We start from the raw sequence: 288,358 nt of genomic DNA, 5'->3' as shown, positions 1-288,358 counted from the left end.
CGTAGCTTACCAAGTATACCGAATATGCGATAGCATTAAATAGAAAAGTACATACCTTAAACTTAAACATCAAAATGCTAATGTTCAATTGAGTTGTTTGAAAACACAGTTTTGCTACCAACCATTAGTGTGTAAGAAGCACAAATGTTAAGCACTATAAAGTGAAGCACTATATAATGAGGTATGCATGTAAGTATTAGTTTACAGACTTACTGGCCTTGGCCAATAATTGTCTTTATACACAAGTGATTCCTTTAAAGCAGAAGGGAAGAACAAACTTCACAGTGACTTGATCAACCAGTTTTGTTTAGTTGTAACCTTTATACTTGCCATTCAAGTGACTTCAACAAATGTCACTGTAATTGAGAGTACCAACTTGACTTTGAGAAAGAGACAGACCAGGGATTATCTTATGTATTGTTCAATAACTTCTGTCATCGAGCCTTTCAAACTTTAACAGGAGCAGGATGTTACAGTCTTGTTTTCATATCCTGTTTTAAGGATGATCAAACATTTCGCAGCACTGGCTCAGAGGTTTCTTTGCTATATTATATTACAAGCATGGTCACTTCATCTCAGAGGGCTGTATTTTATAGCTCTTGTTTATTCTATAAGTTTGGAACAGGTTGCAGCTCTGCCAATATGAAACATTTTACTTTCTTTGTATTTGTACAAAACACAACTTGGCCAGCTCTACCACCATCCTAGACTTTAGAAACTTCTTAGAGAAGTCTTACAGAAAGATATAGAAATAAAAGATGCATGAAAGACAAACATTTTAGTTTGGGAAAGGAAGACTGAGGAGGACCTAAGAGGTGCATCTACAGTGTTTCTTTTAAAACAGTGATTCTTCAGTGTGCTTACCTGAGGAAATTGACATGTTCCGGTAAATCAGTTAAGTGCAATGAAAGCAGCTTCAGTTCATTTCCCAATTAGGACTAAGACTTCTTTGTTAGAAGAAAGAATACGCTTTCACCATTGCCTTATAAACATTTCAAGATTAAGAGTTCATCCAAGTTAAATTTACAAAGAGCACTGTGAACAATCACATTGCATCACACATTATTTACTTTAATATCTCTAGCATAAAATGCATTTGCCATTATTTTAATGCAATCAGCTTCCAATGTTACTTTGTAAGAAGTGAAGGCCTATTTTAACCAGAAGGCACCAAATCCTCCAAATAACAATTCCATTTCCAACGACACTGGCCTTGTCTGAGAGCTAAATGCAGAATCCCGGGTATGTCTCAGACCTACTGAGCCAGAATTTGCCTTGCAGTGCCACTACCATGTGATTTACAAATTGCATTACAGTCTACAGAGCACTAGAATAAACAATTTCATGCTTATTTTATACAGCAGACCTGCCTTTGTGTTTATTGGATCGATCACTTTGTTTCTCATGGAATATTGCTCTTAGGTACATTAAACAAATCATTCAAGACGTGAGCACTTACTGTGTGCCTAACACTTTTCTAGGTTCTGCTCAAGTTTAACAACAGTACTGTCACAAACCCTTTCTTAAAATTACTCTTTTTAGTTTCTGTAAATTGAGTAGATTCCTCATTTATCATGATAAGAATGCTAGATCTTAAATGCTAGCCCAAATTTCTAAGAGAAAATTTTGATTCATCATCCAATTAATTCTTTGGTGAAGAAGCATAATTTAAATAAATAGTAGAATGTTACTTTTTGTAATTACTTATTGATGTTTTTGCATTACATTGCGCTCTTGCTGTTCACGGGGAGTGGAAGGGTGACATCACATGAAGAGCCATGAATGCATCAGCACTGTACTTAGAACAATCTTTTTATCTGGATATCTATTTGCAGGTTAATTTCGGGGGAAGAAGCATTAAGATGTTTAATCATTCATAGAACATTTAATATGAAAATGATTGCGAGATTACACTGTCCTAGAACAAAAATATGTAACTAAGTAAATTGTGAGCTGATTTTCACCTTTAAATAAAGCTCTAAAAGAAAGTAAGATGCTTTGTTTTAGGTTTTAAACAATGAAATCTGTTTTTTTTTTTTTAAATAGAACAAATCAGTGATGTCAGCTATCTATTTACTTCAACTACATGGTACATTGAATATAGATGACATTGTTAATATTTCAATTTGCATTTAAGTACTGAGTAATGACCTAGCTCATTCACAGTTCTTAGTGTCTAAAGTCAGGAAAAACAACAGCATGTGCTAGAAAAGAAATTGTTCTCATATTTGTGAAATTACACAAATATGTATGTATATATCTGTGGTCAAGTGAATACAAACATGTCCAGTATTCTAAGAACATTAATGATTATTTTGCAAATGAAGGAATGATTTAGAAATTTACGTACTATTAATACTAGATTAGAAGTGTACCATATACGAAGATGGATTTCTGCAGAACAGTTTCCACCACATCTGCCAGGGATTTACGGCATGGGTCTTTCTTTATTTCTGCTATGTAGTCTTCAGAAATCCTAGTTTGTGTCACATATTGCTACAGTCACAATTAATGCATCAGAGAAACAAAGACCCTTGAATAATTATTACATGATTTGCTCATTACTTTGAACTAAATTGTCAACTATTTTCACCAAAATTGGAAGCAGTGGCATGAAGATTACACTGAAACTAATGATCACACATTTGTTTATCAGATTTGGTGATGCGGATAAGAAAAAAAAGCTTCCTCAACTTTAGGAAAATACTGCTTTCTGTTGTCATGGCAACAAGAAGCTACCAAGTGTCTACAGGTGATATAAACTCTTCTGAGCTTATGAATGTTTTTGAATCCATAAATACCAAGTATCCTCCAAATCCCATCTGAGATCTGTCCAGTCCTGTCAGCCAAACTGACCAGCACAGCTCTATCACGATAAATGCAACATTTGGCTTTTTTTTGCTTGAATCATGTGATGGGTTCAAGATCTTTGGCAGAGGATAGCATATCAGGTAAGAGATTTCCTTACTACTCAGTGCCTTTTTGAGACAAGATCCCGTAATACTCCCTGCGTGGATGATGGCATTCTTCCTAAACATGTCTGGCCACAGCAGTCAAGTGTCAGGAACTTGTGAGAAACACAATTTCTCAGCTATGAGCAGATCCAGAAGATAACAGAATTCTAATTAGATCTGTTAAAATCAGAAAAACGTGTAGCAGGTACAGAGTATTAATATTATTGAGTCAAAATCTAAACGATTGGAATACAATTTCCTGAATGTTTGATATTGAGTAATTCATTTAACTGTCCTTTTCCACAACTTTTTACACTATTAGGGATAATGCAGTTCTTATGTGGTTATTGTGAATATAAAATTAAAATATTTAACTTTGCAAATCATAAGTGTGACAGTCATAATTTATTGCTTATTATTTTAATTATTTTATAAAACTATCCATGTGTAACTTTATACATTCACTAGTAACACATTCAACAATATTCAAATACTTACAAGAAAATTTGCTATGATTTTGTATAGCTTTGGTCATCAGCCACGGCATAGAAAATATTTAAATCAATATTATCAACAACAAATAAAACTTAAAAGTAAAATGACTTGATTTAGCATTACTAATCCACTCTGCCTAAAGTGGACCAAGGATTCTCAAATGGTCTCTGGCAAAGAAGCAATTTTATTTTATGTTTCTTTCTCTAGTTATTCTCAGATTCATGTATATAAGCAACGCTGGCTGCAAGGGACTCAGAAGTTAAATAAAATCTAAACTTTCAAATACCCTATGTATTGATAATTTAAGTGAAAATATGAAAAAGTTTCAACTGGAAATAATATAACTTAACAATAATATAATCTTTCTACTTTTTACTTGTTGAATATTCTGAAAAGTGATGCATTAAGCTTGTGATTATAGAGTAGATTGAAGTTAAATTAAAAAAAACAATCAAAAATGAAAGAAAGGAATTGAGGTAGGGAGAAAAAAATCATTATCTTCATAAAATTATATTTGTAAAATAGATTAAAATTGTATTCTAATTTTATATTGATATAAATTAAGTGAATATACTATAATATCACTTATGATTTAAACTTAATAATAATAGCCTTATCTTGACCAACACTAGAATTAATTATACTCTGGTATTAATATATCACTATGATAAATCATGACATTGAAAGTTATTAATATTTAAAATATAAGATGCCAGACTACTTTCTGTTTATCCAGTGGAGTCAGTAAGAATGGCAGTCATGTGTCTGTTTATCTTTATTTGGCAAAGGATGAAAACAGGGATGTAGTTATTAGCATCAGCAGTCACTGTATCTGTTACACCAGCACAAAAGCTCATATACCTTTAACTCACAGTTTTATGCCAACCACTATAGGTGCACATCCTCATTAGGAGGAATTCATCTTTGCTGCATTACACATCACTTTCCACAGCAGTGAGAAATACCAATAACTATAAAACATAGTTTTCAGCATCCATTTGTTTTGTTTTGTTTAAAAAAACGCAACTTTTTCCCCAAAAAATCCTTTAGTCCTGCTCTGCTTTAAACTGTCCCCAAATTTAATAAACTGCATGTGAATAACAGAGCCCAAATGAAAGACAATTTCTTAAATTACAACAACAACAATAAAGTCTAAGGGCTGGTAGCAATAATATGCTCTCACAACATTACATTGTCAACTTTGTTTAGTTTAGACTATAAGAGTTTATAGGACTTGCTTAATGAAGTTGAAAGTTAAATCAATAGTATTGCTAAAGAGTATCATTTTCATGTAATTTTTCAAAGTTACATTAATTCCTAAAATAGAGTCTGCAGAAATGATTTTTATTTCCCTGTAACTGAATGAACCTTGTTCTTTTGTCTGCACGTCTGCTGATCTGGAGAAATTTAATCCTGCTAATTCATGAGCAGAGCTGCATCTGGTTTAACACTCTGTCTCTGGACATTTGAAGTATGCTTGCTCTCAGATTTTCTTTCTTTGACCTCCCTCATCCGTTGCACTGAGCTAATTTACCAGCACTCATCTTTTGTCCTGGTATCAGGGACAATAGTCTACCCTAAGAGCCACTTTCTGCTCTAACATGGAGACATCTGCTCGAATCAATCAAAATGAATTATGGGGTACTGAGCCCAAAATATTACCTCTTGAAATATCTAAACGGGACTTGCATTGTGAAATAGCGAGTTAAGCTGTCACCTGCGACTCCAGTATCCCATATGGGTGCCAGTTTGATTCCTGGTTGCTCCACTTTTCACCAAGCTTACTGCTGACATGTCTGTGGAGCAAAAGGATGAAGGCCCAAGTATTTGGTCCCCTGCACCCATGAAGAAGACTGGAATGCATCTCCCGGCTCCCAGCTCTGGCTGACCCAGTTAAGGTCCAGTCATGGTTATTGGAGCAATTGGGGAGTAAACCAATGGATGAAATTTCTCTCTCTCTCTCTCCCACCCTCCCCCTCTTTTTCTGTCTCTGTCTTCCTCTGCTTTCCTGTTGTAACTGCCTTTTAAATAAATAAATCTTAAAAAAAAAAAACCTGTTTTGCCTTTTCATTCTAAATAACCAAAACAGGGCAACTAGTGGCTTCACTCACAATGCCTTTGAGCCTTTCCCCTCAGGTATGCAGGTTCCCTAATACTGTGATGACAGGACTTAAATACTTCCTAAATTGCTGTGACAGGGAGGAAGGGGACAGGAATTCTCTTGTCAGAAATAAGTGTTTCATGCACAGGTAACACATGTCATTAGTTGTTGATTTTCACCAGCTAAATGAAGCTTCTTGCCACACATGTTTCAATACTGCAGGAAAATACAAGATTTCCTTGTAGTTCAAAGAGGCAGGAAAGAAAATATCAATGGACAAAGAGAATTTAAATAGAGCAAAAGTTGCAACGGATTCTTTCGATTCACCTCAGGTTCTTGCTGAAGCATACATATATTGTACAAACTCAAATTATACCCCACCATGCACACAAATTTCCTGCGAACTCACCACTGCTGCCCAATGTCATTTGGCTAGGACTCCTCTCACAGTCTCTGCCTGCCATCCATTCAGCAAATGTTGAGCTTGTCCATGTGATATGTAGGAATCAGGCTCATGTACAGAAACCATGCCCTGAGACCATCTCAATGTCACTGATGATCATTTGAAAATTTAGTGGCCATCATTCAAGTCTTTTTTTTAAGATTTATTTATTTTTATTACAAAGGCATATATACAGAGAGGAGGAGAGACAGAGAGGAAGATCTTCCATCTGATGATTCACTCCCCAAGTGACTGAAACAGCTGAAGCTGAGCCAATCTGAAGCCAGGAGCCGGGAGCTTCTTCTTGGTCTCCCAAAGCTTTGGGCCATTCTTGACTGCTTTCCCAGGCCACAAGCAGGGAGCTAGATGGGAAGCAGGGCCGCAGGGATAGAACCAGTTCCCATATGGGACCCTGGCATGTTCAAGGCAAGGACTTTAGCTGCTGAGCTATAGTGCTGGGCCCCATCATTCGAGTCTTAAGCTTAGGAGACAGCGGGACACAAAGTTCTACATTCACCATGGTCTGTTACCAACATTCCTTTTTTCTTTGGGATGATTAAATATTCTTTAGCATAGAAATTAAGGCTATAATAGTACACAGCAACCTGAATTATATTCTCAGTTCTTCAGATATCAGAATGTTGTATTTTACACCAGGGCATTAGAAGAAACAACAACCAAAAAAAAAAAAAAAAAAGGAAATAAAGCCTTTGTTTTGTAACCATGTGATTATTTGAATAGAAAAAGAGGGAAATATTGCTTCCAGAAGATGATTTTCTCACTTGTATGAAGCATAATGTATTTATGTGTCTATAGAATGCTTCAAGAAAACATTTCCCAAAATGCATTCAGGCATTCATTGAATTATGTTCCCACATTTTACCTGTTCTTCCAGGATGATAGTGCTTACAGAAAATGTTTCATATTTTTTGAATTAAAAAAACAGCTGGCCATGAAAGCTAGGAGAGCCAGTGACAAGAACGTCTACAGATGCTCTCTTTCTGTGATGCGCTTTGTTTTGTTGAAAGGGAGAAAGAGTGATCGAAGGAGAAGCAGCAAGAACAAGAATAACGTTCCATTTGTTGGTTCCTGTTTCAAAGACTCACAACACTTGAGATTTGACCCGGTCAAAGCAAGAGCTGGTGACTCTGTTCAAGATTTCCACTCTCATGGCAGGAACTCCAATACATGAGCCATCTCTGGCTGCTGCTCCGTCAGTAAGCTGGGAGCTGATGGCAGAGGCACAGCTAGGACTCAAACAGAAGCAGTCTAGTATGACATGCAGGTGTCTCAGTGCCCAAACAGGTGCACCTATTGGACAATCTCTGCCATGGACAATCTCTAAACGTTTCACAAATCACATGGGTGTACTGTTTACTGTTCCAAGATTTATCCTTTCACCTCAACCTCAATCTTGAATTATTTTCCTCTTATACTCTAGTGCTCAACTGCTATTCACCTCAACTCATAGAGTTAACTGGAATAATTGAGTAATTGTTAGATTATCCATTATACCCCTATGTGTCAAAATGCCTTACAGCCTACTGATTGAATTTACATGCTTCGTTTACTTGCTTCTCAACATTTCCTCTTCCTGCATCACATACCCTCTCCTGCGTTTACTTTGTCTGTATTTATAGTCCTTCTTCAAGTATTTTCCTTAGATATCAAACAGTGATACTTCGAATAAATTGTGGAAACCATAATTAAAAGATGAGTTTATTTTGTTCCACTTTTTTACATACACTTACAATTAAAAATTATGTGGATTGGGGAAGAAGATAGAAAGAGAGAGAATCAGACAAAAAAGAGAGGGGGAGGCTTCTCTCTGCTCATTCGGTGCCTAACTATCTGTGACAGTGGGAGATGGGTCAGATCAAAGCCAGGAGCCAACTTCTGCTGTGTCTCCCACTTGGGTGGCAAGAACTCAAGTAGTTGAGCCATAACCTGCTGTCTCCATGGTGCACGTTAACAAGAAGCCAGCATTGCACGTCAAGCTGTGACTTAAACCAAAGCGCTCTGATTTCGAGTGGCCTTCCTGAACAGCATGCCAAATGCCCATAACACATGTTTTGCATGAACTTTTTGAAGATTTCTGCACAAACACAAATCATCTGGATTCCTCTATGTCTCTCTCTGCATACATTTTAAGGTACCAGTTTGATACCATTTGCATTACAGAGAAAATGACTGCCTGATCATAGGTTTCTGTGCTACTGCTTCGCTTTTCTCAAGGGTACCAAAAGAGCCCTTATTGTCTATTATCTTCCAATGTTGTTTATTCAAGCCTATGCCTGTGCTTGCTTTTTTTGTTCATATTCCTTGTTCTTTCAAATTGGAAGCAATTTTTTCTTTAATCTCTAAATAACATATTTTACAAGCATTTACGTGGTTGTGTGTATCTTCTTTTCAAATCAACCTTAAATACAGTCAGTCCTTTTAATTTCTAGATCCAAGTCTTTCCTCAGTAGAGGAAAATTTATTTCTAAAAATTATTTGGCAATTACTTCTCTCCCACTTCCTTCCTTCCACCCTCTCAGATCACCTGCTGGCTGTTCTTTCAGAACTATTTCTATAGTTTCATTTTTTCTTAATGGTTCTATTGTGATTTTTTATAGTTTTAAAATTATTCATTCATTTTATGACACAGTTCTAAAGGTTCTGGGATCTCTCCTCCCTCCCCCCTTAACCTCTCCTCACCCCAATTTTTCCTATTTTATTACAGTAATGTAGTTCTTTTTTTTTAAGATTTATTTATTTTTATTGCAAACTCAGACATATAGAGAGAGGAGAACAGACAGAGAAGAAGATCTTCCATCCAAGGATTCACTCCCTAAGTGACCACAATGGCTGGAGCTGTGCCAATCCGAAGCCAGGATCATGGAGCCTCTTCTGGGTCTCCCACATGAGTTCAGGGTCCCAAGGATTTGCATCATCTACGACAACTTTTCCAGGTTACAAGCAGGGAGCTGAATAGCAAGTGGGGCTCCTGGGTTTAGAACAGGCTCCCATATGGGATCCCGGTACATGCAAGGACAACTTTAGCCACTAGGCCACCATGCTGAGCCCAATAGCATAATTCTTTTTTTTTTAAAGATTTATTTATTTTTATTACAAAGCCAGATATACAGAGAGGAGGAGAAACAGAGAGGAAGATCTTCCGTTATATGATTCACTCCCCAAGTGAGTGCAACGGCCGGTGCTACACCAATCCGATGCCAGGAACCAGGAACCTCTTACAAGTCTCCCACGCGGGTGCAGGGTCCCAAAGTATTGGGCTGTCCTCGACTGCTTTCCCAGGCCACAAGCAGGGAGCTGGATGGGAAGTGGAACTGCCGGGATTAGAACTGGTGCCCATATGGGATCCTGGGGTGTTCAAGGCGAGGACTTTAGTCGCTAGGCCACGCCGCCGAGCCCCAATAGCATAATTCTTCAAAAGCAGTCATTAAGCCCATAATTCTGCCATTTAAGAGCATTTTGACATTGTAGGTATAGAGAATGGTATAGTCTAGTATCTTATTGTCAAGATAGATTTAGCAGTTTCATTGCTTTGAGATAGATATATCTTGTCTTTAAATAATTCAGGAACAAGTTCTACTATTAAAAGTCATCTTTTTCTCTATCATCTGTTTAATTTGCTAGTAGTCTAATTAGAAGTTTGGGGTGGTTCCTGCTTGCTCTTTTCCTTCTCTTCCTTCTTTTATCTCTCATTCCTTACTTTCATTTTTTGCTAATTCAACAGTTCATTTGCTTGTATGTTGCAGTAATGAATTCGGGGAATGCAACTTCATTTCTCTTTCTGTGGCTGTTATGTTCCTTTAATCAGGTAGCTATTTTCTGAGGCAGCACACTGGAGTCCTGTTTAGTGGCTAGAACTTATTTAGGGCACAAACTCTCCAGAGGATGACAGGCAAGAGAGATATTTCACCATGGCCTCCTGTGTTTCGTGGCAGGCTATCAGCCCCTTCCTGAGATAAGAAAAAGGTCATTCTCTTTTCTGTTTTTCCCTCATTCTCACAACTTCAGGATCAGGAAAGACTTGGCCATAATCTACATCTTGGAGGATCCCGCTGATTGGAGTCAATTAAAAGGAATGATCTTGCACCTTCTTTTGTGCAGGAGTCCACACTCCCAGACAGCTGTCTCTCTTCAGACCACAGACATGGGGTTTTTTCACATGATTTCGCTTTCCTAGTGAAGAGGACTGTTCCTCCTCTTAGACTAGGTCTTGGCTAATGCAGATAATACAAGGTGATGCCAATCTTTTTTCCTTCTGAAGATTATAAACATGATCCCTGTTGTGGGAGGGGAAATATGGTGTTTTCTGAAAAACATTTCCTCATTGATAAAAAAAATTTGTAACTAGAAAAGTCTCCAGTTCATTCATAATTATTGTGATGCTTTCCACTATACCTTGAATTAATCAATGTTTATTATATTTTACAAATTTCCTAAGGCATTATTTGAACACCCTGAGCTTTCTGACATTGGGAACTAAAGACAATCTAATTATACGTGGTGTAAAATACATCTTTGGACTGAGACCCATCCCATGAGATTTGTTCTTTCATCAGTAGTTTACCCAGCACTGGGACAGCAAAGGAGGAGTCCTGAACGGGTCCACAAAGCTGTCAGTGCCCAAGCCCATCAAAGCAGGTGTCAGATCCTGTTGTAGGCCCTCTGTGTAGACTTCTGATCTGTTAGTTGCTTTCTCATTAATGCTTCAAGAAATAATGACCAAGGTTTTCATTTCAAATGATGCAGAAAATGTAATTTCGTTAGAAAAGTAGTCTACATCACTATTATTCTGCATGTCATTTTTGCAAATGACATAAAACATATAAACTCATATTTTCATGTATCTAATGCTGATGCTAGATTCCTGTCTAAGCACATATTCAGATTAGAATCTAAAGTGCAAATCATCAAATAGATAATAGGATGATAAATTAATAAGTGAAATCATTCTCTGAATTTTATGTAGTAGATATTAGAAATTTTCTTTTTCATTATATTTTTTCTTTAAAATCAATTTAGGCTTCTTTCATTTCAACAGTTATCCAAAATCTTTCATGAAATTAAAACCAAAGTAACGCACTATACTAAGAGCATTGGATTTTCTTTCCCTTGTTTGTGGCTTTATTTGGTCGTACTTTAGCCTGCCCTTGCAGAACGGCTAAGCTGCACAGCAGGAACCAGGCACTCACTGCCTGAGCTCTCAGAGGCAAGAGAGGCTGGCAAGGAATGTGCAGAGCTGCACACATCCCTCTCCGGTGGCTCTGAAGATCAAAAAGAAGTATGTAATAGCATCGTATAATAATGGCACAAACATGAGTAATTAGGAGCTTCTGCTTTTCCGTTGCCTTTGAGAACTTACATCTAAGGTATCTTTACTTCTTTCAGAAGGCGATGAATGTTCATTATTACATCCCGTCTCCTCGAAAATTGACTAGGCATGCTGTGCAAAGTTTTTACTAGTCTTCTCTCCAAGCTGTCACGCAACCTTGTCAGAGTAATTTTTCACCCGTTCTCCTTGATCTCTATCATGTGGAATTTCACCTTTGCAGTTCACTGCCACAAGCTTTTGGAACACAAAGCAAGTAGAACATGCTCATTTGCCTTGCTGTGCTCTTCATCTAAGGCAGATCTACATTGCCAGCACCATTCCCCCATCCACTACAAATCAATATCTTCCTATGGCAACCTCAAAAACAGGCCTAAACACCCCCTCACTGGTCAAGGGCAACATAGAGTCCTGTGCCAATGCTGCTTACATAGCATAGAACAATCTGTTTCCTATTTTTTTTAGAGATGAAAAAGAATTAGCTTAACTTTCCCAGCCAATCTGCAGTTACTCAATTAGTTTCCAACGCTGTATATTTAGCTTTGCAACCTGTGGATCAAACTTTCGTAATAAACTTTAGGACTCCGACATTGGTTTGCAGATTTACCTTCAGCAGGAACAAAAATAGGCAAAGATGAGTTTTGTGTGAGCAGTTTAAAAACCTAGGCATACTCTAAATTAAGTGGCTGCTCATCATTTATAGGTTTTTTTATTATTTGAACAACAATTTGATTAAGGGGAAAGGCTTAGCAATAGGATCTGGGGGAGCAGTTTATTTTATTATTATTATTATTATTACTATTATTATTTTTACCATCCTGTTAAAGCAACCACATCCAGTCCTTGCTCTAGCTCCCGAGACCAACTTCCTTCCAATAAAGAGCCTGGGAGGCAGCACTTGTGGCTCAAGCCCTTGGGTTCCTGCCATCCAAGTGGGAGGCCTGCATTGTGTTCCCTGCTTGAGGCTCTGATCTGACCGCTGTGGAAAGGTGCAGTCAATCAGCAGAGCAAGAGGACTCCATTGCATGTTCTCCCTCCCTGTTTTTAAGTAGATTTTTAAAAAGACTTGGGATCTAGGAAAAGGAACTCCAGTTCCGTATTGATCTCTGTTTAAGATACTTAAAGGATATGCACTTCCATTTACTAAATTGTGTAAGGAGGATAGCAGATATCCAGTGTCCCTTTCAACTTCAACTGTGGATCCAAGCAGCTGCGTCTTTTTTTTTTTATGATAAACAGTAACTAGCAGGTTCTTTTTTTACTGATTATTAAGGATACATTTTTGAAATATTTTCCTTTAGTATCATCAATAACACATTCAGAACATCCCTTCAAATAAACATAATAGAAGTCTAATCATTTTAGAAACACAATAAAAACACAAATCACACAAAGGAGTATTCTCCACAAATAACTGTCACTCATTATATACTCTCTCTGTTCTGTTGACATACTGCTCAATGATCTGTAAGTTAAACATATGCAATAGGGCTGAACAGGCGAAGCAAGTGAAGAAGTCACATCAATCTAAAACGAGGAGGAAGACCACAAAACTTGATAGTAAAGTTACATGTTGCTTCAATGTAACATCCCCCAAATCAAAATTAACAAAGCAAAATTATCATGGCTTCCACTTTCAAGCAGCTGCATCTTGCAGTTTCTGTTTTTCCCAGGTTGTCTCTGTAACGGTAGTGTCTTTTTGTGTGCTTTCCTCCATTCCAGGTTGCTCTCTGAGTCGGTAGCTCCTGAACATAGAGGAGAAATTATAAGGGAAACAGTCTCTAGGTAACAGCCTTGTCTCCATACCAATGTACTATGCGCTAATATGAAATACCAAAAAAATGGCTTTGAGATTTTCATGCTTGAAAAGTAGGAGAAAAAAGGATAACCCAAGTGCTTTCACCTTTGCTCTGGGGTTTTCTAATATTTTTCACAGATTTGGAGAGACCAGCCAGATTTGTAAGAGATTTGAACTTCTCTAAAAAAAATCTAATAAATTCTCAAAGCCTATGTTTCTTCTTGTTTTCTCAGCAAGCTTTCATTAAACAGTCTGTGCCTCACATGAATATGCATGCATAAACTAGCAAACAGCAGAAAGTGCATAGATACCTGGTGATTTCCATGTTTTCCTTATTTATGTGTTTACTCAAACCACAACATGTGATCTTTGATTTTGTTTGACTTTTATGATTATCACAATTCTCAACTACCAGGCTTTTGAGAGAAATTCTTACTCTCTACGGCCCATGTCAAAGATTTTGTCCTTGTTTCTCTTGTTCTAAATATAGCTTACATTTAATGATTATTTCCCGTAACAGTTAGTTTTTTGCAAGGCACAAACACAACTGACTTCATTTGTTTAAATCTGTAGAGATTACTAAGACTGTATCCAAGTAGTATTCTTTACATCTTTTCAAGTAATTTAGATGGTTGTTTTAATTCTTACATGCTTCCAAAGAATTATATAGTTTAAACAATTCAAACCGCACTGAATGACCAAGCCACAAAGTTAGTCATTTGATCATTCAGGAAAAAATATAAGTAAAGTTTATGCTTCTTATTTTCATCTATGTTAGATCCATCTTGCAAATAGTTCTTACTGCAGTATTTAGTCCCTCAGAGTGTTTTGTGGATTCCACCTTTGATCAGTGCTTAACTAATGGTCAGCTATGATCTCTTAATTTCAAGAAATGCCAAGATATACATTGGAAGCCTGTATCCACAGCCTAAGCACTGTTTCAAGGCACTGCTTTATAAGAGATATTCTAATTCACACGAAGAGCAGAGTAATTTGAGGAAGACAAGCCTTACATGTAGAAAACAATTGAAGAATGTTAACATAAAGTACTAATTCATAGAGTTCAAACAGTAAATGTGCATACAATTTGAACAAGAGAGCATTAAAGACCATTTAATAGGGCCTAGTGTGATGGCTTGATTGCCTAATTCTCCGCTTTACAAGTCCTAGGATCCCATAGGGACACTGGTCTATGTCCCAGCTGATCTACTTCCCATCCAACTCTCTGTTTGTGGCCTGGGAAAGTAGTGGAAGATGGCCCAAAGCCTTGGGACCCTGTACTCTTCATGGGAGATCTTGTAGAAGCTCCTAGATCTTGGCTTTGAATCAGCTCAGCTCAGCTCTGGCCGTCAAGGCCATTTAGAGAGTAAACCAGATATTGGAAAATCTTTCTCTTTTTCTCTATAAATATGCTTTTCAATAAAAATAGATAAGTCTCTTTTCTTAAGAAAATATCTGTTTCTAAAAAAAGTCTGCTTCTAAAAGAGTCAATTTCTGTTCCTAAGGGTCATAAACTTGAAGTTGAGAAATATTGCAATATGTATTTTTAAATGATAGCTGCATGCTTGGTTTACTCCTCAAGTTGTGCAAAAAGGTACTCAAGCCCAAATCTTTCTTCTTTCCTTCCTTCTTTTTTACTTTTGCTTTTGCTCTTTTGTTTATAAAGATTTACTCATCTATTTTAAAGGCAGAGTTACAGAGACAGGGAGACAAAGAGAGAGAGAGAGAGAGAGAGAGAGAGAGAGAGAGAGAGAGAAACCTTCCACTCTCCAGATGATTACAATGGACTGGGGTGACCCAGATTTAAGCTAGGAGATAGAAGTTTCTTTCAGGTCTCCCACATTAGATGCAAGGTCCCAAAGATTTACCACATTTCACAGCTTTTCCAAGGCCATTAACAGTGAGCTGGTTTGGAAGTAGAACAGCTGGGACATTAATTGGAATTCAAATGGGATTCCCACAGATGACTTCTATACCTTCTATGCCAGACCACTGACCTATCAAGCTTCTTCTTTACAGAGATCGCCTCTTCTCTTCCTTTTCCCCATCTTTCTTTAAATAATATACATGCTCTCTCTTTCTATTTCTCTTTTCTCTTTTTGTTTAGATTGTCTAAAAAAAATGTAGTGCCCTCCCTAGATTATGTCATAAGGGAGTGATATTCAGAAAATGTAATTTTCAAACCTAAAATATTTTACTTTCCTCCTATTAACTTCATTTTTCTTTTATTTAAGGTTTCATTTTCACATGATAGATCAAGTCATAGTAAAGCTTTGCAGCATTGCTACTAGGAGATCTATGTATAGAATGTTGACCAAGCTGGGAAGTTTGAACAGCTAGAACTCTGTGAATAGAAAGACAGAGGACAAGTGTCAGAGGAAACACAGTTCTAGATAAGACAAGCAGAAAGAAGGTGGTGACTGAGAATAGAGGTGATACAGAAAGCTATCACAAACTATTTAAAAAATAAGGACAGCCTCTCAAGTTGTGTTAATAAGACTCTATACTTTTGTGACACTGACTTCATTTTATTTTACTTGTTCTCCAGTCTTGTGAAACATGAATCTTTATCACCAGGAAGAAGGTAGATCAGTCTGCTTCACTTGTTGGCTTTGCATTCTGTTTTGTTTATTTTTATGTTCTGTGAAAGGAATGTTATCCACCAAGACTCTGGTGTAGAGGAGTTGGTTAAGAGCTCTAATACATGGCATTACTATATTTTATAATGGTATTAAAGAACTGAATAGAGTGAAATGGATATCTATATCTATATCTATCTTCTGTTTGATACCCTATTGTTACATAGTTTTAAAATCCTTGCACATCAAAGCTAAATAATGCAACAGATATGGTTATTTCAGAATTCAAGTGATACTTAGTGTTTGCATCATGATTTATTATTTGTGCCTTAAAATGAAAAACACTTTTGTCTTTGGAAACATCATTCCATGCATGTAGAACCAAACACTCTTGTCAGCTTTGCTCAGCAATTGCTATACATTTAAATCATGACTTATGCAATGTGTTCTAGATCTGTGTTCCAATAAAACCACATGGAAGTGTGCAGCAAAAGACTGATGGCAATGAAGAAATTTGAAATTGATATATTTAAATATGATGTTAATTAAAAAAGAAACAAAAAAATAAAAGGAATCCAGTTATTTCAGAAGATATGTGCCTACTTATGAATATAGTATAAATCCAAAGAATATAACTTGGCTAGTGATTTAATATTTATCTCTAAGCTATATGCTACTAAATTATATTTCATTTAAAATTCAATTTTAAGTATTTCCTGGAATAGCATGACTGTTCTTCATATTTTCAAAAATTTATGCAACCTGGGGAAGAAAAGTTAAGAAAGTTTCTTAAACTCACATTTAAAATAAAGAAACGAATCCTTCAACAAAAGAAGCTTTCACATATGAGGAAATAAGTCTTATGAGCATTTCACTTTCAACTTAAAATAGAGACACCTATCTTACATTTCTTTAGAAGAACCATGAGCCATTTGCGAAGCCACCTACATAAGTACTTTACATTGAAATATACCCAGAGGTAAAAGAATTGCAAAAGTTATAAAGTCAGATATTTTTCTTTTCCATCATTTTTGCCATCAACAGTGTTTTAGAGAGAAAGGCTTTCACTAGGATTAAAAATACCAAATGTTCTATTAGGTGACATTAAGTGTAATGGAATCTCAAGGTTGAATTAATTTTGTAGCTTCCCTTATCACTCTGAAGATTGCTATCTCAATAACTGGCGTGAAGAGTCAACACCTGCAGACCTGAGTAATTGGTGATCAATCACAGCAGCTGGGTGACCACGTCTTTGGAAACCTTCAAAGCCTCAGAGATTTTATTGAGAAAAAAGCAAATAGAAAAACATAGTTAAATATGAACATAATTTGCTTGTTTAAAAGTGCCATCTAACCTTGCATTTTTATTATACTATGCTAATAAGCACATGAGAATTTTATGAGCTTGGTAGTTACTCACTTAGGAATGTTTCGTATCATGTTTCATATCATGGAAAATGTATTCATTTAGCTATTCATCGAACAACCTCATAAAATTCTCAGTGATAAGATTTCATAAAACTTGGACATCAGTTACGGTTGAAAAAAATTCATCTTAATGAAATTCCAAGACAGGCATTATATTTCTACATGAAATAGCTCCACATCGAAGATACTTCAGATTGAAGAATCTAAATTAGGATTGAGTGCATCTTTCAGCAGAAGCCCACTACTGAGAGGGGACAAACCCTCCATGAAAATAAAAATATTTACACATCTATTTAGTCAGTGACAAACACAGAGGAAACCATCTGGTCATTTGAATCAGTGTAAATTGTCTAGCCACTCTTGTGAAAAGAGAAAGCTAGTCAAATTAAATGCTTATTTTGTTTTTGGAGCTAAACAATTGCCCTAAACTGTAATCATAAAATCCACATTTGCAGTATCAAATAAACAAAAGCGAATCAGTGAAGAAAACTTGTTTTTGTGTAGTAATTGGCAAGAGGATTAGCATTTCAGTGGGTCCTATTTCCTAAACCTCCTCATTCCTGATAACAGCTTCAGCCAACAGTGAGGTGACACACTCAAAAGCATAAATTATCTAAAGCTGGAGATAAGCAGAGGCCATTTGGGGGTTTTGAGTGCAATATAAATAGATGCAAAACAGTAGGAAAAGCAGCCCATTCAAAACCTCCAAAGGATTAGCTGTGTGAGCTCTGACTCTTTTGCTGTTGTTAGCTGTGATTTATTATCAGACAGTAAGGGAGACTCAGCCTTATCCTCCATAATTCAACAGCTTAATGGCACTACCTTTATCTGGAGGTCATAATTAAGCTTGTTTGATCAGGCTGAGAACAAGCACCTATGCTGTGCCTTAGCCCCAACTATTGCTTTTGGTGTCATGGGTATAACATAATAAGAACATCATTGGAAATGACATTAGTAATTTTGCTCAAGTGTTGTAGCAAGTATTACTTATGTATCATACAGAATCCCCCAAATGGTTGGAAGAGAAACATGTTCCAAATTTAGAAACTTCTGTATAATGTAGAGTTTATGCACAAGGTAGCTTTGATCACAAGGGTTTGGCTTTAAAACTTGTTTGAATTCAAAACTGAAAAGTTTTTAAACACTACTTTTATCTAATAAATCACAAGTGCTCACTAAACCGGGAGTATTTATTTTATCCTACAATTGCAACATCTTTACAAATGCCAGTGTATATTCAAAAATAACAGAAATAATAGTCATCAATTCAAATAGACATAATAAAACTACGTTAATCAGAATGACTGGATGAAAATATCATTGTATCTTGAGGTGTTTGAACTATTTAATATTTGAATTTATCACATTTAATTAAACTATTTGTACAATTTTAACTAGATATTACTTATTTCTAAAAGATTTATCTATTTTTATTTGAAAGTGAGATTTGCAGAGAGAAGCAGAGACAGAGAGAGTATTACTTCTAAAAGGTGGTCAAATCAGGGCTAAACCGATGGGTATATGATTATATTTGGAAGCACATGTTACTGAGAAATGAATTGAGATTTTTTTCGTATTCCTTATATTCTTATTGCTTGTTTTTAAAGTCCTCCTTCAAGAAATCAATTCTTACTATTATTGACTAATTTATGTAGCTAGTATGTCTATGAAACTAATCTATGTGTTGTACCATATTCATCATAATAATATTAAATGTATTCTCCAAAATTGTATCATAGTTTCTATGCTGCTATCTGCAGTTGCTAATGTAAAGCAATAAGCATTGACTTTCAAAAAGATGTATTCACTTTCTCCAATTGAAAGGCTGAATAACAGCATACCTGCCAGAGACACAGAGAGAGAGAGAGAGAGAGAGAGAGAGAGAGAAAGATCTTCCAGCCTCTGGTTCATTCTACAAATGGCCTCAACAGCCAAATTTGGATCAGACTAAGAGAGGATATAGGAGCTTCATATTGGTCGCCTATTTTGGGAGCAATAGAGGCCCCAAAATTTGTATCATTTTCATGTGGCCTTCCCACATACACTAGCATAAAGCTTGCAGGAAACAAAGCTATCACAATTTATGAGAGACAGTGTCCATGTGTCACAATGGAAAAACCCTCTATGTTGATTTTTCACCACTTTTTACATTACAGCAATTGTACTGAAAACTTTTTGTAGTTTTAAAAACTTTTTCCAAGCATTATTTTTGTTTTTTGGGTTTGTTATCAAATATTTGTAAATAATAGCAATGTTTCCTTTCTGTTTCATGCCATTGTATTAACTTTATCAGAAAGTATCCGAACATATTGTACAATACCAGCAACTCCAAGATCTGTGTGTTCTTCAAAAACTTAGAGATAATCTTTCTGAACTCATCACACATTTTGGGGGGGTGGGTAGTTTGGAAAGAAAAGTCTTTCGGGCAGAGTAACTTTCTGTCTATTCCTATTTTCTTTGAGCCTTTACCATACTTAATTATGAATTGTTTTTATTTATCTTTTATTGTTGGTTCTTTTTATTTATCTTTTAATTATTCATTTTTTATTGCAGCTGCAAATTTTCAGAGAAGGAGAGACAGAAAGAGCTTCAGTCCATTAGGTCACTCCCCAAATGGCCACAATGAACGAAGTTGAGAGGAGCTGAAGCCAGGAGCCAGGAACCTCTTCAGGCCTCCCACACAGGCACATATTTGAACCTTGCTCTGCTGCTTTCCCAGGCCACATGAGCAGGGAGCTGGATCGAAAGTGGAGCACCCAGGACACAAACTGGCTTCTGTATGCAATGTTGGCACTTACAGGCAGAAAATTAGCCAGTTGAACCATCCCATTGGCCCCATTGATTCCTTAAAAGCCTTTTCTGTGGCTTACATATGCTCAACAGGGGCTGACATATGCTCAACAGGCTAATCTCCACTTTCTGCCACTAGCACACTATATGGGCATGGTTCATGTCCCAGCTGCTTCATTTCCCAACCAGATCATCCCTGCTTATTGTCTGGGAAAGAAGTAGAGGATGGTCCAATACCTTGGGACCCTTTACCTGCATGGGAGACATGGGAGTCTCCCGGCTCCTAGCTTTGGGTTGGCTGAGTGCAAGCTGTTGTGGCCATTGGGGAGTGAACCAGTGCATGGAACACCTTCTCTCTCTACCTCTTCAAATCTTTCTTTAAAATCTGCCTTTCAAATAAAAATAAGCAAATCATTATTTTAAAAGACTTTCTGTACATATGAAAAGGAATGTGAATTTTTTCCTCCATTAGTGAGGGTGAGGTAGAAAACACTGAGAGCTTTTCTATTGTTGACTATCCTTGAATTTCTGTATAAGGATTTATCTTATACTCTATACTTCTTGATCACTTAATGCTTATTAAAAATAAAATCAATATGTTATAAAATTTTCACAACCTTTTTTTCTTAGATGATTTAAAGGTCAACCTAACAAAAATCACTAATTATGTTTGCCGCTTTGCCAAATTCAACAAGCGTATTAGCATTTTGGTGGTTTTTAATGTATAACACATCCTAGGCCTAGATGTATTTGAAGAGAATTTAATTTTGTTACTTTTAGATGTTCTTATTCATTATCAATATATTTACTTCATTATTTTTGAACAATATGAATATTTTAATATTACCTCAAAATTTAATTTTGTCAGGCTTGTTGGCAAGTATTTGTACATAATATTATTTAGAATTCTATTTCATCTAGCTTCATATTTTATTCAACATTTTGTCTAATATGTTTTATGAGGTGCTCTGCATATTAAATCTTTTCATGGGACATTGTTTGAAATTTTCAATTTTTTTCTAATATTGACCATTGTAAGGGTTATGAGTAGTGGTTATGAGTTAATACATTAGTAAAGTTCTATCCTAACTTGGCTTTTGGCTAAAAGATACATAAGAAATAGACCCATTTTTAGGATTTGGGCATTCCTTTTTTTCTGGCAAGTATATTTTGGAAAACATGCCAAAGTCTTCTATTTGGTTACTCAAAAGTCTTTGCAGTACCAAGCAAAAGTTTTTTCAGCTATGAAAAATATTATCTATCCTAGCTGGCATTGCCTGAGTTGCTAGTTTTCATAGAACCAAAGCCTATATCTCCTGGCTTGCATGCATGAGCTATTTCATCTCTTCTCCCTCCTTTCACTCTTTTAGTGGTCAAACCTGAGGGTAGAGAAATTACATGTAATTTAAAGAAAGCTTGGACAGACATAGTTTACCCAGACACTGTCAAAACTGTTATGAATAAATTATATCCAGATTATATGATGTTGGAATGATCTCAGAATCAAAATGTTTAACCTGGGTAAGTAGGTAATGCTTGCCTTCTCCCTTTGCCAACCTTCACTATTTAGTACAGCTCCATGTCCCGTTGTTCCTTGCACCCTGGCACCCTTGCACCCCAAATGTTCCACTTTCTGATATGCTCATAAATCTTTTTTGAAGTGATCAACTATACAACCACAATGTTTAAGTTAAAATTTATTTTCTGAGGTATTCTCTAACACTGAGCTGCTCACCTCTATGTCCCGTTAGAAGGAACCAAGTTCAGTACTCGCTTTTGTAACTATAGCCCTAGAATGCAAATCAGCTTTGAAATAGCTTTCCTTTACAGCAGGAGCTGCACTGTTTCAGTTTATTCAGAATTACCAAATGGCACATATCTTTCCAAGCGATCATATTTTCCATCATAGCATTTGTCTATGCCAAGAACTTAGCTCAGGAGAAAGCTTCAGATGCTGTGCCCAGGCAATAGGGATAATCATATTTCACAGAACGCTGGCAACATCATGAAAAATTCCAGAGATTCAATTTTTAAAAAGAGATTTAGTTGCTGGCTTTGTTGGCCTTTGCAGTACCCATTTTCTGGTTTTACTTCAAGGATAACAGACAATTTAATGTAGGAAAAATCTAGGAATGTTATATTATGCCACAGACTATGTCTGTCTAAGTGTTTGAAACTTCTATTTTCACTTACATTTATATCTATGCTTGAGTAACCATTTCCAAAATGCATAGTTAATTTTGCCAATTTATGTTTTGCATAGTGTCAGAATAATAACTGGACATTGTCAGAGGTACACAGTCTACACTATTGCTAGAAAAACAGAAAACTGCAAACCATTCTGAAATGCGAAAGCTATGTTCTCATGCTACCAACACAGGTGTGAGCCAGAATGCATGCTACATGAGGCCAAAAATCCTTGATTTTTTTTCTTTAATGTCTCAAAATCTAGAATACCTAGAACACTCAAAAAATATTTATTTGGTGCTTGAATCATTTATTTATTTTTTCTAATACTATTTCAATTCGTCTTTCAACCAGTAAATTTTAAACTAAAAATTAAACTTTGATCATGCTTAGTTTCCTCAACACCAGCATTTGTGTCAGACATTTTTTTTCAATGATGAATAAAAGGGTTTTTTTTTTTAGATAAGCATATGGTTGAAGCTAGGTGTTTGGCAAGTACAAATATGACAAGACTGTCCTTCTTCTCTATTTCTGAGTTCTTAGAAAGAGTAAGAATTTTGGTGAGACCTGGAATGAATGGAATTTTAGTAACCACACCCAACGAATGTGACACAGAGACCCTCTCATAAGGTGGTGTGGATGACTGTACATCCATTGTAACTATCACAAGAGGTACGTATAACATTTTGCCTGACAAAGAATTGTGGTAGAAAACGCAGTCTCGATCCAATAAAACTAAGAGTCTACTTATGATCTAATCAAAAGTTCTACTTATGCAAAGTTTACAAAGAAATAAGGGCAAAGTTTTCTCATCTGTGAGGAAACAAAATATTCACAACTGACAAAATTAGTGGTTTGAATAGCCTATGACCTAGATATAAGCATTTGAAAAAATAGCATAATTCACCAAGATACTCAGAAAATGTATAACCTGTTTAGAACAGCACAGTTTTTTTCAACTGGAAAGAAAAATATTTTTTATATGGGAATCATTACCAATTGCGTAAGAAAACTAACTAGTTCTCTGGAACATGTCTGTATTCAGTTGAAACAGGAATTGGCTTTAGAGCTTTTATGTAAACTCTGGTATCTTCTGGCTCAAGCACGGTTGAGTTTTTGCTGGAAATCCTGATCCTGAAGGTCTCACCAAAGATTTATTTGAGAAAAAAGTCTATTATTCTCATTGATGCTGATTCACTTAATGTAGGTAAAAGGAAAATTCATTATATGTCTTCCATCTTAGTAATAAAGATTACCACTTGAAGAAGGATAATGGATAGCAGTAAGAAGTTTAAGAAAAAATAAATGGACTAGAAGGCAGTAGTGGAGAACACGGTAATCCCAGTAACTGGCAGTGTAGTGCCTTATTCCTTCCATAAATATTAAAATAAGAAATGAATTGTTATTCTGTATTGAGAATCAATCTAGACAAATTAATTTGAATTATTAAATAAATTTAATGAATCTTCTTCGTTTATATTGTTTCTTTAGACTCTTCCTTGTGAAATAGTTGCCCCCCCAAAAGAAATTATAGTAATTATATTTGTCTTCATTGTTGAAAGAAGGGTAATTGAAAATGGTAAAACTGTTTCTTTGTATAAGAAAATTAGACTTTGGGAGAAAAGTTTAATCATGAGAGCATTATTAAATTATTCCCTTTTAAACAAATAATTCATTCTTTGGTTTTGAATTACTGACATTCCTCTTGGTAACCATGTATACTGAAGGTCTTGACATAAAAAAAGACCAAGGCTTTACTTGACCAATACGTCTTTGTATTGGCCATTTTTTAAATTTTAAATTCTTCCTGTTAATACAAAAGCTATTTTCATTATTCATACATTTAATATGAGAAACCTACACAGGGTTTAATGTAAACAGTGATTGATTTAGAGATAACAAGGGCACGTGATCGAAGCTAAAAGTTTGTCAAGTATAAATATAACGAGATTGTCCCTCTTGTCTATTTTTCAGTTCTTGGAAAGAGTATTGTAAACAGACTAAGCATTCTTCTCTCCCAACCTGATTTCCCTTCCCATTATGAAAGTTTACAAATGTAAAAAAAGTAAGCATCACTTGTTGGCCTTTATTTCTATTCATTGGAGCATGCACACACACACAAAGACAATCTTTGGTCTTCCACTTTTTTAAAAGATTTATTTTACTTTTATTGAAGAGTCAGATATACGAAGAGGAGAGAGAGAGAAGAACTTCCATGCAATGTTTCACTCCCCAATTGGCCTCAACTGCTGGAACTGTGCCAAGCTGAAGCCAGGAGCCTGGAGCCTTCTCTAGGTCTCCCACGTAGCTGCAGGGATCCGAGGTCCTGGGCCATCTGCAACTGCCTTCCTAGGCCACCGGCAGAGAGCTGGATGGGAACCGGGGCCATCGGGACAAGAACCGGCACCAATATGGGATCCCAGCACATGCAAGGTGAGGACTTTCGTAGCTAGTCTACCACGTTGGGCCGGGTCTTTCACTTTTTTCACACTATTGGAATGGCACAGTACTGCTTCAAATTGTGTTTCCTTAGTTCTCTTATATTTTCTCTATACCAATATTTTTATATTCACCTCCTTATTGCTGAGTTTTACATATAATCCAATTGCATGAATATACAAAAATTTGCACAACCAATTCTCTGAGATCACAATTTTGTAGGCTTTCTCTATTTCAAACATTTATACAAAGAGTAGATAGATATATCATAATTGCAAGAATACTTTTTACTGCCGAAGTTTGCAGAAAACAGAAATCAAGAGGCAGAGTAAGAGAACATGGTTAAAAGCCCTTCTGCTTGACAGTATCCAATATGAGTGCCAGCTCATATTCCAATGGCCCTGCTTCCCATCCAGCTCCCTGTTTATGACCTGGGAAAGCAGTAGAGGATGACCCAAAGTCTGGGGACCCTGCACCCACACAGAAGATCTGGAAGAGGCTCTAGGCTCCTAGCTTTGGATCTGCTTAGCTCCAGCTGTTGCGGCCGCATAGGGAGTAAATCAGTGGATGGAAGATATTCCTCTCTGTTTCTCCTTATCTCTGTATCTGGCTTTCTAATAAAAAATAAACAAATCATTTAAAAATGGTTAAGTATGCTTCCAAACTTAATTTTATCGGAAAATGTAAATATTTAAGAGTGAATTATGTATATATTTTGAAATATTGATATGCATGAATACTGCTTACTTATTAGTAGTTAAAATAAGTGTATATTTATCATTTAAAAGAGTTTTTTTTACATTTTATTATTATTGCTATCATTTTATGATACAGTTCCATATTCCCTTATCCCTCCCCAATTCCCTCCCCCCCACATAGTTCCTCTATATCATTACTAATATATAGTTCTTCATACACAGTCATATGTCTATCATTGTGGGCATGGACAATGGCAGAGAGTCCAGAGTCCTATTGTCAAGATACAGTAAACAGTTTCATTGTAAGTCCATCTTTATCTGGAAGCAGAAATGCGTACTACATTGTATCCTCATATCTGCATGTTAGTCTCCATTTCACAGTTACTGTTCATCCCTTTAAATGAAAAATCATGATACAAAATCAACAATAGAAAGAAAAATAGAAATTTACAATGCCTTGAAGTTAAATGACATGGTACTTAATATGACAGTCTCCATTACACAGCCACTATGCATCCCCTTAAATGAAGAGTCACAAAACAAAATCAACATCCGGGAGAAAAAAGAAATTAACAACACTAAGAAGTTAAATAACATGCTATTAAATGACTAATGTGTAGCTGAAGGAATGAAAATCAAGAACCTTCTTGAAGAGAATGATGCTACTGTATGAGCTAAGAGTCAGTGAATGATTTAATCAGAAGAAAGTGTTTTGAAGAGATGAAACCAACACAAAACAGCAAAACCCATGTGATATGGTTTCCGCTGATCTTTGTTGAAGTGTGTCTCCTCCAGGAAATAAACATATGGGTTTTGTTTTTTTAATCCAGTCTACTAATCTATGACATTTGATTGAACTTAAGCCATTTACATTCAGAGTTTAATATATATGGGTGGTACTTTGGTACTGTCATTTTAGGAATGGGTTGTTCATTGGTTTAGTCTTCTGTTGTCATTTTACTGGGATGTTCTTTCCATTTGCCTTTGGTTTTGGTAGGTGCTATTCCTCTTCTCTGTCAAGAGAACATCTTCAAGTATCATTTGTAGGGCAGTTTTGAAAGAGGCTAATTCTTTTCAGTTTTTTATCCGACGGTTCACTCCCCAAGTGACCACAACAGCTGGAGCTGAGCCAATCTGAAACCAGGAACCCAGAGCCTCTTCCTAGTCTCCCACGTGGGTGCAGGGTCCCAAAGCTTTGGGCCATCCTCAACTGCATTCCCAGGCCACAAGCAGGGAGCTGAATGGGAAGTGGGGCCACCGGGATTAGAACCGATGCCCACATGGGATCCCGGGCGTTCAAGGCGAGGACTTTAGCCACTAAGCTATTAAGCATATTCTTAATATAAATCCATAAAGGCCCTCTTAGAATAGAAGATAAAATTTACATCAACAGATTTTAAATACATTCATCCAATTTCACCAATCCACAAAATCTAGGTATTTAAGGGAATATTGACTCAACTACTCCATATCCTGTAATCTAGGCTTAAAGCAATATAATGTGCTTTGTGCAGAACTTTTTCTGATTTTCCTGTATGATAATTCAAAACAAAGTGAAACATGGTTGTTAATGTGACCTAATCTAATTGGGCATGCAGTAAATAGCTGCTTTTTGCTATTTTAAGGGCTGAAAACTATTCTCTAATTTTCTTCATGGTTATCACCCAAAGAGGAGAGTTTATAAGTTCTGCTGCCATTTCTTCTTGAATAACAAGTAGGGATTTGGCAGTCTCACATTGTCTGGCAGTTTCCTATTCCTTATGATATTCCAAGAGTAAGGATAATTCTTTTGCAATTGCATTTACAAGTGAAAGTCCTTCGAGGAGGGAATCTTTGTTTTGTTCCCTGCTGTATCAAAAGGCATCCAGAACAGTGCTGGCAGTTGGTAGACACTCAATAACTATTTACTGGGTGAATGCATGAATGAAACTGGAATTTATCTTGTTTCCGCCATGAAAACTTTTAAGTTCAAAATACTTAAGTGCTATGTTATCATCATGCATCATATTATTTTCTCTCCTAGTCTAAATTTCAATTCATGCTTAATACCTCTTTACTATTTCTACTTTGAAAATTTTATTGTGTGGAAAGACATGACTTGGATGATATTATGACACAATGAATCACTCTGAGGAAGCTTTCAGTAAGAGGCGCCTGTTTGGCTTCCCGGTGGTACTCTCGGCCACATCTCCGCATCTGATTGGATGTTTGGAGGATGCTTTTATCCATACTTGGTTCAGTGTCAGAGACCAACTCAAGCGCATTTATTTCACATACTGTCAGGAGTGTGCAAAGTTAATCTTTCTTCAGACATTTCTGGCCTGAACTTTAAACCATAGGGATCTGCGGCCTCAAACATTTACCCTTTCTTACTTAGGTAGGGTGACCTTAGAGGTGAGTGTGCAATGTTTCTTTAGGGTCCTGGCCTTTCTGTTATGTCATATTAAAGCACTTTCTATCACTATAGGCTTCTAGTCCCCAAAATGTGCTATAAGAGTTATATAGAAGAATTGAAAGTTCTAAAACAAACAAAAAAAAGTGTTGAAGATTTAAAATCTGGACACAGGATCAGAGTGTTAGTTAAAACATTTCTTTAAGGTTGATGGTAGGTGGTAAGTCAATATTGATTTACATTGCAACAATGGATGGGTGAAATCAGAGGTAGGAGAAGGGTGAATGCAAAAGATGCAAAGAAAAGGATAAGTTCTCTCTGTCGCAATGTTTAAAATGGTTTTAAACTCTCTCTTTTTAACAGTGATAGTTTTTAAGTTTATATTTGCTTAATTGCTTCATTATTTCCTTAAGCTAAACCAAACAAATAATATCTAATCTAGGCTGGCTACAGATGGTTGAGTTTTTTTTTAATTTTTGTTTTGTTTTTTGATGTTATTTTGATTTGTTCTCTCTAACCCGTAAAAGAAATTGCCAGGACTTTTATTTCTAGCCGAGAAATGGAATGATGTGGAAAATATATATTTCTATTGGTGCAAAAATAAATGAAATAAAAAAGAGGCAATTAGCATCAAGGCTCTGTTCATCAGGACACAAAAAATGCAGTGATCCCAGAGAGACATAAAACCATATAATTTTTCATTTTTGCTTGAGAGTTACAAGAATTTGGTTCTGGAAGAGAAGCCTGGAAAGAACTAAGTGGTTCAGTAAGTTAAAGGGACAGAGTTGAGAAGCAAACCCAGTGCTTGGGGTACCTGCATTCTATGTTGTCGTTTGTGGGATTCAGTCTTGCCTCCACCTTCCCTTCCAGCTTTCTGCTAACGTGCAGATTGTGGTTCAAGTACCTGAGTCCCTGCTACCCGGGTGCAAATCTAGAATGGATTGTCAGGCTCATGGTTTTGACCTGATCCAACCTTTTTGCTTGGGACATTTGGGATGATTTATCTCTCTCTCTCACTCTCAGTCTCGCTCTCTCTCAAGCTTTCAAATAAAAGCAAATGAATGAAAAAAAAAAAAAAAAAGCAAAATAAACAAAGCTAAGTATCCAGTAGAGCAAGATAGCACATTTTATAGATAAGAGCTGAACAAACAACACTGAAACCAAGAAAGCACCTTGTCAATTATGTACCGCAGTATTACATATTGTTGTTTGAGATACGAATTACCAAAGTTCAGTGGAAGAACCACTCAGAAGATTGCAGAGAACAGTGCTCAGGGATCATTCACATCATTAAAAATACTTGTTCTTTCCAGTCAACCTGGAAATGCTCACATTCTGTGGAGCATCAGACACAGCTTAGAAGGCTTATCCTCATAACTGTTTAAAGTGCAAATGTTCACAATTCAGTATAAGTGACCAGGAATAAAAGCAAACAAAAAAAACTATAGTGGGGAAACTCAATCAGCTAAAAACTGCCTAGACCTGGTACATACGTGTGTATCTATCTATCTATCTATCTATACACAAATATATACACATATATATTATAACCCCTAATCTAATATATATTATGTTTTATAATATATAATGTTAGGTTTATCAGACAGATGTGTTAATATTACAAAAAGTGCTAGCTTCTACAACTATACTCCATATGCTCAAAAAATTGACCAGTTACACTGACTGTTGTTAATTAAAAGTAAGAGTTGTTAAACTTTCAGGTATTAGAAATAATTATCTGAGCTGACAATACATTGGATCAAATTAATGAAAATACATTAGTGATCAGAAGGCATAACAATGGTACTTACCCAAAGTTAAGAACAAATGCAAAATCACAGTTAAAAAAATGAAGTGTCAGGGGACTGTGGGCAAGTGCAAGCAGTCTCCTACGTGAAATGAGAACAAAATATTTGAGGAAATAATGACCATATTTTTTTCAAATGATTAGGAACTATTGACTCACACTCACTCAAGGGAAAGAAAAAGAAGGAAAGGTTGATCAAGGCAATCATTAGCAAATTCTTCAAGATATGTGATAATGAGAAGCTGATAGAAGTTCTCTCTCTCAATCTGCTTTTCAAATAAAAATAAACCAATTTTTAAAAGTATGTTTCAAATAATTTGGAAGATAACATAAAATAAACCTGACCTTGCAATAAACATATAATTTTTAAAAATATGTACTTACCCCAGCTACAGGCAACTGCTTAGGTTACCTTATACCTAGACAAGAGTTACACAGCCTTGAGAAAAGCAGCCAATAGCCATTGGGAATTCTGGGCCTGTTCCTACCAAATTTGTAGTAACTGTATCAATATGCCAGAATAATTGCCTATTCCATTTTTGTTGTTGTTGTTTCCTTTTGGAGATATGTGGGTAAGGTGGAGAATATAGAGATGGCCAGCCCAACCAACAAGGCAGGGGCTGTAAATTGCCTGGAGGTGGTGGGGTATATCTGAGAACCTATTGTTGTGGAAACAGCTAAGGGCATGTTTGACAAGGAAGAAATGATTTGGGGGATCTTTGATGAACTGAGCCACTGCACAGAAAAGGAGTGGTTTAGAAGGTGGAAACTGGAAGATCATGTCAAGGGTGATGCCAAGGTACCACTCACTTGAAACATCCGGGATGAGCTTAATACCATCAATGCCACTGTCTGATTCATGCATAATCTGGAGTTTGTGGAAATACCTGGCTGTTCTAGGCTGTAATACCTATCTCTGTGTGTGTGTGTGTGTGTGTGTGTGTGTGTCTGAAAAGTGTGTGGGCCACATCAGGGTGCAGAGCAGCATCCACCAGAATGTGAGGGTAAATCCTGTAGAAAACTTGTGAGTCTAGCTGTAAATTCTGTAGAAGACTTGTGGGCTGACCTCTGTGAGCTTGCAGCATCCATCCATTTACAGAGTAAACCTAGTGACCAGCCAAGCCAACGGACTGTAGAACTTACTTGACACTCACAGGAACTGGAACTGTGAGAAACCCAGACTGCAATACACTCTGGTACATGAGATCAGGGGCTGAGGGTAGTCCTGGTAGGAGAACTTAGTAAACCCCCCTGCTAGGCCACAGCTCCCTCTGGTGAGCACAAAAGCAAGGCTGGAGATGGGACAGGCCAAACAGGAATACTGCCTTTATCTGCATTTTTGTGGGCCAAGTTGGAGATAGGATGGGCTGGATCAGGCTGCAGTAGCCACTGGCATGCATGAGAGCCAGGACAGGGTGAGAGCTGCACCCAGCTGGCCAAGCTCCAACATCCACTAATAAGAACTGATATTGCAAGTGGACCATGCCAGGCTGATTCGATGTACCTGCCAACACATGTACCACCCAGGACTAGGAACAGGCCTTGTAAGGGAGCTTTGAGGATACCCTGGTAGTCTGCATCTCCCATTGGTAACTATGAGCTGCAACTGTGGGTGAAGCAAACTGGACATGTCTGTCACACTGCTGGCATGTGTGTGGGCTGAGTTTGGGGACAGGCCAGATTGAGCAAGGCTTTAGCACACACAGATGTCTGCAAGAGCAAGTCCGATGAAGACTGTCATAACAGGCTGGGCCACAGCACCCACCAATGCATGCAAGAACTGAGGCTGGGAGTGGTCCTGGTAGGGGAACTTGGAGAACTATCCTGCTGAGATCCAGCTCCCACTGGTGAGCCCAAAAGCTGGGGCAGGGGTCAAGCCAGGGCAGGCTGAGCTGCAGCACCCATTGGCCTATGTGCAAGCCAGGTCTGTGGCTGGACCAGACTGGGCCAATCCATAGCATAAGTAAGAACCAGAACAAATGTAGGCTAGGCCAGGTCAGGCTGCAACACCCTCTGGTGCACATGAGGGCTAGAGGGTATTCCAGACTAGGCTGGCTGCTACACTTACTGGTAAGAGCTAGGAGTCGTGGCTAGCTGGGCTAAGCCAGGTTGTAACAGCTGCTAGCAAATGCCAGGACTTAGGGCACGCCATCTGAGACTGGGCCTCAGTATCTGTTGGTGTGTGCAGGACTCAGAACTGGGACAGGTCAGGACTAGTAGGGGAATTTGAGAGACACCCTTACTGGGCAACTGCTTCTACTAGTGAGTATGAGAGCTGGGACTGGAGCAGACCAGGCTGAGCTATGCTGCCACACTCACTGATACACCCACAAATCAGAATGGATGTGGGCAAGCTAGACTAGGTCATAACATCACTGTCAAGTGCTGAGACTAGGTGTGAATCATGTCAGGCTGGACTACAGTATACCCCTGTAGGTATGGGATCTGGGGTTGAGAGCAAGCTTGGTTGGGAAATTGTGGGTTCTCCCCTGCTGGGCTGCAGTTCCCGCTGGTGAACATGAGAATCAGAACTAGGGGCAGGTCACTCTGATTGGGGTAGTACCCATCGGTATAGGTGTGGTCTTGGTCCAGAGGCAGGTCAGATTGAGCCAAGCCGCAGCACCTGTGGGTGTGCAAGAGTCAAATGGGTTGCAGGACTGACTGGGTTAGACTGCAACACATGCTGGCACATGTATGAGTCATATTTTTCAAGTATCAGACATTCACAATTCACTGCATGTAGAAATGTTTCATCTTTTACTTCCATGGTGGCGGTCAGTCTCATCATCCACTGTCCTATATAAGGTTTTATTCCCTAAGATTATCATTGCCTGGGATCTTATTTGACCGTTGAAATTAAGCTTGCCTTTCGATAGTTTGCAGATCAATCTAATGTATGATGATGAATAATGTATGCATGAAATAGTATTCGCTCTTCTTTCTAATGGAGCACAAGTAGAGAGGAAATACGTATAAATAACTCTGTAAATTATGATTTTATTTAAATAATATCAAAAGTGCAATTTTTAGAAGAAAGTGGGCCAAAACAGTATTAGGACATAGAAATAGTTTCTGTAAAATATAAGAAATAGCAGACTGCTATTGTAGTCATTGGAACAAAAATGAATGACTCTTTATCAACAGGATTTAAAAACAAAATCTCAAAACAACCTTTCTTTCTTTCTTCAGTTGGTATAAATGTTATCAAAATATTACAGCTTAAACCAAAGGAAGTGTTAGCATATTTGTGTCCACTTCAGAGGAACACCCTCTCCAAACTACAAATTCTGGTTTTTTTTCTCTGACAAGTTTATGCCATTGTTTAAATACATTTTTAAAATCACAAGCTGAGAAAATTTAAAACTTACAATGTAAAGTTACAATAATATATGTAGATAGATGCTGAATACTGTGTATTTCACAGATTACTTGGCAGTGTTCTGATCCCTAAAGTTTCTTCAGAAATAAATGCAGATGGTAAAATTGTATCTAAAGCCTTGTGGATACTGAAGCTTGTAAATATTGTTTTACAGCTCAGAATAACACTGTACATTTTAGGTCATGGAACGACTTTGTCTCGTGTCATTTAAACTGAGAGTAATTGTCAGTGATCAAGTGAATTTTGTTTTGTTTAATATTTAAACATCTCTCTTACAAAGATTCTATGTATAATAAGATATCAATGTAGCATTAAAAGTCAATTCATGTTAATTGGCATAAACTATCAATTTTCTGCAATAGCGTTGAGTTGGACCGACAGGTGGTAGGGTATGATCATCAGGTACTGTTGTGCCAAAGTTTCTATAGGTAACTAATAAGAGTGGTAAGCTGAAAATTTCAAGGCTGTTCATAGTTTTACCCACCAACCTACCTGCTCCTTTTCAATGCCATCTTAGAGTTCCCCAACAAATAATTTCCGAGTAATTGGGGTGTATTTCTCCACTTCCTTGACCATGGTGGACTCTTAATTTTTTGATGATTTTTGTAGCAGACATGATGATTTTGGAAATTGACTTTTCTGGCTTGGGAGCTTCTTCTGCCTTCTTCTGGGAAGCTCTATGTCATGTAGAAGCTGCTTCCAGCAAACAGCACCATGTTGTGAAAAACTCAAGGCAAAGAGTGAAGCCCGGTAGGATGAGATCACATACAGAAAGCAAGAAAAGTGGTCCAGGAACATTGAGACAGAATATATGTGAAAAGGCTATTTTATGGAATTGTACATCCTAGCTCAAATTCCTACTCAATAAGAAACCTCCCAACCAAACTTGTCTGATATTCTTTATAGGAAATATTGTGACCGATGTAAACTGGATGTTACAAGCCATTGTACAGTGCAATAACTGTCACCAGTAATAAATAATGAAAACAAGAATTATAGGTTGAAATGAAGTCCTATGCCACCAAAACTGTGAAACAAATACTGTTAAGTAAAAACTGCAAGACTGGAAGAAGACAGATGAACTTTTATAAAACTATCAATAAGAAAGAAAGAACAGTTCTGTCATATTTGGAGAAGAGATGCCCTCCATTATACAATGATGGAAAACTTGTCACCTCAGTCACCTATGATAATGTAGGAAAAATAGAGTCCACCTGCTTGGTGCATTTAGCTAGGGGAATCTCTAGGCAGGATGTGAAAATAACAACTGTGTTTTTTTTAAGTGTAAAGTGATAAGGAAAGAGAACTTAAAATAGACTTTAGAGAGGTCAGGATAGTCTTTTAAATCAGTGAACGGTTCTCAAAAAAGAAGTGGCCAAGGTAAAGTCAAGTATAAGTATGAATATAAGCCTCTTTCTCTAAATTTCAAGAAGATTTAAAGTTATGCTACACTCTTAGAAACAAACTGCAAGGCTGCCAGGAAGCTGGAGGATATGGCGTTCACATGCTCTGCTAAACAAAGGGACTTTTCAGGATCCTACAGGTGTTTTTCCACAGTATCTTGACTCTAAGGACGAAGTGGCGGTTGCATCTGGAAGCTCTACAGATCTGGCTTTTGTCTAATACAATAATGCTGGTTGTGATCTAGCAACTTAACAAGGTTTGTATGGGCATTTTCCTTAGGGATTAGATTGGGAATAAGAACAATAAGCAGATTATTGTTGAAATAAAAATAAATAAATAAAGCTAGGGCAAGAAAGACACTAAAGACCAGCGGCCAGAGTATAGAACACAGCTTCATTTCTAGGGAGTCTTGGCCTAATTTAAGGGAAAGAAAACAATGCAATACTGGATTTCATAAATACTTGTTTTTTTAGAGATTTATTTATTTTTATTGCAAAGTCAGAAATACAGAGAGGAGGAGAGACAGTGAGAAAGATCTAAGATTTCATAATTACTTTAGACTACTCTCTGCTACGTACATTGTTTTCCAAACTCTTCCACTTTTTCTACTTACCCTGTTACATCTTTGAATCGATTATTGTATAGCATACTATGGTGAATGCAAGAAAGACAGGTAACTTGCCCCTTGGGTTTTTCAGGCTCAGTTCAGAGTAACTACCCTTCAGAAATCTCTCAACTTTGAGCTAATACAATCCTGAAATGAAAGCATGTGAAAAGGAGATAAATTATTCTGTAAGCAACAGAAACATGAACTGTAGTCACCAGAGGAATAGTCTCACTTTCTACCAGAGGTAGGTAGTCTCACTTTTCTGCTTCTAGGATTAAGAAGGGGTGATTAGTGGACTTCTCTGCTAATATGGACTGATCACGTTAACTCATTTGACTAAAAGAAACTGACAGAGATGTCCTTTGGGGTCTTTGAAGGCTGCATCATAAAAATGTTAGGTTTAGCTTGGGCCTGGCAAAATCTTTGTTTTTGAGATAATTCCTTTGACACTCCTGAACTGCTCTGTCGCAGGAACAGAAAACATACTAAGTCAACATACTTGTATTTCATGCAACAGTCCTGGACTACCTCTAATTTACCAGCCAGCCTGAACTGCCAGTCAAGAGAGTGAAGCATGTTGGACATTCAGTCCACTCTTGCCTCAGTCATCATCTTCCTGTTACATAAAAGATTTGTGAATAGAAGCTACTCCTTCAACCCAGGTACCATGAAAGATAAGAACATTGTGGTTTGTAATTACCAAAATTGAGGATTAATTTTTACCTAACAGTAGATACCCTACACATAATGTTTTATGTTTTGTCAGAAGAAAGGAATTATTACCTCAGTGATAGGGCAGTTAAAACATAGCCACACTTCCAATTATAATAGACCCTGGAGATTATCCTACATTCCTCCACTCCCTTTACTAAACATTCTTGACCAAGAAGTCAGACTCTGCAGTGAACAAGGTAAGATTCTTTCCAATTGAAAAAAAATATTGTGAATTATTCACATGGCCTGTGGTATGCTTGCATATTTAATATTCCTAAAAATAGGAATTATATTTTAAAGTCGCCATCCTTGACTTTTATTCTAAGTTGAGACATGCATAAAAAACACATGAGGGAAATATTTTCAGTGTAAGTTTTGGAAACACAAATTATTAAAAACATACATTTTAGAAGAAACACTTCAATTTTGGAAATATGATAGACAAAAGATTTTTGAGTCTGTCCCACTGGGTGTATGCAACATAGGGAAACTCTCCCAAGATTATTGGAATTCCTCTGGAATGAAACCAAGCCAAAGTGAGGTCAGGGTTTTTTGGGTCTTTGAGACTCTTAAGAAATCCTCTCATTGTAAACCTCCTGTTGGATTGGCAGAGTTCACGCCCACCTTGTGTCCTGTTCCCTTTCTCGCTGCTCATCACGCATGCTCAACTACATTCTCTTCCTACAGACCACTGAGTAGTGAGAAAGCTGCTTTTTTGTATTCCTCACAAATCCACATCTAGTGATATGCTAGAAAGAGCTGCTCAGAGAGCTTTGAACGACGACACATCTTCAAAGTCCTAAGAATGGATAGCTACACTACATTTCATTTCTACCTTGGGCAAGAGTTTTTCGTGTGCTCTACCTGTCAGTCTCTGTTTCCAGAGAAACGTTTCACGTTAGCAAGTATCATTACCTTCAAAGAAATCCCCTGAGTTCACAACGTAGTTCTACCTACAGAACACAAATGAAGGTTAAGGAAGGAGAAGTGACAGGAAGGTGGTTGCTTAAAGGAAAGACTGGTGTGGTCACTGAGCTTAAAATTCACACTTGTAATAAAAAGGCCTGAGAGTCCCTGAGAAGCAAGGAAGCTGGAAGCAGAGTTAACAGTTTTAAAAATAGGGAAAAGGTCTGAAAAAAAGGAAACAAAAGTCTAAAGGACCAGCCAATGCAAGAGATGTTTAGCAGTGACAGAGACCCCGAAGGATGAACAGAGAAGAAGCAAGTGGCTAGTAATATACAGGGTACAAAACCAGTCATTCGTGTTGTATTCCTAAACCATGGCATTACCGTATTTCCTAAAATTTATAATTATATTCTTCCAAACAATGTGTTACTTTTAAATGAAACCAACCCTGATATTAAAAACAAAGAGCCTAACATGCTACTGTAGAAATTCCATGACAGGTCTTGAGACAGTGTGCCACATAGGTAGTGCTAATTATTTAATCAGCAAATAAATTCTTTATCCAGCTTGTGTATTCATATCAACATGAATTTATTAACCCTTACATAATTCAGAGCTAGAATTAGGAGGCTGTAGACATACCTAAATCCATGCAATTATTCCCATCTCAAAACTCGAGTACTATGGGTTGCAAACAAAAAGGATTACGTAACTTCTCCAGGTGGCCGAAGGGAATTCCAGCGAGTAACTGAGTCACTCACCACTTGGGTGTTCATTCCATTTACTTGTTTGACTTGTGTGGAAATGATTGCTTATTAGAATTCCAAACAGATGGGACTGGAAACATCATCGATTTGGGAATCAACAATTTCTGTGAAGCTTCCCTGAACACTGCTAGGAAACAACACATGTAAGTACCAGGGAATCTGCACCAACTAGCAAGGAGAACCCCAAAACAGGCACTAGGCTGGATGCAGATGATAGTTCTGATTGGGATGTCAACGCAGAGCAGGAATTCTTCAACTAGGAGTCTGGCTATGATGTGTCATTGTGACAAAAGCAAAGATGGCAGTATTAAAAAAAGAAAAAGATGGCAGCGTTTGTTTTTTCTTTTACAAAATTCAGTTATGTATCCACTGATGCAGAGGCTCATTGTGCAGGTGATGCTCTCCCTATCTCACCTTCAATCTATGCATTATGTTCTGCTTTCACTCCTCCCAGGTGCTTTGTTGTTTTCTTGGTGATGCTATGTAGCAGATAATGTTTCTAAAGAATTTCTTCTCAGGACTGAAATTGTGGCTTAATGGATAGCTGCCTAGACCTTGGCACCCCAGCTACTTTGCTGCCAATGCAACTTGCCTGAAAATGGCAGTTTCCTTTCCTGTAAAGGTAGCTGACCTGCAGGTTTACACTCATATCGCACTCTGAGGAGCTTGTAACGAGAGAGTGACTAGGCAGTCCCTGGGTGTTTCCACTACAGGCAGGCATTTTCTGCTGCATACAGGCCTTGTGTAAGGGCAGTCCTTGTTGGGAGCTCCTTGGGGACTTGGTGGGGAATTTCCAGTTCAATCCAAGGCCTAACCTGCTCACCACTGCGTCTCCCCACTTCTGTCCCTTATGTTTTCCTCCCATTTCATGTGTGCTGAGGTTGAAAGCTTTCTAGTCTGCCTAACTTCATTCTTTTTTTCTTCCCATTCATAGAGTTAATCACCCAATCTAACTCCAGAAATCCTAACCACGGATCACTGTTTGCTTCACACAGAGCACAAACGGCATAATGAATGTGTAAAACTTAGGAATGAAAACATGAGTCCCACAAGTCAGGCTTCCACAGAAAGTGATCATGTTCTGTATCATAAAAATTTTTTAAATTATATAAAAAATTTTAAAGTCATAAATCTCATGTTCCGTGTTTACTCTGAAGCATGTTCCCCAAAATATACTGTGGTACCCACAGCCTGAATGCTAACCTGAAACATAATGCTATATTCATTGTTTATATGATAGATTTCTCCATAAATGGTTATTATATCTTGAGTAACTAGATCATGGTATGAAAGTACTACAAAGGAAATGCAGAATATTTCACGTATATATTACATATTAGATGTCATAATTTTTAAATAAATGGACATATATTGTGCGTATACGCTACATTGAATTCTTCTGACAGGATATTCAGAAACATTAAAAGATCAATGCTCTAGGCTTTTTAAAGACTTTGGTAAGTCATTGTTATTCACGTCTTTGGGTACAAAGTGATATATATATATATACATTCACTGACTATATTACAGATCATGTGGAATGTTGGGATCAAACCAATCAACAGGTACACCGTTTGAAATACTCATCATTTGTACTTCCTAGCACATTGTGATCTTTGATTAAATATCTCCTATGTACTCACTCCTCATCCTGTTAGTAGCCACCTTTCTGCCTTTTTTGATGTATTCAGTTTTTCTGTAGTTTTTCTGTAGTTCCGCGTCTAAGTGGGATAAATCATTTGTCTTTCTATCCCAGCATAATTTCATTTGGCATACTGTCCTGCAGATTTTCCCATGTTATTGCAAAAAATTAGATTCTCCTCTTTATAATGTCTTCCAATGGGTGTATAAACCACACATTTTCCTTACTTAGTCATTGGTGGTTGGGGCTTAAATTGTTTAAGGTATTGGGATGTCAAATTTTACATCCCCGTCCCATCAATCTACTGGAAGCTTAATCTCCAGTAAATACCTCAGAATGTGACTGTATGTGAAAACAAGGTTTTAAAATCCTAATCAAGTCAAAATGAGATCATCAGTATGGGTTTATAATTGATGTAACTAGTATGTTTATAAGAAGCAGAAATGTGGACACAGGCAGATGTTGAGGGACAATCCTTTGAGGAACAAGAAGACAGGTGCCTATAAGCTAAGGAGAGAAGGAAACCAAAACAACTGGCCATGTTTCCTAGAACATCCAATTTCCAGAACTTGCAGAAAGTCAATTTTGATTGTGTAAGCCACCGACGTGATAGTATTTGCCACAACAGTCCTAGAAAGCTAATATTAAAAATTACATTGAATTCTATAAAACTACATGTAAATTTGACCTTACTCTTACAATAATATTTAGTGATCTTTTTTGTACACCTTGATTGTTTTATATATAGATATATATATAAACATATAAGTGTATATATTTATATTCAAAAGCTACTTTTGTAAACTTGTTAAACCATAATAAAGATAGGCCTGTTGAAATTACCTGTGTTTGGATGGAGGAGCTGGGGCAACTCCTCTGGCAGGACAGAGTCCCTCCAAGTGAGTGTAAGAAACACAATAAGGAGCAGCCCAGACCAGGTCAGGGAAAAGGCACCCAGCGGCATACATTTGGCACAGGTGCGGGGGTGGACCAGACTGAACCAGTTTGCATCACCCACTGGTAAATCTGAGCACCAGAACAATAAGGGTCGGGTCAGATATGGTCACAACAAACACCAGTACACATTACAGCTGGGATTGGGCACATGCTGGGCTGGGCTAGACTGCAACCCTCACCAGCTGGAATTGGGGGTAGGCTGGGCCGGGCCAGGCTACATCACCCACTGGCAAATGCCGAGGTGTGGTGGGCCATGCCAGACTGGGCAAAAGTGACCAATCAGCACACGTAGGAACCGCGGAGGGAGGGGAAAGCTGGTAGGGGGAATGTGAAGGGCCCCCTGATGGAATACCTTGCCCACTGGAGAGTATGAGTCGGATGTGGGCAGACCAAATTGGGCAGGAATACAACATCTGTGGGCTTCATGTAAGCCAGATCAGGGAAGAGCCAGGCTTGCTTGACTGTCTCTACTAGTGCAAGCACAAATCAGAATGGGTGAGGGTTGGTTGGGCTTTGCCACAGCATCAGATGGCAAATGCTGGCACTGTGGGCTAATTCTGTCAAGTTAAACTGCAGAGCCACCTGGAGAGGGCATGATCTGGGGGTGGGCCCAGTAGGGAAATAGTGGGCACCTCCCTCGGGTTATCACTCCTACTGGTGAGCATGAAAACCAGGAGTGGGGCAAAACTGGCTGCACAGAACATCACCAACCAGCACGTAGATGGGCTGGATAGTGGGCCCGGTTGGCTTGAACTGGGCTTCAATGCTCATTGACATGTAGAAGAGCTGAATGGGATGTGGGACAGACTGAACAAGTCTGCGGTACATACGGGCGAGTACGGGAACCAGGACAAGGGATGGGTTTGAACTAGGCTGCAGCTCCCACTGGTTTATGTGAGGGCCAAGTGTGTGGTGGGCAGAATCAGGCTAGACTGCAACACCCATTGATTCCAGTGGAAGGCAGGGCTGGAAAAAGACCTGACCCAGCAAGTGCAACCACCAGCTGATTGGGGGCAATGGGCTGTGCCGGGCCCTGTACTGGCAAGTTCACACAACAATCTGGTCTGGGATCACCTCAGACAAAGTTTCTTTGGGGATTTCCCCAATCGAACTGCCAGATTCAGAACCCCAACCATGAAGAGAAGTGCAGGTTCCATGGTCTGCCATGGAGTGCAAGTGTCAAAGCTGACCATCCTCAGAGGCTCAGACGGAGCAGTGGATAGTATACCAGGTGCACATGGAGGATATGGCAGTCCATCAGAACCTGCAGAGGACACCTGCTACAACAACAGAGGACAGAGGACAGAACTACTCAACCAACTGCCCCAGTCATGTATTGGCAGTGAAAATCTGGGCAAACAGAGACTCTAAGGTGGACTATGTCAACCAATGGATTCTGCAGCGATTTCATCATGCCCATGGACTGACGAGATTGGCAGCAATTAATAACTGTTGAATTGTCAAAACCATTTGAGTAGGACCCTTGGAGCATGCCCCACATTGGGGACCTGGGATGATTGGGATGTTAGGTGGGGCTTCTCCCTTTATCTTTCTTTTTACCCAGATACAGAAAAAAAAGCAATAATGTGGAAACAATAGTCTTACCCACTTTTCTGTAGCCCTTGACCCTTTGTGCCCCAATCAACTATGTAAGAATGTCAAAAATAAAGAAAAATTACCTGTGTTTGCATTTAAAAATTCTGTAAATAGTCTACTAAAAAATTTGAGGCCACATTTGTGTTTTAAATATCTGTTAAAACTCTTGTATTCTGGCCCAGCACGATAGCATAGTGGTTAAAGTCCTCGTCTTGCACGTGCTGGCATCCCATATGGGTGCCCGTTCTAATCCCAGTGGACAGCCCAAAGCCTTGGGACCCTGCATCCATGTGAGAGACCCAGAAGAGTTACTGCCTCCTGGCTTTGGATTGGCTCAGCTCCAGCAATTGTGGCTGCTTAGGGAATGAACCATCGGATGGAAGATCTTTCTCTGTGTCTCTCCTTCTCTCTGTATATCTGCCTTTCCAATAAAAGTAAATAAATCTTGAAAAAAAAACCTCTTGTATCCAATATAATAAAATTTTCTACTCTTACTAATTAGTATAAGTGGAAAATTCAATGTTTAAATGGTGCAGTTTAAGAAATAAGTAAATATTCTCCCGAAATTACAGGCTTGTTTTGTGTATGATATTGACACCCATCTGTCTGTGTTGAAACTAAAACCAAGTATATTTCTAGGGACACATTGCTCAGAAAAGATAGCCGGCCTTTATTCATCTGTCTGGTGATATGCTGGGCTGAGGATTATGAATGAGTGTTATCAAAAATGTTCAACAATAGCTCAATCTCAGCCATGACCCAGCATTAGCCATCTTGTAGATGCTATTGAAAAGCTAGCATTGCCAAATGAAACTGATAGTCAAAAACAAAGAAAAAGATTGGATTTCATCCTACTTTCTGTGACAAGCCATCACAAAATCTGTAAAACAATACAGACCCCAAATTGATGGATTCTGGATGGAATTTAATTACACATATGACTGTACTATATGCATATGGTTAGAAATGATCCAACAAAACATTTGCAAATTCCTGGGTGGAAACCAATCTACTGCAGACATTGAACTGAACCGGGTTAACTCTAATACCAAAGAAAAACAAACCAACTAAGGAATGTTTCTTTTTATCCACCAATATTTTTAGGATCCAGTCCAAAGTATTCAGTGACCTCTCGGCACAGAAATTTGAAGATTTTTTAATGGTGTGAATCAAAGAATAAATTCTCATTCAAAGGATAACATTTTCAAACATTTTATTGCATGCCACACATCTCAAACATCACAGTGGACCTGATTTTGCAAGCACCCGGATCCCATATAGGCACCGGATCTAATCCTAGCAGCCCTGCTTCCCATCCAGCTCCCTTCTTGTGGCCCGGGAAAGCAGTCGAAGACGGCCCAGTGCCTTTGGACCCTGCACCCATGTGGGAGACCTGGAGGAGGCTCCTGGCTCCTGGCTTCGGATTGGCTCAGCACTGGCTGTTGTGGCCACTTGGTCACAGACGGAAGATCTTCCTCTCTGTCTTTCCTCCTCTCTGCATATTTGACTTTGCAATAAAAATAAATCTTAAAAAAGTCAAAAACAGCATGTTTTCACTTTCTTCCTCATGTCAGTAAATGATACACAAGTTGTTTGTTTTCAGTATTGTTAAATCATGTATTTGTTTGCGGTACTTATCTGTTTTTTTTTTTTTTTAATTAAGTGGAAAGTCAGATATACGGAGAGGAGGAGAGACAGAGAGGAAGATCTTCCATCTGATGATTCACTCCCCAAACGGCCGCAACGGCTGGAGCTCAGCTGATCCGAAGCCAGGAGCCAGGAGGTTCTTCCAGGTCTCCCACACTGGTGCAGGGTCCCAAATCTTTGGGCCATCTTCGACAGCCTTCCCAGGCCACAAGCAGAGAGGTGGGTGGGAAGCAGGGCTGCTGAGATTAGAACCAGGGCCCATATGGTATCCTGGTGCATTCAAGGTGAGGATTTTAGCTGCTATACCACCGAACCGGGACCAAATTTTGACTTCTAACAATATCTCTTACCCCATGGCTAGGAGGCCGATTCCACAGCTGATGCTGGTAGTGTGGCTGCATTTATTCCACTTTCTGTTGCTATTAAAGGACGCCGTCCCTTCCCAGCAGAGTATAAAATACAAAATTTTAGGTGTGAATTGAAGGCCAGTGATGTACACATATAGCCAAGCAATCCCAAAGAACATTTTGCATTTACTTGAGATTAGAGAGAGCAATGGCATTCTGTCTCTGCCTGGAGTTCTTTGCTCTCAGCGTAATTTGTGAGCTTTCCAGAAAGCCCAGGCAACAAGTCTCTGCATGGGAAGCACAGGAAGCATGAGCGCTGAGCCTGGATCCTCCTCCTCACCTAGATTCTAAACTCCACAGAGCAGCCTTATCATTTCTAAAACCATAGGCAAGATTTCAGCCCTTCTCTGCCAAAATCCTTCATCATCTCACCATCTCATTACAATCATAACCCAAAGATCTTGCAGTGTCCTAGAAGGTTCCATTTTATTGTCATTCCCTATTTCCACTCCGAATCTCTACTGTCCCTCAGATTTCCCACCCTGCTTAGAATTCTGTCTGGAATATTCTCACTCATTACGATAGCCTTCTCAGTGAGGTCTTCCATGAATGCTGGATATTGAAATTAACATACACACTTAGGCCTTCAAAGCCTTTTCAGTAGTTAACAAAATGATGAATTTCACTTAATTGTGTTTTGTCTGTATCATCCTACTGAGATACAAAGTTTCCAGTTGATGTGAATGAACTTACATCCATTGCTTCAGCCTAGCCTAAAAAGTGTTTCCTTGATCACCAAGCACTTTCAATAAACAACTGACATACAAGTATAAACCTATGCTTCTTAAGAATATGTGACTATAGCAAAATTCTAACTTATGAAAACATGGTTTACACCAGAAATCTTTCATAATAATGGTTTCAGTGGCAACACTGAATTTTTTTTCACTATGAAAAGAATGCAAATAGAGAATATTATGCCTATTGAAATAAGCCAGTCCTCAAAAGGCAAATATCATCTTTTCCCTGATATATGCTAGTTAATATAACACACACACAAAATATAAGAATGAAACAAACAATTTAATTGTTCATTTTCAATTGTTTATCTATGCTTCTGCTGTTTTTCCTGAAAGGAAAGTGGAGGAAATAAGAAACGGAAAAAAAACCAATAAAAGTGAGAATACAGATAGCTTAAAGAAATGATGGAAATAATAAGTGATATGAATGAAAAATTCAGCATGGATATAAAAAATAATTAAGAAGAGCAAAACAAATTTAGGAGATAAAAAATACCAACCATCGACATAAAAAAATTTGACTGAGAGATTAAACAGGAGAATAGACAAATGAAGAAAAGCATTCTGACGTAGAGAATAAGACTTTTGATATTGCATTATCAGACCAAAATAAAGATAAAAGGATGGAGAGGCTCTATGAATAACATTGGATACCAATAAATAATACAAATATTTTTGTATTATTGGGATGGCTGAAAGAGAAGATTGGGGAAAGAATATTGAGAACACATCTAAAGAAATACCAGTTTAAAACTCCCCTTGTCTAAAAACAAACATGAACAATCAGACACAAAAATCTCAAAAGGAGCCCAGCACAGTAATCTGGTGTCTAGAGTCCTTGCCTTGCATGAATTGCATTCGCATGTGGGTCCTGGTTTGTGTCCCAGCTGCTCCACTTCCCAGCTAGCTCCCTGTCTGTGGGCTGTGCACTGGAGGAGGCCCAAGGCCTTGGGACCCGGCACCAGCATGAAGACCTGGAGGAGCCTCTTGGCTCATGGCTTAACTCTGCCCATTGAGACCAATTGGAGAGTGTACAAGAGGATGGAGGATTTTTCTCTTTCTCTCCTCTCTGTAAAGTAAGCCTTTCCAATAAAAATAAATAAAAAAATTGCAAATGATCTTAAACTGCTTTAACCAAAACTAAACAAAACAAAATAAAAAAATTCTTCCCCAAGATATTTTGTAAGGAAATTTTACACAGCTAAGGACAGAAGAGAAGTCTACAGACAGTAGGAGAAACATATAAAATTACATGATGGGGAAAGCCAATTAGACTAACAGTAGACATCGCACAAGCCAGAAGAGAGCAGGATAATATATTCAAGGTTTTGAAAGAAAAAAATGACACAACCAAGAATATTATATCCAGTGAAGCTACCTTTAGAAGTGAAGGAGAAACAAGTATTCCTAGATAAGCAAAAACTAAAAAAAAAAAAAAATTGCAACCATCAGATTAGCCTTACAGGAAATTCGAGAGGGAATATATTAGAAGTAAACATAATAAAACTGCATGACAGAGAATGGCTATTATTCAAAAGACAAAAGTAAGAAATGCAGGAGTGGATGTGGAGAAAGGGGGAGTCTGATACACCGTTAATGGGAATGCAAATCAGGGCAGCAACTGTTGAAAACAGTATGAAAATTTTATCAAAAATGTAGAAGGACATCCCATATGATGCATCAGGTTCACTACTGGGCTCATACCCAAAAGACATGAGCCTAAATATTCAGCCACCTAATGCCATGTTTATAGCATCATTGTTTATAATAGCCAAAATGTGGAATCAATGAAGATGTCTATTAGCAGATGAATGGGTAAAGATACCCTGATACATATAGAATGAAGGATTTTCCAATTCTAAGAATGATTGAGATTCTATCACTTGCATAAAAATGGATGCAAAAGGAAATGGAGGACATCCTATTGAACAAAACAAATCAGACATAGAATGAATATGTATGCTCTCTCTTATATGTGAGAGCTAAGATTTAAAAACTAGAAAATTATCAAAAAACAGCAGCAAAAAGAAATGCCTGTGTATCAGCATTGCTGCAAACTCAGTTTTGTCTAACTTTGTTTTATCCTTGTCAAATGAGTAGCTTAGAAAGTTACACTACTGTTGTTTTAGTGATCAGTGATTATTTTGTTAAACTGGTATGTTTTTATTTGATTATTTATTATAGCCCTTGCCTATATTCATGGTCAACTATGACCTTTTCACATTAAAAACTTAGTAGTACATTTACTAGGAAAAAAACCTGTTCTCTGTAATTTAATGGTCTCAAAATTTACTTTCAGGTTGTTTCCTTATATAATTTCTGCTGTTCTGTACACATTTGCTTGAATTTTCTGCAGGTAAACTGTTTTCACCAAATAGCCACAACTGGCAATAATTTAAACATCATAAAATATTGCAAAAGTTTAAGCATTATAAAATCCAATAAAATCCTTCGTAAAAGTATAATGATTCCTGTTGGAGAAAATTACTGTAGCTCAATTTTAGTGTGCAACATTCTGATGTTTTCCCTTTTTGGTAACATGGTCCATTCATAACTGCAAGGTGAGTGACTTACCATAGTTCATCAGGCATGGACCACACATCTCCATCTGCGGTTACTTGCACAGTGTCTTAGGGTACCAGACTATCAGCTGGAACATTTCCCCCAAATAACACAATCAACAGAAAGAAAATAAGTGCTATTTGTTCACTCTAATCTACTTTCCCATGTGTTCAGCACTTAAGATCTATATTTATTTGATCTTGACAAAGCAGGTGAGGGGGATGACCAGGAAAAAACATAATTCAGTTAGAAGTTCTAGATGTTTTTGCAGTATAACACTGTAATGATGCTGTAACTAACAATCTTAGTGCTTGGATTAGCTAAAGAAGTGCATTGAAAGCCAAGAGAGAGGAGAAATCCAGTCATGTACCCAATTATTCAAATCATAATGTTTAATCTAAAAGTTCAAGAGAACAGGGCCTTGCTCCTACATATGAAGTAGGGCACAGGTGCCAAGGGATATATAATTGTATAAAAATGAGAACATTTTAGCCAAGAGGATGAGGCAGTTAATACGGTGGAGGCAACTGAAAAATGTATACCATCACTACCAAGGTATTGCCAAGTATTTTTTTACTAGGAAAATTATTATGGAGAAAATGAGGAGTTCGTTCTATGGAGTTGGGATCCCCTCTCTCAATCCAGTGTGCACTCTTCATTTGTGTTTTCATTCTCTATGATCTCTGTGTAAACAGTTCAGGAGAAGGGTCTATATAATGAGCCCTGGAAACTTTGTCTTTTAACTCAATATTTTACTCCCAAAAGAGCACTGAATCATATGCATTATTATAATATGTAGACTAAACATGTACAGTCTTTTAAATTAAATATAAGCATACTCACAAAGATATAGAGAGGGGATTTTTCATTTGTGGATTTTTCCTTAGCATAGAAAACCATCATAAATGATCTGTATATACAAGTACAGACACCTGGATAGACTTACCGTTAGAAATACACAACTGATCAAAATACATGCAATTCCCCAATCATCTAGTCCAAGCGCTAAGGAAAACATGCAAAAGCCACCACTTTTGTACTTTGCTTTATATTTGTGGCCTTTAAGGTGAGATTACAAAGCTTTACTGTGTGTATACTCTCTAATGGAAATAATAGAAACGTATCCTATTCCTTAGTAACAGAAGTACTGGTGTTACTTTTGTCTCCTTACTATTCTCATTATCCCACAGTCATTAGCATATACTGATCATTAGATAAATTTTACAAACTTTTAATAATGTAAGACATTTCCTTTCAAAAATTGTGGTGTCTGAACTTGCCAGTTGTCAAGCAATTCTTAAAGATTTGCTCATCAGAAAGAGAGAGAGAGAAAGAGCAAGAGTGAGAGAGTGAGCGAGCAAGAGAAAGTGGGACAGTGAGTGAGAGCAATCATCTGCCCGCTGGTTCACTCTTCAAATGGTTAAAGTAGCCATGGCCTGGCCAGGTCAAAACCTGAAGCAAGGAACGCTATCCAGGTCTCCACACAACTGACAGGAGCTAAAGCAATTGGGCAGTCTTCTGTTTCTTTTCCAGCCATCAGTGGGCAATTGGCCAAGAAGAGGAGTGGTGACTAGAGTCCACACTCTGATAGCAGATGGCAGCATCCCAAGCAGCAACTCAACATGTTCTGCCACAAAGATGTTTTCATTTTTATTTTGTTGTTATTCGGTTATACCACTATTCATGCTAAATAATTCAACTAATTGTGTAGAATAAATAATTGTACATCAAAGGCTATATGAAACACAACAGAATCCAAACTGTTCAAGATCTACACCATTGTTCACAGACAGAGTAAAGTCCTGGAGTGTTGAATCAAGTACAAGGACAATTTATAGACTGTGTTGAGTGAACAAGGTTTTCTTAGTTTCCAACTCCCTGGGAAACCAGCGAAAGTCTCACATCAGCCTCAGGATAAAAAGAAATAGAATAACTCTTTCCCTGATAAAAGGGCATTTTAAATTTCTCCTGTGTTCCAATTAAGCAAGATGTGGTCTAAATCTAATTACCAATCTGGATGTGTCAATTGGTTATAACATGAAGGAAAAGGGATATGATATTTTCGTATAAGCACCTATGTAGGTAGAATAATTTTGGATATGTCATGAGGAGAGCGGTCATAAGAACCACAGTTCTATAATTTCTGAGAAAGAAAAGTCTTCTGCTTTGTAAGTCTGCCCTTGGATTCCTCCTCTGGCTCTTGGCTGACAATTATTTGCTAAGTATTGAAGTAAGAGCCGGGTGACAGGAGAGCGCCTGAGATATCAGGAAACAGTGTAACCTTGTCCCAGGCTCATGACTGCTAAAGAGCTCTTGTTGAACTTGTCTTTCTGAAAGGGAAAAAAATCATTATAAAGTGGATACATATACCTAGAACTCCTCTCAAAGCTGACACATCAGATACACATTCAAACAACTGTGATAATAATTATTTTGACTCTTGGTATCATTGTGTTCACACTATTACCCAGAAAAATTGCACCTAGGGATTGTTGTGATGATTCGGATTTGAATCTGTTCATGTCTAGAGCATAGACAGATACCGAAACTACTTAAAATACAGAATACAATATCAAACACACCTCTAAGGGAACACTCAACTAGGTTTAATTGAATGAACCCAGAAAAAAAGGAGTTAAATTAAATGTGGGGCTTATCTTATTTCGCCTACACTTTCGAGAAAATTATTCATATATCTCTATTTTTGTTAATGATACAAAAACAGACAAAATATGTTAAACATTGATTTTATTTATCAAAAAAGAATGAAATTTCTGTATGAGTATCCTCATATTCCCTTAGTATAAGGATGTAGTTATTTGTGTAATAAAATTCCAAATGTGTCAGTTTAGGTATAATGATGAAGAAAGCTTTGGGAATTACATTAAAACCTTCACATAGAAAAAACAGAATGTCAGTAAAATGGAGAGGCGGTTTAACTCCATGATTCTCAATGTCCATAGATGAGCAGTAGAGTACCATGTTGTGAAATAGGATCTCTGACATGAAATTAGCATTCTGTGCTCTGGTAGGGCCTCCTGATGAATGTGATGATGCCCGCTGGAGTTGGAAACCCACTGTCTGAGTCATGGTCTTGGACTGACAGATGAAAATAAATGAGATTCAAGGCATTGATGGGAAACATTATTTTAGACCTGAGGTAATATTGGAAATCACGTTTAACTAGTGCAGTTTTTGCACGGTAGCATTTATTCACATTCTTAAGTCATGCATGAAGCAATACTTTTCTATGAAGAGCAACAGTGAGAGTTTAGAGTGTGAAGAAATAGTAGGAGAGTTTCAGAATTATATGTTTCCTGAGAATTTCAACCTTTATCATTTTCCAGGCATAACTTTAAGGCATTAACAAGATATATTTTTGGTGCTTGAACTCATGATTATAAGAGAGTGCAATCTTCCATTCCCTGGTTTATTCTGAACATAGCTTCAGTGGTCACACATGAGCTGACTGGGATCTGGGATTTGGGAACTAATATCTTTTTCAGGTATTTCATTTGAGTAGAGTGTCCCAAGGACTTGGGCATTCTCCACTGCTTTCCTAGTCCTTAGGCAGGGGGCCAGATTAGAAGAAGAACAGCCAGGATGCAAACCAATAGCTGTATAAAATGTCTATTCCACAGAGCTGAAGATTAGCATGCTATGGCACCAAGCTGGCTCCTCATAGCTATTTTTAAAATGAACTTTTAAAGTTCATTTTAAAAACCAAGATGGCAGAATAGGGGAAGGACACGTTTTAAACAGATGGAGAAATATTAGCCAGTGTGAGCCAGAGAGGGCACATTCCAGGAAATATGACAGGACAGAACAGCAGAGTGGTACGCAGAGACTGACAGACACAGGAAAACAGCAAAAAAAAAAAAAAAAAAAAAAAAAAAAAGAGAGAAGAGAGAGAGAGAAAGAGAGAGAGAGAAAGAGAGAAAACAGCGTGGTGTTACAGTGACTGATACACCAGCGGCATTCAGCAAATTGTGATCTGAACTCCAACATTCACAACTATACCAGAAACCAGGTGGGAAGGGATGTCTACCAGGAACTCAGGCAGTATGCACAAAGAACTGCCCATTCTGCTGGTCTATTTGATTTGACCGGAAGCAGAGACAGAATCGCAGGTCGCAGACGAGTAGTGAGGGAACAGGGTGGATTTCACAACCCAGTCTGGCCCCTAGAGCCATACTGGGCTCCATTTTATTTAAGGCAACAATGGCTATGGACAGTACTGTGCATGCACTGAGCTAGGGGTGAACTCCTTTCTGCCTCAGTGAACTGCAACACCTTAGCATCCTATAGGCTCCACCCAAGATAGGTCCGGGTAGCCCTCAGACCTGATGGCCAGCAGATCAAGAACTCTAGTAGTGGCACTTCTAGTAGTGCCAATTTGTACAGTGTAGCAAAGAATTTAAGACTGCAGGGACAACAGTGATCTGTGCATGCGCTGAACTATGCAAATACTGGCTGAACTCAGTGTATTGCACTGGTCCTACAGGAAAATAATACGAACTACAGCATCATGCAGGTCAGAGTAAGTCAGTGTGGCCCTCAGACATAATGACCAACAGGTTCTGGCAAGATCAGCACCACCAACAACCTAGCTATATAAGACACCTGGTGTCTCCCTATTCCTGGGACCTTCTCCAAACGGAAATGGGAGAAAGGTTGTACAAACAATGGTGCAGTCTCAGCATGGCAGCACAGAAGGTGGAGACTGGTGAGCCAGGAGCTGGGGTAATGGAGACCACGGTGGAAATCTTACATAAGAACCCAGACTTGGAACTCGCTGGAGGGAGTGGCACAACTCACTGCAAACAAAGAGCCATGGGCCAACTGCAATAAATAAAATTGAACTGTAGACCTTTGGGTGACACCTGCCGCAAGGAGAAGAATCTGATAACCAGAAGGACAATGACCAAGAGCAAAAGAAGAGACAAAGGCACAATGAATATCACTGAAGACTCCCCTGCAAAGGAGCAAAACCCTTTGCCAGCCTTAGAGTTAATTGAGGAATGTAGCAAGAAAATGGGGGATAGTGAATTCAAAACACTTGTTACAAAACTTCTTATCAACAGCAAGAAGCATATAAAGAAAGCAGTGGAGCAAGTCAAAAGTACAGTGGAGAGTCTCCAAAATAGAATGAAGGAGGCAGAGCAAAGAATCTCAAAATTAGAAGGTATTTCCTGTCACCAAGGGGAAACAAACAAAAATCTGGAAGCAGAGGTTGATCAGGCCCCAAAAAAGTATTCAAGAATTGAAAAACAGTATTAAAAGGCCAAATAAAAGAGTTGTTGGAGTCCCAGAAGTTACAGAAGGAGAAGCTGGGTTTACAGCATATTGAATGAAATAATAAAGGACAATTTCCCTTTTCCTAGAGAAAGATTTGGGAAACAACATCCAGGAGGGGCACAGAACTCCCAACATGGTTGACCAAAAGCGATCTTCATCACGACACATGATAATCAAGCTCTCTTCAATAGAGAGTAAGGAAATGATCATTAAATGTGCACATGAAAAAAATCAACTGACACATAAAGGAATGGCAAGTAAACTCACAGGAGACCTCTCAGAGGTTTCCTGTAGAGGAAACTCTACAGGCCAGAAGAGAATGGAGTGACAAATTCCAGATTCTATAAGCAAGAAATTGTCAGCTTAGAATAACGTACCCAGCAAAACTTTTCCTTTGTCTTTGAAAATGAAAGAAAATTCTTCCACAGTAAAGAAAAGTTAAAAAGAATATGACTCTTCTAAACCTGCCCTAAAAAGGATAAAGATGTTCTCTTGACAGAGAAAAGGAATAGCGCCCACCAAAACCAAAGGCAAATGTGAAAAAAAATCCCAAATCATGAACAACCTATTGCTAAAATGACATGATCAAGTTACAATCGCTTCATATTAATCTTGAATGTAAGTGGCTTAAACCCATCAATCAAACATCATAGATTAGTGGACTGGATTAAAAAACATCACCCATCTCTTTGTTGCCTACAGGAGATGCATTTCACCAACAAAGATCGGTGGAAACTATATCTCATGGATTTTGATTTTTTTTGTTTGTCTTACCTCTTCAAAACACTTTCTTCTCGTTAATTTCTTCAATGGATCATAGATCATACAGTAGCATCATTTTTTTCAAAAAGATTCTTGATTTTCTTTTTCATTTCTTCAGCAACACATTAGTCATTCAGTAACATGTTATTTAACTTCATGGTATTGTTAATTTATTTTTTCTTCCTGTTGTTCATTTTATTTTGTGGCTTTTCATTTAAGGGGATGTAAAGTAACTGTAATGGAGACTATCATATCTAGCAGCATGTATAGCAGCATGTAATTTAACATCATGGCATTGTAAATTTCTTATTTTTCTTCCTGTTGTTGATTTTGTATTGGGGCTTTTCATTAAATGGGATATATAGTAACTGTGTAGTGGAGACTATCATATCCAGATGTGAGTACACAATGCAGTATGCATCTCAACTTCCAGACAAAGATGGACTCCCAATGAAGCTGTTTACTATATCTTGACAATAGGATGCTGGACTCTCTGTCATTGTCCATGCCCGCAGTGATGGACATGACTGTGTATGAAGAACTGTACTATAACAATAACATAGGGGAACTCAGGGGGTAGGGGTAGGGGGTGGAAACTGGGGAGGGAATAAGAGAAATCCAAGAGCCTATGGAACTCTATCATAAAATGATAATAATAAAAAAGTACAGTTAAAAATTTGCTTATAGCTAAAGAAGTCTGAATGGATGATTATTTTGAGTAACATATTTCTTAATTTTCCATTTTAATAGCAGTTGTAAGATATTCATGTTCTATGGTTAGGGGATTTTTATGACAAATTCTAAGACCATACATTTATATTTCTCTCATAACTGGTGATTAATTTTTTTTGTTGTGGTACACAGTGAAAAATCTGATGTTTCCCAGTCAGAAGGAAGCCAAGCATGGATGGTGTATGAGCATAGCTGGTTTTACTTCCCTGGAGCTTGACTTCTCATCTATGGACTAAAAATGACATCTACCTCTCAACATTAATCTATAACATAATAAAGTGACACAGATTGAGTGCACCAGTTGAACTATTCTATGAATGGCTGTGAAGCAATAGCGTTGGAAGTAAATTTTCAGCAAAGTTTAACTACTGGATTTATGTAATTGTTCCTATATTCACCAAAATACTATGTAATCCGTGTTGTATATGGACATGTGTATTCTGTAAGCCCTGAAGTAGCATACAGTTTTCCCTATGTTTGGGAAAGTTCTTATCCTCATAACTCAGCTTTAGCTTAGTGATACTTCTAGTACGGTTCTTGCCTTGTGCACCCAAATATATGCAGTCATTTTTCAAGAGTAATAATTAGATTTTACAGATGATTAGATTGATATCCATTCCATTTTAAAAACATGTCAATTTCTGCCTACCTTGACAGATGGCAGAGATTTACAAGAGGAACTACTGAGTTGCAGGCATTGCCTTAATTTAGCAGAGTAAATGTCAACCTGTGAATGCAGCTAATGGAAAACTCCTAAGATGTTTAGGGTATTTATAGAGCTCTGTAAAGAAAACATCTATGGGTTGAATCATCACGTGTTTGTTAACCAAATCACTAATATTAATATACTACTATGGTTTTAATGAGATGTGATCATTTTATAATCTGCTGTATTTGGGTGATATTATCATCTTTTATTTGATAACTATTCATTTAAAATAAAAGTGCTGAATCAGTGACACTAGTGTGATTGTCACACAGTGGGAAGACAAAGGAGGGTTCTAAGATTCATCCTCTAAATGAGCAAAAAATATTCGTCTTAAGAAATATATTTTTAAGAGAGATAGAGAGAGAATGGGCCAAGCCAAAACCTGGAGCAGGGAATTAAATTCAGGGATTCAGTCTGAGCGTCAGGGACTCAAGCATGTAAGCAATAACCTGCTGTTTTCCATGCTACTCATTAGCAGGGAGCTGTACTCAGCATAGCAGCCAGTACTCAAACCTAGCCACAGCGTTTACCAGGGCAAAGGGTTCTCCCCTTTAAAAAATACTTAGGTTCCTGTTTTCAAAGATCTGTTTGTTATTTATTTGAAAGATATATTCACAGAGAAAGACATTAAGACTGAAGGAGATCTTCCATCCATTGGCCACAATGATCGGTGTGGGCTGTGCTGAGGGGAGTCCAGAGTTTCTTCTGGGTTTCCCATCTGAGTACAGTGGCCCTAGCAAAAGGCCATCTTCTACTGTTTTCCTAGATGTGTTATCAGGCAGTTGAACTGGAAGTAGAGCAGCTAGATCTAAAACTGGAACCCATGTGAGATGCTGGAATCGCAGGCCGAGGCTTAACCCCCATCCAATCAGTTTATATTTTGTGGGGGGGAAAGCCTAGATGTATCTAGTCATATCTGGATGGCTAATTCAAATTATCTTTGAAATGTTAGTGAGTTTATTTTGCAAAATCTATTTTGAATTTTACAAATTGACAGCCTAAATTTCATACACATGCTTCAGATGATGCACTCACTGGATAATAAAACAAAATAAATGTATATTAAAGTTCCAAATATAATATTCTACCACACTGACAAGTAAATAGTGAGTGAATGTTAAATTTTTCTGTAGGATGTTTTGATTTTATTCACCTGACTAAAGTCCAATGTTCACTACATTATGTCACATATAGACGCCATAAATAAGCTACCTTAATTCAAATCCTAGACTTCACAATTTGTTCTCTTTGCAACATATGCAATTCACTTAACTTCTTTAATACTATTTCCATATCCATCAATTGAAGTTGTAAGAATCCCTACCTTATTCGATTTAGGAGACAGATGGTAATAATTCCTAAACTGTGCTTACTATATTTGTGATAAAGTGTGGTAATTTTTAATGTTTATTAATAATAGCATTTTATTAACAAGATTTTCACTATTTAAAAAATTATATATTTAGCATATTTAAAATAATATGTCAGTTTCATTTGTGAAAAGAAGAAAACACAATTCCAAGAATTCCTGATACTGTCAGCAAATTAAATTTTATTATTGATTTTTTATGTTGCAGAATATACCATGTATTGACTACCTAGCATAAATCTACAAAAGATTAATATTTAAAAGGTTTATTTCTGAAAATTGATTTTGGTACTAGGCCATCTATTAGAATCATCAATATTTTTCTCTTTTTTAGTCCATTTGAAATGAGCTTCAAAGATGTGCATAACTATCAAGTGTTCACATTTTATAAGCATTTTCGGTCTGTTTTCTTATAAGGAAGTTCTAAGATATTATTATTTGTCTGAAAATAGACACTTAGTTGAAAATTTTGGTGAAAAGATACAGTCACACATATATATTCCATGAAACACTCATGCAGAATCACTAAAACTTTATAGTATTTAGATAAAAAAATATTCCTTAGTATCTCAGAAAGAGTGGATACTGGTTCAAATCTTTAATTCCTGCCAGTCAAATGGTAGAGGTGGACTGCTGACTCTCCAGGTCCAGACCTGACTGCTCAAGTATTTCAGGAATGAACTAGTAGACATATGCTCTCTCTGCTTTTCCCTGCGTCTCTCTTTTTCTGTCTCACACACACATTCTTTCTCTCTTTCTCTGCCACTACCATTCCTCCTTGTCTCTCTGTCCTCCTTTCTCTTTTTCCATCACTGTATCTTTCAAATAAATAAATACATTTTTAAAAGGTCTTAGCTTTTAATATTCCACATAGCTTAGAGTGACCCACAAGAAAATATACTAGTGTTTCATGAATTTCTTACTAACCCAAAGAATGTATTCCTATTACCCAAAAATAATTTTATTGCAATGATAAGCATATCTCTGTTGATCCAGAGGGATGATCTCAACATTTCATTTCTTGGCTAAAGAGGATTAACATAATTATGATGAATATCCTTCCCCAAACATTCTCTCATTGCAGACATATCTGAAGCTTAGTGAAACATCAGGACACATGGGCATAGGCATCATGTTTCCTGAGGTTATGAGGGATAGGGTAGACAGGAGATTTGTAAGCTATCATCATTTCTAACATTTCTTTTAAGAGAAGAAGGACCTAGAAGAGTACTATTCAAGCCCGTGTGAAAGTCTGCACATCTATATTCCCAATGTTTCCAAACTTCATTGTGGAATAAAATTACCTGAATTAAAAAAATAAACAATTCTATGTGTAGGTTGCACCTCTGATCAATTTTATGAAAAATGCTACAAGATGGTAGAAACACAGCAGTGTTTTCAAAAAATTTCTTCAATTGATTCTAATATGTGCCAAAGCTGAGAATCGATTGCTGAAAACATTGGCTTTGGAGATTACAGCCTTAGCTCCACGTCCCTTTGTCTTCTTATATATGTAACTATGATCTGCAAACTAGACATTTTAATGTCAATAAAAGCTTCAGGGAAAATCATTTTGCTTTAGCTTCTTTCTATGAAGTTTGGCTTTGGAGGAAAAGTTCTCAAGTCATGTGGGCAATAATAATAAAATAATACTATTTGAACAGTTTTGAATTCATGTGACCAGAATCAATAAAGACCATGTGGTTGGTAATGGCTATTATAAAATCAGCAATAGTCATAGAAAATGTTTAGCATATAGCTTCACTGAGCAATGAGAAATTTGCTTTGAAACGTAAACCAAGGAAGTTTTCTTTTGATTTTTATTTGAAATAAAAGTATCTCTTGTTTTAATTTCCTAAATCTGTCAAAGTTTTTGCAAGCTGACTTGGATCATGTGAAAAATATTAGTTTTCATTTGAGTTTTGACAAATTAATATTTGCAGACCGATAAACAATTTCATAATGCTATCAAAATTATGTGACGTGAAACTGGAAATCCCACTTCTCTGAAGGTGACCTTGATTTATCTAACACTGTTGGCCACCTATAGGAGGACACTGTAAAAGTTCACAGAAAATAAAATTAAAAGGTACGTTTATGTTGGAGCAGAAGAATTTTGAAAAACAGGCTATGTTTCCTTTCTTTCTTTCTTTCTTTTTATCTTTCTTTCTTTCTTTCTTTCTTTCTTTCTTTCTTTCTTTCTTTCTATTTTTCTTTTCTTTCTTTCTTTCTTTCCTTTTCTTTTCTGTCCCTACAAATACATTAGCAAGGATTTTTCCCTGAAAAAATAGCTGATGGATGAAAGCTTCAAGAAAAAGCATATTGCAAAGAAAGCTTAACTATTATTCTTGAGATAAAAGAAAGAAGTAATTAGATATTCAGTACTATAAACTGATTAATTAGTTGTGAGTACTCTCTTTAAATAGAATCTCACCATTGGAATTCCACAATATAGAAATTGTGAGATACACTTGGATTCAAATTCCTTTGTGAAAGAGACATCTACCTGCTGGAGATTGAAAGTTTTTAAGCATTTCACAACATTTCACATTTGTAAGTTACCCAACAAAATATTACCCTAGCTCACATTATAAATCCAATAACTACTCACTATTCAATCATTTAAATGCTCCCATTAAAAACATTACCTAAGGAAGGAGCTAAGACACATTCTTGACATGTGTTGTATTGTTTTGCTGAAATAAGCTACCATTTATATGCTGAACTGTTCACGAAGAGAAGATGCTATTTTCCTACCAGTGACACAATATGGAATGTATAGCAAGGTAAAATCTAAGAAGATTGTGTTTTTCTGTAATTTTCATGATTCTGCCTACAGCTATTTAGAAAATAGGAGAGAAATGGATTTTTTAAACCTTTGCCATTTTAGAAAGGTAGGCTGTTAGTGTGCTTTCCTGAAAACTTACTTCCAATAGTTCATGGTCATTTAAGTAAGTAAGTAAGTAAGTAAATAAGAGAAATTAAGTCTTAAACAACACAATTAGTTATTTTTCATTCTTTGGGTCATGTTTCTACAGTATTTTGAGACACAGTTAATCACAATATCTTCTGATTTTGGTTTGTTTACAATTACAAATTTCAGGCTATCATACATGTGCACAACCATCTCATTGAAGGAATTAATTTTGTGTCTGTGTGACTATAAGATCAACTCTTATGACTTAATTAAAATTTTATATATTTGTATTCATTTGGATGTTGGAGTAATGAAAGATGAATAGTATGAATGAGAGAGAGAGAGAGAGAGAGATTAAGAGATGTTCCAAATGCAGGTTTACTCCCTAAATGCCCACAGTAGTTACGGCTAGTCCAGGTTTGACCTAGAAGTCAGAAACTCCATCCAAGACTTCTGTGTAGTTGGCAGAGAATCAAGTATCTGAGTCATCACCTACTGTCTCCCAGATTGTGCATTAGCAAGCAGATGGATCAATAGCAGAGACTGTCTATTCCAGACACTCCAGCATGGGATATAGGTGACCCAAACGGTGGCTTACCCTTCTGGGTGACAACACCTGCTCCTATATTTATTATTCTAACTGCACATCTGCTTCAACAACTAAATGCTTTTTTGTCTCCTTTACCTTGATATACTTTTTTTTCTATTTAGATTCTGTACATTTGTGATATCAACTGCATTTCAGAACATAGCTACTGTTAATTCGGAGTGATTCTTGCCTTGTGTTACATTTTAAAATATTTGACATCTTAATTATATCTTGGTTTTGGGTGCCGATGGTGGAGACTGAATGCTTCATTTCCCTTCCCTTCAGAAAGATGTCTGCTAGTCAAAACAAAAATTAGGTGATAATAATAAGGGACATTGGCTGTGTCATGTATTGGTTGATCCTTACTAGTAAAGCTATTTTAGGTGGCTTTATAGAATGAAAAGATCTGCTTTCTCAGCTTCCTTGTAATAAGAATCTAGTCTGACAGGCTTGGAATTCTCCATATACTATGCTACTCTAACAGTCTAAGCTGCCAGTACTTCTATCCCTAGGAACAGATAGATCCTGGCAAACAACAGTGAAATCTAGTAGATCAAGTTAAGGCCTTGGATCATCCAAGGGGTGGAGGGTAAACATTTTTCTGTATTCGCAGATGGTGCACTGCATATTTATTGTGCTTCTCAAAACAGCGCTTTGAATCGGGCCCGGCGGCATGGCCTAGCGGCTAAAGTCCTCGCCTTGAAAGCCCTGGGATCCCATATGGCCGCCGGTTCTAATCCTGGCAGCTCCACTTCCCATCCAGCTCCCTGCTTGTGGCTTGGGAAAGCAGTTGAGGACGGCCCAATGCATTGGGACACTGCACTTGCGTGGGAGACCCGGAAGAGGTTCCAGGTTCCCGGCTTCGGATCGGCGCGCACCAGCCGTTGCGGCTCATTTGGGGAGTGAATCATTGGATGGAAGATCTTCCTCTCTGTCTCTCCTCCTCTGTGTATATCTGGCTGTAATAAAATGAATAAATCTTTAAAAAAAAAAAAAACAGCGCTTTGAATCAAGCACATTAAATATACACCTGGTGGTGATGAAACAAGTTAACAAGTTTTAGAAGAAAATGTGAAGGGTTTCCTCAAATTAACATTTAGTGTACAAATAAGCCTTAACTGTGAGCAGTTTGTCTTTCCTCAGTATTTGTATGGTTGTGCTACCTGAATTTGATTAGGTAGGAATATGAGAAATTCTCAGGCCTTACCTTTGCCTAAAACAGAGCCTAAACTGGTTTTCTTACCCAGTCCCTCCCTGGAACAATGCATAGTTAGATAGCTATGTTCTTTCAAAAGTGCTATAGAAACTATTTTTGAGTCCTTTATATTTCATCTCATTTGACTTTCCATATTCAGAGCTCTGGGACCAAGGCGATGTTTGACATGTTTCACATAATTTTTTGACTGTTTAACATACAGCACACCATCTTCAGAGAGGATTTTGCCTTCTTTATTTACAAATATTGAGAGGTTTTAGTCACAAAAATGGTTAAAGCAATAGCCTGTTACTCACCTAAAGAAACCTCACGTTATTTGGTTTTTCTCTATCACAATCAACCTCATGAAACATGCATCATTCTCATTTCACAATAGAGAAAAATGAAAAGAAACATGATTATATAATTATTCACATTAGTAGTAGCTAGTAAAACTGAGAAAATAGAGACAAAAGAGTCCTGTGTTCTCCATATACAAACAATCCTATCTACTTCCCCAAATATCTAGTTTGCCTCAATTTATCAACTAACTAAAGACAGAGGAGACTTGATTTTCATTTCTTGGATATTCATGAAGTTGTGCAAGAAAACTGACTACTCTTACTTATATTGGTGGATTTTTAAAAGCTAAATTGAGAAAATATGATGTTAGTTTGATAATCAAAATGCAGAGGTTTAGAAATCAGGATTATGGACTCTGGAAGCAAAATGTAAATCAAGACAGTACACCATATATCTGAAGCAACTGCATTTACATATGCTAGCAATTGTAACTTCATAGTCAAATTTGGGAAGACTATGAAGTAAGTCAAAGGATTTACTTCAACATTACCTCAAAATGTATTTATTTAAGCTCAATAATATGTACATATTTATTTATTCATTCACAATAGTATTGATGTGGTGAGTTTTAAAGCATTGTAATTTACATATATGTATACCCATTTCTGACTGTATGAAACATATAAAAATGAAAAAAAAAAGGTAAAGGTAAGGAAGTCTAGTCTATTTCAAATGGAGTAATCCATTTGAGTATCCGAAGAGTGAAGAACAGAACAAGTCTCAATAATGCCAGTCATCTTACATAATCTTCAAATGTTCAGACACAGTGAGGAGGAAGTCTTGCTGTGGTTGAGTCCCAAGTCAATACTTTCACGCAGTCTATGTATCTCCAGAGTTGAACAGAGCCTGAGAGCACACCGACCTGACCCTACTCATTTTGTTTCTACTCTTGATGTTTTGTGCTAGTCCTATGGCTGACATTTCAAAGGCTAACCAACCATCGATACTATTACCTAACACTCTCTGCACAGCGTTAAACCAAACAAGCATAATTAGATATGCACATAGACAAAATTAAAACAGAGAAATCAAAATTTATTGTACCCCAGGGCTCTCCTGAACAGGCAGACATCATTCATGCATGCCAAAGTTAGAGTTGTTAAATTCAGACAGCTTACACAAGTGCTGAGCAATTCCTGCCTCGCTTAACTTATGGGCTAAAACGAGGACTTGATGGTGTTCAAGAAGCTCCAGTGGGCTTAAAGTGCAGATAAATGATATGTTGTTTGGAGAATGGGCGGCGTGATGTAGAGTTCACGGGATTAGGAGATCTTGCAGGTTGTATGCTGAAAGATCACTGGAAGCTTTAGAAGTAAAAAACAAAACTGCTGAGCTTGTGCTTGTGCTTGACTGGAAGCCACTGACGCAAAAGCAAAACAGGCCATCCAGGGGAAATCCTCCAGGCTATGACACGGAGTAGTGTAACACTGATACCACAAGGTTTGGAAAGTCACAATGAAATTAGAACACACTCATATTTCTACCCAAATCATGAATAAACAAGAAAATACCAATTCTTTTCCTCTGCAGATACATTGGAAATAGCCAAACTAAAGAGAAACATGAGGAAAAAATAGCATGAAGATAACATCTTCTTTTTCAATCAATAAAATCATTGTCACTTCAAATATGTTTTGTATCATTTCAATCTCACTTGTCTCTATAACTCCATATACTCTTCATGAAATCATTGGATACAAAAGGCCAGTAAATGGCTTCATTCTGATGAATGAGGAAACTGAATTTCACAGAGGTAACTTTTTTTTTTTGCCATCTGCCAAGGAATCATTGAGTAGCGGAGACTGTCTCACCTTTCTCTCTATCTTGGTTGTTTTCTACTCTAAATGGGAGCATTCTTCTTTGTTATAAGGTGTTGGTAAATTAATGACAGTCAAATTTGAGATAATATCAAGTAGGTGAAAGACTGCGTGTGGTAACCCTGAAATGTATTGATTTCGCAGACAAAACATTGCATAACCGGTCTGTCAAAATTGTTATGCTCCTCCAACATGCAAGACACTGTTTATTCATCCTATAAGCAGAGCTGAGTGTATATATGGAACTGAAGATTACTCCAAGCAGTAGCTCATGTAGAGAGAATCACTTTATTACTATAATGGAAAGTTAACTCGTTATGTAAAGCATAAAATAGTAAGGCATGTGGAGACATATTTATTTGGGGATGAGCATAAAAGCATGTCATTAAATGCATTCCTCAGTAATAGTTTTTGATTCTTATCATTAACACTCCAACTGTAAAAAGGCAGTAGATACAAAACTGTGCCTTTTTTCCAGGCACATCACTGAGCAGATAGCATTGTCTATTGGTGTTTTGGAGTAAGGAATAAAATGAGAATTGTTTTAGCATACATTTAGCCTTGTTAAATCAGAATGCACAAATAAATGATGGAACAGGTAGATGTGCATTCAAAGAATTTTAAACAAAAGAAAGTAGAGTAAACACTGAATGTTCTTTGTTAAGGGCACAAAGACCTTTTGCTAAAGAAGAGTTGCAGCTATGCGGCCAGGAAACTCATGATTTAGTTTGGTAGATTGGAACAAAAAGTCTGAGGAAAAGAAATAGATAGGGCAGTGGCCACATTTTAAGTAGTCAGAATGATTATACGTAATATACTTTGAAATTATAAGTACATAAGTGTTTCAAAACTAAGCATTTGTACGCAGTGAATTAAACATGACTTTCATTTATTTGCCCAATTAGAAATAAGATGGAAGATGGAGCAGATCAACCAACCACCTCAGCTATATGTTGACAGTGAAACACTGGGCAAGGGGAGACTCTATGATGGACTATGTCAATCAGTGGACTCTGCACCTGCCTCATTGTACCTGGATTGTTGCTGATGGTATGTTGGAGCTTTTGACAGAGCGGGATGATACTCTGCTGGCTCTGCCTTCAGAGCAGAGGGGGTCTCCCTGAGAAGGTGTTGAACTTGACTGGACAATGGGACGCTGGACTATATGTTTGTTATATGCTGGCAATGAGGGACTCCCAAATGAACTTGAGCTGTGGTTATGCAACGGGGTGGAGGAATCCACCATGGGGGGAGGGTTTGGGGAGGGGTGGGGAAAATCCCAGTACCTATGAAACTGTCACGTAATACAATGTAATTAATGTATAAATTAATTCAAAAAATGCAATAAAAATATTAAAAAAAAAAAGAAAGAAGATGTGAATCTCAAGGGTTGATGTTATTTGGTTTATATTTTCCGAAGATGTATATTGGTCATTGTGATGTTGCGGCCTGTGGGTTCAGACTGGAGACAAGCGTGCTTCTCAACTTCATGAAGATGAGGGATAAATGAGGAGTGGCAGCATTTGGGCATGCAGATTCCAAGAGCATGATAAGAAGGCTTGAGACCATCCTCAGGCCTTGAGTAGGATCACTGCACAGCGTCAGAGCGCTCCTCAGAAGGAAGACTATATGAGTGCCAGGTTATTAGAAATGTGCATGGTGGTGCTGGCATGGTGCATGCCACTCGGATCCTCTCCCTGTTCCTCTGGCATCCCATATGGGCACCAGCTAGAGTGCCAGCTGCTCTGATTCCCATCCTGTTTGTGGCCAGGGAAGGCAAAGGAGAATGGCTCAAGGCCTTGAGGCCCTGTACCCACGTGGGAAGCTTAGAAGATGCTCTGGATTCCTGGCGTCAGGCTGGCTTTAGAGAATTGTAAAGTTTCAATGCTTCTTCAGAACTGACATATAATTTGAACTAAAAATATACTTCCCTTGGTGAGGCAACACAATTGATGGCTAAATTACAATGTGGACTATTATTTTCGATGACAGGGAATTTAAAGAAATTGAATGAAAGAAAATATAAAACTGCATGTTAGTCTACAATGCAATGTTATGTTACAAACCAAAAGCACGATGTGCATTAATAGAGATTTTTGTTTTGTTTTGTTTTGTTTTGTTTTGTTTTGTTTTGTTTTGCCTTGTGGCTTCCAGAGATGTATCATGACACTGAAGTAAATATGGAAAAGGTACCAAAAATAAAAATAACATTGCTAAATCAATTGCAAATTGAATAAGACTTGAATTCTTCTTCAGATGAAGCCTGGTTTTCTTCCACATTAGAAGATAAATAATTTGACTCATGTTAAAGATGACTACATAGCCTTGTTTAGAGATGTAGGAATAGAAGCCAGATCTGGTCTTTAATATTGTGTCCGGTACTATGTTGTTCTCAGCAGGTAGTGGGAAAATTAAGAAGCTTTTGCTTGTTTTCCTTAGGGAATGCATATTGAAAAAAAAATGTATGAAAGGACGGTGCTTTCTGGAGGAGATGCAAGTAGTTCAGGCTAGATGGAGAATGAGCACTAGAGAGAATGGTTAGACACTTCAGATAAGCAGGTGGCTGATGCTACAGCTTTCTGATCCATGGGGGCTAATAAGACTTTTGTACTGAGCCATGGCAGGACATGTGTAATGGGAATTATCCAGTTAGTCATATGTAAAAATAGATTAGAGGTGGGGAACCCTGCTGTGAAGATAGACATTAGTCAAGATGAGGCAAATCTAAGTGCCTCAGGAAATGCTGATTTTATTTTAAAAACATTGAGATGTTAAAATCAGGTGGATGAACAGAACTTAGTAGCTAAAGTTCTTACCTTGCATGCACCCAGATCCCGTATGGGTGCTGGTTCATAACCCAGCTGCTCTACTTCCCAGCCAGTTCCATGCTTGTGGCCTGGAAAAGCAGTATAGGATGGCCCAAAGCCTTGGAACCCTGAACCCATGTGGAAGACCCAGAAGGGAACAATGAAAGGTTGTTTAAAATTATCTCATTCGGTGAGGGAAATTCTCTCTTAATACTTTAAACACCTGAAATGTACTACCATTTGGTCTGTCCTCATCTTGTTTACTAATCAGCTAATCCCACCTCCCTTTTTTCAGGTTTTGGGGCATTTCTGCTGCCCCAGCCTACCACAGAAGCATATGCTTTGAAACTAGTTTTCTCCTAGGCACACATTGCGTCACCACCTTCACTGCATCCCATTCATCCTTCATAGCACCTGATTCTCACTACCTTTTAAGAGAAAAACAACTTGAATTAATTTACACTTCAAGGATTCTAAAATATTTATAGAGTGTCTACTGAGTGCCAGAAACTGCTGAGTCCCCAAGGACCTGGAGCAAAGATTTCCATTTGGCTTCTGTCCTCCAAGCCCACTTGATTTAGTGGAGAGAGACACAAAAAATAATCGGGAACGTGGTGCGATGATCCTAGCACAAGCGGTGCACACGAAACATGGACAGGGAATGAATTCCAGCATCTGAACACTAGCAATAAATGGAGGAAAACTTTTGAGCTGTGTCTCAGAGAAGAAATTACTCCTATTTAGAAAAGTGACAGGAATGTTGAGAGTCAAAGTGCAAAAATCTGGAAGTCTAGAAATATATTGTATTGCTCTGACCCATAAATAAATAACAGCTCTTTCCAAATTCAGGGAGCATTGGTAGACTTCGTTTTAACACTTTCAGTGTGTCTTTGTTTTGATCATATGTACCAAGAGCTTTTCAGTGTCTCTCTTGCATGACTTTAAAATTTCCTGTGATGTATCTCTGTACACAACTTTATACATTTGTTTCCTTTCAAATTATTAAATATACTATGGGCACTTGCTGGATTTTTTTTGTAAGTCGATCAGAAGAAATTTTAAGGATATTACTTAATTTACTTTAAAATTGATTTTAATATAAAAATTACAATTTTCAAATTCTATATAGTGGGCCCGGTGCAGTAGAATAGTGGCCAAAAGTCCTTGCCTTGAACGTACTGGGATCCCATATGGACACCAGTTCAAATCCCAGTGGCCCAACTTCCTATCCAGCTCCCTGCTTGTGGCCAGGGAAAGCAGTCTAAGGCAGCCCAAAGCCTTGGAACCTGCACCCATGTGGGAGACCCAGAAGAGACTCCAGGCTCCTGGCTTGATTGGCTCAACTCCAGCCATTCTGACTCAGTATATCTGACTTTGCAATAAAAATAAATAAATCTTTAAAAAATTCTATATAGATATAGCTAACCATGTACTATTTTCTCATCTCCTCTTTTCTTCCTTACTTTTTAGAAATACAATCTATGGTGTAAATTTAAAGTATTTTATAATCATTATTCAACCAAATAAAGAATTCAACAAAAATAGAAAGACCACTGTTCAGCAAGAATATAAAAGTTATTAATTTTACCTTGTTCTGCTGACTCCACATTGAACCTAACCTATCAGGTACCCGTTATTACCAGACAGTAATTAACAAACATCAGTAACTTGGGCATTAGCCCATGTTCATTTCTAAGGTTAAGCTAAGCAGACCTGTTCACAGGTCAGTTTCCATTGTTTCTCAGGGTCTGTTGAATATACGTGGATCTCAGTGTTCAACTGTAAAAGTCTTTGTGGAAACATGACATTCCAATAGGGCATGGCCACAGATCTCTAGCCCAGCAGATCCCTGAAAAACCTCCAGCAAATGTCAGGGCTGCAGGAAGGTGTGAGTTTCTTTCATTTGGAAGCAGCACAGCTTAGCCTGAGAGTCTGTCTGGTTTTAAATGTAAACTGTGTGTGTCTCTGGCAAATTGACAGACGAATATCAGGTTCAACTTAGAACTTTCTGTTGCAGTTTGCTCTGGAGGCTATGTTATCAGTACATAAGTCTCTAAGTGTCTTCAAATTCATGTCACATTTAAAAAGTGAGCTATTTGCCTCATTTCAACGAACTGTGAAGTATTTTAAAAGCATATGATTTATACAAACACTAGTTCTATGTAGTTTAATTTTTTCTATTTGTTTTTCATGGAGTTCACCATCTAGTCACTCACTTTATTTAGTTTTGGTTATGCTGAGCTTTGAGCACTGTATTTGTCCGTTGATAAACTAAAATTAGCATTACTTGGGCTCGGCGGCGTGGCCTAGTGGCTAAAGTCCTCGCCTTGAACGGCCCAGGATCCCATATGGGCACCGGTTCTAATCCCGGGAGCTCCACTTCCCATCCAACTCCCTACTTGTGGCCTGGGAAAGCAGTTGAGGACAGCCCAGAGCCTTGGGACCCTGCACCCACGTGGGAGACCTGGAAGAAGCTCCAGGTTCCCGGCTTCGGATCGGCACAGCACCAGCCGTTGCAGTCACTTGGGGAGTGAATCATTGGATGGAAGATCTTCCTCTCTGTCTCTCCTCCTCTCTGTATATCTGACTTTGCAATAAAAATAAATAAATCTTTAAAAAATAAATAAAAATAAAATTAGCATTACTTAAATGTACTCATTTCTTCCTCCGAACATCTTTAAGACTTATGACTAACCACACATTGAAAAACACGATTCATATTCCTTACTTATTTCTAATCTATAAATTACATATTTACAGGATTTCAAAAGAAAAACAAACATAATCAACAAAGGAATTTAAGCTATTTCAAATAATGAGCTATAAATTCTGAGTTATATCTGAAGGTGCAATATTTATTATTCAGTGGGGTTTATAACAATAAAGTATCAGTTATTATTCCCACCTAATTATAAAATTTAGGAGTCCTTTTGTCTCTTTTATGACTACAAAACACTAGTGCCAGTTATTACCACTTACTAAACTTGTTACAATAGACTCAATTAATTTTGATCAATTAGTTACATTTATTTTAGCCTCAAGGTCAATCAGAAGAGGTCTTTCATTATTTAATTACATTTTTAATTATACTCAGTCACTGAACTTGAAAAAAATACCCTTTCAGCATTTAATTCTACTGAGGCTCACTGAGCATTCCCATTGAATCGTTTTGCTCTCTTGACTGTATTTTGAAAGCTATGCTGAGATATGTTGCCTACAGAGTGACCACAGTTAGTTGAGGGCTACTTCAACGACACTAACCCAAAGCCATGGTGGATGGGATCAGCCTTTTTGGCCGTGTAGAGATTGGCCAGTTACCACTCATTGTCTTTTACCATTTCTAATATCTATGATTTTTGCATTTAGGAGTTGAATAGCCTCTTTCATCCGTATATATTCCTTTCTACAAAATTGCTATTAAGTTTTCATTGAAGCTAGAGATACAAAAGTAGGAAACAAGTGTTTCATAAAACAAGTGTTAATGACCATACCATACATAATAAAGTTTAATTTTATATAATGTTTGAACATGTATCCTTTTAACTATGGCTTCATAACTGAGAAATTGAGATTTCTGATAGGGTACAATTGTCTTAAGCAAGTGTATTAAGAAATAATTTGGTAATTTCTGTGTTATAGGCTGTAATTATCACTTAACAAGATTCATAAGTGTTGTTCACTATTATTCTCTTCTTCTTTTATGTCTTCCATGTTGGACACCAAATCATTCATTAGGCTATTAACAATGTACAGCAAAAATCTAGGATTTCAAGATTTTCTTTGATTGTCTCCTCAGTCAAGCCTGAGTCTCACCCTACATTTGCAAGTTAGGTTAAAGATAGCAGCTTATCTGGGCATCTGTCTGATGCTTCATTTTTCTTAAGTATTCGTTGAGTGTTTTTAGTTATTAAGATGGTGTTTCTGAGGGTAGGCACTGTGGCACATTGAGTTAAGTTGTGACTTGGGACACCTACTGTCCATCTTTGCTATTCTACTTTTGATTCAGCTTCCTTCTGACGCACCTGGGTAGTAGAAGCTGATGGCTTAAGTACTTGCTCCTGGTCTCAACTTAGCCAAGTCCTGGCTTTTGGGGAGTGAAACAGAGGTATGTCTTATCTCTCTCTCTTTTTTCTCCTCTGTCTTGTTCTATGTTTCAAATAAATGATTGAGAAAAATCTTAAAATTTAAAAAGAAACTGTAGAATACGGAACATTTCGTGTTTTATTTATTTTTTTCTTCCCTTTCAGGTATCAGTTTGATAATCAGTAAGCCAGTATAAAATATTCCAGACTAGTCTTAAGACTTTTCTCATTGGCTCTGTATCCTAAATTTGCTTATAATTCAGTAACCAAAATGCAAAAATTCTCCATGTTGCTTTATGACCTCAAATGTTTATAATATTTTCCCTGGCCCAATGACTAATTATTTTCTTTTTATTACCAATATTTTTGTTAAACACAGTGTGGTGGCTGGTTTGGGAAGCAAAAAACACCAAAATGTTTGACTAAAATATTTGATGGTAGGAATTTCTGAAAACATAATCTTATTGCTCTATTATTATTAGGATAGAATTAAGTCATTGTACAGCAAGAGTATGGGAAAAGCAAGAGATGTTAATTTTAGTTTTTGTTCTATTGATCTATTGAAGTATTTCAAGAAAACTCATCTTTTCATAGAATATTGTGCAAGAGAATAAAGAATGTGTAAGGGACATAAAGGAATTCACCAATGATTGCAGACAGGATTTTTCTTTACATTGTCTAATAGACTTGTTTATTATCTTAAGCTGGTAGAAAGAGACTTAATGATTTGTGTTGAAAGAGTTATTTGTGCTTGATACATTAAAGACACTGTTCAAAAGCAGTTTGTCCTTATAAAAGGATGACCCCTGTAGTAATTTTTAGGCAAGGAGGGACAAATTCAACCAACAAAAAGCACATCTCGCCCCGAATTCCCCATGATATCTTCACATATAGCAAAAAAATACACATCAGTAATTTATTTGAACATGCACATCAATGAGTAGCGTAGATCTAGGCCACTCAGGAAATAAAAGGGAGAATATCAGCATTACCTAAATAAAAAAGAGAGGTGATTACACCATATTAATTTCTTAAAAACACGGATAAGAGGAGCAATCAAAATATAGTCCTAAATAGTACTAGCTAATGTAGATTACATAAGTATACAATATGATTCCACTAATAGTGCTCTGACAATCATAAACCACCAGTTCTCGTTAACAAGGCCCAGTTCCACTGCTGAGAAAATGTCAGATTGGATGTACCAAAAGTTACTTCTATTTCAGCACTGAATGCAAAACACAGGTCAAGTGTGAAGACAGCATCCTAAAACAGGTGGCTCTTTTCAAGCAAGGAGGCCATTTCCATTTGTGTTTTTAAAATTTTGGAATATTTTTAATGTCTGTTTTCTCTACTTTTCCTCCCCTGAGCACTAAATTATAAAAAAAAAAAGGTTTCAAGGTGCAAGTTGTACATTCTTATCATCATACCTTCTCATCTCTTTCTGAAGAGAATACTACAATCGGCATTATAATGTTTATCTTTTTTCTCTTAACTAAATTTCATTTCACATACATATAATTCAAAATCATAATGTTGACTGGGAAAACAAACCTACAAACGCAAGAGTGATGTAATCATACACTTCCTTTTGTGCTGTGTGTCTTTCCCATCCCTTCTCCCCTTTCCCTGTAAAGAGCTGTAAAAAATTTAAGGCAGATGAGGTATATTGCTGAAGGAAAAAGTTATCTTTGAAAAAGGAAACTAAAGGAAAAAAAACCCTTTTATTCTGCCCTTCTATTCAAGAAAGACTACTCAACTATAAATCTAGTGCTAGAAAAAGCAGGAAAGACACCATTTGTGTGTGTACCATACTATGTCTTCTATTTCTAGAATGGCTTTTTGTTAATTTAATTTTAATAGAAAAAATAAGCACCTTAAGCTATGAGCAAGAAAAGAACTTCATCATTAGTGAGTCCAGAATCCAAACGGAATTAAGAACACTCACTCAAACTCTTTCATTCATTCTCACAAAGGCCAATGCTACTGCTTAGAATTGTAAAGTGCTGTACTTAGTATAAACACTTGTATACACTGCAGACACTGAAAAATAACCCTCAAGCACATTGTGTTATAGTTCCAAAAATATATTTACAGTCTATTACAAAGATTACAAATGGAAGTGTCTAGGTGACTGTGTTATGCTAATTAAAATTATTTTACAGATTATTTTTCCATAGGGACAAAAACATTTTAGTGAAATTAAAATGATTTTTCTAGTCAGTCAAAAATAAATTAAAATATCAAATAACACTGTACAGTGATTTAAAAGAAAAAAGGGTGGGGGAGGGGTTTGGGAAGCAATCCATTTGAGTTTTTCTATAGCCATCTTTGGTCCTAAATGTGGGAAAACACATTATGTAGCACTGAAAATACCTGTTCTTTTGTGATGCTCTGTAAGGAAAATAGAAAAATATAGTGCATTTTCAATGTATTCAGAGCTCACTACAGAGAAATGTGTGTACAAAACAAGACAGTATAAATAAAATTTACAAGTTTTACAAAGGAACATTTACAGATTTTTGTTTCTGTTATTTGTTTGCTTGTTTGTGGATGTCCACACGATCAAAGAAGACCAATTATGACCGATCCCTGGGATCTTTCTCTATTAAAATCATTATAAACAGCCCAATTCTCTTTGGAAGTACAACAGTTCATTTCTGGGGTAGTTCATGATTTTCTGGAAAGCATTATTCATAATATGTATACATTCCTGAAATATCTATAAAGACACATTTAATTATTGCTCATGAAATTCTAACAGTAATCAAATAATATGATTTAATAAATAAAGCTTAAAAAAAGTCAGACCACCTCTTTTTTCTGGGGTTAAAAGAGCTGTTTCATTTAACAAGTTTCTTGCATCTGTGTTCACAAATAAAATACGTTTTTGTTTTGAACTGCAATGATATTCGGTGCAGCGAAAGTCTTTGTTGGGTCATGAAAATTGTGAACTGCCCCTTGCATCATGTTTGGAGTTCGAATACAAAAATGATTTCCTTTCATATTTGGACTGCATTATTCAGAAAAGGATATAAAATATATGTTAACTGCTTCTCCTAAATTTCCTAATGTTACAAGGCTGAAAACATCTTGATGTGCTCACATTAAGCTTTAGTTAACACTGGATAGTTGCTGCTTTCAGAGACTTGCCTTCGCCAACACTTTAGATGAAGTGCTGTATCTCTTTTTATTACATAGTCTTAAACCTAAAATTTGAATTCTTTTTATTAAATTCTGTCTAATAAAATCACTCTATAAACAATCTGTTAAAAGTGCCTTATAGTCTTTATGGATCATTATTGCTTTTTTTTCATTGAAAAGATAGTGTGTTGTCTGTCTGATCTTACAAAAAAACTTCTCTTTAAAAAATATCAGAGCTCTTGGCAACTTGCCTGTTTCTTGACTACCTGCCAATTAGCAAACAATATCAAAACAGCACTGATTAAACAGAAAAGAAAAAATGGCACAAAAAGGATACCAATGTTCTTACGGAGATATCTTCAACCATGCTATCATTTTTTTTAAATTTGAGATTCTTTCAAAGGTACCCAGTGTCGCATATAATATGTGATAGATTCAACACTAAAAAGGCCCAAAACTAGAAACAACTTTCTAAAACAAGGTCCTTATGAAGAATAAACACAAATGATTTTAAAAAGGAATAGTCTGAAATCACATATTTAAGGAAAATATTTCATTGATTTTTAACAATAAGATCATGATTTTATTCGACAAATATATTCTTTCTTAAATTCTGTATGTACATTTTAAAAAGTCTATAAGATAAAAAGGAGGTTTGAGAGCTCAAGGTGTTTGGATGTTTTTCAGGTAGTACTTTGTTTATTGTCACTGCTGTTTTTCCTGGCCACCAGTGGTGGATCCTAAATTCCCTTTGTATATACTCTGGTGGCACTTGGGAGTTCAAGTCTATAGGTGCTTCTTCAATCTTCACGTCGGAAGGACGCAAGGATACCAACTGTCTTGTAGCAGCATTCTAAGCATACACTGAAGGCCAGCACTGTTCTCCCCAGTCTGTGATCTTCCTTCTAAGGGAGAAATGCTTATCATACTTGAATGCCAGTTCCATGTAAATGTAGCATTTGTGCCCTCATAGTCTGAATGCTGCTCATGATTTTCTTTTGATGTCCAACGAGCGTAATCCCTAAACTCATCACATCCCTGAAAAAGACAAATGCAATTTTTATTAGGTAACTTAGTGAGCATTTATGTTTCTAAACTGTCATCAAGTATTTAATGAACTGATCTGTTTATCTTGGACTAACAATTCTTAGAGTTCCTAGGTATTCTGATCTTGTTGATAATTTCATCAACCTGAATTCTTTTATAAACTCTGTTTTGGCTCTCAATTTGTCACTATGCTTATTTTTAAGCTGATTGGAAGAAGACCTTACTAAAGTCTTACATTATTAGTGCAGGCTAAGTAGAAAATGTTATTCAGAAAGCTGTACTCTTGAAACTAACTGAGGTTGAAATTTTTCAGTTTGAAGCATTTTTCTGGGATCTAGTAGAAAAACTTGCAGGGCATTAATGACCACAAAAAATGTTATGAATTTATTATTGTACAATAACTTTGAGCATATTATTGGTTACTGAATAATATTTAATCTAGTTTATATCAATCATTTGACTGTGTGGTCGGAAAAAATTGCAATACTGAGGATAATGGTGTATATCTGAGGTAAGTTAAAACATATTTTATATGTTTTTCCTCTTTCTAATAGCCTAAAAGGTACGAATTTACAAGTGGCTAAAAAGGGTAATGTTATTGCACTGTAATACTCCATAGCAGTCCCTTGGGAAACAGCTTTTCAGGGGTTACAGATGTTTATCTTTGGAGATGTGAGTGTAAATATGCCAACACCATTCACATGGTGATGAGAAGAAACCTGAACAGGACAGTAAGTGTAGCACATGCTAAAGAATATCTGAGCGCTGCTTTCTTCTCATCTGAAAATTTTGAAATCCTTCTCATGAAAGTATTTCAATAGGATTCCCTAAGTAGAACCCTGACAATTTTGTTTCCCATTTTCACACACATTGGCATGGAGGGATTATATCACCCATTTATTTTGTAACCAAAGAAAATGTGATTCAGAGATATTAAATAGATTTACCAATGCTACATCATCAATAACGAAGCCAGAAAGGAAAATGTACTTCTTTCAACTTCAAGATCATAGCATTTTAACAAGTAGTTTTATTGAAATGATAAATAAATAAACAAACCTGTCAATCTTACACCTTGCAAAATTTGTTAAACTCTTACCTATAGAATTAAACTTTCTTAACCTTTCATTACTTTCTCCCTTAAGCATGTTCACTGTCCTTAGTAATCATATTAGATGCTCTCATGCATTTTGGCACCAGCAATAAAATATTGAAATTTAAATGCCTAATAAACACACAGTGCAAGAACTTCTCCCTTGCAATGAAAGAAATTTGGTGGTGAATGGGAACTTAAATCAAAGAATGGCTAATGAAACAGAAAAGCCTCACCAAATACTGTTTAGAACACTGTCTATGCGCTGCATTCACTTTTGCTTATTAGTAAGCTTGAGGAAAATACTTAAGTTATCTGAGCCTTAACCTCATCACAGTGAAACATAGGTACAAAATCATGGACTTAATAAAACTATTGTGATGAGGGTTTAATAATGTGTATGTAAAGACCTATTTAGCACACTGCCTGAACAACAGAAAACACTGATTAAATGATTGGTTTCTCTCTGATTTTGTGGTTCATCTGCCTTTAATATAAGGAGGATATCTGTTGTAATAAATATATATTTTACTTAATTCTTAAAAATAACTTCAGAAGTTTAAGCTTACTCGATAGTCATCCTGGCCACAGATTCAAGGGAGTTGTAGCCAGCTGCTGTGAAGTTATCTTTATATCTTTCCATCTTAATAGCTTGTAGCCATTCTCCAACTGAACAAAAGGTAGTGAAATCAGGAGTGTTTTGATCCAGAAGAGGGCTTATTGGCCTTGATAGGAATAAAATAGAAAAGTGAATATTTTTGTGAACACTAAAAGAAAGAAAACAAACTTGGTCCAAGGGCATAGAATGAAATTAAATATTTGATTTGATATACACATAACATGTATATGCTAACAAAACCTTAAAGTGTTCTGTTGCCGGATATTTACAAACTCTTGAACTTAAGTTTTACGTAGGTATGTTGACTCACATCAGCAGTATTTGGAATCATTTGGAATCAGTGAATATATATTTGCTTTTCTAAACACTTACCCGTGTTTTAAATTGTTTAGACCATAAGGTGCTATTGAGAATATGATACACCTACTGCACACTGTGAGTAGCAGTACGGATTGATGAGGGGAGGATTTAATACAATTCCACACGTACCCAACTTGCTACCAATACAATCATTATGTTTACCTGGAACCCAAAGCTAAATCACTACTAATATGCATTAGGCTGACATAAGTCAAGTGCAAAGAATGAATGGACTTAAGAAACAGGCATATTTTTTTAATTCATTGATTGAATTACTTTTATATATTTCAACTCATAATCATTTTATTAAACAATTCCACATCAAGTAGTAAAATCAATACTATTCATATACATAGTAACAACAAAAAATTTAAGACAACAAATAAAAAACCAACAATATAATTCTGAAAAAATAAAAATGCCGCCTTTTCCAAAAAATCCAGCTGAAGCAGTTAACCATACCTGAATAATATAATGCTAGATTTTTTTCGACCTTGTCTATACCTACAATACCAAGGTACAGGTGAAAAGTAGAATGCTGAACCTGTAATTGTTGTTGCTGAAATGTTGCAGAATGTTTGACTTGTAACTAGACTGCGGTAATAATATTGGGGAGTGGGGTGGATAGGACAACCGAACGGCAGGGAAGAAGGGGAAGGGGGATTCCCAATACCTTCAAAACTGTATCATGGAAAATAATAAAAATATTTTTTAAAGATCCAATTAGGAAATCTTTTTAAGAAAGACAATGTTATATAAAACTATTTTTAAGAAAACAATGCGATGATGACTACATACCTATTAAAAATAATCAAGGTAAGATTTCTGAAAAGAAACTAAGCAATATACAAGCTTTTTGTATTTCCATACAGAACTCAGTATACTATTGGAGTAGATGATCAGTGTATACGAATGCGAATATTTGGGCTTCTTCCAGACTCTATTCCTTTAGGTAAGCCTTACCTGCTACAAGTTCCCAAGGGTGTTTTCAGACTATTTGGATTTCTAATCATTTTGTCTAGAATCCCGACTATCTGTTCAAACTTTGGTCTTTCTGCACGTTCCTTCTGCCAACAATCCAGCATTAGCTGGTGAAGACCAGCTGGGCAGTCCATCGGGGCTGGTAAGCGATAACCTTCTTCTATTGCTTTTATAACCTAATAGCCAAAAGGATATTCAAATATTACTGACTGAGGTTCAATTATAATTAAACAAATTGCATGGTAGGCAAAATGATGTATCCAAATAAGAGGGAGGCACATTGTTTTCCAAAAGACTGACTTACTTTTTCCAAAACATCTATAAATATAAAGCATGTTATTAAAGGGTGCATGAAGTACAGGATATGATGACATTTCCTAGTTAACTCGGCAATAGCCAACAGCAATTAAATTCGCTCAGGGTGTAGAGGATGGAAACATTTTTAATATAATCCCAAAGGCTTTCAAAAGGGAAATGTTACAGAACTTTATTTTACCTGTATACGCTTGTGAGTGCACACATTTGCTCATGAGTTTCAAAATTCTGCAAGTATGTAATAAAAGGAAATTCTGAAGTACACAGACTGAACCAAAACACATTAAAACTTCACAGGTTCAAATGAAAGTTTTCTATAGGATATCATAATATAACAATTTTCTTGAAAAAAAAAAACCATTTCCAAGAACACTACTATTATAATATAATATCAAGCATAGTGCCTAGTGATTTTAAGCTACAATGGTGTGCTAGTCTTTAAATTGATTTATGATAGGTGATTGAATCATTTCCCAATTTTAAGCTCAGTGACCTCAAACTGGCAGACTGAAAAGCAAGGGGGATGAGGAAGGTTCATACTAGAATTGATTTTTAAAGCTTTACCAGTATACCACTGCCTATTTATATATAATAATATCTTGAAGTTCTGGTCCTATTTACACCAATCTTGAATGTTAATGAAAACTGAAAAATGACTCTCCATAAACAATTCTACCTTGTAATCCACATTTCCAAATGTTAGTTATTTATATTTATTCTTTAATTTATATAGAGATTAAAAATTGATCTTAAAAATTAGACATTGTTACCAATTTGGCCAAAACAGGAAAGACACTAGGAAGGCAAATAGCATATAAAAAGGGATTGTAAATTAATAAAATATTATCCAAGGACAAATAAAAAACCTATTATAACAGTAGTAGGAATATAAATGCTTTTTTAAAAAGAGATATTCTTAAGTTTTTGAAAAATAAAGGTAAACATAGAGTTACAAAGAATAACTTTAAGTAATGTTGATCTTAATATTTTCAAGGACACATATACCTAAATATGACATTCAGTAATATCAAATGGAAAAGCAAAATTTTGTAATCAAAATGTAGCTTGCATCAAACATTTTTGAAGAAATATTTGGATAAAACAGAATCGATTTTTTCTTTAATCTGATAGAAATATACTTTTGCATACTGAAAAGTTTAAAGATATAGTTTTGAAAACTATTGTAACACAAACTCATACCCTGAAATCTGTGCTGACCACTAGGATTATATTTCCATCCATTTCCTAGATATTCTCAGCCTTCTTTGGCACATATGAACAGCCATTTAGTTAACCACTTCGTGATGATTCTATTTTCTCAGCATAACATTTATAGGCTAAGTACTAGAAAAAGTCTTTAGTGAAATGATGAAATTGTGACCTCATAGTGAAGTCTTTGTAAACTTTCAAACTATGGCGACCTTTTTTATATACCTCCAAAAATTATGAGGAAACTATCTTAGCTTGAATGTTCAGATCAATGTTGTTTCTGAAATGATAATGGAAGCCAGAGATTTTCCTTGTGTTTGGCTGCATAGCTGCATGGTGGATATCACTGCCAATGAACATTCCTAAAAATATCCATTCTAAAAAGCTGTACATCACAGATGCTAACACACACACATTGTAGGCCTACAAAACTCACAAATATACATATGTAGAAAATTATATTTCAAAAAATCTGTTTTAAATATAATGTGGCTTTGTGCAGCATTCCAAGAAAATCACTATACTTAGATTCAAAAGTGTTATGCATTTAACAATTTAGATGAAAGTAAATACAATACAATTTTGGAAATTTGGGTTAAATCGTTTAAACAATGATTCAAATTGTGAATAAACAAACTAGTTACTTCTCAGACTTTATATATTCCAAATGACCACACAATAGACAAAGGAGGGGATTTTTCCACTGGAGAAAGGGTAGTTTTTCTGATATTTGAGATGAGCTGTTCTTTAGCTTATGAAAATTCTGATTCAGTGGAACTCTGTTCTAATTCTCTTAAAATTAGTTTAGTCTTTTTTTTACCATCTCCTAACTTACATCCCTGCTTGTCACTTCCCATTTTGTGTCCTGAAAGGAATAATGCAGGAAGAGTGATATTTCCCTTTTGTTTGTGCAGTCTGTAAACCTAGGTCTTATCATAGACCACACTTCAAGTTTTCACAACAGCATTTAGGATACATTAGTTTTAAACACAGTATGATTTTTTTTTTTGTACCAATGAGAAAAGTACAGTATCACTAAATGGCTCTAACAAAAGTTAGTAAATAAATATCTGTAGTGATCTTATTGCAGTCTAGACATTGAGTGATTATCACTTTCATATGAGAAACAATATTGATCTTAATACAAAATAAAAGTGCCAGCTATATACTGCATTGTAGATCTTAATGGATTAGCAGTAGATAGATAAACGTATAAATATATAATGGATAAAGAATGGTAGCAAACTATAACATGTAAACAGAGAGATATTCTGTAATAAATATGGAACTTAGAATCCCAAAGCTGCTACTAATAATTGCAATCCTACCCACAAGAGCACTGCAGACAGTTGCTGGGAATACTTTGTTCTTTATTTTTTTTTTTTTAAGATTTATTCATTTTATTACAGCCAGATATACACAGAGGAGGAGAGACAGAGAGGAAGATCTTCCATCCGATGATTCACTCCCCAAGTGAGCCGCAACGGCCGGTGCTGCGCCGATCTGAAGCCGGGAACCTGGAACCTCCTCCGGGTCTCCCACGCGGGTGCAGGGTCCCAATGCATTGGGCCGTCCTCAACTGCTTTCCCAAGCCACAAGCAGGGAGCTGGATGGGAAGTGGAGCTGCCGGGATTAGAACCGGCGCCCATATGGGATCCCAGGGCATTCAAGGCGAGGACTTTTAGCCGCTAGGCCACGCCGCCGGGCCCGGAATACCTTGTTCTTTAGAGAACAGTTTGGCATCATCCAAGGTAGACCCTTTGATGATAAACTGGAAAAGATGAGCTGATTTGGAACAATCTGAAGCTCAAAATTATGTAGCTCATTTATTTTTGTTGTTGCTGTTTATTTATTTATTTACTTACTTGGTTAGCATGCTAGAACAAAATAACCTATCAAGGACCCAACTAGCCATCACAGCAGGTATTTACTGAATACTTTACTACATAATCGGTACTATTTTAAACTTACATTGTCCCATCTGCTTCTCAGAAATAGCTCACTGTATACTATTACAACACTGATCCTTGAGACAAAGTGCTTGAAGCACAAAGAAATAAGGAAAGTGTCAATATCACGTGGCTTCCAACAGAGGGGACAGGATTCAACAATAATATAAAACAAGAAGTTTTTCTGTTTCAATTTGAAGTCTGGAAGCTGAGGTTTCAGGTCTGAACTGCTGGCGTCCTGCTTGTCCGTATGTTAAAGCATATATGGCTTTGTTCCTCATCTCAACATTTGCAGAGGAGGTGCTAGTCAGGCTGGATGTGTTCTCAACACCTGTGTACTTCAAGAGCCACCACACCGAAACGAGTTGGCGCCTGACACCAGAGTCTTGCAGCTGTCTCAGGATTTCCCAATACAAACACCGCTTCTCCTTATATCCCCTTTTTGAGCCCCCCAAACAACCCTACCTAACAGAGTGGTAGCCCTGGGACTCTAATATCTGCTATCTCATCATTTGTTGACAGATTGAATGTTCTGGTTCCTTCACCTCCGGTCGTTGTCCTCCTTGTTTGACTTGGCACCAGGACAAGGACTAAGCTCCTGGAGACAGACACACACTTACAGAGTGCATGCTGTTAAGAAAGAATTCTATTTCCAAATAGGAATAAAAAAGCACTATTTGCAATTATAGCACTTGGAAACAACGGAGTGCACGGGTAGAGTGGATGAATCTCTTAGATTACATGATTACTCACTGAACTAATTTAGAATTCTCAAAAAATTTCTGAGATTTGTCTGCCCAGATTCAGACTTAGTGTTTTAGTAAAAGTCAAAGAAAAACATTCATACACAATTCTGCCTTTAGATCTCAAAGGGATAGGGAGGGAGTGTAAGTAACATTTAAAAAACAAAAAAAAAAAAAAGAAAGAAAGACCAGAGGCTGAAACAGGGAACTTCTCTTTTTTGCACAGGCTTTCGGGAAACACTTAGCAAAAGAACAACGCCATAGGTGTTTTCATATTACTCCCAGTTGCCAATGTAATTAAGATAAGGAGCAGTGCAGGAAGACCTTATTATAATGGACCTCTAATCACTTAAAATAAGGTATAATACTTCTGATTCTATCTTGTGCTCGAAATTCATTCTCACTTTATTGGCCTCACAAAAACATCACTCACATTTTATACAGCTCATGTTTACAGGATTCTAACAAGGTTTTGCCAAATGAAATCCTAATTTGTATCTCGATATGAAAAAATACACTCAAAAGTCAGTGATGACCTTTACAATTAAAACTACCTAACACAAATTTTAGCCGAGAATAAATTTAGTTGTCACATTTCAAAGTATTAAATGACTTTTAGTGAATGAGTTTAAGGAATCATTTTTTTTGTCCCAGCTTTTTATAGAAAAAAATATTACCTACCAGTAAAATTCATAATTTTTGCTTTAACTTTGAATATGAAAACCAATTTTGCTGACTACTATAAACAAAAAAAAACTATATGATAAAAGAATTTCAAAATTTCATACCTTGAGAACAAGAAGTGTAATTGTACTAATCAAGATACATTTTCATGAAAGGGAGTTGCCTTGGAACAGGTGTGGTGGCTGCACAGGTTAATCCTCTGCCGGTTAGTACCAGCATTCCATTAGGGTGCTGTTTCACGTGTCCCAGTTCATGTTCTGCTTTCCATCCAGCCCCGCCGTTTGTGACCTCAGAAAGCAGTGCAGGATGGCCCAAAACCCTGGGACTCTGCACCCACCTAGGAGGCCCAGAAAGAAACTCCTAGCTTTGAACTGAATCAACACTGGTCATTGCAGCCTTTGCGGAATGTGAACCAGCTTATGGAATACTTCTCTCTCTCTCTTTCATTCTCTCTCTTTAAAATGTGAGTTTCAAATAAGTATAAATAAATATTTTTTAAAAGAGATACTTGTGGGCCCGGCGGCGTGGCCTAGCAGCTAAAGTCCTCGCCTTGAACCCCCTGGGATCCCATATGGGCGCCGGTTCTAATCCCGGCAGCTCCACTTCCCATCCAGCTCCCTGCTTGTGGCCTGGGAAAGCAGTCGAGGACGGCCCAATGCATTGGGACCCTGCACCGATGTGGGAGACCCGGAAGAGGTTCCTGGTTCCTGGCTTCAGATCGGCGCAGCACCGGCCGTTGCGGCTCACTTGGGGAGTGAATCATCGGATGGAAGATCTTCCTCTCTGTCTCTCCTCCTCTCTGTATATCTGACTTGGTAATAGAATAAATAAATCTTAAAAAAAAAAAAGAGAGATACTTGTCTGAAAGACAATACAATAGTATTTACAATGTGAAGTTGAAGTCTTATAACTCTCTAACTCATTGACATCTACATCATCCCTGTTTCTATTTCTTTACTGTCATTACAGAAATACTCATTCAGCATTCAATTTGGAATTTTGTGAAGTTCCTTAGAAATGTAAGTATAAATTTAGATTTCTTGTTTTCACGGTATCTTTGAAAAGATCAACAAAATCTGAGGCTTTCAAAAATTGAGGGCTTTCTAAAATCCCAGATTTCTCACAGCCAAATTTAACTAATACCAACTTAACTGGTTTACTTAAAAAAATCCATCTAGGCTAAAAAAAAAGATAATTGTCTGAAAGGCAATAGAGTGATCTTAATTTTTCTATTATTTATTATGTCTAAATGCATTTAGTTACAGAAAGAACTTTTTATCTTTCAAAAACTCAAATGTAGGGCCTCATGCAGTACTTTAATGGTTAAAGTCCTCCCTTGCACACCTGGGATCACATATGGGCACTGGTTCATATCCCAACTGCTCTGCTTCCCACCCAGCTCCCTGCTTATGACCTGGGAAAACAGTCGAGGACGGCCCAAAGCCATGGGACCCTGAACCTGCATGGGAGACCCTAAAGAGGCTCCTGGCTCCTGACTTTAGATTGACTCAGCTCAATTGCGGCCACTTGGGCAGTGAAACAGAAGATGGAAAATCTTTCTCTCTGTCTTTCCTTCACTCTATAAATCTGACTTTCCAATAAAAATAAATAAGTCTTAAAATTTTTGAATTTAACTGAAACTCTGATAAAGGAAACCTTGTCTAAAAAATATAATGTAACTATATACATACACAAGATATTCCATGCGTGTTGGGGGCTCAAAGACATCTAAGTGTTTGTAAATTCCTGCTACAGACTGAACATTTAAAACTTTCATCCAGAAAATTTTATCTCAGAATTGTCTCAATCATACAGATTTCCTCCATCTGCATACTGAAAATTAAACATATAATAGTTCAAATACCACTTTAACACCATAAGTATAAAAAAATTAGTATTATCCAATGAGAGGAATATTAATATGCACTTCAATATATAAATTGAGCTACATATATTATGTTTTAAGACTTCACAAACTTGGGTCCAAACGTAAATACTAGTTTAGATCTTCAATATTATCAAATTACATTTTCAAGGTCAGAAATTTACTAACATTCATCAATATTTATAGCAATTCTGCATTTATAACTTTTTATTTTTAAGACAAAATAAATAATATTTATGGAATTTTAAAAATTAAAATTATTCTATCTTAGCCATTTCAATTTTCCATTTGTGGAAGTTATCTGAACTTTGAATTTAAGCCATCTTATATTCCTGTCATTTTCCCTTTATATTTGAGTCTACTACAGAAGGAAGGTGTCAAAAGAAATGAAACTCTATGGAGTGCCTTGGGAATGTAAATATTTCTCTTTCTCTGCCCTAAGGATTTGTTTGCCCATATTTTGACAGTCCATGAAATCTTTGACACTGAGACCTGTCAAATATTAACAACCTTGCCTCTGCCAAACAGACTCATCATGTAGCCTTTCATCTTTGAAAAACAAAAATAAAAACAAACCAAAAAAACCACAAATGAAAATGTTGCATATTACCACTCAACACAAAATATCAAAAGATTTGCCTGATTGAAAGCCTTCCCACTTTCAGTCAATGCATAAACGTAGGTAAGCATCACGAAAACAGCCTTACCAACAACAGTTTCACCTCAGTCACCTAAGAATATTTACTTGCCAATTATAAGAGTTAGATAAATTTTAGGTGGATAATTCAAAAACTGCCAAGATTATGTTGAATGCTACAGTTTTCAAGATCACTTTTTGAAATGATTCTGACTGCAGTTACCTTCTGTTTATAAAACTTCAAAAAAATTATTCCCAACCAGTTTGTTAGTCATACCTTTTTTTCTAAATAGTAATGCTTTTTTTTCCCCTTAAATACTCCTACTGTTTTAATCTGAAACTCTCAGAACAGACTTTCATCAGCTTACCCTGACTCATCTTCATTTGTAATTACCACCATTGTCCCAAATCCCTGCTGCAGAAGCAGGAGCCTTGAATTGGGCTCCCTACACCTTTACAATCCTGCACTTCTGGGCACTGGGTGCTTTCTTAGGGAACTATCTAATCAGTTATGCATAAGCTCTTCTTTTTGTGGCTCAACTCCAGCTACCTTACCAGTTGCTAAGCCTGTTCTACATTAATCTAAATCTCAGTCACATTTTAGGATGAACTATATGAATCCAATAATATTCTAATGCTTTTGACACAACACATTCACAATTTTATAAAATTCAATGTAACAACAAGAAATATTCACTTGAACTTATGCCTCATTGTTTTATAAATGGTCTCGTGCATGAAATATAAAAATTAACACTGGCTTATTTTCTTAAATACAACATATTTGGTCTTAGTACAGCCTTATGGCATATATATATATATGTATATATATATATATATATAAAACTAATTACCAAGGATACACTTAGTGTGATTACATTCTTAAATGCCATCATGTAACACCAATCACTGCTTACAATAAAGTGTAGACAAATGATAATTGGTATTAATAAGATAATTGAGATTAAACAGGTAAATGATATTAAAAGTTTAGATAGATTATATTAAAATTTAATTAAAATCTATCACCAAAAGGCAATGAAAGTGCAAACTTTTCCTCCTGCTCACAAATACATTTTACTTCTTCTGTGATTCTACCAGTACAGAAGTGCAAGCACAGCATCACTGGTTTTGTTAAGGAGCATGATGCTCTGTCAGCTTGTATTATGTCCAGAAATTAAAAAGAAAATGATGCTTCAAATTTAAAATCAAAATCAAATTAATCATAAATTTATTGTAATCATTGTTACTATATGTGGTAATAACAGAAACTAAAAAAACATATATTCCTAATTCTTCTTAATTGGATATTAGCAAGATACATTTTCCAGTAATGATGGATAATAAGGTACTAAATTCTTTTTGTTTATTCAGTATAGCACCTACATCTTGATTTGACATGTCCCAATAAGGTCGTTCTCCATAAGACATAACTTCCCACATTACTATTCCATAGCTCCATACATCACTGGCTGATGTGAATTTTCGATACTGGATGGCTTCAGGTGCTGTCCATCTTACTGGAATTTTTCCACCCTGATATAAAAAGAAATCGACATTTAAATTGTGTATAATAATTAACAAAAATTTATGGTTATACATTAAGGTACCATCAATTACATTTGTAACTGTCTGGCAGTTCATCAACACTGGCCCTACCAATCTTGAATATCTGTAAGCATATTTTAAGTTATAAATCTATTTTCATAGAGGCAGTTACATATTTTCATTGCTAGTACAATTGATTTTAATGAACTCTTTGTAGTCCTAAGTCTAAAAAGAAGAAAATGACAAATTAGGCATAGCTACTGATGGAGCAAAATGGAACATCGGGAATTTAAAGAAAGCTTCAAATATTTTTTTTCAAATATTTCAAAAATTAAAAGAATCAGTATAGTACATATTCCTTAAAAATTTAAAATATGGCTCCATTTCTTGTTACAATTATGAGATAGTAGCTATAAAATGTATGTAACAACCTGAACCATCACCCATTCCTCCCAAGGCGTGCGTTAGCTCCCGGGGAACCCTTAGTTATCTGACAGCCCTGGATATCCTAGGAATATTATGACTGTTTCCAATTTTTTCTAAGCCTGCGTGTAATCTGAACAACAATTAAAATACTTTCAAAAGAAGAAAAATGTAAGCACAAATAGCTGAGAACAACTGACATTTTTTCTTGTTTATTTTTGCATTACCTATCCCTGTTTCTTGGTAGGAAAATACAAATACGAAGAAGTACAATAGCAGACTTTTTCTTACAGTGGTTGTGTAGACAGCTTCTGGATCATCCTCTATGACCCGGGACAGACCAAAATCTGACACTTTACACACAAGATTGCTGTTGACAAGAATATTGCGAGCTGCAAGGTCTCTGTGAACATATCCCATATCAGCTAAATATCTCATTCCAGCAGCAATTCCTCTCAGCATTCCTACTAATTGAATGACTGTAAATTGACCATCATGTTTCTGCAAGAAGACAAAACAAAAGTATGGCTGGTTGTACTTATAAGCCAAGATGAATAGGAATGCATACTTACCTTTTAATATTATATGATGAAAATGCTTAATTATTTTTCTACGTATAATTCACATTTGTAGGGAAAAATCACATTTTGACTTGATAGTTAACTATTTCATATTTACAATCTTCTGTTATATAATATACGCATATGTGTGTGCGTGTGTGTGTGTGAGAGAGAGAGAGAGAAAGAGAAGCGAGAGAGAGAGAGAGAGAGAGACAAGAGACAGAGAGAGAACTGAAAGGAAAGAGAGAAAGGAGAGAGAAGAGAACAATTTTCAGATTGCTAGCTCATGCCCCAAATACCCACAACGGCCAGGGTTTAGCAACACTGAATCCAGGAGCCAGAAACTCGGTTCAAGTATCTCATGTGGGTGGCAGGCTCCAACCTGTTAAGGTATCACTTGCTGTCTCCCATCACTTGTGCCACCCAAGGTGTCCAAGAGCAGGAGGCTGGAATTAGTTGCTGGAGGCTGGTGTTTTGCTGAAGCACTGTGATATGTGACATGGGCAGAGTGTCCACTGTCTTAATAGTTAGGCCAAACTCTTGTCCCCAGTTTGGATTTTAATATCATTCAATGTAAAAGTGTATTTTTTAGATTTTAATAATACAAGTTCAAATGCATGTGCTTGTAGAAGGACACCATGATTTGTAGAAGCACAGTGAACATAGGATAACAACTGATAGCCTATCATTTGTACGAGAACAGCTGATGTGATATCATTTGAATGAGAACACTTGATTGGATATATGAAACAAAAAAATAGTTTCAAACAAGAGTGTGCAAACAATTGATGGGTTCCACAGAAAGGTTTATGGGAACTACGTAAACTCCTCAATAGCTCCTCCCTAATCCTATGTGAGCTTCAGTCTATAAAAGCCTGATGCCACTGAAAAACTCCAGCTATCTCACCAACACCTGTTATTATAGGCTCTGGGCACCAAGTCCATCGATGCAGGACAGTGGACATATGCGAATTTTAAAATTAATTTTAAAATAAAATATCCAAAAATCTTAGTAATGGGAAGCAATTGTTTTTCCAACCCAAAGACAAAAAAGTATATAGAATATATAAAAGACCTACACATATATTACATTTTTCTTCAAATACTAATAAGGAAAAAAGAAAAATATTTGAGTCAAAATGAAGGACATCTAAGAAGTAGACCATGATTATAGTGACTGTTTTCATTTCATTCCTTTCGTTGTTTTGCTCCAATAGGAAGCTTACTTGCAAAAAAAGATTCCCTAAAATCTCCTGGCAATTGGGGTTGTGACCTGCTTTCAATGAGGCAGGCCACTATATTTCTAACTCATTTTCTCAACTCATAGATTTTCCTCCTTCAAATGCCATACAGCCAATGTTGGTACCAATTAATTAACTTCCTAGATAATGGTCCAAAGATCAGACAGCTTTTCACATCATCATTTTGCAGTAAGTTTCTGTAAATCCTGATTGCTCTTAAATCCAGATGAAAAGATCATTTTAGATCATGTTAAAATTTTTTTGTATGTCTTCTCATTCCAAAATGTTAACATGTGTTCATATTAGGCCAAAAACTTCCGAGAATAAAAATATGCATATATAAATATTTAGGATTTATCACCTGAAAAAAATCACAGTGTATTAATTTAGTGGGGCCTCTATTATCATGTTGCAAGTTAACTGGCCACCTGAGATGTCACCTTTCCATATGAATGCTGGTTTGCATCCTGCATGCTCCACATTCAGTCCAGCTCCCTACTAATGCACCTAGGGAAATGCAGTGGAAAATGTTTCGAATACATGGGCCCTGTACCCACATGGGAGACCCAGAGAAGCGTCTGGCTCTTGACTTCAACCTGGCCCTGCCCTGGTCATTGCAGGCATTTGAAGAGTGAACCGGCAGATGGAAAATCTCCCTGTGTTCCTGGCTTCCCTTCTCTCTCCATGTGTAACTCTGCCTTTCAGATAAATTTTCAAAAGCAGCATTTAGCAATTGCACATTAGTCTTGGGCTTTATTTAAACACATATCAGAGACAGTACTGAAGAGCAGAGTACGCATCATACCGACACTAAACGATTTTCTCAGTTTTTACTTTTGTTAGAATTTTTCATTTAGGATTGTTTATTATGTTCTGAAATAAGCATTCAAAGCAGAGTTCTTCCAATATCTTTTGTAGCTCAGCTAACACGATAAATGGGATATTTCTTAAAAAATCATATTGTATCACTTAAATATCCAATAGGTTCTAGAGTATCCCATTCCAGAAGTTTATTAATTTTATTTTCAGATACGATTTTCTCATGAGTTAAAATTTAATGTTTTCTTTTTATATTCTGAAATAAAATTTGATATTATTATATTGGAAAGGAGGATAATTTTAGTTCTTACCCTGAGAAATGCATCTAGGGCTCCATTTTCCATGAATTCTATTACAATCATGACTGGTTTCCCTACAATTAAAAAAGAAAGCAATCCAGAAAGTTATTTTCAATATTGTTACCAAAATATTAGGATTATTCCTTCTCTCACTTCCATTTCAGTCTTTGCAAGGTTGAAGAGTTGATCACATGGGTGTTTCTGATGTTTTTAGTGCTGTTGCTGTGTCCAGAAAGTCCTTAAATGTCTGCTTACATCATGGTCATGAATTATGAAGTAAAAGTCCACATGTTCTTCTAGTAGTGCTTTTGTGAGAAACACTCATGAAAATGAGATTTCATGTAAAATATACAGCATAAACGGTATCACTTTTAAAGCTTTTGATGTTAAATACAAATATTTGCCAGTCATTGCAGCTATTTGATTTGCTCTTCAACTCAAATCTGCATTTGTTATTTCTGATTTTTGTGTTTTACTCTGAGGTGGCAACATAAAAAGAAGAATTATTTTAGTTAGTGACACACTGGGAAGAAGTACATCCATTTAGAGTAGGTAGTATGTTCACAGTTTGATCTTTTGTTACAAACACAATAATAGTAAATTCTAGTAAATGAAAGAGATTATCAATATCTACCTCTTGTAACAACTCCTTCCAAATGGACAACATTTGGATGATCAAACTGCCCCATGATGCTTGCTTCACAAAGAAAGTCTCTTCTTTGTTTTTCTGTGTAACCCACTTTCAGGGTTTTTATGGCCACAGCAACATCTCTTTTCCCTGGAAGTTTTAAACGGCCACTGCAGACTTCTCCAAATTCTCCTGAGTTAACAGAAGAAGCAGATGTATGTTAACATCTAAACTACTTTCTTTCTCAAAGTATATAAAATTCTTCAAAAGTTCTTTTGATAAAAACAACTAATAATGCGTTTTCATAAATACTTTATAAACATTCCTTAGTTATTTTGAACATATTCAAGTAGATAAATGTTTCTATTTTACAAACATGCTGAAAATCATTTTGAAAAGAATGGTTAGATGGGAATAACACTGAAGGGTATATTGCAGCTCTTCAGCAGAAATGAAGCTTGCTCTCTACGACACAGCCTATAATTTTTCAACTGGATTAACAAACTATTTTTCAGTGTCACCTTTTAGGTGTAAAACACATTGTGTAACCTATACTGCTTATTAAACCATAAAGGGCACATCGGTAATTCTAAATGTTGCTAGTGCTTTTAAAGTTTTAGAATAAAATATTTATTAAAGATTAAAAAGTCTGGAAATTATGTGCAGTAATGTCTGCTAGATTTAAGGGAGTTGGATCTAAAAATGTACAATTATTGTGAAAGCACACTGTACACATAGCAATAACACTGTGTAAATAATTCATGGATGCTAATTTTCTACATAGATTTGAAATGGAACAGCAGCTAATTCTCTACAAGTACAAAAGAAAAGTAAAAGCTTAGCAAGAAGACAGTAAATCAAATGGAGAATATATATTCCAACAGATTCAAGATAACTTTGACATTTCAAAATCTTATTCTTGAACTACAGGCCAGAATCATTAAGCAACAGCTTAGAACAGTTTCTTAAAATTTTGACAGAAAATCAGATATATACAGATTCTCTGCTACATGGTTCTTTTTCACTTTTTCCCTTAACATTTCATAAACAAGTGCAGCCTCATTGCTTCCAACAGTTTAGGCAAATTTAAAAGTTCTATACTTGAAGGATAATTATTTGCCTGTCATTATGATGTATGACTTTCGATCTTGGCTAAATGGAACAGCCTAAAAAGGAAGCTACAACAGTCTTACCTGCACCAATCACACGTTCAATTTTAATACAGGAGGCATCTAGCTCCTTGGCGAATTGATGGACAGCTCTATTTGGGTCCTCATAGGTTTCAGGGTCAATGTAGGTTTTGGTGCCTGGAAATTTAACTGTAATGATGTAAGAAAGCATGACTGTGATGAAGCAAAGCACTTATTGTGCAGTCAGCCCAGGAATTTCATTATGCAGAGTGCTCCTTGGAACAGTGAACTCGCTTCCACATCACCTGATTCACAGCGTCTTAACAGACTACTTCAGTCTGTTGGCGTATATGTATTATCTGCAAGCTTCTATAGGTAACATGGGATCCAGCTCATAGATTACTGGCTGAATTGCTTTTCCAGTAAATCAACAAAATACATCCACCAAACTTTTTGACGTGCCTTTCAGACTAGAAGTTTAATTAAATTCATTGCTATCATGGCTTAGTTCAAGCCATATTGAACTTTGTAATAGACTTGGAAACACATTTGTAAATGTATCAGTCAATCAATCAATCAAATTAATACACTGGGAAAAGAAGACATTTCATTTACAGGTAGGCTACTACACTGACAGCAATATTAAAAACATTTAGACAGTTTACTTATTCTTTTGATTTATTTTTTTAAAGACCAACCACCGTTGACACATACATAAAATTAATACAAGTTATGAAGGATTGCTATCACACAAAGAGAAATATTCTAAAAACAGTTTCATCTTCACCTTGAAGGATAGTAGAGGCCAGATGTACAAAGTACAGAGTAAAGTTATAAAATTTACAATATTCCTGGGATCTGTTCACCAAATATGACAGTGATTTAAAAAATTAATGGTTTATATGAACTTTCAGTTATAAGGCTTTGGAAGATCTTAACTGCTATGAGGAGGTAGCCAATATGCTTCACTAAAGGTAGTCAAAGTTTAAACAACACAGAATCATCTTAAAAAGCTAAAAATCTTAAAATGCACCCAGAAGCATGCAGGTAACAGATAATGATATGTCAACGTTAAATTAAATTCAATCACAATAATGAATACCAAATATAATCATTTGGCTAAAGACCACGATAGAGATAGGCATATATTTGGTAATATTAATGCAATGAAAAAATTACATTATATCCTCAGAAATTCTTTATTGTTTTTAACAAAGCCACTGAACAATCTTCTCATTAAAACTTACTATATGCAGAACAATGTATTTCCTTATATATTACACTGTAGCCTAACTGTGCTTGTCATCACATTCGGATTATATTTTAAATAAAATAAACATATAACCAACAAAAAAGCAGAATGTATAAAGGAAAGTGGGACTTAAAAATCTTGATTTATTCTGCTGTAGTTGACTGTTTATCCAAAAGTGATTGTCTTAAATATTGTTGCAGTTTATAAAACTGACAGATGCTCATTTGTAACTAAAGCTGAACATGAAAAACAACACAAGCAAAAAAGAGAGAGGGGATAGAAAAGAGAAAAGAGAGAAGGAGGATAGGGAAGAGGGTGGGGGGAAGAGAAAAAGAGAGAAGGGAAGAAAACAATAGGTTAACCTCCTAGATTGGCAGGCAGATGGATAATGAGCCATCTTCTCCCTTTTTATCCTCTCTTTCCTTCAATGTTTTCTTTCTTTTTTTTCTTTTTGTTCTTGATAAGGGAGCTAGATTGGAGGTAACCTTCTGAATCTCAAATGGGTCTCTGATGGTTCTTTATTCAAGCTGTCATAAAATATTTTGACAGGCTAGAGCTATTTTGGCATAAAAAAATATGAACTACTGCCCAGCTTGGATCCTAAGACATTGTTAGAAGAATTGGTAGAAGCAAACAAAATGTAAATTGGAAATGCTTTACTGAACCCCTCCACCATGTTTAAATCTTTAAAGGTAGTACTTGGGATCACAGAGAACTGAGAACACTGGAAACAAATGATTGGACATTCGATCAGTCGGTGGTCTAAAAGCTAGTTAAATGACTGCTTACAATGTCTTTAAAAACCAGTTTGGGGTCTTAGCACCTGGGAAAATTCTTCCAGAACAAAAAGAATAAAAGGCTACTGATTCATAAATAGCTGGTGACCACAAGTCTTAGTTATACAGCCATCAAATAAAATTAAACATTGGTTCTCATCAAGTGACAGGATGTTTGCAAAAGAATTCTTCGATATACTGTAACTTACTACAACAGGATATATTAAGTGAACTTCAGCTTTTGTTCATTATTCATTTTTAAACCGATGCTTTGAAATAAGGAGCTAGTTTACAAATATTTTAATATTCATAATTGCTGCTGCTTATACCAATTTAAAAGTACGAATTATTTTGTGTTTTACTACCTTACATTTCTCATGAACATTAAATATCTTGAACACACAATAGAAATTTTTCAATGGCAATGAAAACACATTTATATACAGCAAACTTCTTCAGATTCTTCTTTGTAAATAAGACATGCAACTTTATTCATCATGATTACAAATCAGATGTGAAATGAGAAAAAAGTGAGTAGCATCAAAATGCTGAAACTGAGAGATGACACCTAAGCATGAGGCTATGCAGGGAGTTCTAGACAAGCCTTGTTTAAATTTACTTTCTGCATTAACCTTCAAGTTAAAAGCAAATAAGCTAATCTGTATTTGATAATTTGGAAATGATTTAGATACATTCAATACATAAAAGAAAGGTGATATACTCATGAAGGTAGAATTAAATAATGTTGCCATTAAATTATTCACATATGGGCAAGGTCAAGAAATTCTACCCATTATTTTCTTAAATTACATGTCTATATACATTTTATACTGTAAATACAAGTTTAGGTTTTCAAGTTTTGATCCTCTCCTTCCTGTCTCTGAAAGTATTAAAATTAGTTTTCCTTCTCATGAAAGAGGAAAAAAATATAACCTTTACTCTTCTGTACTTTGCCTAATAAACACCCCGAGGTGCTCTCATTACCCAAGTTTGTCACAGGAAAATCTCTGTGAAATCAACCACAGAATGTTTGGATAGTGTGACCCTATCATATATTCCCAGGCAGGGTAGCAGGATCACTTGAATTCAATCAATCAGGGATAGATTCAAATTTTTTGAGGCTTGAACATCATACAATCTGGGATACCCTCTTTACGAAAGTGATATATAATTATATACACAAAATGACTAGGCAACTGCTGGGCTGGGAAAGCAGTTCATGAAAATGAGGGACCTTGAGGTTTAAACCTCTTGACAAAGCCACCTTTGGTAACATTTTTACTTCCATTTGCAGTATTCCATGTACCTTCCTGCATTCAGTAGCTGAAATTCTACCGCATTCCATTTTAAATTTGAGGTTTTCTTTCATAAATTAACATCAAGGTAACCATAGACCCAAGGGATACCAATACATAGAAGAAATGTAGGAACGTTAACAAAAGCACCCACAGTTTGTGTATTTAAACCACACATAGCCATTTGAGCTTTAAAAATATGAACCACTCTTGCTTGGTGTTTACATAGTACTTTACAATAAGTAAGTGATAATAATTTCTTTACTACTGACAGGAGAATTTGATAAATCTTGCAATAAAAAGGTAATCCTTGTTTCAATTATGAGAAATCTGTAAAAATTTAGTCAAGATGATAGGCATTAAGAAAATAAGTTATTGTTTAACGTTTTCAAGGATTAAAAATAATAATAGGTATAGCTAAGAATATCAATATGTAAACACATCGTTTGAGTGTTAGGTCTTATTATCTGCACAAAGTTCCAGTGTTTTGTGTTTACTTGCCATCAACACTAATGAAAATAATAGCGTTCGTGTCCATATACCTTGGGTATCTATGTACCTTTCTGAATATGATTTCTGAAAGGAACATTAGCGGATAACTTAGGCCGTGGGAAGACATGGGAGAACATCAGCATCCCATGGCTATCCTATTCACATTCCGTGGAATATCTCTTCAGTAATAGACACTGGATAGTAGCTGAAGAGAAAGAGGCTTCTTAGCAGGTAGCCTTTTAGGCTACTTTAAAGTAATATTCTATTGTCAGAACAAGTAAGTAAGTTCAATGGGATATTACTTTAATAATCAGAAATACATGGAAAAAAATGTAAAAGGAGAAATTTTGATGTAAACTGTGCTGATATCCTGCAGCTACGTTACATTTCTGAATATATCCAATTTTTTAAAATTCACATCTCATAACCTTCACTGTTAATATCTTGTTCAAATGTTTAAAGCAATATTTTGAGCTCATACGACTTCAGGTGTGATTTATTAGGAATTTTGTGTTCATACCAATACTGATAACCAGGTTTCTGTATTAGTTGGGGTATATAATGATAAAGAAAAACCAAACACTTACAATGAAAGTAAAGTTCTTCATCCCCTTCTTGGTCAGCTTTGCTATAACCACAATGCCTAGAGAAAGCAAATGGTGACAGTCAATCAATGTTCTTTATGTATTTAAAATTTATTACAGTGCAATCCTGAGCACTTAGAAACATACTTAGAAAGAAGAACTAAACAAAAAAAACCCCTCATTTCTGTATTTATGAGCTCATTTAGGCATGATACAGCAGCTCACGTGCTTACAAATACAAAATATTTGTGCGAGACAAAACAAGAATTGTTTTGTGTAATTCGATTTATCAATGAGTGAATCTCTGCTTATAATACTTTCTGAAAAAATGTAATTTTAAATGTTTTCAAGTTTTTTAATCTAATAAAGAATAAACATTTTGCCAAGTATCCTCTCCATTCATTATGAAATTCTAACCCAGAAAAAAATCAATAAAAATTTATCCAACAGAAGTTATAACACTGATTCTCAAACTAATAACAGTAATCAAACTCATATTGGTTTGATCATCAGAGAATGTCATTTTATTGACCTCTAAAGTTTTGTTTCAAAGAATACTGATGTTTATTATTTAAAATTCCTATAATACTAGATCAAAAATAGGTTGAAATAACTATGAAAATGATTAGTTTTTTTGTAGAGATTAGAACAACTTTATATTCTACCTTCTTCCAATGATGAATCCAAAAACCATGAACACCAGGATGATGGTTCCTGCCACAGCAACCACAGCAATGATAATCACAGGATTCTGTTCACTGGAGACAGCTGTAGCTATAAACACAATACTCAGGCTTAGAACATTTGATACTATGCAGACACTATGGAGGTTAAATAAAATATTAATTATTCTGGTTAAGTCCCTTTTGGTTTTAGTCATTACAGTGTAGCTGTATAAATCTTAGTAAATTTTACTTTTATAATTTAAGGAAGTAGTAACAACAACACTTTCATCTCTTTTAGTTCTCCCAACTACTAAAGAAACTTCCCAATGCCTTATGGAAAACCATTTTGCTGCTTAGCTGTGGAAAGCTTAGTTATAAATCAAGTTATAGAAATATTGCACTTGCTAGTGTCGATAAACTCCTATATATCTCTTGCAAGGCACTTGATCTATCTATGCCTATTCATCTGGTATGTAAAATAGGAGCAAAATCAACAACCTATATATTTTTAAGACATATTGTAATACACTGAATTTTTTTTACCTTAGCTATTTATACACAACATAAAACTCTATATTGATATTAAAACTTCATAAATTTACATTCCTCTATATTTTAGTGAAGATTATTTGTATACATTTCAATAAAGTATGCACTAAACGTATTTGAGAGGTACGGAGGGGTTGCTTAATTACAAAGAAGCAAGCTTTTCTTTAAAAGCATTTTATCATTAACTAGTTGCATACAGTTTCCTGTGCTCACCAAGGCAAGCCCAGCTGAAGTTTTTAGAGAGTTTCTTTGGAAACAAGTATGTTTTATGTCCTTTATGAAAGCCTATGATTCAAAATTCTTCAAAGTAATTCAAACTTTCTCACTTCAGTTTTTCTAAATCAGTATTTTTTCCATATGGTAATACCTCAAAGTATTATATTTTCAATACTAGCTTGTAAAATCATCAATCACATGAAACAGTAAAAACATACATTGCTACTAATTATCTGGTTCAAATATCAAGTAATAATACATAGCATCAGATTAATACAGAGTGCTTACTTCTGAAACAATTAACAGGTGTAATTTTTAAAAGCAGAATGGAAAATATCTTTCCTTATTGGCAGCAAGAGACTGGGTCTCTAGAGAAGACAGACACATACAGGAACAGTTTAGCTCTCCAAAACATGCACTGTAAAGTTATTCAGTTAGCCTTTTTCTAGTTTCTTTCTGTTTCCATTTGACAACTTATGTCTTAGTTTTGTACACATACTTATGCTAACAAGCGATAGCTCCTATGATAGAAAAGAAAAAAACTAAAAAATATCTCTGGTCTAAGAGCAAGGGGTTTATACACACATGCCCTAATTAAGCATTTGTCAATTTGCTTTCTAGAGGAACCTAACAAAAATTATAAAAGAAAATATCAGGTTTCAAATTCTGAAATTACACCCTTTTATATAACAGGCTGATTTTAAGGATGTTTGTGTATTGTCTTCTTATGTACTTGATTTTTCATGTACAGTAAGAGGAAAAAGTAATGTAGTAGTTCTATGCAAGATGAAAGATTACAAATACATATGTAGAAGTTCTTTCATTCATTCAATGTACCCCATGATTCTAATTCTTACATTGTCTGAGGCTGAATTCTTTCCTTATCTTCAGAATACAGCTCAAGTGAGAAAAATGAACTCAGTTGAATGAGGAATCAAAATTGGGGCATAATGATTTATATGTTTATTTATCATTAGGACTACACTACAATTTGTACATAGTTGACTTTTACTGTTAATATTTTTGTTTCATTTATAATTTCAATGTAGATTTCAAAAAATAATATTATTGTTCAAAAATTACAAAACCCATAGTTTCAATGCCACACAGAGGATTCGAGCATGTACAATGGAATAATAAGCTAAACTTCTCATTTCAAATAGTTTTCATGTCACTCCTCGGATTTAGCATGATCTTTCCTCTTGCTTTGCTTCCTGGCACAAGTTCCCTAAAGTGCTGCTTACATTGAGGCATGTACTCTGCCAGAACTTAATTCTATGGCCAAAGTTTGTCTCCCAGTCTCCCTCTGACTATCCTACAGACTGAGAGGATGATTTGTGTTATGTATATGTATATTCTTAATTCTTATCCTTATACCCTGGGCTACCTCAATTGTTCTCCAAGAAGAGAAACTTGTTCCTCAAGTTTTCTGCAGAATCCTGAAGGTCAAAGTTATTTCACATAATAACTAAAATGTCATTTGCCCCCTTTACACTTATTTGCTCATAAGAGCACAGCTAAGTTTTCTAGAAGTCAAGATGTAGACTTGTAAAATGTAAAATGTAGGTGCGTTTTTAAGATTCCACTTTGAATTCCAAATATGGTATGTAACAAAATATATTATTTACATAAATGGAATCAAAATGTTTTATGAATAATTAAAGTGTTTCATTTGAGACTTTTTGAGCTAGATGTTAAACAGTGAAGTTACGCAGTCATATAACTTTAACATCACCACCTGTCTCCTCCCATGCCCATCTGGAATAATGGAAGTGGACCTTTGATGGCTACGCTCACTGAAAGCTCATTCTCGAGTCTACAAAAAATATTTTGGACTCAACAGATCAGTTGAATGAACTGTGCTTCCTTTTCTAACTTCTCCATTTAAATTTAAATAATTTAAATTTAAGTCCAGTATGGGTCAAAGAGATTAACTTGCTAATTACAGTTTTAACAATCCTGAATAAAACAACAAATTTGAAACTGCTTTTCTGAATATCTTTGAGGAACGGCATACATTGATGTACATAAATTTTACTTTGCAAGTAAAATTTATCTTGATTATCATTTACAATACTGGAAAAATAGGCAAGAATTAATGAGAGTAAGAATTCAAACCAAAACTGGTAATTACCTTCAAACATTTTACCTGTAGCTTCCTCCAGAGTAGCAACATCAAGTCTGGGACTGTAATTTCCATAACCAGCCGCAGTAAAAGCCCGGATCTGGAAAACATACACTGTTCCTGGTTTCAGGTTATTGATGGATGCCGAGGTGGACTTCGTTTTTAATGTTGAATAGGTCCTTTCCCTTTGATCCTGGGAGAGATATTTACAGGGAATAGTTAATTGTGATAGCAACCAGAAACGCATTAACTAATTCTTGCAATTTATATCCATATTCAGCAGTGCTTTTATAGAGGCTGTTTTGTGAGATAATATAATGTCGAGTCATTTCTGTTATAAAACAAAAAAGTGTGAAACTACCAATTTTGGTTTATAAATTTCAAAGACAAACAATTAAGTTAAAATGTTAATGATGTTTTCAACTTTTGTTCTGTTGGCACATGGCACGGAGATGAGATCTACTTAGCCATAATATAATCAGATGTTGCAGTAAGCACCACCGGAGTATACCTAGGAATTTACGGTTTTGTAAAGGACTTTATATTGTAACATAGTTCTCGGAATTATTTTTTTCCTGAATGTTCTTCAGCAAATGAAAAAAATGTGCTACAAATTAAGAATCATGAAATCACATAATTCAGTTTAATACAACCATCATCCTGCCATAGCAATTTTCAATTCCTATAGAATAAAATCATTCTGCATTGAATGGACATTTGTTAACAAAAATTGTTAATGTAAGAATTAAAATATGATTTATGCTATTATAAAATTTTAATGACTTTAAATTTATTTTTTGGATATGAAAGTAAAGTTCATGCACATTTATTAAAATACTACAGTTATGTTTTTACATAACATTTCATCTTCCAAGCATGAGTTATGTTGTTATATAATTACTTGAAATAAATACTAAAATTAAAACATTCAGAAAATTTCATGAAGACAATATTTAAAGGAAGAAAGTGTAAACATTCATTAGGTTTCACCCTATTTTGATTAAAATATAAAAATTTCACTTCATAGTATATCATTTTAAACAATTTTTTATTCATTCTATAATAAAAAGCTTTATCAAACATTATGAAGCAAAGAAATTATTTGTTGAAGTCTGGAACTTTAGCCAGATTGATCAGAGATCACGATGATGTTGGCAAAAATGTAAACACATAATTAGGTCAGTTTAGAAGAAATGAAATGTGATCATAATCATGTATGAAACTCAGGATTCAGACCAGCATTGTGGCCTAGTGGGTTAAGATGACACTTGCAAAGCCTGCATCCACTCTGGCAGCCAGTTCAAGATCTTGCTAGAAAACTAGCAGCAGATGGCCCAAGTGCTTTGAAGACTCCGAGGATGCTCCTGGATCCCGGGGAGTCGAACAGAAATGGAAGGGATTTCTCTCTTTCTGTCTCTCCCTCTCTCTGTGTAACTATTTCAAATAAATCTTTAAGAACGTTGGTAATTTTTAAGATGTGCTTACTTCAAAAGAATTATGCACAGTCATAACAGATGGTACAATGATATGCAAATCACATGCTTGAAAACATTGCAGTTCTATTGTGTTTCCCAATAATTATTAATGTATAAATTCGCTGAATACAGATGTATTCTCTATCTTACCAAATAAAAAATTAAGTATTTGTGTGGATACACGTCACAGCTTTCCAGTTTGTACTGTATGAAATTTCACTCCACTGAACATAATTGTCAAAATACGTATTACGGTTTTTGCATCTGATACAATTTCAGGAAGGATTGACACTATTACAACTCACTAGAATACAAATACAACAAAAACAGAATCAGAAACCATGATTCCACTACTAACTAATTTGGTGGCAAAATAAAAGCATTCCCTTGCAAAAAAGTGAGACAAAGAAAATAAAACTTTGGTTATGAATTCATGAGTTTGCTAAGTAAGTAATTAAAATATTTAAGATTAACATGAATAGTAAACCAACCTAATATTAGGTTGTTTTCAAATGAAAAGAATATATCTGGTGCTAAAACAGTACACGCATTTCAACGTTTTACATTAGGGCAACTCAACTAGTCTTTCCAAAGTGTTATGACTAACATTCATGTGTGTAAATCTGTCTAAATAGTTAAACTATCTAAGTGTTTTAAGCACTTCACCCAAGTCAGCTAAGTCAATACTAGTAACACTGAGAGCTATTTTTACTCTAGCAATAGTAATTATTTTCCATGTTCATATATTGAGTCTGGTTATTCTGTGAGTTGGAGGCTTGATAGCAATTTAAGAAGGAATTTTCTATACTGCTTTTTGGCCTATTGGCTAAGATTATGTATAGGATTTTCTGTCTCTCTGCACTCACACTCAGATGTATCACTCAACTAAAATTTAGCCAATTTAAGGAGATGAAAAAGTCAGCACTTGAGTTTCTGTCATCTGTTTTCAGCTCATTGTAATCTAATTTTATATCAGAAATTGAATAAACAAATACATATAAAACATCATTTTTATGGGTATAACATGAAAACTTAGTAAATATCAATCACATCTATAATAAAGAACCACAGAGATGGTTACTAACCATAACTAAAACTAAATGCAAACTATTGAAGAAGCTCCCAAGAGTTGACAGCATGACCAGTTTCAGCCTACAGTGCAGCAGGATGGCACAGGGTACATAGCACGTCATACTTTAAATCTGCTCTCAGCACTTACTTTCTCGTAATACTTGATTTCATATTCGGTGATGACTCCATTGGGATGCTCTGGTTCCTGCCAGGAAAGCTCGACACTCCGCTGCAGCACTCTCTCCTTCATTACTCCGCTCACTTGCGAGGGAGCTGTTTGGACAAGATGTGTCAATAAACAATGAGAAAATTCACTGGATGCCTCAAATCAAATGTCACAACTGATCAGTTCCATGCTGTGCCAGTTTCATTAAGGTAAAAGAAAGCACCTTTTGATAGCTTACAATTCAGAAACTAATGAATATTCAAACAGGACTTTATTACTGCTCATAAACCTTTACAGAAATCTAAATTAAAGTGCAAACAGCAAAAGATAGCATTGTTCAAGTTAGTGAAAAATGAAAATGGTGGGGCTGAAAATGACAGTTAACCAAATAAATGAATGCTAATTAAAACCAGAAATATAATTTCAGATTAATATCTAGTAGTAAACTAAGTACAAACATTTACTTCATTTGCAACAGTAATACACTTTTTAAATGAGAAAAATTACAAGAATACACAAGAAAAAGCATGTTAAATGGCTATTCAATTGTCATTTAAAGGAATCAAACTTTGTTTCATGACTATGTGCGCATGTGTGTTTCTGAAGAATTGCAATTAACCTTGAGAAAAATTTTTATGCTTCATTAGGTCAAGATGTGCGAAAATGTAAAAGCTGCTGCAACTTACATGTGAACATGAACACATGCATACTTATAGAGCTCCTTGTACATATAATTAGTTTATATATAACAGACTTCAGGCTGGTGCAAAGTACTACAATCTTGTTTTTTACTCTACATGGATAATAATATGATTAGAGTCTCTTCATTCTAATTAGTGGCATATCCTCTTTTTGGTAGCTTAGGCTGTGGAATGTAGGAAACTAATTTGCTCTGTCTAATTTGCTTGGTGATGATTAACTAGTTGTCTTCTCTGTCTAAATGAGTAGCTGCTCTGGCTTGGCTGAGTTTCAGTGAGCTCATTATGTTTCATGTATCATGCTCTATCTTATTCTGTAAAATATTTTCAGGCTGTTAATTTAATTTTCAGACGTCCGAAATTGTTAATAACCCTTCTGACAGAAAAGCAATTATATGGGACCAAAGCCATCTAAGCAAGCTCCTGATGTTTACCCCTTTGGTTTTATTTTGTTTCTTCCGCTTCTTAGTGTTTACTTGTACCAATGTCCAGAATATACATTTTTCAATTCTTTCTGGCTCGATGCTTTTGAAGGAAAAACACAGAAAATGAACGACCACCCCCTCCTCCCAGTAACAAAAATAATTGGGGCAGATTAAGTGGGACAACTTTCCCTGGAAGGGAATGTAGCTGAAAAGCATTCAACAGCATATTTAGAGGCTAAGCATGTTTCTGATATGTTTTCAATCATGCAAATATTTAAGAAGTATTCATCTTTTCAGTCACAACTTGGAAACCCTACAATGTGCAGTGAAAAACTTGTGAAAGAGACATATTTCCAGCTCTCCACCTAGAACATGCTTAGCATTTCTCAGTGGACTGTTCTGTTCAACTGGCTGCTGCCTGGATCTACAGCCGTGGGAAACATACTTGTCAACTAAATTGCAAATGTGGCATTGTACTTCACAAATTATCATCAATGGCCTCATGTCATCTGCACAATCCTTCAAATCCTTCAGAAGAATCTGTATTTGTACTTCAGTAGAAAAAACAGAATGCATCGCAGGTAAAAATACTGCAATGGTTAGCAAAGTGAATTGATTAACTGGGTTTCTGGTCTCCAATCAAGACTTATAATACATGTGTAAATTTCAAAATAAGTTGGTAGCAATTAGACAGGTAATATGCATACTTTTCTCAAGGTCATTTTCAAGTAACATCCGTTAGTGTCTATATTTCAAGCTTCAACACACTTTGGTTAGTTTCTATCCCTTGAGGATACAGTAAAGGAGACAGGAGATAGTGAATTTTCTTATGCATATATGCCTTAAAATCTGATATGTTCAGTAATGATACATTGAAGCAAGTTTTCAGTATAAAATGAGACTTGATTTCTGCAAGTAACATGCTAAAACCACACTAATAATTTTATATTGAAGATAACTTTTTTTTTATCAAAACCAGCAGAAGTTCAGATACTTCGCTTTTTTTTTTTTTTTAAAGATTTATTTGTTTTTATTGGAAAGTCAGCTTTACAAAGAGAAGGAGAAACAGAGAAAGATCTTCCATCTGCTGGTTCAATCCCCAAGTGGCTGCAAGGGCCGGAACTGAGCCAATCTGAAGCCAGGAGCCAGCTGAGTTTGCCACACAGATTTAGGCCATCCTCAACTGCTTTCCCAGGCCACAGGCAGCTAGAGAGGAAGTGAAGCATCTGGGACCTGTACCAATGCCCATATGGGATGCAGGTGCTTTCAAAGCAAGGACTTTAGCCACCAGGCTACCAGGCAAGGTGTGATAAAACAAAACAAAACAAAAAACAAAAACTTTTGTAAACAAAATTATAGTAATTGGTGATTGAGGGAAAAGACACTTAAAATATAATGAAAATTATATCTTGAAACTTATAGAAAGCAATACTGTATGCTGCAATGTAGTTTCCATCTTCCGCACAAAAATCGTTATCAGTAAATGACTTCACTTCTGATTTTTGTCTGTTTCCTTCTCTTTAATTCTTAATTGTATCAAGTCACATGCTTTAAGAGGGTCAGAAACTGAAGCGCCAGTACCTGCACCTTACGAACGAATTAATTGCATGCTAGATAAAATCTTTTTTTTTTTTGTCTTTCACTTTTTACAATGTTTCAATACAGAAAATCTGATTATACTTCCCTTGGGGTTCAATATGCTAGGAAGAAATATGCTATGGCACACAGGATATGTAGCCTACAAGCAAAAACCATCTCTCATCTCATCACATTCTAACAAAGTCAGTTGTTTTCAGATAAAGTTATATATTGAAGTAAAATGAAAAAAGATATATGAATGCTACTCTTAAAACACAATGATTTCTCTGATGAATGTATCTGTTCTACTAAATTAACTCATAACAATTTCACTACACCTGCTCATTCTTATACGGATGTACTTAATTAACTATCCAACCTGAAGTTAATTTTTGAAAAAGAAATGTATCCAACTAAATAATGCCCATTTTAAAGAATCAATTATGTGTTAAGGTACTTACACTGTAATTTTTATGAATATCAAAGTAAGGTAAAATACATTCAAACTAAGATTGAGCTTTTACCAAGGAATAGCAACCAATAATAGTTGTCTCAAAGTAGAAAATACAGAAAACAAATATCGCATATAGTGGACCTAATTAACATGAATTTTCAGTAGAATCTCTACCAAATATCAATATTCACCTATCACCCAAGTTTTTAGAAATATTCAAATATAAAAAATAAACTTTAAGTGAGAAATTACAGGTTTTTTTTTTTGTCCTTAAACAGCACAGTAAGCAGAATGGCTCCAAAATAATATGTATGCCCTAATGTCGGAGACAAAGCAGTTTTTAAATTACATGATAAAAAGGGAAATGGTAGTTATAATTATGGTTATATACATTAAGATAGATTCTCTTGGATTTTTCCCAGTGGACTCATTTAATCTCAAGAGTTTGAAAGGACATGGACATTTCCCTATTCAGGGTCAGAGAGAAGTTATAGGACAAATCAAAGGGGTCCCAATCCTGAAAGGGAATCAAGTCAACCATTGCAAAGTGGTCAAGTGTGACACACTAGTAAATATGGGGAAATAGGGATAAATAGGAACCCTAAACAGGGAAATGGGGACATCAGTCCCATCGCAACATGAATGACCTTGGAATTGGATCTTCCCCAGAGTTTCTGAGAATCAGGTTACACCAGGTAATAGGAATTTAGTCTGTGAAGACATCAGCAGGGGATTCAACTTGGCCTCCCCAGGTAAAGACTCCAACGCACAAAAATGAGATATAATAAATGAACACTATCTAATGTGTAAGTGTGTGTGTGTGTGGTAAGTTGTTATGGTGGCAATGTAGAACCAACCAACAGAGTAAAGAAGTACGTAGACCCACAGAAACTTCTATGAAGAATGTGAAAAGGGTTAGTGATACCAATTCAGTAACAAGGGAAACCAAACTTAGTGTCGGAATTGCTTGGAGTACAGGAATTTGAATCTTGATTAAGACTCAAAGCACAAAATTTTATAGGATTTCCATTATATATTAAGAAGGAATATTTTTTCCCTTTGTGGTAGAATTTTAATGAATCTCATGATTTAATATCGGATTTAAAAGCAATTTATTTTCACCAGTCATTATTTTACCTACACTAAAATGACCTCACAGAATTTGAATTTAAAAAAAGAAGTGTAAAAATATACTTTTTAAAATAACACAATGAGGAAAGATAGATCAGTAGGTATGAAACAACATCACCAAATGGTAGTATTTTTGACATTTGTTGAATTTCCATTAGGTAAATGTAGAAGTAAAAATGAAGACATTTTTAGAATACAGTCAAATGATAACATGATAGCAAGAGAATAACAACCCTTCACTAAAAAAAAAATGCTAAGCATTATTAACATGAAGCACTTTTTAGCAATCTTTTACAATAAAAAATGTGTGTATTTTTAGGAATTTCATATTTACAGTTTTGAAACTTCTTACACTTATCAGCATGTTTTTAATTCTTATACGTAAGAACAGAAAGAGCCATATAAATTTATTGAGTAACAAAACACTACATTCTAAGCTTATGTGTCCCAGTATACTATTTTCAAATATAGCAACTCCATTTCTAGAGATTTCTAGAGTATGTGACAGTATGTATGAAATGATTTTACTAAACTTCAAATTTTCTGGCATTAGAAAAAAGTCATTAATATATCAGGAACAGTAAGTAATATAGTTTAGCTAAGAGTTATGGAATTCACAGAATCTGTTGGTTTTATAATAATAAAAAGACAATAAAAAGTAGATATCTGTCAAACTATCTCATTTGAGAAAAGCATAATCCTAGGCTAAGACATAAGCCATTATCTTGCAACAAACTGTTCAGAAAATACATCAATGCTAGAAGAACTGATTTTTTTTTCAAAATTAGCATACCAATTAAGGTAATGCACTATCCAAAGTGTAAACATATACACAAAATTCCATAAGTATGTAACTGGATGTGTTTATATATAGCCTCAAGGAACATTTACAAAAAGACAACTTGAGTAACTTAAGTCAAAATCTCAGTTTTGTGTAAAAAGGAGTACGAAATTTAGTTGACAAAAACAGGAACATGAAAGCGTCCTGGACAGGATCCCAGTCAAGCACACATATGAGTTAAGTCAAAGTATTTTCAATGCAGTAATGAAATACATTAAACAAACACCAAAAAAGAAATAATATTCCTCAATCCACTCAGCTAAGAACTGCCCTTTTATTTTAAGCAATGATTGTAAAAAGATTCTGACAATCTTACCGAGAATAAATTTTTCTTTGCTATAGTTGGGTAACTAGTAATTAATTATTTGGGTATTTAATTAAGTACTTGAGAAGTGAACACTTAGAAAATCTGTAAGTAGTAATGTTTCAATGGATACAGAGATGAGGGCTGTGCAGAAAGATATTACTGGCCAATAGACCTTAACATGCATTAAGGCTACTGCCAATCTTTGTTAAAGTGCTGAATAAAATATACAATAATAAAAAGTTAATTTGTATGTCTTAATAAATTATATATATACATACATATAACATATATAGCACACACACATATATATGTATATATATGTAAACATAACAAGGAAATGCAGGGCAAAACAGGCTGACAGCTGACTCAATGGGCAAATCCTCGCCTTGCAAGTGCCAGGATAAAATTGGGCCAGTTCACACGCCAGTTGCTCCACCTCCCATTCAGACTCCTGCTTATGATTTGGGAAAGCAACGAGGGAAGACCCTAAGCCATGGCAGCCTGTACCCATGAGGGAGATCCAGAAGATGCTCCTATCTCCTGGCTTCAGATCAAATCAATACAGTACTGGCCACTGCGGCCATTTGGGGAGTGAGCCAGTGGATAGAAGATCCTTCTCTCTGTGTCTTCTTCTCTCTATACATCTATCTTTCCAATGAAAATAAATGCATTTTAAAAAAAAATATAAATGAACTACAACTATGGAAAAAATAGTTCTAAATTAGTTTCCAGAACTAGCTGTGCTGCTCATACAAGTCTAATTCCCCTGTGAGTGATTAACTGATGAGAGAATAGGATGATTCAGAAAGACTAAAGAGTCCTTAACATGGAATCATTTATATCATTCACTTTTAATCAACAGTTCAGTTTATTTTTGCTATTTTTTTTTAGTTTTGTTCTATCAGGAGGTTTTTTTAAATTTACAATTATGCATGTAATATGATATTTTTATATGCCATTAGAGTTTTCAGAATTTATCTACCTACCTATCACCTATCTTTACCAGTTAGTACTTTTCTTTCCTATGATAGCCTTATGAGATATTATTGTTTTCTGTAGTTTATCAGTGAACAACCTGAACCTTACAGAAATTTAGTACCACCCTCAGAAACTAGCAGATTTCAAAGTCAATTCACATTTTTAAATCCCCACTTCCAGTTTTTTTCTTCAACTACATTGCAATAATTCTATCTTCTGACCCTTTTAAAAAGCAGACAAAGCAGGAAGAAAGCTGAGCAATCAATCCTTCATTTAATATTTATTGAGAATCCCTGATGTGCCAGGCTGTTATGTTTGGTTAGATAATGATTAAAAGACATTTAGAGATCTGCTCAGTAGGTACTGGTGTTAGAACCTCCAGATGTCAGAAAAGATTAGTCATTTTAAAAATGGCAAATGCATGTAGATGCTATAAGATTGAAAACCGCCAATGAGATAAAAATGAGACTCATTCCCAAATTAGACTCCATGTCACAGATGTGCCTTTCTTCAAAGCAACAGTTATTAGCAGTTTCTTTCATATGGTTCCTGAGATAATCCAGGCATTTGCTGATGAATATTACCTTTAATTGCACAGCTAAAAAAGTTTATTTATTCTGTATTGTATAACTTCTATTAGCTTACAAGTAGGAAGCTGTATTGATCTTTCATTAACTGCATCATAACCTACTGTAAGCATATATATTGTCTACTTTGCCACACCTTTAACAGTATGATCATTCTCCATTGCAAAAATTACGATGCAATAAAACTTCTGGTCAATTGTAAAACTTCTGGTCAATATAAATACTCCAAAACAGCTGCAGGGACTTTAAAAAGTTTGAAAAAAAAATGGAACTGAAAGAAAACTTTATTTTGGTGAAAAAAATGTTTTGAAAGCCATGTAATATGCATTATCCATGGACTTTTGGAAAACAGCTCATCCACATGAATTTCAAGTTTCAGATCAAAATAGTTATCTGTAGAACAGCTGTTGGTCTCCCACCTAAGTACTAACCACGTCCAACCCTGCTTAGCTTCTGAGATCAGACGTGATCGGGTGCATTCAGGGTGGTATGGCCATAGAGATAAAATAGGTGTTGGTTTCATTTGAAAAGCGGAGACAGAGGTAACAGGACACTGAGAAAGAGAATGATCTTCCATTCACTGATTCACTGCTCACTCCTACTAATGCAAGGAAGAGGAATTTAATGTGGATGTATGTCATTGGGGTCAGGGAACAAGTGCTTGAGTTGTCATCAGCTGCACCTTGATTCGATTAGCATGACATTGGAATGGTAGAGACTGAAACTTAAGAACCCCAATATAAGATGATGGCTTAAAGTGACATCTTATTTTAGATTTATTTGTTTTTACTGGAAAGGCAGGTGATAGAGATTCTCTATCTGCTTATTCACTCCTGAGTTAGCTGCAAGAGCCAGAGCTGAGTGCATCCAAGTCTCCCATGTGGGTTCAGGAGCCCAAGGTCTTGAGCCATTTTTCACTGCTTTCCCAGGTCTTAAGTAGGGAGCTAGAAAGGAAGTGGAGCAGCTGAGATTCGAACTGGAGCCCAAATGGGATGCAAATGCCACAGATGGAGGCTTAGCTTGCTATGTCACTGTGTTGGTCCCACAAAATGACATCTTAACTACTAAGCTAAACACTCCCCTTCTAAACTCCACTGGACAGCAAAAGAAAAAGTTTTTAAATTTATTAGTTTTAGGAAAAATGCTGACATTTCACAGCAGTATAGTACCTGCGGGTGAAAAGAGGGGGGTAAGGTTATATGGACTGAAGAGGCAAAATGAGGGCATTTAAAGTTTCAAACACAAGTGAGGGTAAATATAGTTATTCAAAATATTCTAGAACAATGTCACTCAAAGTGCATACTGGCTACTCAACATGCAGCTGCAAGTTGCTGATCTATGAGAGGATGAGAAACTCATGTCAGATGTACATCAGCTACATCAGTAAGCACTTTCTCTTATTGCTCAGCTGGCTGTTTTCATAGCAAGACTTTTTTTGATGAAAGAAACAATTTTGCTTTCTTTCTTCCCATTCTTTTATGTTTTTGCAGCCTCTTTAATGAATTTCTGTGTGGTACATGCTACTTATGTGTTATACACTGGCATGCTGAGTAGCCATGTATTCTTAAAAGTATCCTCAAATTACACCAAGTACTCTTCAACATTACATGTAAAATGTAAGAAGGCAAGACAACTCTAACAGCATTTTTCATTGATTTCTGATGAGAGCTGCCTGCATTAATAACTTCAGTGTAGTTAATTTTGCTTGGCTGATTAAAGAATAAACAAAAAGTTCTATGGATTGCAAAGATGATGGGACCATTTTTGTTTATCTCCTTGGGATATTTTAAATCAAAAAACAGAATGTGAATGTATAAACCTTAAAAGCGGTAAAGCATGATGAAAGATAAGCCAAGTGTGAGCAATTTTTTGGTTGGCAGTAAAGATCAACACTCAAAAACATTTTTCCTAGTGTTAAAAAACAACTTGTAATTCAGTGTTTGACTAGTGCAACTATCTATCAATGATGTTGCTAATGTATCTATAATCAATGAGAGATAACTTCACAGCAATTATGTAAGAACAAACACAGGTCAAAATTGGGTTTAACATTTTCTCTATTGTCTCATTGAATGATTTTTCCTCTGTTTCAGCGAATTTAGTATTAATTATTGTGCTTGTCTATCTCCTTGCCCATTCCAATGCCCCTTTGAAGTTATGGTCTGAAAGGGGAGTGGAATCTTGCAGTAGAAAGGCTTGAGTCCAAGAAGTCATCTGTGTTTGCATGTGAGTTTCACTGCTTATTTTCTGTGTGATCCTGGGTAAGAAACTCAACTTTCTTGTGCCTTGTTTTCTCAGATTTATAACAGGAATAATCAACGTGCACATTTCATAATTGGATTGTTATGGAAACTGAAGCTTATAAATACATGCATAAAACTGATAAACATTCCTGGCACATGACCAGCATTTCAAAAATATTCGGCGTTACACTGTGTGTTTGTTTTGTCAGTATTAAAATTACTGATGTCTGGGGCAGATTCCGGACTACTCTGATGTTTAAGCTGCCACTTATGATTTTTGGCAGCTTCTTTAAGACCTTGCTGCTCCAGTTCTGATCCGATTCTGGCTAATGAGCCTAGGTAGGCAGGGAATCATGTTGCAAGTAGTAGGACCCCTGATAGATACAGGGCATGCAGATAGAGTTCCTGCTGCTTGGTTTTAGCTTTGGCCAGACTTGGCCTTTTTTGTCACCCTGTCTTTTGCTCTGCTTTCCAAAATGATACATGCATTCCAATGTAGTAATGTATATAGTGATTTTTCCATAAATTTGCATATATCATTATGTGGCTAATTAAACTCATTATTTTTGCTGCCATTGATCTCAAGCTCTGTTTATTTTAAATGTTTCAAATTTCAGAGTGGGTAGAGAAAGAAGCAGAGAAGAAGAAGAAGAAGAAGAGAGAGAGAGAGAGAAAGGAGCAAGAGACATTGAAAATTTTATCCTCTGGTTCAATTAAGAAATATGCCTAAGCTTGGGTGAGAATCAGGAGCTAGGAATTCAATCTTAGTTTCTGATGTGCCTGACCGGAATACAACTAGTTGGTCCATCACTGCTGCATCCCACAGTGGGTACTGATGGGAGGCTGGAGTAAGCGGATGGAACCAGATTCAACTCTTGAACTATGATGTGGGATGCAGGCATCTTTACTAACCCAAATGCCTCTTCCCAAGTGGTATAAATTGTTACTGAATGTATTTGGTAGGGGTCTGAAACCCCTGCTTCCATGCAAATTTATTTCCATAAATTGCGCTTGGCAAAATTGTACTTAGAAAGGATACTATCCAGTTATTTTTCATTTATTTTCCAAAATCATTATTTTGATGCTCCTCAGAATTAATATGATTTTAATTCGCCATCCTACTAAGAACTGGATTATCGAAGAAAGAGCAGAAGAGAAAATAAGGAAAAGAAAGCAAAAGAGAATGAAAGGAATAAGAAAGAAGAACAAGAGCATAAGAAAAGGAAAGAAACCTAAAGTAGATCAAGAGTCACTACCATCACCTCATTTAAAATAGTGAAAAAATGTTACCACCTCAGTTATTCCAGACATCCTAAATACATTACAACTGTAAGAGTATAAACTCAACAAATTCATATTATGAAATACAAAGTTATCAATGTTTATCAAGACTTGTTACTTTATTGCAAGAACTTACTACGGAATAAGGATTTATTTTAATGTATCTACAAAATACCTTTTGTCGAGCTTTGCAGATTGCAGGAGTATTTTAACACTGTTGTTCCATAAGCTAAAAGTTACTGACTGGAAAGTTAGACATAAATGAAAATTGCATTAAATTCTTAATGCTGTATGAAACCATATTATAATGTGGCATTAATTTACTATATTTTAGTATGAATATACAATTAATATAACTTCCTAGAATGGCTCTAAAGTAGCCAGTTCATACCCTGGACTCAATTTTGTGCAGTGAGAAATTATCAGGCTTATAATGAATAGTTATACATAGAGTTACTGATACATGAAAAGGTTTGTTTCCAAAAGTTGCTCTGTAATTTAAATTGTCCCCTGGATTTCATTTACTGCACAAACAATATTATAAATAGCAGATTGCCAAGTCAGCCCACAATATGTATTTGACCTAGAATATTGTTAAAATATTTTACATTTGTAAAGAAACAATTCTGTTTTGAAACTAGCAACTATGCAAAACAGAAACACCAATGCGATGAATGAAATATGCTTGTAATTACAGTTGTATATAGTTGTTCCAGCTTAGAAATTAAGATCATCATGACTCCTCCCAACACTACGGTTCTTCTCAGCCAGAAAAAAGACATCAATCAAAAATTCCTTGGTGTCTTTGGAAATCTCTCTTGTTCTCTTGCTACACTGACAGCTATAAATTCATTCCTCAATAGTTCCCCACCCACAAGGAAACAGCAACAACTAACTAGAAATACAACATCTAGATTTTCCACTTTCTATCAATCAGAACAGGAATCTACGACGTGGGGACTATATCTGTCTCTTTGTTTTTCTAAATAAAGACGGTTACATATGTTCACATGGCTGCTATTATGCAAAGCATGAGATGAGGGATTATATAGCAAGGGTAATATGGGAAGCGGAAGATGAAATATTTGAGTTTTCTTCAGAAACACTTTGTCTTTCTTTGAACTAGTTGTCTGAGTGCAAGTAGGAAAACCAAAGAAATCATACTTTGCTGTTTTTATTTTTTTCATGTAAATAGTATATTGTATTATACAAAGAGGATGTTTCTGTATGTTATGGTTTGGACAATAGTTTGGCTGTGTTTCAAATGCTTATATATTGGTGTCTTGTCTCCCAAAATCTTACTTTAATGGTTAATGGACCAATGTTTATGATTAAAGGCTTAGGGTGGAGACTCGATTTGATTATATTGTCTAGTTAAATGGGTCCCCTGGGAGAACTTTAGGTCACTGAAGTATGTCCTCACAAAATAGTTCTCCAAGAGGGTTAGTTCTGAAAGATGAGTACATTTTTTCATCTCTCTCTACCACTACGTTCTTGTCATCCTTTGGGAACACCAGATACCTAAAGCAATGGGCTACATGATTTTGGACTCAACCTCCAAAAATGCAAGCCATAATGAACCATTCTTTCATAAATAACCTCTTCTCATACTTGGTATTAATGAAAAGCTGGCTAAACCACTGCATTGTTTTTTCAGCAGTTCAACAATGTAAAGCTTATTCTCAGTACTTTTTCCTCATGTTGCAAAATAACTGCTCCACTAGTTACTGTAGCTATCAGATCCATGATGCCCACACAGAGAAATGAAAAGTAATGCAGAATGCTCAATGCTTAAGCTAGGAAATTCAACCTTTCCAGCAAGCTCTAGCAAACTTTCGTTTGCCTCTTATTCACCACATTCCCTTTTCTGAGAAACAAAGCTTCAAAATTTATCTTCTTGCCCTAAAATACATGTTAACACATAGGAAGAAAAACTTGCTAATAGGAAGAAAACTATATGGGTCTGTCACTGTCATATTCCAAATTCGTTGGAGAAGGAGGACATACATTTCACTGGATTCTCTCACACAATTTCTCTTCTAAATATGAACTAAAAGCATCAATGGAGTTCACTGACATTCCCTAAGTTAATGTACTAGATATAATGAGCAAAATGCATGATATTTAAATTAAAATTTACAAGGCTATTTATGGCACTACTAAACTCCCATTTAGTAAATTTAAATGTTAGGTAGGAAAAACGTTTGTTATTTTGCCACACCCATGGGTTACTTTCTAGGGATTTGGCCTGTAGGACTGGATACTTGTGGAAAACTCAAAGAAACCATAGACATGATCTGAAGGATCCCATTAGATCACTTAAACAGATTTCCAGTGAGAACTGGTATCTATTAAATTATATGAATGGCACTCTAACAGATATGAATTCACTAATTTTTAAAGAGCAACTTCAAATAACTTTATTTAGTGTTACCATTTTATACTGGAGACATAACAAAGTAAATATAAGGTCTCCAATTTGTACAAAGTAAGGAACAACTCCATCATGAGTGTTTCTGACACTTAGTTTATGTTATGTAAATGGATAAAATAATCTTTTGATGCAAACTCCCTTCTTATGTAAAGAATTTTGTTGCTCAAGCCATCATCTGACACATACTAGAATGTTTATAATGTAAGACAGATAAATTAAATTCTTATACATTGTAGACAAAACATTACAGTACTTCAAAAAAAGCTTCTTTTTTTAACAGTTAAATCTAAAGCTACCCTACAATACACCAATGCCATTCTCAGTCGCCTACCCACAAGATATAAAAATACTGGTTTATATAAATACTTCAATGTGTATATTCATAGAAATATTATTCAGATAACTAAGAACTGGAAATGATATAAAGTTTCAGCAACTGGCAAATGCAATAAACTGAATATTTAACAATAGGACAGACTTGTCCATAAAGACATATTCTATGTTGCAACAGAAATGTAGCTTAAGTACGTTATGATAAGTAAATAAGCCTCACATGGCATGATTCTATTTATATGTAATGCCTAGAAATAACTAGAAAAGGCACTGAGTGTCATAAAGCAGATGTCACTGCATGAGACCTGAGAATTTGGAAGAAGAAATAACTAACACACGGGATGCTATTAAAAAATGACAAATAGAGGCTGGAAATGTGTCATAGCAGGTAAAGCTGCTTCCTGAGACATCAGCAGTCTATGTGGGTGTTGGTTCTCATCCTGCCTGCTCCATTTCCAATTGAGCTCCCTGTTAATGTGTCTAGGAAAGCAAAGAGGATGTCTCGAGTGCTTGGACTCTTGTCATCCACATGGGAAGACCAGGAGGAAGCACCTGACTCACGGCTTTGGCCTGCTCCTTTCCTGACCTTTCAGGCCAATTGGAGATTGATGCCTGCTCTCCTGGCTTGCTCGCTTTCTCTCACTCTCCAACGTTGTTTTCATGTAAATAAAAACAAATACTTTTTAAAACAAATATCAGATAATGCCTGAGAAATATCAGGATCTTTTTGCAACTGTGTGGGTCACTTTGCCAGGTCTCATTCTGAAGTTCAGAATTTGTATGATTTCAGTTAGATGTCTGATCACTTTCAATTATCTAAAAATGTGCTCTGGAAAAACAGAATTTGTTCTGTCCTTCCTTTCACTAACTCACTTTGATTTTGGTTTTAATGTTAGATTATTTACTCAGCTTCTTTTCTCTCTTTCCTTAATTCAGCAAACTATCGAAGAAACCACCACCAAGGTTTGGAAGCAACACAAGTTTCCTGAGGACTGAAGCCATTCTGGGTATAAGTGCTTCCACTGCATGTTACATAGCAATCTTATCTCACTCCATGCCAGAGCAAGGCTTTCCAGAACGCCCAGAACACCCAGATCTATGGACTTCAAGATTAATGACCTGGTAGAGAGACACAAGAACTTCTTGTTATATACTGTTCCATATATAGTTAGTACAGATTTGATTTTTCATTTCATCATCAGTTAAAAAAAAAAAACAAAAATAACAGAAATGCAGCAATTACCATGGATATGGATATAATGTTGAAATGCATTTACATAGTTAATGTTGCAAATGCTATTCTGTAAATGTTCACTAAATATTTGTAATTTTCAATTGCTCTTTAAAGTGAGAATATTTTCTATTTTTTCCATTAATGCAATTTAGCCAATATATACCTTCTGTGGAAAACTCCACTATTTATGAACTCGGTTCTTGTTTATGTTATAAACTATATCAAATGCCTAACTAACCACTGTGTAACTAATTTGTTTAGAAAGGGCTACATATCAATAAAAAAAGTGAAAAGTGTGTTCTCTGTGTTGAACTCAGTAAGAATGTGTTTAAATGAAAGCTTCCTTTTACATATCTTAAAGTAAGAACTTTTGAATTTATCAAAGTGCAAATGTTTCTATGATTTATAAAGACAGAAGAAAGTTGCCATTAAATATCCATTTGGAAAAGTATATTATTCCTCAAATAGGTTACAAAATAATATCATCTACTGAGAACACATTTAGTTCCATGCAGACACATACACACACACACACACCACTTTCAACCTATAGCGAGCATGGAATGCAGTGTCATTACAGTTCAGAATCACAAAGAAAAATATTTTTAAATCAGTCTAGATTAACTTTCACTTCTCATAATTTGAATTTATAACAAAGGATTGGGTACAGTTTCACATGCAAAAATAGTTAATTATAGGCAGAAAGAAAAATATATTTCTAAAGAGGCTCTCAAAATCTGAAGTTATACAGAAAAGGTTCAATTGCAGCTGTCACTTATCAGCAATACTATGTTGCTCAAGCCATTAAATTACTTTGGCATACATACATCTCATCTGCCAATGGGACTAACTAGGTGTTGAAGGAAATTCAAATGATTAACAATCTCAATAACTTGGCCCAGTGCTTACAAATTAGTATTCCTTCAATAAACCTATTCAGATAGAAGCAAACAAAAAAATTGTAAAATTGAACTTACATAAAGAGCACATCAAGAAATATTTATATGTAGTTCATTTACACTATTTTATTGCAACAGAAATGGCCATTATCAAACTTAACATAAAATGGATGCAACTGGAAACCATTATACTTAGCGAAATAATCCAGCCAGAAAAAGACAAATTGCGTATGTTTTCCTTGATGTGTGGTAAATAATACTCAGAGTTTTAAAAAATGTAATTTATATGAGTAAGACTGACATATTGAGATGTGATTATTGCTTACAGCCTTTGTCTACAATGTTGAGGAACAGCAGAGGCGTTTTTTTTCCTCCTAATTGTTATGTGTTGAAATGTTTATCTAATGGTTAAGTATAACCTGTGACTGTGAAGTGAAATCAAAATATACCACTGTAAAAATAAAAAAAAAAAACCGTAGAGGGAAGAAAGAGAAGAGGAATGAATGGAGGAAGAAAAGAAGAAAATAAGGAAGGAAGGAAGCAAGAAAGGAAGGAAGAGAGGGAGGGAGGAAGGGAGGAAGGGAGGAAGGGAGGAAGAGGGTGATGGCTGTTGGCAGGTGAGAGGGTAGGCTGCAAGACTATGTTTTAAAGTCTGCATTGTAGCACACATGAAATGCGATCACTTTATATAATTAAAATATGTTACAAAAACTTGAAAAGGAAAAAACTGAAACACAATATATTTGAAATCCTGAGTGGGATCCTTTACAAATATTGAGAAACTGTTTGCAAGCCGTGGAAGTGCACAATTTTGTTAAATTTCATTGTCTATTATTTCATCACCCTTAATATCTTTTTGTTTCCTTTTTTATTGCAAAATGTGACTTTGTAAGTGATGCTCCAACTTTCAAATTCTAATATAAGGTACTGTTTACTATATACCTTTATACTTGGTAAATATTTAATATTAATTAATGCACCTGACTATAATGAATTTTCTTTGCTAGTAAGGTGAGCTATTATTATTCAAATTGATATAAAGTTATGACTTAACTCATGTAGTAATAGCTATCATGCTGTTTCCAAAATAAGTCCTTATCAGAATGGTTTGTCCAATTCTTTCAAATGCTTTTAATTATTCTCAAGAATCACGTTATTGGGTACTTTCAACTGTACAACTTTGTACAAGTTGCTTCATTTCATCACTCCTCAGTTTCATCAACACTCAAATGAAGATATGAACAATCATTAGTGTGTTGCCAAAAATATTAAATGAGATAAGATGTAAATCATTAACATAATAAATGGTCTCTGTGATGATCTTAGTGCAGTTTTGGGGTCTGTATGACTTAGACTCCATTTACTTCTCCAGTATTAATCATTATTTCCTCATCATAGTCTCATAACTAGAGGCCATGATCACAATCTCCCCTTTGTTTCTCAGCTGCTAATGACATTTCATGACTTCAGCATTCGCATTGCTCAGATGCTTCTGCATGGAAATCCTCATGCACTATCTTACTAGCAAACTGCTCATAGCTGAAAAAGTGAAAATTCAGCTTTTTGTATTTAGTAAAGAGTCTGCACATGTTAAACATCTGCTTATAAATTTCCCTCCCTTATCAGAATATGAACTCCATTAGGATAAAACTGTATTCGGTTTGCAGCTACATCTCCAGATATAACTAAACACAAAGCATGCACTTCACATGCATAAAATGCAAGTATTCTATAACATTTGGACAGGTGGTGCATTTACTTACAGGGATGTAAAAAGTTTTCTAATATTCTAATTTCTCTTTTTAATATGTATTTATTTGAAATGCATTTACTCAAGACACATTGGCAGACAGAAATGAAGAGGCAAGGAGAGACCTAGATCTTCCATCTGCTCCTTCACTCCCCAAATGCTTACAAAAGCTATGACTGGGCAAGGCCAAAGCCTGGAGCCAACAAATTCACCCAGTTTTCCCCCATGGATGACAAGGACCCCAGCATTTGAATCATCATCTGCTGCTTTCTTGGGCTCATACCAGTGAGCTTGGCTGGAAGCAGAGCAGCCAAGTCTCACAGTTAACACTGGATGTCTACATCCCACACAGAAGCTCAATATGCGGCACCAGAATACTGACTTACATAAGCATATTTTCAAGGATATCTAATATTATGATATTTTCTTAAAAGAGTGACTTGTTAATTTTGAAAGAGTTACACAGAAAAGAGGAGAGACAGAGAGATGGACAATCCTTATCCTCTGGCTCATTCACCAGACAATGGTCATGGCCGGGCCACTCCAAAGCAAGGAGCTTCATCCGAGTCTCCCACATGATGGTAAAGACTAAGGCATTTACCTAATTTCCCCCAGTCTATTAACAGTGAGGTGAACGAGAAGTGGAGTATCCAGGACTCAAACCAGCATCCATGTGGGATGCTGGTGTCGCAGGCACTTGCTTTATCCATATGTGACAATCCTGGCCTCTAATATGTATTATGACATCTTAGAACTTAAATGGCTATATCCTCCTTATTGTTGTTTCTAGTTAGAAAAAAAGAGATAATATTGCGATTAGAAAATTGTGAATTTAAAAAAAGGTAGACCAAGATGTAGCTGCTTCAGGTATGTTAAAGAGATGTTTTTTGTTCTTTGACTAACTGACATGTGACAAAACTGAGCCTGACGAGGAATATGGAAGACTACTATATTATGCTATTAATATCAATTGCTTTTGATCTGAATCCAATAAATTCTAGTTGTGTCTACAAGCCCAGCATGCTAATGGGGACATAAATAAATCATTTATTTCATACTAAAAATAATAGAGACTTAAATTGTCATCCTCAAACTTTCATTTTGTGATAGAAGCATAAAAAACTGCTTACAGATTTTGTAAATGTTACATAGGTGGGTAGAGTGTCCATGTACCATCATAAACAGGAGCAGAAGGCAGTGATGGGGGGATACTGAAAATAAAGCTACGACCTGCCAAGCTTCATGTCTAATGTTTTCTTCTCATTTTGAAGGAATCAAGCTCTTCATAATTATGCTGATGCTACTTTATGGCAATAAATAAAGAATGAAGATATTTTTTAAATTTAATTTTTGATTTTTTAGACAAGTAAAGACAGCCAGAGAAGCAGGGGGTCGTGTAGTGGAAGAGAGAGAGAACGTTTTCATCTACTGGGTCACCTCCACAAATGTTCGCAAAAGCCAGGCAGCCAGAACTGAGATAGGCTAAAGTCGGAAGCCAGGAACTCAATCCAAGTTTCCCCTGAGATATTTAGAAACACGACTACTTGAGCCATCACCTGCTGCCATCTAAGATGTGCATGGGTAGGAAGCCAGCGTGTGAACTATAGCTGGGACTTGAACCGAGGCACTCAGACAGAGGATGTGGATGCCTCAAGTCGCACCTTAGCTGGTAGGCCAAACAACTGAGAAAGAAGTTACGTTCAATCAAAACTCCTAAGCTAGAATATATTTGGAAACCACGCTGATGAAAAATAGCTTTGGACTTCAGAATCAAAAAAAGAAATGCTGTTTTTATGATACTGAAAAACTAAACAATTTGAGAATTATTAAAATATCAGGTAATGTATTGAATATGCTTAAGCCAGTAATGTGCATAAATTTATTTTGATTACTCATCATTCAATATGTGGAATATTCAATTTATTATTTATCTTTATGCAGTTACTTTTTACTTAAAATAGCAAATACTTAGTTAATAACTTAAGAATGATCTTGTCAAGCAATCTGTTAACGTTTTAAAACTTTTTTGTTACAAAATTTGACATGAACTTCAGAAAAGGAGGTTGAGTTAAATGAATCAATTAAGAAAAACTGATCTTAAAAGTTTGTTTATCGGACCTTGCGTGGTAGTTTAGTGGCTAAATCCTTGCCTCACATGAGCCAGGATACCATGTGGGTGCCATTTCATGTCCCAACTGCTCCATCTCCTATCCAGCACCCTGCATGTGGCCTGGGAAAGGATTAGAGGATGGCCCAAAGCCTTTGGACTCTGCACATCTGTGGGTGACCCCAAAGAACCTCCTACTTCTGTCTTTGGATTGGCTTAGTTCTAGCTGTTGTGGCCACTTGGGAAGTGAAACAGCAGACGGAAGAGTCTTTCTGTCTCTCCTCTTCTCTGCAAATCTGCATTTCCAATAAAAATAAATTATTCTATTTTTTTAAAAAAGGTTTATTTGTCATGTTACACAGTTAGTGCTTTTTCCCAAGGTTATCTTTATGAAATCTCATTTTTTCTCTGTCATTTGAAAGAAAAAAATATATTCTTATTCCTATGTCCTTTTAAATGCAATCTGTTGACGCTTGTATCAAATAACTTTGAGCTGATGCTGAGTTGTGTAACAAGCGACAATATCAACTCCCAACACAGACAAAAGTTTGCTTCATGAATATATTTTGACAGGTCAGAAACCAACTGATACTTACAGATGTATTGCAGAAAAAAAACAGACATCACATATAGGAAAGAACAGCTTCTATGATTATTGGAAGAAATGTTTGTGTTCTCTGGAAAATGTTACACATTACTTATCATTTTATTGTCTTGTCTTAGTTATAATTTAATTCTGGCACTCTATTTTTCAGTAACAAAATATTTCCTGCTTGCTTGTGGATAAAAACTCCAGCCCATAGATACTGCTTTTTGTAAATGACTCCCAAAGGCAACAAGAAATCATTTTCCCAGGTGGGCTACTCATTTACTTTTCTGTTTTCTTTCTCCCAGTATTCATCTATGTTGACAAGTGTCAATTATGGACAGGAGATTTATGGGACAGGAAAGATAAAGCCTAATTTACAAATCATTTCCTGTGCAAGCAGACAGGTGCAATGACAGAGCCAGCTTTCTGTAATTGAATTTCTTGTTGCTATCTACTCAGTCACAAGAAGATGTCAACCTCAAGGATGTTAGCTGTGCAAAAATTCTTAATATATTATGATTTTGAATGTGGGAATTGCAATAAAGCCTGAGTTTTCAACGATGAACTCTGAGTAAAATAAGCTAATTTTTTTCCATGTGAAAAGAATATTCTAGTCCCTTATATAGGAAGTGCATCGGGGATGATATGCTAGGTACTGTAAGTTTAACAACATTTCTTGCAACTTTCTATCAACATTTTGATTTACACATCACTACTGATATTCTCAAATGAAGAATATCATTTACTGAAAAAAGTATATATTTTTCACTGATAGGAATTTTGATTCTTACCAAGAAGAATGTTTTGCGGCATGTAAAATTAGTAAAAAATAAAAACGGTTACATTGTTATAGATTTGTAGTTAAATGTAGCTTTGTTTCAAAGAATATATGAATGTATTATGCATCATCACATAAAAATATAGCTAAGTTTCTTGGAATACTAGTTTGAGAAACTAATGTATCTTTGTTGATCAATAATTTCACAAACTCAGCTTACACACAACTTTTTCAATATACATGGTAGTAGGTAAACATTCACATACAACATTGTAAATAAACCAAAGCATGCTTTGTATGCATACTTCTTATTGAATTCATCTGAAATATGTTTTTCTTTAATTTAAAACCAGATTGATTGTTTAATGGTAATTTATTTAAAGTTAAATATTTGAAGTTCTGAGTTAAAATTTTGCAGGAAAAAAAGAATCCTTCTAAATTGTAGAGTACAATAACTTTTTAAATTGAGGAGAAAATGATGGAATATAAGGACAGGAAAAGAGAGAAATATTTGAATTTATTTTTATATTGTTTATTACAATAGGTACTCCTATAGTATATTTGCTTGCTTGGGCTATATTGGTCATACACATTTCCACATATGCTTGCTAGTGTTCTTCTAATATGCCACTTTTTTTTTGCTGACAGCGTATTTTTTTAAACAGATAATGTTAAAGTATAGCCTCATACTTTTTTCATCAAAATTGTTTTAGTTGTCCCTAGCCATTTGTCTTTGCCTTTGGTGTTCAGCGTCTCCCAAGGATACCAAAACCCAAGGATGCTAACATACCTTTATAAAACTAAATCGTACTTACATATGAGCAGCACAATGTTCCCATACACTAGATAACTTGTGATAGTGAAAGCAATGTATATGCTATGCAAATAGCTGTTCTCCTGTACAGGTAGCCACTGAATCTGTGGATTACAGAGCTAATGCAATCAATATTAATTGAAAGTATATTTTAAAAAATGAATCAGCTCTGAAGATGGTCTGACTTTTCTTCTTGCCACTAGCCCCTAAATCGTACAGTATCATTACCATTTACATTACTACACATACATACGCATTCAACCTGTACAATGGAATATTGTTAAATCTTGTAAAATTGAGATCCTAGTAGTTGTTATGATATGTAAGACCATGGAGAACATTGCACTAAATGAAATAAGACACATAAAAAATTGAATGATGCCATTAAATGTGTATTCTAAGGAAATAATGTCAAACATATAGACATGAAGATTAAAACACTGATAAAGACAGGTGAAGATGTAAGAGGAAAGGAAGAGAATAAGAAAATCACTGTATCCAACAGAGTAACACATACGGGAGACGAAAAACACAGACACATCAAATGTAATATGAGGACAACATGTAACACAATTGCATTATATTTGCAATGCTCGCTAAAGTAGCAAAATTTTACCTACTCTCACCACAAAATGGTAACTATAAGATGATGATATTTTAAACTCAAAGCAGTAACAGTACAAGTATATTATAACATTATGCTTATATAAAATATGCAAAAGAAAATGTATTTTAAAAAATTAAGCTTCCTCATTGGTCACCATTCATTTCACGCCTGGTTCCTGTTACACACCGAGGAAAATATTACAAATACTTATCCAAGTTACTCCTCAGAACAATCTTCTTTCAAATTTTCATTAATTTATATAAAGGGCACAGTTTAATCCATTTCATATATATAGTTATAAGAGTATCATATACTTTACACCGTGTCTTCACTCATTTCATCCCTCTTTCTCTCATTCCAACCTTCTCTCCACCTTTCTCTCATTTTTCCTTCAGTTTTTACAATGGGAAATGTTTGTTTTTTACCATCATGAATGTCATCCATTCAGAGACAGGATACTAGCTAACAGAATTCACCATGTTCACTAACTCTGTGTGACTGAAAGCTGACAACTACAGTGTGGAATCTACAAGGCCAAAACATAATTTATTTTTCCTTCTGTGGAAAATTACCTTACATATTTGCAAGTTATGCTTACAGTTTTCACATGAAGCATACAGTAAAACCAGTTTTCTCTTTGTGCGATATATCCATAAAGACCCTAAACTACATTTCGTCAGAATAAGCTTTGGTTCTCTGACTCTACTCAAAACCTCCTTTTCTTTGATGTATCATGGAGTCCTTTTTTTTTATTTTCTTAAGATTTATTTTTTTTATTACAAAGTCAGATATACAGAGAGGAGGAGAGACAGAGAGGAAGATCTTCCGTCCGATGATTCACTCCCCAAGTGAGCTGCAATGGGCCGATGCGCGCCGATCCGAAGCCGGGAACCAGGAACTTCCTCCAGATCTCCCACATGGGTGCAGTGTCCCAATGCATTGGGCCGTCCTCAACTGCTTTCCCAGGCCACAAGCAGGGAGCTGGATGGGAAGTGGAGCTGCTGGGATTAGAACCGGCGCCCATATGGGATCCCGGGGCGTTCAAGGCGAGGACTTTAGCCGCTAGGCCACGCCACCGGGCCCATGGAGTCCTTTTTAATAATGGGTTTATGTCTACTATTTCAGAGGTGACTGCAATTCTGCACCACGGTTATGAACCAAAAAAGGATTTTGAGAAACAGAAGGTTCTTTGTAAATGCAAGTTTCCACTGGTTATTAAAATAAAAGCTTTCTCATATACAACCTTGTCAGCAATAGCACTTAGTGACCTACAGGGCAGCTATTTACTAAAAACAGGAACTCCATAATTGAGGCCCATATATACTGTATCACCAAGCCTGCACCAAGATGTACTCAAAGGTTTGAGCTAATTGCTTTTTAAGCCACTGAAGTTTCTACTTCAGCATATGTCTCTGCCAACAATACCCAAGTTAGACTGTCTCCATTATGATATTTTATCATAATTCCCCATTGATTAGAGATGGATTATACTGATATTGAGTGCAAACAAAATTAGCCCTCAATGAAACACACTTCAGATATGTATCATTTCAGAGACTGCTTTCTAGGAGGTGTTTAGGACAATGCTTCTGCGATTTGTGTTTACTGTTTCCAATTCACTGCAAGTTTTATATTGAAGTCAGCCTAACACATTTCACATGTGAAGAAAAGTTTCAGTTAGAGTTGAACAAAACAAGATTCATGCTGAACGCAGAATACATTTATTCTTACGGGTTTTTGTAGACTGCATATTAGAATCTTGCTTACTTTCTTTATAGAAGCCCTATTGAGTTTTTAGGTTTATTCTTGAATGATTATTAAAGAATTTGTATGCCCAACGGAAAATAAAAGAGCTGGTGACTTCTAGAACTGTTAACTTCAGTCTTCAAGAAAACTTGTGGACAACTGGGGCGTTAACATGCGGATGGAAGCTTAATGTTTGTCTCTCTACCTTCCAAGTAAATAAGTAATTTTAAATATAAAGAGTTTTTCTTACTCAGTTCATTATTGTAATCAATCAGGCAGAGGTGAAGTAGCAGTATGAAGCGTTCAAAATGTTTACCAAAAAGTATCCTGTATAAAAAAAAGTACATGGTTCTCAAAAGAGGTTTTTTTTTGCACCAAAATAAACTTGTGTTTTAATTACATTTTGCAAGAACTTTTTCTTCACCATTGTATGTATTTTTAAGTAAAATAAGTGCAATTACAAAATATTTGCCAATTGGAAGGAAACATTTATGTGAAGTCATTTTAGAAAAAAATCAGCATAGTAGTGTTATCACTGTTGTTTTGTAGCATTTCTTGTTTTTTCGTATGATGATGGAATTATAGTAATATTAATAAAATTTTATCATGTGAAATCCAAAGGGAAGGCAATTTTCAATTGATAGTATTGACACATGGGGTGTTATTTTAGGGGTTGTAAAGTAGTATATCATGCAACCGCACCTTACCTGGCCATGTGCAAGAATAGTAACAGGAGATCCAGAGTTTTTTCTGATTTTGGAAAAACTGTCATTTCTCTGCTTCCTATACAACCTGGTTAATACAAATTTTCTCAAAGATTATCTGGACTAAACCCTGCATCAAGAGAAAGTTTACAATATTATTTTCAAATTATATGCTTTGCTTTGTTCACTTAAATCTGCATTTAGATGTCAACTTAAAAATGTCCCTTTTAAATTCATTTTTTAAGGGATGATATTTTTAAACTGCTATTTAAAAATTTATTTCTAAATAGAACATTTCATGTAATTTACGTATTCAATGGTAATTTTTATCTTTGAAAAACTTTAGATCTTCATGAATGTAATAAAGACAAAGCTCTCAGGCTGAATCAAAGGCTCTCCTGGCTGATCCTTCACCTGTGAGCCCTCACATTCTGATCGGAATCCTGGCTGCTTCACCTCCTGGGGAATCAAAAGAGGATGGCCCAAAGTCTTGGGATCCTGAATCCATGTAGGAGACCAGGAAGAAGCTACTAGCTCCCGGCTTTGGCTCTGGCCACTTCATCTACTTGGGGACTGAACTAGCAGATGGAAGATTTCTCTTTCTCCTTCTGTTTCTTCTCTCCATAAATCTTCCTTTCCAATAAAAATAAATATTTAAAAAATAAAGACAAAAGTTCAAAAACCGAAGTTCCACGAAAAGAATGTGTTATTGGATCATACTAGTGCTCAAGCAAAATAATTTAGGTGAGGTACAAAAACAAGATGATAGGGGAATTATGGATTTGTAGATTCTGGGATTACCTCTAATCCCTCAAGTTGTAAATGTCAACTAAGATAAACATTTTGCAAACACACCTTCTCTGGAACCCCTGTCAGGTGAGTTTTTATTCTTTCACAGTTCCCTCCTTTCCTTGGACCTAAAAGTGGAGCAATTTTGCTCCTTGTTCCTCTTTTCCAAAGCCCTAAAAGTAATTCCTCTTCTTTACTTCCAAAAATAAATAAATAAATAAATAAAACCCACAGCTATGATGCTTAGGTCAAACCATTGTTTTCATTCTTCAAAGACTTTTATACCCAGAGCACTGGCATTGTCATTGATACTGTTCATGTCATGACATTTGAATACCGATGTTTGAGTGAATAATTATTACTGCATTATGGCTTCTAGATTCCTTGACTTCTGATTTTACGGTGTCGTTATCTTCAATAATTCCTATTATTTGCTCTGAGGACTGGCATCATTACGCAGCTCCCAGGTTTCCACTCTAATTAGTCAGACTCATCCATTCTAACCCTTAGAAGCCTGATAGTCATTATTAAATTGTATAGAAACGCACTCTTAGAATTCTCCAGCTTATTGACTGGTCTAGTCAATGGTACTACTTAGAAACTGTGTAAATCTGGAATATAAAAGTGAATAAATCAGAAATTACATATTTGAAACAGAAGCAATTTAATTCATTGAGATGCTATTATAAGTCTTAAGAGAGCTGACAAGCCTCAGCCATTAGATGATTTTTGTTCTCAGAATGAAGCAGCATAAAGGTAAGGTAGTCAATTGGAGCAATTAATGAAAAAGTGTAAGTATACAGATATTTGGAGACATTCATGACAAAAATATAATTGCTAATTGGAACCACACCTAAACAGAGAGACAAAGGGAGAGATACTTCTATTTACTATCCTTTAAAATTCCAACCACTTGTGATCATGTTTTTCATGTAGTCATAAACTGACTGACACATGACCTGGAACATAGTACTTGCAGGTGTGAAGTGACACACTGTACACAATAAACAAAAATGTAAATGGATCAGAGTCCTTGAACTATGCAAGTATCAAAGATTTAGACTTAACACAGGTAAAACAGAAGTCATTACAAAACTGCTTTGCTGAAATTTGCTGCTTCCTACATGTAAATTTTATCTTTGCAGATGATAAGATTAAAAAAAAACTTGCAGTTTTTGCGCATCCTCTTATTTATTGTATCTTAGTGAATTCATCAATAAATCTTTCTCGCTTAATCTTCAAAATATAACCATTATTGCTAACTTAGGAGACAGTACCATTTTCCTTCGTAGCTTATTAATTTAAATTGTCCCTGCCCACTCCAGTCTTTTTTGGTTTATATCCATCACAGGGATCAGAAGGAGATGGACAGGAAATAAAAAGAACAAGGAAAATGCACACGGTGTTGATAGGGAGAAAGAGCAAAGACAGAAGAGAAATAACTGGTGTTGGCTACAATTTTAGATGTAGTATTCAGATCACTTTATGTATAAAATACTAATAAGAATATTTTAACATATGCTCCATTTTAAATGACGAACAGGAAACAAATGGAATGCAGACGATCATATAGATCAGAATACCATCCACATTACATTTTAAAATTAAATATAATGTGCTTACATTGGAGGCTTAAATTAAGTTGTGAAGTCATATATTTTAAGTAGAAAAAGCAAGAAAAAAGATTGCTGTTTTTATTTCATGAAGGGTATTTTCTGTGAGCCACGTTTCCCATGAATTGTTTTCCCTGATTTTCTTTGAACTGTTAAGCATTTTCTGTGAAAACCTTTCTTCTGATACCTGGCTATCACTTAATATGCTTCTCACATGCAGCAAAACATAAACATTGGAGAAATGAATAGGATAAAGAAGGTTTGCATCTGTTGTTAGGAAAGACTTCAGTACTCTCAAAAAAGATGACATTGGAAAATTCTGATTGAATTACAGAATCTATTAAAAATGCTAGATGGAGGGCCATGTTGTATGATTCTGAAATTTCATATAGTTGTTCAAATTACCTATTTTGAAAAATACATAGAGATACAAGAGTGTTTGTAATTCATTCTTGGTTCTAGATTAAAGATGAAAAGGCGGTTTCATTGAGACTGCTTTTATTTGTCAAGTAAACAAATGGATCCATCCCGAAAAGATTTGGGGATCTGCCAATCCTGGTAGGAATACTTATTTTCTCCGTTATGCCATCACCCCACAAATCAAATCAATGATTCTTTACTGAATGCCAATGGACCACCTACTTAATTCTAGGTGCTCCAGGTGACATAAAAGGATTGATTGTGTCTTATATCCTTGACTAAAAGAAGCAGATCATCAAACTAGGAAAGTAAGAAATTCAGTAAACAAGTTAGCAATGACTGTCTTAATGAATGCCATATCTTTATAGGAGTATTCATGCGAACCTCAAGTTAAATTATGTCACTCTTCTGCTCAAACTAATGGCTTCCCAATCACCATAGAGAATAAAAACCAAAGTCTCAAAAGCAGGTACTCTGTATTATGCTCCCTCTTGCTTTTCAGTGATAGTCTACTTGCTAGTTACAGAACTCAATAGGCCAGTGCCCATCATGCATCAATGTCTGTTAAAATATTTTCCCTTAGATAAGCACGTTTGCTCCTTTGCTGCTTTCAGTTATTAAGTAACACTCATTATTAGTTAATATTGTCAATCAACAAACCAATGACCACCTTACATACTCCTGCCCCATTCAGATTCATCACTTTCTAAAACACAACTTAGTTTTTTGCTTGTTGATTCCACATGTTTCGTGAGAATATAATCTTCATGAAGGCAACAATTTTTTCTCTGTTTTTTTTTCTATAACTGGTTCTGTGACTTTACTACTACTCCTCAGTACAAAGACTCTGTGTGTGTAGAATCACTGCCCAACTGGAATAGTCCATGGGAGCAAAATAAGAGCTAAACTTTAAGCAATGGTGAACTATTTTATTAGTTAGGACAGTAAGCAAAAAAGAAAATGAATGTAAAATAATGAAAAGAGAAATTAAGCATGTTAAATTTCAAAGTACAATGTGAAACTAGAGCAGTATTGTAATATAGAATCTAATGAATAAATATTTCTGAATATTATGATGGCCTATAAGCAGTTATAAATTACAGGTTATATGGGCAAGTAGCTGAAGACTGGAGAGACAGGTATAATTTACTAATTATGGCAGGACAATCTACAATAGCAAAGACACAGAAATAATCCAGATGCCCATCCAAAGAGGACTTGTTAAAGAAATTGTGGTATATCTACTCCATGGAATATTACTCAGCCATTAAAAAGAAATAAAAAGAATGAAATCATACCATTTACAACTAGATGGTCCCAATTAGAGAATATTATGCTCAGTGAAATAAGCTAATCCCAAAAGGCCAAATACCATATTTTTTTTTCTGATAAAAGGCAGCCTTCATGCAAAATTTAGGAGAAATAACTCTTTCCATACAGTTTTTGCTGCATCCCAAATATTTTGGTGGTTTTGTTTTTATTTTCATTTCTTCCAGATAGTTTCTTTTTTCTTGCCAAATTAACTGCTGGCACATGGATCACACAGTGGCACCATTTTATCCAAGAGACTTTAGTGTTTTCTTTTCTTCACCCATGAATAGGTTATTCAGTGCTGTGTTTTTCAGCTCCGTGGTGCTGTAATTTTTTTGTTTTAACTTCATACCTGTTGTTGACTTTGTTTCATGGTTTCTCATTCAAGGGAATGTGTAGTGACAGTAGAATAGAGACTATCATATTCAGATTGAAGATACAATGCAATATGCATCCTCTACTTCCAAATCAAAGATGGACTCCCAATGAAACTTTTGGACACATCTGGACAATACAATGCTGGAGTGCCTGACATTGTCTGTACCAACAGTGTTGGGGCACACTTAAATAACAGACAGATGAACTTATGACTGGTTATAAAGAATTATGCTATTGTGATAATATGGGAAAAATCAGTTTGGGTTGAGAAATTGGGGGTGGGCAGGTGGGAAAATCCCAAAGTCTATGGAACTGTACCATAAAATTCAAAATAAAAAAATACAATTTCAACTAAAAAAAATAATAATTCACTAGTTGACTGCCTGAATGTGTACCACAGCAGCCAGGGCTGAGAGAGACAAAAATTAGTATCCCAGAACTGAAGTTGGGTCAGTCATGTGGATGGCTATACTTGAGCCATCAACTACTGCCTTTCATGGTAAACATTCTCAGGAAGCTGGAATTGAAGGCAGAGCCAGGATGGTAATCCAGGCAATTGGAGGTGTTCTGTGAGCCTCTGTTGGTGGCTTAGCTGCTGTACCATAAAACTACCCCCCCGCAAATCACTCCAAAAGAACTACTTCTCTTATGTTTCTTCTAAAATCCTTAAAAACTATACAGGGAACTCCAACCTAAAGTGCCCATGTAAGACAGGAAAAATTCTCTAGTAACTAGGAAAGCACAACACACAAAAAAAACTAAATGAATAATAACTAGTGTCTGAAAATGTCCTTTTTTCTCATTATTCAAAAAGTTTTAATAATTTGGACTGATTAGGCATTTTTAAGTTACTGTGAAAAGTAATATAGACCAAATGACTAAGCAAGTGATAACTCTAACAAACGAGTATAAATTATTCACTTTCTCTGGAGAATAGTTTTTTGGGGTATTGTTGTTAACATTTCCATTAATGCTATCTTGACAATCTTACAGTTCAGTAGAAATTAGATTTTAAGAAAATTTCTTATATAACCTGAACCTTCACAAAGAAATAATACCATTTAAGATAGTTGTCTTACTCTCAATAGTAGGTCTTCAGTTATTTCACAGAACTAAATCAAGTTGAGTAATGAGTATTGTAATAGAATATCAAGATTAAGTTTTTTTGTCTAAAAAGTAGAAATACTTACTATTTCCACACAAAAGAAAAATTAGTGTAGAAATCATAATTTATTGGAGAACTATTCTAATTTGAAATAAATTATTCCAAACATGCCTCTAAGATAAATCAAAAATACAATTAGATTATTGAATTTGGAAACATTCTATAATTCTTCTCTCCTCTCACAAATTCTTCCAGGAATTCTAGCTGAATGGCTCTTTATTTGCTGATATGCCAGAGATAATCTGGAGAAGTTTTCATTTTATCTCATTACAGTGTAAGGGAAATAAGTTACCTTCTGAGGTAATGAAAATATAAAGCATGCTCTCACAAAGTTTGCCAAGTATCAGTTTCATTTCAAGTTCTAAAAAGTTTTAGGAATGTGTTTCTCAAATGGCCAAATGCCGAAAATTAAGGTAATTTCTGTTGAAACAGCCAACCACACAAATTAGTCGCTGGCACAGAGGGCCTAGGAGTAAAATAGCAACCTAAACATTACAAGTATTTCATACAACCTATATTGCACTGAAACAAATAAACTTTATTATATGAAACAAATTTCAGTGTCTAACAAAAACCTTACTGTAAATAAGTTGCTCTTTCTTTACTTGAATCATTAACTAAATTCCATGGAAAGCTCAAGTCAATTTAATGTGGAATATAGAAGTAATACATAGTCTGTATAGATAACAGAACTGCATTGTTAAAAAATATGAGACCATCATCCCTCAGTATCATTCACATTTGGTTAAAACTCTGAACTTGATTCTGTGACCTACAGTGGAAATGCGGGGTTTGGTTCAGCAGGTAGAAAAAAGTTTGTTTTGATGGAAAGAAACAAATCTGTCTATGAAGCCAGAATAGATAATTTTGGCAGTAATTATGATTTGACAGGCTACACTACAGTAGGAGGTAACATTTAGAATTATTCACATTTCATTAAGTATTAGTGGTATAACTATTATATTTCAACACAAGACAAACATAACTGCTAATACAAATGAAACCAGTCAATTATCAAGGCTATGTAAGTCCCAGCTCTAAAAACAACAACAACAACAACAAAACCTGTTCTTAAATTCCATTTAGTTATTTCAGAGACAGAAATGGCAGCAGGAAGGGAAGGGATGGATAAGGGAAAGACAGAACTCCCATCTATCGCTTTACTCCTCAAGTGCTTTTGATTGCTGAGGTTGGATAGAGGAAACCTGGGATCCAGGGTGAGGAACACAGGCCAGGCATCCCATGGGAGTGTCAGAAGCTCAATTTTTTGAGCCATATCCACTGTCCCCATCATGAAGCTGCAGTTAGGAGATTGTACTGGGAACAGAATACAAGTACTATAATGTGGGGAGTAGCAATTTGTCCTTTGTGCTAAATGTCTGACTATAAACTGCACCTCTTTGTAAGAAAACAATGATACCAACACTGCATCAACCAAATGTTATATTTATTTTCTGTATCTTCTGCGTAAGAGTCAACCAGTATTTCATTGTATGTCACCAAGAAAGTCACTATGGTAGTAAAGATGTTATTCTAGCTTAGAAGATATTGATACATAATTTAGCAGAGACAGATGAAAGAAAGTAGACCTTTGAATATATTTATGTAATGAGTTGAGTTGCTCTGATCCTGAAAAAATAATATTAAATTTTGTAAAATAACTTTTACCTTGTTCTGTATTAAATTATTGCCACAAAACTTTAGCAACTGAAATTATGGAAAATCACACAGCCTATTTAACCCCACTCCTTGATTATCTTTTCAAAATAGGAAATTTCCAAACAAATGAATTTATTCAATAAAAACTGGAAAAGATTTCCAAGTTTAATGCTTTAAAGTAGTCAACTCTGACTCAAGTGTGTTTGTATTCCCCTTAAGCTGATAAATACAGATACAACTTCGTAGCATTCAGATCAAATAGATAGCAGACAGTCAGAGAAACAACTATGGCAAAATATGTATCCACAAATGCTACATATTAATATAGACCAGTCATAATGGCGTGTTGTTTAAATGTGCCATTCCCCCCCTTACTTGTTTTGCAGAAAACACTAGTAAACTTTTAACCTTGATGACACCATGAAGATTTACTAACAACAAAGCTACCTTGTATGGTTTCTTGCAACCAGTGAATGCAGTAAATCAATAATTCTTTCCTATGAATACGGAGTTACATATTTTGTTCAAATATCATCACTACCAGAGTAAAGAGAGAACATGATCCTGTTTTCTCCCTGTTGCTGGGTTCTTGGCAAAGCGGATTTGCTGGGAGATATGAGTGACTGGAGAAAGTTAACAGTAACAGAGATGCAGAAATCCAAATCTCTGGCAAACAGAGATCATACTCTGTGATTCTCATGAAATGCTAACCATTTTTAATCCTTTCAGGTTTAATCAGTATTGAGTGATGTGCTACATAGTAATTCAGATTCTGTTTCATGCTCTAACCATCATCTTTCCACATTGAGTTGGATACTAAAGCCTTTTTTCTTTGTTTTCATGTCTATGGCACACAGGATCTTTGACTCTTGCTCTGGTTACTGTGATACATATTTCAGTATAAAAAAAAGAAGAAAATGTCATATTAGTTGTAGTCTGTAATCTGATTAATGTACTATTATTTCTTATGACCACTGAAAGTAATTCATGAGTGTTTCCCTTTGGATAAAAGCGCTCATTTTAGATTGATAATTATTTATAAATAATGCAAATATTTTAATAAATATTAAAGATTTATTTTCTTTGCTAATATATACTTAAGACAATTTCTGATTTTTTTTAAAGATTTATTTATTTTATTACAAAGTCAGGTATACAGAGAGGAAGAAAGACGGAGAGGAAGATCTTCCGTCCGATGATTCACTCCCCAAGTGACCGCAATAGCCGGTGCTGAGCCGATACGAAGCCGGAAACCAGGAACCTCCTCCAGGTCTCCCACGCGGGTACAGGGTCCCAATGCATTGGGCCGTCCTCGACTGCTTTCCCAGGCCACAAGCAGGGAGCTGGATGGGAAGTGGAGCTGCTGGGATTAGAACCGGCGCCCATATGGGATCCCGGGGCATTCAAGGCGAGGACTTTAGCCGCTAGGCCACGCCGCTGGGCCCAAGTTCTGATTTTTAAAACTATTTCAGGGCCATGTTAAAATTCTGCTTACGTCGGTGGGGGGGGGGGGATTAACCTAATGATTAATATTTTTGTATTCCATATAGGAGTGCATAGATTTGGTACCAGCTTGTGATTCTTCATTCCAGTTTCCCGCTGATGCAGACACTGGGGGACAGCTAACTCACTGTGTCACTCTTACCCATTTTGGAGACCTGAACCGAGATTTGGACTCTGGGATTTCAGTTAATATCAGCCCTGAATTGCAGATACCTGTAAAGTGAATCAGAAAGCTTTCCCACCCCGTGTGTGTGTGTGTGTGTGTATACCTGTTGCTCTACCTCTCACATAACATTAAAAAAGTTAAAATCTCTCTCTTTATGTACATTATGTATACATACATATGTACATATATATTTATCAATTGAATTGTTAAATTAGGAAGCATTGAATTCAAAATTTTAAAAATTTTTCTACAACTCTTTTTAGCTGAAAGCCTAATCCAGATATTGTCATGCCTTATAATGAAAGCAACACTTTATTTAAACAGCACAGAAAATTCTGATTCTCCTAATCAAAATATCTTCACCATATGGTGAGTCTTTAAACAGTGTATCAGAACATACATTATGAAAAAAATGGCATGAATTTCAAGGTTTCTTCATGTCAAAATGAACTTTTATGTTCTCATTCCACATTTCAGAAATTTTTGATGTGTCTCTGCATGTGCCCTTCATAAGTGACCATGTTTTAAACTACACAAATTATGACAATTTAAAATGTGTCTAATTAAGCATAACTACAGGAAAAAATAAATACTATCAAAAGATATTATCAAAATATTTTGGTCTTAAGGCATTTTACTCATGATACAAATGTAAATGTAGAACAAATGTTAATATAGAAACTAGCAGCTAAAAGCATTAACATAACATTTGATATTAGAGGCCACCAATAATATTCTTTAAACACTGTTAACATTCAATGACAATATTTTCAATTTTTGCTTTTAAATAATGAATGTATTATATAGGATTTTCCCCCCTACAATCTTTTTTAAAAGTAAAAAAAAAAATCAACCAAAGAAAATCCTCAATACTTCCTTCCTGGTTTAATTTACCTTTACATATTGTATTCAAAGACTGAGATGATTAAATATAGTTTCCTCAATGCAAATTAAAGCATGTCTTATTATATAGTAAGTCATGTAAATGTTTTTATCAAACATTATATTCATTTAATAACTACTGGCTAGTATTCACAAATTTTTCCCAAAAATATTATGAGTTGCTGTTATAGTTAAATGTTCAAAACTTGAAAATTTAACAGTAAGAATGACTGAGAAGCAGGTTTTCTTAAGTAAAATGTCTTAAGTGATCATTCAATGGATATACATATTTTCCAATCCAAAAAATGAAAATTAAATGTATTCAGTGGGTTTCAATGTATTACATAAATATGTCATTTTAGCCATTTTCATTTAACAAAAATTAGGCTAATATTTTTTCTAAGCTACATAAAGTGTCTCAAAACTATGTAACCAAACTGACAACACAAAACATAATCAAAAGGATATTTAACAGTCATGTGGTCTAACTTTGTATTTTGAGAACTTGAGGCACTTAATATATATCAAATTCTGGCTCCCGCTAAACAATGATGCACTCTGATTTCAGTTTTTTTTTTTCAGTTTTGTATTTTGAAAGTAAAAACCAATATGGTCTACTGTTCTTCTGTTTCTGTAGACCACTCAGGGCTCCTGCCTGTTGTTCCGGTGACATTGGGCCCTGCAAGGAGGGATTTGGACTTCTATCCCATGTGGGAGATTGAAATGGGAGTGGATGACCTCGGAGTACTCAGCCTCCAAAGGCACTCCAATTCCCCATGGTCTCCTTGGCAGCTGGGGACTAGGGAGAGGAGCTGTCTCTGGTCCTTACTTAGTTCCAATTCTGGATCCCCATCCTCTCTTGCAATGACCATCAGGGTCACCCTGGAGGGCCCCCCCCCAAAACAAAACAAAAAAACCAACAAAAAATTAGAATAGACAGAGAACAACAAGGAAAGCTTAGAACTAGAGAGGAAACGATCAGTGGGGACTCACACATACCTTACTAGGTAGGACACGAAAATAAATTACTCCTAACTAGGGTATGGAAGATTTCTCTGCACACCCCTCGCAACAGTGTTCTGTGCCTCAACTGGTGTCATATACCTTGTTAAAGCTATAAGCCAGTTTAGACTATCCTAAAATCTGCCAAGTTCAGTAAAAATTATGCTTCAACACAATAAACTGCTAAATACTAAAATGAAAATAGACATGAGACAGCTGAATAGTATCCTATAGCCCTTTTAAGGTAGATAGAAGCCAGTTGTATACAAACTAAAATTGAAATGTTAATGAAGTAGTCACAGGATATTTAAGAACCTGCATTTTCTAACTTATCAGTCACTCCATACAATGTCAATTAACCCATAATGTTGGAAACTGTTGTTGATGTTATGTTATGGCTTTTAATTGGTCGGGACGATATTCTGCCAGCTCTGCCTTTAGACCAGAGTTGGTGTCCCCAAGAAACTGTTGAATCGAGCTGGACAATAAGATGCTGGACTCTATGCTTGGCACATGCTTTCAATGAAAGAAACAAGACTGGATTTGAACTGTAATATTGCAATAAGGTGGAGCAATCCACCAAGGGGCGAGGGCATGGGGAAGGGATGGGGGAACATCAGACCTATGAAACGATGTTATAAAATGAAATGCAATAAAAAAAAAAAGAAAGAAAAAAACAAATATGGTCAACTCTTTTTTGCAGCAGTAAAATCAGTATAGTTTTAGGTTTACTCTCTAGAAAGCTGATGTGGTTCATGTGTTCTGTGTTCCTTTCTTTCTTTCTTCCTTCCTTTCAAAGTGCTGGTCTTTGAACTCCAAAGTCAACACTTCAACCCCCTTTTAAATCCTTGTTGTTAAACTCCTACCTATCAGATACCATGTTTTGTCTTCCTGCTTTTATTCCTGCAAAGCTATTTAAGCATATCATAATGTGTTCTTATGATAAAGGCTTAAAAATTCACGTTCAGCATGTGATCCTGCCTTCACATAACCACTGGTTACACTTTACTACAAGAATCTTATTCCACAACTTCATGGACATGTGCCCCAAAATGTACCTCTAAGTCCCAGTGGTCCTGTTGGAAAAGTTAAAGTTTCTCTTAATCAAATAAATGGCTAAATGAAGCTAGATAAAATTAGAATAGAATTTCCAAGAAAGATAATAGTCTGGTTATACTAACATAGCAAGGTTCTGCACTGCAATTGTGATAAGAATAGAGTGAAGCCAGAAGATCATTAGAGTGAGTCGGCTTTACACTCTCTAAAACCTAACTGATAAGGCAGGCAAGAGTCACTGTCAAAAAAATCTTTTGTATTTAATAATGCATATGTAGCAGATTATCTATGTTTAGAAATAATTGCATAATGTCTCATTTCCAATTTTCTAATAACTGAATGTTGAATATTAAATCCTTATACGTTTTTCATTTTGTTGAACTGAAATGTCAAAGAGCTTATACTATTAGAATTAACTTTTGTACAATTAATCTGAATATACTTAAGTTTTTCTCCAATGGAGCTACAGATAGTTTCAGAGATGTGAAAAGCTATTGCACTAATATTGCCTGCATTTGAATACATACTGCAGTTACATAATTTACAACTTTTGTGTAAGATAATTGCAGAACAAACATTTTTACTTGCTTATAAAAGATTTATTTGTTTAAAAGGAAGAGGTAGAGAGATTTACCCATTCTATCTGCTGATTCATTAATTCATCAAATGGCCGCAAGCTGGGCAAATTTGAGGCCAGGAGACAGGAGCCTCCTCCAGGTCTCCCACGTGGGCACAGGGGTCCGCGTACTTAGGCCATCCTCCACTGCCTACCCAGGTACATCAACAGGGCACTGGATACAAAGTACAGCAGCCGGGACTTGAACTGGAACCCATACGGGAAGCCAATGTCCTAGATGATAATCTTATCCACTATTCCACAATGTCGGCCCTCCAAACATCTATACTCTTAAGTAATAACTGCTCTTATAGATGCTTTTATATCATACTCATGCAACTAATTTCATATGCAATTAATCATTTCTACATAAAAAGCAATTGTGTGAAGAAATTTCATGCTTTGCTAGTTCCAAAAAATTGACCAAGCAAAACTAATAAGCACATTCTGTTTCTGATTATCTTTCATGAGGATTGCACATTTTCAAGCAATGTCCTGTTGATATTTAGTTTCCACGTAACATAAATCATTGGTGCTCATTTCAAGAATCTTATGATGCATTTCCTATATGTAGGGCTGGCTTCTAAACATACAAGTAATACAGCTCAACAAATATTAAAACATTTAGAAGCTAGATAGAAAATAACAATTAGCTTTGTCAGGAAAAAAAAAAAACTAAACCTCAGCCCTAAGATGGAATGTGGTAATTTCGTATTGCATTTTTTGTAAAACAACCTGCTGGGTTTACTAGGGTCATTTCTCCCTGGTCGCTCTTTTGTAAACATTCAATAACATGCTGGAAAGTTAGGATTTCCCCTCCCCTCTTTATGTCTTTCTACCAGAAGGAGAGCAAATTTATGAGTAGAAGCAGTTCGAGAGCTTTATTCTCTTGAGTATTAGCTGATTTTTTTTTTTTTGGCCTGGATTTGATATAAAACATTTTTTAAATCCTTTATGATACTGGAATTTACTGTAGGCATTTTGAAGATTTACTAATTTAATTATTTTTAAGCAAGCTAATGAGTAAACAGACCGATAAGCCTCCACACAGGTCAGGGAGAAGCCAGTGCCAGGAATACAATAATAAACCAGCATGGGAAGCTACGCTACAGCAAGGGATAGTGTAAAAATAAAGTTATTTAATCTAGGAACATACTTACATAGGGCAGAGTTTTCTGAAGGTCCTGGTATTTCTTGGTTTTGTTTTCATAAAAAAATAATTTAAAAGTCAGAAGGATTCAAGGCCTGCCCATGACAGAGATGGGCCAGGCTGAGGCAAGGACACAGGATTAAGGCATGTCTCTCACATGGCTGGTGGAGACTGAACCACAAAACCTGCTGTGTCTCAGCGTCAGCACTTACAGGAAGCTGGGACCGAGGGCTAAGACCAGGATTCAAACAGAGGTACCATGTGGGATGTGGACGACCTAACCAGAGTCTTAAACAGTAGGCCAGGCATTTTTATACATGAATGGTTGTTCCTGTACTTGCTCCTCAAATGTCTTTCTCAGGTCAATTAATTCTTCTTCTTTTTTTAAATAGCAATTAAATGATTTGAAGTGAAGAGTTACAGAGTAAGAAGGACACATACACGCGCGCGCACACATTCACACTCAGGGAGAGAGTGAAAGAGATAGAGATCTTTCATCCACTGGTTCACTCCTCATATGGCAAGCGCTCAAGTACTTGGGCTATCTTCTCTGATTTCCCAAGCCATTAGTAAGGAACTGGATCAGAAGTAGAGGAGATGTGGTATAAACTGGCACCTTTGTGTACTGCTGGCATCACAGATCGGAGCATAACCTTTTACATCACAATTCTGGCCCCAGGTTGTTTTATTATCACATCAACAAAACATTTATGATCTTTTAAAAGAAGTCTTGTCATATGAAGATTTTGTCTTAATCCGTGTTTAAACTTGGTCATAGAATTATACTTAGTAACACGCTTAAATATTAACTACTTGGGAACAGTCACTTTTACCAGAATTGAAAGTTTAAACTCCTCCTGGCTTTATCCACCTAACCTGTTCTAAATCTCTTTGGCTGATGTAAAAGCAGAAACCCCTGATTGTGTCTTGTACCCACAATATGTGAAAATATCTCCAGCTGCCATCACAGCTGGCTTAGACTCAGTTGGAGAGTCATTAGCTAAAAAGATTAAGTAACTTATCTGATGGCGTTACACATGAATTGAAACTATTCATTCTCCTTAGAGTCAGCAACCCATTAATCATAGTTCTCATTCTCACCTCCAAATTTTCTTCATAGTTGTGTTCTTTATCTTTGAAGTTGTATTATTTCCCATTAAAGGAAATATATGACACACATATTAAACAACTAACAAAATTATGAAACTGCTCTTTTCCAAAGGAAAATGCAATTATAATACACACTGCATTTCCATGTATGTATCTTCCCCACTGGTTTAAGGATTCATTGGAAGAAATAACATATATGAAAACACAGAGTGGTTGGTAGATAATATGGCTTTCAAAAAAAATTGTTAGTTTCTTTCTCTTGCATTTAGTTTCCCTACAAATTCTATCACTGTTTCCGTGTATGGCAGAATAAATTGGCCTGCATGTCTTCATAGCTTACCACTATACTGCCATCTGTTTGGTGAGAATGTGAAAACCATGCAAAGAAAGAAGCAAATTGGAACCAGCCTTTTTGAAGCCGACAAGTTCACTAATTCACAGTATCTGAGAAAAGGTTTGCAGGCAAGTGTATTTTTGATAAAGTCTTCATCAATAGAAAGAAAATTAAGCTATAAATGATTATATTTTAATAAGGTAAATGTATTTAATTTAAAATATGTTCATAAAATTATTTGTCCTACTTACATTGTTTTAAGCACTCTGATTTTAACAAAGAGTGGAAATAAACTTGTAAGAAACTTGGGCCCAGGGCCCGGCGGCGTGGTCTAGCGGCTAAAGTCCTCGCCTTGAAAGCCCCGGGATCCCATATGGGCGCCGGTTCTAATCCCGGCAGCTCCACTTCCCATCCAGCTCCCTGCCTGTGGCCTGGGAAAGCAGTTGAGGACGGCCCAATGCATTGGGACACTGCACCCGCGTGGGAGACCCGGAAGAGGTTCCAGGTTCCCGGCTTCGGATCGGCGCGCATCGGCCCGTTGCGGCTCACTTGGGGAGTGAAACATCGGACGGAAGATCTTCCTCTCTGTCTCTCCTCTGTATATATCTGGCTGTAATAAAATGAATAAATCTTTAAAAAAAAAAAAAAAAAAAAAAAGAAACTTGGGCCCAGTGCCATGGTGTAGCAGCTAAAGTCCTCACCTTGAACGTGCTGGGATCCCTCATGGACTCTGGTTCTAATCCTGGCAGCTCCATTTCCCATCCAGCTCCCTGCCTGTGGCCCGGAAAAGCAGTCAAGGATGGCCCAAAGCCTTGGGACCCTGCACCTGTGTGGGAGACGTGGAGGGTGATCTGGGCTCCTGGTTTCGGGTTGGCGCAGCACCAGCTGTTGTGGTCACTTGGGGAGTGTATCATTGGATGGAAGATATTTGTCTCTCCTCTTCTTTTTATATAAATCTGACTTTGCAATAAAAATAAATCTTTAAAAACAATGAAAATTAAATTTTTCTTGTCTGTTTTGCTGTCAATTATACTTACTATAGTAACACTACATTATTTTTTAAACCTCATGGAATTAGGAGCCACTTACCAGCCTTTCCTTTTTATGCTATTTTTCTTAGTTTTAAAAATACCTGATTTTGAGTATCAGGAAATTTATACTGGTGAAGGGTATTTTCTAATAAATACAACTATTTTTTCTAGTGTTTCAAATTCTCAATGTTATTGTCATTTAGACTCAGATTTAAATACCTAAATATAATATGCATTGAAGAATTTGTTTCTACCAATGTCACAAGGTAGCATCCAATTCAATTGAAATGCTATCAAGTGCCTCATGTGTTCACACCAATCATCTGGGTGCTGAGAACAGAGTTTAAAAAGAAACCTCCCAATGCTAATGAAGCATATGTTCTCATAAAGGAAGACAGTCAATAAAGTTAACAATTAATAATAATGTAGATTGGCCAGTTAGGCCACCTCACGCAGTGCCAACTTCCCATCCAACACCTGCTTATGTGCCTGGAAAGCAAAGGAGGGTCTTGCACCCAAAGAAGAGAATCAGATGAAGCTCCTGACAGTTTTCTCCTGGTCCAGACCCAACCATTTCGACCATTTGGAAAGTGAATCAGTGGATGGGAAAATGTTTGTAGTGAAGAAAAAAAAAAGAGCAATATAATTATGGAAGATCAAAAGCATTGTGTAGAGGTTAAAAAGTCAAGACAGTTGTTACAGTAAGTTGCCAGGAGGGGCTCACTGAGAATGGAGGGCTTAAACAATGATTTGTAGAGGATGAGTTCGTTAGCCAAACAGATACCTAAACGGAACTAATTTTAAAGTAGTAGGAATAGCCAGAACTAAGGCCCAAGTGTAGGTGGTTTTGTGCATGTGTTAAGGGCCAGAAAAGAGATGGAGATTGTTGCGACATACAAGTGAAAGGACATGGTAGAAGAGGCCAACTCGGTTAAAGAGGAGGTGTAGAAAACCGATGGTAGCAGGAAGACCAGGCCAACTTATGCGCTCAACAAGAAGGGAAATCACAGCAGCGTAGGCCACAACAGCATGGAATGGTTTATGCTTTAAAAAAGATGCCCGCAGTGTTTGAGGATTGACTGTAAAGGGCCAGGTTTATACCCGCTTGTGAAAGCACTGTACAACAATGTCAAAGGTACACTCATCAGGAGTGACTGTCAGATTCACATATTAACAATCAAATATAATTCTATTTAGTAATCAATAGCGTAATTGTAATCTCACAAGAAAATAATATCTATAATGTGATAAATTGTTTACTTTTTAAACTTTTTCATTTCTGTGATAAGGTGAAAACCTGTTCACAAGCTGAAGCTCTTCCCTACACTTACTAGCACATATTTACTAGGCACTAGGTACCAAACACTACTATGAACTAGCTAGGGAGTGTGAAATTGTACAATGTACTGCACGAATCCATAGACCATAGTTAATGATGCCTCAGTGCAGAAGCTTGCTCTGTGCTAGTATTAATGGGTTTCTCCTGAAGAAAGAAAAATCAGTGATACACATTACTGATTTATTAAATTTTATATGATACTATATTTTTGTGAGTCATTCTACTCAGAAGTGCTTTAATAAATCCTATATTCTAATGTTCAGAAGCTTTGGCATATTGGAATAGTATGAAGATTTAACAAAAGTTTAAGAAAGCATTTGGATATCTAAGTAAAATTTGAGAAAACATTCAGTACATTAGTTTCCTCATTGCAAAAGAGGATTTGTTCAAATTAACATCATATTATAATGATAGGCAAAGTGATTAGAGACCAAACATGCTCGGTTATTTTAACAGAATATAATCATTAGCACAAAATGATTTGCAGTGCAATTTTACTTGATTTGGGAGAAAAGCAATTCCCTTTCACATTTAGTAAATATGTTAAGAATTCAGTTAGAACAACCACAATCTGTACGAGTATACCACTTTCTATTCTATTTTACAGTCTTAAAATAATATTATTAGGTTTAAGTCAGATGTGAAATTGAAGCTGAGATAAATTGACATACTTTATATAATGAAATTTATTAAATTTTTGATAAGACACTTGGTAAGATTTAATTGAAAAGTGTAATTTGGAGAAGCACAGTTAAAGTTTACACAGCTTTGCTAGTATTTAATGCTTTAGAGAGAAGATGGCCCAACACAATTATCCAAGACCTGAAGCAGCATTCAAATGCTGAAATATGAGGCTGTAGAAGCTTACTAAGTAAGAAATTTTCAAAAAATTTTTGATAAGTTAAAATGAAATATCACTTATAAAATATCCCAAGGCTTAGAATAGCATTCATATATATTCTGCTCTTTATGACAACCATTTAATATAAGTGCAATAAGTTTTCCTGACCGTACATGTTACTCTGAGGCTTTACCAAAAACTTGAAGGTATACCATCCCTGCCCCAGAATGAAACACTTGGGTTTTTACTTTTGTATGTGTCTTTTAAATGAGTATATCTGCAACTGCTATATAAGTCTCTTGTATACATGTTAGTATCACCAGAATACATACATTCATGTGCATAATTAGACTCTTTCACAGTTTACTTGCTGATAAAGCCTTCCTAAGTGTGCATCTCAGCATTTGTGTCATTCACAAGCAAAAAACATGATAAATTGTAGGATCAAAATATACTGAGGCACAAACGACCAAATAATGGACATCAGTTAAGACTCTGCTCTATGTATCAGTTAAAATGCTTGAGGTGTGGATTCCAACAGTAGTCCCAAATAAAATTCTTGCACTAATATCTCTGTTTTGAAGCTTGGGCTTGGAATTCAAACTGTGATACCTGGCTAAGATTGAGTTGAGAAATTAATGCACTCTTTGTGTTCTTCCTTTATATCTGTTTTGTTTGATACATTGTTTTCTAAATTTAATTGCTGCACAAAACTGAAGCTTTAACACAAAAAAAACTCGGTTTCTGTCTTGCATTGCTTCTGCAACTAACATGTCTAGAAACACTGAACAAGATTATGTCTTTGGGGATAACTGGGAGGCAATGAAGAGTTTAGATGGGATCATTCCTTCCCAGGGTACTAGTAGTTCATGTACTACTTCTTTACCTTACCATTAACCAATCATTCAGGAATTTTCAAATTAATTGCTTACTAAAGTAAATTTCTAAACCATATGTTTTTTAAGATTTAATTTCTGTCTTTAAAAACTAAAAAGTAAAGGCCATAAGGCAATTAGATTAACAGTGTGATTTGGGGTTTGATAGCTATTCAACCTTGGGCAACTCAGTCTTTACGCCTTCATTTCTTCATCTCTAAAATGAAAAAATGTGAACATTACCTCCATTTTAGGGCATTGTGAATATTCACTAAAATAATAACTACAAAAAACCTAATAAAAAGCCACCACACGGATGCACAGATTCACATGGTATGTATTTAAAGACACACACACACACACATACATATAGACACCCATCTACATATGTAATTTATTCTGTATGTAATATTATATGATCGTAATATATACTCTACAGAACTTATACTGTAAGAATGTTATATAAAGTAAGCTGATACTTGAAAAGAAAACTCTAGTTTTATCTTTTTAATTGAATCAGGAATATGCATATAAATATGTATATATATTACTCTATTTCACATGGGAATTTTAAAAAATAATTTCTTACTCTGAACCCAGTAATCATGATCATAAGGAACATAGTTTTCCCAGACCACATTTTTGGGAATGTCATATTTGAAAGCAAATCTGGTTCTTATCGAGGGCTGAATCAGAGAGGCTTACTAAATTTCTACATATACATAATTCATTAATTTTTAAGTCTAACCTCACTAAATCATGTTCAGTAACGAACTTCCTTTTCCCAGTCCATGTCTTTGGCAAGAGGATATTTTAAAGCAGTATTTAGTTCTGAATCAATGTCTAAATCATGGATGTATATCAGTGACCTTATTTTCATTAAAACTTTAAACTTTATATACCATATTCGTGATGCTACTGGAACAAACTCAGATAGTGAAATTCCTTTTGATTCGACAGTTCAATAAATCTATAAGGTAAGTATTCCAGAAATCACCTGAAGCATTTCATTCCTCACTGTTGTTGATGTGAGCATTCTACTACTAGTGCTCTGAATGAGTGGATTAACACTATGCAGGGATTATACAGAAAAGCAGTTTATCAACTGCTCATTTTCAGAATACTTAGGAGAAAGCTTTGAATGAGCATATTACTAAATTATATCCAAAGGAGAAGCCAATCATACAACATAATGTAAAAATTTTTCATTAATTATGTTACAGCTTTTACCAAATTGTTCTCAATTCAGGTAACTTCAAGTGTATAAGGGACTTCAAGAAGTTTTCACAAAATGTAACTAAAAGTTTCTTTTGGTTTAAATAAAAGGTAAAATTCATGCAGTCTTCAAAGGATTAATGTGAAATATGTATGTAGGATGGAAACAAAGATTTCTCAATTTTTGCATCAAATTAAATTCATTTTAAATCCATTTTCAATGAACTTTTTGATACACAGTCTTATAAAAGAGTCTTTTGATTATATGTATTTCAACATTTTACAATTGTTTTTCAAATTACACATCCTCTAGGAAACAAATAATACATTATTTTAATGAAAAAAATGCATACTATAAAACCACGGGGTAAACTAATAATTTTTTTTTTACTATTATAGTCTAAAGGGTGCTAAATGCTACCACTATTGGGTTTTTTTAAATATTTATGTCGCTTGTCACTCTTCCCAAAAAGCCTTCCCATTTTCTTGTTACTACTTCACTCATTATCATCTACAGCTTGCTACAGTTTAGTTCTAGAAAGTCAAATACATTTTTTAAAATTTTTAGAATATAATGTTCTGGGAAATCTGTACATTTATTGTACACTGACAGCTTTACACTATTCATTAGGCACTAAATTTCATAGCACAAGAAATATGTTTTCTCCTAGCCTAGCACAATCACAACTTTTTGGAAAGGCAGCTGTTTGACAATTTTATTTACATTACATCAGATTTTGTTTTTTAAATTGAAAATTCCATCTGGGTTAAAATGGTTTCCTACCAGGTTAGGAAATCAAAAACGAAGGAACTCTACCCCTGACTGATCATACTGGCCTCCATACAGTGCTGCTCTTTAGCATCTGTCAGCTTGATATCATTTTTGGATGTAGCTAAATGCCAGATACCCTGACAAACATATACTCCACCAGCTGGATCTCCATCTGCTCAACTAAACATTTTCACACCAAATCTGTATAAAAAGCTATGTTTTCAAAGAGAGTTATCTACAACTGAAATATTAAAATCTTAACTCCAGGAGTCCTTCCACTTACATATTTCACACGTATTTTAATCATGAATACAAAACTATCTCCAAGTAATATTGGTTGTCTGGTTTATGTTGCCAAAATTATCTCTTAACTATCCATGCAAGGGCAGATGGACTTTCCTACCTATAAGAAGTATTTTTGAGGTTTTTCACCTAACAGTATTGCATGGAATATATAATATGAATATGTATATTCCACTGATTTTGCTGAAAAAAGAGCAAAGCTAATACTAATAGTTCTTAAAAATCTACACTTAGTATGTTTTAGGAAAAATTCCTTGGTCTACATATGACCAAATAAAGTATAATGAGATATACCTACAATGTTATAGCATTTATCAGAATCTTTTGAATTTTGTCCCAAATACACAGACTTAGCAAGGTATCTCAAGTAAGTTTAAAAAGTTTGTACCTGAAAATAAAATTCATCTAAAGTGGTGCCAGAGAATGTTCCATAAACTTCACTGGATATTAGATTTTGTAGGTTGGAATAGAATCATCTATAGTCTATTATTGGATTTTAGGAAACCCAAGAACAGAGAAAAAAGGGGGGGGAAGAGAGAACAAAAAAGAAAAAAACATGAATTGATACAACAGAGCAGGAGTACCACTGAGGCAAAATGGGATCACAGATGTCAAGAGAATACAGAAAGGAACAGAAAAAAAATTCAGGAAGAAATATATTTTATATTCTCAAATTTTAATATCTGCCCTTTAAAGAACATCACTGACCATACTTCAAAAATATGTGTGCAATTCTTTTGTGTGCAATTCTCACTCTGACAGAATTTAAGAACATGATAAAGAAAAATAATCAATGATGGGTAAAATATACAATAGGACTTTAAAAGTTCACGGGCAACAGAATTAAAATACTGGTTTACTTAAGGGTGAGTATTGTGGTGCAGTAGGATAGATCACTACTTGTGATTCCTGCATGCCATGTCAGAGTACAGATTCGAAACCTGGCAACTCTGGTTCTGAGGGAGATTTCCGCTAACGCGTTCTGGGAGGCCACAGATGATTGGTTCATGTGTTTGTTCTCCAATCACCTCTGTGGGAGACCCAGGTACAGGTCCAGGCTCTGGCTGGTAGTGATGGGCCTTTAACGAGTAAATCTGTGGATGGAAAATGGAATAATCTCTCTCTGGCTCTCACCTTCTTGCTTTGTCTTATTCTCCCTTCCTATCAAATAGGAAAAAAAAAAGTAAGAGAATATTTGATCTGCAGTAGGCAGTTTTTCCACCATATATATTTTCTATGATCCTTTTGAAGATCACTGACACAAATGGATTTAATAATTTTGCAGAAAAATAATATCCTAAGTGATTTATTCATTTCAGAGTCTTGACACAAGGATAGCAAGAGAGATGGGAGAGCATGAGCTAGCATCTGCTGGCCTACTCCCTAAATGCCTGCCACGCCCCTAGCCTCTGGGCTGTAGTTACAAGCTTGGAACTCAGTATAGGTCTCTTACAGCAGTGGCAGGAACTCAACCACCTGAACAATACTGGCGCCTCTTGGGTCACACAGCTGCAGGTAGCTGGAGAAAGGAAACAGAGTTTGGCACAGAACCCAGGCACCAGTAATCATACTGTCAAGTGGTAGGCCAAAGGAATGCGCAAAACTAGCATTTTTATTAAAGGTTCAATGAGTTTTTCAAGTCTTCGTTTGTATACAGAGTAACACAATTTTAACTTGTTATTACATTGGCAAGCAAACAATGTATTTTGAGAGCTTGTTTGGAGGTTCTAGCAGGGGAGCGCAGCTACTCGTATACCCTTGACCGAAGACCGGTCCTCCTCTAGCGGGGATGGTCATCCTCTTCACCCAGCACGCAGCTTCGGGAGCGACGCACATGGGGCGGTGAAGGAGGAAGGGGACACCAGCCTAGCCAGCCAGATCGCCCTCACATCCAAACAATGCATTTTGAATTTTTCCACTTACTACAAGTCAAGACCTTGGAAAAAAGCAGAAGAAATCGCTTTGTACGTCTGCATTCAAACCAAGAGTAGTGTTAAAATTGGTTGAAGTTGTAGAAGGGAAACAGGTATTTGTAAGCCCATTGGCTGTTTCACTGTACTTGCTAATAATAAGCCTGAAAACAAAAATAGTTTGTCCATTGACTATACCTGTCATGGGACATTATACAAAATCAGGATGCATAAGAGAAGGATGAGATAAAGTAAGAACAGAGGGCGAGTGGTTATGTAGACAAACACCACATAAGAAAATCTGCCCTTGGTTTATAATAGCTGAACTCCACCTAAACCAGAAATGAATTATAAAAAAAGATGACCAACGCTATAAAAATGCTAAATACTATAATGAAAACAGACACGAGACAGCTGAATAGTAATCTATAGCCATTTTATGGTGTATAGAACCCGGTTATATATAAACTAAAATTGAAATGTCAATGGAGAAGTCACAGGATGTGGTTAAGAACATTGCATTTTTTTTAACATGTTGGTTACTCAATACTATGTCAATTAACTCCATAATGTTATAAATTGTTGCTGATGTTATGTTGGGGCTTTTAATTTTGGGATGATACTCTGCCAGCTCTACCTTCAGACCAGAGATGGTCTCCCCAACAAGCCGTTGAAATTGTCTGGACAGTAAGATGCTGGACTGTATGCTTGGTAGATGCTTGCAATGAAAGAATCTCAACTGAACTTGAACTGTGGTAATGCAACAAGGTGGAGGAATCCACCATGGTGGGAGGGCTTGGGGAGGGGAGAGGGGAATCCCAGTGCCTATAAAACTGTCACGTAATGCACAAAAAAAAGAGTAATAGGAAATACAGAGGTAATATGAAAGGTTAGGGAGAAGTTGCCCCACTAAACTTTATAGGATCTAGAATGCTGGAGGAGGGAGTCACTGCATATACTCAACTTTTCTAAGGAAACTGGTATAAGAGTGACCGGTACAGGTACTGGTACTGGTACTGGTGTAGAGGACATAAATAAATTAGTGCTGATAAACTTGATACAGAAAATGATAAAATACGAATTAGCACTGCAGGTTTGTGAGTGTAGAGCCTATCAGGAAGACATTAATGCACTAGAGCCCTCCTTTCATTCTTCGCAAAGGATGCCAGAAAAATAGCCATAGGCTAGGGAATCTAAAACAAGTACATTATCTGAATTATGATCCTAATTTGTTTTCTGCATCTCCTTTAATCTTCAAACACATAATTTAAATATTATCCTTAATTCATGCTAAAGAAGTAAAAAAAGTTAACAGTCTTCACTTGCTGAGTTAGTATTACTGATATTAAGCAAGTATAGACCACATTGTATATAGTCAAATAAAAAAATTACACTGATAAAAAAAGGTGACCAAAATAAAAATAAAAACAAATATCTATCATGTAGGTTAAAGTCTTTTAAGACTCTAACCAGCTGGGCCCAGCATGATGGCCTAGTGACTAAATTCTTTCCTTGCAAACCCCAGGATCCCATATGGGAACCAGTTCATGTCCTGTCTGCTCTGCTTCCCATCAAGCTTCCTGTTGGTGGCCTGGGAGGGTAGTCGAGGATGGCACAAAGTCTTGGGACCCTGAACCCTGGAAAAAGCTCCTGGCTGCTGGCTTCAGATTGGCTTAGCTTCAGTCACTGTGGGCACTTGGGGAGTGAACCAGTGGATGAAAGATCTTTCTCTGTCTCTCCTTCTCTCTGTATATCTGCTTTCCAATAAAAAATAAATGAGTCTTAATGAAAAAAAGTCTCTACCTAAATATGTTATAATTCCCAGAATTGTATTGTTCATGTGAAATACTTGCTATAAAGCATAGTTTAATTTGAAACCTAAATTCAATGCAAAAACTGTAATTTAATAAAAAAATTAGTATAGAATGGTTTTTGTATAACAACATTTTCAACAGTATCTCTCTTATTCTCTTTTTGAAAGCCAGAACTTATTAAAGATTTATTTTCTTACTGAACAACAGAGTCGAGGACAAGGGAGAGGAGCTGACTCTTGCATCTGTTGCTTCACTCCCCAAATAGTAACAAAACTGAGTTTGAGCCAGTCAAAGCAGAGAGATGGGAAAGGAGTCCAAGCAGACAGGTTTATCCAGGTGTATCACTAGGGAACTGGGTCAGAAGTGAAGCAGCCAGGATTTGGTCCAGCACACACATAGGATGCAATACCACAATGCCAGCTCCAAAGACAAAACCATATTAGCGAACAACTCATCATCTAATCTATCTAAAATGATAGTGTGCCATTTATTATAACATTTCGGCCCATTTCATCTAGTTACAGCACAACAGGGGCACAACATTTCTCTGTTTATCATCAAAGAGATCTACCAAATTTCAGAAATAATAATGCTAGATTTATAAACTGCCTGCTTTTCTTACCAAACATTAGTTGTAGTGGAAGATTCTATTCATGGTCTAAAATCTCTTAAACACACTACAGAATCCTGTTATGGTAATAGTAAGAGTGAAAAGAAAAGGTACTGATTATCTTCCTTTCCTACACTTAAAATTCCATAAGAAGGTGAATCAATCTTAGATTCCCAGGTCCTTGAAAAATTACCTGGCACAGAGTCAGACCTCAGTAAATACTCACTTTTCAAATTATAATCCATATCTTATGTTTCAGTGTCTTCTTTTTTTAAACAATCTATTTATGTATTTGAAAGCCAGGGAAAGGTAGAGCAAGCGGGAGGGGACAAGTGACATGAAAGAGAGAGAGAAAGAGAGAGAGCACTTTTTGCAACTTTCGGATGTTCTTCAATGGGAGACCAGATATAGAAAATGTGGTATATGCACAGGTCCAAGGAATACTACTCAGCCCCTTTCCCCGCTCCCTCCCACAGTCCCACAATATTCATACTGAAACCATGAAGCTTTGTGAAATAAGCCACTCTTAAAGAGACAGATGTCATGTTTTATATGTTGCAGAGAATATAGAACACACAAATGGTAGGAATGAAATGGCCTTTTTGGGATTGGATTGTCATTTTATCCCAGGCTTATAATCCAATGAAAATGTTGTTTTATGGAGTTTTGCTTTCTAGTTGTCTTCTATGACATTAGTTCATGAACTGTTGCAACTTTTAAGTAGGAAGGGCACCATTTTATCTGGGCAAGAATGTATTATTATTATTAGAGAATACCCACATAAGCCTGACATAATTGATAAGCTACAAGCCGACAACTTAAACAATATCACAGAGATATTTACTAGAGAAAGAAAGGTGGATGATAGCATGACATCCTCAAGAGAAAGATAATACCTTGACTGTACAACAAAAGAAACCAAGTGGGAAAAGTTTCCAGCTTTGAACTTACTTAAGGGCCACATACTAAGCATAAAATTAAAGGATGGTCAACACCGACAAATTTTTTCATCAAATGCTTTTTCAGCAGTTATTCATTGAAGACTTGAAAAAAGTGATACATCAAACAAAGGATAAATTCCTTCAATCAGGAAACATTGTTTGATTTAAAGAAACAGATTCATAATATTTTGAAAATAACCTCATCTCAAATATTTTGCTATTCTATCAATAAACTGATTTGTTCTGTGTATGTTCCACAATGACAATGGGACAAAACTAGAGAGTGAAACTAGGTCATTTACTCTGAGGGAAAATGTCTATCCACTACAGTCAACAACTTAAACTACATTTAAATAATAAAAAGAAAAATAAAGATTCATACTGAAAACAGAAGATATTGAGTAAGCACATTAATGCATGGAATTATTAGTAATTCATGTAGCATCTAAAGTAAAAGCAAGTTTATGGTTTCATATTAGACAGAAGAAACCAGCGTTATGGGGAAATGAATAAAAGTGTCAAATTTCCTAAAATGAGAAAACATACTTAAGGTGATTGGAATACTTCTTACCAAATGAGGTCAAACATAATAATTAAATTGCTTATCTAACAATATTTTTACCATTTTTCTGCCTCTCCTCTGTATATCTGCCTTTCCAATAAAACAAATAAATAATAAATAAATAAATAAATACATTAATAAAAATAAATTTAAAAAGGGCAATCATAAGATGAAGGCTGATCTTTATCCAAGGCAACCAGTAGTATTTTCTACAAAGGTAAAATAATGACTACTCCCACTTTTATACTAACTTGAGTACAAGCAGAGAAAGTATTTTCCAATGTGTCAAGTATTAATTGGCTTTTTAGTCCAAAACTGAACTCTGTACTTAGCTATATGGAAAACATATATGCCTAACCAAACTGTTTAATGTTTCTTAAATAACTTTTCACTGGGTCCAATATGTATATACATACACAACACACACATACATATGCACAAAAATGTATATGTATATATTACATAGGATATACACGTATGTAATGTTATATAACAAATTCAAGAAACAATGATAGAGCAATGGCTGCTTAGGGAAGCATACTTCATTGATACTATTAGACTGTGACAAAGCTAAAAGAGTTTGGTTTGAACTTAGTCAAAAGTTTTGTTGTTCACAACAATGTAAATGACAAATGTAACTGTATTTTAGGAAAAAAAAGTAAAGAGTTGCCACAACAGATTGTAACTAGATGTATTTTCCACATGTAAAGTTGCATGACTGTACTAAAGCGAGGTCTTTCAAGGTCTCTACTGTTAACCTTGCTAAATTCAAAGGAGTTTTTCCAATTTTCTTTATCCTTGAACACTTTTCACATTCTGCAACTCTTGAACACATGCCTTCCCAAAATATTCAGATGACATATAAGGCAGAAAACAAATATAGAAAGCATTTTCTGATGTTTCATTATAAAATGTAGATTTTCCCCCCTGATTTATACTGTCAGATCTCTTCTAGAATACTTACCAGTTTCATGCACACATCTAAACATTATGCAAAACAAAAAAAACTCTGAAATAAGATGTGAAAAGTTAATTATTCTTGAGGGAGGAAATAGTACTTTAATAACTGCTTGAAATATACAATTCAGGCAATATTACGTTCATCCAGTAACGTCCTTGATATAATTTTTATATAGGAAATAGTAATTCAACCATTTAATAGCTTGTTTTGTTTAGTAATTTAGTGCACTTTGCTTAGTTATTTTTTTCTATTTTCAACAGCCAGCATAAACTGCTATGCTATTTAATATTTTCTTCAGCATTCACAAGACAGTATTAGCTATACAGCCTGCATTATATAACCGCTTTAAGTAAAATGTACAGTGCACTTAGTAACATTAGCACAACTACTCTACATCTGACATTGCCACATGCTTTACTTTTGAAGACTTTTAATATGACTGATTATTACAAATATTCTCACAACAACTGATCCAAATTATGTTTATAGTGGAGCTTTTCAGTTTTTTGACTAAAGCCAAGTATAGCAAGTTGGATATGACTTGGAGCCAAGGAACAGAAATGAATTAAGCAAGCAGAAATTAATAAATAATCTCCTTGAGAAAATTAATAAATGAATTAAAGTGCTCTTAAAATAAAATATGTATTATAGCTGAAATGATAACTCATCATATCCTAATTGTGTCCAGTGACACTTCTGCTCAATTGGACTTAAGCTATAATGATAACACAATATGACCCATAAGTGGTTATGCACAGAACCTGACCTTTGCATATTTCTAATCTTTAATATAATATGAGCTTTAATATAAATAGAAAATTTCATTTCTCTCATTGCTAAGTGGTTTACACTTCTATTAAAGCAGCTTGTGGAATAACAACTAAACTAGAAGTTTAATAACATTTAATTTGATGGTTGTAATGATTGTACATGACAGAAGTAAATTTACAAGAAAACTTTCACTGATTTTTTTTCATACTCTATTAATATACTGAATTTCAAAGTTATGAGCAAAATATACTTCAGAAAGTATCTTAGATTCTAAATAAAATTAAGTATAAAAAATCAATTGTGATCATTTTAAATGAAATTGTATTTAACGGAATTATATAAATAAATCAATATAAATAATAAAGAGGTACAACAAAAAATTAAACTAATTTGAAAAAGTTACTTTAAACATGAAAGCCTGCTCAGATTAATAAAAAATACATTTACATATTTACATATTTATGCTTCAAGAGATGTCTCTAATCTCAATAAACACTAAAAAATTCAAAGTGTTTCCAGTCAGTGTGGGCAAATTTAACATATAATATTTGCAAATAAGTCCATGAAACTGTATTAAGATGTTATCATATCTGCTGCTCTTCTTAGAAATCTGTATCCTCGTGTTTTTTTCTATGCATTAAAACTAAGGCATTCTGAATCAGCTCACCAATATCAAGGTCAAAATTGTGATACAAATCAGTTTAATTCCTTGACAATCATAAATAGATTTGCATGCTTCATCTTCACACTTAATCTAAACTAATATAGATTGTCGTGTGTACACTGTATTTTAAATTTTTCCAGTATGAGTATTCATCACATGTTTAATAGAATTGATCTTTTTCCCAGGGACAGCGTTGGCAGCATAACTACAGATTCAAGGACAAATAGATATAAATAACCTAGGGAACAAAAGGATAGGCAACAGAGTTCGTTTAAATCTGGCGTAGTCTTATCCAGCAGCTTTTAGGCCTTATTACGGTGGGTAGTTTGCTAAGCTTCTCCCTGTTCTGAAACATTTTTCTTATACAACTGTTAAACATCTGATTCTTAGAGAATGAATAAAGTGTTAACATGCTGAACCAATATCTTTTATGCAACTCTTATTTCTTCAGTTTCCAAAGACATTTGGGAATATTCAAGGAATACTGTTTTTACTATTAAGAATTAAATGACAATTTTCATCTTACGTAAAGCATAATCATCAACATATGTGATATATTATCTGTCTAGGGTTGTAATATGACCCATTTTGCTCTCATCAAACCAGGAACATGAAATCTACTTAAAATTTTATAATTTCATTGGTATTTACATTATAATTCCAAAAGATCTGCTAAATTTCTGGGTGTCATTAAAGACATAAGGAATTACTTTTAGAAAAAAAGCATTGACATAATTATATTTTTAGATAGCACCTGTGCCTTGCAAGGGAGACTGCCAGAAATGATCCAGAAAAGAAAGAAAATAAATAGGCAAAAGGGGAAAAAGCAATTGGACCTACAAGTTATCTACTAATTTGGTGGCTTTATAATAACCACCCTTAGTTTTTTTTTCTTGTAATCTGATGGGTATTAAACACAGTGATTAAAACACAGAGCTGGAAATTACTTATACATTCAGAACTGTTATAATTAATTATTTTATTTGATAAAAACATAAATGAAATTACAATCTCCTTTGTTTTTAAAAATGATGGAGCTTACAATGTTTAAACTATACACGGGAAAATCCTTTGTATATGTTTGATCATAGTTTACATCCTTTAAAAGTTTATTTAAAGAAAATTCTTCAAGAAAAACCAGTGTTCATGTATTATATTAAGAACCAGAACGTTCAAGACTTTCAACTACTACAAAGCCTTGTAACACAACAGAAAAAAAATACACAATCATCACGTAACTTTTGTGCCATATTGCACCTGATTTTTAAGTTTGTCCAGAGTAACATTCCTTGTACTCTCTTCAGTGAGTTTAGGATCACTAAACCCTTCAAGTGAAAGGGGTACATGAAAGTTCCAGATTCTATTCATGTGCCATATGCTACAAATTGCTTGGCTATGGTGTGTACATCATTTTGAAAGTCAAGAGGGCTCTCAAATATGCAGCTGTTCAAATCCTTTTACACCTTATAAGAACAAAGTGAACAGTCCATCTGAAACACTAGCAGTACTAGCAGGCATTGCTTGAGTAGCCAAGCCACCTCTTGCACCAATGACACTCTTCCAAGTTAACGATTTTACAATAAATTTGAAAAATAAAGAGTGACAGAAATTGAACACTCACCATAAAAAGAAAGATAAAACAAAGATGCTTATATAAGTAAACCTGTTTCTTCTTTCTTTGTGTGTGTGTGTGTGTGTGTGTGTTTGGTTTTTGCTTGTTTGCCATCCATGTGGTGGGGATTGAGAGTGGTTTACATAGCACAAATTAAAAGTGACTGATGATGGTGTTTTACTGTATTTAGTTGAAGGCATATTCTCAACAGTAAGAATCTTCACAGAAAGCCCCTTAAACAACACAGGAGTGCATTGCTGCTTTGTTTTCAAACCCACAATTCAAAGCCACACTTTTCTCCCATGGGACACTGACCCAGAACACTGAGGACAGACCCTGAAGGATAAGGTTGCTCAATAACGCCAAAGATTACTAGCGATCAAAAGCAAGGTTCCAGTGACCGCACAGCACTCCCAAAAGGTCAGAATCACAAGATCTTCAGTAAGTGAGTGCATTTACACACTGGTTGAGCAAGGTTTTAGAAAAAGACTCTGTTTCTGTTTTTCAGAATATAGATTAGAAATGAGAACTACTGTCTCATAGAAATAACCAATGCTATCCTTAGGAAAAAATACTTATAAATATAAATTAATTTAGGCCTTTTACTTAAAAAAATGGAAGAAATGAAGTTTATTTGCAAGAGTCTTAGAAAAACTACCTTAAAAAGTTATCAGGATTTGTACAGATGTATTCAGTAGATTACTGAGGGATTTCTCTAATAGTTCACAAAAATAATTCAAACATTTCGTATCAGATGGTACAGTATCACAGACAGCCCTGTTATTCTCAGCACTCATACCTTCAGCTTTCAAAGTTAGATATGCCTAAGACAGAGTAAACATCACAGAACAGAGAAAGCTTCCTTGAGGCGAAGGCATTCTCCATCAGGGAACAACTTGCTCTTTGTTCCCTATTCATATGACTCTCATGACACTAGAATAATAATTTCATGTTTTACCATGCTTATACTATGCACATAGTTGCTTATAATCACACAAACAGGAAGAAAGCGAGAAAGAAAGGGAAGGAAAAAGGGAGCAGCACAATAACTGAGGAAGCGATGGAGCAAGAGAGAAAGAACACATCAAACAGCATCAAAACCTAGGACAGAAAGAATTCACTCACATTGCCAAAAAATCCCCACCAACTGCCCTTGGGAGTAGAAACAGACAGAGCAAGCACTTTCCTAGGTAACAGAAGGTCTGGACGTGACGTCATCTGTTATTCCACCCAATGTGGAAAACATGTCTTTCCCATTCCTCCTTTGTTCCTGTGTCTTAAACCTCCTGCTTTCTACTGCTTGATTTTTTAAAAAAATTAACAGTTGGAAATAATCAAAGCAAAATACGTAATGTGTGTATCTGGAGCACCTGTCTAGCCTAAAGGAGAAAGAATCAATTGGAAAGTAAAAACCAACGAAAACTACTAAATGAAAGAACAGTTTCCAGGTACCCCATTAGATATCTCATCTGTGATCCTATGCGACGTTTGAATAACATTCGATATTCCAAGAAATTATATATCTCTTCTTCTAGCAGACTTAAATTTTAACTATAGGCATTCCCAAATTGTAAAATTTTCTCACGTATGAACTATATCTCAATATTTAATAGAGTCTGTAAACATTAAAACACATTGAAATTTTCTCATTAAAAGGCATCTAGGTAATGTTATCTACTTGAGGTTTTTACAAATAAAGTTTTGTTTTTACTATATGGAGTTTGGCTGAATGGTGGAATAATCAACCTTGCGGAGACATGCACATGTGGCATCAGATTGTTACACAAGAATAGAAAAGAAACATAAATTATATGTTTTAGAATTGTGTGTCAAACTGTGCCAATTAAGGTACTACATTAACTAACATTTAACAAACCTCTTCTGCATACAATATTAATGAATGAAAATTATCAAAAGCAAAAGAGAGAAAATATAAAAAGAAGCATATTTATTAATAATAATGTATAAAACTGAATATATGCCTACATATAAAGTAGAAGAATGGTTGTATATGCTTACAATGTTTATCTAACCATTTTAAACTTTTTTTAATTGCAATTCTTGCAAACTTTAACTAGAAGAACACACCAAAGTTTAGATGGCAGCTGTGGAAAACTTAAATTTAAAAAAAGCTGACAAGCATGTTCACTACATTTAATTTTGCTACATAAAAAAATGAGGGTTTACCTAACTTCAATATTACATTCTTGCATACAATAATCTTCAAGTTTATTTATGACAGAATACTACTTGTAATGGCAAATCACATTCTCTAAGATAAAAGAAATCTAAAACATAATTCTAGGATTTGGAAGTCCCCAGATCTCTTTCTGGGTCGGCCTGGTAAAAAGGCCTAAGGCCCATTCAAGCACACATAATTCAGGAGGTCTGCCTGCCAGCAATAAAGGCCGAAATTGGATACTTGGTGAGATTAATTACCTAGATAGGGTTTGATAATGCAAGTCAAATGGGAATGTAATTAAAGTGCACCTTCCATGAAAATTATTCATTGCTGATGGATCAGGTGACAGATAAATCAAAACGCGTTTTTAAAAGCCCACAGGTTAACTTAAAGCAGGTTGTTCCTCTTTTTAAAATTGTAAGTACAGGTGTACCATTCACTCTTGCTGGCCTGTCCTCATGATATCATAAGACCAAAAAGGTAGGTTGTAATGCAACCTATTAGATACATAATATGAAAAGGCAACAGAATCACAGTTATGAACAAAAGGCTAGCTAGACTGGAACCAGTTGGTTGGCAGCTTTCATCAGGGACTATCTCTCTATGCTAAAGCTTTTATAGGGATTGCAACCATAATAGAAGGCAAGTGATGAATTAATAAGTTGACTAGTCCCCAGGGTGCAATTCTTAGAGATGAAAGGCATGGTGGGGTAATCAAACAGTTATAAATTAGATGAATCGAATGGCACAAGAAGTATTTTACATCCTCATCATTAAATAAAGTCTTCCTGGATGTGCTGTTAATACTTCACTGTCAATACATTTATTTACATTCTAAGAACAATAAAAAGGTATATTTTATAACAACTGTAGGGTGATTTCAGTTACCCAGAGGGATACTAAATCTGATTTCTATGTGAAATATTTTATATGTGTTTATTATACACCCAAGAGCAGAGAGATGAAACAAAATGTCCAATTAAGTGGTAGCTATTAGAAAATATGGCTTTATACGTTATTCATTTGCCTGCTGCAAATAATGAACACATCCTGTTTTTACTGACCTGCATCAAGAAAATGCATAACAGGCTGTTTATAAGAAGAAACTAAATGCTGAAGAGGAAAACCATGTCATTTGGTAGATGAAATAGAGAATCCACAAAAATGTAATTACTAGCAGAGAAAGTAGTAATCCTTTATTGCAAAGACGAAATATTTTTGTATTTTCAAAAACTCCAATATTAATTTAGTATTAGAATACTCAGCTGCTTGTGTTGGTTTTACAGAAATGCATACTTTTAAATTCAACTTTTAAAAGAACAAAAGTTAATTCCAAATTCCCATAGCAATCCAGTTATTTCAGTATCACATTAAAATCTTTTAAGTTAACTAGTAATAAATACAATAAAAACCAAGTTTACGCTATCAAGTTGGGACATTAAAGAGCTAATTATAAATATTTTGACCTAGCACTAATAAAGGCATTGCTAAAATTATCTTGAATAAACATTAATTTTTCATACCAATTCTTTCCACATGGTCAAAACTCTGGAAATAATAAGAAAATTTATTGGCAAACATACAATGCAGATGTTAGATATGTAAATTTGATTCACAGAATTTGTGTTTGAAGTGCTATAAATAAAGTATGAAATATACATGTTAGAGAATTATGTGTTTATATTTCTCCATTCCTAAAGGTTACAGATTAAAATAGAAAAAGCAGGAGAAACATCCAATGAATTTTATCAGGAGGCACTGCTCTTTAAATTCCCTGCAGGTTCCAGTTAGTAACTTAATCCCAACCAAACTATAAAGCAAACTGTTCATGATTTGTCAGATTGGCTGAAGCTTGTCCAGAAAAATGCCCTGAAAAAAAGGGTCACCAGGATGCTATAATTACAAGCCATTCATCCATTTCATCCCTGGATTGAAGAAAATAATGAAACATCAAAGTAGGCAGCAGCAGAAAAGAGGTCAGTTAGTATCTTTTTAAACATAACACCAGTATTTAATACAGCAGGTGCAACAGAACTGAGTTACAAATTATATGACTCTCCAGGGTTGGTTTACATAGCACCATAGCTTTATAGTCTTTATATAGCTTTTAGAGATTAATGAAATTTGGCTAAAAATAAAAGAGAAAACTTTACTAATACTAACTATGTTCTAAAAAAATTATGAACTCTGTTTCTTAGCTTACTGGATTTCAACAATGAAATTTATTTGTAGCTAATTTTGGACTCTTGGTGATGTCAGGGATTTGACAAAACAGGATGAGATAACAAAACAAGGAGAAAACAAGGTTACAATAATCTATTAGAAAAGAACAAAGGCAGTAGATTTTTTTTCAAACAAAATTCAAACGCATTTTCTGTCTTAGAGTCTTTAGCAATTTGATAAATGTTGTATGAAATCAGCATAAAAAGTAATCTATTACAGTTCAGTTCAGCCAACACTGAGCACTTACACCACATATTCCATAATGTTAGGCTACGTGTTCAACCACAGAAAACATGATTGTAATATTTTCTGCCTCAGGTATTCTAGAAACACTTTTTTTTCTCATCACTTCAAATGTCTAATCCAATGAACTTTCTTCTGTCTTCTTTTACTGATCCTTGTGACATTTGATTCTAAGATACAGTAGCTCAGAACATTTTACTTCCTTCATTTAAAACGATAGATCTTCATTAAACTGGCCCCGTTACATCCTTTTGTTCTTTTTTGTGTTTTTGTTTTGCTTTGTTTCTTTCTTTTTCTTTATTTTGACTGTTCTTTCAATTCTTGATGGGTGTTTTTTCAATAATTTTCTGTCAATTTTTAAAATTACAGTCCCAATTCCTTTTCCCAGGACAGCCCTTCATTCATTCACCATCTGTGGCTCATGATTTCTGAATGTAAAACATTTAACTTCTATCATCAGTCAGTTTTCTAAGAAAGACATATATGCTTACAAAATGTAAGAAGTTAAAGTACATATAGTTACCATGATGTGTGTACACATCTGTGCACAAACATATCTCGATGAAATGAGAGTTAAGGCGGTAGTGTGTTAGAAATATTTAAATAACACAATTGTGTTATGATTTAACCACATCTGAGTTTTGTCCACGTATATGATTGCTATTACAAATTCTATATTCAGATTATGTTTCCTTCTATTTGATGAAGTATAAAAGCATTATTAAAATTGTGGATGCCAATTATCTAATATCAACAGGCTAAAGCAGTAGTTCATGACTTATGCCAGTTTTTTTTAACTGATCTACTCTAGTTCTTGTGTCTTCAATGAGGCAAGCAGCCACAGGTCTGCATGTGCTTCTCTGCCACACGGTTTATAACAGAACAGACGTTATCTACTTTGCTTGGTCCCCGATCAAGTTTGCTGTGCTGTAGCAATCATCTTCTCCTTTGTGACTGACCTCTTTGCAAACGAAGTCCAGGAAATTCAGAACAACAACAAAATCCCCAATTCTTACATCTTAATTGACCTTTGTTCGTTGTGTATGATAGTACAAAGAGAGTCAAAATCATGAAAACTGTTTAAACAAATAACAGTCATGCTTCTGGCACTGTAACTAACAAATCTGAAAGTGAGATCTTGATAGTGTTCTCTCTTCTACCCTATTACTTGAATCAGTTGGTGAAAACTGTTAATGATCTTTGTGGATCAATGTCTCTTCTTGTAGCTCTAATTTACTGCACTAGTGGATTAGTACAGATGCTTTTGTGGATGGCTCTGTATCATTCCACCAAATTGCTTGTCTGAATCAAATTTACTTCAGTTCATCACCAGCAAAGCAAGAAATGCAATGATCACACCCACTGTCTGTTAACAGTGGTACTGCACACAAGAGGTCAATGAAATGCTGATCAATGAAAACAGTATCTCTTGCCTTTCTCAAAACTATCTCCAGCAGCTGATTCAGCAATTCAAATGACACCTATGAACAAGGTAGCCATAAAGAGGAATAGTGGAATTGAATTATGTATCCCAAGTTTATGTACTCAAATACTATCATTTTATCATCATCATCATCATCGTCATCATCATCACTAACTCATGTTGTGTGTATTTATCCAGTCAAGAAGTACTAGTCACTGACTTGATTTTCCGAAAAGCAGGGTACTTGCATGTTTTGCTTTAAAGAAAATTTCTGAAACTGGGTTTGGCTGCACAACAACATTGCTTTAACATCATGTAAAAACGGGTAGAATGATCTGCTACAACCAAACTAAGCAACAATTCACAGCTGAAAATCCCTTGTATAATAGATGAACACACATAAGTCAGGTAACTAATTCTTATAAATGAGAGATAAACCAAAACCCACTTATGAGTGGTTCAATTCATGCTTTTCAATATAACTTAGAGTCTTAACATAATAATCTTACTATGTAACATATTATTCTTGTGATTTATGATTATTTAATTTCCTCCAGAAAGAGCCTGGATTCCACATACTGTGTATTGATTTGTGATTATACTTGGAATAATTAAATATTTTATTGAAGATTCTGCTGCTACCTTGATATTTTAATCTCTCCCCATAAAGAAAATTTTATTTTTCCCCATAAAGGTATTTGGGTAAAATCAATTCTCTGTATCTCATTTGAATACATTATTTTAAGGCTAAAGTGGCTATTTTTTCATAAATATTATTTGTGCAGATTCATTTGTCAGGTCATTTTTCGGGAAACGAAAGGTTTCTCTGTATTGCACATGTGCCTTAGGTAAGCATCACCATCAGGACAATAACCCTAAGAGGAAATCCTATTATTCTGAATAAAAAGCAGCTGAAATCTAAAACAACCTACAAATTTTACTCTACAAAATATAAAAGATCTTCAAAGAGCAATCACTTCTTACTCCTGTACAAATTACTGAATTAAAATTGATAAAAATAGGACAAACTTGCTCAAGCTTGAAAATTCAAAGACAAAATTTTTAGTTGCCTGTATTGAAGATTTTCCAACCTTTAATGTCAAAACTCCTCTAATTTGTTAGACAATGAATTGCTTCTGTTAAAAAAAAATATGCCCTAGCTGGTAAAAGGAAACACTGCTCTTGCTCATTACTGTGGCAAATAATTTAGTAGTATTTTGTAGAGTAAGAATTGCATAAAATCCCCACACCTTACTCCATACACAAAAGTTTACATGCTACCTGAGTGTCCCATATACATGGAAAAAAATGCAGATCTTCAAAATAATAGAATAGGATTAAAATAATTCAGGGATAAGGAGTTATATTATGGGAGAAAGAGTCATAGATTGGGTTGCATAAACAGAAATTTATTTCCCTCATTCTAGGAAATTCCCATCTACTCTAAGTTCTGAACGCTGGAATTTACAAATGATGATTCAAGAAGGTTTAGTTTCCAGCGGGTCTCTTCTGGCTTATAGATGGTAGTCTACTCAGGGTGTTCACATGCATTTCCTCCTTTTGTATGAAAGACAGGTGAGGGAGGAGAACAGACAGCAGTTACCTGTTTTCCCTTTTTACAGATTCACCTATCCTGTCATAGAAAAGTTAAATTCATATGCCTTTATTTAACTTGAATTGTATTTTATAAGCACTATCTCCAAATACATAAAAAGTTTAAGCATTGTAATATATGAATTTTAGGAGGACATAGTTCTGTCCAAAGCAGTAGTATCCCTGTGCTATTGCACACATTGATATTTCTTCCTGTACATATGTTCATCATTATTTATAAAACAGCAATTATAAGATTGAAGAATTTAAGAAAAGATAAGGCGATACTACACTGAAAATGTGATTAACTATTTAAAATGCCTTATCCCCAAGTTCTTTCAAATTTCTACAAAGAATTCATCCATGGAAAATTTTGAGATACATGTGTCACCTTAAACCTAATACTAGCATAAAGAATCCATTACAAATTTTATGGCACCCTAGTAGCATGGATTGATAATCCAAATGACTATAGAGACTGGAGAGCAGGAAGGTAGGACGGCAAGATGACAATGCAGGGGTGAAAGCAGCTTCCTCAGAAGCATTTCCTTGGACTAACAGAGAAAATGTATACCACAGTTAGGTGCTGTCATCTAAAGCTGTCATACAGACTCAAAAGCAACAACAAACAGTGAAAGTAGGAGCACTCAGATATCAACGATCCAAGGCACTAACAGAGGTTCTCCATATTTGTGTTGGTATTTTTATTTTATTCAGTGTCATGCAAAATTAGGAAATAATTATATTTTCAGCAAATTTTCAATGTGTAGATATTTTTTAAATATTAAAAATCAAAGTTTTGAAAGAATCTTGACTGAATTTGAACTGTAATACTGCAACAAGGTGGAGGAATCCCCCATGGGGGGAGGGAATGGGGAGGGGTGGGGGAATCCCAGAGCCTATGAGATAGTGTCACATAATAAAATGTAATCAATAAAAAATAATATAACAAAAAAATCAAAGTTTATTTTGTCCTTAAGGTTTGGTAGTAAGAGTATTCTTTCTTTTTGAAATTGCAAGTCTAAATTATGTAAGAAACATTTCAAAGTATTTAAACACATGTGCAATGTTAAAACTATGTCACAAAATATACTTCATAATATGTATTTATTCACTGAATATTTATCTAACACTAAAATTTAATCATTTCCATAATATTCTGAGTAACTGGAGGAAGTCTCTTCACAGAACATTATACAAAGATTTCTTATGAATGCACTCATCAAAACGTCCAACTGCCTATTCTTAGCCCACTATGGAACAAGTCCCAGAGAAGTAGACCAAAGAAACCATCATTCTACAATACGAAGTCCAAAAAGAATGTTAAATATTCACAAACAAGAGTCACATGCAAAGAACTGCAAATATATATGAGGTATTTATGTAAAGACACATCACAGAGAAATGCAATGCTTTCCTAAAATTTGAATATGCTTGAGTTATGGACATGTTTTTTAAAGCACAATACTTTAAGTATAAAGGATCAGCAAATCCTAAGCACTCAATAAATTGTAATTTATACGCAACCAAGCTGCTTGTATTTTTGTCTATCTTTGGACAGGAGTTTGTTGAAATGCCTAAATGCTAAAAAGTCACTTTGGAGGCCTGCAACCCAAATTAGACTGCAAGTTTTAGTCTTGACTCCTCCACTTCAAAGGCATCCTACAGCACCCTGAAAAGCAGCAGGTGTTGGTATTTGTGTTCCTGATATCCACCTGAGATACATGGACTAAGTTCTCTGGTTTTATGGCCATGGCTCTGGCCCATTCCATTCCTGGGTCATGGCACTGACCTGGGACGGTCCTGCCTATTGCAAGTATCTGAGGATTGAATCAGGTGACAGATCATCTCTCTCTCTTCCTCTTTCTTCTCTCTCTTATCTAGTAAGTGTACATGTATCTGTTCTGTTAATAAAATAAAGTGAATGAAGATAATTATGTATATTTTTAAAATTAATGTTGTCTCCAAAATTCTCACATATTAAATAATTAAACTTCACAAGCTGAGTAAAGATGTTCTCTTTATTAAGCAAAGCAAATTAATTACTAAATTTCCATGGCTACTGGTGTGACTAGCATGACTAACCCTGTTTATCTAAATATTTCAGGATTACAAAATGATTGGAACTATAACAGACATGCATATTTTGACAGTTCAATGTCAGGAATTTCATTTGATTAATTTTTATAAAGCATAAATTGTGTTTGAACATTAATACTACTTATACTAAAATATTTCCAATTTTGCGCTTATATCCTTTAAACTAGTGGAAAAGAATTTTATTTCACCCTGTAAATTACTTTATTCAGTATTATTTTATATAATCAGTAAATGTTTTAGGCAAGAAATATGTTTCCATAATACTGTGCCTCTATAAAATACAAATTAGGCTTTAAATTACTGTGAATCACAAAACATGTAAATTTAAATTTAATTTATTTTACTTACAGTAGATATAACTTGATATGTGTTCACTCTAAATCATTCAAAACACAGAACTTAGTTTATTTCTTGAGAAAAACAGTCAGTTGACTCCCATTAATTCATGTCATTGAAGCTATTTCTGTCAAATAAGGGAAATGGCTTTGGGTGCTGTCTTTTTTATGTATAATTTTTTGTGTGTGTTATATCGTTTGACTTCATGGCTGTAATCATTTGGAACGTTATATAAACATTACAAATCAAAACAAATATAACACTAAAGAAAGCTTTAGCCTGGCTGAAAATTCAGACCTCGGCAATGAAAACCATAGGAAAAAGAGTCAAATTAAAAATGCACGTGTATTTTAAAAGTTTCTTAGAGAAGGGCAATAAACATATACCTAGAAGGTAAATAGCATATTTAACAATTATATATTATTAATAGATTGGGAAATAATATTTTCAGAATGTCTTCTTATTGAGTAGTTATATTGCTGACCACCAAATCAATCTGAAAATTCCTATTTAACGGATTATACAGTTAAATTATGGAAGACATTAGTCTATGATAAGATAAACAATTATTCTGAGGTAATAATTTACTTGATTCTAATAGTGTGGTTGATCACAAGGTCATTTACAGTATGAACTTTATAATGTCATACAACTCAACTTTTTAGTTATGAAATAGTATCTTATTAACATCACAAATTTACTTCCATTTTAATGATATGTGTATTAGGAAACCATTCATCAAAACCCAGTAAAACTGATGATATGAAAAAATTAGTTATTTTTAAAGAACTCCACATGCTATCTTTGAAAAAATAAGACTTAAGGTATTTTAATATTGAAATGACAGACTTTTCTGAAATTTTGTATTTTCCAAAACTATCATCTTTGTATATAGAATAAAGGTTAACAATAGCCTAGTAGCATGAAAACTTTCATTTGTTTGTTTTCAAATGAACTATCATATGCAAGACTTCAAATTACAACAAAATTAGTTATGTTACTTGCATATTTCAAAGTATCCTGTTGTTCTAAACTTTTTTTCAGTAAAGGCTATTTTCCTTTAAATAAATTTTCCCACTTTCTTTCCTTTAAATATTCATTCACCTGTGGTATATTATTGTTCTCTAAGCACAACCCAAAGCTTTCCCTCTGCATGATATAACTATCTTCTCCAGAGAGTTGAGAGGCTTCCTGCATTCACCAATGTAAAGCACTGAACAAATTATTTCTCCAAATTCTGAGACAGCTACCAGGAAACATACAGTAGTTTTCTGTCTCCTTTGAAATTTCTTTGTAAATTAACACTTCGTTACTACCAAAGGAAACCTGCAGCCAATGGACAACCAAGAAATATAAAACAGTCAACTCAGGACTATGCACAAGTGCCTTACAGACGAGAGAGCTCCAAAAACAGTCGGCAGTGGAGTTCTGAGATGGCAGCAGACCTATTGTTCCCTTCTTTTTGGTGGTGCTCAGCCATGCTGCACACTTAAATAAAACTTACGCACATTAATTCTAAATAGTGCTTCCCTGCTAGAGCCAAACTTGGGAAACTATCCATATCCACTTTGAAGAGGTTTCAGTTCTCAATTAAATTCCTTCTTTAGAGCTTCTCAGAGCACTAAAACAACCATCAATCTCACTAAAATTGCAAAGATACATGTTACACAGGTGTTAGTCATTTGTAGCAAATAATATACTATATGGTGTTATAGTTTAAGTTGCATTATTACTTAGGCCGTGTAATTATGAATGTAAAGCAGGGTATTAGTGTTCCATGTTCACAAAGCTCGTGGTTTCCTAGGAAGATGACATGAGTCCAGAGCAGTGAATTAATTCACTCTGACCCCCTTTTAATGCCAATTTTATACTTAAAAATATGAGGGAATTTTTAATAGTCTAATAAACAGCAATAAATATTTTGCTATAATCTCCATTGTATATTATAACACATTTTTATTCTATTAAATGAAACTAACAATGAACTAAAAGCTCCATTTTTATAATTCATGCTTTCAAACATCATTTAGAAGAAAATTCAAGTTCTATGAAGTGATTTGTCTAAAAATCACATAATCATTTTACTGAACATCGAATCATGTCTTTTCCATTAATATCAGAATGCTTTTTTTCTTGTTTATAACTAGCTTTCCCATTAGGTTTAATTCCGACAACATTCATTGTACAATATGTAGAAAGAACTGCATTCAATGGTAGTCACACAAGTAGATATTTCATAGTTAATGACCTGAAAGATAATTGCTAAGCTGCCTAAGTCCATTTTTTAAAGATTCATTTATTTTTATTGCAAAGTCCGGTATATATAGAGAGAGGAGAGACAGAGAGGAATGTCTTCCATCCATTGATTCACTCCCCAAGCAGCCACAAAGGACAGAATTGAGCCGATGCAAAGCCAGGAGCCCGGAGCCTTTTCTGGCTCATGCATGCAGATGCAGGACCCTAAAGCTGTGGGCCATCCATGGCTGCTTTCCCAGGTCACAGGCAGCGAGCTGGTAGGGAAGCCGGGCCACTGGGTTTAGAGCCGGCACCCATTTGGGATCCAGGCATATGCAAGGTAAGAGCTTTAGCTGCTTGGCTATCGTGCCAGGTCCCCCAAGTCCCTTTTGGAAGAGAGCACATACTATAATTTTGTATTGTCTTCTCCAATGACAAAAAAAAAAAAATGTTTAACTGTATATACAATCTCAGATTTAAAGATGGGAATCCAGAAAAAGACAGTGTTTTTTTGATGATCTGATTTTGCCAACGTTCATACTCCCAGACCATTTTTGTGCTCTGTGGAAAGAATGCAGCAGCAGTTACAAAGTTTTAAGGATGATCATCTGCTTGAGGGCCTAGGATCCATCTGGCAAAACTATATTAGCTTGAACATATATTGACTGCCACTTTTTTTTTTTTTTTGCTGTACAGCAGAATTTTTTCAACAGATACAACAAATCACTCTTTCTTCAAAGTTTGGGAATTTGTTTCCTAATGTTGTTCTTCAGCATGTATTCTATTATAGGCAGGGTTCTCATGATTAGATGGATAACCACATGCATATCTGACATAACATCTCATTAGAATCATCACTTTCTTATCCTTTGCTTCCCCTAATAGGTTGGATATACATCCCCCAATAGGCAGTGAAGTAATATTTGCAAAGTAGCATTTAAACAGACATCAAGAACATATAACTAATTCTCAAGACAGTATTTATTCAACAGAATCTTCCAATATAAAGAATAGTAATATTCATCACAATATAAGCTGAATACATATTTTCCCATTTTGAAGACACATGAGTTTCAGAAGTTTCACAGATACAGGAAATATAAAAAGTAAGTTAATTTCAATTACTTCATGTATAAAATTATCTTAAAACTTTTAGGCACCTTTTTACTTAAAAGTGCCTTTAAAATCTGTAAGTCTGATATCTGTGACATTAATCTTTATAGGTCAACACAGCTTCTAGTAAAACAAGTTAGACTGGATATATCATATGATCTCAATTAGTAAATATGAAATTATATAAAGATGAATATTCAAATATAATAAGTTCTGAATAAGTCTCATTAAAAGTTAGGATTATTGGTTTAAATAAGAATCTAATTCATGATATTACTGTTGACCAGACAATAATAATTTTTAACAGACCAAAAAAACCCCAAAATTTTCCCCTCCCAATGACATGACATAATCGCCTATTTTGTATTTCCATGATTTCCTCTCACATTGCAATCAATCTGGATTTTGCTCTGTTTTTCCTTGACACTTTCTCAAAGAGTTATATAAAGGAAAACTAATCAACACTCATTTAGCTATGCACCAAAACAGCCTTGCCATGAGAATAAAATGTTAAACCATTCTTCAACATTATTTCATTTACCACAAAGGAGGAATGTCTTATTTTATATTTATTTTGATCATTCAGCACTTAAATGATCCATACAGAAGCATAAGCCTCACCAGGGCTGATCCTGTTCTGAACGTTAGGTCGTTTACCCTCAGTGTTCACTCAGCAGAGGACAGGAGTTGTTCAGCACAGTTCCTAGCATAGCGTCTTAAGCTATATATTGCAAATTTACCAGAAACTGAACTGCAAATGTACACATTACCCTTGAAAAACTGGATGATTACTTTTCATCCTGTCTTGTCTCCACAAAAATGTACAAACTTTCAGAACAAATATTTTTATAACAAGACATTCACAGACTGTTTATGGGGAGGGCAATCCATCAATTATCCAGATTGAAAAACGCATTATTCAAGTGATTGCAGGATAAAATCAATATATAGTGAAGGCTTTGGGTTAATCGACAATGAAGGTTTTGAGAATTTTTGCAGGTTTGTTTGGAGAATCATGAACTTCGAGCATTTCAAATTATTCTCCCCATTTAGAAAAAGATGGTTACAGACGGATAGTGGGTATGTAAAATATAATGGAAAAATAATAACTAACACATCTAAAGTTTCCTCTACTAAAATAAATATAAGAATTCACACATTTATGACATTTTTTTTCTTTTTAAAACAGAAAAATCTAACAGTGTGACTTTTAATTTGGGACATAGAAACTAGGACAAAAAATGCCACTACCTGGTATGCCAAATTTGGTAGCGAGAAACTTAATTCTCGTATCCTGTGTGGCTGGCAGGCATTCGCTACCTGAATCACCACAGTTGCCTCATAGGGTTTGCATCAGTCTGACATTGAACCATGTATTGCAATATAAAATGCAAATATCTTAAATTGCTGTTGATGTTATATTGGGACTCTTAATTGACTGGGATGATATTCTACCAGCTCTAACTTCAGACCAGAAATGGTCTCCCCAAGAAACTGTTCAACCCATCTGGACAATAAGTAGCTGGACTCTATGCTTGGTATACGTTTGCAAGGAAAGAATCTTGATTGAATTTGAACTGTAATACTGCATCAAGGTGGAGGAATCCACCAGGGGAGAGGGGTGTGGGGAGGGGTGGGGGGATTCCCAGAGCCTATGAAACTGTCACATAATGCAAAATAATTAATAAAAAATATATATATAAAATGCAAATATCTTAACCAACACCTTAAATGCAGACTAACCACCCATTCCAAAAAATCTAGTTTTTGTTTTTGTTTGTTAGTTTTTTAGGCTTTAAAATGTGGTATACATTTTTGTTGTGTTAAAAATATGCTATGTATTTCACTTATTTAGAAGTTCACAATTCAATATTTAAGTTTTAATGCTTGTACAACTGTTACAATTTCATTTTTCCCACTAAACTATTTTACTAACTGATAAAAAAGAAAAGACTAATTTGTTCTCAATCAGAAGAAAATCAATACTCAAAGTTGCTTTACCTAAATGTTCTTAGACAATTTATCCAGGAATTTATGACAGATTATGACCTATTTAGCCCATGTAACTTTCAAAATTAGGCAACACATATTCTTTAAAAAGAGAGAGTGCTAAAATAGCCAATATGCCAAACTTGATTTAGAGTATGATTAGAGCATCTACAGGTGCCTTACATACAAAGAAAATGTTATGTATTGATATTAATACAATAAAACAAACATATTCTATCTCCATAGATTAAAGTTTCCATCAACTCTTCAAAACGATAGTACTGAAACAAAAAAGCTTACACTTTTCAATCCCATTGCCTAGAGTTATGACAGCAAATTTCAACACAAATATAGGTATTAATGACAAACACAGTTAACAAGAATACTAAAAGTGTAAATATCTCTAATAAAATGGATATATCCTAATATCAGCTTAATAAATTATTTATACTATTTGTCCATTATTGAAGATTTGTTTTTCTATGCTTTCCTATAATATGCTTTTATTTGGAAAATCCTATTTTAAATAATCTTTTAAATCAACACTAGAAAGAAATATTTATTATAAGAATTAACCTGCCCAAAATGGCAAGCATAAGATCATATCCAGATATATTTATATAGCTAATTTGTTAAAATTGCATGGAAATAAAAATAGATGATTAATCTGCTCCAAATTTTGCAGTAACACATGTAGGTTTAAGACAGCTGGCCAATGACGAACAGAACCTTGTTCTAAGCTCATCATGGTGGTTGAAAAACCTTGAACTCTACTGTAGCTCCAATTAAATTAACAATGATAAGGCAGTACATGACCACATCTATAACACAACACCGTTCTTGAGCAGCAAGTAATTTATGAAAGGTTGAGAAAGGTTTTAAAACTTCCTTCGGTATTATGATTTTTCTGATGGTTTTGAAAGTTTAGAATGCATGAGATTTTCTACCCAATGTGTGTTTTCCAAAATATACTTAGCTCATAAAACAAGAGCACTGGAAGACATCAAACACCAATAAGAAATTAAGTGAAAAACACTTTTAACCTAAATGACAGTTCAAAATTATAATGGTTATGCCATTTTTATGAAAGTCCCAAAGTATTTATTCCTATATTGTGGATATTGGCATAATCACAAGTCTACTAATGAATTTCAAATTCCCTCACATAATTTTAATGACTTGTAATACATTCTTTACAAAGATTATATTATGTGCAGCAACATAACTGATTAGTATTATGTTAGTACTGTCAAGTCTTTGTTCCTAATTATCAATTAGCTTATAAATATCAGCACACATTGTAAACATGTGAAAAATATCTTACATCTCATTTTACCAATATTTTTACTCTATATCTTCCAATAGAATTGTTTGTTGTAAAATAGTCAAACCTAATTTAGAATTTATCCCTTTATTCTCATTCCAAATCTTTGAAGATTTCAACGGATATAATAATACTCCAAGAAATGGGAAAACTAACAAGGAAAAGTCAACAATAAGAATAATCACTAGAAGGAAAAACTAAGCTCTGTGTATTATAGCTAAATGCTTAAACTATCCAAATAAGACTTCACATACACAGTCACATCATTCATTCAGCAAAGGCAAACACAAAACATACCTGCTTGGCCAGTGGTGATACTGACGGCCGCAAAGAGCCTCTGGGATCGGCTTAAGTCAGAAACTCCATTTACAGCTTCAACTTCAAAAGTATAATTAGCATGGGCTAGCAGGTCCATGACCGTGACATAGTTATCCTCTAATCCACTCTGTTGGGGCATGTATCCAATGTTACTCCCACAGGGAACACATTCGCCCTGCTCCCAACTGCATCGCTTACATAGAATTCTGTAGGTGACATCGTTTCTTCCCCCATTGTCTGCAGGAGGACTCCATTCCAAACTTACTGTGGTTTGGTTGATGTTAAAAATGAGGTTCTGTGGTGCAGATGGAGGCCCTTTGGAAACCAAAAATAAAGAAATAAACAAAAGTGGGGGGAAAAAAGCCTTCACAAAACAAATGAACAAAATGATCTGTGTGGAACACTAAGCTAGGGGCTCAATTATCAAAGAGAAAACTAGCTGAAATGCTTTCTTTCACATAAACATTTCATTACCTTTACTGGAAAAGCGGTATAAAAGCCTGCTTGAATTCACTTGGCAAGAGACTTTATTTATTTTCCATTTAATATGTCAAAACGAAAACAGGATAACAACTGTCTTTGTACTTTTGCCACAGTCCTTAGCTATTTTTCTTCCAAGCAATTAAAACAGAATGGCTAATGCACAGTTGTGCAGTTGTTTAAAAATAGTTTTCCTTTTCACCATATAACAGAGAATACATTTAGTCTTGTTTAATGTGCTCAAAAATGATTTATAGTAATGCCTGGAATTGGCTTTGGATTTAGGTTTCTCAAAGATTTATTAATTGAAGTACCCCAGACCTGAGATTCATTCTATTTAGTAAAGGAATTTTAATTCAGAAACCATTAATTTTTAATCACATCTCATATCCTGGTTAGACTTACTTTCTCTTAATTTTATGATTTCGATTTGATAGATGTAAAAATGCTAAAATTCATATGTAAAAATTGAACTTAATATATGTCTGTTTTATTTGGTTGCCTCAATCTTACAGGCTTAGGAAAAATCTACAAATTTCAATAGTCAATAAGAATATTCCTAAATGCTCTGTCTAGCTCAATGAAACCACACTGAGAGTCCTTCTTCACTTCATATGCATGGACTTACTTGTGCACGCAACATACGGTGGGTCTGATGGAGCCCTATAATACCCATCTTCACATTCACATCGTGAGGAACCTTCTTTATCAGAAAAACTGTGAGTTGGACAACGAGAGCACTGAAGATCTTGTGAGGAAGATTTGTAGAAACCACGGCCACAAGCTGGGTGTGCAAAACAAAGTTGGAATATGAACATGAGACCAAGCAGGCTTTTTGGAAAAAAAAAAAGTAATATTAACTAAAAATAAAATAATACATTTATTGTACGATAACATATCCTTCATGATAAAGTATTTCTTTTACATATGTCAATAACCCACTGGAAATAAAATCTGAGGATATTTATTTCAGATACTCAACAAAGACTTTATTTTGATTTCAATATAACCTGTAGATCTGCATCAGCATACCTCAGTTATCTTTTCTTAATCTTATATAAGTGTAAATTGAAGCTTTGTGTTCGATTTTGGTTAAGATGGAAAATATTTACATAATTTTAATAATTTGATTAATAAGGATGACATAAACAAGTGTCCCCAACTTTTCAACAAACTTCAAGTATGGTTTAAGTCTGTGTGAGTCATAAGGTAGGCAGCTATTCTTTATATATATATCTACAAAGAAGTTGGCTGCTGCAACAGCAACAAGGGGAAAGTCATCTAGCATAAATAGCTATTGCCCAGGTTTTCCTCTGTTGAGATTACCTTACACAGCAACTGCTCTCAAGCATGAGCTGAGAATAAAGATGACTGCTCTTATCTTTTTAGTTGCACAGATTTTGCTGTTAAACCACATAAGCATGGACCAACCAATGTCACTGGAAATTTCATCTATTTATCTTCAAATAAGAATTATCTAGCACAGTTTTCATTTTTTCATTTTCCTATTATTCAACAGTATTATATATTGAATATATCAAAAAATTCAGTGTATCCTATTTATTAAATGTGTATCTGAGTACTAGCTACCTTTAAATTTGATAATATTAGTGAATCTGACCGACAGAGACAGGCTAGTGGAAATTTAACATGCATTTAGCATTAATTTATTAGTTGTAGGCTCATTTAATATTCTTTTTTTGAGCATGATTCAGAAAATTAATTACATTTTCATTCCTGGGGCTTTGGAAGTGAGACTAGACCTATCCTTCAGAGATTCTTCAGTTTCCAGAAGAAAAGTTGAATAATTCGTTACTTTTGTCCCTATGTTGAATATTTAATGCATAATTCTCCTGTTTTTCAGAACTCAAAATCACCCCTTGGCCTTTAAGAATTGAACATCGTTTTGTAGAAGATACAATACTCATAGCTTAGGAAATATCTAAAGGTATATTATATACCTTATAGTAGATTAAAATTTATGCAAAAATACACCCAAGTCATTGTAAATACAGGATTCATTGTCATGTCAGAAGTCACTCTGAGTTGAATTCTCAATTTATTTAAGACAAAAGAACTCAGAAACATATTACAGAAGCATAAAGCATCCTCACACATTCTCACCAGTGGTCATCACCAGTGTAAAGCACATATGCAACAATGAAGATTGAGAAGATAACAAAAAGCATCATATCTAGAGATATGTTGTTAACCCATAAAATAGTATCAAGCACTGGTAATTTCTAGTTTGGATTTCTGACAATTAAAATTCCTTCTATAATTTCCACTGTAACTTGCCTTATGTATAACAAAATTCAAAGATCAGAAGATGACACCCCACAAAACAGACAACATAACCTGTAGCTTAAAACATTTGGGCTGAGAGAAGCAGAAAGAACAAAGGAAAGAAAAGAGGAAGCTAGGAAGGTAGAACAAAAGGAACAAAAGTTTTGCCCAAGGAGTGCTTAGCAGCCAGAGGAAAGCTGTTGATCAAGTGTTTGATCACCCTGGAAGTTACAGAGCAAGAACATGAGCGACCATAATCTCAGCATAATTTGACCGTGACTAGGTAATGCTTCCACAGTTGAGAGGCAGGCAGCAAAACCATACCTACTAATAGAATCTCTCAGAATCTCACCCTCCATGGCAAACAAAGACACTACATAAATATTTAATGCCACTTCTCTCACAAGTCAAGCAGTGAATATCTCGTTCAGTTCAAATTATTTTTGGTAAATATGATGCTTAATATAGAAAATCTAAAACTTTCACCCCTCAAGTTTCAGATTAAATTCTATTATCCTTTTAACAAATAGAAAGCAGATTTTCAATGAAATAATTCTGTTTGTATAGGACAAAATTAGATTTAGAACATAGGACCACTGATATCCACATGTGAGGCTACCAGACTTTACTGCTGAATGAGTTAAAACTTGGTACTTGCTACTGGGTCTCAAGGGTTTCAGCAGCTATAAGTATATATTTTCAATGGTTCTCTGTTATCTTCAACTGTAATATACTTTTCCAAATTTAAAGCTATTATTTTAATTTAGAAAACTATGAAATAATATCATAGCACACCTTAGGAGGATATATGAAATAGGCATTCTCAATTTCACTATGAATCTTGGCACTGATGATGTCTCCAAAATTATAGAGTAAAAGTACAACTATGATTAAATAGATAGCAGCAATACCGGAAAAATATGGTAATAAAAGTCTTAACATTTTTTCTTTGAAGTAATATTTTGTCTTACTTCAGTTAATATTGCAAATTACAAGTTACAGCAAACCAGTTTTCATTTAACCTCTGAGGAAACTATCAATTTAGCGCTATTAAAAATAAGTGCAAAATCTTTGGAGCAATGGTGTCAGGAGTAAAGCCAAGAACAAGTGAAGACAAAGGCCCTACCTCCTAGGATAACAATGAGCCGTTCAGTGGTTGGCTTAGAAAGGAAGGTAACTGATGCTCTTAAAATCAGAAATTGTGATAATGTATCTACATGGAAGTGTTGGAGTGAAATGCTCATTGTGATAAACTTGGTTGAGGCATCGAATCATAAGGACAATTTGGTGAACTTTCAATTGTTCCAGAATAAGCCACATAGAAACCTAGGCTTCTCTTATACACACGTCTGGTTTTCAGAAAACACCAGTCAAAATCTTTGAGGCTAAATGCCTTCTGAAATTTCAAAGATAGATTATTTTATCCATAATTTTGAATTATGCAAAAAAAAATTTTCTAGGAACAGACCACAGTTTTAATACTCCTCCTTCATAATATCTCAAAGTATTCAATAATACTTAAACAAATTTTAATAGGTATTTAATAGGTATTTTAATAGGTATGTTCTGGTAAAGTCAGTTGCAATAACAAACATAATATTTTAATTTCTAATCTTTTGATTTTTCTGCTTTTTAAGTGGCTGTTGTTTTTCAAGTGTTTTGCTCTTTACTGATGAATTTTGAGGATATGAATTAACTTTGTTTTAAATATTTAATCACTTTCCTAAAAATAATCTTTTATATTATTTTAATAATATTTTTAATTTTTGCCACAAAGGCCTGGAATTCTGCCTCTCTCTCTCTCTCTCTCTCTCTCTCTCTGTCACACACACACACACACACAATTTTAAAAACTACCCAATGTTCAATAAATTGCCATTTATCTTTATGTCAAACAATTAGGTTAAATGAAACTCAGACTTGCCATAGGTTCATGGCTTGTATGGGTATACTTCAGGGCAAACCTATCTGATCACATTGCTAAGCAACCTCTTCCAATAAGCTTAATCTCCTAGCAAATTCACAAATCTCTAGTTTGTTATTGTTGGGGAAAAAAGAATTCTGGATTTGTGTTTAAAAATAAATAATCTATTTTTGAAAAGCGGAATTACAAAGAGAAAGAGAGAGAGGGAGAGGGCAAGAAAAGAGACGGGAAGGAAAAATTTCCGGCTACTGGTGTACCCCCTAAATGGCTGCAACAACCATAGCTGTGCCAGACTGTTGGAATTCTACCAAAGTCTCCCATGTTGGTGGCAGGGGTTCAGGGTTTCATCCACTCTTGCTAATTCCCCATGCACATTTCCAGGGAGCTTAATTAGAAGTTGAGTATCTGGGACTTCAACCATCACTCCAACATGGGATGTTATTGGAGTCAAAGGTGGTGGCTTAATCTGTTGGGCATCCAGGCCCAAACTCTCATATCTTAATGCACTAATTATTACTGGAAATTTTAAGCTTTCACTTCTATCTCACCTTAGATATTAGGCTACTGATAATCCACATTTCCATCAGCTTTGCGGCTGCACGTTAAAAAGATAACACTAATGTCCTAATTCTATCACAACAACTGAATCTTAATTAAAATTTGGATACTTCCTTATTTTAAAAATTATTCAGATGCTCAGCACCAATGTCTTAGACATTTTATTTTTTTCACATGGTCAAAGCTTCCAAGAATGTGTAATAATAAAATACATCCACTATATGATACCTGAAAAAAATGAGATGTCTATAAATTTCATAAATTATAATTTAAGAATAAAATGAAAACCTAGTATAAACCAGTTAAAAAGTCAACTAAGAATCTAAAACGATATTCCTCCAAGGAAGCTAAATGAAAGTATTTAGCCTGGTGATGGAGAAACCTGCATCCCATGCTGGACTACCTACGCTTGATGTCCAGCTCTGAATCCTAACTCCGTTTCTTGGTAATTCATACCCTGTAGGGCAGTAGTTGTGCCTCAAGCAATCCGGATCCATCACTGACATGAATGAATAGGATTCAGACTCTAGTCCTGGCTCAGTGAATTCTGTTAGGGCCACCGAGGGCACTTTTGAAGTGAATTTGTCATGGACCTCTTTGTGTGTCTCTTTCTATCTTGAAGCCTCTACGTAAATAACAATAAAATGCCCAATGTCATTAGCATGAGCAAAACATAAATAAAAATGATAAAAAAAAGCCACTTACATCCTGTAAGATCACAAAAATGAAAAAAATACCAAGTTTAGGACACAACATAGAGACTACAACTCTCATGATGAGAAGTATAAAATGGGATAAACCAGTATAAAAACAAAACAAACAAAACTAAACAAAGCAAACAAAAAAATCTGCCACTTCCCCCGAAAGTTAAATATTATTACCATAGAATCCAAAACTCCATTCTCAAGTCCATGTCATAGAGAAACTAAACATATACACAAAGAAATGTACAAAGTATGGTTATCCAAAATAGTAAAAAAGTGAAAATAACCAATTGGTCATCAAATAATGAATGAATAAAGGCAATGCAAATTTTTTTTTACCAACCAAATGGAGTCAAATACTAGCACACAAAATAATATAGATTACCCTTGGAAAATAGGTTATTGAGAGAATCCAGACGAGGCAAAACGAGAGTCAGAAAGTAGATAGTGGGCCCAGCGCGATAGTGTAATGGTTAAGGTCCTTGCCTTGAACACACCAGGATCTCATATGGGTGCCGGTTCTAATCCTGGCAGCTCCACTTCCCATCCAGCTCCCTGCTTGCGGCCTGGGAAAGCAGTTGAGTATGGCCCAAAGCTTTGGGACCCTGCACCCGTGTGGGAGACCTGCAGGAAGTTCCTGGCTCCTGGTTTCGGATCGGCACAGCACCGGCCGTTGTGCTCACTTGGGGAGTGAATCATTGGACAGAAGATCTTTCCTCTCTGTCTCTCCTCCTCTCTGTACATCTGCCTTTCCAATAAAATAAATAAATCTTAAAAAAAAAATGAAAGCAGAATAGTAGTTGTGGGGAAATGGTACGGTGAGCAGAAATGACAACAGACACTTAATGGATGTAGAGGTTGTTTGGGAGATGACTGCAATGTTTGCAGTGATGTTTATAAACTCTATCAAAAAAAAAAGAATTTCATACTTTAATCATTGATCTGTATGGTAAATGAGTTTTATCTCAATTAAGGTGTTGCAAGAGAATTCACTACTAATGTACTCTTGAACATTTAAGCTGTCAGAGATTAAGAAAAAATAGCAAACTTTATCTACCTATGTTAATTTGCCTTTTTAACACATGATTTATAATCATACATCATTACATGGCTTTGTTTTACCATAAGAAATGATTTAAATTATTCAGATATTAGAAATGTATTATTAACCTACTGATTTTGCAGTTTCCATAATTCAGTATGTACTTTTGGGTTTCACAAATAGCAATTTATCTTTTATCTTAGTAACAGCTTTATAAATTAAAGAAATTCTTATTAATACTAACCTTATGAAAAGGGACATTTTTGGTGTTATTATTTGAAAAGTGAATTGTAACTAAACATCTGAATCCATCTTAACCATTTTTACTTTTTACCCACATGGATTTGCCATGCAAGGGTTATTGTTCTTCCCAAACCCTCTTCACTTTCCACATGTGCTAACTGAATACAAAGAGATTCAGCTTCCTCAGGTTTTACCCCCTTTCCAGACCTGTGATTTTTAAGTAACCTTTTTTTTCTGAAGGAATTATGTGTGTCTGTGTGTAAAATATGAAGCTTTGCAGATGTTTCCGGCCACAGGTATGCAGCTGGAAAAAGTTTATTAATTATGAACTATAAGTGAATTGTTCAGTAATTTAAACACTCTGGGCTTTAATATTATTGTAGAATCTACATACATAGTTAGAGATTCTAATGAATGCTCTTATTTTATTGATTGCAGATGGATATTTTACTTAATTCAAGAAAATCCAGTCTGTTTCCATAGGAGCTTTCAAATATTTGTGTTATATTAATAGCTATACTTCTTTAAGGCAAAGTGGAAAACACAGCTTGTCGAAATAGTATTCCCACTGCTCAAGGGCTGACCTCATCTTGGATGAACAGATTCAGAATCTGTGTTTTAATCCTATTGACAGTGCCTCAGTGGGAATAATTACAAAAGTCCACCTGAAATCCAAACCTCCTGTCACTGATACCTTGAGTTTTTACATTGAGAATGAACAGTGGACAGAAAAAAAAAAACAACAGAAAGAAAAATACATGATGTAACAAACACATTTCAATTTGTGAAGCATTGTCCATACTAAAGTACAACTAACTTGTAACATTAAAGAATTAAACCACATAGAATATAACATTTCTAACAGCTTCTCAAGTGACTGAAAATAATCGGGACTTGTAAAACTAAGATAATAAATTCATCTCATAATATATACACGAATGTGTGATTGTTGTATATTATTGTGTACCTAATATTTTATCAGCAATATATAGTAAAAGGGAAATACGTTAAATAAAAATTGTTTAAGTATTTTTAAGGTTTATAACGTAAAAGGAAAGTTCTATGAAACTATGTTTAAAATTAAATGATCAGTTCAGGGTTTTTAAAGAATGTTATTAGGGACTGGAGTTAGAACACTGTTTGTTTTTTATCAAAATAACAGTGTAATTTTGAACCAATCTTGTTATAATATTCAGGCTTTTTTGTCTTCTCTCTATTCTTTACAAATAGTAGGTTTGTGTTAAAAAGGCTACATGTATAAAAGTGAACTTTAACTCAAAAGATTTGTGTTAAAACCCACTGCAAAAGTTACTAGTGTATAAAAAAGCTCTCTCAATTCATATGAAATTCAGTTTTTTTTTATTTCCTTGTAATTAGCTTTAAGGTGTTGTAGACTGATTCATTAATTTTATATTTCTGTCTACAAATGATGGCTATAACAATATATCTTTAATCGACTACCTAGCTATTAAACTTGTACCCTACAATCATTTTAACTGAGATAGTAAGTAATAAGTAATCCTTAATATAAATGTATATATTTCCATTACCCCCACAGGAAGCCTTACATTAATGGCATCATAGGCCATTCCTTTCTAAATGTGGTTTTGATATCACTCTAGTTTTTACTTGTTGTTTTTATTTTTCACTCTTGATAAACTTTGAGTCACTTCCCTATTACTAGACGTGTATGTAAAGCAGAAATGTAAAGTATTTTTAACCAAATATATTTGAAGGATTCATTCTCTGTTAAAATAGTGTTGGTGTTATGTAATTAGTCAGTATGCAGGTATTGAGCCCCAAAGATCTAGCTGCTAAAAAGTGAAAATGATATGTCTACATTACTTTTTGATCACAAGTTTCAAACGGTATGAATAATTATTTTATCATGAATTTAAGCTAATTAAAATTTTGATATTTCAGAGGAATGTGTATAAATTATAATTATTATGACTTAATTTGTATCACAATGTGCCTCATTATCCCCCACTTCCATACTGAGATATCTGGAAGTCACCTTTCCTGCCAGCGTTGTAGCACTTCATCAACGTGAACTGAGAACACTCCTCTGTGCAGGCAGACGTGCAGGAAATGTGTGTAGGGACATGTTATTGACCAGTGATTTTTAAACTGCAGAGCTTTTTATGGCAGTTATTGGCTTGTTTCTCATTGAGGCTAATTGTGGATCTGGCAATACAGAACATTTTGAAATGGGAGGTTATTTCAAGTTCATAAAACTTCAACTCAGCGAGGAAAATGTATTATATTTAATAAAGTAAATGTTTTTGGATCATTTCAAAAGAATACATGACTCATTGATGATTCCCTTACCCTCCTTAATGTATATGCTATAATCTGCATATTTGTAGAAAAATTGCTTGTAAAATCCTAATATAAAAGTAAGCAATAAGTTCATGTAAATTTCTTAAAGAGCAGCCTTTTATGCCTTTTATACAAAACAGCCCAAGATATGGGCATTTCACCATCATTTTTCAACAATAATTTGAAAAAATGATTAAACCACAGCAGTCAGCTCAAACAATTTTTTCTGGCCATTTTGTGAAGACTAAGTTTTCCTTATTTAGTCACTTATAAAATGTGAATCAATACAAAGTCGTGTGAATCAAATAAGCCTAAAGCAGTTTAAGGCAGTTGGCACATGTAGGGAAATGAATAATCATTTCTGTTCGTGGAAATTTTTCTGGAGATCATCAAGAAATCATTTTACCCTGAAGCATGACATTTTAAAAAAGATGCATGAGGACAATGAGAGTCACTCAGTCCTTAATATTTAGACTAAAAGAAAGCAGCAAGCAGAATAAGCTCTGACAAAAGTGACACTATGGAGCCCAGTTCTTCTTTTTTTAAGGAGCCAGTTTAAAAAAAGATCCCACACACCAGAATGTGAATACACACATCCACATTCTCAAACTTTCATACCTTCTCACAGAACACTTAAACACATTTACACATAGTTGTAAAATGGGACTGTAAGTTATCGGTAAACATTATCTGACATGATTCAAATATTTTCTTTTTCCAAATAACAGAAAAACAGTTCCCTGTTATTTTTTTATTGATACATCAGCAAATAGTTTCAAACAGATTTAGCCATGGCCTATTAACTTTGTATCTATAATATTTTGCTAAAAGTAAATGCAAGGACTAGTAGATTAATATTTGATTACACTTTCAGGTAAGCTTTTGAAAAAAAAGCAAATAACATATGTAAAATGTCACACTATATGAGAAAAATTCAAAAGAAACGAGCTTTCTCTTAGCTCTTTTTAAAAATGAAGAACTCATCCTTTAAGACACATTCAAAAGTTCTGACGCCTCCATATTTTCTGACCTCATATGGCTACACAGAAAAACAACTTTATTTTGCATCACGTGCAGTAATTTCAGCATTCGCACTGCCATAATCCTTCCTTCGTGTGTGTATCCTCTGGCTCACTGTGAACTCCTCAAGTCATGGTCGTAATATATGTATCCATGAATTTCTGAAGCCAAGTTTAACACTCAGCAAATAAGAGGTTAACCTATTGGATGGGAGAATGAGGAATCTTTCTTTTTCTCACAGTGTTATGCATTTGGCAATACCATCTCACTTACTACAAGTTAATTCACTGACATCATCTCGTGAACTTGTCATAGCGTTCAGCGGGTGCTTCTGATGCAGCACATTGTTCATAGCAGGCAGTGCGTCCCGGCTATCACAGCAATGAGACACATCTCATGAACTTTCTTGTTTAAGAGAGTCCTCTGCTGCACTATACAGGTGGACAGCTGCACACCACATTTACATTAACAGGAATATGTAAGCATCTTTAATACAGGGATATGAATAAGCACACAAATGAGATGGAAAACCTTCATGAATATAACTGAACTATCTTTCATAATGGAATTGAGAGGGAAACACTACACTGTGAATTAAAAAAAATATAACAAACATCATCATTGTAGGGTTCTTTTCTAGGTGTAAGAACTGAAGTTCAATTCTCTGAAATTTTAACAGATCATTTTTCTTTAAGTGCAAATAACTGAAAATGCAAAACAAAAGAATCTTCCTGTATCACATTACTTAGAATTGCCGTATATCAATCAGTACACTATAATTTCACTTTTATTGATAATTTGGAATTAGGCTACAATAAAATTAATTCTTACAACTGATTCTTCCGTTGGGAAACACAAAATACCCAGGATGCTTGATGCAGGAAAAAGTCACTTCAATTTATTCCTTACTGTATTACATATTTTTAGAACAATCATTATGAAATAAAAGTAAAAATAAGTGCAGTGGGCTTCGACACTTTGTTTTCTTTCATTATGAGCACACACCTACCACACATATAAACACACACTCCCGTGAACATTGTTTTTCCCTTCCTTTTTCATACATCTAAGAACAAAGAACTCCTTTGATCTATATGAACTATGATGTAACTAAAAGACTGAAACTGACTCATATGCAGACATATTATTCACTTTTTTCAAATTAAAACCTGAATGAAATAAAGAAACCTAGGTAAAATAATAAATTATCTCAACATTAAGTTTTAACTACGAAAAACTATTGAAAAAATGCAAACATTTAAGATTCAACACCCATATTTGCATATATTATCATCTGAAATAAATGAAAAATGAAAATGCTGCTTTTTCATGTAAAATGATCATGTAAATAGCACATTTCCAAATAAATGAAAATCTTACACAGAGAAAGATACACTAGAATATACTGACTGATAAGCTAAAATATATTGCTTATATACTGACAGCATATCACAACCTCTTAATTGATTAGCATCAAATTGCTCCAATCCCTGACTAAAGATATGGGAACATCAGTTTATAGTAATCAGGACACAGAAAACTGGAAGGGGAAAAAGTATAGTTCAATGACTGCATCCAAATGAAGTGGTTAAGAGCATACAGAAAAGGCAGATGACAGATTGCTAAGACATACTGTCACAGATGGATACCATGTGGAAAGGGTCAGACAACATTTCGAGAATACATTGTTTTCAACATGCAAGTTGAATTTCCCCTTTTCATGTAAATGTTCAAAACAGTGGTATGAAAACTAGTTGTACATGTGTCTAAGTAAACAGAATTTCTAAAAGTCAAAGAGTAACTGACTTATCTGTATGTACTTCAGAAATGACCATGTTATTTGTGAAATAAACACTTTGTGGGTAGAGGAACACCAATGGGAAATGAGCATCTCACCCTGAAATTTCCATTGTGCTTTCATTTCATCACACCGAATGTGGCAAAACAAGATGAAGGGGAAACTTTCCCCACTTAACACTACAAGGAGTGTTCTAACCTTGTACAAAGGTGACTTTTTTGCCATTTTCATTATGATTATTTTGTAGTTTAAATGAGGAGCCATTTTAAAAAGAGGCTAGAAGGTGAATACTTTCAAGGTATAGATATCAAAAGAGTATGCTGAGATACAGTTTCAATAAAGATTTTAAAATTCTTTGATTTTCTCCAGAGTGAAATTTTACACTAATCATAGAAAGAGCAATAAGCACTATAAAGCATAAGCAAAATTAATATTTTGAGGAAATAATTATTGATGCATTACTCTTTATTTATCTTCATTATATAATTTCCTTATAAAATTTCCAGTAAAGTAATGTTAAATAGTATGCATCTTGTTAACATTTTTAAATAGTAAGTTTTCATGAAATCTGTTCAGTACCTAACTGCAAAGCACTGCATTTGGAAATCTGATTTCCAAAATGTTATGTATTTTGACGTTTTCAAGAATTTTGTAATTGTTGGAAAAATTCATACCTTGTCTTTACCATAGTATCTACAACATGATTCATGTTTTTAAAATTAAACTACATCTTCCACTATCCTTTGAAATGGGAACGATGCACCAGTCACTTCTGAATAAAAGCATACATAATGACACTAAGGGCACAAATTTCTTAAAGAATTTTCAAAATATATATCTAGTTAGGAATACATGTTAACTATTAAAATATTTAATTGCAATGCATAATTATGAATTAAATATATAAAGAAATATGTATAATACTTATATATCTTTGTAATGGGATTACAGCTTCAGTATCAAAAATCAAAAATATCATCAGCAGAAAGTCTGAGCAATTATTCTCAATATTTTCATAAAAAACAAGTGCTCCATATAAAATGTTTTTTCAAGAATTTGGTCAAGCAAAAATATGATTTCTTAGAAAGGATGAATAACATGGTTAAACTTCTTCAAGCAGTATTTTGGCAGGTCAGGTAGCAAAGAATCTACTAGAGCACTTTGAAATCATATTTTCAAATATATCTTTGGAGAAACATGACATACAGTCTCAATTTTGCAATAATTGCATATTCTAATCTGATATTTCTGTGATCTGCTATGCAATTACCAAAAAAAATGGAAAATATGATGATGTAAGCTAATTTAATGACAGGATTTAAGTGGTAGTATAAAAAATTAATTGTATTTTAGCTCTGAAGATTCACAACCATTTCCAAAGTTACTGCTGTACAATGACAAATTTTATACTACACATGTCAATTTCCTTTTCTTCTAAAGTGTTCTCTTCCATGAAGAATCACAAGTGAACATAAACATGACATTTACTGATGGATTGATAATTTTGCATTTTACAAGTTTGACAAATGGTAAAAAAAAATAGTGTTATCAAAAACTATTTTACATAAAAAATAACATATGAAGGAAGAAAAATTTTAAACGCTGTGTCCCTCTGCTTACTAAATCATCCAATTAATTTTCAGAGAGAATCAACAAAATAGTAATGTATAAAATACCAAAAAAATAAAAGAATCATGGAAGAATATAAAGTTTAAGATTTACAGGGAATGCACAAACAATATGAAGTCACAAAAGATTTCTTAAATAAACCAGGCTCAAATGTAAAGATAATTATATCAAGAAGTATGTTAGGTGATGCTGAAATTCCCCTAGTAAAAGCCATTTCAAGTGTATTTGTTAAAATTTCAAATTTTAAATATCAACTTAATGAATCCATGCTTGAACTCTTGTTCAGGCAACCAAGTCCATCCTATACTTTTCCTTTCCTCTGATTTAACAGTATAGAATCTAAGTACACAAACTCTCTCTCTCTCTCTCTCTCTCTCTCTCTCTCTCTCTCTCTCTCTCTCTCTCTTCTCTCACTCTCTCTCTCACTCTCCCTTGCATGTGCCTCTAATAATCCTTACATTCATTTTCAAAATAGTTATCCTACTGGTAAATTGCCAAGCATGTTTCTTTATATTTCACAGGCGCTAAGCCACTGAACCCCCCCCCCCCCAAAGTGCCACATCTCACTAGCAAATTTTGGACGTTGTTCAACATGTTAACACAAAATCACAGGAACTTATATCTTGTGATACATCTGTATGGATAAGAAAACATTTATATGCCTGGTATCATGGCTCCCTGTAACATCTGCACCATATCAGAGTGTGTTATCTAGCTAGCTGTGGTGTTATCCACTCTGATTCTGATCCATCTCCCTGCTAATACATCTGGGAAGCACGTGATGATGCTGTAAGTGCTTGAGTTCTTGGCATCCAAATGAGAGACAGAACGGAATTCTCTCTCTCTCTCTCTCTCTCTCTCTCTCTCTCTCTGTCTCTCTCCCCCCTTCCCTCCCTTCATCCCTCCCTTCCTCCCTCTACAACCATCACCTTTCATCCCTCTGTCCCTTTAATAAATGGATACGTAAACAAAAAATATCTATAGAGTAATATAGCAGAGACATGCAGAGTGCAGTCTGTGGAGCCAAACACCTGGAATTCAAATCCTAAATTCAAACACAAACCTACCACTAAATCAGTAAGAATAAACTGTCTTGTTTTTCTCACATTTTATGCACGCATGATAATACTGTTTTCCTAATGGGATTTCCATGAGGTCTCCATTATGGAATTTGTGAGAGCTTCTGGCATAGTGTAAGTTGAATAGCCTTCATCAGAAATGTTTGAGAGCAGACATATTTTGGATTTAAGCAGAAATCTTAGAATACTCAAGTCTAAATATGAAATTCGTTTATATTTGTATGGACTCCATACACATAGCATGAATATACTTTTATACAATGTATTTAGCGCATCCATATTTAGATTGCAACTTTTCATAGTAGAATTTTCCAATTTTGTATATATTTCACAATGTTGATCCCAAAAACACTTGCAATTTTGCAGTACTTTTGCATTTCAGAATTTTTTAATAATATAAAAATAATGTGCACAAGTCAGGTAATATCATTTTCAAAAAAAAAACCCTAAGAAAACTGCTTACTTCAAAACATGTAAATTTTTCTGGTATATTCTCTAAAATCATTGCAAACAAGCTGCCTCATTACACAAATCATGCAGTTAAATATCTGAAAGTTTCAATTTAATATTCACTTAGTAGTTGCAATTGCTAAAGATATAATACAGAATGAGAGTTTTAAATACAAAATGATTAAAAAACAGTCATCTGTTTTTCTTTTTGTTGTTTCTATCTAGATCAACTTATTTTATTTATGTTATTTTTGTGGAGGTACAAGTCTATCTTGATCCTACAGCGAAATATATACACCAAATACATGTTTCCATATATATCAACTACTATACAATAATAAAATAAAAGCATAAACAAGATTAATTAAAAAGGAAGAAATTTGAAAGCTTCGAGGAAAGCTCCAGTATCTTATATACTGCTTTTACTGATAATAACATTCACAAAGGATAAAACAGTACCAATTTCTACATTACAACTAATGTTTCAAGTTAGTTCATGCTTTTACATTGCTATGATTAAGAGAGATATATGGGCAGTTTTATATTAGACTGCTTTCTATTCACATCTGATGAATTTAATTCTTTTTCCCTAAAGACATCAACAAAGACATATACGTTCTCATTTCTTTATAAAGATAGCACTATGATAAAACTTGCATCTGAGAGAATTATCCTAGCTAACATGGATTAGCAAATGGCAAAAATGAAAGCAGAAAGCTACTAGAGTATCGCTGGATGACATGTAGAAATACGCGATCAGGTTGATACAAGGTTCATCAGTTAGTTGAGAGACACAGGTATTCAAAAGCTCTTTAGGGGAAAAAAATCGAGATATTTTGACAGCATGTTTTCCAGCCTCTACTATTATCCTTTTCAATTATTCTACGCACATCACAAATTCAATTTTACATGCTGGAATTTAAAACGTAGTTTGATTTACAACAGCAAATAGTGTATTCACAACTAAATATGATAAGCCAAACAAGCAAATTTCCCTCAGTGGAAATGATAAAGATGGAAATTCAGAAACATTAAGCTACTGAGCCATTTTTGAAATGCTGCTTCACAGTAAAAATAGACATAGAATCTAACTATCTATTTTTGAATCCAGTTCTGTTTCTAGAAGAGTGATCTGCTTCAGTATCCAGAATTCTGGATCCTGCTTGTAGTCCTCTGTTGAAGTCCTGGGTAGTTTGGTACGTCCTGCATAATCTGGCTCCTGATTGCTACCAGGTGTAATTTTCTAGTGACTTCACACATGCTATCCAGCAGTCATTTTATATAGAAATAGAGACAAAAGCACAAACAAATGCTTAAAATAACAAAAATGAATACATTAACATAAACACAGCAAAGGAAAAAGGAATTCTTTGGCATTATTCAGACTAAAATTATGTCACCCATGAGTTTATTGGTACTACAGAACATGAACATGCAGTGAAACATGAAAATCAAATTTACCTTTAAGCAAATTCATTCTTAATGCAGATTAATTATAAAAGGCAGAATGAAAGTAAACACGTAGAATTACCAATTCCTCAAAAATGTATTTTAGTTTTGATTTAGTGGGAGTTTTGCAATTAATTATATAAAGTACTTTTTTAATTCTACATTTTATTTAAAACTTATAATTCATCTTTTCACCATAATGAAACATGAACAGTTTATTACCAACATTAGGGCACTATAATTACTTTTGTTCATGGACATAAATATTTGGGATATGTATCTAACAATTTCGAATATGTGAATAACCATAATTTTTATAGTTAAAAATGAAAATATATACCAAAGTAAACAGGAAATTGCTTATTTTAGAAACAGGAGAAATGTGATAAGAAGAAGCTAAAAGTTTATATGAAAAGTAACTATCACTAGATCCTATAAATAATAAAACTGGACCCTTTCCAGAATAAAAGAGGAGCTATTAAAAATGACAAGTGTTATCCTGTTCACTAGAATTAGATATTAATAACGGGAAATCAAGCAGGTCTAAAAATTATAATGTTGTTTTAGAAATTTCAGTTTTCCATAGAATTAGAGCAACTAAATAACGTACACATACCTCAAAGCTCTAAATCTAGAGGGTCTGTGTACTTCTTTCTATCCAGTTTTCTATCAGTCTTTAATATTGGAATAAATGTATTTCAAAATAATAATTTGCTCAAGATGGAATTTTAAAATGTGACATCTTGGTTTTTGCTCATTTATTTTTAAATTTAGTGTCTTTCCATAGTAACTCAAGCATCATTGTTCTATGCTCAGGACCTCAGTTACTTGCCCCAGTTTTAAACAGATGTCAATTCCCAGTAATATATTTTTAAATCTATTATGAAGTCAATTTTAACCATTTTTAAAATTAAAGAGAAATACATAATGAGCTTACATGAAATGTAAGTGCCTATTTAAATCCTATTAAATCTCTTGTAATTCTTGCAGTTTGACACAAAGCATCAGAAGACAAGAAAATATTTTGGAAAGAGTAGAGGAAAAATAGTCTAAGACTAGTCAAGGCATGAATTGTAGAAAATAACCTTTTGCAAAACATAAGACAATAGCAGTATGCCTTCCCAGAAGCATTCTTCCACTAATGCTACATATTCTATCATTCTTACAAAGAACAAGAGGTATTAAAGAATTGAAATAGAAACAGAATTTTTTAAGATACCTGGAGAAAGAAATACCCATTAGTAAGCAGAATTCTCACTGGGATTGCATTTCTTGACTGTTCTCCATCAAAGAGATGAGAATATCACTTTTTATACTTCAGTCCAGGAAAGCAATACTCTGAAATTAGAGCTGCTAAAAGCAGTCAAGTACTGTGAAATTCAAGGAAATGCTGCATCAAGAAGCTAACAGAACAACAACAAGAAAAAAAGGATAAAATTCTCTTTATCCTTACAAAATTGGCACATTATTCCAAGTGAGGTAACAGGCAGAACCTCACAGCAGATTAAAAGAAATTTGAGGACAAATGTTTCATTCAGTAGACATTTCTATATAGCAGATAATTTTCCAGCCAGTAAATAAGAGCCTTGTCCTGCTTTAACTACATCGGAGGTTTGTGTTACTATATAAAATATCTCTTATTGTCATTTACTCCCGAATGTATTGGCAAATGTCTGCATCACTCATAAAATTCAACATGGCAGGTGATCCTCAATTTTTTACAGAATTATTAAAAGCCCTATAGAAGGTGATGACCAAGTTTGCATATTTTTTTCATTTGACTTACATGCCTCTAAAATATTTTAATCCTTTTAAAATGTTCAAGGAAAACCATGATTAAAAACAGTGGCATGCCATTTAGAAACTATGTGGAGGGATTTTGTGAAATGTTTCTTGTATTACTACAGTTATATTCATAAAAATAATATTGCTACTTCAGAATTCATTTTTGTTGGTCTGTAAAGATCTATTCTGACCTGCAAACTTACAAATTAAGGAAAATTAATCATGACAAATTTTAACTGCAAAGAAAATAAACGGTCAAAGTTACTATTTTAAATTATTAGATATGAATGTGATATATGTCATTAAAACATGCAAAAGTAACAAGAGGTAAGTAACATGACTGTGATCTAATGCAATATGCTTTTAAAAGGTCATATAGTGGTTTATATCTTGTCCTGAAAAAAAGGATTTCTATTTTATAAATCCGCTAAAAAAAAAAAAAAACTATGTTCTTGAAAATGAGACTGTGGGTTAGATAAGCTGCTTCTTTTGAAATTCTAATTATGCATGCAAATTGCTTAGGTATTCTAACAACTTGATAATAACATTAATAAACTAATCACAAATTAAATTAATCACAAATTAACAAATTATTAAGCTTAGAACCATTTTATCGATGGTTGAGGGAACCAATTACTAATAAGTTTTAATAAAAGATATTTGTATTCCAGGATTCTGTGACAGATCGGTCTGCTGTTGTTATACCAGTGCTGGCCTCATCACAATTCCTCCGCTCAGACTTGTGGAGACATAAAGCGTTAGGATCTCCTCTGTCAAGAAGCGAAACTATCATCAACAAGCTATTCTTTTTCAGTTTTTTCCACCATAAACACTGAAATTCTCTTCTTTGATCTCAACCTTAAATCTTACATTTTTGTTTTGGTTTGGGTGTTTCCATTTTAACCTTGCTTTCTATGCTCTGCTTCTTTGAGGTACCCTAGATTATGATTTTCCCAAATGTGTTTTCCAAAATTTCTCCAAATGCTATTATCTTAAAAAGATTTTAATAAAGTATTAACATCAAAGGGACTTATTCTGACATCATCTATTCACATCTATCAATTTCACAAGCTTAGAAAATGTTTAGTTGGTAAAGTATTCAATATTATCATCCAAAGCTTTTGTCTCACATTACACAACATCCAGAAGAGGTTACAACAGCTACGACACGGACCACACAAACAATAACATTTTATTCATTCTGCTAACAAGTTTACTTTGCTATTACTCTCCTGTTTTCAGCACAGCTGCATAATCTCATTCCAGTACGTTTCTTACCATACTGCTTCTCTGTTAGTCCATTTGAATTTGCTTTTGACCCTTAGTAATGTTAACTGGGGTGATGGAACAAGATTCTGGTTATGCCTGACCGTACTCTCTGAAAAACTCTCCCACTAAAATTCAATAAAACTACCATTCCAGCTTTTGCAAATCTATCTTTGAAGAGGGCTTAAGCACAATCAAGTTACTTCCAAGAGGAATTACTAACACATAGTCTCTTTCAATTGCAATATTTATTACAGGATAGGCTGTTGGAATTTTTGGACTTACACAAGCATAAGATTTTAGGAAAAGTGTGTATTTGAAACTATTCCATTCCTCTTCATCTACTGAATCTAAGCAACTTTTCATCCTACTTTCATAGCAGAGCATTAGCAGAACTCAAATGCATGGGTGCCTCAAACTGAGAGTAAAGTCTCATTTCCCATAGTCTTAAATCTTTTAGGTAAGTCAAACATCATTTCACATACCACCTCATAAAACTAACATTTACTAAGTAATTACATTTTCCTAGGGCTATTACTCAACAATATATATCTATTACTCATTCGGTGTTACTAAAACTGTTATCATTCACGATGCATAGTTCCATCACAATTTCCTAATTTAACAAGAAGAAATTAAGATCAAGGTGCCTAAGGTCTTAATTACGGTAAAGCACCAATGTGATTGCTGAGTTCCTGAGTTTTAGATATCAAAATTTAATATCTAATCAATGTATTTTTAAATTTTTCTATTTATTTGAAATTCGGGGTTACAGAGAGAGAATCAGACAGTTTCCATCCACTGATACACTCCCCAGGTGGCCACAATGGCCAGGCTTGGATCAAGAGGAAGCCAGGAGACAGGAGATTCTTCCAAGTCCTCCTTGTCGGCTACATGGCCCAACCAGGCTTTGAGTCATCATCTGCTGCTTTTCTTGAGCCATTAGCAGGGAGCTGAAACAGAAGTGGGGCAGCCAGGATTCAAACTGACGCCCATATGAGATGCTAACAGAGAAGCGCCGGCTTTGCCTGCTACATCAAAATGCCATCATGTGACTTTTTTTTCATAAGTGATATACAAATAAAATGTTCTTGGCTTGTTAGAATAAACATGTTTTCTCACACAAACCTGAGCTATTTTTTCACAAAACAAACAAAAATTGAATTCCATCCATTGCCTTTCGTTGTTCATAGTGTCCACTGCCTAGAAATGCCAACATATAATTTCCTACCTGTTTCTCATGTATATTCACTCACTTATAGTTCTATATATTCATTCCTTTCCTATCTTAAAACTAATTATTTAAACACTTCTCTTTGTGTCAAAATGTACAGGCTACCTGGGTTGCAAAGAATCCTGGATTATTATAGGCTGCACTTTGCTGGTGGTGTTTGATTTGGTTTTCTTTTCTTTTTTTCCTAATGAGTGGAGAAATACATTTGGGATAAGATTGTCAGAGGCAGCAGAGGTGTGTTTTGTTTGTTTTGTTTTGTTTTTTCCTAATGGAAAGTTTTCACTGTGGAACAGTTCCTGCGATGAGAAACGCAATCTTTGGATGGTGTCTTCCCTCTCTTCTACCAATCACAAGTTTACAAATCATGCAGAAGACAAGCTAGAGAACTTGAAGCAATCCCTCCTGACTTGTAAGCACAGAAGGCTGATATGTTAAGAGTTATGAAGGACTAAACAGGACTGGGAACCACATTCTCATAATCTTTTAATGAAGCTTCCTAATTTGACTCCATTGTACGACCCACGGATGTTTTTTCTAAAATAATTTTACAATCCAATATAAAAATCAGTGTTTTTACCTTATCAGCAGCATGGTATTTAAAAACTGGTATTTTTTCGTACTATGTTAAAGACAAAAAGATAGAAAAGAAGGGTTTCCATTTTTGGTTTACTCCCTAATTGACGGCAACAGCCAGGGCTTAGATGGGACCAGTGATATGTGCTAGAAATGCAATCCAGATCTCCAATGTGGAAAAAAAGAATTCAATTATTTGAGCTTTCCTCATTGTTTGGTGATGGGTGGAAATGATTTGGTAGGGAGGGGATGGCACAGAAGGCAAGGGGTGATGTTCATTAGCCGGAAGCTACAGTCAAGTGATGCACCTAGCAATCAAACCCCGGCATTTAGACGTGACATGCAAGCATTTTCATTACTAGGATAAATGCCAGCTCCCTAACAAACTAGGATATTTTGAACGTGCAATATGAGATAACCAAATATCAGTTGCACTAAAAATACAAAAACACATATAATACACAAGACATGGCAGAATGTGATATGTCATGAAAGAAGTTTATAATGGGCAATAATGTACCCACTCTCTAGTAGTAGTTGTTGTATCATTAATTTTGATTTCCTTTTGGAATTAATATGCAATCACAGTCAATTTTCTTATGAAAATACTCATTTGCCGTTGGAGGATTGATATATAGAAGTAATTAGACCTCATGCTACCCATTTGCAGCTCATTCAATAAATTATATTCACAGTCACAATGCAAGTGACGGCAAATATATAATGACTTAAAAGTAAAAGCTACAACTCAATGACTAGTACTATAAAATAAAACTTACAAATGTGTATATGCATACAGCTAGAGATATTGATATATTTTATGTATTACAATGTATTTAGTTTGTCACACAATAATCATAAGAATTAAATTGAAAATTAATTTAAAAACAAATCTTTGCTTTCCAACTACACACATGATGTGGATCTACTAATTCTATATTTTTTATTTATATCACATTCTTCCTGAAAATAAAGACTGCTAAGGTTATTAATTGAAATTGCATCCTATTTTTGTAACCACCAAAGCAAGTGCTACCATTTAAGTTAAGGAGACTGACGAATAAGATAATGATGAATTAGGGGAATGTGTTATAATTAAAGGCAGAAGGTGAGAAGGGGACATGTTAGTGTCTTTACAAATTAACTATTAGGATGTCTAAGCATACTTTCAAATACGTCGGACGAGAACAAAATATCCATACATACATGTGTGTTGTACACCATGCATGTATATATGTGCATGCAGAAGCTTACAGATGGAAGGCCTGAAAAGAAGTGGCAAAATTTTAACAATTGGAGCATCTGATAACATTAGAGTCTCCCCTATGCTTTTCTTTGTATATTTCTGAAGTTTTGTGTTTCAATAGAGAAAAAAAATAAGGTAAAATTTAATTTCATAAATGGAGTTAAAATTAATGACTGGATTGTTTATAGGATCAATTTTAAGTTTTGGCAATTTATAAATGCAAGGGAACTTATCTCTCCCAAACAAAATTTATCACAGTTATCTATAGACAGAATACTCAAGGAATGCTTGTTGAACTAAATTAAATGGCTTTTCTATTATAAACATTTTTCCTCAATAGTCTTTTTCATTCTTGTTAATGAATACATTCTGTTGTCTTTTATCTAGTCTTCTGCATACAACGCTGAAGAACCAAACCCATATGTTATAATTCTGTCAGTTTCATCATTATCTGTCAGTAAAACGCAATACACATTTGTAGTTTAAAGGATTATTTTAGAATGTAATCAAATGCTTAAATATGGGCCAACAACACTTGTACTGAGTATTATCTAATGAGATCAATGTTTCCATTATTTTCCACCAGGTATGGCATCTCCAGAACTTAATAAGAACAATGAAACAACTCTGCTTTTAGCACATAAAAAAGTTATCAAATACATCACAATGCTTGAACGGAAACCTTGCCCTTCACTTGGAAAACTACTAATATAATAACACTATGTAATAAGCTAGACAAAATTAAAAATATCGGAAAGGAAAACAGGAAAATGTTTGCCAATATTAAAATCCTGAATCATAACTACATGATGTTATGGAGAATGAATCTGCAGCATCCTGGCCTTTTAAATGAATTTTAATGCCTTCATAGAAGACAGAGGAAGAGAGGGCTTATTCGAAGCAGCAAGAATAGAGTAAAATTCAAGGGATAATTATTTAAGTAAGTAAAGAAAAGAAACCAATTTCTTTTAAAAAAAAAAAGCTTCACTGAAGAGCCTGCTGATTTGAGAAAATATTCATAATTTTAATGTAGTAGTTGCTTTAAATCCCTATTTTTATTAATGTAAATAAAGTGATAGAAGTGGGGAAGCAGAGGGAAGTGAAGTTGTTTGTACACTGGGTCATCTAGGTAAACAAAAAATTAGATGATTTTTTTTTTACCCTATTACTACCTAATGTACCCTCCAGCTACTTAAAAATAGAATAAAAATTATTTTTGGTTTAAGATATAGAAAGCCTAAAACTAAAGTTCTAATGTCTGAGCTGTAGTTGGTTTCACTTATTATATTTATATTTTAAAGCACATCAATGCTGTTATACTTAACTTTTTTCAACATAAAATGATATAATCTAAATTTTTTAAACTATAATATAGTACAATCTAACTTTATAAAAATAACATACTATAATCTACTCTAGAGAAGAAAGCAATTTTACACTCAATTCCTCCCATCTCAGGCTTCTTGCACAAACGTCACAGACTGTCAGCTTTGCTGACAAAGCAGTGCAGAGTTAACTCCAATCTGGACGTGACTGCAGATCTGCAGGTAAAGGGAGTGTCAGCTTCTGGTCCTGACTTTGGTCACTCTTCTCCAGAAACCTGTGACTTCTTACAGCACAAAAACCATGGATGGTTTTCTTTTTTGCTGTTGTTTTTTGTATGTGTGTTAGCCCACCGATCTCTATAAGAAAGGATGGAAAAATGTCAAGCCAGGTTTTCGGACATAAGCAAAGAGACAGAAACTTCCATGCCGCTCAGAGATGTCACTGCCCACATGGTAATTCTCCAATCAATTATACTACTAACAACCAATCCCATGTGTTTTTATTTTTCCCTTTTTCCTTGCTTAAGAAAAAGAAGCAAAACAAATTTAAATCTGTTCATTTTTTTCCCCACAAATTATTCCTTGAAGCTACAAAATAACTTTTATATTCTACACAGTACTGAGAACTCCTATAATGAAACAGATCAGCATTTTTTGCTTAAATGAAAAATAATTTCTTGTAGTTAGCAATATTAGAATTCACACCTATCCATTACATGATAAAACATCATTGAATCTTTTCAAATTAGTGATCATGTTTATTTTTATATTACAAACTGAAAACATAAAAGATAAATTAAGAATGTTTATTGAAAATGTTTCTAATTTACTTTTTTTTTCTAATTTACTTTTAAAACTAGTTGAAATAAAATTCCTAACTCTGAGTAAGTATTGAACACTCACACACATTTCATTATTAAACAAATTAAAGCATACTCCAACTTTACACATGAAACTAAAATATGTCAGGGCAAAATATCTTATTTCATTACAAACAATATACACAAAATTCTGAACAAGGATGCTTTGATTCTATTATGTGACTGACTGTAAGAATCTTTGAAATTTTTGGACCTCTTCTAGCAAAACTGAGTTCTTACTGCAATGGGGTGATTCAGGCATCTTTAGCAATATTCTACTGGAATCTTCTAAATCATGGCCCTTAGCAACTTTAGCTTTCAGACTTATCTAGGGATCTCAATTATTTCTTGAATTTTATGAGTCCTGAAGTCTAAAACACTGATCAGTATTGTATGAGAACGTAAGAATGGAAATGAAAATATTGGTGGAAAATTGAATTAAAATCTCTGTATATGCTAGACTGAAACTCTTATAACCTGTGGAGGTTTTTTTTTTTTTCCTTTAACAACAAAAACTTTGTGAACATTTTGGAGTTCTGGTGCCTAAGCAATTTTGAGGAGTGTAGCTCAATAAATGATTGTCAAATCAGTGCATGAATTATTTCTTCCATGTCTCAGAAAACTTCCATGACACAATACCTCTATAAATAAACATCTTGTGAGAGGACACCACTGGCTGAGATGAATTGACAAGGAATAATTTATAACGTTACCAGGAGCTTTTATGAAGCCATAGTATATTGATTCAAGTACTTAAAAAAATCCTTCAGGGCTAACAAGACTGAACAGGACTAAACTCATTAATCTCTGAGGGCCATGGGGCTGAAACAGCAACAAGAGCATGAAATGACACTTTAGTTTTTAAATCTCAGTGTTACTAATCTAATATGACTTCTACAGATCATAAAGTACAATTGGCCTTTCAATTTAGATCCAAACACCTGGCTAAATCCATTAACCATTGATTCCATGAAATAAAACCCACTGCCTTGTAACATTTTTTTCTTTTTTTCTCATCTGTTCTTAAAACTATTTCCTTGAAATTTCTGAAGAAAATTCATAAGAGGGCTTAAAAATGCACAAAATTGTATCTATACTCCATTTTTTCACACATTTTTATAAGTAAGTTAGACTAGGCTGAGTAAACCATTCACAAAAACTTAGAACCAGGATAGAAGCTCTGAAATTTCTAAAGATGCATTTGCTATACATTAGCCTGCACTTCATTTATCTCAAAGACTCTGTATAAAGTGAATATGGCAATTCAATTGAAAATCAGTTCAACTAATTCCCTGCCACTACTACCACTGTCACCACTAAGACCAACATCAAAACTTGTTATTGCTAATATTCTAAATATTATGTCACTCACTGAATTTAGTATCTGCATGTGCAGCCATCACATACATTTCATAAACCAAGCTACAAATCTGATTTAACCATGTTTACAAATATACATATATCACTATTAAGCCCTGCAGATTATAAACAACAGATGAGAGACAGCAAGATGTGATAACTCAGTGAAATTATCAACAGAGATCATTTCTCTTTGGTCTTTGAGCATCCTTTTACTTAGAAGGGTGCTTAGATTTAGACAAATGTATAGAACGAACAGACTAAACACATTTTTAGTGTCATTGTGTGATCATATTCAGGACCACTGCCAGGAGGAGACTCTATGAACTCATCTGATTTTAGCTACTTGTTAAAAGAAGAAAAAAAGAACTAAGAAAATGTCTTACTGATCGAATGTCGTTTTAAGTTTGGTATGACAAAACATGTGCACCTTTTTAATAAGTACAGACAAACAAGATTGGTGAGGTGAACAGGAATCAATACACAGATTTCAACAATTTTACAATTGTTTATTTTCAGTTCAAACATGATTGATGTCAATTAGATGCAGATCTGTCCTGATGATTCACACGAAATCCACCATGTCTGATAATCACTTTCCATGAAATTCTTTGAAAATGCAATGCTATTTTTCAACTTATCTTTTCACAATTTTTCTATATCACATACTGCTTTTAATTATCATTTTATATTTATCAAAACTGCCCTATCCTGACTTTATTTTGTAATGGCAATGTGCCACTTATGAAATAAAGCAAACTTCTAAATATTGTTGATGTAATAGATATTTATGAACACTGGTACATTTCAACCTACATTTTGAAGAAAATCAAAAAGAAACCTTATAGAAAATTTCTTAGAATAATAAGTGTACAACACACAATTTAAAAGATAATCCTCTCAAGCAAACTATGAAAATCTTAATTTAGAGATTTAGAAAGACTATTAAATTGCAAAAGACATCACTAACTAAAAAAGATGTTTTAAAGAACACGTTAAAAATGCAACTTCTTAGTCGTGCTCCAATTTTTATAATCATAACGAAATATATTCTGCTTCATTATGCTTTGAATGTGAACTAGTAACTCAGAATTATCTTTGAAATTTATAGTTGTTATTAGCAGAGACTGAATTTTCTCTTTCTGGGAAAAGGCACTGCACTTAGAGACTGAATGAAACCAAACAAGGACTGACTCTGCAGCACAGTCAACTGTGCTGATATGTCATGATATGTAAATCATAGTAACACAAGGATAAATCTGTGCTAATATGATAAATATGACTATAGTGAAGATCAACTAAAAATATGGAATAGTCAAAGGCTGGAGCTTCACCGATTTGATCCTTTCTCTTTCTGTGTATGAGTGTGTGTTTGTGTGTGTGTGTGTGTCTGTCAATCACTCACTTTTTGAAGTGTCAGATAACATTATTTCTCAAATGACACAAAAGGCTTCATTTGCTATGCATAAGGTCAGTGAATATTAGCTTCATTTACACTTGGCTGATAATCGGTTGGTGTCAACAGTAGAGGCTTAGTTCCTCCACTGAACAAGGTTAGAATCTGACAGAAAGCTGCCATTGAAGAAGATGGATGATCTCCCTTGCTGACCCCGCTTCCCCCAAAGTGTCATAGTTTGGGTTTCTTTCTAGCTCAACAACAATAGACTTTCTCTGAGCTTCCCAGTGGCCTTCAGCTTTATTGGTGCTAACAGGTCCAGACATTTTCATTGATTGGAATCTCCACCTTTTCAACACAAGAGCTTGCCCTTTTTTGGCTAGCTAAAGTTGGACACAGATGTCTTTTTTTTTTTTTTAATTATGTCTCTGCTGTCTCTTGGAAAGCATGCAGTAACAAACGTGTCAATACAGAGAATGCAGAACTATTTTTATTCAGTTTTTCAATGTCATTGTAATGAAACTGATACATAATTTATTTGCCAAAATTAACCTTTCAATAATCTCTAGGATGTTTCTAAATGGAGAATCAAAACCCAATGCCATTTTTATGACTAACTGAAGCAACTATAGTACAGAACCATTCACTAGGTGAGAACAACAGGCTTCCCAGTTATTTAATAGAAAGATGTTGATTACCATGTTCAAGAGTATGCATTTGAAAATATTTGACATAATTTTCTAAACTTTGTTTTGCTCCTGTGATAAACTGTCTTCTGTAACTAAAACTAAACATTTAAATACCTAACAAACATGATGTAATGATGTTATAAAGTCTGCTGCATTTGATCCTGCCTGAGAGCTATTACGTTTCAGTTTTTCAGTGATGCTAGAATAATTTGTAAAAAGTTTCACAACCTCACATTCCAATCTGTAAGAACTCATATTAAAATAATGAAACAACCTTACAAACAAATTAATTTGCAATACACTTTAGGAAAGATGAATATTTTGAATATATATGCCTTTATTACTTAGAAGCTCTAAAATAATAATACATAATTATCAATATTACTTATTGCATGTAGAGTATAATTTGACATATCCGCATGCCTGGAATTGGATATTTTCCCAATAAATATATGCACATCATTTTTTTCAAGATTTTCATGAAAAATACACATTCCATACAGATTATGTATGGATTTAAAATGTTTTGTATCAGCAAACATTCTGTTTTAATGTGGCTTTCCATGTACTTTTGAGAGTTTTCATGCATATTCTAATCCTCTATAGAAAGTGAGTAGCGAAGAATAAAAGTAGAAAGCACTAGAAATGAAAATAAAAGTTGTATTCATTACAATTCTGCTTAAATCTTTTGTTAGGCTGCAAATTGTAATAATATCATTTCCTGTATTCTGAAATTACAAAAAAAGGTTAACCTATATTAAAATTAAAAATTCTTCATAGTAGCTCCAGTGTTAATTATTTCATTCACATTGAAAAATTAACAAGTTATGGTTGAAAAGAACTATCAATGAAAAATCCTTCAGCCAAATGTTTTGTTCTAGTTGTTTCATTAACAATTATTGTTAAAATAATTATAAGGGAATAGGCATCAATGGTTAAGAAAACATGTGGGATATCTGCATGCCATGTGGGAGTGTCTGGATTCAAGCGTTGCAGCTTCCAGCTGATGCACACACTGAGAGGCAACGGTAATGGCTTATGTTTGAGTACCTCCCAACCAAGTGAGACAACAGGATGGAGATCCCTGCTCCAGTGCATTTGGGAAGTGAACCACCGAAGGCAGTTTCTGTATTTCTCTGTCTCTCAAACAAAGTAAGCAAACATACACACTTAAAATATACCAGGAAGATTAATTAAACAGGTTTATAAAAACTGTAAAATAAATATACTTATCCAGATGGAGAGATTTATGTTTTAAAATAGTTATTCAAAGAGCAACACAAGACACTGCTCCATTTAATGTCTAATGGCTTAGTATGTATCAATGACTTAATTTTGATTCTCTCAAATAAATGCTATTTTTGTCCAGAAAAACACATGCAACCAATTATGAATATTTAAAACAATTATATTTTTTAAAGAAAATTCTCCTTTTATAAAAAAAATTAAGAAATAAAGAGGATTCCCCTAAAATGTGAACCAAAGTAATCAGGAATATGCATTTCTTCTAATCAAATAATTACTTTTATTTGATAACTACAATGCTAAAATGCCTAGAAAACAATCTTAAGATTCAGAATGAATCTTGGTAGTACCTAATCTTTTTTTAAAAAACAAAGAGTAGCAAAAAGATTCTTCATTCCTAAACTGGGACCCAGGATGGTTTCAAATGTTCACCTGACCTAAGCAGTCTGCCTATGCATTTTCCCATCAGCGTGTCTATCAATCAATGTCAGCATTCCATCAGATTCCACTGTGACTGGCAAGTGGCAAGTGAGTTATCTGCTGATACTAATGAATAATAAATAACCATGGCCTTTAGCATAATGTAAGGAAAATGTACATTATTTTTAGTGCAGATTACCCATCTGTAGAAGAGGGCTCTGTGTTTGTTTTTTGTTAATAGTTTAGCTAGCACACTAGAAAGCTGTAAAAAAAAAAAAAAAAAAAAGGAAAAAGAAATTGGCTGCGGCAAAAATTTGTATTTAATGTGAAATCCAGTATAGATCAGTGATTCATTTTTCAATAAACATTGTCTCAGCTCATATTACATAAGCTTAAGTGAGTTGTATTAACAGACTGTTCTGTTTTTATGTTCTTTACAAATCTAATGTAGTGTCTGCTGTCCCTGCAACAGAGCCTGTGGTAGAAAATCCTTAACATCTAAAGATCAGAAGTTGTATCAGTATTTTAGCCTTGTACTTTCTTTTGTATTCACACTTAGTCCACTTCTCTAGAAGTACAATCTAAACCATTTCTACACTTTATATTCTTGGCTAGTTTTCATTGTTCCTCCTGAAGTTAAGCATACCATAACAGAGCTGTTTTAAAGTAAAAGAAAAAAAAAGAAGAAATTTAACTGATTACTCACATACAACTCTTGACTGAACTTCTTTATAGTATTGACTAAAATTTATAATTTCAGCACTATAAAATCATAATCTAAATGTTACAGCAGCAGTCATAATCCAACCTTAATCTTAAGTATTTATCAGAGTGTGGCTTAGTTTCTTATCGGTACCAAAACAGGTCAGAATTCAGATTACTGAAGTTTTGCCCTTCAAGTTAGATATAATACATCATTATAAATAATCTCATTAATGAGCTAAAGAGATAAAAAGTCAATTTCTTTTCAAAATTAATGAACAATTTCACTACAAAAAAATAAATGGATTCCCATTCAAAATGGAGAGATATGCCATCATTATATCATTATTATGTAATCATCGGAAGACTATGCATACTATTGAATACGAAATGCAACATCACCGTGCAAGGTAGGCAAAGGTGTAATGTTGCCAGTCAGTATTAGTATTCCAATAGAGCATGACAGAATGAGGAAGATTTCCACTGTTTTAATCCACTGATGAAAAAGTATGTTCCAAATTTATTTTAATCAATGAATTTTCCAAAACATGAGCTGAAAAGTATTGGCAAATATCAACAATGTAATAAATGTAGAACAAAAAAAATGATAAGAAATCATAAAGAGTAAGGATGAACACCTGCTTTTTCCTGGTGAAGGATGAGATATCAGAAGCATGAATACATTCAAAAAGTTCATGGAAGATGGTGTCTAAAGATAAGTTTATTTTTATGTCCAAAAAAAAATCCCTTGTATGAGATTCTGCAAAAAAGTCAATGAAAACCTATGCATCATGAAAAAGGTAAGCATGAATTTAAAAATGGTTTGCAACAAATTAAACTTATCTTTTAATGCCATTTCCGTAGAACTTTCTGAAGTACGCTCATTTGCAGTTGTGGCCTGGTAATCTTGAAATCAATGAGAGCTTTTTCAGTTTGGAGTGGCAATGCTGTCTTACTGGAAAGATTGACAAAGTGGGGAAATGATCAAACTATTATATTCATCCCTAAAAATCATAGGGTTAACTTTTAACGCAATATAGGCCTAAATGCAGTAAGAATGATGGCAAAAATAACAAACTCAAAAATATCCTGTTATTTCCTTTGCAGATTACAATATTGCCTCAACAGAACCCCAGGGCTGCATGGTATCTCAATATCAGCTTACAAGCTGAATTTTTAAAGCTTAACATGTATTCGTTCCAAAAGTCATTTTGTTTTTTTTGAGAAGTGCATTCTTGTAGAAATCTGTCTGCCTTAGATGGGGTGGAGGGGTTAAAATCCTGAAGTTTCCCAGAGGGAACAGAGTCAAAAAACCACAAGAGTTCAATGGCAGAGCTTAGGTTTCTAAGTTTCTAGATTTCTGATCAAGGAAGTGATACTCACTATTCTCATTTTAAAGCACATTTACATAATAGTCCAAATAACCAGAACATGTTGTAGTTGCTACAATTCATCAGCTTTATATCTAAAATCCTACAGAAACTTAACTGTACATCAAAAAAATGTAATCTACTTTTTTCTTTTCTTCCTAGACATAATAGCATCCACATACTTCTGAAGCTAGAGGAAACCCTAACACCTACTTGAAAATAAAAGTATGCTTCTAGATTTTTCAGTGCAATGAAGAATGCAAGATTCGTTGTAGTTTTCTTTTGTATTCTCTTTATAAGTATGAAAGAATAGTCCATGGTAGTTTTTTAGTCTCTTTCTGTTGTGATTCCCACATGTAGAAAAATCTTAATCATTTTAAGTTATGACATTACTGCACAACAGTTTGGTAATCTAAAAGTGGGTCAAGGAGAAAAATTAGATATTTTATTTTTCACTTTTATTGACTTAATTGTTTTCCTCCTGCTGAGAGAAGTGTGCTCTGTGTGTAACTATACTCTTGTATGATATATGTTTTGCCTATTTGAGTATACTCATTTGTAAATAGGCACCTGTGTTTATAATCTTGAACCTGGGAGACTTAAGTTACAAATTTATCATCAAATTTGCCATCAATGCATTCTTAATGAAGTTTTTAGTTATTGTAGCAAAAACTAAAACCAAAACTAAAACTAAAACATTTGATGATTATTTAAGTATACTGCAACTATAAGAACTTATGATTCTATTTATTTTTACAAGAGATTATACCCTTAAGGTATATAAGAATGTCTCTGAAATAGTTTGAGTTATAAATACATAATATTGGATCAGGTAAGGAGTACATTCTCTTTCAAGGGCAAAATCACTTTGTAGAAAAAGTAGAATAGGAACACCATGAAATATAAGTGATCTCAATTTGTTAATAGGAAGAGATATAAAGAAACTTAAAATCCATTAAGTTTATTTACTTAGCCCAACTCAGTGTAATTATATCATTAATTAATGCCACCTGGAACATTAATGCTTCTTGCTACTGCTGTCTTCTTGGGAAGTAACTTACTTCAAAGCACTAAAATACTGATACATACACATTATAAATCACTGGGAAAATAGAGGAGCAATAAAGCAGTCTTTTGATTTTTAATACGCTTACACTTGTTTTTCTCAGAATATGTTTTTACTACATTTAGTTGCATAAGCCTATTCTTAGATGCTTTCTGTCTCAACACACCTACCGACTCTCATTCTAGTTCATCTCTACTTTAACTGTGATCTCTACAGTACAACAGATTATAATAATTTCTAAGCATTCAACTTAAACAATGATCAATGCAAGATAATATGCACAATTATGTAATATCTACATAAAATTGGCATTATTATTTATTATTAAACAATCATCATGATGTTTTATTCTCCAGATTTATGTTGTTCATAAAATAGTTAAAGTTACAGTGAAGATCTGAGGCTATCCCCACAACAAATGAGAAGGTAAACCAGGTGTTCATTACTTGAAAGAAATAAAACAAAATATTACATACAGCATGTGTCTTTTAGAAGCTACTTGATCCAACACATCAAAGAAGACAGATTCTATAACTTCCTGCAATTAATAGCTGAATGAACTAAATGGTTTGGGAATGCTGCTGGAAAATACACATAAAGACTTAATAATTTTTAGAAAGTTAGCATCATAGGTAGGAGATGAATGACATCTGTAAATCATTACCATGGCCTTCACCCAAAGTTGAACTATTCTGCTATCACAATAAAACGTAAAATCACTGAATTATATGTGTATGTCATGACCTACTTTTCATATATTAAATTAATGTGGGTATCTTAATAAATATATGCCTCAAGACTGTAAAGTTAAATGTTTAATATTTTACATGGAACAGGATGGCATAAAGTTATTTAAACCTGAGAAAAACTGAAACAAATGTCTCTCTAAAAAATTGTGTATCATATTTTATGTTCTTAAATTTAAATTTTATATATAAGTATATATATATAATACAAGGGCTAGTACAATGGGCATATTAGGCTTCGGATCTGCCTGTGATGCCGGCATCCCATATGGATGCTGGATCAGATCCTGGGTGCTACTCTTATGCTTAGCTCCCTGCTTACGGCCTGGGGAAGCAGCAGAGGACAGCGCAAGTCTCGGGCCCCTGAAGCTAGTGGGAAACCTGCAGAAAGCTCCTAACGCTTGGATTCAGATCAGCCTAGGACTGGCCACTGCGGTCTTTGAGGGTGAACAAGAAGATGGAAGTTCTTTCTGTATCTCTTCTTCTCTCTGTAACTCTGCCTTTCAAATAAAAATAAAATAAATCTTTTAAAACAGCAAATATGTAATTGTGTGCAAGTTTTCCTAATGGTATTTTCACAAATGATCACATTATAACCAGCAGTATAATGAATAAAACGTCTAACACATTAGTGATAACTGTCATAGGAGGAATGGCTGGGAGCTGTGCAGAAAAAAAAATCAAATCAAAAGCAAAATTTTTAAGGCATCACTGGTTTCATGCCACAGCCTGCCAGAAACTGATGCCAATTTAAACTTCCACTAGAAATATAAAACAGTGACCATGTATTTGCCAACACTAGGTTAATTAGAAGTGTTGTAAAGTCATCTATTAAGCTTATAAAACACAAAAACTAATTCAGACACACAAATTTAATATTTCCTTCCTTGGTTACTCATTTCCTTGTGCTTTTTCATCGGACTCTCCTTCATGTTTTTTTTTTTTTAATTTATCAAGTAATTGTGATGTTCAATGCACTCTGGAGACCAAGAAAGATGAAGATGGTTAAAAAGTACTTATTTTTAAATGATGTCTACAAAGTTCTAATAATACATGTGAAATGATTCCAATTTTAAAAATCACAATGGACTTTAAGTTTTTAAGAGGTTTTAAGCAAATATCTCCAGAAAACAGACAAGAAACTGACAGTACTGATTTGTTAGTGGGGCAAGGAACTGTGTGACAGAGATAACATTTGTTCCAGATCCATGTACAGTGCTGGCCCAAAAAAGTCTTAAAATAATTATCATGTTTCTTAATGGAATAATTTAAAGAACAGTAGTAAAAAGATTGTAAAGACAAAACAGGTAGAATTCAAATCAGAGAGGTATATTTTGACGATACAAAATATACAAATTTTCTACTGTACAGTGATTGATGTTTAGATTTTCGCTATTTTTGCTTTTGTAGTTCAAACTAATATTTACAAGGCTGAATATAATTCGGAAACAAAATAATAGTCTGCTGCACAAGCCACTCTCCCTTAAAAGGTGAACATAAACGTGTTCCAAAATCACCATCATTTAGAGAATTTTTCCAGTCACTTGGATTTGTTTCTTAAGACACAGAACATAGTAAAGAAAGTGAAACACCTTCCATTTCAGTAGGGGAAGAAGAATAAGAAGTAAGAGAGACATGGGAAGACAATGCCAGAGGATGGCAGTGACAAAATGGTGAATAAAAACCACTGTATTACTACCATGGAAATAAATTCTAAGTCTTCAACAGAATCCTGTCCTTATCTGCTAATTATTAGCATATCATTTTGCCATATGCTATGAGAAAAATGAAATGCAGTGAAAATTCTCACTGGAAGTTTAAGACTACTCATAGCGATTAGTCATCTAAATCAAGATATTAAGTTGTGATATGAATTGGAAATACAAGCGTATTTCTCTTGGCAGTATGTGTTTATGAGTAAACCTTTAAGAAGTTTGCTAAACATTTATTGGAAGACTAAGGTGGTGCAAGGAATTGTACAAAATAGTTATAGTAGGTAGGTAGAAAACTGAGTTCCCAATGTTTAAAAAACGAAATCTCTGAAGGAAAATTTTTTTTTAAATGTGCATTAATTCTACTGATATTTGAGGGTCCCCAGTGGGGAACGGTAAAATATAATTTTTCAAAATGAGGAATTATTTGGCTGAATACAAATGGCATTTAATTTGAAATTTTAAGGAAAAGTAGTATTTCAAGATAGGCTAGTTGGCGAGAGGTTTGGTTTTAGAGAAAAATGTCACTGTAAGAGCCTGCAGCATGGTATTGCCAGTAACTCCCACAGATTTTGGAAATGAGTGTTTCACAGAGGAAGTTAGGGAAAGTAATTGTGGAAGGCAATGATGCTTAATTATCTTTTCTGTGTGAGACCAAATGGGCAAAACAGACGTACTTGTTTGTATACACAAGGCTAGTGACCTGTGCCAAACAGGTGTAGCAAGTGCTTCAAACTACGTTAAGTAAATAGCTAAAACCTAGACAAGCTTTGGGCCCAGTGGAAAGGATTTAAAAGCCAGCTTTTAAAAAAAACAGGGAATTTCAGTAAGTAACTATGAGCCTGAATCTTTCTGAGTAATAAAGTGACCCTGTGTATGCCCAATTTTACAAACTGCATTTTGACTGTCCCATGTACAAACAAGAGTAGCAAAGCAGGAAAGTAGCAAACGTCAGCAAAGACAAAGAGAAGAATTTTGAATTTATTAGAAATGAAAGAAAATATTCAGAATTGTATCCTCTTTCAAGATACTCTAAAAGAAAGCTTATTTTTAAAAACAACTTTGTATAGAAAAAAAAAAGCACTCCATTACAAAGACACAGTCCAAAGTATTCATCAGAGACAAGGATTCTGAAGTCCGCACTTGTTTGAACAGTAATCTACCATTCTTGTGATTGTGAGTACTTCACCCATTTTCACTGTGTTTTGGCTTCCATATATGAAAAATGCTATATATAACATACATGCAGATACTGCTTGCTAAATGTTATTGAAACATCATATTAAAATATCAACAGGATTATTAGTTTTCTCTTTTTACCTGGGTAATATCTGTGCCTATTAGACTAAAGGTGTCATTAACACATCATTATAAGACTAAATACACATAAAGTATCCAGCACTTGATACCTAATAGTAACTAAAAAATAAAATGAAGGCTATTTAATTGAATGCCTAGAATTTTTTCTCTTTGCCACTTACTAATCCTGCTTTGGCTGAGCCCCATATTTTGCAAAGACGTTAAAATAATTTAAATTTAAAATCCATATGTTGAAGATGCAGTTCAGAATGTCTTTGCATAAGTTATCAGTATATTTATAGCTTACAATCATATGGTTAAAAAATATAAATCAGTGTTTAGGTTACATTGAAAACCTAGAGAAAGCATCATTCACAACCCTATCACTATGATAATCCATGATATTTAAGCTCCCATCTATTCTTTGTCCGTGGATATTTTGTGTTATTATAAACATCAAATAGACAAAACTTAATGTTCTTTCATACAAATGTTTAATAATATAGGTAATAACATTTGCATAGCTTCACTGATATTTTAAAGGCTAAGTTCAGTCAGAATAATGCGCCTTCACTTTAGACTTTTGGTTAATCCTGAAAGTTTCAATTCACAGACATTGCCTACAAGAAAATGGTTACATAAAAATTGAATTTCTGTCATTATGATACCTTTGTAGGTAAATTATCAGGGGTGAGATTATTGATAGAAAATTCAACTATTTGTGACCTACAAAATAAATGCTTATTCATTCATTGCTATGCAATTGCTTTACATAGCAATTTTCTGGCTGTATTATTAAGAAGAACATAACAAATATGCATTGATTATTTGTTATGTCCTAGATACAGTTTTCAGGATTTTTATATGTGATGTTTCATTCAATTTTGACAAGAACCCTATGAGGGAAGAACTATTTTTGTTAGCCCCATTTCATACTTAAGGAAATTAAGGTTTAGAGATTGTCCTACTTCATGAACATGGTGAGTTGTGCAGTCAGCATTTATAAACTCACTGACTTTAATATCTGCTTTATTAACCCTGTGATGTCTCTTACATTTCAGCATAAATAATACATGTCTTAAGGCCCAAATGTCGTCATTTAATTTTATGATACAAAATTTCACATTGCTGGTCAGTAACAATAAAGGATGGTTTTTAAAAAATATAATCATGAACATTTTAAATATTCTTAACGCTATAAAATGAAATGTATATTTTAATTCACTGAATGGTATACATTATATATATATATATATATATACACACACACAGAAATTGCATATTTTAAATTAGTGATAAACCAGTTAATGTAATTACTGGTAGAAATATAAAAAGTTTAAACAGAATTTTCTGTGAAAATTTTCCTTTGATTATTTTAATTTTTTTATTTTCCTTTGATTATTTTACTTCTCTTTTATGTGAAATAATCAAAATAAAATTTAAAATCTTTGTACAAAGTTTACCTTAAGCAACATAAAATAGGCAAGCTAACAACATTTGTATGTTCTGATATGCCTAAAGTGTACTGACATCCCTCAATTTTCGCAATTATCATTCAAACCAGAAAGAACACTCATAAAGCAAAAAGAAGCAGTGTTAATAATTAAAACAATTATCCCAGAGAAATCATGCTTATTTTTGGGTCTCTTAAAACCAAGTTTAATTAGTTCTTCAATAACTAAAAATCTCCCGATTAAACTACAAAAATAATTCAGAGAAGCAGTGTGGGTTGGTGAAAAAACTGATAATCAGGATTCTGAATGCGTAAACAATTAAGTTACTTATTAAATATTGTTGAACTTCAGTTTTCTCATATGTTTTTAGAAAAGAAGGAAAAAATACTTTCCACCACTTAATGATATTGTAAAAACTAAATGGTCAAAAGAATGTGATTGTACAATATAAATAACAAATTCTCTAATGACAAAGTTAAATTATAATACTTTTAACTGTACACTTTGAGAAACACTATCCAACTTCAGATTTTGAATAAAACTGTACAAATGTTACAAAAAAATGAAAAACATATTTTAATATACAGTTTTATTAGCTTCCCAAAAATTTATGTATGGAATTTACTATAATCGAATCTAAACAGGTTAAAATGATTATACCATTTATCAAAGAAAATATGTGAGTTAGCTTACATAAAAGTTGTGACAAAAATTATAAGATAAATTTTAGAGAAAGATTTGTGACAATAAAATTCTACTAATTCAAGCTTTAATATTACAAATGATTAAAGTACTGTTTAATAAAATCACTGTTTAATAAAAACACTGCATTTAAGATTTGGGTTTTTCCAATGAGCATACAAGATATATAGATATATTTGATATCCAAACTTGAGTGATTCATTTTCAGTCACTAAAAAGAAACTCATGCTTAAAGCAATCACTATGGTTTTCATTGTTACTTGCATTTCATATTGTGCTTTAAGAAGCATCACAATTGACAGCCACATCCAGAAGTTCTCAAATAAACGTGTCCTTAAGTGGCTGACTACCCTCATTGGGTTTGGCACTTGCTAGCATCCTCTTTCAAAAACATCAGTTTTCCTCAATATGTGACTGGATTTGTTGTCAAACTCTTAACAGGAAACCAGAGGAATATTATAAAGGCAGGCCTGGACTGATTCCAAAGGCAAGTACTTTGCAGCAATGTACTGGAATCTCGCCAAGCAGGGAAGTGTTTTTGCAAATGAACCTAGCTCCAGTAAAATATGTCCTTTTTATTTCCCTTGTCAACATCTTCAAGGCTAAAATTTAAGAAAGTTATGTCACAGACCATTTTCTTGACTTACAGCTATGTGCACTTACTCCTTTAGCTGAACCACAAGGATGCAGATGTATCCTGTCTCCTTCATTCATGTTGTTAGTCACATCAACCCTCACTATTAGTACACATTTCACACATTTCAAGGCAGAATTAATGTTGATGACAGTGAAGGTAATTTACTTTATTTTGGGGGGTCTTAACATAGCTTACAAGCGTCAATCATTTCAGCCCTCAAATGTAATTTCAATTCTTGAAATCAAATTCATAAGAATAATCTTAATATGATCACAATTAATGAGTTGATTTCACTCATTTGAAAGAAATTGGGATTTCTAGTTCAAACAGAACCGATTTGATTTTTAAACAAAAAATTTTTATGCAATAAATATACACGGATATAGAGGGAGAGTAATAAAACCATCTGAGGCAAATTACACAACATAAAATAAAAAACATGTATCTCTACTTAAAATCTTTAAAGGATGCCTTTAACATGATCTGGTAGTCTCTTGGTTAATTTTAACTGTTGCATTTTCCTAAGTATTTCTGCTTTATTTCTTTTTTTCCTAAAACTTTTAAACTTTACTTTCACATCTATCAGGATCATTATAATTTTAAAACCAGCTGCTGCTCCAAGCAAACTGTCATACTGTTCTTTAAATAGTTTTATAAGAATTACTGGTGACTGCACTGTCACTTTCAAGTAGCTGTTGGCAACATCTCATTTATAAGAACACAGCTTTTAATTGGATTGATTCGTTCACTAAGAATATTTCAATACTTACCGAGTGGGACAAAATTTTCTCTAGCAGTAGTAATAAATCTTAGTGTTTATTTAGCACATGCATAGAAACCTGTAGGATTCTCTACTAAATTAGAAATACCACCGGTAAGGGACAGCAGATACTGGGAGACAGATCTGACATCATCAGGGGAGACAACAGGATTCCGCTAGACTGGTTTACATGACCTGATCCTGAAGTATGTGTATAATTTTTGCTCAGAAGACACAAGGTCATCTATGGAGCAGATGATAATTATTTGTTGAGCTTTGGATACCTTATATTCTTACAGATCATCCACTTAAAGCTTCTAATCCTATATAGAACATGGGAAAGCATATTGTTTTAATTGTTCCATCTAAAATTGTACGCAATATAATATGAGCCACAAATGTAATTTTGAAATTTCTTATAGCCACTCTAAAATAGCAAGGATACATAGTTTAAAATGAAAATGAGTACTATATTCTAACCTAATATATCTAAAATACGATTAGTTCAATTATATAATCAACATTTAAAATTGCTAGTGACACATGGTTTCTTTTATTTGTTATATGGCTTTAAGATCTGGTATGTAGTTAATATTTTTAGCATCTTTCAACTTTGAATAGTCACATTTCAAAACCTAAAGAGCCACATGTGTCTGTGGATACCACAATGTAGACAGAAGAGATCTAGATATTTTTATTAGCTGTTAAATACTCTACTAGAAATAATTTCATGAAGTTTATATAAGAGTGTATCAGACCATTATGATTGAAGACATCAGTTTAGCAATGAAATAAAATCATTTTTGAAATTGTACTTGCTTTGTGATGGAAACTAGGGCAATATTGTTGCTCAACGCTCAGGTCCTGGAGTCTAAATACCTTACATCTGAATGTAAGCTAACATATATACTACTCAACTGACAGCAAGCAAGTTATTTGCCTTTGATAGCCCAAGTAATAATGAGTTCTGTCTCATCAACTAAGCTGGTACATGGAAAGATGTCTGCATGTAAGTTTTCAATCAAATTTATTTATAATACTTATCCTTATCTACAGTTCATGACTACTTAACAATTAATTCAAAATATTAAATTACAATCCTGGCTTAAGAGTGCAAAAGAATACAGGAATGAAAATTTTTGAAAAATAATCTGTTTTATAAGTTAGCTGAACAGGGTTCATTAATTATGGCACACTAATAGGAGGTTTTTGGTTTGTAAATTTAACTTGCTATTAGAAATGTAAATAGTATAACTTTACTTTATTTTTCCAAGGGAAAAAAAAATCCCTAAATCCTGGAGGTTTATGTAACATCAAAGTAAAACAAACAAAAACACAGGGTAGGGGCAATTGTTTGACCATATATTGCTGTGTGAGTGTGTAAAAGAAAATGTAGTTTCAAAAACATTTGAAAGTAATGTCTCTGAACAGAAGCATCCATCCAGAAACAAGTAAAACTTTATTTTGGTCCACCTCGACAAAGAAAAGTAGCCCACAATTAAAAACTTGGAGCTTTGACCAAATTGTTGAAATTTATTTAGTAAAATTTAATGATTTTGTATCATGGTCTCAGTATTAATAAAGTAATTATAATTTTGCAACATATTTATTCACTCACTGCGTCTCAGTAAATCTCATTTTAACAGTCCAATAACATCCTATATTCTGCAAATCACAGTCCAGATCATCCCAGTTCAAAAACAAGAAAAATCATGTGTCATCACTTGTGATCAATGTCATTTTAGTCTTTGTAGGGCAGAGTCCACCTACCAGTCTCCTCTCTCCAACCCCAGAGCACAGTGTGCATCCCATGACTTCCACAGGAAGCCACAACTTTGATTTTAGTAACAATGATCACTGATATTAATATTCCCTGTATACCTTTACAGCAGATATCCTTATAGATCAAGTTCAATATTCAATTAAGATCTATTGAATTGAGCTACTGTCACAAAAAGAGATCCATAAAGACTTATTCTTATAACATCAGCATTAAAACAGGGAGAAAAGGCAAAGTAGAATTTGAATAGCATGTATTACTTACGTTCACAAGTGTCCCCTTTCTGCTGGTAGCCCGCTTTGCAGATACACTTTCCAATGGGCACTAACCACTCTCCTTCGGCACTACAGTGCATCCTGGGGGAGTTTTCCGCTTCTTCCTCTGCGCTGCTGACGCATGTCCCTCGAACCTCGACTAGGGAGGAAAATTCTGAACCAGTCACAGTATCTGGAAAGATAGCTAAGTTCTCAATAATGGACCAGCACTTCTTGTAGTATACTTTGACAGAAACCAAAGCTATGCAAGCCCCTACGTCCTGAAAGGCAAGATAGAATCCCTTTTTGGACAAAGGTCCAATCTCTCTCACCTCAGTGTTAAGCTTCATCTTTCTTTCACCAAGGTCACCTTGGGTAAAACTTTCATCTGCAGCAATGGTGTCTATTTTTACATAAAGATTTTCTCTTATATTCCTGCCAGTATCGTAGTCTGTTTCATAATAGTACAAATTAAAGGTTTCTTTGCAAGTTCCCAGTACTCCAGGAAGACTGTTACAATCCCTCAGGGTGAATTTCAATTCTACAAAAATCCTTTGTGCATTGCCTTTTGAAATCCAGTTAGTCCGCAGCCAGTTGTTCTGGTTAGGCTCCATGACTTGGCACACCTGGTATGTTCGGATTGGGGTATAGTTCTCATCCAAACCACTGATTTCTTCCCACTGTAAAATTAAAACAGATCATCAGTCATCAGCAAATAACAATAACCTTCTGTCTTTTTAATGCATGAGGAATCTTTTGTTTATGACAAACACAAATCTTCAAGAGTGAGGTTGTACAGTAAACAGTGTACACCAACGAATGTAGGGGATTCCCATTTCTGCTTGGACTTGGTGGTGACAAAAATCACTTCATCTACCTGCGTTGCTTATACACACAATAAATATTTCACCTTGTTTGATATGTGTTAGCTAGTGTATTAACGTATCTTTTCACATATTTGTTCATATCTATCCCTGGTCAATGTTACAATTTTATAGAATAAAAATTATCCAAATTATCATTTAAGGCATTTACAATGGATGCACAGAATTTCTGACAACCAACAGGCAATCTAAGTATCCTTTTTGTGCTTAATATTAGAAAGTACCTACAAACATAAGGAAAAACATGTCAAGAACACTGAAATATAAAAGCATCTAACAATGCCTGGATTTCTAGAATGCAGAGTATTTTACAGTCATTTCAAAATGAAATATGATGGAATAACATGTTATAGAATGTTCCCTTATTCCAGTCATATATTTTATAGTCTAAGTAAAGCCACATAATTATAAATAGCTTTAAAAGTATGATCCATATCTACAAATAAATAGCTTTGAATCAACAATCAATGTACATGAAAAGTCAGTATTTATGATGTTTACAAATAGTTTTACAACAGGCAAATTATTAGATATATACAAATATCTATTCACACCCTGATACAATGCAAAGTACTAACAAATTCATGTCATATATTTTTTGTCAAAAAAGAAAATATAAGGCTTTATAACATGTGATATTTCTAAAATTATGGAGTAATTTATAAAGTTATCTTCCTCTAACTGATAAATCAATTCATTTTACTTAATGGCCTTAAAATCTCAAATAATAGCATTTTATAGTCTTCCTCAGGATTAATACAAAATTTCTTGCTTTACATTTACGATGATTTAATAACAAAACTCTCATAAACTTGCACTGATTTCTTAAATTGCAATAAATACGGAAACATATCAATATTTAACTCATAGTTACATGCAAGAATTTAACTACAGTTTCATGAAATGTAATAGAAAAATATAAGCCTGCAAAAAAGACTTATTTGTAAGCCTTGATCACAGTATAGATGTATTCAAGTGTTCTGCATAATATTAATATCTAATTTTAACAACACTGACAAACTAGTAACACATTACAATTGAAATATTTCTCATATTATTTACATGGAGTTTCCTATTGTTCTGTTACAGCACAATATCATTAAAAGTCCACCAATGCAGTAAAGAATACATTTTCATGCTCAGCGACTTTTTTTTGTGACAAATCAACAGCATATGTAGTTTTCCTTTGTTTCAGTTAGCTGCTTAAAATCTATTTGAATGGCAGTCAACCAAGTGTACGCAGAAGCATCCATTTGGAAGGATAGATTTTAGGCTTCTAATTAGATTGAAACTACTGACAGAATTAAAGCTAGTAATGTTACCCACCAAACTATTGAGAAGTTCCAAATACAAATTTGCACTTCGTAATAATCAACCAGTTTAATGAAACCAATTCTAATATAATATATAAAATATATCTCAAGATTTCTTTTACCTAATTTCAGGAACAGTTTTGTTCAACATACAATATTATCAGTTTTGCTAGTTTTTAACTCAGTTAAATGAGCAACTATTAAAAAAAAATTTTTATGAGGAAACCTGTCCTAGAAAACTGCAGTATCAATAAAGAGCAAGGCTATAAAAATGCAAACAGCACAATTCCTATCTTACCTAACTTTTTAAAAGACTGCAAAAAAAAAAAAAAGACTGCAATCATTTCCAAAAATAATACCATTGGGGAAAATATCTGAATTCAGACACTATATCGTTAATGTATGCTAATAAAAATAATTATTGGAAACATGTATAAGTAACACATGGTTAATTAATCATGTATATACTAATGTGTCTAACACAGCAAATGATGTCGGTCACCATTTTCTAATATCATCCGTAGATTCATGCAAAAATGTCGGGTTAATTGTTAGCTCAGGATGCTTTGGAGTGATAAAATGCCCATTTGAGTCCAAGATAACATTGGCAATCATAATTTATCATTTTATAGGTTGCATGGATGAAATACTAAAATAATATATCAGTTTACTTTTCCTCAGAGATAAAATCATCCTTTATCTCTACTTGCTTTAATTGATGGATGGCAGAAAATGGGCCACATCTGTCAATGGCAACGGAGGTGTTTCATTTTTTATTGTGAATGTCTTTCTATGATGTATATTATTTTAGTCATGAAAACCATTTTACTTTCAAGAAAAGCAATGCATCCATATCACAATTCAGAGCACTTTTTGGGTTTAATCTGCAAAATATTATCCTTTTTTCCGAATCTATTGGGAAGAGTAGAAATACTATCAAAGTATTTAGTAATCTGTCACAAATTAAGATTCAAATATTTTAAACCGATTCGCATTGTTCACACTTCACATTTTTAAACTGATCTTTGGTTTGCAATTTATATCGATTTTATGATGCTCTTGTTCTCAAAATCATTTCAGACTTAGATTCTTTGCAAAACCTTTTTCAGTTTTTATATCTCACTTAAATTTCATGCTCTTTTGAGTCCAAATTTCTTACTGTGTGAAAGATAAACTTAAGTAACAAAGAGATATATTCTCCTTTTTGGAAACCTTCTTTCTCAATAAGAGATCAGGAATGTGCCATCTCTCCTAACATATTTTTACTGTAACATGTGCACACCAATCATCACTTCTAATCAGTACCAGCAGATAGCACATAATATAAATTTAAAGAATCCAAATAATATTTTATAACTGATTTTGCAACACATTTTGAGCATATTACATTTTAGCTACCTTTTCAAGTATATATCGAATGATGCTAAAAGATTTTAAAAGAGGAAAATAGATTACATACTGTTTTTAAGAACTATATACAACCTACCTGATGATTATACCGCAAATGTATAAAGCAACTAAAGAGGTTTAAGTGAGTTTGTGGAAAGCATATCCCCTATAATTAGTGAGCATTTACAGCATGGACCCTGAGCTCTGATTCCACTCACACTGAGAACTCAAAAGTGATGGTTAGGCTAAGATTTTTTTTTTTTTTTATGTTAGTCCAAGTTCTCTACTCAGAGAACTCAGTGGGGTCATTGCAAACAAAAAGAAATAATGAAAACATATATAGAACTAAGCAGTTAAAGCATGAATGTGAAAATGTCCCTTGGAGTGGCAGGGGAAAGGTTTGTTTTTAATTTAAAAGACAAGCCACTGCTGATTTTAAAACTCAGGGCAAGCACTTACCCCACTGGGTGGAGAGGAAATCCATTCCAGCTCTGTCTGCTGTGCCTTAGAATCCAGTAGTAGCACTGAAAAACAGACATTCATTTCCAGAGGTTATACAAAAAATGTGAGTAAGGATGCAAACATTTTAAGTTAAACCTAACTTTGAATTAAATTGGTCTCCTAAGGAATTAAGATGTATGGATAGTTCCTTAATAGAATGATGAAATGAATAGCCACCTGATAACAAGTATGTTCATTTTCTGAAGGAGAAATAAGGTTGAAATGCCAATATTCTACTTGATGATCTTTGAATATCAAAATGAATCTTGAAATGCAATATCATTATTTTGGGTAAAACTGCTATGTGGTATACTGGTTCTACAGTAACTCTGTATAGTAGGTTTATCAATCACTGAGCCCTATAATTGTTCCCAGATATAATAACATGAACACAATGAGGCAAAATTCCTGCATTACTTGTCACTCAGTCATTAACTTGGAACACTGCTAACAGCATTCCCCACTGCTTTTTGTGAACTCCAGCATTTCTTTTTCATTCTCTGTTTTTTTTCAAATTCACACACACAATGTTCTACAGCTGAAATGAGCATAGAAATGTTAAAATGTAAAATAACTAGGCTAAGTCATATTTTCAGGGGGAAAATGACCATGTGTAAACAGTTTTCAGTATGTTTTTTTGCAACATCTAAATAATTTGACCTCTAATTCTCAAAATGGTATATCTGAACCCTTATTTCAAATAAGATTTGACTTCCTGAACAGTTGTACTCCACATTTTACTATCAAAACATTCCATTAAATCTTTATTTATATTTCATGTAACAAATTCTCTTTATACTATCAATATGTAAAAGCACTAGGATGCTACACATAATTAATACACATCATACTTCTCAGGAAAATTGTCCTTCCAAAGCACTCACTCTTTGGTTAAACTGGTTTCACAGGGTCACAGGAGTTTGACACTTTGGAAATATCTGACTCTCTAGCATTCTAACAAAGGCTTCTATCTGTCCAGAGAGCATGTGTATTCTCTAAGTATGTAAACACGTATAAGGTCAAATTCAGCATAATGTTAAAAATCAGTACCTACATTTTAGAGGAGCTTTTAAATATTGAATAACTCTCAGTCACTCAGGAAAATATGTGTACTATCGGAAAGGTAATGAATGTTGGCTATGCCAAGAAAATAAAGGAAAATATGAGGATATGTTCAAGTCTTTCACACTAGTCAAGGTTATTCCTCGTAGCTGCACACAGACATTAGGGCGGTTTGTTCCGGCGTGCTTTTTTTTTTTTTTCACTGAAGACCCTCAAGGTGACCATGACAGATCACAAAACAGACGTCTCCGTTTCAATTAAGAAGCACATACAGGTACATCACTTTTAAAATTTAAACTAGCCAAGTTAGTGAAGTTAGAGAATTTATGTGAAAAGTAATTGTTAAAGTGCAGTTTCACCCGCAACCTTAGAAATGAAGCACAAGGAAATATCGTGGGCTCCCCGAACTCTTCCCTTCCACATGCTTTGTTATCTGGTCTTTGGAGCTGACAAGGAGATGACCAGATTTTAAAGCCAAGTGACCTTTTTAGTTCCTTGGGATTCTTTGTGGTAGTTAGTTCCCTTAGCTGGGGTCGGGGGGTTGGAGGTCAGGGATCGAGCCAGCAAGCAAGTTAAGAGAAACTAACAAAAGTAAAACACAACCGAAAGTGACCGGGACGGCGTTGACTAGGAAGCAGCTCTGCGCTGAGCAGCGCTTCTCTGCCCGCCATGCGCTTGCTGGTCAACCCTGCCGGGCGGGCGCGCTTCGCCTTCCCGCGCCCAGCACCGAGCGCCTGCCAGCAGCCACGCAGCCCACCCGGGGAGGGGACAGGACCGGAGGCCGGGGCTCGCGGGCTCCCACGCCCCGGGCGCGCCGGGCTGAGGCGGCGGGGTCGCGGCGGGCGGGCGGCCGGGGGCCAGGGCGGGGACGCCAGCGGGGCGGGGCGGGGGCAGCCTGCTGGGCGCGCCGAGCAGTCGTGACGCCACCCTCAGACCTGGGCACTCCGGGGAACCGGTGGCGCCCTGGCTCACCAGGAGCTCCCAGGCGCTGAGGCAAAGCTTTCCGGGAAGCGTCTCCTCAGAGAGCACAGCGGCGGTGCGGAGCAGGCGGCTGCGTGCTAGCGGCTCGGCAGCACTTGGACTGCCAGCGTTAGCCTCTCAGTGACACAGGCGCTCCCTTCCAGCAGCCGAGAACCGACGTCCAAGAGAGGACGTACGGGGGGAGGGGGAATGTGCACGAAACGGGCCCCTCATCTTTACGGGAGCCACAGTCAGGCATCCCGGGAAGGGCAGGGGGAGACCGAGCACCTGCTTGGGGCGCTTGCCGGCGCTTTCCTGTCCAGGGTGCTGCCAACGCCGAGGAGCGCCTGCGCGCCTGGTCGCTCCCGGAACGCCCGCTCCGAGCGCCCCAGCGCACGGCGAGCGTCGCCACGGAGAAGCCGGGAGCGCTCGCCACCCGCCTGCCTCAGAAACGGGACCCCCGCCCTCGCTGCCTTTTAACACCTCACTTCTGCGTTAAAAGAATCCAAGCTTCTAGCAGCAGCATCCTCTCACGTAGCCCGCACCCAGAAGAGCAGAGTGAGCGAGCGAGCCAGAGAGCCACCCCGGCTGCGGAACCTCTCCCCCTAGTGCTGCAGTTATTTATAGCTCCAACTCCGGCAGGAGCAGGCTTGAGCTCCCGGCTTCGCTGCCTCCACCGTGCAAACTTTTCCTCAGGTCCTGCTCTGCCCCAGGAGTGAGAGCCAGGGCTTGGGACTGAATGCGTCTCCCCGCTCACAGAGTCGACCCTGTGGTCCGGTATGTGAGCGAGCGTGCGTTTAAAGCAGACCACCACCCGAACGCAAACGCCTGACCGTCAGCTCGGAGGCTCGGTTTGCTAGGAATGGGGTCAACATCCACTCGAGGTGTACATGTGGAAACTGGGGTCAGAAGGTCAGGCCTGATGAAAACTAGGATACAGCCTTGAGTTGGGAGGGGGCGGGGCAGGGACACAACGAAGAGGGATGCACTCGGAGAAATAGAAGAACCCAGCACCGAATCACTAAGTTTTCAGGAATAGAGTCGATGAAGCGACACTGATAAGCAGCACACACCACCCCCACCACCTCGCGCGCCCCTTCAGCACCATGACCTAAATTTGACCATGGAGCCTCTTCGCCATACACTCCAGAACAATTCTTCGCATTCTGCTTTGAAAACGTCCGGAAAACAACATTCGACAACCTGGAACTCGTGTGTGCGTATGTGTGTGTGTGCGTGTGTGTTGGGGGGAGGGGGTTGTGACACCGTTCAGAAGCAAGACGCTTCCACTGACAGGATTTATTTTTCCCCAGCTCCAACTACAGGCACTGGAAGGTATTTTACCTTCTGTCAATGGTTCAAAGGAAATGCGGAGGGGAGGGGGTTGGAATAAGCAAATAGAGGCGCATCCAGCTGGCTCAATACAACCCGCTCCCTCCTGCAAGAACTCAGCCTCAGGGTTCGGTCTTTCACACGGTTTGGCCACTCGCGTTCCTCCACTGCTGAACTGCGGGCCAAGACTGGAGAGACTTGTAATCGGCCAGGCGGCATCGCCTGGCAAAGCGCACAGCCCAAGCACGCCCCCGCCTCCCCCGGCGCGAAGCAGCCCGCCGGGCCGCCAGCCACTGCCCCCTCCAGCCACTGCCCCCTCGGCCGGCTGCCCCGCGCGCAGCGCGCCTTGAACCGAGCCCTCCCCGCGCGCCCGCCCGCCGGGAGCCGGGCGCAGGCTGCGCGCCCTCGGCAGGCTGCACTCGGCGGCGTTATTGTTCCGCGCCGGCGGCAGAGCGCCCACCGCAGGCCCGCGACGCCTCGGACGCGGCGAGCACTTCATTAGTGACCCTAGCGTTCCGAGCTCCTACAAGTTCTGGCCCCGCGGAGAAGGCTACCGGGCTCCCGCTTCCAGCCCGCGGGCTCGGCCTGGACGCTAGGGGCTGCGCTGGCTCGGCTCTCGCACCCAACTCCGGCCAGAGCTCTCTCACCGGAGGCGAGAAGCCGGCGGATGAAGTGGAAAGAGGGATAGAGCGAGAGCTGCGACGCGCCCCGGCATCCAGGGAAGGCGCTCGCCTGGCGCAGCCTCCATCCCGCCCCGCCGCCCCCCGACAGCCCGCTGCCCACCGGTGGACGGCCCCCCGGGCGCTCGGCTGCAGGCGGTTCCGTGCAGCCCCGGCTGCTCGCCTACCGGTCTGCCAGGAGCCGCCAGAGCGGTGAGGGGGCGGGGAGCGGGCGGGGGAGGGTCGCCCGGCGCCGGAGGCGCGGCCGGCAGAGCCGCGGACTAACCAGCTCGTGCAGGTAGACAGCTAAATAAATAAGTCAGAACAAACTTTGCTTTCCCCCATCGCCTTACCTTCCTTCGCAGCCTGCGCCTCCCCCGTGTGTGCAAAACGGAGCAGCCAGATGTAGCATAAAATAATCCATGAAGGGTACCGAGTTTGAAAAACCATGGTGCATGAGCAGGTTTTATTTTAGGTCTCAATTATCTTGAGTCGTAGCTTTTGAAATGCTGTTTGTTCCGAAGTGTATTGATTATTATTTTTGTATTTTATTTTATTTTATTTGCGCTGCTTGCATCGATCCTTCTCGGTCCCCGGCCGGCTGCTCCACGCTTAGCTTTTTTTATTCCCCCGCCCCCCCTTCCTGTTCGTTCGCACCGTGTTTGCTGCCTGCAAGTCTCCGACTGCAGACCGGCCGCTTGCTCCACACTCCAATAATATCAATTAGGGGGGGAGGGGGCGGAGCTGCAAGCCGAGTGTCCCCGCCACTCCGGCTGAATGGCAGGCGCGCCCGGCCTGCCAGGCGGCGATTCCCAGGGCTCAGGGGCGGGCTCCGGCGCAGCGGCCGCCCCAGCCGAGGGGGCGGCGTCCAGGGCGCGCGCCAATCGGCGCCGAGCGGAGTCAGGTTGCGGGTCCAGGATTCCCTCCAGGTTCTGAGCTCGGGGCTGGAGCGTTGGATGCTCTGCAAGGGAAGCCGAGGATGGCATGTGGCTGTGGGCGCCCTGCTTGTAGCAACCGCAGCTTTCGTGGAGCAGATTAAATCCGAGAATAATACTCCCAACGTGCACACTTCTCTCTTTTACTGTTCTCCTAGCGATCTTTTTAGGAACTAGAGGCGAAGAAAGCGTCTCTGAGCTACCAGAGAGCCTGGACAGTGCAAGAAGCTATGCCTTTGAGTAAAGTGTCTTTTAATATTTTTAATTGTTATTCACAACCTCCTCCGTGGATTGGGTAACTTTGCTTTTTGCCTCTCCCTTCTCCTCCCCCGCCGAAAAGAAAACTTTCTGTCTTTTCCTCAAATTGTGGGGGGGTGGGGGAGGCAAGGGACACCACCCAGCACTATCCCCTGAAAGAAAAAAAGTTACCAAATGCGTTATGCTGAAACAATGTTTCCAGGACTTTGCCACAAATCCTGGAAAACAGAGGAGAAGGGAGTGGGGAAAGGAAGTCTTTTGTTTTCCGCACCGGATTCACTCCAGCCCTATCTTTTCACAGTAGTTTTTTGAGTGAAGTGGGATGTTACAAGTGAAGCTTCAAAAGACTTTATACCGTTTTTATTACGTGTTCAACAGTATCTGAGGTTTTCCTTGGATTGCCCCACTTTGGTCGTTTCCTATCTAGCTACGTAGATTGCACTCAATTTCTTAAGAATGCGGTAACATTTTAAATCCATAAAACATTCCTTTCCTCTTTCTCAAATTGTCTTCAGTGATCACTCAGTATTTCTTCAATAATTATCGTTGATAGGAAAACTTAGAATAAAAATGTGGCCAACGTCTCCAGTTGATTTCATCTAACCCGTACAGCAAGAATGACTGCGTAGAGAAATCTGTTTTCCATTAAGCAGTTTTGGATACTTTACATTCAAGAGGTAGGTAATTGAATAAGAGAAACTTAAAATCTTAATTGCTAAATCGTCAGTTCCAAAGATCACAAAGAATAACTTTGGATGACATGGTTAGGATGTGATCTCTTCTTGTGGCCCTTGCCCTCTGCATCTTTTAAAAACTAATTGCAGTGAGTCCAAATTTGCCTTTGTGTCTGATAGGCACCAAGTTAGATCCTGTCAGATTCCAAACTTTTCCCACCAATTGTAGTGGAAAAACAAAGTAGATTAGTTTCTGCTGCTTATAGGAAAGACCTCTCAGAGATGACAGACCTCAGACATTTGCATTTTATTTTATTGTAAATTGTTTCCTGTAGTTCTTATTTGTCTAATAAGATTATGTGGAAGAGAGAAATGAATTTCCTTCTTAACCACTTTGACTCTGTAGCTTTTTTTTTTATTAGAATGTTACGTTGTGCCTATTGGATGTTTTAGAAATTGTATCTAAAATATCTTAATAAAGGGAGCATAGAAAATGTAAAATGCTTAATAAATTAACTTTGAAAACAGTATACACACATTTCTGCATATAGAAAGCACACTTGATGCATGGAAGATGAAACATTAGTTACACAAATAAATGGTTTAAAGATAAAACCTGAAAGCTGAAACATTAGAATTTTAAAAAAAATCTAGTTCTGTACACACGGACTGTAAAACTCACTGAACCACGAACTCACAAATGTTAAACACTTCTAATAGTTAAAATAAATTCTCAGGGATTACAACTTTCCCTAAGGTCCCATCTCCAGTCCTACAGTGACACTAAGGTAGCCTATAAAGTTTAAAATATTCCTTTCATCTGTTCAATGACTAATATAAGTGATGTGCATACAAATACTTTTCTGTTAGAAGTAGGAAGCCGGGGAAGTACTGTCCTTCCCTCCTCTGCTGAGCGCAGGTGGTTCGGGGAGTACAGTCATTGTGTCCCTGCTCTCTGTCAGACACAGGAACATGTGCAGCCTCACTTATTTTTAGAGACAAGAAGCTTCACATTAAATGCGCATATGCCAGGCTTCTGACAGTTCTCCCTGCAGAGCTGAACAATGATATTCAGTTTTAGGTTTACCAAACTTCTTTCTTTAAGGGTAACTAGGTATATTGATGAAGAAATCAAGGCATTTAAATCATGATAAATGTCTCAATCAAGAAGCAAATGTTCGTTATACAACAGTTCCAATACAAAATTTTCAGTAGGCTGTGTTTGACTAATTGTAAAGCACGTAAATCTATTTGCAAATAAAGGCACTGAAATTAGAAGTAATCATTACACTGACACATACAAAAATGATAAATTATGGCAATTTTCTCACATCACTTAGGACTGTTTTAGTTTGATATCTATGATTTCTTTATTTTTAGAGCAAATTTTTAGGAAAACAAATTGTGACTGTTTATAAAATGAGTTAGAAAAAGACTCATGTTCTTGAGTGATACAAAAGGGTATAGATACTCAACACTTGAGCCCCAGCATAATTTGCAAAAACTGCCTTTTCAAGTTTATAGTGCAGTACAACTAATGGACCACATTGATTATATTTTCAATGTTTTAAATAAATACGAAACAAAATGAGATTCAAACCCTAAAATGCCCACTTGCATCTCTTTTATTAGAATACCTGTTCTAAACAACTAGTAAAAGGCTAAAACAGGCTGTCTTCAGAGAAAAAGGAGAAACATCCACTTTTCTTTACATTGGATTATTTTATTTTTACAATTGCTACTCCTAACTCACAAGTAGCCATATCAATAACTAAATGATAAATTCAAAACATAAATCCCAAAGGAAAATACAGTTGCTGTTTTTCTTGCAACTTGGTATAATTCTAATATTAACCTCATTGTTAGCTTTGGGAAATATCCTCTGATTTTAAGAGAGAAATAATTACTTCGGAATAAACAATAATGACTTCAGAGAATAGGTTTCATATAATTTCACCTGAATATTAATAATAGTAAAATATTGAATGTTTGTGCATGCCTATGTGTGTCCCTCTTTAGAACGTTCAGGCCTTTAGAGGGTAAAACAACAATGGGATTTCAGTGAGTTAAAATCCTGGACTGTCAAACTAAATAGTTAACAACAACAACAATGAAATCAAAGGGCTGTTTCTGAACCTAGTACTTTTGTACTTACCATCTAAATGCATTCACAGCTGGTATATGTGAAAATGCAAGTTCATCACAGAAAAAGAAAAGTGGTAATTTCAACTGAATTAGAAAAGGTACTGTGCAGAAGAAACTGATTATAAACAGAAGAGAAGCATTAGGTCTCAGCTAATAGTGCAGAGAATTGAGTTCTGCATCTGTGATGTCAGTCAAAATATAAACAATCTTTCCACTGTGCAGTGAAACATCTACATATCTACATTAGCATGACTTATGTAGTATATACAAAATATGTGCCATCTAATGTACAAAATATAGATATGCTAAACCCATAGAAACATAGTGATAATATCACTTATCCTATTCTTCAGGTTTAGCTGACAGTATCAAAAGTCAGCAGTTAATAATCATCTCCCAAGTGCAGGCTTCATTTGTGGCTTCATAACAATCAGCACTTCTATAAAGTCACACAACTGGATTTTGTTCAGAACATTTTCCTTTTTAAGTGCAATTACTGAGTTAGTTTAGGACTGTATAATAAATAGAAACATAATTTATATGAACTCTAGAAGTCCACTTGAATACTGTTTAGTTGAAACTGGAGTTTTCTAATCATTTAAAATGTTCAAGAATGTTACCTAAGTGAAGTAGCGTTTAAAAACTAAACATACCTGGCAAAATGTGATGATGAAAATCATTTCACATGTCTAACACTCAGAATTATTTTTCAATTTGGTTTTTGATTTTTCCTTGAGGACTTTTGTTATTTCCATTGCATACATTTTATTTTCCTGTAAACCACTAACGCTAATAGCAGCCAGCTTAAAGTATTTGAATTATTTCTACAAAGTGTCGTAGTTTCTCCTCTCCTGATTTTTTAGCTCTTCATAGCATGGATTTTTAGGTGTCAGCGATATTTGAGGATTAGTTGACCACCAGGGGGCACCAGGACCTCCCAGGTTCTGTGGCCAATCAAATACGCACAGAATAACAATGAGCTAATTATAAAATTTTGTGTGCATGTATATCAACATATATATTAGTAGTAGGTATTATTTGGCTTATTGATACTTTTTAGTTTCTTTTTTTTCTCTATACTTAGCCCAGATTTTATTTTTAAAAAATCTGCGAGATCTTATGACCTATTTCAGTCTATAGAGGCCAAGTTAACTGAATAAGCTCAAAGGTGTCTTAGAAGGTGAATTATATTACAACAAAAGCACTTGACTCAGTTTTTTTTATATAACTGAACATCTGAAGAGTGTTGAGTCTCCACACAGTCTTCAGATAGTCTGTTCTTTACTCTCCAGGCCTGAAACCAGAAGTCTTTTACCTGGAAACAGTACTGGACTAGATGCGGAGTGCTCTGGCAGCTGAGGCATCACAGCATCCGGGGTCCCTCGCGCTGCTGGGGAAATGACTGAACTCTTGCTTGGGAGGTATTTTACAGAACACATAGCCTTCTCAATTCTGCCATGGTTAATACTCAACACAACATTCTGCCAAATGTGCCTGTTCAGTTACAAGGGGGTCTAGGAAGAAGTCTAAGAAATGAGAGTTGCTATATACACCGCAGAGTAAACTGGAATAATTTCTGTTATAGAGGGAAAAAATGTGAATAGTGCCCATTATTTGCCAAGTTTTGAGGTTGTAAGACTCTCTACCCAGAGAAGAAAGATGAATTTCCATGCATTTCCACAATTGGCGTTTTACTGTAACTCCTGAGTTGGTGTGCAGCTGTTCTCTGTGGATAAATCAGACAAATTTGTAACAGAGAAAAGGCCCTTCCTGGGAGGAGAGGGTCTTAACCAGGTCACAATAAAATGGAAGCAGTATCACAAGTTCTGAAACACTAGGATATGTCCAACTAAGAAGAATATAAATCCAGAAACCTCAAATAAATACTCATTTGCAAAGGAAAGAATGTTCTGAGCTTAACACATGCTGACGACAACATAGGTGAAGACATGTGCCTGAGATGTTTGTAAATTCATCAACCCAGCTATTTATTTAGATTATCTGAGTATACATCAAAAAGCCATTCCGCTGTGGCCAAAATGTGTATTTCTACATTTGGGGAGAGGTCTAGAGAAAAAGATATCATTGCAGCTATGTCATGAGAATTTTCAAAAGTTAGGTAACAAGGCATTGACAAAAAAATGTCAGTAATAGGTTGAACATATTATCATTTGGATGAAATCTGCTCCTTTTGTGCTAAGTGTACTCCCATAGGTTCTCAGACAATGAGAAGGGAGAGAACGCCTCAAAAGAGAGATTCAAGATTCTACTGGAATTTGGATTTTAAAAAGATCAGTGATTATTCCTGAAGGTGAGGGTCAACTTCATTATTAATTCCCAGTCTGAGTAGTCTAATATTGCAGAAAGAGAACACTGGCCAGAACAGTGATTTTAAAACAGGATTTTCGAGTATGTATTAGTATTTAGAGAGCACTGGAAACAAATGCAAATGAATAAAGCATAGTCCTATACTTAAAAGATTTAACATGCTTCGAGAAGCCTTAATGCCTTTCATTCTCATTTAGGAACAGGGGGAGCACATGCTTAAAGAAAGAGGCAACCAAACAGTCTTTCTCAATACTAACTCCAGCCATTTTAAAAGCAATGATATGTTTCTAATCACATTGTTGATCATAAACAATACAATAGTTCAGTACACGATAAAGATTTTTCATCTGACTTTTCTAATGTTTCTCTTTCCCTTCCTACTCTCAGATCAGACAAAAAATTTCAGGAATTCCACTTTATCTCATACCATAGTATATTACTACTATTGTTATTATTTAACTCCAAAGGTGCATTGCCAACTGTAAAGGTACAGAAAGTTCTCATTTGAAAACTAATGATAACTACCAAAGACCAAATGTATTTTATCTAGCTCACAACTACAGAAACCGAAAAAGTTGTCCTGCTCTCATGAGAGTTCTTTCAGGTCCCATTTAGATTTATATTTTCTATGTTATCACGTCTATCTTTAATGATTGATATTATACTTGCATATATATTTGACTTACATATTTTTAAAGATTTATTTTATTTATATTGAAAGGCAGATTTGCAGAGAGAAAGAGATAGAGAAAGATCTTCCGTCTGTAAGTTCACTCCTCAAGTGGCCACAACAGCCAGACCTGAGCTGATCTGAAACCAGGAGCCAATCGCTTCTTCCGGGTCTCCCACATGGGTGCAGGGTCCCTAGGCCTTAGGCTATCCTCTACTTTCCTAGGTCACAAGGAGGGAGTTGAATGGGATGCGGAGCAGCTCGGAAATGAACTGACACCCAAATGGGATCCCAGCAGAGCAAGGTGAGGATTCAGGCTCTAAGTCATCGAGATGGGCCTTTGACTTAAACTTTTGAGAGCACAATTATTTTCTAAGTTTGAATAAAGATAAACTGCAATAGCATTCATGTGATCAGGTACTTTGGTGAAAGTCCAAAGGATCACCACATTTTTGAGCAATGGTGGTTTTGATCATTCAAATAACCATGACTCAGTTGTTTTCAAGGGTTGTAAAAGAGAGTAAAGAAAGACACCTATCGAAAAGGAAAAATGTAACAAGCCTAGGGCCAATGCAGCAGTTCTTTTCAAATAACTCAAAAATATGAATATAAAAGAGAAATATTGTATATTGACCCATTTTTACCTTTAATCAACTTTAAGACTTAAAGAAACCCACTTTTATCAGAAAATTCAAGAATACATTTAATATAGAGGTTAATGTTAAAGATACTTAAAGATAAAAGATATTTAAAACTGTAGGTTAAAACTGAGGATGGCTGTGTAAATTTTATACAATTATCCAACATGTATAGTTATTTATTTCTTTATTTTAGAACTTAGCATGAAATATTTGTAATTTAACACTTAAGTGTCTTCAGAACTTATCATTGTTAGGCACTTATCTGAATGTTATAAGTAAATGCTTATCATTCACGTATCTTTCTTTAAAGATGCCTGATTTTAATCATAAGCACAAAGCCAGAAACATTCACCTATTCAAATATACCTATCTTGAATCATTTGCAAGATGTACAGGACTCACAAATTGTGCAAATTTCTCCATATGTAATAGAAGTCAAATGGCCTCCTTCTTTGCCTATGCAAACGCTGCCAGACTCAGGAAGGCAGCGCTCAGAGGACGGGGCTTACACACTCAAGGGACTATTGCGTCATTCATTTCTTTTAAATCTTCATTATTGCTTCAAAAGGCAGAGAGACAGATCACCTAGGGGCTGGTTCACATCCCAAAGTTTGTAACAGCTGAGGTTGGGTCAAGCCAAAGCTAAAAACCCAAACTCCCGTGTGGGTGGCGGAGATGCAGGCACCTGAAGCACTACCTGCTGCCTTCCCGGATGAACATTAGCAGGGAACTGCAACGGAGAACAAGTCAGAGACTCAGACACAATCAAACTTTGGTGAAGACATCAAAGAAGCAGTTTAACTGCTATGCTGAACAACCATCTCACAGTTTTGTTCTTTTTAAAATAGATTTTATTAATACTAGTAAAACAAATTTTATGTATTTCCTAAATGCAGTTCTGACAAGATAACCATATTACCATCTCCTCTTTCCTAAAACTCCCCTCAACCCTTCCTTTCTTCTTTCCTTTAATTTTTACATGAATGTAATTTCAATGTGCTTTATAATTGGATGCTTAATTCACCATTGCCATAATATTCAACCAGTAAAAAGTAGAAAGCTGCTCCATTGAGGTGTTTACAGTGGTTAAAAACCACAATCAAAGACCCAGCTCAATGGCTAAATCCTTATTTTGCAAGCACCAGGATCTCAGACCAGTGGGATTCATTTCCTGGCTGTACCACTTCCCACCCAGCTTCCTGCTAATGGCCTGGAAAAGCAGTAGAGGATAGTTCAAAGTGTTAGGACTCTGCATCTGCATCAGAGACCCAGAAAAGGCTACTGGCTCCTGGCTTCGTATCAGCTCAGCTCCGGCCCTTCAGCCACATAGGGAGTAAACAGAGGATGCAAAATCTTTCTCTCTGTCTCTACTTGTCTCTGTAAATCTGATGTGCCTTTCCAATTAAAAAAATAATTGTTAAAAGAGAAGAAAAAGAAAAAGCAACAATCAAATTAAAAGATGTCAGTTTCATTTCTTTACATTGTTTTTTTCTTTTTTATGTTCTATATTAGCAATCACATATCAGAAAAAATATGTAATATTTGTCTTTTTGAAACTGGCTTATTCTCAAATCACTGTCCATATATGCGTTTGTAAACCTAATATTCAAGTTCTTCACTTAGGCCACTCGTGTGGATTTCTTAGGTGAACTCCTTCTATGCCCACTGTTCTGAATAGATCCCCTATCCAGATTTTATCCCTATGCATCAGACCTTGTTACTTGCTGAGACACCACACAACACAGATTGTGAGCTATCTGCTGTGGTGATATTCAGTAGACAATTACCACTATATTTTTGTGATTCTATTACATGTCAACTGTTTGCATGTAGCACTTTGTATCCTGTGAAAGTATTTATTTGATCATATACAACCTAACCTTGCAGTCTGCTTCCATCAGCAACAGATCAGTTGTTTCTCCTAGCAAATATCAAGATTACTTAGTCTAATTCTGACCACTTGCATACATCCTTCTACATTTAACCTGTAATATCTCTACATCATGAAAAACACCCAGATTTTAGAACATAAACTATTACCACACTGTAGCATTAAAAAGGAACAGTTATGGAGTTAGTCATCTCTTTTTTCTTTCTCCATCCTTTGCTTCCTCCCACTACAATTGCTTTCTCTCTCCTATTCTTTATACTTTAAAAATACATTTTGTTCTCCAGTTTGTGGGCCAGGTACTAATATGCAAAAAATAAGTAAGGAATATCTTAACAGCAACCAGGCTGTGCCAGACAAAAGTCAGAAAATTGAAGCTCCATTCTTTTCTCCCATATGAGAGGCAGGGACTTAAGTACTTGAGTCAGCATCCGCTGCCCCATTGGATATGCATTACAGGAATCTAATGATTGCAAGCACTGTAGCCAAGATGCTGCAGGCACTTTGATGGAAAGTATTGGGTGGCTAAAGCTGGGGCTTAGCAAACCTTGTTGTGAAACCTACCCCAAGAAATGAATTATTGTATATGTGACAGACATATAATTAAAACAAATTGCTTTTCAAATCACATAGATACCACATAGACTGGAGGAAGAACACACTGGAAAATACTGTCATTTAAGGTTGACCTGGGTTTGCAAATAATATGTAGTGGTCAGATGACAAAGGTATTGGGGCAAAGGAAATTTCAGTAGAAAGTATCGTGGGGTTGGGGGTAGGGAGTTGCAAAATAGAAGTTAGGCTGCAACCTATAGTGTTGGCATCCCACATGTATGCCAGTTCAAATACTAGCTGCTCCACTTCTGATCCAGGTCTCTTCTGTGGTGCCTGGGGAAGTAATGGAGGATGGTACAAGTACTTGGGACCCTATACCCATGTGGAAGACCTGGAAGAAGCTCCTGGCATCAGCCTATTCAAAACCTGGCTATTGTGGCCATCTGGGGAGCAAAAGAGCAGCGAGAAGCTCTGCTTGCCCCATAGTCTATAACTTTGCCTTTCAAATAAATAAAATCCAAATGGTGATATATGACAGGCATAGCAAGGAGTGCGTTAGCCACATGTGGTTGAGGAAAAAGAAACCACCTAGGTATTTCAAGCTGAAGAAATTTAATTTGGAGGATCACTTTTGCAAAATGATTTTTTCCAATTTACTTATTTATTCAAAAGGCAGAGTTACAGAGAGACAGAAAAGATCCCCCATCTACCACTTCACTCCCCAGATGACTGTACCTGCCAGGTCAAGCCAGACCAAAGCCAGAAAGCAGGAGCTTCTTCCTGGTGTCTCATTGAAGTCACGAACCAGAGCCCAGTGGGATGCCAGATCGCAGATGCTGGCTTTACCTGCTATATCACAACTTCAGCTACCTCGTCAATAATTTTGTGTTTTGTGTGGTAGTTAGTGTATAGATGGATATAAAATTACCTTTAAAGTCAACATTAGTTTGACACGATCAACATTTATTATATATTGATTATCTCCCACAATTTCTGTGAATCAAATATCCTGTACAACTTAATTGAAAATACTGGTACATGGTCTCCAAGCAGATTTTTTTTAAAAGATCTGTTGATTTTTATTGGAAAGACAGATATACAGAGAGGAGGAGAGACAGAGAGGAAGATCTTCTGTCTGGTGGTTCAGTCCCCAAGCAGCCGCAACGGCTGGAGCTGAGTCAATCTGAAGCCAGAAGCCAGGAGTTTCTTCTGGGTCTCCCACATGGGTGCAGGGTCCCAAGGCTTTGGACCATTCTTGACTGCTTTTCCAGGTCACAAGCAGAGAGATGTACGGGAAGCGGGGCTGCTGGAATTAGAACTGGTGCCCATCTGGGATCCTGGCACATTCAAGGCAAGGGCATTAGCTCCTAATGTATCGTGCTGGGCCTTCCCAGCATTTTGATTCAAGTATTACTCTAGAGTGTGGTTGCCTGCAAGTCCAAGGCAAGCCTTTCATGGTTTGCTTGTTTATTTTTTTTAAGAGAGGGTGATAGAGAAAAAAAAAAAAGGAGACAGAGACAAATTTTTGAATTATCTGAATTTCTTCTAAATGTCACAACCGTTAAGACTGGGCCAGGATGAAGCCAGGAGCCAGGATTACCATCTGGGTCTTCCAGGTGGATGAGAGGGACTCAGGGGCATCATCTGCTCCCTCCAGGGGGATCAGTAAGGAAAGAGATCAGGAGCAAAACAGTCAGGACTTGAACTGGCACACTGACCCAGGCGTCCCAGGAAAGAGCTTAATGCTCTGTACCATAATAGATGTTACCTGGGTAGGAATTTAGCCCTGTTTGTGCGATGCCCCTTAGTTGGATCTAATTGCCTGGTAGCTTCCTGCCAATGCATACTCTGAGAGGTGGCAGGTCATGTTTCAAGGCCATGGGTCCCTGCTACCCTGTGTTAAAGATTTAGATTGAGTTCTAAAGTCTTACTTTAGCCTGGCGTCTTACTATTTGGAGAATACACCAGCATGTTGAAACGTTCTGTCTCTGAGTGTCTCTTTCATTCTCACAATCTGTCTTTTGCACTCAGATAAATGAAAAATAAATAAATAAAACATGAACTACAACAAACATCACTTCTGTATCAGTTTCTCTTGTAGTGCTCCTGTCACTGAATGGTCAAAGTCAACCTCAGCCACAACTCGTAGCATTTTACAAAGTGTTACTCTCCTTCTCTGCTCTCCTTTCTCCTTTCATTCCTTTTTCACACAGTATTTCCAGCTCTTGTTATAGGCCTGGATGGTTCCACCTCTGGACATCCGAATTACCTCTGCCAGGAACTTGATCATTGTGGATATTTCTGTGGATTGATCATCCTTTTGCCTTCGTAATGTCTATTCAGGTGTTTTCCCTCACAGAAGTTCTGCTTGAACTTGATCATTCATTTTGTTCTTTTCCACATATATTAGTACAAACCAAATATATTTGCCTTGTGCATTTTTTCCCTCTGAAACAGCATGTAATACTCTTGCGGGCAAGGAGTTACTGAACTCTGTTGTTTGTTGCTGAAAATCGTGCTTATTTACGTGCTGGTTCTACTCATCATTGAATAAATTAACAGCTTTCAATTGGTTTGACCATGTGTTTATAATTAGGTTCATAAGAATATTTCTAGAGAAATGTTGTACAAGAACATTTCCTGTGTCTAGATTTGTCTGGAGGCAAGATTTTTGGCACTGCCATTAGTAATAACAATCCAAATCTTTGAAAAGTATTAGAGTAGCTAATATATAAAATTCAAAAGAGAAAAATAAATCAGAGGATATATATTCATTTTTAAAGAGAAATATAAATATAAAAACATAGTAGATAATTATTAGGGAAATAGATGGCATTAAGCAGGATGAGTTCTCATTACACATGCTTAGTAAATTTTAAAAAAATCATTACCAGCAGAATCAAAATGGGCAACTCACTCTAGCCCCAGCTCACCTACTTAGACATGAAGTATGATAATCAAGCTCTAGATCTAATAACATGAAAAATTACCCTCTTAAATTCAACTTTCTTAAAATGAATCATATCAAAACCCTAGGGCAGAATTTTCTTAAGAAATATTTTGGAAATATATGCAAATCATGTGTGAATGTACATTTTTCTCAGGGAGAGTTTCCTAAATCCAATTGTCCAAGAAATTCAACCTGAAAACATTAAAAATTTGACCTTAGATTAGTGGATTCTCACAGCTGGAATGTATTGAAATCATAGCAGATTTTTTAACTTTTCAGTGCCAGGGCTCAACGCTCAACAATTTGATTTATTTATCAGGAAGGGAGGTAAAAACTTTAGTTCTTTTGCAAATATTTTAAGTGATTCTGCTATATCTACAGAGCTGGTAACTAGTCTTAGAGCAGCCCTTTACCATAGCTGTACAGCATTAGACATATGTAATTGAACTTCTGTAGAAGCCATATTAAAATATAATTAGGGAAAATTAATTTTAATAATTTTATTATGCCTCGTATATTAGAAATATTATCATTTCAATAGGGGGCACTATCTACATTTCAAGTGTCCAATAGCAATACGGAAGTGACTACTGTATTTGAGATTATACAAAGATATTTCAGAAGCTTATGGAAATATGGAATTAAAATAAATTAATTTTGATTCAAGTATTTTAAAATCCAGACACAGTTTTTTTCATTAAATACATTTTCAATGAACTTTTGTAAGAGTCCTTGTGTTCATGGATTTCATAGTGCATGTAGGATAGTGTATGAGAATTTACATGATGGACCAGTTCCCAGATGATGCTGATGTATCTGAAACGGTCACAGCATGAGAATCATTGCTGTGAGCCTTCGTTTTTCAAATTTGGCTGTTTCCCAGAATCACCTGGACGGTTTCTTTCACAGTGGTAAATGGGTCCCCTAGCTAGATTTTTCTGACTAAATTTCTATCAGAGATGAAACCTGGACTTGAGTTTTTTCATTCTTAAAGTGTTATAAATGTACACAATGGAACGCTATCCAAGTAAGCTTTACTCAGCTTCTTCAGTGGTAACATTTTGTCAAACTACTGTATGATACTGTGACAATGAAGCCATGACATTTATGCTAGTGCAGTGTACAGAGATGACTCTGGTATCAGTTTAGCACAAACTCATTTGTGTGTGTGTGTGTGTGTACTGCTGTGCAATTTTACTCAATGTGTAGACTCATGTAGCCACTACCATAATAAAGAAACAGCACTGCTTCATCATCTCAAGGGTCTTACACTGCCCCCATATTGTCACACATCCCTCTGTAACAACCTTTATTCCGGAAATTGCTATTATTTTCATCTATATTATTTTAGTATTTCAAGGATTATATACACAATGAATCATGTATAACCTTGAAATTGGTTGTTTTTATTCAGCCAATTATTGAGGTTTATCTAAGTTTTTGTACTAATGTAGTTATTTGTCCATTCACAGATTGAAGGACAAATGAGTGGTTTCTACGTTTTGAATACCATTAAGACAGCTGCAGTGGTAGTTCTTGTATAAAGTTCCATGTGATATGTTTGAATTTCTTTGAGATAAATGCCCCAAAGTGCAATTGGTGGATCATATGGTAAACACCAGTTCAATTCTGTAAGAAATTATACTTGCTGTACTCTTTTTCAAATTATGTCATTTTACATTTTGATCAGCAACTTGTAAGTGATCCAGTTTCTTGTCCACATCATGTGTAATCAATAGATGTTATATTTAATCATCCCTTTAGCATATAGTGGTTTCTCCTTATAATTTCACTTTGTATTTCCCTATGAATTATGATGGTGATTATTTGTTTTCCAGGTGTCTTCTGTGGTTAAATGCCTCTGCAAAGATTATGCCCATCTTATGATTGAATTCTGCTTTGATGTTGTGTTTCGTGTGTTCTGGATATCAGGTATTGAGGGGACCTATAATTTACGTATATTGTCTTGTAGGACTTTATAGGGAAAAAATTGCCCTTGATATTGAAGATTTTCCCTTTTATTTTTTTACATAAGCTTGATTATTTTATGTTCACTGTGGAAGTCTGTGATTTGTTTTTAGTTGATTCTTATGCATGTGCATGTCCACATACACAAATACACATTTATCTATACAAATCTGTATACAACAAAACAAATATGTGGATTACTTTCAAGTGTTTCTTTACCTTCTTCCTCTATGAAAACTTTTTATCTAGACTTTAATTGCTCCAAGACCAACTGTTCAAAAGACATTCACAGTGAAATGTAAACTGCTGTGAATTTTGGTAAATTTAGTACTTTTTCATCAACCTCTCCCTTCAGATGTACTGTCCAAGTCATTAACACGCATGTTTCAAGCAACTCAAATTTACTAATGTATCTGGGATTTGAATATTTGAATATTTCAAATATTTGAATATTTGAATATTTCAAATCATATGAATTGAGGTTCATATACACAAACAAATGTCTTTGCTTTCTATTCTGCTTTTTCATTTATTCTTTTCCTCTTCTTTCAACTTTGTTTTTCTTCACCTTTCATTCCTTTTCTCTTCTTTCTTCTTTTTTTTAAATAAAGATTTATTTATTTTTATTGGAAAGGCGCATATACAGAGAGGAGGAGAGACAGAGAGGAAGATCTTCCGTCCAATGGTTCACTCCCCAAGTGGCCGCAAAGGTTGGAGCTGAGACAATTTAAAGCCAGGAGCCAGGAGCTCTTCCGGGTGTCCCATGCGGGTATAGGGTCCCAAAGCTTTGGGCTGTCCTCCACTGCCCTCCCATGCCACAGGCAGGGAGCTGGATGGGAAACGGGGCCGCTGGGATTAGAACCGGCACCCATATGGAATCCCGGCACGCTCAAGGGACTTTAACCACTATGCTATCGTGCTGGGCCCTCTCTTCTTCTGAGAGTAAGACTCAACTGTAAATACCGAGGTATTAGAAAAGAAGAAATCATATACTTTTCTTCATGTAAGTATAGATTCTCATAAAGTAGACAAATCATGTGAAAATATGCAATAATATAGGTTCATAGCATAATAATTGTTTGGAGTCTACTACATGTTTCATTTGATTAAAGAGAAGGTTTTAAATCAAGGTACAAAGCTTTCTCAGGATGTGATATTTCTGTCTAATACTGAATGATGAGATGGGAGGAAGCAGTTGGGCTAAAAATCTCAGAACAGAATGTTCCTGTTTGAAGGAGCTACTGATACTAAAGTGTTAAAGTGACAAAAATGTAGACCACATGTAAAGTTTAAGACCACATCCAAAGTCAATGTGCCTATAGTTGGAAACTATGACTTGATTGTTTTTGGGGTTTGACTAGCAAGCAGCCAGAGCATGCCAATTCTTGAAGGCACTTATGAGATTAGTTTTTATTTCTAATTCCATAGGAAGACTTTGGTGGACTGTAAATAGGGATGAAATAAAATTCACATTTTAAATGACCACTTCAGCTCATGCTTGGGTACTTTGTGGAAAGTAGAATTTAAAAATGGTTATTAAACCTATGCACATGAAGGATCTTTAAAAGTTAGTGGAAAATGCATACTATGAGAAAACTACAAATAGATTTCAAAACATTTTTGCTGCAAGTGAATTTACCTTTTGATTTGGTTTCCCATGAGCTTTTAAGAGTATCCTGTATGTTGAAAAAGGCAAATGGAAATCACGTTAGAGGATTTTTGGGGAAATTTCAGTAGCAAGTGATGGTGATATGTATCAGAATGAGAAACGTAGCGATAGGGAGAAGGTTATGGATACCATCTAGATTTTGGAGTAGTAGGCATAGTTTGTAATTTGAGTTAGTGTAAAAGATTCAAAGATGAATTTCAGGAACAGGCACTTAGCCTAGTGGTTAAGATGTAGGTTGATATGTTGATGTCACATTTCAGACTTTCTGGGTTTAACATCTGACTCTGACTCCGAAGCACAAATTCCTGCTAATGCAGATCTTGGAGAGCAGCAGTAATAGCAAAACTAATTGGATTATTGCCATCCACTTGAGACACGTGGATTGAGTCTGCCGCTCCTGGCATCATCGTCTGATTAAGACAGGCTTTTTGGAAGCAAATCAGCAATGGAAATTCTCTCTCTCTCTGTCCTCTCTCTTTTTCGCTCAAATAAATACAAATTATAAGAGCTAAATTCTGATCTAAGAAATAGATGAATCATGCTATAATTTACTGATGTAGGATTTTAAAAACCTGAAAAATTGATTTGTGTCATTTTCAGCTCTTAAATACTGCTTAGTTCAATGTCTGTTGTGAGCTTTTAAACTCTAAAAAGTAAAATATGTCTCAGTGCTTAAAGAACTGGATTACGTCATATAGTGAGAGAATACAGATATAGAGGGTAACACGTAAGAATCTCAATGTTTAGAATTTGTCAAGGAGTAGAGGAATCAGTGTGGAGGGAGGAGAACAAAAGAGTTTGGCAACACAGCAGAGAACAAAGCCGTAGTCAATGCTTCCAACTGCTGGCCAAGGATCAAACACAATGAGAATCTGAATTAGAGATGTATTCTTGGGATTCAGTGAGTGGCAGTTCATAATATCAACTAGGCTGATTTATATGATTAGTTCTGCATTGCAAAGCAGAAGCTAAACCATAGAAATGTAAGTGACTTTCACTATTGTAAATCAAAAAGTTACTAATTGAATCTCATTATTTCCCAATTTTAAGGGAACCGAAGGAAGTGGCTATGACCGTAGATCCCCTAAGGTCACGGAAACATGAGAACAAAGACATTTTGGTTTCCGTCATAATGTCTGAAAGGGCCATGAGGAGATGTAGAAATGGACAACATGACCGATTTTGTGACACTGTGGAACACATAGGTTTGGGCAGTAATAGAAACATATAATGAGTTGAAAATGGGTTGGATCATGTAAAGAATTTAGCAATTGAGGCTGCTTTTATGATTTTCTGGACACAAGGAATTTTAACTTCAATACTTCCCAGCATACATTTTACTTTTCCTGCAGCTTTGCTAGAGGGAAATTGTTTCGAGAGTATATATTCTCTGGAGTATGTAGTTGGCTGTAGCTGGGAACAGTGACTGCAAGGGCATAGGGATTCTTCTAATAAGGAAAATAACCAGGATAATGTAGGTTGTAATACATTGAATAAGCAATTATTTCCAACTATTTTGCTCCTGTTACCCATTGGAGCTAGATACTGACTCTATCATCTGCAGCATATATTAAAAATGTTCCTATATATGCAAACACATGTATAGTAGCTTCATATGTGTGTATAAACACAGATATAGATGTTCAAGCACAAATTTTGTACTTAAAAAATTAAAATATTTCTGAAAAGCAATGGGAAATACTGTTTTAATTGGTGCCTGAGCTGACTCTGAAAATGATTAGGCAAGGATTTCTTAACAAAAAGTAATCGCAAGGACATACTCCATAATGGAATCAAGGACTTGTTCAGGGGGAACATGTAAATCCAACTTTCTGCACTTTCACGTAAAAGTTATTATTACATAAACTGTGCTAACTATGTCATTCTTGATAGCTGTTTTCAATATGTGATAGAAAAGATAAAAAAGCCAAAGAGGACAAAAGAACCTGTTTAAGTTGAAAATACTTGAAATTGAGTTAAATCTACTGTCTAAACGCTAAATAATCTATTATTGAGATGTAAGATCATTAAATGCCAATGACAAACACCTTTTACATTTTCCATAATAAAGCTAAATTTCTTATAAGGCAAATATCTTAATAGGATGTGTGTGAAGATCCCTGTCAGAACTTGTAGGGAAAGGCATTTTTGCTTATTACAGAGGTGTGGATTTTAGTAGAAATCATGTCCTCTGATGCATGTTGTGTATGTGTTTTTCACACACAGAGACAAAAAATATGGACAATATTTAGGAGGACTTCAAAAAATTTGTGGAAAATGGAATTAAATGCATATTGCTTTCATCTCATATATATTTTCTGTGATATTTTTAAAGTAAGGATTTATTTTATTGGGAAGATAGATTTACAGAGAGGGGGAGATACAGAGAGAAAGATTTTCCATCTGCTGGTTCACTCCCAAGTGGCCGCAATGGACACAGCTGAGCCAATCCGAGGGCAGGAGCCAGGAGCTTCTTCTGGGCATCCCACATGTGTGGGATCCCAAGGCCTTGGGTCTTCCTCTAGTACTTTCCCACGGCACAAGCAGGGAGCTGGATGGGAAGTGGAACAGCCAAGATATAAAATGGTGTATATGGGATCCTGGTGGATGCAAAGTGAGGATTTCTGTGAAATTTTAAAGCTCCCTTTGTTTTCAAAGATTTCATATTGCTTCTGAACAGCTAGTCTTTTCCTATGACGTATGTGTGCCACTTAGGAATCCTTTACAATCCTGTGCTGTTGGCAACGCCCGCGTCGCCATGTACCCCGAGAGCCGAGCAGAGGGACTAGGGTTACACAAAAGACAACGCAGAGAGACAACACACAGTACACAGAATGCCGATCGATGATAGATTGATCTTTATTGAAACTCCACGCTTTCTTTTATACTCTGCTTAGCTCCTCCCAGTGTTTATCCAGTCCTCAAGTGGCCACCCTAAATCCTTCGAGTTCCTCCCAGTAGTGGTCACCCTAAATCCCTTGAGTTCCTCCCAGTGTTTATCCAATCCTCTAGTGGCCACCCTAAATCCCTTGAGTTTCTCCCAGTGTTTATCCAATCCCTTGGCAGGTAACTTGACAAATAGGAAGCAGGAACTTGCGGTTAAGCCAGTGGCTAGATGTATCAGGCCAAAATTGCTCATCCTGTTACCCTCTGAGAAACAAGCTAAGCTGTGGAGTTAATCCTTGGGAGACCAGGGCCTGCACTGTGCCAAGATGAAATCTAAATAAAGTCTGTTTTATGGCAGTTTTCATTAACTTTATGAAGTATGTGCAGAAACACCGTCCACTAAGCTAAAACGGTCTATATAATTATTTGCATTCAAAGTGTTACTAACATACCATTTCTCTTCACATGTGGTACATCCCACAGTGTATGAGTCATTTCCGACATCTTTGAATGAAGTCGCTCATGTAGGTAAAAATAGTTGTAAATGCTATACATAATATCATTCATTTGAAAGACAAAGATACTACTGTAATAAAGAATTATCAAATCTATTAATAATTTTCAATGCATGGGCTTTGGAAAAATGGAGTACTTTTTTCACGCCAGGGCTTTCAACAGACTTTATGGTAATTGGTGTACATTTCTTAGTAAGATTTGTAATTGTTTTTTCAGTAAAAATGCTTTCTTGTACAAGCATCATTTGCTGATTCTTCAGATATTGTGTCATCGTAGCACCTCAAATATTTCTTTACATTTTTTCTATGCACTTTTTTCCTCCTTCCATTGATATCATGCAGAAGTTTGTCATTAATTTTTTATGTTATCTCATTTTTTCAAATATTTCCCTTCAAAGTTTTCAAAAACTGGGCTTGACGCAGTAGCTTAGTGGCTAAAGTCCTTACCTTGCACATGCCAAGATCCCATATGGGCGCCGGTTCTAATCCCTGCTTCCCTGCTTGCCATCCAGCCCCCTGCCTGTGGCCTGGGAAAGCAGTTGAGGACAGCCCAAGGCTTTGGGATCCTGCACCCGTGTGGGAGACGTGGAAGAGGCTCCTGGCTTCTGGCTTCAGACTGACTCAGCTCCAGCTGTTGTGGCCACTCGGGGAATGAATCAACGGATGGAAGATCTTCCTCTCTGTCTCTCTTCCTCTCTGTAGATCTGACTTTGCAATAAAAATAAATAAATCCTAAAAAAAGTTTTCAAACATCATAGTTTCAGTATTATGGAAGTTAAAGGAGCTGAATTAATTTTGGCTATTTGTTGAGTAAATATGGTTTTTGTGGCATTGAGATTTTTGTTTTTAGTATATCTCAGAAAAAATACTTCTCAGCCAACTCTATCAGGAAGTGTATTATTATCTTACATAGGGCTATGGTGTTGAATGATACACCATAACATTTGCCTATACATCTAGAGTTAAATTCTGGTTCTCATTTCTATTTTCTTGGAAATTTAGTGCGGTCCCTCCAAGTAAGTGAATATCAGTTTCCTCATGGAAACATGAAGACTGCTCTCTCATAGAGTAATCGTTATAATTTGAAATTATTTATACTAACTCACATAATACTCTGAAGCTACTGGTCTTAAACTTTACTTTCCATGTTCACCATACATCTACCCAATTTCATAAATGCTATTGGATTTCTGATAGGTTGAAACCCCTTTGATTTTCTTTGCATATTCATGCATTTTTAAATGGATACTTAAGCATTTTTCCCATATTTAGAAAGCAAGGCTCTTTTTTTCTGCCTAATTTGATTAACTAGACCCTCCAAAGTTCCAGATATTCTTGTCCTGTTCCTGATATAATTTTAACATTTCAATATTCACTGTAACAGTACCTTTTGGAAAATTATATCTAAAAAGGTTTATTGAAGTTGAACTACCTCCTTCTATTTTTGTGAAAGTATTTATTAGTACAAGTTGTTAACATTTATTTGGGCCTTGAAGAGTTTCTGTGGTCTAAATGTTTTCCTTCAAAATTTATGTAAGAGCACTTCAAAGATTTCCTATAAAGATAGGATTAAAAGGCTATTTTTGTGCAAATGCTTTTGGAATCAGTGAAGATTTCGTAATGAACATTTCCTATGAACTTTATTAACATGTTTCATATACATGGACTTTAATATCTTTTTTGAACAAAAATAAGCATCCTTTTATTTGATTTTCTATAAATTTTTGAAGTTCATGTGCATGTTCCAAGTCCCCCCTCACTGCGGTATTACTGAAAGGTGAGGCCTTTGGTAGAGAGGAGCTCTTGTGACTGGAATTATCAAAGTTTTCCTCACAAAAGGGTGCTGGCTTGCACCTCCCTCCCTGTGGGACCCAGCAAGAAGGCTCCAGGTACAAGGAGCTGTACTGAATGAGCAGCAGATCTACTGTTGCATTGATCGCTGACTTCCCAGACTTCAGAAGTTGAGGAAATGAATACCTGTTTTCAGTCAACTGCCCGATCTATGGTGGTTTTGTTATAGAAAAATGCACCAAGGCACTGCTTATCTAGGTTTCTCACTGAAGTTTATGTTCTGACTTGGATCATTCTTTCCTAAATGGACCCCATTTGCTATAGTCTATCATGTTTTTGTGTTGGCTTTCTTTATTTCATCTTAAATCTAGTTTTAATTGCAATACTCACTTCTTAACATGGATGTAAAACCAGTCATTTTTAAGTGAACTTCTTTCGGCATTCCTCTTAATCACAGTATCTACATTCAAATCATTTTGTCACCTCAGATGAAATCCATTAAGCAATTACAACTCTTTCTCAGTCTCCCCTCTTTCTAACTTCTGGCAACCATCATTCTTCTCTCTTTTCTGTGGGTTCTTTGTATTCTGGATGGTTCACGTAAATATGACTGACTGACTGCAGTTAGCATAGTGTTTGCAATATTCATCCCCATTGTGGGTTACAGCAATACTTCATTTCTAGCACAAAGTGGAATAAAACCCCATTGGATATCACAATTTACTTTTCCTTTCATCCTATGATAAAATTTTGGGTAGTTTTCCCTTTTAGTTATTATGAATAATATGCTGCCACAATCATGAATATACATATGTTTATTTGAGTACCTTTTTCCACTTCTCTTGGTTATTCACTGAATAGATTTACTGAGTTTTGTATATATTCTATATTTAATTTCTAGGAAATTTCCAAACTCTTTTTCCACAGTGCCTGGATCATTTTACACCCCCATAAGAAAGGCATGAGGGTTACAATTTTTCCACATCTTCTCAATACATCTTTTGAAATTGCTTTTTTAGAAAGTGTGAAATGATGGCTCATTGTGGTGTTGATACTTTTAGACCATAGTTACTTGGATTCATTTTTTGGACTCTCAGCTGTACTACAGATCTCTGTCCTTATGGAAATACTTTATACACTGTTCTGATTACTGTAAAAGTGCGGCAGAATTGACACTGAGACATTTGAAATGTGTAACTTTATTTTTCATGTTGTTTTATGTAATTCCATTTAAGCTTATATATATATATTATGTATACACATATATAAAGAGTTTATATATATGTAAAGAGAATGCCGTCTGTCTCTTCTGATAATTTTAGATAGCCTGGCCTAGGGTCTACATTAATGGAGTAGGTGTTTGTGAGTTATGCAGCTGCTGAACCATCAGATGGCTTAGTCACTGGCAAGCTAACATTTCTTTTTTTTTTTAATTTTTTAGAAAAATTTGTACACCTTTTTAAAGATTTATTTATTTTTTATTGCAGTCAGATATATATATATATATATATATATGTATGTATATATATATATAGAGAGAGAGAGAGAGAGAAAGGAGGAGAGACAGAGAGGAAGATCCGTCATTCGTTAAATCACTCCCCAAGTGACAACAGCTGGAGCTGCGCTGATCTGAAGCCAGGAGCCAGGAGCTCTTCTGGGTCTCCCACACAGGTGCAGGGTCCCAAGGCTTTGGGCCATCCTCAACTGCATTCCCAAGCCACAGGCAGGAAGCTAGATGGGAAGTGGAGCTACTGGGATTAGAACCAGTGCCCTTATGGGATCCTGGCACGTTCAAGGCAAGAACTTTAGCAGCTAAGCCACTGTGCGGGGTCCATTCAAATTAAGTTTTAGGCCTGCTTTGTAATTTATAAAAAAAAAAAAAGAAAAGAAAATTATGTTTTGAAAGTTTCATTTGTTTTCATTTGAAGGTAGATTTACACAGATAATTGTACGTGGCACCCATATATTTGCTGATTTCACATATATTTTAAACTTGCAGCTGTGCCTAACACATACAGCATTTTTTGTTATTATTTCTTAGACAAAATGTTAAAATAACTGTTTATATATTATTAACATAAAACAAATACTAATATTACATAAATACTATTATAATATGATAATAGCATAATACATTATGATAATAATATGGAAATAAATTGCAGTTTATAGGAGATTGTAAACAGATATCATGCCATTATGTAAAGGATACATGAGCACTCACAGATTGTATCAGTGGTGTTGCTGGGACCAATCATCTGTGGATACTAAGGGACAACAATATTTCATTCTTCTGGATGTTTTTGTACATCAAATCTATTTTTGAACTTATTTTTTTTCGAATTACCCATTTACAATATATTGAAACAAAACCACGCTGATCTTATATCCTGCCATCCTACATCTTTGTAGTTATTTTTCATATCTTTCTTTTTTTAAAATCTAATAGTTGCTTTTTATTTGCGTGATATGGTTTGCATGCATGAATGCTTTTTTTTTTCTCATCCATTTTCCCTCTTTTTTCTTTTCTAGTTGCTGAGATCAAAACGTTTACCTAGCACATTATTTGGTTATTGATATAGAAGAGAAAATGGGCATTTTTAGCTTGATTTTAATTGTAAAGCCTGTTAGTTTTTCCTGTTTCTTACCATGCTGAGGAAATGCTGTTTCCTTGTCCCCTGACTACTTATCCCAAGGCAGGAAATTAGATTTTGACAAATTCTGGTTTGCATCAGTTGTGATCATGTGTTTTGCCTTTACTGGTGTGATGTTCTACATTGGTTGATTTTTTAATGTTGAATATACTCTTGCACTCCCATATTAAATCCCACATGCTCTTGACATTGCTTCTTTGCGTTGTTTACTTGCAACTTAGCAATGGTTTCTACATAAATGTTTGCATTTATAGGGATATTCTGCAGTTTTCTTGTAGCATCTTTGTGTGGCTTTAGTATGTCTTCATACAATGGGCATTCCTTTAATTTTTAGCTGGGAGAAGGAGTTATGTGATTTCTTTAGTTATTTGATAGGATTCATCAGTGAAACCATCTAGTTCCGGGCTTTCTTGGTCGGAAGATTTTGATAACAGCTTATTTATTTATTTGGCCTATATTGTAGTTTTTCTTTTGCATAGTTTTTCTATTTCTCCTCAGGTTTGTTTTAGTAATTTGTTTTTTCCTGGATTTTTTCCATTTCATCCATGTTGCCAAATTAATTGGTATGTAATTTTTCTCTGGATTCTCTTATAGTATTTTTCATTTACTTAAGGCTATTTAGAACCTAAATATTTACATTTTAATTATTTTTAATTGTGTGTTTCTTTAATCTAAATAAATTGTATTGATATTTTCAAAGAATTGATTTCTTGATTCTGTTACTTTTCATACATATATCTAATCTTTGCTGTTTCTTTTTTTCTGCTGATTTTTTCTTCTTTTTCTGGTTTCTTAAGGCCTATCGTTTCACTATGATTTGTTTATTTGAATTTTCCTTTGTTTAATCCTTTGATCCATCCATTAGTTTATTGTATATTCTGTGCAGTTGAGGTTCCACATATTTGTGAAATTTTTATTTTAGATTTTTTACATTTATTTCTAGATTTACTGTACTGTGATTGGGGAAGAAATTTTGGTTTATACCAATCTTTAAAAATTTAATGAATTGCTTTGTGTCCTAACATGTGACTTATCCTAAAGAATGTCCCATTTATACTTGAGCTGATTGGGCATGTATTCTGTTCTTTGGTACTGTGTTTTACATGTGTCTGCTCTATCTAGTTTGCTTAGCATTGCTGAAATCTCCTGCTTTCTTGTTTATCGTCTACCTATATATTATATTTACTACTGACAGAGAATAATCAAAGTCTCCAAATATAATTATAGACAAGTTTTTCACTTCAATTCTGTTACTTTTAGCTTTTGTATTTGGGATACACTGTTTCATTTAATTAATTAATTAACTATGGATATATTTAGAAATGGAGTAGTCTCTTCATTCTTTGTCCTTTTAATCAGTATATAGTGCCATTTAGTCCATCTTTTAAGAGCAACTTTTTTACACGTGCATTTTATTACTAGTATAGTGACCTCAACTATATTTGAATTATTATTCATATAGAATATTTTTATTTATTCGTTCTCTATCTACTAGTGTCTTTTGATATAGTCTAATATTCTGTTTCAGATAATTTGTTATTATTTTGTTTACATTCTAAAACCAAAACTTAAAAGAAATATTAGCCTATTGTGCACATCGTGTTTTTTAATACATGCAGAAATTAAATTGGAATGTGTCTGCAACTGGAATAGATTCATTTTTAATGGTTTTCTGAAAAATTGTTCTCTCTTTAATTAAAGTAGATGCAGTAAATTCATTTGTGTTTACTGAATGATCCATTTTTTTTGCTTCTGACATATTTTCTTACAAACTTCCTGCAAGTTTCTTCTGTCTAAAAATCGATCAATAATTCTCAACTCTCTGTGAGGCAGTACCACAAGTGCATGTGTTCCTGATGATAAATTCATTCTGAAACATTTAAAATTTATAATATAAATGTTTTAGATTTTGATCATTTATTGACTTTTTCTTTTCCTGATAATGTCTGTGCTTTTGATTCTCTTAATTTCTCTTCCTTTTTTCACAGAAATGAATAAGTATTTTTCAATGATAGTTATAAAATTTTTCAGATCAATTTCATTTGTCCACATTTTTATAGTTACCTCTCTCACATTCACTTTTTCTGTCAATTGTCTAATGTATGTAGTTAATACACTGTGATTGGATCAGTTTTTCCAGCCACGGCATTACCAGCAAAGGTCAATTTCATAATGCAGACCAAATACCTTGGTGCTAATGCAGCTGCCAGACTGTCAGGATATTGTTGTTAGCTTCGTTTCTCAGCTCAGTGATTCTGTGGCCAAGTCGTTTAAATTTTCTGTGACTTGATTTTCCCACCTTTAGTGTGGAGATAATCACTGTATTTTACCCAAACATTTCAGCAATTAACTTGCTTAGAACAGCTGACAGAAGATAACACCAGAAATGCTGATGTTCTGCTCAGCTGCAGGAGAAAGGGATGGAGAAAGAGAGAGAGAAGTGTCCCTCCATTCATAGCTTTCAATAGTTAAGCATATCTTAATCTCAGGTGTCATAAATAGTTCAGATGTACTTTCTTAGTTCTTGTTGCAGTGTTAATGTGGAGAATGTATGATCAGAAATGTTTATTATGTACATCACTGAATAAATTTATTTTCAAATTGAATCTGTTACTGTGAGTAATTCTCAGTAAAAATTCTGCCTTTTAAAATGAAAAAAATATTAATGAAAGGTGGAATACAGGAAGGAAGGAGTAAAAAGTATAGAAAGAGCGTGTTTTATGCTTAATGTCTAGTATGTAGATCTAAAGATAATTTTGTGCTTGTTTTGACCTTTGCTTATAACAATCTCCATTGCATGTGACTGTGTTTCAAAGAAAATTTGTGTCCTGTTGCTCCCCATCCTGCTTGACATCATTACTCTTCAATCCTCTGTTGAAATATACATGAAATGTTTTTTCCTCTTTTCATTTTTCTATCTATCCAGGAGAGTTCTGTTATAATGCAAAGTTCCACAGGAGAAATACTCACGGAAGTGAAATTTGCTCATCTTATTTTAACAATAATGATTCATCATTGCAAGTGTTCTAATTTCTGAAAGAGCTAAACTTGCTGCTTGTGGGAAGTTTCAGTGCCCTAGCATTAGAATTTGGTCTACAGCTTGGTGCTACATGGGTTGTGAATTTGGTGTTCCTCACTCTTTTGTTCTTTTCGATTGGTGACTGCTATTTCAGTATCCATATAAATGATATCCAATGAGCCTTTGGAACATTACTGAATAATTTTTATACAAAACAGAACATACAGATCATAAATCTAAATGTTGTGGATTTAAAATCCTGTTTAGAAAGTATCTCAAAGAAGAATACTAAGCTCCTGGATGGTCATGGAGGAACAGTTTCCCTTCTGCTTAATTGCTTCTCTTGTGGAAATGATGCACTTTACACTGCATTGGAGTAGATGCTGTCTATGATAGAAGACACTTTCAACTGCAGAAAAATAGAAATAGGAGTCGCTTTCACACAAAGGTTTTTGAAAAATTCTGGTTTTTTTTTTTTGTTTGTTTTGTTTTTTTGTTTTTTTGTTTTTTTTTTTGGTTTTGTGATCTCATTGCATTGTTTACTTTGATTCTGGGCAGGAAACTGGTGTGAAATTTCATTTGGTTTTTAGTTCTTAGCCTCTGAGTGCTCTCATCTGTCCCTTGTTCTCTGTCCCATATTTTAAGGGAATTGACACTTTTCTTTCTTGAAATTCACTAATTTTTTTGCATTATTATTTTTTTTTAAAAGATTATTCATTTTATTACAGCCAGATATACACAGAGGAGGAGAGACAGAGAGGAAGATCTTCCATCCGATGTTTCACTCCCCAAGTGAGCCGCAACGGGCCGGTGCGCGCCGATCCGAAGCCGGAAACCTGGAACCTCTTCCGGGTCTCCCACGCGGGTGCAGGGTCCCAATGCATTGGGCCGTCCTCTCATGCTTTCCCAGGCCACAAGCAGGGAGCTGGATGGGAAGTGGAGCTGCCGGGATTAGAACCGGCGCCCATATGGGATCCCGGGGCTTTCAAGGCGAGGACTTTAGCCGCTAGGCCATGCCGCCGGGCCCTATTTTTTTGCATTATTACATAGTAGTATTTAAACATAATTACTCTATATATACAAAAATTCAGCATTTCATGCTATAATTATTTTATTACTAAGTCATATTTTATTCCCTATGTAGAAATTTATGCTTGCTCCCCTTTCTTTTCTTTCCTGCAAATTGATGATACTTAAAGAGTGCTTGCTGCATGATATATGATGGGCAAGGGTTCATATTGGAATAAATGTATCCTATGGAAATTCAAAAGGAAACTACCCTTAAATGTTTATAATATGAATTTTAAACATTGTTCAGTAGCATTTTGGATGTGCATGTGATTTATACCCTCCATGAATGTCAAATTTTAGTGACAAGGGCAATTATAACGTTCATGCATTTGTGTCATCCTTTTTTGATGTAGAAAAAACATAAATAGAATCCTATGAAGTGGAAGTAAGTGTTATAAAAACAAGGCAAGTCCAGTCTTTCTTTGTTGAGCTGAAAGAAGGAGTTCTTCCACTCACAAATAATTTAATTAACTGAAATAAAAGTTATGCTATATTTAATGTTAATAATACTAATAAATATCCATAAGGGTAGGATCAATGTAAACTTGCAAAGAACAGAAGAGGTGAGCTTTAGATGAACTATTTAATACAATCCAGAAAGGTAAATCCAAACCCATTATCAGACATGAAGAGAAATATATGAAGAAAAAACTGAATGATTAAATGCTTTCATCTGGAAATTTGATTTCAATATTCAGAAACCCTACAATTCTCCTAATTCATCATGGTCTTTGTTTATTACTAATATATTAATGTGCTGATGGAAAGAATTCATTACCCTTTCTACACACTTCACTAGTTGCAGGTCATTTATTAATCTGTGCTATCTGGTGAGACTAAAACAGCTGTAATTACATTGTTAACATTGATTAATAAGCAACTCTCATAGCTAATAAAAGAAACATGCAAAATGTGTATTCTTTCAAGTATTTAGCTTAAAATTTTACTCTCCTCTTGGGAATAAGGAATTTCAGAATTCCATTAATATTATTTCTGTGTAAGCTTGATTTGCTTTTGCAGCTGCTTCTAGTTGTACCTATGAACAGATTACCAAAGAGAATTCAATTACATGAAAGAAATATATCTTGTTCACAAAACTGTATTAATTCCCAAAAATTTACACTGAAAATTGAAGCATATTTTTACAATTTTCAATTATTTTTCTTTAATTTAATAATAATAAGGTTACCCAATCAAACACTGTGTTTTTATTCCTTTATTTTGAGTTTACAATCGAACGCACATCCATTTGAAGTCTGAAATTCAAATATTTTACAGATTGGCAGTACTTCAATAGCCAGAAGCATATTTTAAACTCTATAGTTACTGTTTATTAGATTTGCAGTATAATCAGGTTGATTTTAGTGTTACCAGAACATTATTAAATGTCAGATATTTTTATTATCATTAACAGTAAACAAGCACACTACGTTTGACACATGAGCAAATTATGTAATTTCCTTTCCATCAATAACACAGAAAACAAAATGGTAATGTTAGAAAATGGTTACCTAGCACTGTAGATGTTTTAAGCATAAGGCAATCAAAATTGTGACTTCTAAATAAAGTGCCTCTTGTGCTGTCAAAAATCCATCTTGAAATTTGAGGTGCCATATCACTCCTTGTTACCTTTGTCACTGAACTGACTGCTGCCACTAATTTTCTTACGTGCATATTTGAACGTCAAGCTTTGTGAAGAGGCAGCTGTCATTTTAGACACGGTAGTACTGTGGCAGGAGCCCTAGCCTCACCCGGGACTTCCAGTTTTAGTTTCCCGGTTTTCACTAGATAGTCGTGACTTGAGGATGTTACCTAACTTCTGATAATGCATGAATGTGAGGGGGCAGTGTTTGCAAAGAGTGGCTCGAGTAGTGTGGTGCACTGACAGCAGGCAAGGGTAAAATGTTATTTTCTGCCTTCTCTTGTGTGATGATTTGTAAGCAGTCATAGTGCTACAGAGCTCTCCCCAAATATCTCAACTAAAAGCTGGCCTCTGACATTTCACTATCAGTTAACTTATCAAGCTTGTATCGGTTAATTACAATTGAGTTTATTAAAGTATTCCCAACAATCTAGGATTGAAGTTTTAAAAATGTTAATAAACAAAAGTTAGGAGGTAAGTGTCAGTGTGGAAGGAAGACTAGGTATGGCACTGAGAAGAGCTCTAAGAGGCTGAGGAAGAAGTAGAGGACAAAGGGAATAGATTCAGGTCACCTGCTCTGTGAAGCGCCGGTGTCATCGAGCGTCACACTCAGTGCAGCAAACAAGAAAGTCTGTGTTTAGATGTTCTTGGGCACTAATAAAACACCAACAAGGGCATTTGCTAGGAGAATTTTGAAAGCACCAGCTGAACGCTTGATCTGGAGGAATGGATTGAGAGCTTTTCCCAGTAGTCGATGTGAGGAATTCCACAAATAATTTTAGTGAAGATTATATCACTAGGTTACCAATGCTGCCGCTGCACAGAGTACTACTTTCCACTTTTAAATTTCCATTTTGTTATTGATTTTTTTTCTATGTGTTCCCCAAAAAACAATTGCTGGGAAGAGATAGAAATCATTCAAAGCTTTTCAGCCCAGAGACTTGTCATACTGGGTGGGGAGCACAAAGAAGGAAGATCTCTTGCTTTGACTTTCACGGTTAAAGTCAGGAACACTTTTGACTAATTCCCATTGGAGACAATAAACTTACCTCACGTAAGAAGACTGTGTGCCTTAAAATGAACCAAACAGCTACCGTGGTGCTGGACTGGCCTTATATGACAATCTTCCAAACATTAAGAAGAAGTGAGGTATCACTAGTGTTGGGTTAAAGGACCAGCTCAGTGTTGGTGCAGAAAGTGCTGTAACTAGAGCCTTGGCAACTCTCCTAAGGAGAGTGCATTTCTCTGTGGGAAATAAGTTCCAGCTACATTTCTCACATTCTTTCCTTTGCTGGGAACTAATGGCCAGATCAGGTTATATTCAGAAAAATGGGAAACTTAGTCCAGACAATGAGTTACAGAGATTTGCTTTTATTATCTAGTGTTCTTCCTATCTAACTTCAGTTGGCTTTAGATATTTCTCTGTTGAAGTTCACAATTCCCGTTCTTCTCCTTCTCTTACAGTTAAATGTTTACTTGAGTTCTATAAATACCCCCTCTAATTGTACAGGTCCAATGCTGGACCTTCTCACTGTCATGAGCCCTAGGATGCTTTATAATTCTTCATCCTTCCCCTTTAACTATTTTGAAACCTTTATGAAACACTGCCTTCTGTGAACTGTGTTTAATCACTTAACCCCTTCCCAGTATGTCTTTGATTTCCTCCTATAATCTGACTGATATAGGTGACCTGCAGGAGAAGTCAGTGGTTGAGAATGAGCTGAATGGTGTTTCACTATATATGGAATAGTATTTAAGTGAGATAATCATTTGTGTAACTATTGAGCATAATAATTCTTTCATTATTATTCTTCTCATTTTCTAAGAAGAAGTCAATACCGGGGTCAGGTCAAATAGAACTGTGTCTTGAGGATAAGTTACTTCAAGTTTTCATCTATCCTCATATTCAGCCAACTTGTAAAGTCATGTAAGGGTCAATATGCCATGGTGACGAACAGAGAGAAAAAAAGAAGTAAGTCAGAAAGAAGGTGGATCAGGAATGTGGTTAGTAGGGAACAGCGGTGGCAAGTATCACTCTGCCCCTAAATTTGTATTGTGAAATGTGTGAAATTTGCTCATTTGATATGAATAAATATAAAATGAAAAATTAAATGTTAGCACAGTGAAAAATAATGTACTGTGCCCTATGAAAATGTACAGATATTAGATGTTAGTGAAGATTCAAAATTACAATACTATTAAAAAAAAAGAAAAGAGGTTTAATATCTCTTAGAAAAGAGCATCTGCTTTTATAAAATGAGATTTTTTTAATGTGTTCATTTGGTTCATGATTTCAAGAAAAGTTAGAATTGGGTCTTCAAATATGTAAATAATAATTCTGGAAAACATTTTAACAATTTTATAAGTCAAACCAGATTAGGGCTCAAGGATGCATCTTTTTTAAACTCATTGTCCATATTTACTCTGCTATTTTGAACCATCTTGTGTGACCTTGCTTAGACAACTGTATTTCTTTTTGGAAATTTTATTTTATGTAGAATTATATTTATATACATATTTAAACCTCTGTTGGGTCTCTAATGTCTTATGGAATGGTTCAAATATCCTGAATTGGGCATGGTTTTTCAGAATCATCAGGAATTTTTGAATCCCCAAACTAACCATGGTTGAGCTAACAATTTATTATTGTAGTATCTGTTCTATTGGTTTGCAAACAGGTCAAAATACTCCTTTAATTTTATTACAAATAAAAGAACGTAAAATTTTTATTAACTTTCACAATAAGCATAAGATTAAAATTGTTTTGGGTTTGGCAGACAAACTCACCCTGTAATTTCCATATTATTTTTGCAGAAAGTTTGAAAGTCATTTCGTGAGGAAATAATACAAACTGTTTTCACACATATAAATTATTCAAAATATACCCTTAATTCATCTTTTCTGTTTTATCTATATATTTCACTCACACTTTAACTGTTCCCATATCTGAGGTTTCTGTTGTTTGCCAAACCTACTAGGCCCTTAAGAATTCTTGCTTTGGATTAAGGTCTTTCCCCAATCTAGCCTAATTGTTTCTTAAGTTTCAGGTCAAAAGTTAACTTTTTGTGAAGGCTTCCCAGTTCTCAGGTCTTTAACCACTTTTCACTTATATTGTATTCTAATTACCTGCTAAATTTGTCTCTTTCATTACAGTGTGAATTTCTGGAGAAGAGAGACCTTCTTTGTAATCCCTGGTGTTTAACAGAGTGCATGTTAATAATTGAAGCAATGAATGACGAAACCAGTGCATGAATATATTAACTTTTAGTGTGCCAGTGTGTATGCGTCTGTGAGAGGAGAAAGAGGAGAAAAGAACAGAGGAGAGAGAGAGAGAGAGAGAGAGAGAGAGAGAGAGAGAGAGAGAAAGAAAGGAAGGAAGGAAGGAAGGAAGGAAGGAAGGAAGGAAGGAAGAAAGGAAGGAAGGAAGGAAGGTAGGAAAGAGAAGAAAATGTAGGATCCTTGTGAGAAGTCAGCCATTGAGTCATCGCACTGTGCTGGTGACAGTTTCATGTTTGGACATTTACTCATAAAGTTCCATTGACTTTTGATGATTTCCTATTCTATTGTAAATTTCAGAGTGAATAAGCATGGGTTTTTGCCCTTTTTTTCTGAGTTGAAGCAGCAAGTTTTGGTCATCATTAGGCAACTTTGCATGTAAGATTAACTTATAAATTAAAAATAGCTTGTTTTGACAAAAAGTGGTTTAAGGAAATTTCTAAAGGTGGAATTATTTTTTCTGGAATGCAAATCAAGTTAAAACAAATTAGAATATATTTCAGTGTAAAGTTAAATGAATAATCTTGGTTTTAAATATTCTTTGATTTACAAGTAATATCAGTAACATACATAATTTTCAATAATTTTTCATGTAACTAAAAATATAAGTTTGCACATCAGGAATATTGCTAGATTTATAAAATACTGATTACCTGATTTTAAGGCTACAAAAAGAAACTTGTTTTGGGCATTTGCACCATGTATTCTTAATGGGATATGCTTAATTTTCAGAGAAAATTATTCTGTTATTTATTCTAAATAATCAAGATATTAATACCTACTGGGACTATACTGAAGGCCTATACTCTGCTTTGACCTTGCCTGTAGAAAAATTTTTTTCAGTCTTTTCCAGCTGATTTCAAAGTAGACTTGTTTCTTCTATACTACGCTCCAGGTTAGTGACTTGGCTTACCTTTGTTGTTTTGTTGTTGTTCTTAGGTATAGCTGGTAAGTGAAATTCATTGTCGTTTTTATGAAGTCAGATGTGAGTGGTGTGGGGTGTGTGTGTGTGTGTGTGTGTGTGTGTGTGTGTTTGACTTTAATATACTAGACAGTTTTAACTGCATTGGAGCTTGTGTGTTTTTAGGAACACTTCAAGTTTCCTAAAAATGAAATATGCGTTTTAAAAGTAATTTCTGATGTGACTTTCTGATGACTGTGTTCTTGAAGTTTAGTTGTCAGGAGGAATGGAGTGACTTTACATCATGAATCACAACTAGAGTATCCCATCGGGTACTGTTAAAAATCGTGCCAGTCTCTCAGACCTGATGCTAAATCTTTGTCCTAGATAATTTCTGCAATGATCTTTCTCATAGCATCTACTTTCCAAAAGTCCACTGATGGAACTGATGAACGTTTAACACACCTTGGTATTCCCTCACTTCTGAAACTATCCTAATGATACTCTTCCAGAACAGCTTAAAACGTGAACGTGAAGACATACAGTGCTAGCCACTTTCTGAGACAGAGGCTCTGTAAAGTAGACCTCAGAATCATACTTAATCTTATTCCTGATGGCTCTAGGTCCCAGAATAGTGTGATTTAATGATTCCATTTCTTTTAGCTTGTCTCCCTGTTTTCTACGCTGATCTAGCTGTAGAAAGGAGCTACTTCTAAACATTCACTTACTAATGGGGACCCTATTTTCCACTGGTAAATCTGTTTCTGAATAACAGCCTTTATTTTTCTTCCTAATTTTCCTGAAACATCTTCCAGATTATAGCTTTGCTTTACTTTTCTGCTAACATTTAACACCTACTTTTGCAACCCCCTTTTGACTATTGTCTGAATCCAAATGAACTTTATCACGTGTTCTGTACATTGTTCATGGCTCACATTGCCTCCTACACTTCTTCCCCTTTTAAATGCACTTGGTGGTTAGCTTACAGAGGGACAGAGTGAATTTAACTATTATATCCAGAACATATTCTCAATGCCTGTTGGGTATAGATCAAGTCCAAATAGCTTCATTCTTTTCTGTGTTTTGGTTTTGTTTTGTTTTGTTTTGTTTTGTTTGTTTCCTTTAAACTGCTCTTATCACTCTCTCGAACACACACACCAGTCCAATGCATGATATAACTCAACATGTAGTTGTTCCTTCTTTCAATTCCATAGTCCACTTCAAACTATTTATCCTACATTTCTGCTACAGTCTACTTATCATTCATTAAAAAAAAAATGTCAAAAGATTGCCAGTGTAATGTTCTACAAATTTATTGTCCTTTCCTAGGTAGAACCTGAAAGTGATTTCTCTCTCATTTAGAGACAATTTTTACATCTTCATACTCACATCCTGCTTCTGAAAACACTTAGGCCATCATCTCTATGTCTCCCGCTGCTCTGGCCTTCACCTACAGCCTCTTTTCTTTACCTTCTTGGCAAATTAATGTGCATAGCATATATTTCACTTTTGACAATAGAACCATGGGCACTAAGGGGAGATCTCTTAAAGCACTTAATTGTAATATTTATCACAATTAATTATTTTTATTTTTACTTTTTATCCAGTAGAAGGAAATGCACAACTTCTGCATGATTCTCTAATTTTGGTAATTGCATGCACTGGTTTAGTTTTTTCACTTGAATATTTGAATCTATTTTGTTTTGTTTTCCTTATGAATTGAAATGTGCCATTTGTCCACATCTTTTAATCCTTGAAAGGCTGTGTAATCTACTCTTTGCTTCATTATTGAAAGGGATAATTTTTCATCAATTCTATTTTAAATGTTTATGTATAAAACTTATTTTCTTTATGTAATACAGACTGTAAACAAAAAAACAACATAAATAACTCCTACAATGCAATCTACATGCATATGCCCAGCTAGTTTCAGAAATAGATCGTTGTCAATTGAATGCTGCCCTCTTATTCCTTTTCTAGAGGTGAAAACACTATCCTAACTCTTCTGATAACCATTTCTTATTTATCTTTATGTTGTGCAGTATGTATGTACATGTATGTATTGTACATATCCCTAATTAATATGCTGTTGTGACTGTGCAGGGTTTGCTATATCCATTTTTTCACTATAACAGACACTTTACTGATGTCAGTGCAGAGCTTTTGTGATTACAGTTATGATATTTAGTAGGCTTTATTTTCTCGCTACACAGTAGACTGTAAACTGTATCTTGTATTTCTTAATTAGCAGAAGTTAAATGTGATCCGAAATATAATAGACATTCCATAAGTATTAGTAAAATAAATGTTTGAAAGGAAAAATTGGAGGCATGAACTCCTTGTACATTCAGTTTCCATATATTTGTATTACAACATTTATGTGGATGATCACCTTTTTGAGCAGAAAGACTTTCAGTCAAAAGGACTGGAACAAAAAGAATGATCTAGTTAAATTTCTCTTAAATAATCCCAGTACTGTCACTAATTGACTGCCACATTGGGCCATTTATTTAACCTCTTGTTCCTCTGCTACCTAATCTATAAAATGAAATTGGGCTAAATGATCTCTGAGGTCCTTTTCCAGCTGTGAAATTCTATGATTGTCATCAATGATTGTATAAATAAAAAATTCAATTAACAAGAACATCTTAATCCCTAAGCATTATCATTAAATTGAGATTTTACTTTTTCAAAGAGCAATTATTTTATATACACAGTAGGAAAAGGAAGTGCTCATGTGTCTTCCTTTCTAGCCACAATTGAACTTCAACAGCAAAGCCAATTTACATGATATGAATAATGTTCTTTTAGTCAAATACAGGGACTTGTCCTCCTCTAAAGGGAAATCCGTGAGAGTTCTCTATTCAATCAATCAGTTCATTATTTTTCTCAGCATAGACGTGCTATTTGTTGCAACCCACTCCAATGAAATACACCATACATGGTAGGTGGCCAAAATGGGAGAATTTCTTTTATCCTCAACTACAAATCTTGGCCTTCTCATGTTAAAGGTTTCCAAAATATTTTCCCAAATAAAGCATATTTTCATTTCCTAATCTTAAGATTTTTGCCTAATGTCCTGTTTCTGAGCTGCCTGACATCCTTTGCCCAAATCCTATGAAGAGATGCCTGGAAGTGTTATCTGGCTAGCTGACCCACAGGATTTCCCCCATGAACCGTCCAATCCCTCAAATGAAGATCTTTAATCTGATGCAAGTGTGACAAACAACCTGGACACATATATAATGTGATATCAGAATAAAGAAAATACTTTCTTTGTTTTTTTTTTTATTTTACTCCTTTTTATTATTATTTTATGATACAGTTCCATAGGACCTGGGATTTCATTTATCCCCTCTCCAATTCCCTCCCCCCTCACTGAGTTCCCCTGTATCATTACTATAGTATAGTTATTCATACACAGTCATATGTCCATCATCGTGGGCATGGACAGTGGCAGAGAGTCTAGCATCCTATTGTCAAGGCATAGTAAAGAGTTTCATTGAGAGTCATACTGCACACCGCATTGTATCCTCACATCTGGATATGATAATCTCCATGACATAGTTACTATACATCCCCTTAAATGAAAAACCACAATAAAAAATCAAAAACAGGAAGAAACAATTAACAACAGCATGAAGTTAAATAACATGTTACTGAATGACTAATGTGTCACTGAAGAAATGAAAAAGAAAATCAAGAACCTTCTTGAAGAAAATGATGCTAATGTATAATTTATGAGTCAGTGAAGAAATTAATGAGAGGAAAGTGCTTTGAAGAGATGAAACTAACACAAAAAATCAAAATCCATGAGATATAGTTTCTGCTAATCTTTGTTGGTGAAATGTGTCGCCATTAGGCAACAACTAGATGGGTTTTGTTTTTTAAATCCAATCTACTAATGGGTGACATTTGATTGATGAGCTTAAGCCATTCATATTCAGAGTTAATATGAATGGGTGGTAATTTGGTCCTGTCATTTTAGCAATGGGTTGTTAATTGATGTAGTCTTCTGTTGTTATTTACTGGAATGTTCTTTGCATTTGCCTTTGGTTTTGGTGGGTGCTCTTCCTTTTCTCTTTCAAGAGAACATTTTTAAATATCATTTGTAGGACAGGTTTAGAGGAGGCATATTCTTTTAATTTTTCTTTACTGTGGAAGAGTTTTATTTCATTTTAAAAGACAAAGGAAAGTTTTGCTGGGTACATTATCCTGGGCTGACAATTTTTGCTTTTAGAATCTGGAATATGTCGCTTCATTCACTTCTGGCCTGTAGAGTTTCCTGTGAAAGATCTCCTGTGAGTTTAATTGCCATTCCTTTATATGTCAGTTGATTTTTTTCATGTGTACATTTAAGGATCTTTTCCTTATGTTCAATTGAAGAGAGCTTGATGATCATGTGTTGTGAGGATCGCTTTTTGTCAACCCTGTTGGGATTTCGATGCTCCTCCTGGATGTTGTTTCCCAATTCTTTCTCTATATTAGGGAAATTTCCCTTATTATTTCATTAAATATATGTATTTTCTTTTTTTATAAATTGATTTTTTATTATATTTTTGACAATCTTTACATAGTTAATTAGGGAAAAATGTTCAAGGGCTATACGGAAGGGGTAAGACTATTATTTCCATATTATTTCCTTCATGTATCTGAGGTAAAGGGGGATATTGAGGGAGAAGCCCCACCCAGTCTCCCACCCACCCCAAGTTCCGGATGTGGGGCATGCTCCAAGGGTCTTGCTCAAGTGGTTTTGATAGTTCACCAGTTATGAATCGCTGCCAATCTTGCCACTCGAAGCACGATGAGGTTGTTGAAGAATCCACTGATTGACATAGTCCATCATAGTCTTCATTTGCCCAGTATTTCGCTGCCAACATATAGCTGAGGTGGTTGATTGACTTGTTCTGTCTTCTGCCTTTTCTTGATTAGGGTTCTGAGTCCGGCATTTCGATTGGGGAGATCCCCAAAGAAACTTTGAGGTATTCCCAGACGAGATTCTTGTGTGTTCTAGAAAGCACAGGGCCCGGCACAGTCCATTGCCCCAATCAGCTGGTGGCTGCAATTGCTGGGTTGGTTCTGTTTTCAGCCCCGACTTCCACTGGAACTAATGGGTGTTGCAGTCCAGTCTGGTTCTGCCCAGCACATACTCGGCCCTCACATAAACCAGTGGGAACTGCAGCCTAGTCAGAGCGACCCACAATAACCCCCACCAGGCCCACCCCCTACCCTGGTTTGTCAATATGTGTAGCAGACTAGTCCAGTCTGTCCCACATCCCATTTAGCTCTTGCACATGTTGATGGGTATTGAAGCTTAGTTCTATCTAACCAGCTCAACTATCCAGCCCTTATGGCTGTTGTTGAGTGCTTCTCTGTCTAGCTACCTCAGCCCCAAGTCCTAGTTTTCGTGCCCTCCGTGGGAGTGTTAACCCAAGAGGGAGGAGCACACTATTTCCCTCCCAGGTTGCTCTCACTCCCGGATTATGCACTCTTGAGGTGGTTCTGTGGTTTGACATGACAGAATTAGCCCCCAGGGCCAGCTTCTGCCAGCTGATGCTGCGATTAAGCCCAACCAACCCTCACCACTCTAATTTTTGTTTGCACCAGTAGGAACAGTCAGCCCAGCCTGGCTTTTCCCTGATCTAGTCCACATGAGGCTCACAGGTGTTGTAGCCCTGCTTAGTCTGGTCTGCCCCCATCCCAGCCCACGCTCTCCAGTGGGAGAGGACCCCCTTTAATCCCCCAGCCGCTCTGCCCCCTCCCTTCCTGTTTCTCACATGTGTACTGGTTGGGTGCTACGGTCACATCTGGTACAGGCAACTTCACCTTGGCATTCCATATTATGCACTGGTTTTGTCATGACCAAACCTGGCTCGACCCACACTCTGTTCTGATGCTCGGATTTGCCAGTGGATGACGTGAACTGATTCAGCCTGGTCTGCCCCTGACCCATGCCAAATGTATGCCAGTGGGAAACTTTCCATGGCCTATTCTGGGCTGTTTCCTATCATGCTTTTTGCGCTAACCTGCAGTGTCTGTGTCCTGCCAGAGGAGTTGCCCAGGCTCCTCCATCAGAACTTCTCCCAATGCCAGATTTTGTGCATACCAGTGGGTCCATGAGCCGGTCCTACTCAGTTCACCTTCTGTCCTAGCAGGAACAGTGGATTTTCCTGACTGGCCTTCAACCCAATCTGGCTCTTGTTGTTGGATGTTTCAGCCCAGCCATGGCTCGTCCATACCCACATACAGCTCACATATGGCTCAATAGGGGTTGAGACCTTGCCTAGTCTGTCCCACATCTACCCTGGTCCTCCAGGACACCAGACGGTGTTGGGGTGTGACCCGGCCTGGTGCATCCAGTCCCAGTCCATACTTGTGCCAAGGGAGACTACAATCGTTTCCTGATCAGAATGCAGCCCCCATTCCAGCCCATGCTCCCATTGGTGGGAACCTCCACCCAGTTAGGGTGTCCCCTTAGCTCCCCAGCCGGGCCTATTCCCAGCCATAGATTGCGCACATGCCATTGGTTGCTCTGACTCAGCTTAGCTTAGCCCCTCACCTGTCCCGGCCTCTGCCTTACACACTGTGGCTTATTGTCCCTGGCTCACGCAGACCTGTAGGTGCAAGAGCCTAGCTCGGCAAGACCTGTGCTCCATCCTGGTTTTCACTTGTGGGCTAAGGTTTGCTCAGTCCTGCCCGGTATACCCTGTTGCATTACTAATTCACACATTAGCCAGCTGTTGGAGCTACTTTGCCCAGCTTGTCTGGCCCCCAGGTCTGGACCACATGTTCACCACCCAGAGCTATGACTCGCCGGGGGCGTTTCCCAAGTTCTTCCACTTGATCCACTCCCCGACCCAGTTCTCATATATGCCAATGGGTTTTAGACCAGTGCCTAGCTCAGTCTGGCCTTCAATTTGGCCGTGCATGAGCTGGGAAACGTTGCAGCCTGGCCCACCCCACACCCTATTCAGGACACACAATCGGGTGCTGCTGCCTTGACCAGTCCAGACTGTTGTGGGTTCCTTTACCTGTGATTAATGGCAAGCTCCTTGGTCACACCTAGCTTAGTCCATCACCACCCAAACTCTTGAGCTAACCAGTGGGGCTAGAATTTCCACAGGTTGTGGCTCACACATCCACCACAGAATCTACCCCCGGATATGGTTCTCTAGTGCTAGTTAATGTCATGGCCCTGCCTAATGTGACCTGTCTGCTGATCCATCATCATGTCGGGTAATAGGATATCCTGCTGGACAAGCCCCAAGCCTTAGCTGTTCAATGAACTGGTGTTCAGTGTTCAGCATTGTTAAGTGATTACAAGTTCTTCAAAGGAAGAGTTACTGTCATTGGGAATCTTTAGGATTGACTCATATCTCAGAAGCACTGTGGGTTCAACCTAGAACTACCTAAGCAGCAATTCAAAGAGCCAAAACCCCAGAGGGCGGTGGGAGAGCCCCGGACCTACCCAGTCGCGGAGACCTCCCCCCTCAGTGTACTCACCCCAAAGGGAGCAGCCCCTGGAGCCCAGGCAGGCCCGGGGACAGCTCACCACGTGCACATGGTGGCTGGCGTGTGGGATCCAGGCATGAGACGCCCCGTCCTGAGGCCCACCAGCAGCTGGGAGGCTGCTGGAAGTTTAAACCCCCAGGCTCCATTAAATGTATTTTTAAAAACAGGTTCTCTTTCTGCACCTTCTGGGACTCCCATGACTCTTTTATTTGGCCTTTTAATTGTATCTTTCAATTTTTGAATGCTTTTATTAATCTGATTCAGCTCTGCTGCCAGCTTTTTGTTTATTTCCCCATGGTGAGAGGAAATGACTTCTAATTTTGAGATTCTTTCCTCTGCCTCCTTCATTCTATTTTGGACACTCTATACTGTGCTTTTAGTTTGCTCCACTGTATTCTTCATTTCTGATATATCAGCTTTCATTTCATTCATTTCCAGTGTGACATATTCCTTAAATTCCTTGAATGTGTGCTTTACGTGCTCGTTGTTGTTGAAAAGATGCTTTTTAACAAGTGTTTTGAATTCTGTGTCCCCCATTTTCTTGATGTCTTCCTCAGTTAACTCTGATGTTTGCAAACAGTTTTGCTCCTTTGCAGAGGAATCTTCTGTAATATTCATTGTGGCTTTGTCTCTTCTTTTGCTCTTGGTCTTTATATTTCTGGTTAGCAGAATCTTCCTCTTGGGGCAGGTTTCTAAATTGTGTCACCTACAGGTCTACAATTCAAGTTTACTTATTGCAGTTGGCACACAGCTCTTTGTTTGCAGTCACTTGTACCACTCCCTCCAGCACGTTCCAGGCCTGGGTTCTTATGTTAGATTTCCACCATGCTCTTTGTAGCCCCAGCTCTTGACTCACAAGTCTCTACCTCCTGTGATATCATGCTTAGGCTGCACCACTGTCTGGGATCTGCTTCTCTGTCTCTGCTCCTGGTCAAATCAAATAGAACAACAAGATGGGCAGCTCTTTGTCTAGCTTCACTGCCTGAACTCCAGATAGACGACCCTTCCCACCAGATTGCTGGTGTAGTTTTGGCTGCTGGTGGAGTTCAGATTGCTGTTTGCTGAATGCTGCTGGAGTATCAGTTACTGCAACACCACACTATTGTGTCTGCTGCTTTCCTGTGTCTGTCAGTCTCCAGGTACCCCTCTGCTGTTGTTCTCTCCTCTTCTATTTTCTGGAACGTGCCCTCTGCTTCACACTGGCTAATGTTTTTACATCTGTTTAAACTCTGTCCTTACCCTATTCTGCTCTATTCAAGAATCTAAAGAAAATAATTTCACAGCAATAAGTAACATGGTTACTGAATTTTCCAAACATTGTTGTGATATGAGTGACATTAAACTCTACATCTAAACTCTCTTTATATTTCAGTAAAGTTTTACATTCTTTTAAAAAAAACATGCATTTATTTTTAATGGAAAGACATATTTTACAGGGAAAATATGGCTAATGTATCCTATGAGGCAGCAGGTGATGACTGAAGAGCTGGTGTCTCTGCCATCTCTGTTGCTCAACCCCCGCCCGATGTTCTGTGCTCTTTGTCTCAGGCTGGACTGGCCCAGACATCTGCATGATTTTGGGGGAATGAATCAGTTGTGGAAGATCTTTCTATTCCTCTATCTCTCAGCCTTTTGAATAAATAAAATAAAGAAAAAAAAATCAGTGATAGAAAGGACATGTCTTTTGTCTTCATTCTCTGAATATAATTATTTAGAATCAGCCATAATATTGCTGATATGAGTAGCCAGTTCATTTTTTTCTGCTGCTGAGTAACATTGTATCATATGAAATTACAAAAATGTACCTAGCAATGGTTGATTGTCATTTGGATTTCCTAAAAGTGAAGAAAAGGTGTAAATATTCTCCAGTGAATATATGTTTATAGGAAATAGTAAATTAAAACAATCTCAGCATTATTAGTCATTAGAAAATGATGTCAAAGCATTTTCAAATGACATAAGAATCAAGTAAAAATCATTTATCATAAATTATCATTACAAAACATACTCCTACTTTTCTACATAGGTGTACACAGTTGATACCATATATTTACATACTATTTTCACTCTATTGCATTGGGGAAAAATTTAGAATATAAATGTTTTTCAGATTATGTCTTTATTATGGATTACCAAGAATTAAACATTCATATTGGACATACTTCCAAATTGCTTCCTAAAACCCTCACTCTATGAAGCTTCCACCAATAGATGAAAACTGCTGTTCATAAATTTACATATATATAAAACAGTTGAATATATTTTTAAAAATACTTGTTGAAGATTGATTTCAATTTTAATTGAAATGTCTTTTATTGCTTTGAGAATCAGCTTTTAAAATACATTTATAAGATGAAATTTTTTTTTTGCATGGATTATGGCTTAGATCATGTACTCATGTGTCTAGTGTCTCAGCGTTAATTTTACACATTAGTGTCCTGACTTTTCCATTGCAAATCACAAGAGACTTGAAGAAGTTCATAGTGGATGTGCATATGAAAAAAAATAATAAATGTATTTAAGCAATTTTTGCACTGAAATAAATTTATGTATATAATAAATATGTTTATTTCCTTATTAGAAAGACAAAGTGACAGAAAAAGAGAGAGAAAGTGAGAGAGAGCAGTCTCCATCCACAGCTACACTCCCAAAATGTCCGCAAAATCTGAGGCTGGATCAGGTTGAAATAAGGAGCCAGGGACTCCATTTGTCCTCTGTGGGTGGAAGGGCCATAAGTACTGGAGCTGTGGTCTCCTGCTAGTTGAGGCCCGAACAGGAACACCAGATGGAATTAGAGTAGGCAGCACTCATACTTGAATGTTGATAAAGGATGCTTTTGTTCCAAGTGGTTCCTTCATCTGTTTGACACAATGTCGGCTTAAATATCTTTTAATTTCATTTTTTTTTCACAGACTTCCTAAAGTCCTGTGACATGTCACTAGGGATGAATATAACATTAAGTATTGCCTATAGCCAATCGTTTCAAGTGTATATCAGTTGTTTAGCTGGTCATCAATGCCTTTGCTGATATGAAAATATTAATTCATTGTACCTCATTTGTCTAACCTTGCTATTCACAAAGATTTCAGTATTGGTTATCTCTATTATGTTTACTACTTAAATATTCTGTCTTTTTAAGCAAGTGTAAAACAAAGCCTACACATATGCACATATATACAATTAAAAAAAAAGACTGGAAACAGTATAATAGAAATATCAGAGGTTTTAGTCCACATTATTTCATGTCAAAATTCTGAGTAAGAGATGTTATTTCTTGCTCTCTGTATGACATTTCAATTGATTATTTAAACTCAATGAGATGGGGACAAGTGTTTTCTGTGGCATTAGCATCCCATATGAAGAGAACAGCCGAGACTCAAACCTGGGCATGTAGACAATGGAAGATGGCCCAAGTTCCCGCGTCCCTGCACCCGTGTGGAGGCCCAGATGGAGTTCCAGGGCACTGGCTTCAGTGTGTCGCAATGTCAGTCACTGTGCCTATTTATGCTGTGAAGTAGAAGATGGAAGTTTTTCTTTTTTCCTGCCTCTTCTCTGTCAATCTCACTCTTTTAGTCTGCCAATCAAATAAATAAAAAAAAAAAAAAAGAAAAAAAATAGAAACAGAAATGCATTTGTTTAGGTGGGAAATATTAGTTTGTACTAGGTATGGTTGTTATAAAGACCAGGTAACAAAAAACATCTGGTACTGTGTGAAACCCTGCCTGTTCACATCTATAACAAAGAAGGGATGACAATATTTTTTCTAAAACTATTTTATTCATGTGTAGTAAACAGATTTTATGTATTTCATATAATAGTTCTTGAAGCAAAGTGTTACTTCGCCACATCTCAACTGCATTCCCCACCCACCCTTAAATACCTTATTTTTTTCTAAATTATTACAATGGAATAATTTCAATTCACTTTTTAATCACAGGCTAAATACTCCATTAGATTAAGAACTTAACTCCAAGGGAAAAAAAAAACTTTTTGTTATTTGATGGATATATAAGCAAAGGCTTTAAACAATAATCAATTCTGAAAATGTCTATTTCACTTACATAGAATATATTATTTTTGTTTCTGTATACTACTTACCACAGACCCAGGAAAAATATGATGTTTATCTTTCTTGAGCTGCTTATTTTACAAAACATGTTTTTCAGTTGCATCCACTTTGTTGCAAAAGCTAAGATTTCTTTAACTTTTATGGCTGAGCAGTCACCTTTTGAGGGGCATCTGAGTAGATTTCATAACTTAGCTACCTTGAATTCAGGTACAGTTTTCCCCCATACTCTCACCACACTTACTGGGTGTTGATTTTTTGGAGAGTAGCCATTTTTAAATGGAGTGAGCTCAAACCTCATTATGGTTTTTATTTGCATTTCCCTTGTAAATAGTGATCCTAAATACTTTTCATGTGCCTTTGTACTTCATCCTTTTGAAATTTCCTGCATTGTCTTTTTCCACTTCTTAACTGTATTGTTTGTATTGTTGTTATTGAGTTTGTTGAGCTTCTTATAGATTTCAGATGTTGAAACACTATCACTTACATACTTAGCAAATATTTTCACACATTCTATTGGTTACATCTTGACTTTTTTGATGGTTTTCTTTGTAGTGAAGAAACTTCTTAGTCTGATGCAATTCCATTTGCCTATTTTTGTTTATATACCTGCACTTTTGGGGCCATTTCCAATAAGTCCTTGCCTACCCCTGCATCTTGCAGAGTTAGCACAGAGGAACACTTTATTAAAAATGGATTACAAACCCTATTCAGTGAAATAATAACAGAAAACTTCCTTAATGTGGAGAAAGAAAAGGGCATTCAATTATGGGGAGCAAATAGAACTCCTAATAGGCATGGTCAGAAACTATCTATCCTTGACATGTAATAGTAAAACTTTCAGCAATAAAGTATAAACAAAAAAAATCTAAAATATGCCTGAAAGAAATGCCAGATTACCCTCAGAGGCTCCCCAATTAGAGTAAGAGCTGATTTCTCATCAGAAGCCCTCCCAGGTAGAAGAGAGGCAGAGGCATAGACTAAGTCTTAGGAGAAACTGCTCAGCGAGAATACTATACAGATAAAAACTCTCATTTATACATGAAAGCAAAATAAAGACCTTTCAGAAAACAGCTGAAATTGAAATACTTTGTTATCATACATCCAGTCCTACAAGTGGTGCTTCAGGATGTACCACACAGAGAAACAGAGTGATAATCACCATAACACAGAATACATTCTAATAAAGCTACAAAAGAATCTAAAGCAAACAATGGGGATGATTTTGTAAAAATGGTAGGACAAAATTATTACCTTTCAAAAATAATCTTGAATACAAATGGCATTCTTAAATACAAATAAATTTTCTGATCAGGAGATACAGGCTTGGTGAATATATTAAAGTCCAAAAGACATCTCCTTGCTGCCTGTAAGAAGTACACATTACCAACAAAGATACACACACTGAAAGTAAAAGGACACCAAAAGATATTCCACACAAACAGAAAGGGGGAAAAAACAGGCTTAGCTGTTTTCTTATCAACAGCACATAGGAAAAAACATTCACCTAGAAAAAAACAGGAGTGGTTCCACATGTGCAAATCAATAAATATAATACAGCATCTACATATACTGAAGAATTACATGTGTATGATTATAGATATGGAGAAAGCTTTGATAAAATACCTTTCATGACAAAAAACAAACAACAACAACAAAAAACTTACGCAAGTTTGATATAGAAGGAACAGTCCTCAACATGAGCAAAGTGACACCGGCAATATGTTAGAAAACCGCAGCCACCATCACAGTCAGTGGGGAAAGGTTGACGGCATTTCCATTGATTCAGAATCTGACAAACACACCTGTTGTCATCATTGCTATTCAGTATAGTCCTGGATGGTTTAACAGAGTCATTAGGCATGAAAAAGATATCAAAAGGATAAAAACTTGAAAGGAGAAGGCCAAGCTATTCCTGTTTGCCTATGACATGATTTTCTAATTAGGAGAATCAAAATACTCAACTAAAATAGTATCAGAACTCATAGGAGCATTTGGTAAATTGGCTGTATATTAAAATCAAAACACAAAAATCATTAACCTTTTTATAATCTAACAATTCTAAGGCTGATAAAGAACTTATTGAATCAGTCCCACTTACAGTAGCTGTAATAAGTAAATTTATTCAATGATTTTTCACTCTATAGTGAAAGTTGCAAAACATTAAATTAATAGAAGACACCAGAAATGGAAAAATTTTCTGCGTTCTTGTATCGGTAAAATTAATATCATCAAAAGCAATTAAAATAAAATTAATATCATCATCATGATCCACACTATTAAAAGCAATTTACAGATTCAATGTGATCCCAATAAAAATAAATTCTTCTCAGATTTAGAGAACATGATTCTAACATTCATAAGGAAAAAAGAGATCCTGAATAGGTAAAACAATCTTAAACAAACAGACAAAATAATGGAGGCATCACAATACCAGACCTCAAGATATACTACAGGGAAGTTGCAATCAAACTCTCTGTTACTGGCACAAAAATAGACACGCAAGTTAAGGAAAAAGAATAGAAATCCCAGAAATTAACCCACAAATCTACAGCCAACTAATTTTCGACAAATGAGCTGAAATAAATTCAGAGAAAAAGAAAGTACCTTCCACAAATGTTGTTGGTTGGAAAAATTGGATCTATCCGTGCAGAAGTAGGAAAAAAGACCCTTACCTTATACCCTATATGGAAACCATTTCAAAATGGATCAAGGATCTAAATCTATGACCTGATATAATTGAATTACTGAAGAAAATATCAGGAAAAGCCTATTAAACACACCTTAAATATTCTGCTGCTTGAATGACTTACTCACTGGGTGTTATGTAGGTATTGAAACATGCTAATATCACAAGGAATACTTCAACTATTTTGAGATTTGTAGAAGCCCAAATTATTATCACTTAAGTGTAGAGGCAATTATGGAAGTTAGAGTGCCTAACCAGAAGAACACAATCCTGCGTGGTCTTGTGTGATCACAAATGATTGACCATGGACTTGAAGGAAGCTCAGAAACATCCTAAGATAGAAATTAATCTTATTCAGAATGACATATAGTGAGATAACCGAGTAATCAATCAAATCTGAGCTCTAAAATTTTGAATTGAATAGGATAAATGTTGTCCATTACTTTATATAAGTATATTCACAGAAGTCTCTTCAGACTGGAACTTGATGAAGTTGTAAGTTTATTTGCCTGGAACTTAAGAGAGGCTACAAACCAAAGGAAGAGTATATAAAATTTTTTATAGTCAATAAAGAGCTACAATAGTCATAACACATGTTCTAATATGGTTTTCCATACTTGCTTCACATAAGACTTGTAATACTCGTTTCACCATATAGTATGCTTCCGTCTGCAGTCTCATCTTTCTGTCTTAAGCTTCTGCCAGTGCAGGCTTCAGCCTCTTAACACAATACTCTCACTTTTTCCTGTTTATGTGTATTTTTTCTCATTCTAATGCTGTAATCTTTAAGTGATGGATCTTTACCAATTGGTTTCTGCAGAAAACGATGCTTCACTTCAATATGGTATAGATACTGCTGTCTGGGAGTAGACTCCAGCTGCTCTTTGCCCTGCTATTTTGAGAGCTCTGTATCTACTAGCAGCTGCCATCTCTTCACAGAATTTGCATTCTCTACTTGCAATAATGCAAAAGAATTTCCAGCTTCTGTGCTTAAAAGTATTATTTCCTACTGAGAGTCAGCACTGGATCCACTGTTGGAGGGATATTTGGAAGCCATGATGCTTTCTTGGACAGCAGTAGCTCAAGGCACTGTTCTTTAATTATTTCATGTCCTATCTGTCAGGAAATTAACAACTATAGAAAGCACAATGAAAAGAATACTGGGGTAAAAATTTGAACCCTGGGTTATAGGAGATTTGCCTATTTTCTAGCTATGTCATTTGGAAGAATTACTTAAATTATTTATCCTAAGCTTTCTTTTTCTCATTTGGCAAAAAGAGATAACACAATGTTCAACTCAGACAATTGTTCTGATGCCTAAATGTGGTGATGTGTGTAACATGATTTGAAAAGTTCAAGTGGAAAATATTACTATTATATGTAAAATGAAATTTCTTTCATCTTTTCAAACAGCACAGCTTGATTTTGTGTTCATATTTTCCCATATGACTAGCCAAATAAAGAAGGAATTTATTTCTTATGAAAATCCCAAGGGATATTAACCAATCTTTCTTTGGTATTCTTATATGACTCCAAGAATTAATAGGCAACATTTAGAGTAATTACAGATACATGGCTGTACAAATCAAATTGTAATCATGTTCACTTCACACTGATACATTTTTAAAGACTATGCTGTACCTTGGTATTCATGACTTGAACAGCTTTCAAGCCTCCATATAATTTTTCCTTGAGCTATAAAACTTCAAAAATTATTATACCTACTTGACAAAGGATATTGTATGATCTTCATTAAAGGAAGCAATTATTATTAATATATTAATGCTAGAATTGCACTATACTGCTGAAATGAATCAGTGTGCTTCATGGTGTTTGGATCTTTAAATGTTTATGTGAGTTAAAATTTTATTAGCTAATGTTATTCTGCTTATATTTCTTCTCCCATAAACCAAATCATAATAATCACACTATTATTGCCAGTATCATTTCTTTATTATTAATAATTTGTTTCCACAGTATTAACAAATGTGCAAAAAAGAATTTAAAAATGAAAACAAAAATATTAAGTCAATACTTTAAAATGGTAAGATTTCTTCTGTACTTTAAGAATTTTAAAGTAACGTTCACACTTTATTTTCTCTATCGCTATCACAATAGTTAAATTTATTTATGAATGTTTGATCATATTCCTCAAGGTTTACACTTTGTTTTTTTGTTTTATTGTTGTCATCTACTGTTTTAAGTATTTATTGGCATTCGTTGAATGTTTACTCTGTCTGGTCATAGACACCAGGTGCTGTGGGAAGCAAAATTAATGGTTTCTCTCATGGGGATTATCTTCCACACTGAGAGCAGATATAAACACATACCAAAATAATTAAAGAAGACACTTTCATATGGTAATAAGCTCTGAGGTAATAACACTGGAATATCGGATTAGAAGCAATTGGGTTAGAAAGGTAGAGAGGGAGAGGGAGAGAGAGAGAGAGAGAGAGAGACACTGCAATTGCAATGGGCAATGATGTTCTCTTTCAAGAAGCAACATTTGAGTTGAGTACTGAATTATCAAAAGGGGCCAGATTTTTGAAGAACAGTGATAATAAGAAATATATAAAATTTACATAGAACAGAGAAAGGCTTGGAAGAATGAACTTGACAAAGGATGTCTCTCAGCAAGAGAGTAGTGAGTAGCTTTAGCTAGGGAAAGACCGTATCACAGAACATACTGCTTGCTGAAACAATTTAGGTTTTATTTTAATATAAATTGGAATTTATTGGAAGTATTTAATCAGGAATGACATGAAACAATTTGTATTTTTGCTAAGTTTGATCTTAATGTGGTGTGTAAGAAATGAACCATACAAAGGCCAATAAAGAGACCTAGGAGGCAGATTAGAAGGCGGTCAGCGTATCCCAGGTGAGCAAAGATGCTCTTGGTATAGGTGTTCTGTCAGTGAAGACCGTTAGCTTTGAGGTTTATGTGAAAAGTATGGCCACTAAATCAGCCAGGTGGATTAGATGTGTGAGACAACAGAGACACAAACTGATTTTTGCCTTTAATATTTGTGATCCTGTAAGAAGCATTAATTGTGAGTGAATAAGGACAGCTACAATGGAAAGAGGTGTAGTCTGGTGCTTCTGGGGTCAATGTTGAGTCAAGATTTCTGTTTCGAACATAACTTTGAAAATACCTACTGGGTACCCAAATAGAAAAGCTGAGTAGCTACATAGGTACATAATTCTGGAAGACTACTCATCCTAATAGAGAAGAAAAATACTTTGGATAAATCAATCAATACAGATAATACTTTTGAGTAACTTCTACATTTTAAGATTTTTTTTGGCATAATACTTCAGATGGTCATCACCACAAACTCCGAAGTGCTCATTGTTTCTTAAAATTATAAAATATTATCTCTCTGGAAATTTTGATAGTGCTATAGCTTAAAGATTTCAATTCAGCACGACAGACTCCAAACTTTATTTTGCTCCCAGTGAAGCGCAGTAATATCCATACACTACCTTTTTTTGTTGACGTCCCTCTATCTGCTCAAAAGAAACTTGAAAATGCTAAGTGAATTAGTTTGGGCATTTCTGCATGTGTACCAACTATACGATAGTAACATCTTTCTCCTCATTTTCACAACTTAAGATAGAGCATTCGCAAAAGAAATTGTGCTACCTCTAGTTTTGAATTTTAACACCAATTATGTAACATACTAAATAATGTATCTCTGAGGAATACTATTCATCAAAAGAATGGCTAATTAATGAACATTTAGTTCTAACTGTGAGTTATATTATACAACATAGAAGGCGTTCGTCTAAACCACTATCTACATGGTAGCTTGTTCTCTGATGTGACAGAGTGGAAGTAGGGAAAAATGAGTACGTTAGAATGTTCGTTTGTAACATATTTTTGGATGTTTGAATTTATTCACTTATTCATTAGAAAACTTGCTGGAATGTGTTTCACTGCAGATGAAATCACACTTTAAGCTAATCGATGGCACATTTGGAATCTATTATGAATCTAAAAGCCTCATGTGAAGACTAAGACACTATTTCATTTTGGTGTCACTGCATTTCTTTCCTCTGAGCATTCCTGCCAATGTTGATGCCCAAGAGCAACTTGCTGAATTAATAAAGAAAGCTAAACCCAGACAGCCTATTACTTTCCACACCATACTTCATGTTCATCTTCAAAGACTTTGTTAATACTTTCTGTAAATAATTCAAATATGTTGAATGATGACTCCAAAAATATATGTCCGCTTCCTATTTACATAAGCATATTAATACTATTTGATTTGAAACAAAAACAAAACCATTTTCTGAAATTTTGAAATTTTCAAAAAGAATTCATGATCAAAAATATTTAAAATATTTAGGACCTAATTTAGGAATTAATTTAGAAATTGAGATAAGATTATCCAACAGTAAGCATCTGCACAAGATACACACAATTGGTAGAAATACTAACTCGTACAACCATTGTGAAGACTGTGCAGAGATTCTTCGGAAATTCCAAAGTAGATCCATTACACAATGTAGCCAAACCATCCTTGATAATAATAAAAAGAAATGTAAATGAAACCAGCTATAATACACTTGTACCTCAATGTGTGTAACGGTTTAACTGATAAAGCTAATATGGAGAATCAACACAGATGTCCATCAACTGATGACTGAAGAGAGAAATTGCAGTGTATATATACACATACTGAGAATGAAATCCTGTGTTTTGAAAAAAAAAAGATGCAACTGGCAGCTGGTAACTAGAGACCATTATGCTGTAAGCCAGATCTCAGAAAAATAATTGTGTTTTCCCTGATTTGTGTTAATGCAGGGAGTGTAGAAAGGATGTAACGAGCTGAGTAAAACTTAAACTTTGAGATGGATTAGTGTTTCTAATATTGTCTATACACTTAAGGAACAATAGTTTTTCTGCTTATGGTTATACAGATGTCCTTATTTTTAATGAAAAGGCACATCCCATTTACAAAGAGAAGGAGACACAGAGAGGAAGATCTTCCATTTGCTGGTTCACTCTCCAAGTGGCCATGAAGACCAGAACTGAACTGATCAGGAGCCAGGAGCCAGGAGCCTCTACTGGGTTTCCCATGTGGGTGCAGGATCCCAAGCCTTGGACCATCCTCTACTGCTGTTGTCTTAAGCCACACGACCTCTGGTAATTTGGGGGGATAGTCCCTGAAAAAGCTGCAACAAAATGACCAGCAGCAAGCTTGTAAGTGAAAGGTTTGGATTTGTAGTTTTTTCTCTTTTGCTTTAAAGATTTATTTATTTTTATTGAAAAGGCGCATATACAGAGAGGAAGAGAGACAGAGAGGAAGATCTTCCATCCAATAGTTCACTCCCCAAGTGGCTGCAATGGCTGGAGCTGAGCCAATCCAAAGCCAGAAGCCAGGAGTTCTTCTGGGTCTCCCACATGGGTGCAGGGTTCCAAGGCTTTGGGCTGTCCTTGACTGCTTTCCCAGGCCACAAACAGGGAGCTGGATGGGAAGTGAAGCTGCAGGGATTAGAACCGACGCCCACATGGGATCCTGGCGTGTGCAAGGCGAGGACTTTAAACACTACGCTATCGTGCCGGACCCTGTAGTTCTTTTTTCTATTTTCTTCTCCATCTCTTCCCTCTTACATTAATTTGTTAAATTGCTTCTTTGACTTTAAGCAAGTGGCACATCCCAGGGATCATCTACTCAATCATCTCTAGCAGACAGGTAATGACAGTTACATTGTATTATTCTCCAAGGCCAATAAAGTACATATTTAAACAGTGAAATGCCATTAAAATGGAGTTCTCCCCATAATCGTCCTCTAAAGCTAATTCTTTTGGGAGTACTCATCTTTTTTTTGAAATGCCAAAGATTCCAAATCATTCATTAGAGTGGTCATCATATTCTGTCTGCTGGTTCATTCCCTAAATGTCTGCAATGGCCAGAGCTGAATTAATCTAAACCTGGGGGCCAGGAGACTCTTCCATGTTTTGCACATGGGTGTACCAGCTGCTCTTGCAGGTAATAAGCAAGAAGCTGGATCAGAAGTGAAGCAACAGGACATGGACTGGCACTCATATAAGATGCTGGCACCACAGGGCAGAGGGTTAACTTATGCACTGATTCCTAAACATATTGATTTGAAAATATTTCAAGTTTGCTAATATCTCCATTAATGCAACCCAGCATCCTTCCTTAGCAGAGAATTCAGCTATTTCTGATTAACTCCAGTGTGTTCTACTAGTGGAGTCAGGCATTTAATTACACGTGAGGAACTGGAGAGCGGTCACAAGACCTTGTTTTCAAGGTAAAACTCTGCTGTCTGCAGAGACCCACCTAAGACGACCCGTTGTATGTTTGACCTGTTAAAATGTTCTGACTAAACTGGAACTCAGTAAGCAGAATAGTTTTGTTTGTAGCAACATCTGAAAACCCGGAGATAGGCAACCTCCAAGTGTTAATCACAAATGCCAATCAGTAGCATCATGGCATCATCAGCAGGAAGGCATTTCAAACAGCAGGATATTAAACTGAAAAGCAGGAAGTAAGGTTGCTACATATATATTCTGGAGTGGGGATGCGTGTACTACCTTTCCATGCTCCTCTCTGAACTAAAAGCTGTTACTGTGTTGAGGAGAAGGAGCAGACGCAGCTATCCACCTGTCTGCGGCGCAGACATAGATGTTTACCTGCTGGGAGGCAGCGACAATAAAGATTCACAAAACAGGGAGAAGCTCTTCACTGGAGACCTGTTTCCTCTAAATGTTTTATTTTATTTGTTTTAGTTTTTTGGTTGTGAATTTTTTTGTGAAAATATTTTAATATTTTATTGACAATAATTATACAATTTTATGGGGTAAGGTACAATACTTTTTTTTTCCCTTTGTGCACCAAGAAGCTCTTTTAAAGCTTATTTCAAGACAATAATTAATAACATTTTACCACATTCACTTGTATGTAGATATTATGTACACATATATACACATTACTTTTGAAAATGTGGATATGCATTCAAAATTACGTAGGCCCTTCTGATATTATATTTGATATCTGTAGTTTAAACTTATTTATATTAAACAACTACTAACAAATTATAATAGATGCAGTCTGTTTATAAAAACTGAATATCTAGTATTGATAGCACAGAAACCTGATATTAGGTTTGTTGTATTGTTTTTTAAAAAAATCTGAAAAACATTGATACTATGTGTCTTGTTAATTTTATGCAATGTTTATTATTGCTGAAGGACTACATATTAATTACCGCATAAAGAAAGCTTAGAAAGACTCAACATGCACATTGATGCTTTGTTATTCCATATAATATCCACTTTACTTTCTTTAGGTTTGTGAGGGAAAAAAGAGAAGTAGGGAGCTTTTGGCACTGAAATGCAAAACGGCTAATTGCCTGCAAAATGACAATTTCCTTGTTTTTACCTATAGTTATCTTGTCCTCTTGAGTCAACTTTACAGTTCAATATCTCTTACCTGAAAGCAAAATTGTAGGAAAGTATCTCATATTTATATGTATTTTTGTCTGGTGAATATAGTTGATGAAAGATTTCCTGGCAATCCATTACAGAACAGGCTGTGGGAATCCACATTAATCTTCTGATAGTTTCTGCTGTCGTCCTCTCTAAAGTTTCTTCCTTGTGAAGTGTTTGCGGTGAGGCAAAAGCACTTTAGCTTTCCACTAAGCAGTGTCATCCAGCCAGATTCCAACAAAGGCTACAGTTCTCTTTTGAGCAGTTTCAGCTTCCAATGTATTATTGGCTGGAGTTCTGGTTCACCAAAGGGAGACACTATTTAACTGTGCTTCACAATGCAAACAAGCCAAGAAAATAAGCGGCCGGGGTGTGTGTGTGTGTCTCCTGATAATAACATGGTGTGAATCTTAGTGGCTGCAAAATTACTTAGCAAATAGATATTAGTGTTTTCTTTCTTTTCTTTCTTTCTTTCTTTCTTTCTTTCTTTCTTTCTTTCTTTCTTTCTTTCTTTCTTTCTTTCTTTCTTTCTTTCTCTTTTCCTTCCTTCCTTCCTTCCTTCCTTCCTTCCTTCCTTCCTTCCTTCCTTCCTTCCTTTCTGTTTTCATTTGTAAGCATTTCTTTACATACAGTATCTGGATATCATAGCTGTGTTTAGAGTTGTAAGATCAAGAGAGTATTTCATGGTACATTGATAACATGTCAACAGTATATAAAATGAGTTCCACATCAAGCCATACATGGAGGGGCTACAAATTGATGTTACATAAATTATTTGAGAAAGATAATTTATGAATGGCTTTCAATGTTTCCTGTTCAGAATATTCATAATCATCTATAATTACTGCATTTAGAGCAATCTTTCACTTCATATCAGTCTATGCATCCTGGAAAGCTGCAGTTGCTAACAGTTCATGTTATTTTTCAAGAAAAAATATCAGCTTGAAAATATGACCATTTCCTTGAATGAGAAAAAGTCACTAACTTATACAAGCCAATCATCTGGGATTGATGGTAATATTAGTATTATGATTTCCATATACTTATATTCTTTTACAAAATTTTGTAATTTTGTGTTTTTAACTGAAAAAAAAACACTTTCGGGAGAAAAACATTTTTGGGGCACATAATGATGAGAACTGTGAAATGTATATCCATATAACAACCAACTAGTAAATGTTAATTAATGTCCATAACATTGAGACCAATCAAAGCACTAAGAGATCATGGAAGTCCAAATGTGTAATGATGGGTTGTAAGATTCGTGCAGCTCTCATTGAGTTATAGTTCTCTAAGTGTGGTCTGCCAACTAGCAGTTTCACCTTCACTAGGGAACTTGTTAGTGCTACAAAATTTTCAACCCTATTCTAGGCCTACTGAATCAGAAACTTGGTATGGATTCCCCAGCTAACCATTTTAACAAGCTTCCAGCTGATTTGATATACACTAACATTGGAGAACCATGGCTTTACACAGCATACAAGTTGACAGAACCAATCTTCAGCCCACATCAGTGTAATGTTACTAAATTTAACTCCAGAAATGCAACTCAACCCTTGGTTACTTGACAAAATGAAGAGTTTTTTTCTTCATTATCTTTTATTTCTCAAGCAGCATGATATGTGAAAGTTACATGGAAAAATATTTACTATCCTGAGACAAAATAGCATTTTGAAAATCTTTGTAGGAGGAAGTGTGATTCAAAAGCAAAAAAAGGTTCAAGAAAGTGTTAAAGTGTTTTCTGGGAATTTTAGGATATGATCAGACCCAAGTCATTGCTTTTCCTAAAAGCTACATATCTAGCCTTTCCCTGGTCACTCCCAAGTAGAATGCTCATAGGAAGGTATTACTGCTATAAAGACATATCACTTCCCCAACTTCTGCAAGCTGTTTGCTCTTATTATAATAAATAGTTATGACAGAATCAGAAGAACATATTATATTAAACAAAAATTTTTGGTGATCTTGTTGTAATACTATGGGAATAAATTAAGCCCATGATACGTACTGAAAAGATGGCTCTCTGTTCCAAATTTCTGGTAGACACAGAAACATCTGGAATATGTATAACTAAAATTTAACTAATTTTTGACACTCTAAGTTTTCATTTTAGTATTTCATATATTACTAGAATGAAATGTTTTTATGAATTTTATCTTACAGGAAGCTGAGAAAGAGAATAAGTTTCCTTTGTTTTAGTATTCACATCTAAAAACTGAGGAATAATTTTTCACTTTTTATTTAAAAGAAAGGGATTATATATATAAATATATAGAAACATATACATAAACATACATAATGTATACATAAACATATATATATATATATATATATATATATATATATATATATATATATATATATATATATTTAAAGAAAGAGAGGAATTCTCTATGTTGGTCAGGTTCTGAGTGGTTGCAGTGGCTAAGGCTAGACTGAGGTTAGATCCGGCAGCCAAACATGTAGTCCAGGACTCCTACTTGGGTGGCAGGAATGCAGTGACTTGAGCCACCACCACTTCCGTCCTAGGCTTGCACTGGTGGGAAGCTGGAGTCAGGATCCAGAACCAAGAACCAAACCCCAGCAATCCAATACGTAATGTGAGGATCTTAACTACTAGGCAAAGCATTTATCTCTGAAAATATTTGTTTTAGAATTGGAATATTGAGCGAAAATAGATTTCAAAACACTCATTATTTATAATAGTACACAGCATATAAAACTACTCAATTTTATCCATTATGAACCGATCTTAATATTTCATAATTTATTCTTGAAAGAGGGTATTTAAAAATATTCTATCATGATATTATAGATTGTAGTAAAAGTAATTTTAAAATTTTAGGTAATTCGCTTTTTAGGTAATTAGTTTTTAAAAATAGACCCGATGTTAAATTCATTGATGCCTCATAACCTATGTGCTGTAGTTGTAATTTCTTTACCAGTTACCAATTTACTTGTTTTACATCTTGATTCATCTTGTTACATTCTTAAACAGATTTGGAATAGGAATAGTTAAAGGAATACTGCACAAAATAATCCATTCTCAAGAGACGCAATCCACACACCTACTGTACATTTTTGGAATGTGCTTTAAGTCACTCTGTGAACGTAGTATAATAAAGTGCACATCAGGAATGGGAATGAGTCCATTCTCACCATCTGTTCTTAATTTTTTTTTTTGAGCTGAAGACTCAGTATTATTAAACCACTGTGTAAAATGTTAAAATGCCATTAAGAACTTGAGTAAAATCCAAAGGAGTTCAGAGAAGTTTAAGTTATTTGAAAAAATATTGATAGTTACACTATACTGATGAGTAAAGTCATGCCCCTTTTTTCAGGTACCCAGACCTTTATTTAATAAATGTCTCACTAGTTTAAAGCTCTTCTAAATGTATCACTAGCCAAATTGCATGCATATTTCATTTCTATACAAGCATGTATGGTTTTCCAGCTTGCTTCCTTTTATACTCCATTTGTTTCATAAAACTTTAATATGTTCCCCAAATAAAATCTTTAAAAAGCTCACAGGATCACATGACTGAGTGTTGGAGAATCTCTCAAGATCTCACAAACTCAGGCATTTTTCACAAATGGCAAATAATTTGACTTGCTTCACCAAGAGAGTGTAGACTACAATGTTTATATATTACTTGATGGGGCAGCTTTGAAAATTCCCAGAACCTTCTAAAATATGTTGCTAAGAAATGGTCTTAGTACTACCCAGGTTTTAATGTAATTTGAAATGATGCAAAAGTCTGCTTAGCTTGAAAATATCCCTATTCTTATTCCTGTCAATTTACTAGAAACTTCCCCATTAATCATTATTCTAAAACAAGATTAAAAGATAAGCTAAAATAGAAAAATTTTTTTCTGGGTTAGATACAGTCAGCTTTTATCCAACATTTATATTGAGACAAGTATGCAGTAAGAGGAGTTACATGAATGTAAATGTTTCAAAAATTTTAGAAGCTGCACTGTTTTTAAGTGGGTCATGCAGGCTTCTGTTTGTCCACCTTACCTTAACTAAAACAGCCAAGAGAAACTTCCTTCAGCTCATGACATGAAGGTTGCAATACAAAATTTCATGCCATCCTCACATGACATGTGTTGAGACTAGTCATGCTTGGTGCTACGGGATGATCACATGATGAGCCAGAAATCAAGGGCAGAAAAAAGTGAGACAAAGAGAGGAAGAATGAGAGGAGCTAAGCAGAACTTGAATGCCAATAAGCAGCTCTCTTTCAGGAACCTTTTTCTGAGGACAAGCCCCCCAGTGACCTAAACTCCCACCAGATTTACCTCTCAGCTGCCATAATTTAAGATTCTACCATTAATCCATTAACAAGTAATATAATTATATCATAATTTGTGTATTTTATGAGGGTTTGGGGAAGACAAGTCCCAAGTCTTACTCACTCAAATAGATTCCCTACACATTTCCTGTGTATGTAATAACCCAGTTAATTAATGGGTCATCATCTCTTGGAGGCATTTTGCCCAATGCAATGGGTCCGATGTACTCTCTGGAAACCCTTGCAAGGAAGACCGGAATAATTACTAGTTTTCATCCTTTCTTGAACTTAATTCACATTGTTTCCTAAGGAATATGAGTGTCCTAGCTCCTTCTGTATGGGGATTTGTTGCTCCATTGTCTTTAACTCGATTTGTGTTCCTAGAATTGAGCCCTGAGCTTGCTCAGTTTTATGATCTGTTTTCTTGAATTCTCTGAATTTCTTCTCATAAATCCACTGTCTCTGCTTTGTACTAATGCTGATATATTCCTGTTGAAAGAATGCTTCTCCTTGGGTGTACTTTTTTTACCTCAATCTTAGCTCTGTGGCTTGGAAGTTACTTAAGTATCTATACTCATTTCCAAGGACATTACAGTAGAATGACCCTGAAAATGAGCACAATTGTTTTCGTTCACTTCAAATGTCTCATCTCCATACACTAACCGATTTCTTTACTCCATCTTGTTTCAAACAGATTCTGCATTAGTACCAGACTAATTTAAATCAAACAATAAAAATTACAATAGTATGAATAACAAAGGTTAATATTACTGAATTCTCACATATACAATGCATTGTTTACAATGGTTTGTATTTGTCATCATGTTTAATGCTCATAAAATCCCATGAAGTTGACAATATTATGTCTGTCATCATAAAACTAAAGCACAACTTATTTGGCAAGACACATTTGGATTTTGGAAAGAATAATGGAAGAAAAGATGGAGAAAAACTCTCGAAATTGATTCTCCAGTAACCTTCAGCCATTATTTCTGAAAATTCAGTTACTATATTCTCATCTCTATCTCCCTCGTTTCAGTACTTTATCTAGAGACAAAGTAAGCTAAGACTCCCACTTTCAGCAAAGAAGAAATGTTTAAGTAGCCTGAGAATAAATTTTTTTCTCTAACATAAATGGGATTAATTTTTATGTTATTTATATCCAAATCAACTAGATCTTTTGGACAAATACTATTCTTTTTTTTTTCTTTTTTTTTTTTAAGATTTTATTATTATTGGAAAGCCGGATATACAGAGAGGAGAAGAGACAGAGAGGAAGATCTTCCATCCGATGTTTCACTCCCCAAGTGAGCCGCAACGGGCCAGTACGCGCCAATCCGAAGCCGGGACCAGGAACCTCTTCCGGGTCTCCCACACGGGTGTAGGGTCCCAAAGCTTTGGGCCGTGCTCGACTGCTTTCCCAGGCCACAAGCAGGGAGCTGGATGGGAAGTGGAGCTGCCGGGATTAGAACCGGGGTCCATATGGGATCCCAGGGCTTTCAAGGGGAGGACTTTAGCTGCTAGGCCACGCCGCCAGGCCCATTGTTCTTAAATTTTAGTTTTCAAAAAAATATAATGAGGAGGAGGGTATTTGATGCAATTAAGTATTCATTCTTGTCTTCATTACTGACAATAGCATAATAATAACATCTTAAAATATTGTATATTTGGTGTCTGAATACAGTGAATGGAGAAGACAGGGAAAAGTGGGGATTATTTGGTATCCTATTGTGAGACAAAGGGTACAGAAATACAAGAGAGAAAGAGAGGGGGTGTGAATAGGGGGTCAATGGAGAGAGAGAGAGAGAGAGAGAGAGGCTTTCATGTTAGTCCTTCAGTGTTCAACCTGCATGAGCCAAATTGAATGCCCTGATCACAAAGCTGTTTGGAGAAGATTAGTATTCTCCACTTTTTTTTTGTTTGTTTTCTGCCTGCTTTTTCCGAAGACCTAAAATTACACCCCTTATGAGGTCCACTGAAACAACTGCTCAACTTACTGTGGTAAATAACTATTTTTCAGCTTTTTAGATTACTGTTACAAGAAGACCTCGTGTGACCTATATAACCCGTTTCCTGACAGAATTACTTTCACCTTCCTTTAAATAATCAGAAGAATGTTCAGATAGCTGAAATAATTGTTTGAGGTCATTCAAGGTATGACGGAACACATCGCCAGATCTTCATGTATTAAAACAAAATCCTTTGTTTATAGTTTATACCAGTAGCTCCCCATTTTGTTTTGATTGCCACAGCATAGTTCTGAATAAATGAATTTTTGATAGCACCTTTAAAATGATTAAGGACTCAATAGAACACTAAACAGGTTGGTAATAATTACAATGCAATCACAACCACAGCATAGCAATGTCTTGCAATGTCTATAAAAGGATTCACTGTTCTCTTGTACAGGCCACTGTTGGAATTGGACTGTTTACTGCCCATCTAAACAAGTGCTGTTATACACTCACCAGGGAGAGGTCTCATACGTCATACTTAACCTGAACTTGTTCTCTGTCAGCTGCTTAACATTAAACCCTAATTAACTTTTCCGTAGAGTACCT

General features: G+C 35.5%; 1 protein-coding gene across 6 annotated transcripts; it reads right to left on the bottom strand.

The window, feature by feature from the left end:
• Positions 1 to 73,103: 73,103 nt before the first annotated feature.
• EPHA7 (EPH receptor A7) lies at positions 73,104 to 226,058 on the bottom strand. 6 transcript variants are annotated; one of them, XM_004580376.4, is made up of 17 exons: positions 225,691 to 226,039; positions 221,283 to 221,347; positions 217,248 to 217,917; positions 175,482 to 175,637; positions 174,353 to 174,688; positions 101,384 to 101,508; positions 98,714 to 98,882; positions 95,800 to 95,908; positions 95,138 to 95,193; positions 90,799 to 90,924; positions 89,612 to 89,797; positions 88,990 to 89,051; positions 86,350 to 86,559; positions 85,474 to 85,623; positions 76,648 to 76,841; positions 75,275 to 75,430; positions 73,104 to 73,603 (listed from the first exon to the last, which is right to left on the bottom strand). In XM_004580376.4, exons 1-17 carry the CDS (start codon positions 225,785 to 225,787, stop codon positions 73,489 to 73,491), a joined length of 2,982 nt encoding a protein of 993 aa, XP_004580433.1. In that variant the 5' UTR covers positions 225,788 to 226,039; the 3' UTR covers positions 73,104 to 73,488. The 6 variants fall into 6 exon arrangements, with proteins under 6 accessions (XP_004580433.1, XP_004580431.1, XP_004580432.1 ...); XM_004580374.4 differs by having other exon boundaries at positions 98,699 to 98,882; positions 225,691 to 226,037; XM_004580375.3 differs by having other exon boundaries at positions 90,799 to 90,912; positions 98,699 to 98,882; positions 225,691 to 226,037.
• Between the last annotated feature and the right edge of the window lie 62,300 nt (positions 226,059 to 288,358).

Source organism: Ochotona princeps, chromosome 1 (assembly GCF_030435755.1).
Source record: "Ochotona princeps isolate mOchPri1 chromosome 1, mOchPri1.hap1, whole genome shotgun sequence".
NCBI classification, from domain to species: domain Eukaryota; kingdom Metazoa; phylum Chordata; class Mammalia; order Lagomorpha; family Ochotonidae; genus Ochotona; species Ochotona princeps.
This window is presented reverse-complemented; position numbering and strand designations above follow the sequence as displayed.

Excerpts from the sequence above, each read along its gene's own strand:
- EPHA7 (XM_004580374.4), bottom strand. The coding sequence starts at position 225,787 with ATGGTTTTTCAAACTCGGTACCCTTCATGGATTATTTTATGCTACATC. Across the intron at positions 221,348-225,690 it reads GGCGCAGGCTGCGAAGGAAG|TGCTACTACTGGATTCTAAG; the intron begins GTAAGGCGATGG and ends TCTGTTTTTCAG. Across the intron at positions 175,638-217,247 it reads GAAAGGGGACACTTGTGAAC|CTTGTGGCCGTGGTTTCTAC; the intron begins GTAAGTAATACA and ends TTGCACACCCAG.